A 288,358-nucleotide genomic window follows, 5' to 3' on the forward strand; every position below is an offset into this window, starting at 1 on the left:
GTCACAGGAATTAATCAGACAATGACCTTCTCACTGAGAGCCGATAATGTATCTATAGACTCAGCACTTTTATACAACATTGTTACAAGTGGGAAATTCTATAGGTACAGGTATACGCGGAGTAATGTTAAAGTGATGGTTGGAAGAGTACCACCCGGGTACTGTGCGAAGATCATACAACCTGATACTTGTATTAGCCAAATGGAGGAGATAGGGATGGGATCATTCATAGAAAAGATGTGTACCGGTATCATTAAACATTCCATCCCATTCATCCTCCCAGATGATGTATATTATATTTGTGGTAGAAAAGCGTATAAATGGCTCTCATTAAGTTCCAGTGGACTATGCTATTTGGGAAAGGTACTCCCTGAAGTCATGACTCTTGCACATAATGAAATGATTGATGTCCATAGGAACATACCTTCTCCATACCTTCATACGCATTATGAACACAGAAATAAGAGAAACATGATTCCTGGTGATGTGCATAAAGCCACTCAAATGATAAGTGAGACGACTGGCTTCCAGATTTTAGTTGCACTTGATCCCACCAGGATTGCTCGGGGATCTTTAAATTTTAGGTATATTCAAGATCTCGCAAAATTAATACATAATATCACCGCGCTATATGATGGCACCTTTAGGTACACTGGTAAGGAGTTGCAAGTGTACAAGAAAGAGCTGGTCCAACATCGTTTAGTGCTGAATTATTTAACTGCTGTCACTGGAGGGTATTGCGTAACCCTAGCCCACCCAGTTTGGTGTTAAATGTTGTACTTATATCACCAATAGCACTAGTGACCCCAAGGAGGTGATAGACCGGAAAATGGATGAAATTCTGCAGTTGAAATGGGAATTTCGGAAGAACCATAATGCTTCAATAGCTGAAATGGAGGAACAGGTCGAAGAGTGGTTCTCCTGGTTGAACCCTATGAAATGGTTCTCGGGTCTAGGAGAGTGGGTCCAAGGACTGGTTGCGAGTATAGGGAAACTCCTGATCCTAGTGTTGGTGGTCATCTTAATAATTGGCATATGTATCAGATGTGTTCCAGCGGCTATGAAGTGTGCAAAAGGTTGTTCCAATGGAAACCAGGAAAATGAAATAATGATGGTAGTTACCCATGATGCTGTGAATACTAATGTAACTAATACCCCACATTATAACCCTGAATTAGAGAGTACGATCTAATGTTTGCTTGCATATTGCCATGTATAATAAAGTATTGTCAATGTTTCTTTAGAACACCCTAGTTTAAATGTAGTCTTCATCTGCCCTTTCTTCCAAGGTTGTCCTCTCCATGGAGTGGTGCTTTCCCACACTAGCTCCCCATTGGTCCTCGACTTAGAGTCCACGTGGTATGCGTACGAGGGGCTACTTTATGTCCCCAGGGGCGCATTATTCAACGATTCAAATGACCACACGGAGTCATATCGTTAAGAACATTGAACAATACTTTATAATACAGTGTCCACATGAAATAAGATCCGAATGATAGTAGAAGTCCCATAAGAACAGGTACCTTGTAATGATGTGATTTGGATTTGTTTAGCAGTGCATAAAAGTGTTATTAATGCTATTTCAAAACATCTTAAAATGAAGTCTCTACACAATTCAAAATTATCCTTATGGGTTAGGTGCATTCCCACATCTAACATATGGTCACGACCTCTTCAGTCTGGCCTGTGGTGTGCACATAAGGCTAGTTTTATGTCCCTTCCCCCAAGAGCGCTTCATTGATGGGTAAATTAACAACTCATGCCATCCCATAACAATAACATTAACTAATGTCTTATAGTATGGCTAATCAGATAACCAATTTATCAATTGTTTCTTGCGTATGGTGATAGCGTATAATTGCTATCAAAGGGTGGACTGTCGAAACCGTATAAATTGGTTGCGATCGCTTAATTGCGCACGAATCGCAACACGACATCCATTGGACGATTTGATCGTCCACGGCCATTTTATGCGAACACAGGCTCCTGCTGCATTTGCGCACCACTTGCGCACGCGCAATTGCACATGCTCGCTATACATGCACACGCATCCCATGCCCCCGCAACTCGTCATATTGTGAATGGCGAGCCATGCTTCTGTGCTCACAACAGTTAAGCGCCATTTTTACATTACATAAACACATAAAGTTAGTACAGCAATACTGTTTAAATACTGTTTTGCGTTTCAATCGCATAGCCAGCTTTTAAGTATTATTGTCGGAAACCTTACCCCGACGGACAGCAGCCTTTCCTTACAATAAACTTATATCCCATTTAACCCTAAACTGACTGAGATACGCACAATGCTATGTGTTTTAAAGGTATGCAGTGAATGTTACATGTTAAATAGCAGTTATATGATATCTGGGATTAGGAATAAGATAAATGGGTCATGAGTAGTATCTACCGATTTCCCTCTGTCTCAACAGGAATATGAAACCAACAGAATGAATATGGAAGGGATCACTATCGAGTTATGAAGACCTGCCAAGAATTATACTCTATACTGTATAAATCACTGTACACCTCCCCTGTAGATTTGCATGCCAAATGTTAGTACAAAGGGATTTTCTAACAGTTCAACCTCCAGTGACGTCAACCATTTACTAACAAATGAATAGCAACAACCATTGTGACTCAGTAATAAAGGGCCAATAGGGAACCCCTCTGAGTATTCAGCTTATGTTCAAAGGTAATTGTACACCTATAAATTGCCATGCAGTCTGGATCCCAGCCCCTTTCCTTTGCTACCTTTCTCCCTGCCTGACCCTAAAGAAACACACAGCAATCCTGATGGACAGCTGTTAGTCTAGGATCCAGACCGCATGGCGAAGTGTTGGTAATTGTATCTTTGTCTTTATCCTGTATATAGCTGCATTGTATAGATTAAGGCTGATTATACCCTTTTTACAATATAGTACCTTTGTGTGTGTTGGAACCGCAAACTGTTTCTGTGTGACAAAGTTATTTTATATTGAAATGGGAGGTATGGGCAATCTGGTCTGTGCAATCAAATCTCTCTAATATCGATGCTGTTCAAACGGTATCAATAATATATATATATATATATATATATAAACACACACACTCTACTGTATGTATATATATATATATATATATATAATTAATCCAAAAACAAGATGCAGCACTCAGATAATTGCAAATTGTGTGCCATTAGCAAAATAATTGTAGTTCTTTTGAAATGGACTATAAACCCAATAAATGTCCCAAAAATCACCTTTTGTTGAGGGTACACGATTTGCAAGTGTATTGGTAACGCCTCTGTTTCTTGTAGAACATTATGTGCCATTTTAATGTTTGGTTTTTGAAAAATAGGTTTTATTTCATGCTATATGGTATTATTTTATAAATAATTTTTTTATTCATTATTCTTTTCTTCCACAGATATGGCTGGTGCAAATCGTTCATTCTGGACAGGATTCATTGAACTATACCACGCCAATGTGTGTCTCTGGAAAGTCAGAAGCAAAGACTATAAAAAAATAATCAGGCACTAAACCAACTGGTCACCTATAGTAGAGACTTCGACAGTGATGCTGACATCGATTGGGTCAAGGGGAAGATCCAGAACCTACGAACTGTGGGCCTGATTCAGCAGTGCACACTAGTGCACTGCTGAACACAGATTCCAGATGTTTGGGAATCTGCGCAGGTGCCAGACCCATTCTGCGCATGTGCAGAACGGGTCTGCGGGTACGCTTGCAAACTGGCAGCAGACTGTCAGTGATTGACAGTCTGCTGCTGCTTGGGGGCGGGGAGGGGGCGGCGACAGTGTCCGTTACCCGAAACGGAGGCATGTCTCCACCGTTGGGGGGGGGAGGGAAGAGGCCAGGATCTCCGTCGGGTGACGGAGATTTCCTGGCCTCTTCTTGTAAACGCCGGCTGTGGTACCCTATGTGTCACGGCAGCCGGCAGATGGTACGCAGACTAAGTAATGCAAGGAATGCCTCCTGCTGCATTACCATATCTGCAAGGATTGCAATTGCAAAGCTGCCTTCGTGCAGCTTTGCAATTACAATCCTTACAGAATCAGGCCCAGTGTTCCTGAAGGAGCACAAGAAGCACATGGACTCACAACATTCAGGAGCCGTGGCAGAGGAGATCCAGAAGCCCAAGTTATGGTACTACGACCTGCTCAAGTTTGTCCTGGAGAAGGAGCCAAAGAGACGGTCATGGTGTTCACTGGACCAGAGGCGGCAGATTTACGCGCTGAAGAATTGGGGAGTCTGGATCAGGTAATTGATTGATTAACTTTAAAAACCTATCCAAATTTTATGTCATCATTCTTCTATTTTTGTAATTCGGTGAATAATGGGAAGTGTTTTTTAAATTTTATTCTAAAAAACGAATATTTTTTCATTTTCCTAGTTTGTCGAGTTGGACGTCGATCCTGACCCTCCCTCCAGTGAGCCCACAGAGGTTATGGAGTCTACAATCGAGCTGCTGTTTTCCCAGGCTCCCGCCAAGAAGAGGAAGACGGCTACCAGGACGCCAGCCTCTGGACCATCGAGGAGTGAACGTTTTTTGCAACACGCGGAGGAGGTTCTTTAGAAGCATGTTTTGCGATGAACATCGCCAATGAAATGAAGGCCATGGCGCCAAGCCAGGCCGCTCATTTCAAGTGCATAGTGTATGATGCTATGCTTCGAGGTCTTGAAGGCGAATTGGAGAAAGACTCGAACATAGGGTTATACCCTAGGCAGTGGCCCACCCCCTCGGCCTCAGGCAGTTTCCCAGTCCCACAGCATCGACCAGCGTATCCCCTATACCAATTCCTCCTCTGTCACTTCCCCACACCAACCAAGCGTCCCTTTCCCAGCACCTCCACGAGTGGTGTGCATTCCGCATGGCAGAGTGCACAGACCACTCTACAGGGCGATGACGATTTTTTCAAATTTTGATTTTTTTAATGCGGTTTTTTCAAGTGTTGCAAAATTTTGTTCATTCCCTTTTCTTTGTTTTTTCCTCCAGAATGACCTTGAATAAGGTCAAAGTGCCATGACAAAGTCTTTTGGACTTCATGTACCACTGTATACTGAACGTTGTGACATCTGTGTATTTCCTGTGCTCTTTTTGGGAACACAGTTTTGAAATTCTGGATCTTTCCCTTTACTTTGTTGATGTTGGCATCACTGAAATAGTCTCTACTGTACATGACCACTTGTTGAAGTGCCTAATTCTATGTTTCTATTGGAATAGTCCTTGCTGTAAAGGCACTCTCTGGTATATTTTGATGTATCCTGTCCAGAAAACTAAGTTTAAAAAAAATAAAATATTTTATATAACATTTAAAAAACAAACAACATGTGTGGTGTCTTTATATACAGTCTAAATGTTTTTGTTAATAAAGGAACATTAAAAGGTGTGCTGATCGGTGTTGGTAGGGAGGGTTTTTTTGGTGGGGTGATGGGAGTGTTGGGGTGGGGTTTTGTGGGTTGTTGGGATGGTGATGGGGGTGTAGTTTGATCAATGCTTTTGAATCTTTTAAAATGTTTGCAAACATAACATAACATGTCAGATTTATACCCCTGAAGCTCACACCATCTGAAAATGGCATTGCCTGCTGCAGCCTATATTTTTTAAAAACAACCACCCAAAAAAAAAAAATGCAGTTCACACAAATGGTAAGAGCATTTACTTAAGGATAATATCATTATCAATTTAAATAACAAAGGAAATGGATAAATTATTTAAAAGCCATCAGTCACTTTAAACAAAATTAGTAATAGTTATGTTTTATACATTTTTTGGTATTTAAGAACAATTAAAAATGGGACAAATAGTATAAGGATGAATCAAAAATCTCTTTATTTAAAATACAAGGTTTTCCGCAAAAGGCAGGTTTTAAATGCAATTTACTTGCTAATGTACTGCACCTTTATCATTGAAAAAGTTCAGATATTCTTCCCTGACCTCTCTGGCACATCCTGAGGCCACCATGGGTATTCGGGGTCTGGAGACTGAGGGCCACAGTTCACGGTTTAGCAAGTTTTTCTGTGGATCCAAAACTGAGGTAGGTACAGGTCTTTGAGTTGTGGTTTTCCGACGAAGGAAATTATGAAGGGCACAACAGGCCATCACTACCCACTCAATTTTTTCAACCTTTAAATTTATAGGAGTATAGAAAATGCGGAACCGACTACACATTATACCACATGCATTTTCAACTGTGCGCCTAGCCCTTGAAAGACAATAATTAAAGATTTTTTTTTTCCTTGGTTAAACCCCTTTCTGCATAGGGTTTCATAACATGTTCATTTAAGGCAAAGGCCTCATCGGCGACAAAGGCAAAATTCAAATTATGTTTGCACAGGGAGGCAGGTGGTAATTGGAGGTTACCGGACATCATACGCTCGTAGAATACTGTGTCCTTGAAGGACCCACCATCTGAGGCTCTTCCAGTTTTACCCACATCAATGTAAATGAACTCATAGTTAGCACTAACAATGGCCATCAGCACTATGCTAAAATACCCTTTATAATTAAAATAAAGGGATCAATTATGAGCTGGTGGAATTTCCCATCAATTGCTCCACCACAATTTGGGAAATTCCACTTATCCTCAAATTTTTTGGCAACTATTCGCCAATCCTCAATGGAAGATGGTAACTAGAAAAGAGAAAAAAAAATTAACTAACAAATTAAAAAAATCATTGCAGCAAAACAAATACCATACCAGCAGTTTGGCAGCAGCATATTGTATGAGGACAACACATGACTCAGTTCACATTTAGGGGGGAGGGGTGATACAGTGGGGACCAGCAGCATATAGTAGATGGCCAGCACATGATCTATAATATATTCGGGCAGCCAGCGGGGACCAGCAAAGAATATAGTATGAGGACAGCACATGAGTCACATTTAGGGATGGGGGGGTACAGTGGGGACCAGCAGCATATAGTAGAAGGCCAGCACATGATCTATAACATATTAGGGCAGACAGCAGGGACCTGCAAAGAATATAGTATGAGGACAACACATGATTCAACTTTAGGGGGGGAAGGGGGTACGGAGCGGACCCGCAGCATATAGTAGAAGGCCAGCACATGATCTATAACATATGGGCAGACAGCGGGGACCTGCAAAGAATATAGTATGAGGACAGCACATGATACCAATTTAAGGGGGGGAGGGGGTACAGTGGGGACCAGCAGCATATAGTAGAAGGCCAGCACATGATCTATAACATATTAGGGCAGACAGCAGGGACCTGCAAAGAATATAGTATGAGGACAGCACATGATTCACATTTAGGGGGGGGGGACAGTAGGGACCGGCAGCAGATGAGACATACAGACAATATATATTGTGATTACCTTAAAATATTGAGCCTTCAGGACATTAAATATGGCTCTGCAGATCTCGGGGATGATGCTACCAAAAGTTTGAGATCAGGGTGCCAAACTTCAGGTCAGCAAGGGATCTGCCAGTTGTCAGGAACCGCAGGGTAGCGATCAGCCTCTCCTCAGGGGGTATGGCCCCCCACATCTTCGTATCCTGCCTCTGGATGTAGGGCGTCACCAGACTCAATAACTCCCGGAAGATGACGTCATACATACGCAGAAGTCATCAGGGTTGTTCTTACGAATTCTCATCAGTAGTGGCATGTGAGAGAGAGTATCCCTCTGTAGCAGCCACTCCTTGGTCCAGCATGAGTGCACCCTTCTCTGCTTCTCAGACCTCTCCCTCAGTGGCGTCACTAGGAGGGTGCCGGGGGTGCGAACCGCACCGGGTGTAATCCTTTGAAGGGTGACACCAAAATCACCCGTGGGCCGCACCCCTTCCCCCGCAGCCTACAGTATAGCGAACGCACCCCAAATCACCCCCCGCGGCACCTGGTATACAGCAAGTTCCCAGGATGTAGTGCGCGCCGCGTGATGTAATCCCGCCCGTCGGACACCGCCCAGCATTATGGAAGGAGCACAGCTGCGCGCCTCCAGAGTCTGAGTCTGTCTGACCACTATGTAAGCCAGCTCGCAGTGAAGTGCGGAGGAGTCTGTGGCTGTGCATTCCCTGTGAACGGTTCTTGTAGAAGTAAGTATTATGCTACAGTCTGTCTTTTATTTTTATCTGACTCTTATTTTTTTTATCAGCATATGCACAATAGTTGCTTTAAACAGGGCAGTCCCCTTTTTTCTATAACCCCTGTGGTGTGCACCTTTTTATATATATATATATATATATATATATATATAATAACAGAAGGAGTTGGGTCCCACAGTCCCAGTATAATTACCATAGTGTCTCTTCCTTTTGGAACGCCGGGAACCTGAGTCTTTATAGACACAGGTCCCGGCATCATACACAGAGCATTCGCAGCGCACCCCCCCCTTAGCGGAGGTGTGGCTAGCCTGTGTCACTGCCTCTCTCCCCCTATCCTGCCCTCTCGGTGACTCCCATCTACATCACTTGGGTGGCAGAGCTTAAGCCTGGCTGGAGCCGGGTCCTACAGCTGGCGGTCAATGGCAGTTAAAGGTCCCCCTATGGGGTGGTGCCCACGAGCGGCCGCACTGCTCGAACAGCCCTGAAGCTGGCCTTGACACACATTTATATTTGAATAAATTACAATTATTATTTTATTGCCTAATAAAGATAACATTTGATCCACAAGTATGTTGTACACTAAAACAAGTGACAGTATCTGCACCAGGTCTTGCTACAAAAACCTTTTTTTTCTATTTGTCATAGAGCAGGGAAGCTCTTTAAGGCCCCTATTTACTACAATCCACATTTCAAATGAGAGTGCCCCCATGCATGCACTGACGCAGGATAGCGCTAACCCCCCATCCCTGCGGGGGAGTGTTCCGAATAACTAAGGCGTGACAATCCATTTGAACGCCATTGCATGGGTATGCATAAATTAGCCACTGCAACGGCATATGCAGCTTGTGTACTCGCTGCATGCGATGAGGTTAGCAATTTCTGAGTAGGTAATTGTGCATGAGGGACCTATGTTACTGGATGTACTCTATGTATATGCAGGACTGCAAGGTATTATAGATGTGCGCAAATGATAGTGGGCGTCTATGCTGGCTTTGCGATCACAGTCATTATCATATATTTGCAGCAGACCTGCATGCGTAATCACAGCTGCGATCGGTAGTGAATCAGGTCCTCTGTATGGTGTGATATGATATGGGAGGAGGACCATGGGGTAGAAGGGAGGGGGTGACACCATGAGTTACCACACCGGGTGACACCAACCCTAGTGACGCCTCTGCTCTCCCTATCAGTGAAATGCACTACTCCAGCATATGCTGTCATCCAGGGCCGCCATCAGGGGGGGACTGCTGGGCCCGGGTGGGAGTGGCGGACACAGGAGACAGGTACTGGAATCTATCTCATTCCACTGGCACAGTCAGGGAGAAGGAGTATTGGGTGCAGCGCAGCAGTGTCATTAGAAATATGGAGCCTGCCGCAAGCCAATCACAGCTTGCGGAACGGCAGCCAATCAGGAGTCGCTGTCGTTCCACGAGCCAATCACAGCTTGCAGAGCGGAAGCCAATCAGAAGCGGCTGTCATTCCTTGAGCCAATCACAGCCGGCTCCATATATAAAATTCCATGCCATGCTGCTTCCGATGCTCCTTTTCCCTGCCAGCCCAGTATTTGTCACCTGTGTATGCCCCACTACTGCCACCTGGTCCCCCTCTCAGAAAATGCTGGAGCCTGTGTTCATTTGTAATACAGGTATGCTGACCCCTGTAGCCCAGCCAGCCTTTCCTACTGTGCCCCCCAGCCCAGCCAGCCAGCCTCCTCCTGCCTGCTTGCACCCTCTCCCCCTATCCAGCCAGTCTTCCATGCTCCCTGCTCCAGTCCAGCCAGTCTATTGTGCATCCTAGTCCAGCCAGCCTGTGTTTGCCCTGCCTCAGTCCAGCCAGCCTTCCCTGTGCCCTACCCCCAGTCCAGCCAGCCAGCCTTCCCTGCACCCTACACCTAGTCCAGCCAGCCTGTCTTCCCTGCCCTACCCCAGTCCAACCTGTCGTCCTTGCCCTAAACCCTTCGCCTAGTCCAGCCTGTCTTCACTGCACCACCACCAGTCCAGCCAGCCTGTCTTTACTGCCCTTCCCCAGTCCAGCCTGCCTGTCTTCCCTGCCGTGTCCCAGTCCAGCCTGTCTTCCCTGCCCTGGTCCAGCCAGCCTTCTCTCTGACATCCCTAGTCCAGCCAACTTGCCTACCCTGCCCCTCACCCAGTGTAGCAGGCCTTCACTGCCCTTTGCCGCCCTCTAGTCCAACCAGCTGCTCTAACAACTGCCCCCACAGCCCAAACTTTGAGAATTTTTAAACTGGTTTATGCACCAACCCCCAAAATAGCTCCACCCACATTACCCACAGCTCTGACCACCTCTGCCTCATACATCCGGGCGGAAGGTAGGGCCCTACCTAATTTATCAGTACCGGGTCCCACAATTTCTGATGGCAGCCCTGCGATAAGAAGTATCCATGATAAGCAAAAATAAGCACAGTTTGTTTAAAGACAAGCCAAGAACAAACCACAGCAAAATAGCAATGCAACAGCATTCAGCAGGTATAAACCAAACCAAACTAGCCACAGAGCATAAATGCAAAGAATAAAATGGCCGCCACCTATTTATCCCCTCATGAAAGCCCCACCCACCCCTCAAAAAACATAAATGCCCAGAATACACCACTCATCTGGAACCTGCCGCTCAATTTGAATGATACGATATAGTTTATCGTTTACAAATTGTTTGCAAATCGTACAGACTAAATGATCATATGTAGAGGGAAATTTCTAGGGAAAATTGCTTAACGATATTGTACAGGGAGCAATCGGCTAGTGGATGTGCACCTTAACAAAGTTATTCAGTCACCCATAAATCAACAAATAAAAGGCATATAATTATTTTAAATAAGTTTTCCAAAGGCAACTTTTATATGAAACCTTGAATAGAAAAAAACAAACACAAATAAAATAGGAAAAAAATATATAGAACCAATAAAATAACAAACACCGATGATGTGCTGAAAAAGGTACCTGTATCACCAGTTTAACAAACTTTATGTTGTTTCTCTCTAAAAAAAAAAAAAAAAGTACTTATTTTAAGAGTTACTTTAAACTACTCCCACTTTATTTTGAAAACTGTGGGTTTTTTTTTACATGTATGTGACATTATTTACAATCATTTTTGAAAAATATATAGAATTTTTAGAAACTTTTTCTAGAATACCTTAAATGTGTCAAATTTCGGCAGATACTGACATGTTCAATGTCGACATCATTACTGTCAACGTTTTCCGAAGCATGAAAGAGGACATCTTTAAAAAAGTAAGGGGTATAAGTACAAGAGTCGTATCAAGGAATATGAAACCAAATTGGACACACAAATTGGAATCTCCTAGAAGGCATGGGTGAAATTTCCTCACTCATTCCTTACACATGTCCAGTATTGTTTCTGAGGCAAAACAAGGAACCCCAGGGCAATGACCTCCATTGAAATGCTATAGGGAAGCCCCTAGGTTAAACAGGGGAACTGAAGCAAAGAAAACAATCACTTTAAAAAACAACAAAAGCAAATGCAAAAAAATATAGTTTATCCTCCACTAACAGAATTTAACCTGATTATTTTTAAAGAATGTACAGGTCACTATCAGAGGTTACATGTGTACATAAATCTAAAAATATTTTTTGTGCAATATTGACGTGTCAGTAAGATATATTAAGATTTATGCTGCTTTCCATGTTGTTTTATACCAATATATCATGCATAAAATCAAGATGATGTGTGGCTCTCTTATTACACCGTATGTCTTATTTGATTGCTGATAAATTAGGAGTACAGGCAGAGTCCAGTGGATTCTTTACTGGAAGACAGGCACAAATACAACCTCTGTAGCTTAATGTGGTTGAAACCACAGCCTCCCGTCTCCCAGATACTGCACACAGAACCGTCCACAATTATTTTGTATATAGTTTGTGAATCTTGCCAGGATCTACCGTGCACACCATGATTAAAGCTTCTGTTTGTGCAGGCTTATCAGCGTTCCTATTCAATGATCACATTTAGATTAAGTCAAATATAGTCTCTGAAACAATACTGTTTCCAAGACAGAGCTGTGGGGTGATATATAAATGATCTTTCTAACTGACAATATATATATATAGAGACATCCTACCAATTAATACTAACTACAGTTATAATAGCTGTAGTTCAAACTTCACCACAGGCCTGTCAAATGTGCTAGGCCAGGGTAGGACTAGGCTAAAATCCCACTGATCGGTCCACCACCCCATCCCCACATACTAGAGAAAGTTGAGTGTTGCATTTTGAGTAGGGCTAATGTTTCGGCTAGTGTTATTTTTACAGAGAATCACTTTAGGAAAAACTCAGTCAAGAATGAAACATCAGAAGTAGTGCCCTGTCCCAAAAGTTTACTTACCTGGAATTCAGCATTCACAAGGTTTGGTGGACCAGGGGATCTTGGGCATGCCTGGCCACAGTCCACAAGTGTCACGCCTGAGGGTTGGTTTTAGGTTGGAACAGGCATGGGAGACTGAAGAGATTTGAGAGGCGTGGATGAACTTAGGTGGTTTGAGCCAGGGGAGGAGGTAGAGATTCGGCAGTGGATGATGGGCCTGAAGGCGAGAACAGGAATAGAAAGTCTTTATTGAACAGTAGTTTGGAATGGAACTGAATATATAATACTGAATGAATGAGCAGAATCAGATTGGGATCGATGATGCTGGATTGAGAGCTGGATCGGTTTGAGACCGATGTTGAGAACTTTATGGAATTGAATGAGATGTTGAAGAATTGATGAACTTGATTAGTTTGAGACCGATGTTGAAGAATTGAAGAACTTAACTGATACAAGTCCGATGTTAATTGATTAATTTGATCGGTTGGGACCGATGTTGATGAATTGATGAACTTGATTGGTTGGGACCAATGTTGATGAATTTGGTCGGTTGGGACACGCCTGGGCACTCAGCTGGAGTGAATTTTCTGGTGAAAAATCCACAGGGGTGGAGAAGACCATCAGGAGTGCGTTAAGAGAGCACAGCTCCGACTCCTATGGTAGAAACGTCAACTTCCAAGACGAATGGCTGTGAGACATCAGGTAGACAAAGAACAGGAGCTGAAATTAACTTCTGTTTGATTTTTTTGGAAGGCTTCCTTTGCTTCCTCTGACCATCGGGATGGATTGGCACTTTTCCGGGTGAACGCAGTGATAGGCGCAATATGGTGGAAAAGTTCTTTATAAACTTGAGATAGTAGTTCGCAAACCCAAGGAAGTGCTGTACAATCCTGAGAGTATTAAGAAGCGGCCATTCCTGAATTACTTGGAATGTTTCTGGGTCCATTTTGAGACCAGAACCTGAAATAATATATCCCAGGAAGGGAATAGACTTGACCTCGAAGACACACTTCTCCAATTTGCAGTACAGATGATTGGAACGGAGACGTGTGAGAACCTCCTTTACTTGCCGGAGATGTTCTTCAAGATCATTGGCGAATATGAGAATATCGTCAAGATAGACAACAACATGTTTGTACAACAGATTGTGGAAGATCTCATTGACATAGTGCTGGGCTACTGCAGGAGCATTGCTGAGACCAAAGGGCATAACAAGGTACTCGTAGTGCCCGTCGCAGGTGTTAAATGTGGTCTTCCACTCGTCTCCCTCCCGAAATCGTATGATATTATATGGTCCTCGCAAGTCCAATTTGGTGAAGATTGTGGCTCCATTGACTCGGTCAAAAAGCTCTGCAAACAGAGGGAGATATAGCGTTTTTTAAAGGTGATGTCATTCAGTGCCCCGATGCAGGGGCGCAGACCTCAATCCTTTTTTTTTTCTTTTTAGGAAACAGAAGCCTGCACCAGCGGGAGAGGTGGAAGGGCAGATGAACCCTTTCTTTTGGATATAGTCAGTCATGGCCTTTGTTTCTGAGAGCGATAGCGGATAAATTTTCCCTCTGGTAAGAGATTTCCCAGGGTTTAATTCAATTGGACAATCCCATTCAGGGTGAGGAGGAAGAATATCAGCACCAGATTTACTGAAAACATCAGTGAATTCTTGATAAGGAGGAGTATTATCCTCCGGATTAGATGACACTGCAGAGCAGACTGGAAAAACTTTTTGGAGGCAAGAACCGAAGCAGGAATGTCCCCAAGCGGTGATTTGCGAGGTTCTCTAATCAATTTGAGGATTATGCAGACGAAGCCAGAGCAAGACCAGAAGTATGGAATGCAATGCCCTGGATATGACAAGAATATTTAAAAGTTCAGAGTGCAGAGCACCAATCTTGACTCACAGAGGTAGAGTCTAAAGGGTAATGGTACTCCCTAGGATGCAACTTCCATCAACCGCTGTGAGGTAGATAGGATGAAACAGACTCTCGGTTGGTAATGCCCATCACTGGACTAATTCAGATGTGACAAAGTTACCAACTGCGCCTGAATCCAACAGCGCAGAGACTTGCTTGAAGAGCTTGGCTACTTGAAGAGAAACTTAGAGAATGTAATCGGTTGAGGAATGAACTACTCCTAACTTACCCTCTCTTTGCTGAGTTAGGAGCGGGAGTTTCCCGGATGCTTGGGACAATTGTTGAGTTGATGAGAAGCAGCACAGTATAAACAGAGATTCTCAGACATTTTCTACCTGTGAAAGGTGAAATTTGCATTGGTTTCTCTTTGGGAAGAGAAACTGACTGAGGCAAAGCTGTCACCCAAGGCTTGGGATGAATGAATCCCCCTCTCTCAATAGCACATTCTTTAAAATGTAAGTCCACCTTGGTGCACAGGGAGATCAAGTCCTCTAATTTGTCAGGGAGATCCTGAGTATCAAGAACATCTTTAATTTTGTCACCGTTCCAGAAGGCTGCATAGAATGCTCCATTATTCCAAGAGAGTTCTGATGCCAGTATTTGAAACTGCACCAGACACTGGCCTACATAATTTGAACCCTGGCAGAGACATAGAAGGTCTGAAGATGCAGATGACATTCTCCCAGGCTCGTCAGAGATTTGGCGGAATGCCTTGACAGTTTCCTTGTAAGATGTTAGAATGGGATCCGATCTTTCCCATAAGGGTGAAGCCCAGTCTAAGGCGGATCTAGATAAACTGGATCGGTTGGGACCGATGTTGATGACTTCAGGAACTTAATTGATAAGACTACGATGTTGATGAATTGATGAACTTGATCGGTTGGGACCGATGTTGATGAATTGATGAACTTGATCGGTTGGGACCGATGTTGTTGAATAGATGAACTTGATCATTTGGGACCGATGTTGATGAATTGAGGAACTTAATCGATAAGAATCCGATGTTGGAAGCATCGATTGAGATCGATGGTTGGAGGTATCAGCTGGAACCAATGATTGCTGTAAGAACAAGTCTCAGTGGTATAACCAGACTGGTGTGCAAGATGGTATAGGAGACTTGATTTACCAGATCTAGGAACTAGATTTAACGGACTGGGGGCTTCACTCAGCAAGGATTGCAATTGTAAAGCTGCACGCAGGCTATAGATATATGATGTATGCACGCAGGCAGCTTTGCAATTGCGATCCTTGCAGATATGGTAATGCAGCAGGAGACATCACGCCTCCTGTGCATTAATTATCCGAAATGTGTTGTCCAAAGTAGCATCGGATAATCTGCGGAACGTCGGCCGGCTAAGGTGACCCATGGGGTCACACAGCCGGCCGCCGCGGTTGAGAGGAAGAGGCCAGGAAATCTTCGTCAGCTGAGGGAGACCCTGGCCTCTTCCCTCCCCAAAGTGGCAGTGACACACCTGCGTTTCAGGAAACGGAGGCCATCGCCGCCCCCTCCTCGCCCATAAACGTCAGCAGACTGTCAATCTGCCAGTCTGCTGCCAGTCTGCAAGTGGGATCGCATACTCGTTCTGCACATGCGCAGAACAGATCATGCACCTGCACAGATTCCCGAAAAGCAATCTCAATATACAAAATGTAAATCTTGCGTGTCACCTACAAAGTATCAGCTGTAATTGTATATTTGAAGGAGCATCACAGTAGGAGAAAGTACAACTACGTAACTATGAGCAGCCGATGGACTGGTAGCTGTGAGCAGATGATGGGCTGGGTAACTGGGAGCAGTCAAATGACTGGTAACCATTAGCAACCGATGAACTAGAATAGATTTCCTATGGGCTGCAATGCACAGCCAAGTTCCTGCCTTGTTACATTTGTATCAATAATGTAATTTTATTTATCAATAATGCTTCAAAACATTGAGGGTCACTGTGGGAGAACCAAATTTAAAGCTTTTTCTGAAATATTTAACCAATACAATTAACTGTTACACAGCATGCGTTTAATAATATATTTTAATTATTAACAGTTATTTATATAGCGCCAGCATAGTCTGCTGCACTTTACAATTGTGATTCCTTAGCATTTACATTTTGCTCTATTTTTAATAATGTGTTTTCTATACAGTTTTTATGCAGGAGGAGCACATTAATAAAATATAGGTGTAAAATACCTACAGGAATCAGTACCAATCATATAGCATGATTATGGAGACACATACAACCAGAATCGTACATGCATTGTCAATATACTGATAAAAGAGGAATAAGAGCTGTTATATGGCAACACATACTGGGCCTAATTCAGGCCCGGTCGCAAAGCAGCGGCCGCACGCAATGAGCGATTTTTCGCAAACTGTGCATGTGTATAAGCCGCAGTGCGCATGCGCGTGTGCGAACTGGTCAATGCGATGGGAAAGTGCTCGCCCATAGCTCGCAGACGGGCCGCTATTTTGAGTGACAGATAGTGCCGTTTGTGGGTGGTAATAGGGGAAGGTGCTTGTAAACGGGGGTGTGGATGTGCGAACGCAGGCGTGCCCGACCATCATAACGGAGTTTAATGGGTGTGCATAATTAGCAAAGTAGCGTCACTACACACGTGACTGGGTTGTATTTTAGCCTGAACTGCTCGCAATGTTGTGGTGGGAAAAGGCTACCACAAGCGCTGCGAGCAGCTCCGATGGCTCTCGATGTTCCCGATTAATCCTTCAACAGCCGGAGATGACGTGTGTTGTGAGTGGCAAAGGGGCGTCTTTACAGGTGCGAGTGCATAGTGCAACCGCTCACTAATACTTAGTGGGCGGCTTTACGCGACGCAGTGCGAGTGCATGATTTAAATAGCCGGCCCCTTTTAGCCAGCGAGCGGCCACAAATAGTGTCCAGGTCTGAATCAGGCCCACAGTACAAACTAAACCTGAATGTAACAAAAGAATAAAGATCTAGTTAGACAAATACATATTTTACTTATCTAGCTCCAACATACGCCATTGTGCTGTGCAATGCAGTTTTACAACCGGTAGTAAAAAGTCAGCCTTGCTGTAAAACACATGGCCATCAGCCCAATTTTGTGTTTCTCACTGCAGATAATTTAGTAAACAAAGTCCTTCATATACACAAGCCATAAATTTATGTTACGAGCCAATATATATAACATCTTTTTAATTGGGGGTGTCCGCAGAGATCAAACTTTGTGTTTTACGAAATTGAGGAATTTACAAGCCTCTTTCCTCAGGGCCACCTCCAGACTTATCTTCATCACCACTTAAGGAAAGAACCAAAGTAGCCAAGATAAAACATTTCCCATAAAAGTGTCAGCCTAATGAAACACAGAGGCGACTTCAAGCTTATTTTAAAAGGGACTGGACAAACTTTATGAAGTTTACATTAAGGTGACCTGTTTAGTTTTAGGTGTGGGATTTTTATTCTTGAAAAAGAGATTTGTTTAAACTTAAACCAGAGAGAACATTCATCCTAGCACTACTAGAGAGGCTGGGATGGTAGCGGCAGGTGAAAGGCTCTCAAACGTATAAAATAAGAAGAGGAGCTAATTGGGTCAGGTTGTGAAGAATGACCAAGTCCCAGGAGAATCTCGCATACACAAAGCCACAGAAACCCATTCTCTACCAGATAAGACTCTACAAAACACTGTGATAGAGCTTTTTGCTCTTACAAAGACTTGGTAAAGAAAAATAAAAAAGAATGGTACTCATGACTAAGCATATGTAGCTTAAGTACATCCAAATTATGAAAAGTATGATTCCATTAGCCATATGCCCTGGATGTTTTGTATAAACACAAAGAACTCCTTGGAGTGGTAAGTAAAGGTGTCCATCAAACATAGGGCCTGATTCAGCGGCGCTTGTTCTGAATCAGGGCGTTTTTGTTTTTTTTTGTTTCAGCCTCCAGGCCGCTCGCAAAGCTGTGGGTAACCACCCACAGCTAGTGCGAGCGGCCTGGTGATGGTCGCGATTATCGCGACCATTGGGCTTGTGTCAATACACTGTGGGTGGGTCTCGGCTCCCGCAAGCCTGAGTGGACTTCCTGCTCCTGAGGGAACGCCTGCGCCCTCCCACAAAACGGGGTGAGCTGTCAATCAACTTCGACAGCCGCCCTGTCTTGTAGAGAGCGACGAAGCTGCCGTCGCTCGCTTGGGCTCGCGCATGCGTACGCCGGAGGTGGCGCATGCGCAGTGGGGGAACATCGAACTGCTTGCGAGTAGGGGTGAGTGGGTTCGGATTTCTGAAATCCGAACCCCCCCGATCCGAGGCCGATCCGAGTCAGGCTCGACTTTTCCTGCCTGACTAGGATCTGAAATCGAGGCAAAACGTCATCATCCCGCCTTCCGGGTCTCGCGGGTTTTGGATCCTATATAAGGTACCCGCGTCGGCGCCATTTTCTCACTCGGCTGTGGACAGTGAAGAGGGAGGGTGGGAGTTAGGGCTGGCTGGGCTGTGTAGTGTAGTGTAGTGTTGTGTTGTGCTGTGCTGCGCTGCTGTTGTCCATAGGGGCTGTGTTCACTCCTCCAAAGTCCATAGGGGCTGGCTGTGTTTTGCTGTGCTGCTGTTGTCCATAGGGGCTGTGTCCACTCCTCCAAAGTCCATAGGGGCTGGCTGGACTGTGTTGTGCAGTCAGTTTTCCATAAGGGCTGTGTCCACTCCAAAGTCCTGTGCAGTGTCCCAGTCCTAAAGGGGTGCTCTAGTGTTGTCTAGGGGTGCTCTGTACATCAGGGGTGCTCCCCCCAAGTGCCAAAAAAATAAATATTTTTTCTGTTTGTGAATTGTGTGCGCAGTACCCGCACGTGCATCAACAAAGCAGCGCCAAGCGTGCGCCTGTGTCATAAGTAAAGGGCCGCTTGGATTGTCCGTTAAAGGGTGCTGTAACCCCCAAAGTACACTCCAAATAATATATTTTTTTCTGTTTGTGAATTGTGTGCGCAGTAGCCGCATGTGAATCAACAAAGGAGCAGCGCCAAGCATGCGCCTGTGTCATAAGTAAAGGGCCAGCTGGCTTGACCGTTAAAAGGTGCTGTAACCCTCAAAGTGCACTCCAAACAAAATAAAAAATTATTTTCTGTGTTTATGAATTGTGTGCGCAGTAGCCACACGTGCATCAACAAAGTAGCGCCAAGCGTGCGCCTGTGTCATAAGTAAAGGGCCGGCTGGCTTGACCGTTAAAGTGTGCTGTAACTCCCAAAGTGCACTCCAAACAAAATAAAAAATAATTTGTGTTTGTGAATTGTGTGCACTGTGGCCGCACGGTTATCAACAAACTAGCGCCAAGCGTGCGCCTGTGTCATACGTAAAGGGCCAGCTGGCTTGTCCGTTAAAGGGTGTTGTAACCCCCAAAGTGCACTCCAAACAAAATAAAAAAATATTTTCTGTGTTTGTGAATTGTGTGCACTGTGGCCGCATGTGCATCAACAAAGTAGCGCCAAGCGTGCGCCTGTGTCATAAGTGAAGGGCCGGCTAGCTTGACCGTTAAAGGGTGCTGTAACCCCCAAAGTGCACTCCAAACAAAATAAAAAAATATTTTTTGTGTTTGTGAATTGTGGGCCTGATTCAGAGCCGAACGCTCTGACCAGAGCGCTCGCTCTGAATCAGGGCCCTCCTCCCTGAAAATGGAGCGGCCTTATGGACGCTCAGGGCCGGATTAAGGTCTGTGGGGGCCCCTGGGCAACAAACTTGTGGGGGCCCCAATCAATAAAATTATACACAGTATATATGTATATATACTGTAGATATATGTACACACACACATATATATATATTATATGTGTGTGTGTGTGTGTGTCTGTGTGTGTGTGTGTGTGTGTGTGTGTGTGTGTGTGTGTGTGTGTGTGTGTGTGTGTGTGATTAACCTTGGTGTTGGTGAGTGCCCTTATGTGTGTGTACATTTTATTTATATATATATATATATATATATATATATATTTATATATATGTACACACACATATACTTATACTGTGTGCATATATATATATATATATATATATATATACACATACAGCATAAGTATGTGTGTATGTATACAGTGTGTGTGTGTGTGTATATGTTAACCCTGTTGGATTGTCAGTGTCGGGATTATGACCGCCGGGATCCCGACTGTAGACATCCCATACCCATTCCACATCTTTAATTATATATATATATATATATATATATGCACACACATCTACAGTATGTGTGTACAGTATATACATATATATATATATATATATACACATACATATATATATACACATACATATATGCCTGTCTACATATATATACATAATAAATATACAGTATATATATATATATATATATATATATATACACATATACAGTATGTGTGTACAGTATATACGTGACCGGGGGGCAGGGCCTCTGACATCCACTGACAGGCTGCCGTGGTTAGTGTAAATACTAAAAGGCAGGCTGACGAATCTGCTTGCTGGGTGTGCCGGTGGCCCTACAGTAGTAGAAATGTACCGGCCCGGGGGCAGATGGCACCCTGCCCCCCAGCCCAGCCCGCCACTGGCAATCGGCATGATTAGCAAACCTTTGTGCAGTTTTACATTAACAATAAGAGAATATCACATACAGCTCAATTAATATGGAACTTTTCTAACCAGTGCATCTGTTACGGTTCTCCACTATGCACTGACCAGCAAAAGCTATATCACCAATATAAATTACAGTTTTTTACAAATCCATTTACTATGTGAGGTTTTTCCTAACGCATGGAGTGATTGTCTACATTCAAAATATCACCCTGGTACTGTACACAGCACACCACATTGACCGTTCACTGAACCCACATATCTTTGTAACCACATGAAACATTTCTTGAAGTAAAGTCGTTTGGTGAAGGGCGTTGTAGCAATATACTGGATAAATGACTACATGACTGGTTTTCTCAAACCCCCATTCCCCTTTAACAAGGATATCTGAAGCATATCTATGGCCTATTTCGCTGGAATTCTTCAAAGCTCTGAAGCTTTCACTTCTTCCTCTTTCCAAGAAACCACCACTGACTTATTTCTAGAGATGTGAAGGTTCGGTTTTACTCGTTTTTTTCGGCAAAATTATCCAAGTTCGGATTAGTTCGGCTTTATTTTATTGGCAATCCAAAACACATGATAGCCGATAGCCAACAAGATGCCGTTTTTGAGATCCAAACATATCCGAGTAAAACCGAACCTGCAGATCTCTACTTATTTCCATCAGTAAATATGGTTAATGGAACCTGTGGGCGCTGTGCTAAGTATGTAAGTTGACCTCCTTCATTCTCTAGGGGGAAATTAACAACAAACTACAACATTTTTTTAGGAACTGCAGTATTAGGAGTTACATATTTATCATAAAAAAACCTCAACGTTAAAAAGAAGATAGCATGATAATTATTATTATTATTATTATTATTATTTATTTATTTATATGGTGCCACAAGTGTTCTGCAGCTCCTTACAAAGTACAGTACATAAACAAGTGAACAAGAAACTAATTACTTACAGTACACTACAATGCAGGATAAGGACATGGTTTATATACATTGCTACATTAGCGATTATAACACTCAAATAAGCAACAGCGCGTAAGCAAGCAAGTGTTAGGTGCCCTAGCGGGGAGTAAGGAGTAGATGAAAGTATAAGCAAAGAGACGAACATTCTATAGTGCAGGGGCAGACAAACAGGCATGACAGATGGGGTAGACAGGGAGGGAGGAGCATGTAGTAGGGGGTTTGGATGAGAGCTGGAAGGCTTTGATGAAGTAGTGGGTCTTGAGAGCCTGTTTGAAGGATGGTAGAGAGTCTGATAGGGAGAGGGAGAGAGTTCCAGAGATGGGGAGCAGCACGGGCAAAATCTTGAAGGCAGGAGTGGGGGGAAGTTATCAGTTGGCAGGAGAGGCGCCGTGTATTTGTTGTACAAAGAGGGCAGACTGGAGTGTGAAGGGAGATGAGGTCAGAGATGTAAATGGGAGAGGAGTGGTTGAGGGCTTTGTAAGCGAGTGTAAGATTCTTCAATTGGGTTCTGAAGGGGAAGAGGGGAGGCAGATGTAAAACGTTTGGAGAGGAAGATGAGCCGAGCAGTAGCATTAAGGACAGATAGGAGTGGAGAGAGGTGAGAGTCAGGCAGGCCAGATAGGAGGAGGTTACAGTAGTCCAATCTGGAGATGACCAGTGAGTGTATGAGGGTTTTAGTAACATCCTGCGTGAGAAAGTGTCTAATCTTGGAAATATTTTTGAGACAGAAAATGGCAGTACTGCGAGAGGTGCTGAATATGTGGTTTGAAGAAGAGGGAGGAGTCAAGGATAACTCCAAGACAGCGTACTTTGGGGCTAGGGAAGATAGTTGTGCCATCAATTGATGAAGAATAAGTGGGAAGTGGGTAATGTGGGAAGGTGGGTGTCACGGTTGGTGCTTGAGAGTTACCTGACTCAGGTGTTGAACTGGATTCCGTGGAGACCGGCTTGACTGGAACCATGGGTGATGTAAATAGCTCTATTTGCATATGAATTGTATGGCAGTGAGAACTGCCTTTGATGATAAATGACAGGAACAGGAAACTTGTAACATTGCGAGTGGAATCAATAGAAAACGTGGAGGAACCGGACTGGGACCGGCAGGAAGGCTTGCTGAGCTGGACAGGGTACCAGTAGGTAGTCTTGCAGAAATGGACTGAGAACCAGTTGATGGACTTGCTGAATTGGACTGTGAACCAGTAGGATTTCCAGATGCTCCAAGTATAGCTATTAGCAGGATTGCTGATTGAACTGGTCTGGGAACCAGCAGGATTTCCAGATACACCAGGCATAGCTATTAGCAGGATTGCTGAATGAACTGGTCTGGGAACCAGCAGGAATTCTGTATATGCCAGGCATTGCTATTCGGATTGCTAAATGAACTGGTCTGGGAACCAGCAGGATTTCTGGATATGCCAGGTATTGCTATTAGCAGGATTGCTGAATGAACTGGTCTGAGAACCAGCAGGATTTCTGGATACATCAGGTATAGCTGTTAGCAGGATTACTAGATGAATTGGTCTGGGAACCAGCAAGATTTCTGGATATGCCAGGTATAGTTGTTAGCAGGATTACTAGATGAACTGGTCTGGGAACCAGCAGGATTTCTGGATATGCCAGGCATAGCTGCCAGCAGGATTACTGGATGTACTTGTACTCAGAGAGACAGATATAGCACAATCTGTACACCATAGGAAGTAACGAGATGTTCAGGCCCAGAATGCTATCAGAGGAGGATGTTTATACCCTGGGACTCACAGGAATTAGTGGATACCGTCAGGTGGTCTGGCAGTAGCATTCTGAGTGGTGGAGGACACAACATGCAGAGGGAGCAAACATATCTGCAGTACTGAGAGTCAGAACTACATCTGCGATTCCAATCAAGACTAGCAGTGTTCACAGACAGGAAAAGACCCAGGTGAATAATCAATGTAGAGCACAGTCCAAATGCATACACAGAAGTGTTGCAGCCAGCATGATCAGGACAGATCACCCAGGCGAATTACACATACAGATCCACAGGACAGTTGACAGGGGTAAGTCTCAAGGCAAAGGTGAAAAACTAGCCAGGGTCGTGACAGTGGGAAGATGATAAGCTCAGTTTTAGACATATTAAGTTTAAGAAATCGCTGGGACATCCAGAAAGAGATAGCAGAGAGACAGTTTGAGATATGAGTGAGGAGAGGGGGGGGAAAGAAAGTAGATCTGGGTATCATCAGCATACAGATGATATTGGAGGTCAAAAGAGCTAATGAATTCACCTAGAGAGGACGTGTAGGGGGAGAAAAGGAGAGGTCCAAGAACAGAATCTTGGGGAACACCTTCTGGAAGAGCATGTGGGGGGGAGAGGAGTCATGAGAGGAGACAGAGGATCGGTCAGATAGGTAGGACAGCCAGAAGAGGGCAGTGTCACGTAGACCAAGGGAGTGAAGGATTTGCAGGAGGAGAGGGTGGTTCACAGTGTCGAAAGCAGCAGAGAGGTCACGGAGAATGAGCAGAGAGTAGTGGACCTTGCATATGGCAGCAAGGAGTTCATTGCTGAATTCTGTGAGGGCAGTTTCAGTGGAGTGGAGACAACGGAAGCCAGATGAAAAATGGTTCAAGGAGGGAGTAGGAGGAAAGAAAGGCAGTTGTAAACAATATGATCAAGGAGTTTGGAGACAAAAGGTAGGAGAGAGATGGGGAGAAGTATATCAGAGTTGGTAAAATGGATGGGATGGGGTGGTCCAGGAAAGGAGGGGGTGGAGTGCTGAGGGTCTGGTGGGATATGATGTCCTGACGTATGGAGTCAGTTTTAGATGTAAAGTAGGTAGCATTATTGTAAACCAGACACACGAATAAGTGCTAAACGTATAGAAAGAATTGCAGCCACAAATAAAACTATGCTTAAACATCCTATGCCCTGAACTTAGCCACAATGGCAGGGGTACTGTGCTTATGTACACTGCAGTTCCTGAAATACCCTCCAGTGTTTCAGTAATACTCATCTTCACCTTTCAAACACTAATAGGATGACTGCAGAACCATCCAATCAGATTTGGTCACAGACATTTAGTCAGAGACACAAGATATATTGGGCATGTCAGCACATCACTGTTCTGCTAGTTGGGGGTGAAACTTCTTTTACCATAAATTTCAACTATAGATGCCCACCTTTAATAAGTTTATTAAAACAATGAGCACTTATAAGAATTTTGGGAAAGATGTCAACATTAAATTAGTGTTTTGGTAGTTGAGGAGGGAAATACAGGGCAGATTTGTAGACATTGCCAGAACAAATAAATATAAATGTATGAAACATCTACTCCATGCAGAAATGTTATAGTATGCATATTATTAGAATATTAATATTTTAGTGCAGGGCAAAACATTTAATCACACTGTAAAAATCATACATGTACCAGTAGCTGCATTTTAATCACTAATGTCAAGCCTTTTGCAATTTGCCATCATTAATGCTATTTAGCTTTCTTGACTTATAAAAGATTTGAACAAAATTTTAACACTTATATTTTAGCACTATCGCAATTTAACAAAATTGGTGAAAATATACACTTTGTATAAAACGTTATTACATTTCCTGAAACATTGGGGGTTCCCTAATGTAAGTGGAATTAAATAGCGCTTTACTCCACCATTTAATCGTACACTCCATTTTGCTGTACAGACAGATAAGTGAGGCAGTAGGAAACACTTTCCAGACACCATTTGCAAAATGCAGTAAAGCTAGAATTGGAGTATGTAGATTATACATATTACACACTTGGAATCCAGGCCTTGCTCACACCCTCTGTTAATCTGAATGATAGATCGAGTGCTATGTGAAATAAATGCAAAATTATGCTACAATATAAACTTCTCTATTAAAGTGTGTGAGGCAAAAATGCAACGCGTGTCAGATCAAGGAGTTGTCTAGCTGTTAAAGTGTTAATTGCTACAGTCAGACTAGGTCTGTGAAGGATCTGAAAATTCCTGTCCATACCATATCTCCAGGGATAGTGCATTATCAGAGAAGACAGAAGTAACAGCAGATTTAGAGAGCTTGTCTCCCAGTGTGGGAGTAAAATGAAGATTTCACTGCAACATAAGTGGTTTGACAGCAGAAAAACGCTGCACTCCCACTAAGAAATAATGAAAGAAACAAGATGGAAGGAAATGGACTAAGCTACATGGTGCTATAAACCTGTAGTTCCATAATTTAATATTTTTATTCGTACCATGTTTCAGATACTTTTTGTACCCGATGTGGTTTAAAGCATGCAGAGTGGAGGCAGTAATATTGAGGGCAAAACCAACAATTAGCAGAATGCAGGTTATTCCTACTTTTTGAAATGTGATACAATAATATCATTAATTCCTAGTGAGTTGACAGCCATGCAATATTAGAATGGACCATATTATGGCTTCCTTCACTATGTATGGACATTTGGTCCATGGGTGAATGGAGTTATAAAAATATATATTCTTTCAGAACAGCCATCTTAAATGCATAATCTACCCTGTACCATCACCATTTGAGGGTTACTGAGATATATTCATGATAATAGAGACTCACTCATGATTTTGCAGTTATAGGGCCGGATTCAATTAGCCTTGTTAATTTACCGTGTAGGGAAAACGGTTATAGCCTCTGACTTTTATGCCCAAGGCTATTCAATTAAAAGCCCTTTTCCTTGTATGGTAAATCTGCCGCTAACAAGCGTTAACCCATAGATTCCTAGATAAGTACCCAGAGTTTTGGATTAACATGTTCGTGGCAGCCGCAATGAGAACAGAAAGCCCTATTTAACGCGGATTTCTGTTCAAGCCTCAGGAAGAGGTGAACAGAAATCTGCGTTAAGTAGCTGCTACAGGCTGTAATAGAATAGGTCCGCGCACTGCATCGCGGGTAATTAGCCATTCTGGTTATTTGAATTTGGACCATAGATTATTTTACATAATCAGTCTTTCAATGAATAGACCATAAGTGCTTTAATGTCATCTGTAGTTCATAATGATATGAAAGGTGGCATTTTCATGAATATTTTTTAACCTACTAAATAGGCTTTGTTGTCATAAATATAAATATATATATATATATATATATATATTGCCTGACAAAATGATTACTTGCATTGCTAATAAAGATGTGACCCTTAAGGGTTTATGTATGAAATGTCAAAAAGCCCTATGTCTGGTGAAAATTTATTTTTGGCAGCAATAGGGCTTTGGCTTATACATCAAAAGGTCACTGCCAACGAATGCTTATTTGACAAGCACTGAGGTGGTACATGTACCTACGCAATACATTTTGTGTTATCGTCATCTCAGGATGGTAACAGAAGAGGATAACAAGCAGCTGTTCAAAACTTTTTACTATTCTTCTATTTATCATTTTTTCTGTGTGTTCTTTTTTTTAAACACGCTGGGTCACGCATGCCTATATTCCCTGAGGCTGGACTGGGGAAGCAATATCTTAATCCACAGTATTCTGGACTAGAGGTACAGTACTCAGCTGCTGTGGTTAGAATTTAATGCATATCTCAATCAGCGTTACCACCACATTTTAATACATGTAATCAGTGGTTCCTAATGAAATGTTGCATTTTTATGAATATTTGTTTAACCTAAAAAATGACTGTTTCTACTTGTGCCTCGGTGATGCCACTGGTCCCTAGTTAACAAACAGGCTTTGTTGTAATGAATATCATTTTGCCCATCAAAATGACTTCCTCCATTGCTAATGGAGGTGTGACCCTCATTACAAATGCCTGTCAGTTAATTACAAATGAAAAACTTTTCATCATCATCACTAAATATTTGCTCCATATTTTTCACAGATTGCTTGATTGTACAAAATGATGTTGTGCACATTTTGTCATATTAACAACATGTATTATCAACAACCAGAATGCACTGTAAGCAGGGGCTCCTATACTTCTGGACCAGACACACACGGTACAATGACTGAACCAATCTTTGTAAAACTCCATCGGAGAAGACCAGAAGTGGTAGTGCCCCTTTCCCTACTGCTCCAGTCTGTTTTAAAAACCAGGCAAGGAGCATACATTTATACCTGAATCCTGACCAACTGAGTATGTGCTCACTAAGCACAGTGGGTAGAAGAGCAATGAAAAATAAGTTATACAATTGGAGTTGGGGTAAAAATATTAATTTAACAATTAGTGGGATTTTAATTCTCAGCAATCATCCTGTTCAGTAATCTTTGCCCAAGACTAATGCTTCATAGCAACCATGAACACAAGCACCAGAACCACAATTTGAAAAGAAAAATACTGTTCTAAGGAAGCATAACAATGATACGCCTGATTTCAGCTGACACAACAGAGGTGCTCTATTTCTCTATATATGTAAAGGAATTCCCACCATCCGCGTAGAATATGTAAGTGCACCTTTTAAAAGCTAATGGTCTCAGATGTAATTCCTCTACTGTCTCCAGACATCCTCCTTCAAATCCTTCAGAATAACATGAGTGCAAAGACAGGATTCCCACTTCCCTGGGGTTAATTAGACAAGTCAGGAGATAGAAGGATTTGTGTACCAGCTACCGCCCAGACACGATTTGTAAATGCGGTCTGCCCGTCTTTCATCTCCATTCATGTTTTACTTTTATGAACCTATGACAGAATAACGAGGCAGACATAAGCGAACCTTCTCGTGTTAATATGTGTGACATAGAACAGTTACCAAGATTGCTTAGAATGTAAGCTCTGTCTGGCTTTTATTGTACTGATATGCTATAAACTAAAGTACTGCATGTGTATATATACAACTCAGGAACAGCTGTTTGTACTTCCAAATTGGTGTATATTCATTTTATAGGGCCAGATATCAGAACGGAGACCCAGATTAGACTCCATGGCCGGAATGTAATAGAGTCCGAGTTTTATGCATATCCCTACATGGACCGAAGAGGACCAGAACTAAGGGGTAGGTGAATATGGTTTTTTTTATCAGGTGTCGTGAATGCTACTGGACAAGTGGACATGAATGGCTACAGGAATTATAGGTGAGTATGCGTGAGTGTGAATGTGAGTGTGCATGCATGTTTTAATAAAATTATACTGTCACGGTGTGTGTGTCTTGTGGTTATTTGGCTATTTCTTTAACAGGCAGACTTCAAGTCACAGCGGGCACTTAATGCAAGGCCTTGCTGGTGTGAGGTTCTGGTTTTGTTGTGGACCTGGGGTGGTGATAGGAGCAGACACAGAAGCAGATTTAAATGAAAATGTGGAACTTTTAATGAGTGACTTAGTAGACATGGATATGGCAAAATAAATAGTCCAGGTATAGCACTGAAGTGCACTTGAGAACTGTAGTGAAGCAAATGGGAGAATGTCCAGATAGTGAAAGGCAGGAACAGTCCAGTATGCAGGTATGGTGAGGCTGAAATGAATTGCAGACTGAAGGGAGTGTGCAGGCTGAAGTGAATTTGCAGGCTGAAGTGAATTTGCAGGCTCAAGTGAATTTGCAAGCTGAAGTGAGTCCAGCAGAGTGTAAGTAGAGGCAAGGTGCAGGGTAACAGCAGACTCAGGTACTCAGGCAAGGGGAAGGTAAATGGAGGGTGCAGTGAAAGTCCAGCGGTTGGAGCAGGCAGGGTAATAGGCTAGGTAATGTTTCCAAGGAGGCAGGTAATGAGCTCAGGAACTCTCTCTCAGCTGCTGCTGATAAACACATTGCACTGGCAAAGAAGGAAGGCTCTGGACCTTCCTAAATACCAAGTGCCGCACCATGACTGGCTGGAGAGAGCACATGACCCACCAGGATTGGACAACTGAATCACATGGCTGGAGGCAAGATGGTGGCGCCCATGCCGAGCGGAATGGAAGCACCATAGGCCTCACCAGCCAGAGTGACAATGTGCCCACACAGAACCACGTGCAGCCAATGCCCCTCGCCAAGCACCAGCGCCACCGCCAGACACCCCCCACCACAGTGACCTCACAGGTATTGCCCGTCGACCACCATGCCGAGAAACCCACTTCCAAAAGAAAAGGCCTATCCAGATCTGGTTGTCGTAGGACTGGAGCCGAAATAAAGGCTTGTTTTAGGAGCTGGAAGGCTGTTTCTGCCTCAGGTGACCATAGGGCAGGATTAGCGCCTTTGCGGGTCAGGGCTGTAATGGGAGCCAGTAATGATGAAAATCCCTTGATAAAGCGTCTATAGTAGCTGGTAACCCAAGCAGTCTCTGGATGGCTTTCAATGTTTGAGGTTGGGACCAATCCAAAATCGCCTTCTTGGGGTCCATTTCTAGACTGGAGCCAGAGCTGACATAACCAAGGAATGGCACACTCGGCACACCAAAGACACATTTCTCCAATTTGCAGTAAAGGTGATTCCTCCTCAGACGGCATAATACTTCCTTCACATGTTCATGATATTCCACTACAGAAAACGAAAAAATTAGTATATCGTCCAGATAGACAACAACCGAGACATATAACAAGACCCAGAAAATTTCATTAACAAAGCCCTGAAACACAGCAAGGGCACTGCATAACCCAAAGGGCATCACAAGGTATTCAAAATGTCCATCTCTGGTATTAAAGGCGGTCTTCCATTCATCAACAGCACAAATACGGATGAGATTATAGGCCCCTCTCAGATCTAACTTTGAGAATATGATGGACCCCTTAACCCTGTCGAACAACTCTGTGATCAGTGGAAGTGGATACCGATTCTTGACTGTTATATCATTAAGGCCCCAGTAATCTATACAAGGCCTTAAGCCACCGTCATTCTTGCCGACGAAAAAGAACCCAGCTCCAGCAGGAGAGGTGGAGGGACGAATAAATCCTTTCACTAGGTTGGGTGCAGGGAAAGTCCAGCGGTTGGAGCAGGTAACAGGCTAGGTAGTTTCCATGGAGGCAGGTAACGAGCTCAGGAACTCTCTCTCAGCTGCTGCTGAGAAACACGTTGCACTAGCACATAAGGAAGGCTCTCTACTATTATTATCGTTTATTTATATGGCGCCACAAGTGTTCCGCAGCGCCTTACAAAGTACATAAATAGATTGATTTACAGTGACTTACAGTACAATACAATACAATACATTACAGGGCATGGATAATATACATTGCTACATTCGCGACCATAACACCCAGATAAGCAATAATGCAAAGCAACCAAGTGTTACGTGCCCTGGTAGAGAGTAAGAAGTAGATGAAGGTAGAGTAAGGAGAAGCACAAGAGGGTAGAGGGCCCTGCTCATAGGAGCTTACATTCTAAGGGGGAGGGACAGACAGACAGGGGTGAAACAGATGGGGTAGGCAGGGAGAGAGGAGTATGTAGCAGCAAGTTAAGATGAGAGCTGAAAGGCTTTGATGAAATAGTGGGTCTTGAGAGCCCGTTTGAAGGATTGAAGAGAGGTGGAGAGTCTGATGGGAAGCGGGAGAGAATTCCAAAGGTGGGGAGCAGTGTGGGCAAAATCTTGGAGGCTGGAGTGGGAGGAAGTAATCAATTGGCATGAGAGGCAGCGTGCATTTGTTGAACGAAGAGGGCGGACAGGAGAGTGAAGGGAGATGAGATCAGAGATGTAAATGGGAGAGGAATGGCTGAGGGCTTTGTAAGTGAGTGTGAGAACCTTAAATTGGGTTCTAAAAGGGAAGGGGAGCCAGTGGAGAGCTTGTAGGAGAGGGGAGGCAGATGCAGAGCGTTTTGAGAGGAAGATGAGCTGAGCAGCAACATTGAGGACAGACTGGAGAGGGGAGAGAAGGGATTAGGGGAGGCCAGATAGGAGGAGGTTACAGTAGTCCAATCTGGAGATGACCAATGAGTGAATGAGGGTTCTAGTGGCATCCTGGGTGAGAAAGGGTCTACCTTCCTAAATACCAAGTGCCGTGCCATGACTGGCTGGAGAGAGCACATGACCCACCAGGATTGGACAACTGAATCACATGACCGGAGGCAAGATGGCGGCGCCCATGCCGAGCGGAACGGAAGCACCGCCAGGCCTCACCAGCCAGAGTGACAATGTGCCTGCACAGAACCACGCGCAGCCAATGCCCCTCACCAAGCACCAGCGCCACCGCCAGACACCACAGTGACCTCACAGGTATTACCCGTCGACCATCATGCCGAGAAACCCTGGTTGTGACACCCGGTTAAAGGGTGCCACGGCTGCGGCATTACACCCACACTAGAAAGAGTCCGGTCCTGGGTGGGGAGAATAAGGGAGACCACCACGTCAATTTGTCCCCGTATTTTCTCAACCAGGACTGGCTCAACAGAGCCTGGTGCTGGTTCTTAACAACCAGGACAGGCTCAACAGAGCCCGGGGCTGGTTATGCTTGTGTGTGTGTGGGGTGGGAGCTTCTGTCTAACATGCACCTGCTCAGACTAGGCTCGCTAGCCTGAGGCAGATCTATTTTTTTCCATGTTTTGCCGCACACATTTTGTGTGTCTTTACAACTCGGATCCTATTACATAGGGCGAGTTGTATGTTCACAATGGCAAAGCATCTGGATGCATGTTTTGACCATTGCAAGTTGTGAAAATACGATTTTGCATATTCTCGCATTCTATTACATTGTCTGAGTTCTAAAAACATGAGAGTTTACTGCTAAACTTGGACCCTGTTACATTTGGCTCAATATTCACAACTGTTTAAAAAAAAGGCTCACAGCCACTATAGAATATTCACAAAACGATAAACCAGCAGCCCTATCTTGTCATATTTTAGTTTATCGCGATTCGTGCATGTCAAAGAGTAGAAATAGGAAATGTATTATTTTTGTGAAAAAAATAATGACATTATAGAAACTCTTCAAAAACTGTGAATGTCCCCAGAAATAGGAGCAGTTGGCCACTATGCATACAGTAAAAAAATTTAATTCTGTAAACTGTGCACATTTGGTCCCCTATTGAACATATTTTATTAAACCATGTTTAGTATATGCAGTCCCTGTAGAGAGCAAAGTCATCTAGATGCCCAGTACATACTGCTCTATAGTCTGCATAGCAACACCATGCCATTACATTACAGTACCATGTGCAGACAGGAGTCATTCTGGGACTCCAGGTCTTTCTATCCATGCACTCTAGATACTAGATTCCAGTTCCTGCTGATGTGAAGAAACCTTGCCACTAATAGTGACTACCACTTGATAGAAAGCTACAGTATGTCAGTCTAAACTTGTATTAGCAGGCAATGAAATACATCTTACAAAGTATAAGGACAGCAGCAAAAATACATAGGGCCTTTCACACTTGTCCATTCAATAAATGGAAAACCCACACAGAAAAAAAAAGCTCAGTTAATTATTGTATTGAGGTTCACTTTTATAAGTTGCATTTATTTTTCTGTACAGAAAAAAAATTGCATATTGATATTTAAACATACATTCTATACTGCTTAGATAAGGCAAATTGTTTCCAATTTATAATAAAAATTAAGGATTTTTAACTATTCATTAGAGTCCCCAAGGTATAACAGTTCCTTTATTTTATTTATTGGAAATCTCTCTTAATGTTGGTTACGGTTTTAAAAAGCATATATTTGTAGGGTGCATTTAATTACATTCAGAGCACTTACAAGATATCATTATTCGCCTCCTGTAGCCAATCAGAACATTACAGGAGGTGATTTGCGGATGTGGTAGGAGGCAGTGATCTGCTATGGGGCAGATTCCATTATGCAAGGAAGCTTCCTGAAAGCAGATTATGGAAGATGGTGATGTTAAATGTACCACTATATGAAGCAATGTTAATAGATCCAATTTGTTTCAGTATGTTCTTATTGTAAACAATATCCATTTTTGCCAGTTAGTATTACCTCAGGCAAAAGTGCAAGTTTTCGTAGTAGAACCAAGTGTTTCATTTCCGTAACACAGTAGAAAAATGTCCAGTTAATTATTTGAAAGACCTTCAAAAAAATGTTCTGAAACCCAAAGTCAGCCTCAATAGAGAAGGTGGAAACACTACTGTGAGAAACAAGTAGGCATACACTAGTCCTGGTAGATGAAAGAAGTGTACACATTGCCTCCAACAGAATTTGCTGTTACAGTCTCAAATCTCAGATCCTAAAGCTGGAAGATACATTCTGAAAGATACATTGGCGGATCAATTGATTGGCCAATGTATCTGATGCCCGTCGGCCAGTGTGTACCCACGATATGTCAGTGAACGTCGCCGTTCACCGACATATCGCATTGGCTGTGCTGCACAGCGTCAGCTGCAAGGAGGGGGGCGGGAAACACCCCCGACACACCCACCAACCCCCGGGTCCCGCCCCTCGGCCGCCAGGACCCGAGATCACAAGCAAATGATGGCCGTTCAATGTGTATGAACGACCATCATCTGCAGATATATCTGTCAGGTGTGTACCTATCTTAACAGTAGGCCTGGCTGTGGGCATGGTTAGCTGGATCTGGACAGATGACGCAGGTTTATCAGAGACAGAGCTTACATTGTCCCAAATTTTTATTTTGTGGCATGAAAATGTCAGTTATAAGAGTTACTTACCTGTATATATGAGGTTGGGGTGGCAGCCTGCCACTAAGATCTCTAAATTCACACTCTCATAATGGATTTTTACAATAAATCACATTCTAAAATATATGGGATGATGCATTCCCTACAGGACATTTTAAGACTATTAGAAGTCACCATGTTCTATGACCATATAAAAGCTACAGGTTGAGTGGTCCTATACAGCTACTAGAAAATCTGTAAAATAAAGTTATTACTGAGTAATACGCGCTGCTATGGTCAGTGGAACATAGACACCAGGACAAGGCCAGGACAAAAGTTTTGAAGTTTTACCCCACCCCATCCCAAAAGTCTGCTTACCTGGGGTAAAGCATTTTATAAGATTTGGCAGGATTCCCAGCACTGCTTTTTGGCTCCTGCCAGGAACATTTGGCCAATAAATAGCCCTCCACCAGACTGAAAAAAATGGGTCAATCAGAGAAAGACAAATATATTCTAAAAGTTTTCAAAGGAGAAAGATATTTAGAAAAAAATACCTCAAAGAGCAACTTGGACAAATGTTCAAACACACAGAGTTTATATACAGATGTCTCCTCATACATTCTTGCTGCCAAACAGCCACTCTTGGTACACCAGGTCCATTACGACTCTGTTTGCGCCAGGCGCCTTGTTCGCCCGAAAAGGTGTATTAGTCGCAATGCGACTATGACACACCAGTAGAATGTGCTGATTATTTTGATATGCAACACTTGTATATCTGTGTGTGTCTGAGTCTGAATCTGTATAGGATATATTACGATGCAGCTGACGCGGCTTTTTTCCACTCCAAGTTCCGTTTTGCTTCGTATACAGATGCAATTGCACACAGATATACAAGTGTCACATATTAAATTAATCAGCACAGTCTACGGGTGTGTCATAGTCACATTACGACAATTTACAAATTTTTGGCCAAAATGGACGAAAAACAATATGCCCGGAGCTAGCAGGGTCGCACAGGACCTGGCAGCTCACTCCCACTAGGTGTCTCATGCCACATGGTGTATTGAGGCTACGGGGTATATTTACTAAAGTGCTGGTTTTTAGAAGTGATGTTGCCCATAACAACCAGAATCCATTTATCATTTATCTAGAACCTTCTAGAAGATAATAGCTAGATTCTGATTGCTTGCTATGGGCAACAACTCAATTTCTATAAACCTGCACTTTAGTAAATAGACTGCACCTCTACATCGGGCTTGTCAAATATGCGGCCCAAATAAACATTTTATGTGGCCCGACTGTGTGGGCCCAAATACAAATATCATGCGGCCCAAACCCCTGCCGCTCCGATCGGGCAGTGTTTTACTGTATTTAACCACTTGCCTGGCATGGTCGTATCAGATACGACCATACCAGACTGGGTTTTCCCTGACATGGTCGTATCTGATACGACCAGTCAGAAAAGCACTGTGGGCGGCTGCTGGAAAATTATTTTCTAGCAGCCGCCAATCACAGAGGGACCTCCTGGTCCCTCTGCACACTTTGTCCCTCACCGTGGGCCGATCACTGCAGTGATCAGCCAGCCCAGCGCCGACGCACCCACCCCCTCCCCCGGCGGCTACCGAGAGGACAGGGCAGAGAAGGCAGCACTGACAGCGCTGTCCTTCTCTCCCTATTCTGCCTAGCAGCAGCGGCTGCTGACAGGGCAGAGAAGGCAGCGCTGATAGCGCTGTCCTTCTCTCCCTCCTTGCCAGCTAGCCGCAGCCTAGCGGCTGCTGACAGGGCAGAGAAGGCAGCGCTGACAGCGCTGTCCTTCTCTCCCTACTCCGGAGAGCAGCAGCCCAGCGGCTGCTGACAGGGCAGAGAAGGCAGCGCTAACAGCGCTGTCCTTCTCTCCCTCCAACTCCGGCTAGCAGCAGACGCCGGGCAGGGAAGGTAGCGCTTTCAGCGCTGTCCTTCCCTCACTCCACCCCCGCTATCAGCAGCCTCTCCCCCATTGTGGAAAGCCCCACTCCCATGAGTAAATCAGAGCCCTGGCCATAATATATATATATATATATATATTATATATATATACATACATACATTTATATATACATATATATATACACACACACATATATATATATATATATATATGCCAGAGAATACAGTATTGGAAATGAACAGTGCGCTAATTGGCAGCCTTCTATAGTAGTATCCTAAAGGTACACCACTCCTTCAACAAAATACTTTCTTCCAACAAAAGGGTACTATGTAATAGATGGCGCCAAACACAAAAATAAATAGGGAAAGTAATTCTTAATAATAAGACTAGGAATGATACATATACTCATAAATCACTTCCAGACAGTCATGTAGAGTGAGATCTTCCTCCTTTAAAATTTCTGGAATGTATGCCTCAGATGCAGTCACCGGAAAAACAAAAGAATCATATCGAAGTTCATAGTGTAGTATTTTTATAACCACAGGTTTTCATGAACCCCAACAATTGGGTTCCTTTATTTATTACTGAGTTAGAGCGTACCCCAACTCACAGTATTAGATAGTATACAGGACCTATAAAGGTATCTTTATCCCGTTTTCCACCCTCTATACCAAAGTAAACACACAACTGGTGGGGGAGGTGGGGGAGGACCAGTTGTGTGTTTACTTTGGTATCCCAACGGTGGCGAGTCTTATACCGACCTGAAGTCCGTACTGTATTTGACATCTTATATCCAGGTCAGGGGTACTTCTTCCACTATAAAGGATTCTTGATATTTATTATAAAAAAAGATTTTTTATATATGTGATTTGCAATAAAACTGTTTGGACAAACTAAGAGGTACCAAGACCTTCTCTTATCTCTTTTGTGGCCGAGGTTCCCCAAATCCGGTATGAAGGGTAGAGAATGGTGGGACAGAATTTGTAAAGAAACCATTATAGGATTCAACAGAAATTGAGCCCTGTAAGTGGGGTACGTTTATATTGACCTTATAGAGGGTGGAAAACGGGATAAAGATACCTTTATAGTTCCTGTATACTATCTAATACTGTGAGTTGGGGTACGCTCTTACTCAGTAATAAATAAAGGAACCCAATTGTTGGGGTTTAAGAAAACCAGTGGTTATAAAAATACTACACTATGAACTTCTATATGATTCTTTTGTTTTTCCGGTGTCTCCATCTGAGGCATACATTCCAGAAATTTTAAAGGAGGAAGATCTCACTCTACATGACTGTCTGGAAGTGATTTATGAGTATATGTATCATTCCTAGTCTTATTATTAAGAATTACTTTCCCTATTTATTTTTGTGTTTGGCGCCATCTATTACAAAGTACCCGTTTTAATAAGCTGTTCCTGACCTAATTCAATCATAAAATAAACCGACAATTTCGGAGCGGTTTTTGGAGAAAGAATTCATCAGTTAAGTGGTTAAAACTGGGAACACTGGTCTCTGAAGCTATCAGACACTGATCTGAAGTGATCAGAGGCCAGTGTTCCCAGTGAGGCAGTTCGCGGGCGACGTCATGACATCACCCGCGATGAAAGGAGCCTGCACCTGCTGGCTCTAGTTAGATACAGTCAGCGGCAGCGTCTACGCGGGAGCGGTGCCCAGCGGCCAGCGTGAAGAGAGGTAATTAAGAGAAAGGTAAGTACTGCAGTGGAGCCTGTTCTACACTGGGAGGAGGCACAGCATAAGGGGCACTACTAGGGGCATAACATAAGGGGCACTGCATAATGGGCACTACTGAGGGCACTACATAAAGGGCACTGCATAATGGGCACTACTGAGGGCACTGCATAATGGGCACTACTAGGGACATCACGGGGGACACTGCATAAGGGGCACTACTAGGGGCACAACATAAGGGGCACTACTAGGGGTATTACTGGGGACACTGCACAATAGGCACTACTGGAGGTACTGCATAATGGGCACTACAGGGGGCACTGCATAATGGGCACTACTGGGGCACTGCATAAGGGGCTCTAATACAGAGAGCATTGCATAAGGGGCTCTTATACAGGGGGCATTGCATAAGGGGCTCTGATACAGAGGGCATTGCATAATGGGACAGCTACAGTGGCATTGCATATGGGGCTCTAATACAGGGGGCATTGCATAATGGGCACAAGTTCAGGGAGCATTGATAAGAAAATATCTGACAGTTTATAGTGCAAAACTACATGGTCACAGCACTTGAAAACCATCAATTCCTCGATCAGCTAATAACAAAGACCAAGATATTTCATGTTAAATAGAAATTAACAGTTTCCACGTAAACCTGATCACTTAGTGGTTACATCTCTGTACAGGTCTTTCTTATCTTTCTCTATCTTTCTTGGACTGCAAACTATTTTCCACCCTCACTTGCAAGTGTTTCAAGAGTATAACACAATTACCAGTACTACAGACATAGCCGATCATGTACAGCCCCCTCTGTGGCCCACACTCACAGAGAACAACAGCAGAGTGTTGGCATTTAAACACTTGAACCATCAAGTGTCCTGATAGGCTTTGAAAGGCAGGGGTGTGATGGAAGTGTTAGGAGAGCTAACCCAGGCGGTCTACATAGATGGAAAGACACAGATTTAATACTGGAAATTTCACACCAGCCTGTGATGAAAGACCTATTTATCTTCCTCTCATAGGGATCAATACAGATTTCATTCCCACTGCTGGGAAGAAGCAGCAACACATTGCTGGGCTGTCAACTAGTTTGAGATTAGAATCCTCTCTCTGGAGTGTAATTGAGCTCATCTATTGGAAGGGAATTAATCCCATGCATTTATCTCAGGTCCTGAGTAGATAGCACCAATTCTACCAGTCAGAAAGAGATAAATAACACAGTATACAACAAACATACACAAAGACAACCAGTCCAGTTTCTAATGATATAAGTGAATAAGTGACAATTTTTGTAAGCTTCTGAATACTGATGTGCACGGACCCTTGTGTTTTGATTCTAGTTCATCGTGTTTTTGTTTTTGCTTTGCCAAAACCACCTTCAAGTGTTTTGTTTTTTTATGTATTTTTAAAAAAATGTATAAAAACAGCTAATTTCATGAAATTTGGACTCATTTTTGTTCATACAGTGTTATCAACCTCAATAACATTAATTTCCAGTTAATACCAGTCAATTTTGACAACCTCACAGCTCACAATATTGTTTTCACCAATACTGGCCAAAGGCTGTAGCGAGCTGACTGGCTAAACTAAGCAACAAAGCAGAGGCCAAACACATGGCAGTTTAAAATAATACAGTCAGGTCCATAAATATTGGGACATTGACAGAAGTTTCAGATTTTGGCCTCTATTCACCACCACAATGGTTTTGAACTGAAACAAACAAGATGTGCTTTAACTGCAGACTTTCAGATTTAATTTGAGGGTAATTACATCCAAATCGGGTGAACGGTGTAGGAATTACAACGGTTTCAATATGTGCCTCCCACTTTTTAAGGGGCCAAAAGTAATGGGACAAACTAAACAATCCTAAATCTAAACTTTCACTTTTTAATACTTTGTTGCAAATCCTTTGCAGGCAATTTCAGCCTGAAGTCTGGAACGCATAGACATCACAAGACGCTGGGTTTCATCCCTGGTGATGCTCTGCCAGGCCTCTACTGCAAATTTCTTCAGTTCCTGCTTGTTCTTGGGGCATTTTCCCTTCAGTTTTGTCTTCATCAAGTGAAATGCATGCTCAATCGGATTCAGGTCAGGGGATTGACTTGGCCATTGCATAACATTCCACTTTTTAGCCTTAAAAAACTCTTTGGTTGCTTTTGCAGTATGCTTCGGGTCATTGTCCATCTGCACTGTGAAGCGCCGTCCAATGAGTTCTGAAGCATTTGACTGAACACACATAGGGCCAAATGTAATAAGGTGAGAGTTAGAAAACGTGAGAGTTTAGCAATAAACTCTCACATTGGTCAAGTTTTATCTTCAAAATGGGAAAACATCTAAATGAGTTTAAATCATTAAGGTTTTTTGAGTCGAAAAACATACGAGTTTGCACACAACACTGTTTTTAACACAGAGCTTTGTTTTTAACACAGAGCTTGATTCAGAGATGTAAGGAATTGCAGAGTCGCACACAAGCGAGTTTGCAATTCCGCCCATCTAAAATGCTAAAGCAGCAGGAGGTATCTGTAGGAAACAGACACCTCCTAGCTGCATCTGCAATCCCAGCACTGTAACCGAGGTCGTTGCCTGGGTTTACCATCGCAACCATCTGTCGCGATAGTTGCTCTTTTGACCAGGCTACGGAAGCTTACTGCAGCCTGACTGGGTCCTGGTCACTTGTGAGGCCACTAAATCTGCCTCAACCGATGCAGACCCTGGGCTCATTCCTCCCGGAAAACTTTGGGGGGGGGTCCGCGAACGAGATCGCGGGACTCATTCTGCACTTGCGCAAAACGGGTCTTGTGCATGCACAGACCTTTAAACATCAGAGATGTGCGCTAACCATCGGGTTAGCGTGCATCTCTGAATCAAGTTCACAGTGCCTAGCCCTGAACACACAACACAGTAGCACAGTACTGCAGCCCACAGTGCCTCTATGGGATTTCTCTTCTTAATGACACAGTGCACCTTTAACAGTGCTCCTAATGGTTTTCTATAGTGCCTTGTCCTGAACACACAAAACAGTGCCTCACAGTGCTGCAGCCCACAGTGCCTCTACAGTGTCCCTTTAACACAGTGCTACTAATTGTTTTTATTTAAAATGACAAAGCGCTCCTGCAGGCTTTAAACACAGTGCTCCAGACCACTTGTAAAGGCATATTTTAGTGCCTCAGTCCCACACCCTCTCCCTCCGGTCCCATGTGAAATAGCGCCCGGGCATGAGGGAGGGACTTTAATATGCAATCCACAACATTTGGGTGTGATCGCTCTCTATGGAAACTGAACTGCACATCTCTAGTTCTGACAAGTAAAAAGCACATTTTTGGCTGTACAGTGCTACAAAACACAGGCCCTGATTCAGAGCCGGACGCTTTGACAGAGCGCTCGCTCTGAATCAGGGCCGTCCCTCTGAATTTTTAGCGGCCTCCTGGCCGCTCGCATAGTTGTGGGTGACCAGCCACAGCTATAGCGAGCGGCCAAAAAGATGGCCACGATGGTCAAGACCATCGCGACCATCGGGCTTGCGACAAGAACCTTGTGGTAGAGTCTCGTTGCCGCAAGCCCTGGAGTGCTTTCGGCTCTATCAGAGCCGAGAGCACTCCCACTGACATCACTTGTGATGTCAGTGGAGCTAGCCCCAGACGGTAGGCGTTCCCATGAGAACGCCTCCGTCTGGACAGCAACGCCCCCGGCACGACCACCAAAGGGGGCGAGCTGTCACTCACCATCGACAGCACGCCCCCTTTGTAGCGAGACCCATAGCAACGGCTTGGCCGTCGCTATCCGAGTCTTGCGCATGCGCACGATGGAGCCAGGTACGTCGTGCGCATGCGCACTGGGCCAACATTGACCCGCTTGCGAGCGCTCAGCGCTCGCGAGCGGGTCTGAATCAGGCCCACAGTGCTGTAAAAAATAAAGTATTTTAAATGATAGTAAAGGCAAAATATTTTTGACAGTTGGCCGACGTCTGAAACTGATATAAATTAGAACTAATGGTGCATACAGATTTGTTACATTTGTCAGATGAACGATTGAACGATTTTATCAAAGATTTGAACGTTTTGAAAGATTTTTGACTGCATTAAAATAAATGGAATCGTCCAAATCTGACTGCAAACACATCAGATGTCAGATATCGTTATCTGACCATCGGGAAAGCGCATATGGCCTGATTCAGAGCTGAACGCTCTGACCAGAGCGCTCGCTCTGAATCAGGGCCCTCCTACCTTTTTTTGGAGAGTCCTCATGGACGCTCGCATAGCTGTGGGTTACCACCCACAGCTATAGCGAGCGTCCATGATGATGGTCGCGATGGTCCATCGGGCTTGCGACGGAGACCCTGCGGTAGGGTCTCGCTGCCGCAACCCCTGGAGTGATTTTGGCTCTATCAGAGCCAAAATCACTCCCACTGACATCACTAGTGATGTCAGTGGGGCCGGCTTCAGATGGTAGGCGTTCCCATGGGAACGCCTCCGTCTGGCAAGCACGCCCCCGGCACGCCCACCAAAGGGGGCGTGCTGTCAATCAACATCGACAGCACGCCCCCTTTGGTGCGAGACCCGGAGCGATGGTGAGCCCGACGCTCGCCGGGTCTCGCGCATTCGCACGACGGAGCTCCCTCCGTCGTGTGCATGCGCAGTGGGGAACATCGACCCGCTTGCGAGAGTCCTGCCGCTCGCGAGCTGGTCTGAATGACCCCCATTGTTCAAATCGTTCATCTGACAGATCCAGTGCTTAAAGTGGTCCTAGAGAAGTGAGGGAACTCACCCTCTTCCTCTCCTAAAAAATTACAATGCGCGCCGTAGGCGCGAGAAGGAAAAAGGGGTGTGGCTACCAAAAGAAAGGGGCGTGACCACAAAATAAATGGGCATGGTCACACAATTGTATTCCCAATTCAAATTACACCACTAAGTAGTACAATCTTGATTCACCCAATTCACATTATACCACATAGTAGTGGCCCTTATTCCTGTATGACACACAGCAGTGCCCTTTTTACACAATGCCCACATTTGTGCCCCTTATACACAATGCCCACAGTAGTAGTGCCCTTTATACAATGCCCACAGCAGTAGTGCCCCTTATGCAAATGCAATGCCCATTGTAGTGGTGCCCCTGATGCAGTCCCCTCAGTAGTGGTGCCCACTATGCAGTGCCCACAATAGTGGAGCCCCTTATGCAGTGCTCCCAGTAGTGGTAGTGCCCCTTTTGCAGTGGTACCAGTAGTGGTAGTGCCCCTTATGCAGTGCACCCAGTAGTGGTAGTGCCCTTTATGCAGTGCCCATAGTGATAGTGCCCCTTATGCAGTGCCGTCAGTAGTGATGCCCCTTATGCAATGCCCCTAGTAGTGTTGCTCCTTATGCAGTGACCTTATTCAGTGCCTCCAGTAGTGGTGCCCTTTATGCAGAGCCCACAGTAGTGGTAGTGCCCCTTGTTCAGTGCCCCTGGGAGTGGTGCCCCTTATGCAGTGCCCCCAGGAGTGGTGTCCGTTGTAGTAATGCCCCCATAGTAATGCTCCCAATAGTAGTGCCCCCAATAGTAGTGCCGCCTGTAATTGTGCCCCCTGAGTAATGTGCCCCCAGTAGCAGTGCCCCCTAAGTAATGCCCCCTGTAGTTGTGTCCCCTAATGCCCCCTGTAGTTGTGCCCCCTTAGTAATGACCCCAGTAGTAGTGCCCTCTAAGTAATGGCCCCTGTAGTTGTGCCCCCTGAGAGTAATGTCCCCTGTAGTTGTGGCCCCTGAGTAATGCCCCCCAGCCCCGTATTGTGAAGCCGATAAAAAAAAAAAGAAATAAAACCTAATACTTACCTTACGTCCCGCTCCCGCATCCACTGTCGTCGCCTGGTCCACTGAGCTGCTCCTCTGAACTATGGGAGAGACGTTATGATGTCTCTCCCATAGTGCACTGCACTCAGCGTGAGCTGAAAGCTGGAGCTCATGAGTGAGGCTCCAGCCTCCAGATGCTGCTGGCACTGCGGGGAGGGAGCCGGGTGCCCGTTGGTAAGAAAATGTCAGCGGGCGCCCAGCAAATTCAGTCTCCCTGCGGCGCCGGGTTTAGTTGGGTCGGAGGAGGCGGTACTGATTCTGTCTCCTTAAATAAGTGATGGAACGCAGTTCCGCCCCGTTCCGGCCCACTTTAACCCCTGAACAGATCTGACAGATATGTCAGATTTTCCTTCAGATATGAACGATTGAACGATTTTTTAAATCGTTATCGTTCAGATCTGAAGAAAAATCTGACCGTGTGTATGCACCATAACACTCGTGAACTGAACTGCTAGTGCTCCTGCAAGTAAAGGGTGTCCAGCAAGCAGATTGTTAAAGTGTGTACATCTCCAATCCTATTATGTTACATTTAAACCATTACATTATTGAGCAATACTCTTATAACTAACTGACTATCAAAACCTATACTTCCAAGGGAATCGGTATGAAATACCGCCGGCCGCATGGCCGGTGGTTTGATTCCCGGCAGCGCCTGGCCAACAAAAGCAGAGTTCCCGGCAGTGGAAGCCCGACAGCGCTGGAAATCCCGATCGTCACTAAGGTAAGTATAAACTAACCTAACCCCCTAACCCTAACCCTCCTTAGGGGTGCCTAACCCTATCCTCTCCCCCAAGTGCCTAACCCTAATCCCCCCTCTAAGTGCCTAACAATAACCCTCCCCTTCCCCGCTGCCTAAACCTAAGTCCTCCCCGGGGATGCCTAACCCTAACCCTCCCTCCCCCTAGCCTATCCATAACCCTCCCGGGGGGGTGCCTAACCCTAAGTCCCCCCAAGGTGCCCTAAACCTAACCCTCCCCCCCGCTGCTGTCCGCTGGCGGCGCCCGGCATCCCTTCGATCGGGATACCGGGCGCCGGTCTCCCGGCGTCGGGGAAATGTCAGGCGTCTACATCTAGACGCCCGGCATTTCACCCTCACCGGGATATGACAGTCGGGAAGCCGGCTGTCGGTATTAAGGCAGCCAGTTTCCCGATTGTATAACCTTCTAAGGGATCTTACCCAATGTTACAATCTGAACAACACACACAGAAGACATAGTGGATGTTTTGACCACAATATTATAGATCTGTATAGGGAATAAAGTGTTTAAATGAAGTGAAACAGTAGAGGACAAATAAAGATCCCTTCTACTTACTAAAGTAGTTGAGTTCAAATATTTCACAGTTTACACACAGAATATTTTAATCAATTAATTACAAGTTATATTTCAGTGATATCTCAGACCAGTGCGCTGAAAACATTGTTATCTTTTTGTTAATACTGCTGTTCGACCACTGAGCTGCACCCCTCTATAACATGCTGAATTTGATGATAAGTCAATTGTGGTATATTTAAGAGAGTCAGGATCTGCAACTGGTGCGTCTGTTTCCCGTGTTGTACTAAAGCAGAGGCAGCAAGGAGAAGGTTAGGAGCCAGGTTGAGCAACAGCTACAACAGGGATCAGTGGTGTAAGTTCATCCCAGTCGCCCGGAGGCAAGTTCTAATTTGGCGTGCCCCCCCCCCCCCCCAAGAAAAAAAGGGCAAATAAATGTGCTGTATATCAATCTGTACACACGCATGCACACGCACAAGCACACAAACACACTCAAATAGAATGTTTCTATTGGGCCTATTTGCTAAAGTAAATTTGCAAGATATGCACAGGGAGAATACCTTTGTTGCTGCTGCCTGTTGGTATATTCCCACCCAGAAACGGCCTCTACGCCATTTTTTATTTGAAAACAAAACAGTCGAGTGATCTGCCTACAACAAGCAATTCTGTGTTACCTAAACATTTCCTTTTACCTGTACCCCCTTCTGTCTGTCCGTGCCTCTATATGTCTAGGCTCGCCAGATCATCCCTTTTAATTTAGGACACACATGAATTACACAGGCTCTGTGGCTGGCTGACTTCAAGTCTGCATATCACCTGGTTTTCATCAGCCACAGTCAAGGGCATTGTAGAGAGGAGGGGGCCCGTGTGTACTCTCCGACACTGGCCCCCTCCTCTCTGTCCGGCGGGGGGCAGCGCACTGAGCTGTGCACGGGCAGTGCCGCAATTATAGACTCTGGGCACTAGAGTGTGCCCAGAGTCTATAGAGTTTTCACAGGTTACCGGGAAAATGGCCGCAGCCATTTTCCCTGTACTGCATATGCGCAAGTGACGGGAAAATGGCCGCGGTGGCCATTTTCCAGTCTTTACAGTGCCGGACCCCCACGCCGGCGTGGGACTCCGGCGGGGTAAGCAATACTATGGGTGCAGGGTGTGCGGTGCGGGGCCCCCCTGGACCCAGGGGTCCGTGTTCCCTGCACACCCTGCACCCATTACAGATGTAATCCACATGTATTCTGAGATAAAGGGATGATATGGCAAGCCTACAAACTTGTGCCCCATTCTGACTCTCAGTTCCCCCCTCCTACTTTTCTGTGCCTCAATCTGCACCCCGTCTGTCTGGGCCCTTTGAACCTTTTGCATCTCTATGCCCCCTTGTGCCTCTATCTGTGCCCCCTTCTACTAGTTTTCCTTTTCTAAACTTTCCTTTCTCTCCCCCCCTCTGTTTTCTCTCCTGGCCACCATGATACACTCCCCCCCCCTCCACCCCACACATGTTGAATGCAATCTCCCCTCACTTTGTTATTCTTCTTACCTGTTACCTTGGCTGGGACATCTATAGCCAGGGTCTCCTATCACCTCCATGCCGCTCAGGGTGAGTCACAGCAATGGTACCTGTCCACGGACAACACTGCCCCTGCTTATGTGCTGGCTGCTCTCCCAGTCCCGACTGCTGGCTGCTCTCCCGACTGCTGCACGCTCCCCACAGTGTGTGACAGCCGTCCTCAGCATGTGCCTGTCAGCGTGTCCCGGCTCCCACTCAGCAGTCAGGCTTACTAGTCACATATTTCTATTTCTACTAACCACCAATGGGGGCGATTCAATTAAGAGCGAGTTGAATAGTGCCAAGAAGTTGGTCCGGAGCTATTCAATTCACCTTGCAGTTCAGTCGGCTAAGCAGAGTATTTAGTTGTGAGAACTGGCATTCTCCGACTAAAGTGCCAGCCAGAAAACATATTTCAACCCAGGAAGGACCCGGGAATTTGCTCCTAACTCCCTTTCACACAGCACATTAGACTCGGGTAATTCCCGGGTCGACCCCTTTCACACTGAACCCAGGTCAGCCCTGCAATATACTGTGTGTCATAATAAACGTACTACTTTTATGGCACTCAGAGATGAGGTCAAGAAAAGTGGGTGGTGACTGCTCACTGCATTGCATTAACCATATCTGACGAGTTACTACTGAGTACCCCGGAGTTCCTGAGTTATTGCTGTTTTACACAGCAAATGAGAGCCTGGTGCAGGTGCTTACACTGTGCTATCTGGAAAAGGACCTCAGACTGCACACCTTGAACATATATATACATAATTGGAGGTGCTACCTGTGGACACAATTGATATATGCACAAAAAGAAGAAATACAGGTGCTCAACTGCAAATTAACTGATTGTATATAAATAAATACATTTTTGCAGTGAATAGAAGACCTGATTCAGAGCCGCTCGTAAGCGGCCACTTGTTCGCTCCGAGCGATGTTCGCACAACTGCGCATGCGTATGGGTTGTAATACGCATGCGCGAACCAGTCATTGCGGTCGGAAATTGTGTGCTCGCAAAATAGCGAATGCCTGCTAATTTGAGTGACAGAATGAGGCGTTTGTGGGTGGTAACAGGGGAAGGTGCTTGAAAACGGGGAGTGGAGAGCCGAACACAGGCGAGCCAAAAGGTCAAAACGGGCGTTTTAAGGGTGTGCATAATTAACAAAGCAGCGTCATCGACCACGTCACTTGGTTGTTTCTTAGCCTGAACTGTTCGCATGATTGCGGTAGGAAAATCCTACCACAAGCACTGCGAGCAGTTCAGATGCCTTTCGATGTACTCGATTAATCAAATAAATAGCGGAGATGACGTAGGATGCAAGCGGCCAGGGGGCGTCTTTACAAAATAGCGAGCGCATATTTCGTTCGCTCGCTCAGACATAGAGGCGTCAACAGACCACAAAGAGCGAGCGCTCAATTTAAATAGCCGGCCCCTTTTTCTGAACGAGCGAGCGCATATAGCGTCCGGGTCTGAATCAGGCCCAGAGTTTTTTGGCATAATCTTGGACAAGGCAAATATTTAGACTGTGTAGTGCAGCTTGGGTTCATTTTTGGGGCGTTTCTGGATTTGAACCCTAGTATGTTAGGGACCTACCCGACAGAGGTTACCTTGGATGTGGTGGGTAGGCCCATAAGATTATGCCAAAAACCTCTATTCACTACAAAAATGTATTTATTTATATAAAATCAGTTAGTTTGGAGTTGAGCACCTGTATTTCTTCTTACTGTGCTACCTGGCACAGTCTTATGCCAGGAGGAGAAGGGAGCAATTTCTGGCGGAGAGGGCTTCTACTCGATGCAGGTATTTGCGCTGCAGGAGAACCCTGATTTTGGGCAGCATTACGTCCATACTGAGGTTTACCAGCGCAACAAATCGATCATTGTGGGCCAGAGACCGCAGGCATGGAGAAGCTTTCTGGTTGACCGTGGAAGCTTTTGCGCCAGAGCAGTGGATGGCACACTTTCAAATGTTGCATGGTACCTTCAACTACCTGCTGGAACTTCTCACGCCAGCACTCACCAGGGGACGCACCAACTACTGCAAGACCATCGAGCCATGTAGGAGACTGGGGATTGTGTTGTGGTGGTACGCAACCCCAGGGGAATACTGTACCATCTCCTGTTTGTTCGGTGTTGGTATTTCAACGGTGTGTATGTTAGTGCGGAAAGAGACAGGCATTGTTGGAGACCCATTACCACTGCTTCTTTTTCTTACCGCAAGGTGACTGGCTGGATGACACAATTAAAGGTTTCCTACGATGTGGATATACCCAGTGCGGTGGGAACATAGATGGGACCCACATACCCATTATTGCCCCCAGAGAACCCAGCGGATTACAACTGTAAAGGCTGGCACTCCATAATCCTGCAGGCTGTGGTGGACCATAAGTATTGGTAAGTAGTATGTTGTGTTTTAATGTGAGAGATATGCTGGGCCCATAATGTGTATTGTTCAACACAGCTAATACATCTACTGTTTAGTTTCACAGATGTATTTATCGGCTGGCCTGGTCGTGCTGACGGCTCACGGGTACTTGCCAATTCTGACTTGTTCCAGATCGCGGAGAAGCAAGATGGCTGGTTGTTCCCTAAAGGTAAATTGATCTCTTTTGTTTTCTTGTGTTTTTTTATAGCAAAATCATAATGCAATATATTGCAATTTAGGTACAGGGCTGCCCTATATCCCAGCATACCCTGCCACAGATTTTAGATTAGGGAGTGCTGCAACTGTGGCAGGTCACATTGGTATATGTAGTTACACAACAGCTGGAGGGCCGCCAGTTTTCAGCTAAAACACGTCTATGCATAGGCCCACCATGCTATATGGGAAATAGATTGTAAGCTCCACTGTTGTGACTGCTGTGAGTGACCTAAATTGATGAAGACTATGGACGGAATTCAATTGATTACGCGGTCCGGATCTCCCGTCTAAAGTGACAGGAGATCGCGGGCCGCTATTCAATTGCTGCCATGCTTTGCGCTGATCGCGCCCATATTGGTCAGGTTTAGCCGCGTAAAGCAGCTATACCCGACCAAAGTGCTGGGCACGATCGCGAAAAGTGATGTTTGGGCGCCCAAACATGTCACTTTTCGCACATTTCAGCTCTCATCCCCCTGGGGCTGCGAGCTGAAATGTAGTGCTTGGCAGCTGATCGCGCCCGACAGGAGCAAGAATAGAATAGCTCCGTCGGTGCGTTAGGGGCTGGAATGAATTGAATTCCGCCCTATGTATGCACTATAGAAAGCACCCTTGAACACACATATTCACCAGCACCATATAGAGCAGGCCTGGCCAACCTGTGGCTCACCAGCTGTTGTGAAACTACACATCCCAGCTTGCCCTTCCACAGTTTTCATATTAGAGAAAGCTAAAACTGTGTCAAAGCATGCTGAGGTGTGCAGTTTTTTTATAACAGCTGGAGAGCCACAGGTTGGCCAGGTGTGATATAGAGATTGCCACCTTTATTATATTTAAATTTTTGTTTACCTTTACAGAAATCAAAGTTTGTAGCTGGGGTGGAGATCCCGGTACACCTTATTGGAGATGCAGCGACGATGAGACGATGGCTCATCTAGGGCTTCACACAACGTCTCCCACTGTCTCCGGACCAAGTTCTGTTCACCCACACTCTCAGCTCGGCCAGGATGGTGGTAGAAAACGCCTTTGGTAGACTGAAGGGGCATTGGCGGTGTCTACTGAAGCAGAATGACATTGCCCTCACCCTGGTGCCGGATGTGGTTACTGCTTGCTGCATTCTGCACAACATATACGAGCTACAGAAATAACACTTTTTACCGGAGTGGAATGTTGTGGACTCTGAACCGTCTGATACTCTGGTAGAAGCAGCAGCCTACGAGGGTGAGACAACTAGTGCCAGTGCTGAGGTCATCCGTAAATCCCCTCACTGCTAACTTACCTATTACGACACAGTAGAGGACACAAGGGTTCTGTTGAAAACAAGTTGTTTTATTTTTTATGAAATTGTCATGTACCGTACATATTACCTCACAAGTAACACCTTCAATATAACATGTTTCCGTTTAAAGCGCTTCTTTTAATATTGAACATATATAGGCACAAGCCTTTCACAACATAACCTTTACACATATATGCATTCAATAATTGAAACTTGTATAAAGAAATATGAAAAATAGTATAGGTACAGTATCAGTGGCGAGTCAAGAGGTTGTGCTGTCAGGCAGTCTGTAAACTATAATAGGGGAGGCACACCAACTCTTAGAACTGTGCTTGCAGCCCCTCCTTTTGAACTGGCAGTGATAGCAACAACACATATATACTGTACAGTAGATGTGGTTATATAGAGGCCACATATGGCCCTAAGTTCTTGACAGGCCTGTTACGTGCAGGACACACATGAATTAGTAAAGAAGTAGGAAACAAGACATAACTTCTTCTTTGGCTCTGTAGACCAATATTGAAAATAGAAGGTGTAATGTGTGTACATTTTACATTACGTAGACCCCCCATATATGCACGTAGCTCAGGTAAAGGCCACACATGGCCCTAAGCTCTTGACAGGCCTGTTACGTGCAGGATACACATGAATAAGTAAAAAAGTAGGACTTAATATAATTTATAAACTGTCCTGCAAACATGAAATAGAGAAAACAAGTCTACAACTGTCTATAGGCAGTGCTGACAATAGTGCTAAGTGGACTGTTATGATTAGTGCCATCTGAATAAGTATGCACTGTGCCATGTAGAGTATTATTCCCTGTGCCATCTGCATAAGTATGTACAGTGCCATATTGATTAGTATTTCCTGAGCCATCTGGACTATTATGCACAGTGGCATGTGGAGTGCTATGCACTGTGCCCACTGTAGTGGTATTGGCATGTGGACTGCTACGCACAGTGACATGTGGAGTATTATTCCCTATGCCATGTGGATAACTATGCACTGTGCCATGTGGAATGTGGAGTAGTATGAGGTGGATTTGAGGGGTTTGTTTGCATACACGGTACGCCTCTGCTATGCTGTTGGTAATTTCTGAAATGACCCTCAGAGTACGGAGGAGTATTCATTGGATAAGGGTGCAGATTGTGTAATCTAGACACCAGGCCGTTAAGGAAGGACATCTGTGCCTCTCTGTTTTCCCTCGAAATTCGTTCATGCATACCCACAAGCTGCGTGACAAAGGAATTTTGTAACTCTCTCTCATTGTCAAAGAAGCGCTAGAGTCGGGCATCCTCTTGTACCTGGATTTCAGCATCAGAATCTTGCAGCTGATTGACCAGGATTCTTGTCATTGTGCGCGTTGCTAGCTCCATCTTTGAAGTTTTTTTCTTCCATTCAGGTACATAAAAAACTAGAAACAGAGGAAAAAAAAATGACAAATAAAAAGGCAGTGATGTCAGCATATATGTGCTTGAGGCCTTCTCCCTCTTGCACAATAGCTTCACACTGCAACAGATATATTATGAGTTTGGATTTCAACATAGTGAGTCCGGGTACACACTATAATGACAGACAAACAGCACTATGGTCACGTCAAAATCCCTTCATCACGGACCATTGGTGCTATTACCATGCAGGTGTATATAGCCGCCCAATGTTGTTATTAGCAATTGTTATTAGTCATAAATGGTGGCCTACCATTTTTCTAATGTGGCCTACTGACATTGTTCAAAGACATGACAGGCAGGAACTGTATGTTTACAGCAGCATTTAAAATGAATAACGAGTGCAAACAACAATACCATTGTGCAATATGGACCATAATGTATAATTGGATTTTATGTATAAGAAAGTGGGTGTATAGTTAATAAAACAACTATTCCTATGCAAAGTCAGGGTCTCAGTCTGTGCAGGAGTTGGTATCCCAATCAGTGTCCTTGCGCTGCTTACACTCGCCTAAACCACACCCTCAACTGTATTGGTGTCTGGGACCCCTATGGCAGCCTTCGAATCGGTGTCACTGATCTCTGTGATGTCATCAAGAGCATTGGTGGCATCAGTGGGCAGGATTGGCTGTTCTCCGGGGTAACACTTTGTGAAGATGCACAACTGGACGATGATATGGCAATGGGATTAACCAGTGCAGAATTGCAAAATACTTCATTACACCGATCATAGTAAACCCAATCCATTCTGGCAGCACCACTTTTCCGCCGGTTATGGTCGTGAACTTTGTTGTAGTACTTTCTGAGAGCTTTCAGTTTATTCACTACCTGCTGCTGGGTCCGCACAATGCCCCTTGAGGTGAGTATCTTGGCAATGTTTGTGTAGACTGTTGCGTCCTCCACTGTGCCAGTGATCTGTGTGTGGATCTCTTCCTCCCCTCTGACTAGCGTATCTACTCTTCTTTCCAGTGCGCCATGCCTCTCTCTCTCTATTTTTCTAAAGCACAATTGTGACAGCAGACGCCAGCGCCACTGTCCCGCCCACTCAGCCAATCAGAGAGACCCTGCCGCTTAGCCAATGCCCCGCAATCTCAGCCAATAAGCCCTGTTTACTGTGACCGGAGGTGAAAAACCCGGGTTGGAGCATTTCAGACAGCCGGCAACCCGTGTAGGACCCGGGAAAAACCCAGGTAAACACCTGGGTCGAAGTCCTGGGAATTTGGACCCGGGTTGACCATTTCACAGAAGAAAAACCCAGGTCGACATGGCTAGAGCCGGGAAATTACCGGGTTGTTTTCTCAGTCTGAAAGGGGTAGTAAGGCGTACATAAACTAACATGTGACTGCAAAAGCAAAGAAGGAAGCTGAAAGAAAATGTGCTTTTAGTAAAAGTTACAAGATGGCACATGCATGACCAACAAACTAAAGTCACCTGAATATAGAAAACCCTATACAGAATAAGAGTGGGCTTTAAGAAGAAAAATTGACAGAAGGTAGACATCACTTTACTGTAACTACTAAAATGACCAACACAATTGTACTTCCATAGAAGTCATTTACACAGTTCTATAGGTGACTTCATTTAAAATCTATTGTGACAGCAAGTGGAGAACTGCTCAGAACTACCTAATTTAAGCTGCCCTTCCGTGCACTAAGTTGGATGGCCTAGTTGATGAAAAATCAATGTGTTTCAGTGGCCACAAAAGGCCCAACAATCCTTATCATGAACTGAACATGATATGGAACTATACTATAAAACATGCTGCCAGGCAATAATCACAAATGGACAAGGTGTGTGGACATATGACATGCTCTCCAACAGGGTTCCATTGTATCTGCACAATGTGTCCTTTACAGCTAGGGTGTGAATAACGGACTGCTTTTCAACACATTTTCCATGCAAACAATGTTTGCAGTCCCTAGTTTTGTCTTTGCATAGGTAGATCTGTTGCTGAGTAAGGTCGGTTACTCACAACGAGTACAGCCATGACGTTGGAGGGGTCGCAGCTACACTCAGTCATTGCTGGTGCATGGAGATTGGGCCATGGTGGCAGCACCGTTGGGTCATGGTTATGCCTCCTCTGCTCTCGAATGTGTCCCTAGATAGGCTTTCGAATATAAGCCCTCTACCCTCTTGTGCTTCTCCTTACTTATTACTTTCATCTACTCCTCACTCAGGCACCTAACACTAGGTTGCTTACGCCCTGTTGCTTATTTCAGTGTTATGTTCGCTAATGCAAGAATGTGTGTAAACCATGTCCTTATATTGTATTACTGTATATCGTACTGTAAGTCACTGGTTTCTTGTTCACTGTTTCTTGTTTGCTTATTTGTCTATATCCTTTGTAAGGCACTGCGGAACACTTGTAGCGCCATATAAGTAAAGGATAATAGTAATAGGCTTGTGTCATTTTTAACCACCCCACTCACTGCACACCAGTTCACAGCCTAGCTACCAACTGGCAGTAGCAGTATGTTCCAGAGGTTTCAACATTCTACTGTCATGCAGTGGCTCTATGTCAAGTATCAAAAGCTAGTTCAGTAAGTCGCAGTACCCAGAACAATGTTAGACATACTTTTTAAATGGAGTTACCTTTCAAGATGTATCTTATGACATTTTCTGTGTATGCTGCTATAGGAACCAATAGCATTTATTACTTGGCTGACAATGCCAATACATGAGCAGGAAAACAGCAATAAATGGTCACAAATAGGCCAATCTTGCAACAGTAATACTGGGCATACACTGTCAGATAAAATGGCAATCAGGCCGACAGACATTTTATCTGACAGCCGTATATCGAGGCCATAAACTGTGAGATATGTCACAGTGCATGGCCACACAATATCTAGGTTCCTCCCCTGGGAAATGGCGGTTGCTTGGCCGCGGCAGTGCATACACTACTGACCAATTATCAGATCTAACAGACATGCTGGACGATTCGGCATGACCAACCGATAATTAGTGATCGGTCATGCAAACACACTGTACAAATATGTGGCCAGATGATTGTATAATGTATGCCCAGCATAGCACATTTAAATACAAACAATGTTCTACAAATAGACTACAAAAAACTGAGCATTCTGCTTTGAAAATAGGTGAAATTCCTGAGATACTTTGAAGTTAATAGCAGAAGACACTTTGAAGTAAACCACTGTACATAATCTGTTGATCGTGCATTGTGCATTGCCAGGGTTTGGATCAAGTCTCCTGTCTTGTTTTGACGGATTGCAGGGGAGATCAGCTCTGTGATCTGGAGGGCATTGCGTGACAGGTATATTTGTAAACTGCAGAGGTGGGTATGAATAAAGGCTTACAACACCTGTTTGATTATTAGCCACTGTTTGCAAAGCTTAAAATTAAATTACTTTTTTCTTTAAAATCTTCTAAGCTTCACCTTGATTTCAGGGTCAGCTTGTGGGGTAAAGAGGTAAGCAATGGAGGTGTAACAAAGCATCCCCTGTTAAAGTCACGTACTGTATATTCACCTATTTCAAGAAATGTAATTCACAACTGAGCATCACATTTGATACACAGATTCTAAAGTTTGTTTTGAACAACCCCAAGACACTGCAAGCGGCTCCTGCTCAGTACTTGCAATGTGAAGAGGAGTTTGCTCAACCGTTCCCCATAAAGCTCAACAGAAGTGCTTCATTTACCATATGGGGTGTGCAGATCTAAAAGAGTGAATTCTCCCTTAGGGCTCTATTTATCAACATTATTTTTACTAAAATAATGTGAAAAGGGGTGTTTTCACACCCTTTTCACATTATTTTAGTATCACCTATAGTTATTACAGGGCAATTAGAGTAGAATTCGTAAAATTCTACTCCAACCCCTAAGTATCACTTATTTTTAGTAAAGCAGATCCCGTTTCCCATAATTGTAATGGGAAATGTGATCCGACCAGAGTTACTAAAAATAAAATGTGAAAAAATACCGGGGAAAGCCCTGTGATAATAACGCCACCTGGAGGTGGCATTATCCAGGGTCTCCCCCGGTTACCGGCCTCCTGCCCTGCGCTAACGGGGAGAGCAGAGCCGGGAGTCGGTCCCAGTAATCAGCTGTGTGGTCTAAACAGACCGCAAGCTGATTACTGTAAAAAAAAAGAAAAAAAAATAGTAAAAAAAAATGTACTCATCTGACTCCAGGGACCGGTGATCGGGCCTCCGGTGATGACTCCCCTCTGGTCAGCTGGTCTCCCATAGTGCACTGCTGCCCGGTCATCAGGCGATCGGGCCCCAGTGCAGTATGGGAGATCACCTGGAGGAATGGAGAACATCACCGGAGGCCCGGAACATACAGGTAAGTGTAGTTAAGGGAGAGGGGGGTCGTGGGGGGGGTCCGTGATCATGGGGGCGGGGCTTAGCGCCGGGGGGGGTAGCAGCGGCGACCGGATTTGCAGGGACAGAGCTTTATCGCAAGCTCTGTCCCTGTAAGGAATTTCTAGTAAATTCCTGTGATATTGCCTGAATTCGCAATGCGAATTCACTCGGTAATATCACACTACAATCTGCATTCAATATGCGGATTTTAGTAAATAGAGCCCTTAAGGTGCCCATACACGGTGCGATTTGCATAAAATGCGATCTCGTATGCAATTTCCCTTGAACTCTCTCCAGCAGCTGAGGTGAACGATGTGCAGCAAAAGCTGCACGATGTTCACCCAATCTATCGTGCATGATCTAATGATTTGCATAATCATTAGATTGAGTGCGATATGACACAGATGCATGCACGGACCAGCAGATCCATGCTACATGCATCTGTGTCATTGACACAGAGCACGGACGGGATCAGAGAGACCCGTCTGTGCTGCTGCGGTAAAAATATAAAAAAAAACCTGTGTAAAAATTAAAAAATGAGTGCCCCTCTCCCCCAACAAAAAACAGCAACCTGCCCCGGTCTTTTAGTAACTCAATGCTGGTTGTGCTTAAATACAGGGGACAAACGATGGGGGGGTCTCCTGTACTTAAGCACAACCAGCACGGGGCTAATCAGAACCAGTAATGGTTGCCAAAATATGGGGGGAAAACGACGTAGGGGTCCCCTGTACTTTGAGCAACCAGCACTGGGCTCTGATCCTGTCCTGGTTCTATAAATACAAGGTGGAAAAATGAGTAGGGTCCCCCTGTATTATCCAGAACCAGCACATGACTTTTTCTAAGGGGGGCTAATGCCACAGCCAGGGGAGCCCTTTCACTGGGCCCTCCAGCCGAAGCATTAACCCTGACCGCTAGTCAGCCCAGGCCGGGGATCCGTGGGGAGCTGGGGACCCTCCAGGGCACCCCATACCTAGGCTATCCCCGGCACCCCTGGGGCGGTGGGTGCCGGGTTGATAGTGTAGTGCACTGTGTCATTGAAATATACAACAGCACAGACGGGTCTCACTGACCCGTCCGTGCTCTGTGTTAATGAGACAGATGCAAGTAGCATGAATCTCCTGGTCTGTGCATGCATCGGTGTCACTGAAATACACAGCATCACAGATGGGGTCTCACTGACCCGTCCGTGCTTCTGTGCCATTGACACAGATGCATGTAGCACGGATCTCCCTGGTCCATGCTACATGCATCTCTATCGTCTATGATGTGCACAAACACCGTACGATAGGTCAAAATCTTACTGCAAATTCAGTTGATCTGTGATGCCGATACACGACGCCGGGGACGTGCATCGGCATCATAATCGTACTAGAATTCGACACGTTTTACATGATTGGTCGTTACGAATGATTGAAAATGGCCAAATCGTGTAAAAAAATCGCACCGTGTATGGGCACCTTTAGTAACTTAATGTTATAAATTAAAAGGCTTGTATTTAAGTAACTTAGGGCCTAATTCAGAGGTGCCAAAGTTTGCACAGTTGTCTGATGTTATTTGATATTCATATTATGATATGCATATTTGATATGCATTCTGATGGTTACCATTGGCGGTCACAGGACAAATTTGGATGCAGAGAGACAATTTCAGTGGGCGTTCCTGGGTGGTATAAGGGTAATGGATAGCTAGACACGGGCACGTTGCAGCCATTGACTGCGATCTTTTTCGCAGTTGAACTGGTACCAGCAGCTATATTCAGACGGACATTTTGAGCAACCATAGGGCTGCTCTATTGTCTCATGGTGTGACTTTCACGCAAAGCAGAGGATTAGCAATGCAGTCTGTAGGTGGCTCGAATCCCATTGGTTGCGGCATTAGCATAAAGATACAGTCGCACTGCGTAAAAAGAAGCAGTCTTGGCTGCATTAGCGTCCAAATCTTTATCAAGACCTAAATCCCGTCTTTCCAGTGCATACAGCTATCTGCATATGACTAAGCAGGAACGGGATACATGAGAACATTCTCTACTTTCCAATCTATTCTCCATCATGTGCTATGGTAAACCAGGCCTCTCTCTCAACAGATAACAATTATATCTGTCAAATTCTGTCTCTCCCATTCACCTGTTAAAAATGGAACAGGGAACATATGGAAATGACTTGTGTCCCTTTGCACTTATCCTTAGTATATATTATTTTCATTAGAACTTTTAGGAAACTTCATAATTTTGCTAAAATAATATTAAAATATGATTAATATTTAGTGTATAATTAGTTATATGTAATATTATTGGAAAAGGTGAACCAGGCACCTACTTTTCCCGTAAAGGTCAGCACCGCTCCTCAGCTTGCCAAGCGCTGGATCCTCACTTGCCTCTGGGCGGTAGCTTGACTTTACTGTCTACTTGACTCCCGGAAGACTTTGCTTGCACAGCAAAGAACCCGTTATAAAATATATGCCATCACAAAAATATATTGTCTTGTCCCTTCCTATATCTGTATGTATGTGTGTATGTGTCTCCCCGTATATGTTCTGCCTCCCCTTCTCTGTATCCCACTGTGCTCCACATCCCGCACTGTGTTCCCCTGTCCCTCATGTCACCCACACTGTGCTCCCTCATGTCACCCACACTGTGCTCCCCCTTCCCTCATGTCACCCACACTGTGCCCCCTCATGTCACACACACTGTGCTCCGCCTTCCCTCATGTCACCCACACTGTGCTCCCCTTCCCTCATCTCACCCACACTGTGCCCCCTCATGTCACACACACTGTGCTCCGTCTTCCCTCATGTCACCCACACTGTGCTCCCCTTCCCTCATCTCACCCACACTGTGCTCCCCCTTCCCTTATCTCACCCACACTGTGCCCCCTCATGTCACCCACACTGTGCTCCCTCATGTCACCCACACTGTGCTCCCTCATGTCACCCACACTGTGCTCCCCCTTCCCTCATGTCACCCACACTGTGCCCCCTCATGTTACACACACTGTGCTCCCCTTCCCTCATGTCACCCACACTGTGCTCCCTCATGTCACCCACACTGTGCTCCCTCATGTCACCCACACTGTGCACCCCCTTCCCTCATCTCACCAACACTGTGCTCCCCTTCCCTCATGTCACCCACACTGTGCTCCCCCTTCCCTCATCTCACCCACACTGTGCCCCCTCATGTCACTTACACCATGTCCCCCCTTCCCTCATCTCACCCACACTGTGCCCCCTCATCTCACCCACACTGTGCCCCCTCATATCACCCACACTATGCCCCCTTATGTCACCTATACCGTGTTCCCCTTCCAACATCTGACCCACACTGTGCCCCCTGATGTCACCCACACTGTTCCCCCTTTACCTCATCTCATCTACACTGTGCCCCCTCCTCTAACCCACACTGTGCCCTCTTACCTCATCTCACCTACACTGTGCCACCTCCTCTCACCCACACTGTGCCCCACCTCCAACACTTACCTATAACAACGCTGGCCAGTCCTGCTCCCTTGCAGTTGGCTCCTCTGCTGTGCTGCTATCATCATGATTCATGCCTGACGCTGCTCGGGGTCCCTGAACACACTGCACTGACTGGGGTGGGGGCGGATCTTCCTGATGACTCATCGGCTCTCTCCGTCTCAGTGCTTAGTCTCCTCTCTGACTCGGCATCTCCCGGCAGATGCTAATGCTGGCTCAAGGCAGGGCCTCCACGTGTGTGCAGCATCCGTCTGCAGACTGCTGGTGGCACCTTGCCCCCCGGCCCAGCAGCCAGGCAGCCCCTGGGGGTAGTGGTGGGTGGCCGCAGCATGGTGGAATGAGCGGGTCCCGGCAGGGCCTGTAACTTTTTTCCAAAGGGATGTGTGTGCCGGCCGCAGTGTAGGTAGGCAGAGCAGGAGGGTGGCCGGCACTCACTTTTACAGTGTGGTAGGAGCGGGTCCCCCAAGTGTCCGGGCCCGGGACTCCAGTCATGGCAGTCCCCCCCTGATGGCGGCCCTGGTTAGGGGTAGGGAAGGGGTGGCACAGGACAGCATTTCTGAAAATTGGGCATGACTTCCGACGTAAATTTATTGTTCACGGCTACAGATGTAAGAGCCATTCTGAGGAACCTGGGGGTTACTCTGATGGCAGATGTTCACGCAAGTTATTTGATGCTGCATCTGAGGACATAGCAGCGGATCTAACAAGATATGCAGGCGGCATCTATTAACACAAGACACCACCTGCAGCATTAGCATATTTACACACAGCGGCTGCGTCCAAACACGCAACTGTGGTGTGTAGTGCATCCATTTCTGAATGAGGCCCTAAGTCACAGAAGGTTATTATTAGCATGGCACAAATATGCACTATTTAATTCTGGAAAACTCTCCAGTTAAATGTCTGACTAGGTAGTCTGTAATTTGAATTCCATGCAGGATGAGAAATGAAGTGTATATTGCAATACAGGGTAATGATGTACACATGAATGTTGCTTTAATTTTAATTATATTTGTATTGTAAGAGTACAGACAAGTACAGACTAGGAAGTGGGAGGAGTCTGGAATAAAAAAAAAAAAAGAGTGGAGCGCATATAAAATACTGGTCCTCCTAAAAGAAAAATCTAGATCCACCCGTCAGTATACAAATTAGCATTTCCGCTAGGCTGTTTCAGCGGGGTGACCTGTCTTTATGGCGGTGGTCCGCTGATCTCAGGCTGACGTTGGTAGGCCCACGGCCACCCACCTCCTAGTGTGCTGCTGCGCCTATCCTTTTCCTGTCGCCAACCCCCAGTGGGACGCAGTGTCCCCTGGGGGAATGATGTGGCTAAACACTGACCTCTGAATGAATAGATGCAATAACCACAGAGTGTTGTCAAAGTCAAATAATTGGAAATGCAATTATTATCTGACGATATAGTCGTCTATGGTCGGATGACTTGTTACGAGGATGCTACTTTGCATCGTGCAATCCAATGCGCACAAATGCGAATCCATCAGACACATACGCTGACGCACATAACACACACATATATACATATATATATATATACATACACATAGACGATCATATGTATATTCACATATGTACACGTAGACAGACGCTCATATGCGTATTCACATACATACAGAGTGACACATATTTGCTATTTCAATACACAGACGCACATATGCGAACGCATACATATAAAATGGTTCCCACACATTATAGATAATAATCAGTGTTATTAAAGGTATTTGTTAGCTAATAATTATGATGTAATATGTACTTAAACGAGATCTAAGGTTCAGAATACAGCACTACATAAGTACGCCCACTTTACCTTACACACACATCCGTAATGGTTATCAAGACTGCGAAAACATCGGTACAATCGAGTACCATTGGACCCATATGCACAGTTAAGGCAGGTCAGACCTCACTCAGGAATTGTTTACTTCAGCCCACGGTATGAGGCCTCAGGCTGCATATGGTATTGCAGTGGATAATTTATGCACGCCGCCCATGCAACAGCGTTCAAACGCACTGGCGCGCCGGCGTTAGGTCGGCCACCCACCCGTTACCACCCACAAACGGCACTTCCAGTCAATCACTCTGCGATTGGGTCATGCGTAGTCACTGCGATCGCAGTCCCGATCGCAATGACTGGTTTGCGTATGTGCACTGCGATGCATGCACAGAACGAAACAATCGGCCGATTGCGTGCGTATAAGCAACTGCGTTCCCTGCTGAATCAGGCCCACAGAGAATGCACAGTCTTCCTGGATTCAGACCCTGGATGAACCTGGATTATTTATGGATTAACCTGGATAAGCATATAACAGAGTTTGGTTATGTGAATGGCATGGTTTTCTGCTTCAAAAATGAGGATGTCTCAAAGTAAATTTACTTTGCACTAGCAATAAATGGTACATGTATTGTTTAGCTGTATTTCATTTGTACAGCGTTTGCATATAACATATACTTCAATTGCACTGAGTACACTGCTTTTGAATCATCCACCTAATTTTGGAAGAAAACAAACACTACATTGTTGTTATGTTTCTGGCAATTAAAAGGCGGCTGGGCTGTAATCTCTGTGCCGATTAGCAGAATTGATCTTTTATCTTTACATACTCAAGAGGAGATGGCTGGTAAACTCTGCATTACTAAGAACCAATCCTCAGTCAAGGTTATGTAGATATGAAGTGCCTTTGGGAAAGTTTTATAGATCAGTTCCTTGAAGATAAGACTGTCTGGAGTAATCAAGGAGCCCAGCACACACTACAGTAATTGCTACCCTTCCTTTGACAAGCTGAAGCAAACAACCTGTTATAAACACATTTTTATTTACAAGATAGTCTGTGCAATGAAGGAAACTATGCAATGAAATGTTCTACTTGCAGCACACACTCACTTTGAGTATAATGGGGCACAAGGGTTATCCTGTATGGATGAAAAGACATTTTATAAAATTCGCAAATATATGCTAGCCACACATGGGACAATCCTGTCACTTGGTACCAGTATCCAAAGACAAGATCCATTTCCAAGAGGACTGCATTATGTTTTCTTCAATAGATACATATCCGAAATTCATTCAGGTTTCTTTAATTCTCATAATCTCCTAAATATATTACAAAAATTGGCCCCACACACGCCAATGACCTGTATCAATGTGTGGGTGACCCTAAAACAATTGGCATACATATAACCACTGTCAGTATGCCATCATCCATCCACACAAACAAACAATCTCCTGTGTGATCCACCTTATTGTCCAAAGCAGGGCTGCCATCAGAAATTGTGGGCCAGATACTGATAAAATAGGCAGGGACCCCCCCCCCCTCCTTCGGGGGATAGAGCAGAGGTAGGCGGAGCTGTGCATAATGTGGGTGGGGCTACACCAGGGGTGAGGCACCAATTGGTGAGTAGACCAGTTTAAAAATTCTCAAAGTTTGGGCTATGGGGTTGGTTGTTATTATAACATGACAATTTATCATAATATATGAAACTATACAAATACAGAAATAAAGGAGAAAAACTGCTGTAAATTCACACACACAGAAAGCCAGAAACCATACTAAATATATAGGGAAAGCAACGTCGATTCTATATACACATACATACATACACAGTATAAGCAAAGCCAGAACCACATAAAATACACTGAAGTAGCTAGATCCACATAAAATACATTGAAATAGCCAAATCCACATAAAATACATTGAAGAAAGCCAGCTCCACATAAAATACATTGAAAAAGCCAGACCCACATAAAAAGCCAGAAGGAAGGGGAAGGACCTACAAGACAGGGAAGTCTGGATATGGGACACAGTGCAGGGAGGGCTGGCTAGACAAGGTGGGGGGCGCTGGGCGGGGAAGGCTGGCTGGACTAGGGAGAGGGACAGGGCAGGCTGGCTGGTTGTACTGTGGGGGCACATGGAAGGCTGGCTGGACTAAAGGGGTTTCAGGGAAGGGTCAGGAACTCCTTACCTGCCATTGGCAGCCAGTCAGGCATGGAGAAAAAGCGCTGGAGGCATTTTGTATCAGGCGCCGACTGCGAGCCAATCACAGCTCACGTACTGGCAGCCAATCAGAAGCGGCCGCTCCTGATTGCCTGCCGTTCCGCAGCTCTGGTTGGCTTGCAGCCAGTGCCTTATTTGGAATGCCATCGGCAATGATTCTTCTCCCTGGCTGCCGGTGCAATCCACACCGCTGCCATCTGGGCCCCCCTCTCTGCCAGCAAAGCACCCCTCCCTCGACGGCAACCCTGGTCCATAGCAATTATTATTCACAATTTTGGAAGAAGCAATCTATCAGTGCCTCCTGGGTGAAGGACAGCATGGCCTGTCTGTGAACGTGGTATCAGATTTTCATGCATTAGTTAGGGGAAATTGGATCCACTTGGGATACTTCTAACACCTACCTGCAGTATTTGAAACAATTGAAAGACATGAAAAGGAGATTATCTGGACATCTGCGGCGCAGGGGTTGAGACTGGGATTGTTATACGGCTGGAAGGAATTACACCCATGCAAGGTTAGCTGCCGTACACTATAGCCCTCCTAAGGAGGTTGTGTCTCTCTCTCCCCTCTCCCCCCCCCCCCGGCCACTCCGTCTCAGCTAAATAGCCCCACCGTGGAATCTTTGCGGGGCACTCTGCAAGGAATCGGTAACATTCAAGTGCTGGTATGGAGTTCTATGGAGCTTATTACAATCTTTATTAAGTAAAAGTGTGACTGTGAGCTGTAACTTGGATATTGCTTATTATCACAACTACTGCAGATGTGGATGTTTTGAAACTATCCCCCCCCTTTATTTGCTTCTTACATTTTTTGGACTTTGGAAAATCTTTTTGGATGGTTTATGATCCACCTCCTTGAACCAATCCTATTTAAACATAGTGCTGCTATTTAAGCTAAATGTTTTTATTAATATAAAATTTGCAATGTTGCTTTCTCTATATATATTTGTGTATGTATTATAGGTTGTTATTGTGATTTTATTTGACCGGTCAATTAATTATAATTTATTTTATTAATTATTAAAACAGTTTATAGCCAATTTGTGAAGTGTATGAATCATTTCATGCCACTCCTCTCTCTCTATATATATATATATATTATCAAGCACAGAGGTCTATTTCTAAATTTGTGTTATACCTGTTTATAAGGTTATTTTATGTGCAACCAAAAGCACATTTTTTCCTCTTTGCTGCTGGGTTTGACAGTTTAATTGATATCATTAAATTGACATATCAGTGCTGGGCTTTCTTTTTTCTTTTAACTTGAAATTGCTGCCTGACCACAAACGGTAGCAATGGTGCCTAGGTTTCCTACCAAATCTGAAGTGTTCAGTAACCTATCTTTGAGAATGACAGAAACTCTCGCTAATATGAAGAATACAGTGTCACATCCTTCTAACAGGAGTCCTAGAGTTTGATAACGCCATTGTGTTATCCACTTGCCTGGCATGATTGCATTGTTTGTGACCACACCAGGCAGTGCATTAACTGACACAGTCGCAAATGGTGCAACCTGTCAGGAATGCAAAGTGGGTAGCTGCCAAAAGATAATCTTCTAGCAACCACCAATAGCAGTGTGACTTCCTGGCCCCCCTGCACCCTCCCCCAGTGTCTGCCATGCTGCCGATTAGTCACTACTGATGGGTCAGCATGGCAGGACCACCTCACCCGGTGGCTACAGATAGGACGGAGCATCAGCTGAAGAAATGTAAATTAACATCCCTTAAACCCCCCCAGTGTATACCTGGCAGCTGCTGGGTATATCAAAGAAGAGATGGCCGTGATGTCCCTAACATTGATTGTCCGATATATCAATGACTGATAAAGCAAAGATTCATGTTAATGTTAAGTGTTTAAAAACTATATATTTTTTTTATTTTATAAAAATTGTGTTGGATAAGTATTAAATAATGTTCTAATTCAATCATAAAAACAAAACGGCTTTTGGGGAAATACATTTGCAAGTTAAGTGGTTAAGGACATTTGAGATGGTAACTTCTTGCCTGACATAATATTAAATGACTAATACTCCTTCTTTCTCCTTGCATATATCTGAAATGACATGTCTACTTTCCCCAGTGTATTAACAAAAAATGGTTAAAATCATGTACACTCTCCCAAATGGCAATACATTAACAAAAGGGTCATCTCTGGTGGTTCCAAAATGAAGATGGTACTAGAACAGGTCAGAACCTCGGTCCAGACTCCCACAGAAGCCCACTGTTACCTGATGTCAGCAGAGGAGAGACCCAGTAAGAACCTTTGCTTACCGCGCTTCTGACTTCTCAGGGTCCTTCATCAGAAGCAAGAGCCCAATTGTGATGGCTAGACGACTGGGTCATATCATCTCCATAATGTCAAGTCTTGTGGGGTGTTTCCCAGTATGCGGTGGTTAGTACCTACTAAATGTGGTCAAAGGAAGGACAACAGTTGGCCTTGCAACAGGGTCATGGGCACCTAAGGCTCATTGATGCAAGTGGGGAACGAAGGCTAGCTCATCTGGTCCAATACCACATAAGAGCTAATGCAGCGCAATTTGCTGAAAGGGAAAAAGAAAACAATAACCGCCCTTCTTAATTATTGAAAAATAGCAACATGCATTATCTGTTTTGATAATATTTAATTATAATATAGGTAATAAATAAATTATCTCCAGATGCTAATTTGTAAACATATACAATACATCTGAAAAATTAAAAAGTACAATAGTGCAACATTGACATATTAAAGCTTTATAGTTGCTGATCACTAAAATCCTTTTCAAAAAGGACAGACTGTAAACCTCTCAATAATTACTGATTTGTTAATGGAGCTGTGAAAAGTAGTAAAATAAAGGGCCTGATTCAGACCCACTCGCGAGCGGCTGTCCGCTCGCAAGTGGGTCGATGTTATGCACTGAGCATGCGCACGACGGAGGGAGCTCCGTCGTGCGCATGCGCCAGACGCGACGAGCGAAGGAAAGTTCTTCGCTCGTTGTGTCCGATCAAAGGGGGCGTGCTGTCAATGTTGATTGACAGCACGCCCCCTTTGGTGGGCGTGCCGGGGGCGTGCCTCCCTGACGGGGGCGTTCCCACGGGAACGCCTCCCGTCAGAAGCCGGCCCACTGACATCACTAGTGATGTCAGTGGGAGTGATTTTGGCTCTGATATAGCAAAAATCACTCCGGAGCTTGCGGTTGAAAACCTCAACCGCAGGCTCCGGCTCGCAATTTCGATGGCCGCGATGGTCTCGACCATCGCGGCCATCACAAAGCACGCTCGTATAGCCTGTGGGTGGTGACCCACAGCTATACGAGCGTCCAGGAGCGTACGGCTCTGAATGAGGGCCAAAATCCTCTGTTCTTTAAGATCTTGTTTACTAGATAGCCGCGTCCAGCTAAAATAGTTACTTATTATTTCTAATGGATTTGTATCATTAAATTATTTGATCACCAAACAATGTTTGTTGTAAACTCCATGAATGAAGAAAGGTGCCGTTAATTAATGGGATCCACAATAATCTACCTACTCATATATAGTAAATCGCTGAAGTAGTATAGAGAGTAGATAGAGATATTCCAAGTGGCGTCTCTTGTAAAAAATGTCTAATTATGTGCAGCAAATGATCTGAACCACTGTACTGTGATGCGGGGGCAAATAATCACTCACCCGATGTAAATATGTCCAAACTTGGACGCGTTTCTGACTTTTCAGGGTCCATCATCAGAAGCAAGAGCCCAATTGTGATGGCTAGACGACTGGGTCATAGCATCTCCATAATGTCAGGTCTTGTGGGGTATTCCCCAGTATGCGGTGGTTAGTACCTACTAAACATTGTCCAAGGAAGGACAACAGTTGGCCTTGCAACAGGGTCATGGGCACCCAAGGCTCATTGATGTAAGTGGGGAATGAAGGCTAGCTCATCTGGTCCAATACCACATAAGAGCTAATGCAGCACAAATTGCTGAAAAAGTTAATACTGGCTATGATAGAAAGGTGTCAAAACACACAGTGCATTGCAGCTTGCTGCATATGAGTCTACTAGCTGCAGACTGGTCTGCCAATACCGAACCCTGTCCACCGGCGAAAGCGCCTACAATTGGCATGTGAGCATCAGAACTGGAACATGGAGCAATGGAAGGTGACTTGGTCAGTGAGAGGGGCGGCAGTGCTGCACTGGGCGCACTGCCGTCTAGCTACAGCGCTGGCCCAGTGATAAGTGCCCCGTTCTCCAGGTGGCCCAATCTGCCTGTTTTCTTCTCTCCATTCCCCATCCCTCTACTTTCAATAAAGCTGACAGCTAGAGTATTATTTTTAATAGTTACATATTTATTTATTCATGTTATGTTCTTCAGCATGCACTAGGCATCAGCAGACCCCTCTGCTCTGCTGGTATAGTGGCCTTATGTGAATGATTGTATAAAAATAAATATATTACTACAGTAGTAGTCTAATTATTTTTATACAATCATTCACAAAAGATCACTACACAACACAAAACTTACTGAACTGACTTACGGTACCATCACCGGCTGTCAGCGTTTTTTCTTCATTTTCTGCATCTTAAGCATGTCATCTGAAGCATGGATTTATAACCGGAGTTGAAACTGGATTTGGATTTTGGACTACTTTCTAACCCAAATTGAAACAATTTCTCAAACACTGCAGCTCAGTAATGCTACCACTTCATCTTCAATTCAACTGCCCTAAAACTGGATTTGGGGGTAGTCTCATGCTGCTCGATGCGACAAGACCACACTCTTGAGCGAGGAAGACGCTAGGCGCAGGCTGAGTCATGTGGCTTTTTGCAGTTTACTCAATTATTTTAAATTTTTTATTAACTTTAACATGGTTTTTAACTTATAATGCTGTCACCATTCTTTTAATACGGCCTTTTATACCTTTGTATTCAGCTTCTAATTTTTTCATCTCTCCGCCTGGACGTTCTGCTACTTGCACACCCTGCCAGACGTAAACTACGCAGTGGGCCCCATATGGCTGCCTCGGATGGTTCTTTCTTGGACAGGATGAAAAAACACGTGGATCTATTCATTCAGTGCATATTATATTACAAACGTTTCAGTCACCCATATAAGTCATGCCTCATCTACATCACTATTTGCTGTTTTTGCTATTCCGTTTTATAAAATGTACATCCGCCCCACTGTATGCTATGCCAGTGTGCTATACCTCCACTGAAGTGCTTCCTCCGTGGGCAGGATGTACTTAACATAGATCTATTCACACAAGGTATATCATACTGCCACAAATGTGTCAGTTTTCCCATATATGCCTTGGGTCCTAGTACGGCTTATCTCCCACAGTGTTACCTTCATAGTGCACCCAACATGGCTGCCTCACCTGGTACACTTGTGGATGGGATGAAAAATACATGGACCTGACGATTATGGAGGGACTCTACTCCTAGCGTTAGGATGCTGTAACCACCCATTTTGTGTCATTTCTTCTAGGCGTAACCTATTCCAACAAGGGCAATCCTACGTAGTGCACCCAAGATGGCTGCCTCATGTGGTACTTTCATGGATAAAATATATAACCTCTGGAAGTTATTTCCAAAAATGTCTGCACCAACCCTGCAATATGCTTATTGTGCTCCCTAGGTTTTGGTTGTTTTTAATTATCTCTGAGTGGTTTTCTATTTTTTGAAATACCAAATCCCTGTACGATGTACCACGTTATCTGATGTATGTAAAGAAACTGAGTCCTACGAGGGAAAAGTGCTATATAAATAAAATTATTATTATCTGTGGGATGTGATGGAAAAACAAGTCCGAGCCATGGAGACCCCACCTCGCAACTTAAAGGACTTAAAGGATCTGCTACTAACGTCTTGGTGCCAGATACCACATGACTCCTTCAGAAGTCTTGTGGAGTCCATGCTTTGATAGGTCGGAGCTGTTCTGGTGGCACAAGGGGGACCTACTCAATATTTGACAGGTGGTTTCAATGTTATGGCTGATCGATTTATGGTCTGCAAGACCCTGAATTTCCCAGCTACAAACCAGTGTATTAATTATGCTATTACTGGATACAGGAGTGACTACTCGCCAAATCCTAAAAATATCACAAAGCGATATAGATTAGAACAATATAATACAAAACTGTCATTAAGGGATTGGTTTGAATTATGGACAACACAGTGGGGTGTTCAAATCTAATGCATTAATTAAGGACTCAAATTGAGGAATAGTGAAACTGAAACTAATGAAAATACTAGAGAGTGACTTCTAATAATAGAATGACCATGTCATATGGGAAGAGAAGCTGACAATACATTTAAGACATACAGGTCTGGATAGAGAGGTCTATATATGAATAGGAACTATGAGGTGCCTATACATGTTCATTATATGTGAATTATATTAAGAACATAAATGATAACTTAGAAAGGGTATCTGACCCATGCTCTTATGCAAGGTTCTAATTTACCAATGATACAGTTTTATACGTGCACACAGGGATTAACTCTCTCCACTTTAACCTCTTCTAAATCATGTACCAGTGATCAATTTATTTTGAAAAAAAAAAGCACACAGCTGGTCTTCTATAAAGTAGCAAAGAAAATAACTATTAGTAATTACAGTACGTTAATCGTCTACTTGGCTTCCTTACAAAGACACAATCATGCATCCTTCAAAGACATGATGCTATTGTTTAATTGACGATGGGAAATAAGTGAGTGGTTGAGCATCTGGGGATTGTCGAACTCTTTTTCCCAGGGGTAAGGAACCAGGAGGACAACCAATGGATGGTTTATAAAGTTTGACAGGTTTATAATAAACCACAATGGGTCACAAATTTATTTTACAATTTCTCATATTTTGTTCAACATGTAACTGCTGGGATGCTCACTCTCCATAAATGGCCTATAAGCGCACTAAATAATGCATAACTTGTGGGCTCCATTGTAAACAGAGATAATATAAGGACACTATTATCTTATAAAGGGAGACTGTTTACATATAATAGTTTTTCCCCAATATTTTGGGCAAGGAAACACTTGTTTTAGCCATTAGAAGCTTAGTTCTAAAGGAGGGTACACACTGGACGATGTGTGCTGGAATGATGTGTTGCCTGTCGGGCCAACATATCGTGCCATGTGTACACATCAGGACTATGTAATGAACGACAGAACGATCACTTGTTCCGTTCTTCATTAACATGAATAGTGCCGCATTCGATATCATCAGGTTTGATGTGCAGCACATCAAACCTGACAACGTTGCATGTGACCACGGGAGCCAAATCAGAACGACATCATTTCAGTGTGTACCCGGCATAAGTGGGACACAGTCACACAATTGATAGGATCCTAAATTCAAAATGAAGTTCTAATTCAATAGTACCAACATGATTATCTCAGTCCAAAGCACTCATAAAAACAAAAGTACTGTAGAAGTATGGTCAGATGTTCCACAGAAATGCTAGTATTTTAAACAAGTTATTGTAATCTAGGCACCAAGTTTGGTGTCCTTAATTAGCAAGTGCAAATGTGTTACGTATCAGTGTACAGATGTGTCCACATTTGTATCTTATTCACACAGTGATGCAAATAGCTCTGTGAGCAAGTGCGGGTGTATCTGCATGCGAAACGTCACGCTACAGTGACAACGGCTGTAACATTGTAACGTAGCGTTTCGCATGCAGATACACCCGCAGTTACACACAGAATATACAGTAGGCATGCTGCATATCATTTTAATCAGCAGAAGCTGCTTGCGCTGTGTGAATAAGACGCATTTGAAGGTAAAAAGTCATACAAAAAAGACGTTCAGCGCTACCGAGTCACGCCACGGCATGGCGCAATTAGAAGGACTGTTAAACGTGCAAGGAGGCTAGATGTATGAGGACACATCTGTAAGTAAGAGAATTTAGAATGATGATTTTCATGCATTTATTACCTAATCAATGTCTCATCAATGATGATAAACACACACACAACTTGATGAACGGTGTGGCCACAAGTATTCAGGAGACATCACTCGTGCATGAGATTTTCTGCTATAGTAAAAACTGAACAGGAAATGAATACCTGCTGGAGATACAGACCCTAATTACTAGGATTTATGCAAATGAGAGCATAATATTTAGATTAGAAGCTGTTGTCCCAATAGGTTTACATACTTTCAATAATTCAACAATATAGATGTAAATTAGACTAATTATAAAGCATATTTTGCCGATTCTTAGCCATGTCTGTGTCGAAAATATAAGTTTCTACTACTTGTGGCCAGTGATATCATTGATCCTTAACAGATAATAACTTTAAATAGTACACAAAGCCATTTTGTGGAATGAAGCAATATTAAGGCGAACGTAGCTTATAAATTGCATATGTACTAGTGATAACACTGAAGCACCAAATGGAGGAAGACATTTTGAAGGTTTCATCAAAAATCATTAAAATTAATCCTTTCAATTCTCTAGGAACCAGGATGTTCACACAGAAAATTCCCAGAATAAACTTCTAGAACGGTGCTGGGTAAATTTTGTGGTGTCAAATAAATAAAGGTTAATAATAATTATAATAATAGAATCAGGTGATTTGTAATTTTCACTTAAAGCAAAGGTGCTCACCAATACTTGGCTCTATCTTAGGTCTTAGCACACAATAGCAGAGGCTTATTCCAGAAAGAACCCTTGCACTAGAAATATAGGAGACACATGGGCATACCTATAATGGGTGCAGGGTGTGCGGTGCACACAGGCCCCTAGATCCAGGAGAGCGCAGACATTGCACATCCTGCACTCATACTTTATACTTACCTCTCTAGAGCCCGGCGCCGGCAGTGCAGAAATCACTGGGTATATGGCGTGGCTGCCATTTTTCCGGGGATTTGCGCTTTTGCAGTAGAAAAATCACAGAGAACATGATACGGATGCCATGTTCCCAGAAACCTAAACATGCTACGTAGACTCTGGTACAGTGCCATAGTCTACTCTACTGTGCAAACCAGAGAGGGGGGCCCTCCTGTATTAAACCACTCCTGAGGAGAAACTAATCAAACTACTTGGAAGTAAACAAGAAATGCTTGCACACATTGTTGTAGCCTGGACAGACTGAATCCAAACATTGTACAATAAATCAAAGTCTGTAGCCTCTAAAAATAATCAAATAATTTTACTCAAATAATATCATATTGGGAAATCTGATTCCTTCACAGTGACCTACACTTGTTTGATACAGATTTTATGGACAAATGGTGTGGTTCATACAGTATGTGGGAGAGTCACTGCACCAGATGCAGATGTGTAACCTATTCACGATCAGCTGTATTCACAGCAAAGGTGTCATTTTGTGCAAACATTTAACTGAATTGTGCGATGACTCAAATCAACATGAGACGGTATCTGAAGTATACGGTCATGTGTACCATATTGTTTATGTGAACTGCAAACAGACAGGACCATAGATTTTATGCATGTTGCAACTGTATTTATAATAACACAATCATTGTCTCAAATTGTTGCCATCTCAGTCAGAATAATACTGATTATTCTAATATTACAGGAATATGAAACACCTATATAAAATTACAATGTCGCATTTTCAGTTTAGGCCCTGCTAAATTGTTGGAAGTCATTATTATTATTATACTCTAACATTAGAGCTGTCCCTTTAAACACTGTATGACAGCATCAGTCAGTTGAGATCTCTGCATTGGAGAGTTTATGATACCCTGCTGTCCTTTGATGTCGGGGCTCCATAACATGAGCCAAATACTAATGGCATATAATTATGCAGATCACAACATGAGTGCCTTCAGAGCATTGTTCTTTGATGGAATTGTTTCAGAACATGCCATAGAGGTCTGCTAGATTTCCACTCCGGGGCTTAGTAGAGCCAGATAGGGATCAGTGGTGCTTCTACAGCCTTGATGTACACGGCTGATGTAAAACACGCTCTTTGGGGACTCGTGCTGAGGGGGTCATTAGGCGCAGACGGCATCTGCAGCGCAGTTAGGAAACCTTGACATTTACTGTTATCTGATCGGCTGCAGGGAACAATGTCTATGACACGTTGAAAAGCATCAGATCAAGTTGGCATCTCATGCAATCAACATTGTCTTGTTAAAGGAGATTTGAAGCTAGTATATAACAGGCTCATACATGAAACAGCACTTTATATTAGTCATACATTTATAGGCAAACATTTACAAACTATCTAAAAGAGCTCACTTCTTAATTACAAAGTTTTGGAGCACTTCAAAATTACTTGCACACTATCTGTAAGCTCTGAACAACTTCCTTATTACTTAAACACTTATAAAGCGCTAGACTATGATGCCCTCTTGTACTTACCATAAACCCTAAGCTATTTTACATTTAAAGGCACTCGCTATAAATTGCTCTATGCCCATGTTAAAGTTACAAAACAGCTATTTAAAGCTCTGATTTATTGATGAAAATTTCGGTTATTAACACACACACACACACAAACATATTGAGACAGTTATGAAAAGGTTGATTAACTATGGTCTGACATTTAAGCTATCCAATGTGTACTCCAACATATTTTGAATGCCGCTGTTTGCTCCTATTGGCTGTACTGCTGATGAATAAGCCCGCCTGAAATATACCTGCTTCCAGCCTGCGTATTACTGATGACTCAAGTCTTTATGTAGTCAGACAAAATTAGCCTGAAAACCAGCTAAGGTGTTCAGTCTTGCTTGGATATAGCCTTTAATTTAATCTCTTTACTGCTAATCCTATTTTGGCTATTTTTTCAACTGGTTGCATTCCAACATTAGTATCATTAATTCTTAATTCTTTGTGCAGTAGCCAAACAAAAATACCTTGTTTCTTTTTTTCAGAAGACTTTGTATTCCCTAAAAATATCACTAGTTTGCTTCACATGGTAAAATCAATCTACCCAAATGGCCAACATTTTCTTTTAATTGAAATTGCAAGTAAGTGAACTAAAAGAAATGTATATCTTTACTTTTTCTAAGAAACACCAAGAAATGGTGGTTATGGTTCTTGCTTCGGCTTTAATCTATCTTTTCAAAACAGCTAAAAACCTGAATTGTACACATATGCCTTCCTACTAAAGTACTGTATGTATTTGACAATTATAATGCATTTTTCTTTTTCTTTTTTTGAGGTGTTTGAATGAACAGCATAAAATCTACCACATCAAAAGAGGGGACCCTTGTGTTTATTGATGTCAGGCTTGTGGAGATCTGGGAATTAGAACTCCTCCATCTCTGGATTTTTTTATGCTTTCTGTAGTATTGTCTGGTGACAATGGGGTAGATGTATTATAGTGGCACTTAACGTGCCACTATAACACTTCCTGCTTCGCCTCTTTACAGAGGCAAAGCAGGAAGCACTACCGATGAGATGTATGAACATCTCATCGGCCGGAGAGGGGGAGCGTTAACTCCCCCCTCCAGCCCCACCCGCTAGAAACCGCATCGCATCAGCCTAGTGCGATGTGTGTCAGTCCCGGCCGGCACCACTGAGCATGTGCGGGATTTCGCAAGTATCGCGAGATCCCCGCGTGCAGCCTGGAGCCGGCAGCCGCCACAACAGGGACAGCGCTGACCCTGCTGTGGGGATAGGGCAGCGCCAGGCTGTAGCTGTCAATAGGTGATCTGACCGTTCATACATGGCCCAGGCTATTAGCGCTGCTATCTTGTAGATAGCAGCGCCGATAATGACAGAGGTGCATAGCGCTTCTGTCATTTACCGCCCAACCTCCCAATAATACATCGGGGAGAAGCGGTATCAGCGCACATAATGTGTGCTGATACTGCTTCAGGGCTTCTTACATCTCCCTCAATAACTACTAAGGGGCCACACTGTGTGAAAGAGGGGACTCCTCTCTTTGAAACAAAGGTGTCCTGAGTATGTAAGTGCCAGGACGGGTGAGTTTGTGTTTCCTCCTCTATTCTTTGGCTCTACTAGTATTTCTGCAGTGCAGTTTGATCTTGTCTGGTGATGACAGGTGATCACCAGACAATAACCACTAATGGGCCACATATTTTAAAAATATGAGATATGGTAAGAACTTACCCTTGTTATCTCTATTTCTACGAAGTCCATAGGGTTCCACAGGATATCATGGGGTATAGGTGATGGCGGCAGACATCGGGCACCACAGAGTTAAGTTTTCAGCCTCCCAGGATGCACTGGGGTCCCTCTTCTATACCCCGCCCCTGAGCAAAGGCAAATCAGTTGTGTAACAAGCCATAGGCTGGAGGAGGAGAAAAAAAGAGAGAAGAAAGTCTGGAACACACAAGAATCACATTCTCACTAGAAGGAGATGGAAAAACCGGTGACCAGCTCAAAGCCCATCTGCAGTACAGGTGCGACAGGGCGGGAGTCCTGTGGAAGCCTATGGACTCATAGAAATATAGATAACAAGGGTAAGTTCTTACCATATCTCATATTTTCTACTTCAGGGTCCATAGGGTATCCACAGGATACCTTGGGGATGTCCCAAAGCAGTATCCTTTAAGGGTGGGGACGCTCCTGTGCTGAAAGGAGAAGCCGCCGCCCGAAGGAAGCATCCTGAGAGGCAAAGGTGTCAAATGCATAATACCTCACAAAGGTATGAACAGAAGACCACGTGGCTGCCTTGCAAAGCTGAACAGCAGAGGCACCGCGGCGAGCTGCCCATGAAGAACACACAGACCTAGTGGAGTGAGCTTTAACAGAGGATGGTACAGGAAGGCCTTCATGAATGTAAGCCTCAGAAATCGCCATGCGAATTCATCCTGCCAAAGTTTGCTTAGTGGCAGGCCAACCCTTCTTACGGAAGCCATAGAGGTCAAACAAGGAGTTCGACTTCCTAAATGAATTGGTATGGTCAACATAAATCCTTAGAGAACGTACCACATCCAAGGAGGCCTCACCAACTGAGAGGTCTAGGGAGTTGAAGGCCGGTACTAAAATTTCCTTCTTAATGTGGAAACTAGATACCACCTTAGGTAGGAAACCAGGGCAAGTGCGAAGCACTGCCCTATCCCTATGAAAAAATAGAAAGGGAGGTCGACATGAGAGAGCCCCCAAATCTGACACCCTTCTGGCCGAAAGCAATGGCCAGAAGAAACACAGTCTTAGCTGTAAGCCATTTTAAATCCACTGAGCCCACTGGTTCAAAAGGCGGTCCTTGGTGAGCCCTCACGACCACAGCCAAATCCCAAGGAGCCACTGGTGGAACAAAAGGAGGCTGAATACGAAGTACACCTTGCATAAAGGTGCGGACATCAGGAAGGGTAGCAATCCTACACTGAAACCACACTGACAGGGCAGAAAACCTGCACCTTCAGGGAAGCAAGGCAAAGACCGTGATCTAAGCCCACCTGTAGGAAAGCCAAAACCCTGGATATCCTAAACACCTGAGGATCATAGCCTCTAGGTCAACACCATTCAAAGAAAGTATGCCACACTCTGTGGTAAATTCTTGCAGAAGCCGGCTTCCGAGCTCTGAGCATGGTGTTAACTAGAGAGCTAGAAAAAACCCTGGACCTTAAGAGGGCTGTTTTCAACAGCCACGCAGTCAAAGACAGATGACCCAGGTAATGGCAAGGACCTTTGGACAACAGGTCCGGACTAACGATACTGCCTTTGAACCTCTATATACCCCTGCCTATACCTTCTAATATCCTGCCTATAAACCTCTAAGGATGACGCTAATTTGCGTTATACAGTAAATAAAGACTCCAGTCTAGAACCTGTGGTTCCAAAGCACAAAGTATTATTGAAGTAAAAGTACAGTAGTTACACGCTATGATCCTCATATAATCTTAGCACTAAGAGATTATACAGACCCAAGTACAATTATACATACGCAGCGCTCTCTGGTCCAGATGTAGGCATCAGCAAGAAACCCCTCGTCAATCAGCATTCAGCACAAAGACTAGGAACCCAGGGTCAGAGCACACATATTTATACCCCCCAGGAATAAACAACACAATAGAGAAGTTTGCTGCTAATACCATTGGTCCTAAAGGAGAGGGCATATGTTACAAGAAATTTAACAGGTTGGTTCAAATAGACACAGTCCAGCCTCTAACAACTGGAGGTCTCTGGTTTCCCGCCTCATGCAAATCCTAACAGTTGTTCATATAATGTACATTTTGTTGCTTGAAGTCTCTGCGGTCCATAAGTTGAGAATGCATATTGCGATCTCTCCATCGATATTACCGGAATACTGTTGAGAGAGTACGCATCAGTACAATACCAAACATGGCTTACTTATCACGTATAAAACCTTAGTTACGAAATAATCTTTATTTCATAGCAATTATAGTAAATGTGCATACTTGAATCTTATACCTTAAAGCTTATGGAACCTTGTATGTGAATATGTAATGTGTGAGTATGTGGGGTTTGATGTAAAGACGCTAGTTAACTTGGGGCAGATGCGTGTGCATGGAGCTAATATTCAGCGTTTTCATACAGCGCCTTATGCATTCGCTAATATGCGACTAGTTAACAGCGCAATTGTGCGTATTAATGTGTGTATGAGAAATGGTGCACTTAAATCTCACTTAAACTGACAGTGATTACGCAATTATAGCATGAGCCTCTACAGGCACGTGAATTCATTAGAGCACAGAGATAACGCTGATATGAAGTCTTAGAGAATCTGTGTGGAGGAAGACCACCATAGACCGACATGGGGAGCACTTCTTCGCTCTCAGCTATCCCTAGCAGTGTGGAATGCTGAGCATTATAGTTCCATGACTTGTTCATGCCCCAGCAGCCCCCACCCTTTTGAGGCTCCAAAATACTGGTCTTTCTTCTCCCAGGGCCTGTGTACATGCAAATTAGCACAGCTACAAGACCCAAACCTCAGATAACACTCTTGGCTTTGAAGGTATTTTATTGTAGGAAGCCTGCTAATGTAAGGTGTTACAAACGACCCTCTTGCTGTATTCGAGCAGGACCACCTGGAGTGAGAGCAGACGTTATGTCCATGAAGCTTGTCTTCACAGGCTAGTTGTCACATGGCCATTTGCTCTGTTTAGCTAATGCAATCCAATTTTGACATACTGTACAGCCATTTCTGAAATATATCCTTAAGGGGAATTATATTAATATACACACTTTATCCAGAGCACCCAAACTACGTAAAGTCATGAAATGGGCTTTTGATGAATCGCCGTAACTTATGGCGATGGTCACAGATGCAATCGCATGATGCTAATAGTAATATCGCCACATGTACTAAAGTGTGAGTTTATCTAAAATGGCGCTTAGGCGGCCATTCACAAATTGGCGTCTTGCGATCTAATTTCCAAGATGGCGTCTTGCAGCCAGTCGCAAGATGGCGTCGCTGCGATCCAATTTTAAACTGATCTTGTCTCAGCCAATTATCCAGCTTCAACAGGACATTGAGGCAACAGCATCGGAGCGTCTATGGAGAGACTCCGAAGATCAGAGTACCAGTGCTGTCTGGGCCACGCTGGAGCTATCAACAGAAGCGTGCCCCCTTCTTGCTTGAATTTTCTAACCACTCGAGGAATAAGGGAGAATGGAGGGAAGAGGTACGCAAACTGGAAGGTCCACCGGACCAACAAAGTGTCTACCAGAAGAGCTTCCATGTCTCTTGTTCTTGACCCATACACAGGCAGCTTGTTGTTGTGTCAGGAGGCCATGAGGTCTATCTCTGGAAGACCCCACTTGTTCACCAGGAGTTGAAACACCACCTAGTGAAGAGACCATTCTCCTGGATGCATGTCTTGACCGCTGAGAAAGTCTGCTTCCCAGTTGAGGACTCCTGGTATGAACACTGTCAAGATGGCAGGGAGATTGACCTCCGTCCAGGCAAGAATGCGGGACACTTCTGTCAGTGCCTCCTGTCTTCTTGTCCCTCCTTGGCAGTTGATGTAAGCCACAGTGGTGGCGTTGTCCAACTGCACCTGCACGGGCTTTACGTGGAGAACGTGTCTTGCTTGCTGAAGAGCTTTGAATACTGCCCGAAGTTCCAAGATGTTTATTGGAAGCGCAGATTCTGCTGGTGTCCACCTGCCCTGGAACAAGTGTAGACCCGTCACTGCTCCCCAGCCGCAGAGACTGGCGTCCGTTGTCAAAAGGACCCAGTTCACCACCCAAAAGGGGCGTCCCCTGTTTAGGTGAGCCATCTGTAGCCACCAGGCCAGAGACAGACGTACCTCCGGAGAAAGCACCAGGGTCTGTGTTGTTATCTGTCTTTATCTCCATCTGGAGAGGATCAATTTCTGCAGAGGTCTGGAGTGAAACTGGGCATATTCCACCATGTTGAACATTTACACCATGGAGCCCAGTAACTTCATCGCTGAGTGAATAGACACTCACCGGCTCTGAAGGCAACATTGTACCTTTGCCTGTAATGCAGAGATCTTTTCTTCCATCACAAAGATCCCCTGTTGTTGGGAGTCCAACAGGGCTTCGAGATGGAGCATCCTCTGTGAGGGAACCAAGGAGGACTTCTTCCAGTTTATCAAACAGCCGTGATTCTGCAACACAGATATTGTCAGTTGCAGATGGAGCTGAAGTATCTCTGGAGACCCGGCTAACAGAAGGTCGTCCAGATAGGGCAACAAGCGCACCCCCTGCATCCGCAGGTGGGCTGCCATGACTGCCATGACTTTGGTAAACACTCGAGGCACTGTGGCAAGACCAAAGGGCAGGGCCTGGAACTGGAATTGGTGGTTGAGTACTGCAAACCTGAGGAATTGCTGGTGCGCTAAGATAATAGGGACATGCAGGTAGGCATCCTGAATGTCCAATGACACCATGAAATCCCCAGGCTCCTTTGCCAATATAATGGCATGCAGGGTCTACATCCTGAACCGAGGAACCCTCAAGGACTTGTTTAGGGACTTGAGGTTGAGGATGGGCCGGTAAGACCCATTGGGCTTCTGTACCAGAAAGAGATTGGAATAGTATCCCTTGCCCCTCTGGGGTAACAGAACAGGCACTGTAACTCCAGCCTGGAGCACTGAGTACAACACTTTCTGGAGTTCCCGGGCCTTGTCTTGAGTTGACTGAAGGCCTGTGGTGAAAAACTGGCTGGGAGGCCTTCGCTGGAAGGAGAGGGCATACCCCCGAGAGACCACTTCTCTTACCCATGTGTCAATGGTAGTCAGACACTAGCACTGGGCAAACTGAAGAAGTCAGCCTCCCACTCTGGGGTCCCCCAAGGGGAGGCCTGTCCTGTCAGGTTGAAGGCTTACCGTCCGACTTGGGAGTGGGGCGTCTAGTACTCCAAGCCTGCTTCTTTGGCTTGGCAGATTTCCTGGTTCCTGATTGCCTTGGAAAGGACTGTACCTTGGACTTGCCCTGAGCCCTATAGGGCCGAAAAGACGAAGTACCAGACCCTGATGGGACTGTAGCTGATGGCAAACACGCTGATTTAGCTGCCGCCAGCGTGGCCACAATTTTGTCTAGATCAGGACCAAACAAGACCTGCCCATTAAAAGGCAAGCATTCCAATCCCTTTTTGGAATCTGCATCCACTTTCCAAGAGAGCAACCACAGGGAGCGGCGTGCTGCTACTGCTGCCGAGGAGATTCTGGATGTGAGGAGACCTATATCTAAGGCTGCCTCATCAATGTACGTGGCTGAGTCTCTGAGATTGCCCACAAACTCCGCCTGCTCAGCGGAAGAGTCATTGTCCAGAGACGACTCCCAAGTTATCTGCCCAGTGCTCCACGGCCTGGAAGCCCTCCAGCAAAGTAATAAATGGATTTTAGGTATATTTCCACCTTGCTGATTTTTCCATGCCTCCTCTAAATGATCCACTAACTGACCAGATAGGGGAAATACAGTGGCATCTCCCTTAATATCCTTAAAGAAGGCATATTTGGATTTGGCCACGGGGGATCCTCATCTTCAATAACCAAGGCCGCATGGACTCCCCGTATAAAGCCTGGTATATAGACTTTAGACTTAGACTCCGCTTCCTTAGCATGAAGGGGCTCTTGGTCTGAAAGTCAATAATCTCACCATCATCAGACGTCATGTCATCATCATCATATTGAGCTGTCTGAGACACTAAATGCCGCTTAGAAGGCTGCAGTGGTGACTCCCCTTGCAAAACGTCCATCAGGTGCTGTACCGTATTGGACAATGAATTCACCCACACAGGCTCCTGCGAGACTTGGGGTGGCAAAGCCGGGAGACCCTGAGGTACCATCAACTGCCTGGGAAACCCCTGCATGGGTGATGAGACTACCACCTGTTGCTTGAACCCCATCTGGGGAAACGCAGGGAGTGTCGCCAACTGGCCCACAAAGGTTGTAAGTGCCTTAGCAAAACAAGCCTAGGGCGGTTCCTGTACAAGCGCAGTGACAGAAATCGGGCATGATATGAGATAACATGCCCTACATAGTCCCCCAGCGTTCCCATCACCCTCCGCTAACTGTACATTGCACAGGGCCAAAACTAGGATTTTTGTCACCAGGGGCAAGACAGTAATTTGGCACCCCCCCTCCCTGGTAATACCCCCTGCAGCAGTGCCCCTATAGTAATGTCCCCTGAGGTAATGCCCCTGTAGTAGTGCCCATATAGTAATGCCCCCATAGTAATGCCCCATAGCAATGCCCCTGTAGCAGTGCCCATATTGTAATGCCCCCATAGTAATGCCCATATGTTAATACCCCCATAGTAATGCCCCTGTAGAGCCCATGCTCCCATATTAATGCCCTTGTGGTAATGCCCATGCCCCCATAATAATGCCCCTGTGGTAATGCCTCTGTAGTGCCCATGCCCCAATAGTAATGCATCTGTAGTGCTCATGCCCCTGTAGTGCTCATGCCCCAATAGTAATGCTCCTGTGGTAATGCCCATGCCCCCATAGTAATGCCCCTGTGGTAATTCCCAGGCCCCCATAATAATGCCCCTGTAGTGCTCATGCCCCATTAGTAATGCCCCTTATTGCCCATGCCCCCATAATAATGCTCCTGTGGTAATGCCCATGCCCCCATAGTAATGCCCCTTTGATAATGCCCATGCCCCCATAATAATGCCCCTGTAGTGCAGTTTATTAAAAAAAAATACTTACCTTGAACCCTGCTCCTGCATCCAGCGGCGCATCCGGTCCGCCGGCTTCTCCTCGGAACTATGGGGGAGACGTCATGACGTCTCCCCCATAGTGCCCGTGGGGAGAGCCGGAAGCTGGAGTTTGGGAGAGAACTCCAGCCTCCAGCTACACCGCGTCGCTGAAGAGAAGGAGCCAGGCACCCGCTGGTAATAAATATTACCAGCGGACGTCCAGCTTGGAGCCTCTCTGCATCGCCGGGCTGGAGGTCACTGGCACCAGGTACAGCAGCGCACCCGGTGCACGTGCACCTCCAGCCCCCCCTAGTTGCGGCCCTGCATTGCATGTGGTACATTTTAGCTGAAGAGGATAATCATGTTCACTCCCAGACATGATTAGTGTACACGGAGCGTATGTGACTCCCCACACAGAAAAATACTTTTACTGTGAGGCAAAGAACACCCTGCAATACCTCACCGCAAGGGCTTTAGCGGAGAAGAACAGGGATAGTAAAAATGGCTGACAGTCAGAAGTGAAAGTACAGGCAGACAGCGCTAGCATTAGTCACATACAATGCAGAAATCCCTGAACTACAAGCACTATGATCAACTACGCAGTCCAGAGCCTGGTAGGAAACAATCAGAGCCGGCCCTAACCAATTTGGTGCCCTAGGCAAGATTTTGGATGATGCCCCCAGCAGATAATCCCACCACCAAATTTAGCGCTTATACGTGGACACCAAAAATAACACATTGGTGATTGACTTTTGCACACACACATATTATATATATATATATATATTATACACACACATACAAACAAATATCTGCATGTGTAAACATACAGATCAGTTATGTAAATATATGTATGTATGGGTCCTGCAGGTGCACAAGGGGGGGGGGGTTGCATTGGGATGGTGTAAGAGACAGGACAGAGGTAGATGAGAATTACCTGTATCCCATCGTAACCAAGTATTTGCAAACTCCCCTTTCAAAATCCTGTGTTTGCCACTGGTTCAGTGTCTATTCAATGCAATAAAATCTTACTATGGTATATATCTAATCAGTGTAATTTATACCAAATGCCCCATGAATTGTTCAATAAAAGTCCTAATTAATAAATAGAAAATCTTGATTGACTCCTTCTTGATTTGAGTATTCTCCAATGACACCGAGGGTGGCCTATGTCCCAATGAACAGATACCTAGGTCTATGTGATGGTAGACCATATGAAGAAAGCAAAATCAACAGAAACCTCTGGTTAGGTATTAGACAATAATATTTAATAGGCCACAAATGACAGATGTATCAGGCCTGTAACTAGAGGTGTGCGGATGCACAGAGCGCAGAGCCATCTCACGGTGTATGCTTCTGGTTGCAGCAGTGCTGCCTGTAGCGTCCTGCGGACACTGCCATAATTACACTGCCTGCTCCAGCTACAAATGCTGGTGGCTCCGCCCCTTAATACCTGACGTCATGACGTCACGCGCAAAAGGGTGCAGGGCTGGCACAGGATGCTCAGAGCCCTAGTTAAGGCTCTGAGAAGTATACACAACAAAAACAAATCCATACCAACAAACAATTTACAGATATATACTCTTAATTGATTGAAGCACACGGGGTGCTTAATACGATAATTAGATATCATATACTGGTCACTGCAAAGTTAATAAAGCTGATGGACATATGTCTCTAAACTCCAATTGAGTTAGTGTGAGTTGCAAACTGAAACTGGAGAATATTCATATTTAAGATGGAGTGAAAAAAAGATTTAAAATTTCTTATATTGGACTTTTGTTGAACAATTCATGGGGCATTTGGAATAGATTACAGCGTATACCACCAATCTGCCACTGATTGGAGGCACCACAACAAAGGAAAAGTTTTATGAATTCTCCTACATATAGTTATCAAGTGAGAGCAACCACCAAAGGGGGAACATATATTATCAGTTATATATCAGCACTCCAATAAATATTCTCTTATTGATGGCATCACATGACCTTCACTTTCACTATATTTATATATATATATATATATATATATATATATACAGTGATATATACATATATATATATATAAATATATACAGTGAGATATATATAAATATATATGTATATACAGTGTATATATATATATATATATATATATATATATATATAATCAGCTGCTGAGATGAATGTACTGATGTGGTTTGCAGAGTCCAGGGTTAGGGTGACCCTGGACTCTGCAGAACCCCATCAGTCACACTGGAATTTATACAAATTATACACTTTGTAGCTGACCCATAGAGCAAGTAAAAAAAACTATTCAGGCAACCGACAGCTTAAAAAAAACATACTGTACCTCCTTCCTTTCCTTCTCTGTCTTCCTGCTCAAGCATTTCTCAGTTTCTCTCTCACTCTTTCTTCTGCCCCCTCTGTGCTCTTTGAAGCTGCAGCGCGCAGGCTGACTGGGAGATCAGACGTTCAGACGTGATGACACATGACCCTGACGTTGCTCTAGCCTCTAACTCACTCCCTGACATACAGCAAGCAGAGCGACGGATGTACTGAGCTCAGGTTCACAGTCTCTCCGGCTCCCACTTCCAGCTTGTCAGAATGATCTGATCAGAAGCTGCAGGGGTAGAGAGATTAAGAACCTGAGCTCCCCACATCGTGGATCGGATCCATTGCCGCTGCCCACATTAAATAAAAGTCCGTCCACCCGAAATTAATAATTATATTCAGCCTCAGTGGTGCCCCTGTTGCTCAGATGCTGCCCTAGGCATTTGCTTATTCTGCCTATGCCTAGGGCCGGCTCTGGAAACAATGCTGCACACTCTGACCTTATCGGAGGAGAGGTATGCGGGGGGACTCAGACCACGATGCCACCTATATCACCAGCCAGCAGCGTTCACACACTTCCTTATAGAAAATGGCCGCCGAGGAGCTGAGTGGAGGCGGGCCCGGTGTAGGAGCGCTGACACAGTCAGCCAGACCACTGTGGAAAGGCACTGTGCAGCGGGGGAGGCGTCGGCTGTTAGACAGGGAAGGCGCGCTCCCCTGGCATGCTATTAACCCCTGGGAAGTTGGAACAGATCCATACTGCAGTAGCCTGCTGTCCCTGGTGGTCTAGTGGAAAGTGCAGGATCAGTACCTGGCTCCACGCACAGCCTGCCTCAAGGAGCCCCCTGCCTGAGACAACAATGACTGTGAATCGCCGGGTACCCACCGCGGGACCCCGCCGCTTACCTAATCCCCCGTGAATCCAGCCACAGTCAAGGACAGTCCGGGGTCACCGCTAGCTGGGACCCCAGAGACCCAACAGCATCCACGGATCAGTACCGGCGTTCTGGTCTGGCGGGGTGAAGGAGCGGCAGCACAGACGTCTTGATGACTGTCTATGCTGGCCAGCTCATCTTGTGCAGCAAAGCTGCCTTAAAATAACTTCAGGGGCTGTCCACAGTCCCCCTCTGAAAAATGGTGATCCGACCGAGCCGAGGACATACAAAACTGATTTGCCTTGGCTCGGGGGCGGGGTATAGAAGAGGGACCCCAGTGCTTCCTGGGAGGCTGAAAACTTAACTCTGTGGTGCCCGATGTCTGCCGCCATAACCTATAGCCCAAGGTATCCTGTGGATACCCTATGGACCCTGAAATAGAAAAGGATAGTTCACTTCTTCAAATTAAGGGTGTCCCTAACTTATTGAAGCCAGAACTTCACTGATGCCATAATTATTTCTGCATGGGTGTTTCATATAAGTCTCTGAGTGCAGTCTCATTGTTTGTGGAATATGGTTGCAGGGCTCTTTTTCCCTGCATGACTAGGACACTGTGGCACTGTATATTATCAGTGTGAGAGTGCCAGGCCACCATTGGAGATCTAGTGGCCAAAATTGTGGAAACCTTTTGGAAAATGTGTGTTTTTAGGGTTTAATTGCATATAACTTAATTATTTTATTTTTTCAAGCTCTTTTATTTGTTAAAGAAAAACAATATAAATTTGCAGAAAAAAAAATACAAATTATATATCACAAAAGTTTCCACAGTTTTTCTTCACTTTTGTGAAACAAAATATACCAATATACAAACCAAAACATAGGATGAGAGTGGAGGGGGGAGGAGATTTAAAAAAAGGGAAAAAGACAGGAACATACCAAACAACAATACACAAAACAAAAATTCAGATAATAAATGATGAAGTAAATCTTACTAGGCCACATGGCCCATAAACCGATGAGGAGGTCCCGAGCACGGCAATGCAGATAGTCAGATTAAGAACATGTAGGTAGTAGGTAATCTTTTCCATGCTAGCGATATACCAAATGTAATTCCTAAGAGCAGAAACTGCAGGTGGGTAAGGAGATTTCCAATTTCTGGCTATTAATGATTTAGCTGCAGCCAAAATATGAGAGAATAATTTGTTCAGTGAAAAATCTATATCTGGAAATGGCCATGAGAGCAAGAACACCAATGGATCCAACGAGAGCGAGAGGCCAGAGAGGGAATTGACAAGTGAGAGAACCTCCTTCCAAAATGGGGCAATACGAGGGCCTGTCCACCAAATGTGGAGGAGTGTACCACTATGTCCACAGTTCCGCCAGCAGCTCGGAGAGGAAGTAGGAAACATTTTGGAAAGTTTGTCCGGCGTGTAATACCACCTATAGTAAAGTTTATATGCAGTTTCCTTAATTTGTGTAGAGATAAAACTCATGGCTATCCCTTCCCTCACCTCCTCCCAGCAGCAGTCATCAGGGGGTGCTCCCAGATCCCTTTCCCACTCCCGCTCATGGCGACCATGGGGAACAGAAGCACCATCAATCAGCAATATATAAATAGAAGAGCTAATTCCTCTTCGAAGTGGGCAATTAAGGCATAGCATTTCAAAGGGGTGGGTGCCCGTAGAAAGTCTGACTATGGAAGGAACATTAAAAAGTGACGGACCTGGAAAAATTCAAAAAAGGGAGGACAGAAGGAGGGGAATTCCTGGTTAATATCGTCCATAGAGACCCAGGAATTGCAAGCGGTAAGGTCAAAAACTAATAGAAGTCCTGCCCTCTGCCAGAGTTTAAAGTTAGGAGAAGAAACACCAGGTGTAAAATCAGGATTGTTCCATAGTGGAACTATTATAACAGATAAAAGAAGAAAGAAATGTCCTCTTTGTTGGAGCACTGATAGTAAATGTAAAATATAATCTTTATTTGTTGCGTTTAAAATGTTGTACTCTCCTGAAATGAAATATAAAAATAACATAGTAATTTTCATTATTACTTTTTACATATTGTTATGTTTATATTTCACTTCAGGAGAGTACAACATTTTAAACGCAACAAATAAAGGTTATATTATACATTTAATATCAGTGTGCCAACAAAGAGGACATTTCTTTCTCTTTTTTCTGTTATAATAGTGATTCTATATTGTCCTCGGCAGCACCCCCAGCTACTCTACAAATAATATAATTTGAGAATTCTTATTTTGGGGTTCATTAAGATATATAGATACGGTACATATTTACATACTAGTGCAGAAGCTTTTCCAGATTCCCTTCCCTTCATATACTTGTTCCATAGTGGGACAAGAGGAGAGTGGGAAGTGGACAGCTTATATCGGGAGCAACAAAAATCCCACAAAGACATACCGAATTTAAGGGAGGGAATAAAGGTTAGAGAGGAAGGTCTATGATTACGAGATAAACCCCAGAAAGAAGCCAAAAATCGTACTCCCAGGTATCCGGCCTCCAGGTCTACCCAAGAGATAGAATTGGGCGGGGCGAAAGTGGCTACTACTTGACTTAAATGGTTAGCTAAATGATAAAAATGAATGTCTGAAAACCCCCTACCTGCCCCAGACCTAAGTTGCTTAAGAATATTTATGGCTACCCGAGGAGGTTTAGCATTAAAAAAAAAACATATAAAAGAAGATTGAAGGTCTTTAAAAATCTTAATAGCAATGATCCTCCCCAGCCAGGATATTATGAGTCCTCTCCAGACTACCAGATCTCGATTAATCTTGGCCAGGAGACGTGGAAATTTTCAAGATAAAGTAGTCATAATATGATGTGATGTATACTCATAGATATTTAATTCTACGATCCTGCCATTTGAAGGTATAGGTTGAAAGGAGGAGAGTCTTCACCCGGGAAGGAACATGGAACAACATAGCCTCCGACTTACAGAAGTTAATTCTATACCTGAGAGGTCACCATATTCTTCCATGAGATGATAGACAGGCAGAGAGGTTTGGGGATGTGTGAAGGAGAGTAGAACATCATCTGCAAATAAGGAGATCTTAAATTCCCGTGATCTCACCTCCACTCATCGTACTGAATCAGAATTCTGAATCATAGCAGATAGGGGTTCAATTACCAGGGCGAAAACCAGGGGTGACAGCGGGCATTCCTGTCTAGTACCATTAGATAATGGTATGAGATCGGAGAGGAACCCGTTTGTAATAACTCTAGCTGTAGGAGGCATTCTAGCAGGAACGCCCATGAGAAATTCTGCTAAGAAGCCATAAGCCTTCAAAGCATTAAATAAAAAAGGCCATGAAATGCGGTCAAACGCCTTTTCGGCATCTAGAGACAACATAATCGAGGGAGCCTGTCGTTGATTAATAATTTGAATGAGGTCAATCGCTCTTCTGGTGTTGTCCCTGGCCTGACGGCCCCGAATGAATCCCACCTGGTCATAATGTATCAAGCCTGGGAGGACACCATTCAATCGTGTGGCCAAAATCTTAGCATAGAGTTTAAAATTTGAATTGAGTAGTGAGATCAGTCTATAATTGGCACACTCATTATGGATGCTTTCCCTCTTTATGTGTCACCACAATTCTCACTTCTAACAATGTTTTAGGGAAAGAAGCCCCATGCAGAATAGCATTAAACAGTGAGCGGAGACGGGGGACCAAGACATCAGAAAATGTCTTATAATAGGCCGCAGAGAATCCGTCAGGACCTGGAGCTTTAGAGGATTTCTGGGTCTTAAGGACCTCGACTATCTCCTCATCTGCTATATCTAAATTTAGTTGAGTAGTCATCTGTTGAGAATGCCTAGGAAGCCGGGCTCGATGGAGAAACTCAGTAATTGCATCACCTGAGGGGTTAGGACCTGTTTCAGAGCTATGTCAATTGTATAGCTTGGAGTACAAAGAGCGGAATTCCTTGCTAATAGTCTCAGGAGTATGGGTAAGTGTGCCAGAGAGAGTTTTAATCACTAATATATTATTCTGAGACTGCTTCTCTCTTAGCCTACAAGAAGAAGAAGTCTATCTGCCTTGTCGCCCTTCTCATAGAATGTCTGCTTCAAACGTTGCAGAGCCCTAGCCGTACACTCAGAAAGGAGTAGAGACAAGTCAGATTTGACCTTGTTAAATTGATCTAAAGTCGCCTGGTTATGTGTAAGTTTATGTTGCCGCTCCAGGTCATGAAGTTAAATATTTAATGAAAGAAACTGGGATTCGCTAATCTTTTTATGTCAGGAGGCCATACTGATAAAGTGAGCCTGTATGACAGCCTTATGGGTTTCCCACAACGTCATTGGAGAAAAGTCAAAATTACTATTTAGTTGAAAATATTCAGTTAACAGGGTCCTAATTTGCTGGAGATATTCTGGATTATGCAAAAGAGAACCATTAATCCTCCATCTAGAAGGGGGTGGGTGAGAATCGAGGCTCAAAAGGTCAGCAGTGATCGGACAATGGTTGGACCATATCATCAAGTGTATACAGGCCTTTTGAGGTTTGAGAGTTAAATCACGGCTGAGGAGGATCATATCAATCCTAGAATAAGTTTTATGGACAGCAGAAAAAAAAGTGTAGTCCCTTGCGGTAGGGTCAATAATCCTAAAGGAGTCAAAAAGAAGGTGGTGTTAAACAGAGTCAATAGGGCTGTAGATATGTGGCGCTCTGAACAGGGCCGAGACCGTGCTTGGGGGGGAAGGCCTATCTGAAGAACTGTTAACTACGCCATTAAAATCCCCTTCCATAATTACTTATACTTTATGAATTTGGGAAAGGAGAGAGTCCAGTTTAGAAAAAAAATACTGTTGATTTTGGTTAGGGGCATAAACATTCACCAAGGTGCATAAAATATTATTAAGTTTACCGACCAGGATTAGCCACCTGCCCTCTTTGTCAGCATGGGTGTCCAGTAGTTCGACAGTTAAATGAGAGGCCATAAGAGTCGCTACCCCCCATTTTTTTCTGTTTGAAATTACAAGCATGAAATGTGAGGGGATATAACCTAGATTTCAGTTCCGAATGAAGCCGCTTCTTAAAGTGGGTTTCCTGGAGGAACACTAAGTCAACCCTGTGTTGTTTAAGTGTAAGAAATAGTTTGGTGTGTTTTTTGGGGGTGTTCAAACCTTTGACATTCTGCGAAAAAATCCTAAGAGCCATAGAAATCGTCCACAAAAGTCCCGGGTCTCCCTACAAGGGTTGCAGAAACTGAAAAAAAAACAAAAGAAAAACAAAACATTACATTTCATATAATAAATGCTCCATCCAACACTAGGTACCTGAAATGGAAACAAAAGTTAAAAAAAGGGAAAAAAGGGGGGTGGGGGCAGGGTAAAGACCAGAATAAATTAGTTCTGGTCTAAGTCACCAGCCAAAGGAAAAAAAAGGGGCGCCAGGTAGTGGCGGGGTGACATGGCCTACAGAACCGAATGACATGGGCTAGGTTGTGGGGAAAAAATAAGTTTCCCCTACTTGGGGTCCAAGTCAATAAATGGTAAATATAAATATAATACAAGAAGGGAGTTAAAAGGGAGGGAACTACTTCCCACTACCTTGCAATGCTCGCAAAAAACGAGGAAATAACAGATCTATAAAGTAAGTGAAATACCTAACTAGGTTAAACATATAGAACATATAATACGGTACAACATCATCAAATATGGAGATACCAATTAGCAGAATGAAAGAACATAGGGGTTCCCCTTATAAATTAATCACAATACCGCTTCACCTAGTAGGGGCTGTTAGTCAATAATACAAAGACTTTAACAAAGGGAGGTTGGAGTCAGGGGTGTATCTATAATGGGTGCAAGGTTCCAGGGGGGCCCCGCACCGCACACCCTGCACCCATAGTTTTACTTACCTCTCCGGAGACCCACGTTGGAGCGGGGTTCCGGTGCTGTAAAATGACTGGAAAATGTCCGCTGCGGCCATTTTCCCGTCGTTTGCGCATGCGCAGTGCAGGGAAAATGGCTGCCGTGGCCATTTTTCTAGTGACCTGTGCATATTCTGTAGTCTATGGGCGCACTCTACACTAGTGGAATTAATTCTGGACACTTTTAGGAAATTTTTAAAATTTTACGTTTAGTCAATATTTTTACATTATAACCACTTCTAATTTATATTCCAATCGAAGTATATGTGAGTATAATTATTACTATTTATTTTTAAGTTGTCAATTGTCAAATTTCCAATGAAAATTTCAGTAAAACCACAGTTTTACATGTATGCTTTTATTATGGAAAAAAAATATGCAATTTCAGCAATACACAAAATTAATATTTTGTTGGATATCCTCTGTTTTTAAGAACAGCTTTGATTTGTTGAGGCATCGAGTGGATCAGGCGTCCTAGATCTTCAGGTAAAATTACGTGGTACCGGGCCTGGATTATGGCTCGATCAGCTCTCTTTTGTTACTTGGATTTTTTCGTGATACCATCACTTTCCTTGACCAAAGATTTTCTATTATCGGATTTAAATCTGGACTATTTCCTGGCCAAGGCAAGACAGTGATTTGGTGATCACCGAACCACTTCATGGAACTGTTGGCGGTGTGGCATGGTGCTCCATCCTGCTGAAAGATACACTTCCGTGAGTCACTTTCAAACAAATCCTTGATTGTAGGCAACAGTTTCGCCTGATTGATTTTTTAAACAAAAACAATCCAATTATCCCAATATTTTATTTTCTATCGAAAATCCACAAACAGCTAATAAATCTGCCAGGGAGACCAATTATATCGGGGATAGATTCGCTTGCAGCAAACACGTCGGAATATGTGGATTATTTTTTAAAGAAATATGTTTCTAGTTTGGATTCATATATTAAGGACACTACGGCAGTTTTACAGATTTTAAAGGGGTTAATATGGAAAGAAAATTATTATTGGGCCACGGTGGATGTCCAATCCTTGTATACCATAGTTCATGAAAAGTTCATAGTTCATAGTTCACCTATATACCATAGTTCATGAAAAGGGGATCTCATCATGTAGAGAGTTTCTGGATGCTGATCCTACACTTAATGAACAACATAAAGATTTTATCTGTGCTTTGATTGAATACATTTTAAAACATAATTATTTTAAGTTTTTGGAGAATTGTTACTTACAAGTCTGTGGTACGGCCATGGGCACTGTGTTTGCTCCCAGTTTCGCCAATCTCCATATGGGAAGCTGGGAGTGGAGATACATTTATGGGGATCATCCTTTTAAGAAGAATATCATCCTTTTTAAACATTAAATATATGATATCTGGTTGGTATGGGAGGGTGCTATGGAAGATTTGACTGATTTTATGTCATATTTTGGTCAAAATGATTATAATTTATCCTTTACTATTAATATCCAGAAGGAATCCATAGAGTTTTTAGATTTGATCATATCAACAGATAATAATGTAATACATACCTCGAATTATATAAAAATTGTGGATACAGTTACTGTATGAACATTATAAAAGCGGACATGCACAGTGTGGAAGGATAATATACCCTTTTCGCAATTATGTAGGATTAAGCAGAATTGTGACACAAAAGAGAAATTCAGGAACAACTCTGTGTTTTTAATGAGAGATTTGAAGGAAGGGGTTATCCTAAAAAACTCATTAAAGAAGCAAATGTGAGGGTCAATGATATAGAGAGGGATGAACTATTGGTCTATAAAAACAAAAATCTTGAACAAAGTAGGATCAAATCCTTTTTATTACTAATTTTAATGATCAAGAAAAAAATATAAAAAAAATCTTCCAAAAACATTGGGGTTTATTGAAGAATGACCCACTCCTTGCCAATATTCCACCTGATAAACCTAAGATAGTGTACAGGAGAGCACCTAATTTGAAAGACATTCTGGCTCCTAGTATGTTACCAGGTCCTAATAAAGAATGAAGGTATTTGGGGACATAAAGTTAAAGGTTTTTATAAATGTAGGCATTGTAATGTATGCAAATTTGCACGTTCTACATCATGCACTTTTATGAAGTCTGATGGCCTGGTAAAGTTCCAAATGAAGGATTTCTGTGACTGCAATACAACAAATTTAGTTTACCTCCTGGAATGTGGTTGTGGACAGCAATATGTAGGGAAGACCAAATGCCCACTTAAAATACGGATTCAGGAGCATATAAGTATTAAGAATAAACAGGATTTCCATGCGGTGCCAAGACATTTCATAACTCATATTCATATTCAATCCATTAGTTCAAACTAAGCGATGTGTGCACACACAAAAGACTTCTTAATTGGTGTCCTTAGTATGTAATATTGTTGTATTATTATTATTTTTAAATATATATATATATATTTTTTTCCATGTATACTGTGAGAGATTTATATATCTTTAAATATTTGACTTATGATTAAAAAAATTATAAATTTTTATATTTAATGGAGCCGTGACTGTTATATGCATTTGTGTGTGTTCTGCCATCTCAAGTTCCATATTAGCGCAGTCTGTAGTTCAATAGAATTTTGTGTGTTTTATGGGTATTCACAAATCCCATGTTTAAAGACTTGCTGCTATAATCCAATATATTTCTTTAAATTATATTTTGTATTGGTTCAGAGAGTATCATTCGATACATTTTTAATAAGCGCCAAGATCATTATATTGTTTAACATCATTATAAGGAAGTTTTGAAAAAGTTGAGAGAAAGAGTCAGAAATAAACGGCCGCAACTGTGGAATAATGGTTCATTCTTCACCAGGACAATGCACCTGCTCACAAAACACTTTCTGTTAAGCAGTTTTTTGACCGACAATCACATTACTACACTTGAACATCCTCCATATTCGCCGATTTAGCACCTTGTGACTTTTATCTTTTCCCAAAAGTTAAATCAGTGCTTAAAGGGACACATTTTGAATTAGTTGATGCTGTAAAGAAGAAAACGGCAGATGTGTTGAAACAACTAACAGAAATGGATTTGCTCCATGCTTTCGACCAGTGGAAAACAAAACTACAGCGATGTATTAGTGCAAATGGGGAGTATATTGAAGGGGCCAAACATTAAATTTGTAATACCAATAAATAAAGATGAGTTAATCAGTCTCGTTATTTAACATATATTATACATACATTATAGACATACCTCGCATATATATCTGACCTACATGTCTTAAAACCCCAGGAGGATATTTGTTTGTTCTGCTGAGAGCTTATGGGCTTTGGTAAAAGCTGGTTAAGGGTTCCTAGGGTATGGATGGAGAGTGAGGGTGGGCTCCATCCATTAGGCTCAGTTTGGGTCTTAGAGCCTTTAGCCTTAGAGAAGTGATTTCACCTGCATGAGGGTGTTAAAAAGCTGTCAGCCTGGTCATTATGACTTTCACTACCTGGGACTGTTGAGTCTCCGTGAGAGAAAACCTGCTACTGGATACAAGGGAGCTTGACTTATTTAAACTCCTTGGGATAAAAGTTATAGATTGCTAGCCGATGCCGCTGCGGGAATACATGCTTGCTGCTTTAAAAATCCGGACATACTCTCATGTATTCCCACAGCGGCGCCAGCTAGCAGCCTATTACATTTAGCCCCGTATATTTTTGTAGTGATAGTCAGGAACCACTTATGTTTAGTGTGTGCCGGATAGACAAGGTATTTTATTTTGATGTTTTATTTTATTTTTCTGCTTAATAAAACTGGCTGAGGTCAGTTGCACCATAAACCTTGAACTTGTGTAAGCTCTCTGGGTGAGCAATGAGTACCCTTAAACAGCTGACCAGTTAGTAGAGATGGTGGACAGGTATCTGGCAGCAGAGGAACTACTGACCGTACTGCAGTAACCACTAGATCCTTGACAGCACACTTTAGAAAAAGCCTAGTAAGACTGTTCCTTGGGTAAAGGGTGCTAGGCGGTTAAGAGAACTTAAAAATGGAGAGACTGCAGGGTCTGGAGACTAGGAAGGTCCTTGCCACACAAAAGACTTGACAATCATATGATCTTATGTTGTGGCATGCCCAGACAAGTTATTGCTAACTTCCCAGTTGTTCAAGTACCCATGCAATGTGATGCATACTTGCCGACATTTAATAGGTTCCCGGAGAAGGCTCCTTCACTAGATGCAGGTGGGTAGTGATGGGGGCCGAGCCGTCTGATCACTTCATTAGGCTCCGCCCATTAAGACGATATGCCACATATTGCAGACATTTACATACAAGAGGTGGAGCCAAATGACGCGATTATCATATATTTGCGCATTAAGCTACTCCCAGCTGACCACGGATTCACGGTAAGATTCTCCCCATTCTGCCCACTTTACTAGGAAGTGGGCAGGATGCGGGAGAAGTGCCTACTCTTCTGGGGCTGTGGGAGAGGGGTACCCAAAAATTCGGGAGCCTCACGCAGGTTTCGGGAGAGTAGGCAAGTACGATGTGATGCTGCCTTTGAATGCCAAAGATTGTTTTTCTTTGCCTGATAGCCTGCACTGCAGTACCTCCAGCTGAGCCCGAAAAACAAATGTGTGTAATTCCTTTGGAAGGCAACCGAATAGATGCATTGTTAAATTCAGGAAGTTTGGTTATTCTGGTGAAAGCTGGGTTAGCAAACTCCTCAAAGTTCCAGCGAACAACTGTTGGTGTAACTTGCATACATGGTGATACCCGGCATTATAACACTGCTGAAGTGAATACTGAGACCCCTGGTGGATCTGTCAGTGTTAAGGTGGGATTGGTCCCTTCCTTGGTACATGAAGCTATTGTAAGGAAAGATTTTCCCCATTTTGGAAATTATGTGGATCCTGGATGGTCACAGGTGGGAATAGTATAGAGCCAGTTGACACTACTGGTAGTTCGCTGGCAGTGGGATGTGTCTGCTGAACTCTCAGACCCATTAACTTTTGCTAGTATGGCTGGGGAAGTAGCAAATGATGAGGATCAAAATAAGGCACATCCTACAGGGGAAGGAGAAACTGTAGACAGAGCTGAAAGTATGCCTCACCTTGAGGTGAAGAAGGAACTGTTTGCATCAGAACAGTTAAAAGACACCACCCTAATAAAAGCCAGAGAAAACGTCCAAGTTATTATTGGGGAGCTGGTTGAACCTGGTGACAGGCTTGCGTACCCACACATGGCCATCCGTAATGAGCTGTTATACCAAGTGGTGAAAGGGGCGAGGATGTGGTATAACAGCTGGTTGTTACCCAGCCATATAGAAGAACCATAATAGACCTAGCTTATGGTCACATCACAGCAGGACACTTAGGAGCAGAAAAAAACACTGAGAGAATTTTACAGATGTTCTACTTGCCAGGGGTGCATAAAGAGGTGTCTTAATATTGTTCTTCCTGTCCTGAGTGCCAGTATCATGCTCCCAGACTCCATTTCAAGAGCCCACTAGTTCCCATGCCTATTACAGAGGCCCTATTTGACAGAATACCCATGGATCTTGTGGGGCTATTGTTAAAGTCTGCTCAAGGCCATCAGTATATCCTAGTGCTAATGGATTATGCTACCCGGTATCCAAAGCAATCCCTTTGCACAATATCTCAACCAAGACAATAGCTAGTACCCCCTTTATGTCTAGGATCATGAATGAATTGTGCAAGTTGTTTAAGATAACTCACTTCAGGACAACTGTTTACCACCCCCAGACTGATGGGTTGGTATAAAGGTTTAACAAAACATTAAAAAGCATGCTGAAAGTTGTAGATAAGGATGGGAAAAACTGGGATTATTTGTTGCCATATTTGTTGTTGGTTATTAGAGAAGTTCCTCAGTCCTCTACAGGGACTGAAAAGGCCCCGTTTCATTTATCCTTTTGGCAACTTAAACCCTATTTGCTCCTTATGTCTCTCTTAAGGATATTCTTATGCCTATCCCAAGCATGTTTAAACTGTTCCAAAGTCTTAGCGTCAACCACATCTGATGGGAGGCTATTCCACTTGTCCACTACTTGATTAGTTGTACGGGAGAAACCCCAGAGGGTTGCTGGACATTGCCAAAGATACATGGGATGGTCAGTCCACTCCCTATAAGTGTTATTGAACATGTATCGCAGATGCAAGACAGAAATGCCGCTGTGGTGCCCATTGTCAAAGAGCACATAGAACAGACCCAACAAGCTCAACAGAGGGTATATAATTGGAACACCCGGATATGTGCATTTGCCCCTGGGGTTAGAGTTCTTATTTTAGTCTGTAATTCACGGCATTTAATTGCGAGGTATGGAGCCTAATGACGCGATCGTCCGGTTCTGCCCCCGTCACTGGAAAGCAAGTTTTTGGCTAAATGGCAGGGTCCATTTGAGATCCGGGAGAAAGTGAATGAAGTTAACTATAAAGTATGACAAACAGGAAAGAGGAAACCCGAACAATTTACCATGTTAACCTAATAAAACTCTAGAAGGATAGCTTACCCCTGTTAACTGAACTTTGCCCAAAATTAAGTTCATTCCTTTCTGTTCCAGAAGTAAAGGTATTAGAGACACTGTCAGCTGTTCAAAAGAACTAAGTTAAAGAGTTCCTCATAAAGAACAGGGATGTGTTTTCAGAGCCACAGGAAAATAAAAGAGTATGATATTGTCACAGAACCATGTATCAAAATCAACTTAAAGCCATATAGAATTCCTGAAGGCCAGCAAAATGCTGTCTCTAAAAAACTTAAACAAGACAAAGCCCATCTCCCTACACTTATTCAAGATCAATGTGACATTCTAGACTCAGATATTACTGAGCAAGAACTTTGAGATACTATAAGAACCTTGCCTGCTCATAAAGCTCCTGGTCCAGATGGTTACACCAGTGAGTATTATAAAATCCTCCAAGATCTGTCTCCGCTCCTTCTGGATCTATTTTGGCACATCCACTGCCATTCCCCTTCTCTAGCCTCTTTTAATACCACCCATACGATCCTTCTGCCCAAACCAGAGAAAAATCCTCATTTCCTTGGATCATATCGCCCTATTATGCTGCTGAATGTGGACTTTAACTTCTTACCAAAATCATGGCTACGCATCTGCAACAAATTTTACCTTCATTATTAACTGACCATCAATTAGGATTTGTGTCCGGTAGGCACTCGGTTAAAGGTATTCGTACCGCCCTGGCCACTATAATTGCCTCTAGTAGAGACTCTCATGCTCAGAATATGCTCCTTAGTCTTGATACGTATAAGGCGTTTGATACGATTCTTTGGCCTCATTTATTTGAAATTTTGAACCGCAGGGGAGTAGTTGCTCCAAATTTTATTAAACTACTCTGTTTCTTTTACCACTCCCCTCCCACATCATTGTTGATTAATGGGTTGCGTGGCGCACCCATGGAATTGGGAAGAGGCACTCACCAGGGATGCCCTCTTTCCCCCCTCCTCTTCAATCTTGCTATAGATCCTCTCCTTCGTATTTTGCAGCAATGGACTGACTTCTGAGGAATCCTGGTTGGCGCGTGTAGTGTTAAACTTACAGTATATGTGGATGACATCCTTTTATATATCACAAACCCCCAGCACACCTTACCCTTGATTATGCAGAAGAATAGCAGTTTGGTAACGTCTCTGTCTTGAAAATTAACAAAGATAAATCACAAGCGATGTTTCTTCATCCAACTATTTCTACTCCTTCCTGGGGCTCCTCTTTTTCATTCTCTTGTGCCTCCTCACATTTAGAATACCTGGGCATTACTTTTCCCAAGAACCCTGCGCAACTGTATAATAAAAATTTATCTCGATTGATTATAATTATTACTGAGGAGCTGGAAACATTTGACCCTCTCGTATTTAGGTAGAGCTGCCCTTTTTAAAATGATGACCTTTCCCCGTCTTCTCTATATGTTATAGACATTGCCCATCCTCCTCACCACAAAAGATATTCAATTAATTAACAAGCTCTTCCGGTGTTTTCTATGGGTGGTAGGGCCCATATTAGTCTCCGAAAACTATGCCAACCTAAATCTAGCGGTGGAATAAATTTTCCTAACATTCTTGTCTACAATCGCTCCTTCTTGATGAGGTTTTGGCTGATTGGCTACATGATCAGGACGTTTATGCAAAGACATCCATTTAATCACAATTTCGACCTACAATGGCCTTAAAATACTTTTTACATATTCATGACCATCAGACCATCATGTTCCATCAGACGTTCGTGACAACCCTTTATAAATGACTATCAGATGCCTCTGGCACAAATTTGCACCAAAATTACGCCTCAATTCTCATAAATCTATCCACCTACCACTGCTGCACAATTTAGACTTTCAAGAGGGAGAGGGAGCTTATCCTTTCACGATATGGAGGGTGGGAGGCGTTCATAATATAAATCATCTGCTGAACTTAGAGTTGAAGCGGCCCCTGACATTCCACGAGGCAACAGAGAAATTTGAGACCCTACGGGCTTATCCTTTAGCTTACTTCCAGGACAGCATTATATAGCTTCTGTGGTGTGGGCATTTTCAACATCTGACTTGCACAACCCGCTGGACCAATGTTTCTCCAGATCAACACCTACTCGTAAGGCCATATCTATCTATTGCAAATTTCTTAGTGAAGTTTTGGATCACACTTTGGTTAGCCAGGGAATGCATCAATGGTTGACACAATTCCCAACCCTATTAATGATTTAATATGTGGGTTGATAAGATCACGATCATTACTGACCGCCTGAGCAAATAAAGAGCTTTTCCTAAACATATACCATAGGACCTATTTGTCCCCTCACAGGCGATATAGAATGAGTCTGACTCTCACACTTGCCCTAGGTGTGCAGGGGAGGAGGCGGATCTCTATCACTGCCTTTGGGAATGTCCAGTGGTCCACGGTTTCTGGAGGCGAGTGAGACAAGATACTGAGACTCATTTGGTCAACCTTGTGCCTTTCACCCCTGAATGGGCTGTCCTGGGTATACTTCTGAGGGGACAGAGACTTACTCCAGGTAGCAGGAAATTTTTACTTGCAATAAGTGCAGTGGCAAAGAAGGCAATTTTACAAGAATGGATACACCCAACTAAAATCAATTTTCAATTATATAATGAGAAGTTGAATTTAATTTTTCGAATGGACTGGGTGGAAACAATGTTCAATAAGGAGAAGGAAGCTTCTTCTCTTTTTGATACATGGGAAAGCCTTATAGCTTCTCTACCAGTTTTGACACAATCCCAGATCCACAACAGTATGCACCTGACTCAGTGGTATGAGACCCAAATTCTTTTGGGAGATCCTCCCATAGCGTTGCCTAGCGGGTGAGCGCCAGACATCATCCCCTCCTTTTTTCTTTATTTTCTTTTTATCTATCACGGCTATTCTCTGTATCTCTTATTATACATTACATTTTATCATGGTACATGTGTTTATAAATCTGTCGGGTTCTGAAACTCATGTTTCTGTAATGATAATGACATCTTTGGACATGTGCTGTGTTTGTCTAATGTACTTATCATTATTATGCATGGCAGCTGTGAGATGCTAAACTTTTACGTACATATGTCAATGAATTGTCTGATGACAGATCCTGCCCCTTTACAATGGATGTGTGTAAATAAAGGCCAGAATTCACGGGTTACAAGATGGTACTTAGCATTGTAGGATTTTAAGTTTAACATAGGCCCAGCAGACAACTAGCCAATTCAAATGCATTGTCTCACATCATCTGTTTAGGGACTAGAAGTGTTCCACCCCCTAGGTCGAAACAGGGGAGGAGTATGTGTAAGTACATTTGTCCAAGGTTTCTGATCTACATGTTTTAAAACCCCAGGAAGATAGATGTTTGTTCTGGCGAGTGCTATTGGGTTTTGGTAAAAGCTGGTTAAGGGATCTTGGGGTTATGAATGGAGTGAAGATGGGCTCCATACATTAGGCCCAGTTCGGGTCTTAGGGTCTTTAGCCTTAGAGATGGCGAATTAGTTATTTCACCTGCATGTGGGTGTTAAAAGGATGTCAGCCTGGTCATTATGGCTCTCACTGTCTGAGGAAAGGGACTGTAGAGTCTCTGTGAGAGAAAACAAGATTTTGGAACTCGCCGTTAAATCTGTTTCTTTGAGACCACAGGTGACACTGGAATTCGGCACTGTGGGGTATAGAGAGGAGCCAACTCTTTAGAAATTAATAAGTGTGACTGGCTCCTCCCCTCTATGCCCCCCTCATCCTCAGTTAAGAACTTAGCTAAGAGGAGATGGAGAGAAGAAAACAACTCTAGGAAAGGAGGAGGAACAGAACATGGAAACAGACACAGCAAAGGACAGCCTGGAATCTGACAGTCACACCAGAAACAACCAGAGCGAAGTGCAGGGTGGGCGTCCAGTGTCCCTTTTGGCCTCGAAGAAACAGATTCAATGGTGAGTACCAAAGTCTTGTTTTCTTCCACAGCCACAGGGGACATTGGAATTCAGCACTGTTGGGACGTCCCAAAGCTACCCGCCTGGGAGGGAGAGCACTGCAACACCTGGATAGCCGAGCAGCCAAATTGAGAAACCGAAGCTGCAAAGGTGTCAAACCTATAAAACCTAACAAAAGTGTGAACCCTCAACCAGGTGGCTGCACGGCAAAGCTGGGAAACAGAGACCCCCCTTGCCGCCGCCCATGAAAGGCCAATCGAGCACGACGAATGCGAAGAAATGGAAACAGGCAGAGGCCGAGAAGCAATCACATAAGCCTGACGAATAGTCAGTCGGATCCAACGCACTAAGGTCTGTTGAAAAGCAGGCCAACCACGCTTAGTCACATCATAAAGAATGAATAAAGAGTCAGACTTCTGCAAGAAAGCCGCCCGATCCACATAAATATGCAAAGCGCAAACCACATCCAGGAATTGAGAAGATGGCTGATCCCCAGACAGGAACCACGATAGGCTGGTTAATATGAAAGGAAGAAACCACATTCGAGAAAAACGTAGAATGACTGCGGAGCACCGCACGATCCTCATGGGAGACTAGGTAAGGAGAGCAACAAGAGAGAGTACCCAGCTCAAAAACCCTTCTGGCTGAAGCCAAGGCCAACAAAACCGCCGTCTTCCAGGTAAGGTACTTCAAGTCCACAGTCTGTAAAGGTTCAAAAACTGAAGATTGGAGAAAGAAGAGTACCAGGTTGCTGTTGGGGGGACAAAAGGAGGCTAAATTCGAAGAACCCCATGCAAAAAGGTCTAAGCCTCAGGAAGTAAGGCCAGCTTACGCTAGAAAAAAAATAGATAGAACTGAAATTTTCAAAGATCCCACCAGCAGTCCTGCATTCAAGTCGGACTCTAGAAAACCCAAGAGGTGACTCAAACAAAAGGATGAACATCCTGCCTTTACACCACGCCACATAAGCCTTCCAGATCTGATGATAGTGGGCTGAAGTCACTTTTTTTCATAGTTCGAAGCATGGTTGGAATAACAGTACTCAGGATGCCCTTAAGTCTTAACAGCGTGGTTTCAACAGCCACGCCATCAAATGTAGTCGGCGTAAGTCTGGATAAGAATCCAGGGATCGTCTGCTTGGAGTGACCATAGATTTGAGAACCAAGCCCTGTGAGGCCAGTTTGGAGCTATTAGAATGCAAGCGACATTCTTTCTCTTGATGTGTTTGAGCACTCGAGGCAGTAGTGTAAAAGGAGGGAATAGGAAAGCATACTGAAACTGCCACAAAGCTGTTAGTGCATCCACTGCTGCCGGGTCTGGGGTGTGGGAACAGTAGAGGGGAAGATGATGGTTGAGTCTGGACATCATGAGATCCATCTGGGGTTTGCCCCAGCGCTGGATCAACTATTGGAAAACCTGAGGATGAAGAGCCCATTCCCCTGGCGGCTGAGGCAATCCGCTTCCCAGTTGTTCACTCCTGGGATGAAAACCGCCGACAGAGCTGAAGCGTATCATTCCACCCAACGAAGAATTCAAGAGACCTATCGCATAGCTCCTTGGCTTCTTGTTCTGCCCTGTCGATTGTTGTAGGCCACCAGAGTTGCATGCTCTGACTGGACTCTGATGGCCAGTCCTCACAGAAAAGGGAATGACTGTCGCAAGGCATTGTAAACCGCCTGGAGCTCCAGAATGTTTATCTGAAGAAGAGTCTCCTGCAGTGTCCAACGGCCCTGGTAATGATGATCCAGAACCACTGCACTCCAGCCCCGAAGACTGGCATCCGTCGTTAGAGGGACCCAGTCCCAAATCCTGAAAAGCTGCCCGCCAAGAGATGGCTGGATAGGAGGGAAAGGATAGGAGTGAAAGGTGCACCTCAGGGGACAGACGGACTAGGCTGTGCATGTGTGGATGATGACCTGTCCACTGGGACAGGAGATCTAGCTTAAAGGTCCGAGAGTGAAAACGACCTAACTCCAAGGCCTCGAAGGCCGCCACCATCTTTCCTAGTAAACGGATACAAAGATGAACAGACACCCAGCGAGGCCAGAGGATGAACCGGACTAACTCCAGGATAGCTGAAGACTTGTTCTGTACCAAGTGTCTAAAATCATCCCCAGAAACTGGAGGCATTGAGAAGGAACTAACTGAGACTTTAGAAAATTGATAATTCAACTGTGTTGTCACAACAGGTTGTAGGCGGTTAAAACATGCTGAAGGAGCTTTTCCGGAGACGGAGCCTTTAGGAGAAGATCGTCTAAGTATGGTATTATCGATACACCTTGAAGTCAAAGTAGAGCAACCATGACCGCCATGACTTTCGTGAAGACTCTCGGAGCCGAAGAAAGTCCGAATGGTAGAGCTCGAAACTGGTAATGAGACTCCTACAAAGCAGACTGGAGAAAGGCCTGATGAGGACTCCATTTAGGAATGTGTAAATATGCATCCTTGATATCCAAAAGAAACCAGCAATTCTCCCGGTTCCCGACTTGGAATCACTGAAAGCAGGGACTCCATCTGGAATCTGTAATATACCAAGTGATGATTCAGAGATTTTAGGTTCAGAATTGGTCTGACAGAGCCGTCCGGCTTGGGTAAGACAAAAAGATCAAAATAAATTCCCATCTTTTGATGGTGCGAAGGAACTGGAACCAGAACTTTCGCCTCCAGGAGCCTCACGATAGCCTGCTGTAACACTTCCGCCTTGCCCAGTGTCGTGAAAAAACAAAGAGGTGGTTGAACCGCAAAGTCTATTCAGTAGCCCTGCAAAACCACATTCCGAACCCATATGTCGGTGCAAGTTTGTGACCACATGTCCTGTAAACGAGAAAGCCGAGCTCCCACCGTGAGGGCCCCCAGGTGGGCCGGTAGCCTGTCATGCCACAGGCTTGGTGTCTCGTCGATGAGATGGAGCAACTGCACCTCCTTTACCTCTTGTTCCTCTAGCCATCAATGAAAATCCTCTTACATGACCTCTGAATTTAGAGGGAACTCGAAAGGAACGAAAAGAAGTTCCTGAATAAAACCTCTGCGGAGCAGACGTAGAACCTGAGGTGACGGCAGAAATGTGGACTTACTGCCAGTGGCTGGATAAATCCATTTGTCCAGTTGCAGACCAAAGACCATATATCCAGAAAACGGCAACGCCTCCACCGCCTTTTTGGACTTGCAGCAATGGCCGAAGCTGAACCCTAGAGCTGAGCAACCCAATATCTCTTGATGCCTGCCCCAAATATATGGAAGACTCTCTAATATGCTCCACCAGAGTAACAAGATCAGACCTTGGTGTGCTCGCACGCAAGCCCCTGACTAACTATTCCGAACACCTTTCCTTGGCCTTGTTGACCCAAGACCCCACCCGGGCTGGATGGAGAAGAACCCCTGCAACAGTATAAATGGACTTCAGCATAGTCTCTAACTTACAGTCAGAGGCCTCCTTCAGGGAAATTGCTCCTGGCACCGGAAGTGTAGTTTTCTTAGATAGTCTGGATACCGATGAATCAACTGGAGGGGGAAATTCCCACCTAGCCCTCCTGTCTGTGGGAAAAGGGTAGGAGGAGAGAAACCACTTAGAGACCTGGAACTGCTTGTCCGAATTTTTTCAAGCAGCCGTCAGCTGTTCATCTAGCTACTGTGAAACGGAAAAGAGATGCTTTCTGTGTAATGGCAAAAAGGGATGACTGTTGGAGACTCCTCGTCGGTTATATTAAGTATTTGCCGCACTGCAAGAATGAGAGCACCCAATCCCTGAGGGCCTTCAAAGTCCTGGGAATCCTCTTAAGCAAGCAGATCCTCATCAGAGTCCTGTCGAAATTCTCCTTCCTCTACCTGTGAAACACGGTTCTCATCGGATTTATCAGATTGCAAAACAGCAGGAATAGCTCTCTTCTTAGATGGCGGCTGTGGTGGCACCCCTGACCCTGAAAGGAGGAACCCACCACCTGAGCCCAACTCTCCATAGACCGATATAAGGTCTTCACCCAGGCTGGTGCTAAAGGCCCTGAACTGGAACACTGCGCCCTAGATGCTTCCCTGTCTCTACGAGATTCTGCTAGCTCTGCAGAAAGATCCAACATAACAGTTGTCAGAGAGGTAATCCAAGGCAGAGAGGGGTCTTGGACTGGAGCAGACCTGGTTGTAGCAGGGTCCCCCACATCACAAGCTTCACATAGTAGAGCTCCCTCTGAGTGTTACTGAGTGAACTTGAGTTACACTTCCTGCAGGCATACAGCTTTTGTGAGGCTTTAGACGTTGCTCCCCTGTCTGTCATACTTAACACAGACAGGAGGCAATGACAGCGGAACAAATACCACACAGCTACAGTGACAGTGAGGAGAATGCAGCCAAAGACAACAGCAAGATAGTTATAGAGAGGGAGGAGTGTCACACAACGCCCCCCAAATAAAGGCTCCCCAATTTCACCAGATCCATCCCCAACAGTACACTCACTTCCCTCACAGGGATGACCAAATGTTGTGCAGATGCTGCTGAGGAAGTAGCTGGCTTCAGGAGATGCTGCTGTGGCCAGGAATCAGCGGTGACTGCAGGCAGGAACCCTGAGCTGGATTGGCTGTGTGGGAACAAGGGCGTAGGAGAATGGGAGATGCACGCTCTACCAGTATAGCTCATTCTGGAGGTGTAGAAGTTCCGCCCCCTATGACAGGCCCCCCACAGCAGATAATGGCTGCCATTCCTCCGCTATTCACAGCGCTAAGCTGTGTAAATATACCACACTTCCAGCCTTCCCTACTACAGGGAAGGCTGGCTATACTTATCAGCCATGCCGCCGGATGTGCGGTGTGTCATGGGGACCCGGACCTAGCCGCACAGAGCTGCGGCAACTCACCGCAACACTGATGTGCTGAAGACTTGGGACCCGAACGCACGCTTCAGGAAGCGGTGGCGGGTCCCTCCAGCTAGCTCCCCCGGTGCAGGCAATAAGGGGCTAACTGTCTATCTGTGTCCTCAAGTGAGAAAAAGTTAAATAAATGAAAAATAAATAAAACTTTAGGCAGATGGTGCCCATGGATCCGGCTCCCTTGAGGCACAATTCCTAAACTGGGGATGAGGGGAGCATAGAGGGGGAGGAACCAGTCACACTTATTCATTTCTTAAAGTTGTGCACCTGAGATTTGTCTGTTTCTGTGCCTGCAATTAGACTCATCAGGTAGCACCTCCCATTATATATATTTAGGGTGTGCAGTACAGGAACCTAACCTATAATTTCTTAAAGTGCCAGCTCCTTTCTAAACCCCCAGAAAACCTGCTACTGGATAGAAGTGAGCTTGATTTGTTTAATCTCCTTTTGTAGAGTTTACAAAGCAGCTGCTTCCCGGTGGATTGCAGGTGAATCATTTAAACGGCACTCGGAGTCAATGTAAAGCCTGGCGTGCTTTATACTGACTCCGGGTGCCATTTTAAATATGTACCTGCAATCCGCCGGGAAGCTGCTTTGTAAATTCTCCCCCTTATGGTTTTGTAGTGTTAGTTAGGAACCACTTATTTTTAGTTAGTGACGGATAGGCAAGTAATTTCATATTGATGTTTTATTATATTTTTCTGCTTAACAAAACTGGTTGAGGTCAGTTGCACCATAAACCTTGGACTTATGTAATCTCTCGGCTGCTGTGCACTACCATCTAACCCAGGATGGTACCTGTTCCCATAACACTGTTACAAAATATGCACGGTTATAGATACACTACCCGATGTTAGCACATTAGTGGTGTCTATACTGTATCGCATGGCTTTTAATGTTTAATATATGTATAATGTCTGTTTGCACGATGCTCTGCAATGCCATCTCCGGCTATTTTCCCTGGTATCCCCGGTGCTGGGTGGTCTGATCAGCTGTTCCTGCCAGCCAGATAGTTGACAGCCACGGTCCCACAACGTCACTTCCGGTACTTCTGGTTTGTTCCTAGCAGCACCAGGATGGATGCTTGGGTTCTGCTTGCCGGGTACTGGCCACAGATGGTAGATGGTGAACGCAGGTGGGTTCACTTATGTGTGTGCATCCATTATATAAAGCCTATATGTGTGCCCATATGTTATGGCTGACCCTTGAAAAAGGTGGACTGAGACCGAAATGACCGTCGGGGAGGCCGGGTACTATGGCTGAAATTTCTTAAACATGATGCTGAGAAGTATTGTCTTGCCCTGATGTTGGATTTATGGATGGCTTTTTTCTAATGTGGAAATAAACGTTTTTTGATATTTTATTCATACAAGCGGTGGTGTGCTGGTCTACTGCTGTATGCTTTTATTTATCTACTTCAAGGTGGACATTATATTAATACTTTGACCTGGCACCCTCTTAACATGGTGGGTGTGTGCGATTCCCGACTAGTTTTATATATATATATTTATATATATATATCTATAACACATATATACATACATACATACATATATACTTAGGTACACAGTACTGTGCAAAAAGTTTTAGGCAGGTGTGGAAAAAATGCTGCAAAGTAAGAATGCTTTCAAAAATAGAAGTATTAATAGTTCATTTTTCTCTATTGACAAAATGCAAAGTAAATGAACAGAAGAGAAATGTAAATCAAATCAATATTTGGTGTGACCACTCTTTGCGTCCAAAACAGCATCAATTCTTCTAGTCTGGGATTTTGTAGGATTAGTCAGGTGTATGATTAACCAAACATACCAAACAGGTGTTAATGATCATCATTTTCATGTGTAGATTGAAACACAGTCATTAACTAAAACAGCTGTGTAGGAGGCTTAAAATTGGATGAGGAACAGCCAAACTCTGCTACAAAGATGGAGTTGTGGAAGACAGTTTCATGTCACAGGTCATACACCATAGCAAGACTGAGCACAGCAACAAGACACAAGGTAGTTATACTGCATCAGCAAGATCTCTCCCAGGCAAATATTAAGAAGCAGACTGGGATTTAAAGATGTGCTGTTCTAGTTCTTTTGAAGAAGCACAAAGAAATGGGCAACATTGAGGACCGTAGACACAGTGGTCAGCCAAAGAAACTTCAGATGAATGACACATCATGCTTACTTCCCTTTGAAATCAGAAGATGTCCAGCAGTGTCATCAGCTCAGAACTGGCAGAAACCAGTGGCACCTAGGTACACCCATCTACTGTTCGAAGACGTCTGGCCAGAAGTGGTCTTCATGGAAGAATTGTGGCCAAAAAGCCATACCTTTGACGTGGAAACGAGACCTAGCGACAAAACTATGCACAAAAACATAGGAACTGGGATGCAGAAAAATGGCAGCAGGTGCTCTGGACTGATGAGTCAACATTTTAAATATTTGGCTGTAATAGAAGTCAGTTTGTTCGCCGAAGGGCTGGAGAGTGGTGCAATAATGAGTGTCTGCAGGCAACAGTGAAGCATGGTGGAAGTTCCTTGCAAGTTTGGGGCTGCATTTCAGAAAATGGAGTTGGGGATTTGGTCAGGATTAATGGTGTCCTCAATGCTGAGAAATACAGGCAGGTACTTATCCATCATGCAATACCATCAGGGAGGAGCCTGATTGGCTACAAATTTATTCTGCAGTAGGACAACCACCCCAAACATACTGCTAATGACATTAAGAACGATCTTCAGCGTAAAGAAGAACAAGGAGTTGTTAAGCATAGAGGTATCTCATTAACTCAGTCCAGCAACAGCCATTAGGGATGGATAACTTGGCTTGCTGCGGTCATGTAGCAGCCTTGAGGGCTGATTATTCTTGGCAGGTAGTGGCCTGTGGGCCGTGGAATAAGTTGCGGCCTTTGGGTCGTGTAGCAGCCTTGAGGGCTGGTGTGTCTTGGCTGGTAGCAGCCTGTGGGCCCTGAGCAAGATGCAGCCTTTGGGCTGTGTGGAAGCCTTGAGGGCTGGTAGATGCTGGCGTTGGTGCGCTAGATTGCGCACTTAGGACGCTGAGGTGAGGCCTATGTCGCTGGGTTGACACAGGCGTTGGTGCATAGGATTGCGCACAAAAGGACGCTGAGGTGCTGCCTATGCCGCCGGGTTGACACAGGCGTTGGTGCACTGGATTGTGCAGTTAGGACGCTGAGGTGCGACTAGTGCCGCCAAGTTGGCACAAGCTGCTGGACGCTGGATTGCGCACTCAGGACTGCAAGTGCACTATGTGCCGCCAAGATGACACAAGTGATTGGGAGAAGATATGCACACCGTGCCACCTAGATGACACAAGTGGCAAACAGCAGATGTTATGCGGACCATTCTGCCTGGATGGTACAAATGGCAGACTAGAAATAAAGCAAACAGGAGAACTGAAACTCAACTGAAACAAACAGGAGACTGGTCACAACCGGAAACACGTGAAAACTATATCTCCGGCAAGGAATGAAGGGCTGGCTGCAATTTAACAGATACAGGGTCCAATGGGAGCAAGCCCTGCAAGCCTCCCTAATGACAGACTAGTGTGCACCTGGCCTGCACACAGCAGACAGGGATGACAGGCTAGGCTAAACACAGACAAGACAGGATTTAATGCAGTGTCCCAGTAGCAACTAAGACTGGAAACTGCACAGTGGCAGAACTATGGGAGACAATGGAGGCACCTGCCGCCGGGCTCCAGCTCTGAAAGGGGCACCTCCTCCATTGTCCACAACATATTCACCCCACTTAGGGCTGTAACTATGTACCCGGAGTGTATAGTCATGGCCGCCCAATACATGGCACCCCTTCCCAGCACCTGAGAAACCACCATACACTAGTGGAGAGCTCCATGTCACACCATCAGCTGCTGCCTTCATCCATCTATAGCGTCTCTGCATGCGAATTGCTACATTACAGTGTCAGTGGCTGTGTCAGGGGGGGCACCAAATTCTAGCCTGCCTCCGGACATCTGGAATGAACTTACGCCACTGAAACTGCAACCAAGATTATCTGCTAACCACAGATCCTAAGAGGAGTCCTGGAAGTGATGATATGGCCCCCACAGAACCCTGATCTCAACATAGTCGAGTCTGTTTAGAATTACATGAAGAGACAGAAGGATTTGAGCAAGCCTACATCCACAGAAGATCTGTGGTTAGTTCTCCAGGATGTTTGTAACAACCTCTCTGCTGAGTTCCTTCAAAAACTGTGTACATGTGTACTTAGAAAAATGTATGCTGTTTTGAAGGCAAAGGGTGGTCACACCAAATATTGATTTGATTTAGATTTCTCTTTTGTTAATTGGTAAAAATAACTATTAACACTTCTATTTTTGAAAGCATTCTTACTTTGCAGCATTTTCTCCACACCTGCCTAAAACTTTTGTACAGTACTGTCTGTATGTACGTATGTGTATATGTATATAATAAATATATATATATATGCATGCAATAAAGGTGGCACTCAGAGGCTTTTTTCAGGGCAAATCCAGCTACAAGAGCGCCGGTCTACTGCTTTGTGTGAATGTTTATATATATATATATATAAAGACCTATATATAGAGACCTGTGACACCCCCACCCCCTAATACATTAATTAGGCAAATAGACGTTTTTATTTAGATTAGAGTATTAATGTCATTAGAGTAATAATGTTATTATTGTGGTAAAATTATGGGTTTGAAGTGAACATTGCCAGATTAATGTCCATATGGGCCTGGAGCTGAAATATATGAAGGGCCTATTGTGTGCCACTGGCAGGGGGTGTGACAAGCGCTGACTGATTTACCAAGATCCAGAAAGTGAAGCTTATAGTAGCTTGTGGGCTACTGTACCACAGATTTTTTTCAGAGAGTGATCCTACCTCTGCCTCTGACAACACATGCACAGGTCAACAGCCGCATAAGCGCAGTACGTGCACAAATGGAGCCAGTGTCCCGGGAAGAGATTCTTCCTAAATTCACATTAAATTTAAAATTTTCACGTTGCAAATTTACTCAAAATTAGATAACCTAATCGCATTTAAAATGTGGAATACAATAAATCGGCCTCTTAGAGACAATAGTAAAACAGTCACGGTATTTAACTGCCAATTACAGATAAATGTTACAGTTCTATATCAACCTACATACGCTAATACTAGATCTGCCACATTCCGGCATGTATTTTCACATATACATACATACATACATACATACATACACTTATGTTCTCTATAATATGTGGGATCTGTTGGGGATATTTGTATGTACAGTTTACATACACACAGGGGTGAAGCTGGCTTCCTGTAACCCCAGGCAAATACTCAGCTCTGCATCCCTTGGCCTTGTAGATAGTAGTCACCGTTGGCTAGTTTGCATACAGCTGTCAACATTGTAAAGACTAAAATATATGAGGGAAAAAGGAGAGTTATGGTAAAACTTACCTTTGTTAACGCTCTTTCTTCGAAGTCCATAGAGTCCACAGGGAGACAGTGGGGTGTAGGTGGGACCTTGGAGGACAGGACATCAACCTCAAAGCTTTTCAATCCCGGGATGCTCCAGTCCTTACCCCTATACCCCACCCACAGCCTGAGGGCAACTCAGTTTTGTTAACAAGCCCAAGGTAGGAGCAGGAGAGGAGAGAAGGAAAACTGGCACACTGAAGAATCACACTCTCACACAGAGAAGAAAACAAGTGACCAAGAGAAGAAACCCATAGAAGCTAGGAGCATCAGGGCGGGTGCCCTGTGGACCCTATGGACTTAGAAGAAAGAGAGTTAACAAAGGCAAGTTTTACCATAACTCTCCTTTTATTCTTCAGGGTCCATAGGGCTCCAGAGGGAGACAATGGGGATGTCCCAAAGCAGTTGTTAAAGGGTGGGAATGCGCCTGAGCTGATAGGAGAACCCTACGCCCAAAGTAAGCATCCTGAGAGGCATATGTATCAAAGGCATAAAACCTAAGAAAAGTGTGGACAGACGACCAGGTGGCCGCCCTGCATAGCTGTTCAGCTGAGGCGCCACACCGGGCAACCCAAGAGGGACCCACAGAGCGAGTAGAATGAGCAGATACAGTAGCCAGCACAGGAAGGCCAGACTGCGTGTAAGCCTGTGAGATAGTCATGCAAATCCATCTGGCCAGAGTCTGTTTGTTAGCTGGCAATCTTTACTGCCATTGCTGCCCGAGTCCGAGTGCCTCCTTGGAGATTAAGGACTGTACTTGTACTGGCCTGCCCTGAAGAATATCCTGAGCCAGAGTGAGAGCTCAAAGTTCCAAGACATTGATTGGTAACTTTGCCTCGATTGGGGTCCAGCGGCCCTGGAAGGAGTGCTGGCCAGTTACTGTGCCCCACCCTCGGAGGCTTGCGTCCATGGTGAGGAGAGCCCTATCCGGGTTCCAAAAGGGGCGATCCTTGTCTAATGTCTGTAGCCACTAGACTAGGGACAGGCGAATCTCCGGGGGGAGGCCAATCGAAGTAGATGGGGTATGCTGTTCCACCTGAAGAGGATCAGGTGTTGTAGGGGCCTGGAGTAAACTCAGCGAACTCCACCATGTCAAAGGTGGACACCATTGATCAAAATCTCTGCATTACAGCGTGAATTGACACTCGGCAACTGCGGAGCAGTCTGCACACTCAGAGTTGTATTAAGGAGATCTTGTCTGTTGTTAGAAAGATTCTCTGAACCCGAGAGTCTAAGAGGGCTCCTAAATGTACCATTCTTTGAGAAGGTGTCAGGGAAGACTTCTACCAGTTGATCTGCCACCCATGCGTTTGTAGGAAGGCAATTGTTACCTGCAGATGGCGGTGAAGAATCTCTGGGGAGTAGGCCAACAGCAAGAGGTCATCTAAGTATGGGAGTAGTCTGATCCTTTGACGACGAAGGGAGGCCACCATAACTGCCTTGATTTTGGTAAAGACCCGAGGGGCCGTTTAGAGGTCAAACGGTAGGGCCTGAAATTGGTAATGCTGCTGTAGGATAGCAAACTGGAGATATTGCTGATGAGAAGGCGCTATAGGTACATGTAGGTAAGCGTCCTAAATGTCCAGAGATACCATAAAATCCCCAGGTGCCATAGCCAGGATAATAGAGCGGAGAGTTTCCATACGAAATCTGGGCAGCCTGAATATGAGGTATGTAGTTCACTGGCACTTTCCCTCTAATCAAAATTCAGTAGTAGCCAGATAAATATGTAAAAATAACTTTAACACAATACATAAATTCCCTCAATTGGGTAAAAAGATATAGAAAAATATAAAAACATCAGTGGCAGACAATAATGCAATAAAAAACTTCACTAAAAACAATTTCATGAATATACAATGTAATTAGTAGTTCAATTGCCTGTTATAGATTCATTCAAATAAATAAAGTGTCCATGCATAAATAACTGCAGGCTGCAGTGACTGAGTGTTGGAAACCATTTGATACAAGCTTTGGGGCCCATTACATCCTTCCCCTTGATTCAGCCCTCCGGAGTTTCTAGGTCCGGAAGGCCAAGGGGCCCCATACTTCATTTTATGGTAGGAATCCAACCATTTATTTTTTCTTTCGTATGCACAGACACTTTATGAACAAAGTGACCCCAAACTATTATTTATACTGTAACTTGTGAAAAATTAGTTTTATTCTACAGAAGTAATTATTTATGCATGGACACTTTATTTATTTGAATGAATCTATAACAAGCAATTAAACCACTAATCACATTGTATATTCATGAAATTGTTTTTAGTGAAGTTTTTTATTGCATTATTGTCTGCCACTGATGTTTTTATAATTTTCTATATCTTTTTACCCAATTGGGAGAAAAATATGTATTGTATTAAAGTTATTTTTATGTATTTATCTGGCTACTACTGAATTTTGATTAGAGGGAAAGCGCCAGTGAACTACATACCTCATATTTTATATTACATTCTACTGGTCCTAGGTGGAAGGACCTTTGTAGTTACAGGCAGCAAGAGATATTTCGTATTTCTTATCCCCAGGAGCGCCGATATACTTTTCCACACAACATTTTAATACCCTGATAAACTTGTTCAGAGATTTGAGGTTGAGGATAGGCCGATGAGACCCATTGGGCTTCTGAACCAGGAAAAGGGTAGAATAATAGCCCTTGCCTCATTGTGAGGAGAGAACCGGAATTATTACTGCTGAATTCAGTAAGGACTGAATGGCTTTTTGGAGCTTGGGTCCGATGCAAAGAACTGCTTGGGGGTCACTTTAAGAAGTATAGATCATATCCATGGGAGACCACTTCTCTTACCCAGGCGTCTGATGTGGTCTGACACCAAAACTGGGCAAATTGAAGAAGTCGGCCTCCCACCCTGGGAGCCCCCAGGGAGAGGGCCGCTCCGTCAAGCTGTAGGTTTGACCTCAGACTTGGCAGGTGGACATCTAGTAGCCCAGGCTTGTTTGGCCCTAGGCTCGGAAGCTTTGGCTGTTGCCTGCTGCCATGGAAAGGACCAACCCAGAGCTTTTCCTTGAGGGCGAAAGGACCGAAAGGATGACATACGAGACTTTGTATTATATGTAGAGGGCAGGAACACTGTCTTGGAAGCTGCCAAAGTAGTCACAATTTTATCTAATTCTGGACCAAATGGCATATCTCCAGAACAAGGAAGGGACTCCAGAGCCCTTTTTGAACCTGAGTCTGCTTTCCAGGAACGGAGCCAAACAGTACGGCGAGCCACTACCGAAGTTGCAGATATCCTTGAGGCCAAGAGAGCCGTATCCATAGCTGCTTCTCCCAAGTAGGAGGCTGCATCTCTAATGTGAGATATGTAGGATAGTTGTTCCCTTGAAGCATCAGGGGGGAATGTCTCTTCTAGGGGCTCTGCCCAACTCTCAATGGCTTTTGCCACCCAGGCTGTAGCCCTAGCAGGATGAGTAATAGCTCCTGTAAGAGAGTTTATGGATTTGTGACAAGCTTCTATACGTCTATCTGTAGTCTCCATCAAGGAGGTTGCAGTATGGATGGGTAAAGTTGCATTCTTAACCAGACGTGTTACGTGAGAATCCACTGCTGGGGGTACTTCCCATTTAGTGCAAGCTTCTATACGTCTATCTGTAGTCTCCATCAAGGAGGTTGCAGTATGGATGGGTAAAGTTGCATTCTTAACCAGACATGTTAAGTGAGAATCTACTGCTGGGGGTACTTCCCATTTAGTGCAATCAGTAGCTGGAAGTGGGTAAGAGCAACTTAAATGTTTTGGAATTTGAAACCTTTTACCGGGCATATTCCATGCTTCACTCATGTGATCAGATAGCTGATCAGAGTGAGGGAACACTGGTAAAACTACCTTTTGTCATTTAAAAAGTGGTTGGTTTTTCTTAGGAGCAGGTTCTTCCCCTTCTATTTGTAAAACAGATTTTACAGCTCTCACAAGAGCAAGTATATTTAATCTAGAGGGTGGCTCCTCGTCTCCTGAGAAGGAGTCAGAGCGAGAGAGGTCTGCATCTTCTACCTCCCCAGATGATATATCAGAATCAGATAACTGGGTGGACTGGGAAGATAACACAGCACGTTTAATTTGTAAAGGCTTTTCCTTTTGCAGAATTTGCTAAAAAACTTTAGAGGTGTTAGCCACACTCTGTACTGAGGTAGAGATTACGTCTACCCATGGGGGAGGCAAAGGATTTGCAGGGAGTACCTGCTGTGGCCATCCCACAGGGGGACTGCTAAGTGGTCCGCAATCTTTGTCAGTACCTGAGAAAAGGCAGCCAAGGGTCGGTCCCGAGGAGGAGACACTGGGGCTGAGGGGCCTGAGTTTGTGCAACAATTTGTACAAAGACCATCCTGAATGAGGTCCTCTGGGGCTAAGCCCGCTGAGTAGGACTTACAAGCAGGGCCGCCATCAGGGGGGGACTGCCGGGTCTGGAGTCCCGGGCCCGGGCAGCAAGGGGGGCCCGCACAGGGACAGACCTATCAGACATGCAGCAGGTGCCCCTTGGGAGCAAAGGCCCGCAGGTATTCCCCGGCACATAGCAGATCCTTCTCACTGAGGATCCGCACCGCAGCGCCGGGCATCTGTCACTGACAGTGATTAATGAGCAAGCATAGCCTCCTTTACTTCCTGGTGGCTGGCCCCTCCTCCAGACCAGCCACTTGACAATGATCACAGACAGAGCAGCTCAGCAGACAGCATATGCCTGAGAGAGCAGCAGTGTGACTCACCAGTCTGCCCATACGGACTCTCTGCAAGTCAAGCCCCTTGCAACAGACCGAAGTGAGTCGGAGGACCTCTCAGGACACTGACAGAGGTAAGTTAATTGGGGAAGGGCACCACTGAGAGACAGGGGGGAGGGTGGCAATGATACAGGGGGAAATGTCTGGGGGGGGGACTTACAGACAGTGGGGAATGTCTGTGTCTGGGGGGGCACTGAAAGAAAGAAGGGAATGTGTGGGGGGGGCATTGACAGACAGGGGATTCTGTGGTGTGGCACTGAAAAACAGAGGGTGTGTGTGTCTGGGGGTACTGACAGATAGAGGGGAGTGTGTGTGGGGGGGACACTGACAGAGGGGAGTGTGTGTGTGGGGGGGGGGTTACTGACAGACAGAGGTGAATGTGTGGGGGATCACTGACAGACAGAGGGTAGAGTGTATGTGTGTGTGTGGGGGGTCACTGACAGAGGGGAGTGTGTGTGGGGGGGGTCACTGACAGATGGGAGTGTGTGTGGTGGGTCACTGAGAGAGGGGAATGTAGGGGGGATCGCTGGGAGAGAGGGGAATGTGGAGGGGATCATTGAGAGAGGGGAAAGTAGGAGGTGTCATTGAGATGGGGGAATGTGGGGGGATCGCTGAGAGAGAGTGAAATGTGGGGGGATTGCAACTGGTACAATAAAGTTTTTATTTTTTTAATTGAGGCAAGGCACGCATGACGCCATTACATCATGCACGCCGCACCACTGACAGAGGATCCGGCTGCAGTGCGAGGAGGAACAGCCAGAAGATACAGGAGAAGGTAAATGTCTGTGGACTGTAGGGGGCAGAATAGAGACAGAGGGGTGCTGGCTAGGGAGACACTGTGGGGCTGGAGTTGCAGAAACACGGGGAGGTGGGGGGGCCCTGCCTATTTTGTGAGTCCCGGGCCCCACGATTTCTGATGGCAACCCTGCTTACAAGACACCAAAGTAGGAGCAGAAGCATCAGTCTGCTTGTTATTCTTTCCTCTGCCAGACAAAGCCACAAGAATAATAAAACACACAGTATGATACAGTGCAGTGAACACCCTGCTGTATGTGTAATATGGCACAGTGTAGTGTGCAAATACACTATATAATATGTGATAGCCCTCACAATTATATAGGATATGTGAGGTACAATGAACCCCTTGTACCATAGTATGTCAGGGTAAATTAGAATGGTATAAGCTGACAGTATAGAAAGTAGAGATCAGCACTAGCACAAATCACATACAAATGCAGAAAAAAACATATATCTTCAATTGGCACTACAATCAACTACACAGACCACAGTGGCTGGTAGGATATAGCGCTGTATAACCTGGCCCATGGGAGAGGTTTACAGGGAGACTGGACACAGCGTTCCCGGAGACCTGTGAAGCAGAAAATGTCTGCCACGCGTCTCTGAAGGGGCGGAGGGTGAAGGAGGAGCAGCTCAGGAAACGGCTAGACCGCAGTGGAATGGTGCCCTGAGCTAGGGGTGGGACTGCAGGGAGAGCACCTTCTCCCCGTGCTGACGTTAACCACCGGGTCCCCTGGCCTCTAAATATGCCTCTGCACCAGTATATTAATGCCCCATTGGTCTAGTGGAGTCGCGGGCGCACCAGTGTCCACATCAGCTCCTCCGGTCCATCTCTTGAAACCGGAGGCTAGACTGCATAAAGACGCGGGCCCCCTTAAGCGGGGGTCTGCCTTACCTGTCCCCTGGATTCCAGGCTGCAGTTTGGGGAGCTTGCTAGCTAGTCCCCCCAAGAGCCCTACCTGGAGTATCTAGCTGGGGCTTGGTGTCACGGCGCCGCGGAGGAGTGATGGAGCAGCAGCACAGACGTCCAAGGGACAGTTTTTTGCTGCTGCTCAGTTTAAAACACTAGAAATAAAAAATAAATCATGAAAATAAGCTTGGGCTGCTTGAAGCAGCCCCACTGTTAAAAATGGTGACCCAGCTCTTGCCGGACACCAACAAAACTGAGATGCCCTCAGGCTGTGGGCGGGACATAGGGGGAAGGACCGAAGCATCCTGGGATTGAAAAACTTTGCTGTTGGTGTCCGGTCCTAAAAGATCCCATTGTCTCCCTGTGGAGCCCTATGGACCCTGAAGAAAATCCATTTTTAGTTCCGTGGTGCCAGCGCCTGCTGCATTTATTCTGGGGTATTTACACTTCAAATATAGCATGCAGGTTCATCTGTCACAAAACACAATGGCTAAGTATTGCTGCCTGTACTAAGCTTCCTCAACCATCGCAAAACACTGCAGTTACAACCATATAAAGCAGAGAGCATCGCAATGACTGTCATATATTGCAGAGAGCATCTGTGACTGCCATGTAATGCAGAGAGCAGGCAGTGACCACCATATAATACAGAGGGCATCAAAGTCACTGTCATATAATATAGAAAGCATCTCAGTGAACACCATATAACACAGAGAGCTTTGCAGTGACCGCCATATAATACAGAGAGCATAGCAGTGACCGCCATATAGTACCACCCACCTAGCATCCAAGTGACCGTCATACACAGCTAAATACCATGGCCCCTGCAATGGGATACATCAAAAAACAATCTGCCGGCAGATCTATCTATCTATATATACAGGGGCAAATGCACAATTTTCAGAAGGGGTTTCCACGTCACGCCACTAAAGCGTACATGTCCAATGTAATGAGGTGCGACTATCATTTTAGGTAATTCTTGGCCACATCAAACATGATGCCTTAAGCTGTGTACACACTTAAGCGACTCAGCGACCATCCCACCAACCGAACAGCTGATTTGGTAAGTGATGCATACTTTCCAATGGGCCGTTCTATGTCTGGCAAGACATTACAACTGGGAAGATATTTAAATTTGCCCGCCCAGTTGTGATGTCAGTGTGGCCAGTGTACAGGTGGTCAGTGGGTCACCTGTACGCACAGGCAGATGTAGATATATCGGCATCAGCTGTGCTGCAGGGCCGACCTGATAGGTCTGTGAACAACGACGTTCACAGACATATTGTGGTAAACACCCGCAAATACACAATGCGATATGTCATTCGTTGGCTGTACGGACAACATATCTCATTGGGTGTACCCAGCATAACATACACAAGGTACTTTAGGCAGGAATGATGCTTAAATTGGCAGTATTTTAGCTTTTAAAAAATGACATAGATAAAAGGCACTCACTGGATTCTTCCCCAGGGCATGTCCCACTTCGCCCTGCAACCCCAGCAGGAACTGTTTCTGCTTACCTTTCTCGTGGTTCCTATTCCATCCACACTCTCTCCTGAACAGGGGTTCTCTCATATGGGTCCCTTCAGCTGATCTTGCAGATGTGTCCTTATATCAATTCACTGCAGTCACATTAAAAAGCCCCCCCTCAGTCCACCAGGTCCGGTGAGATTCTGCTAGCGTTGGGCATCTTTTTTTGCTGAAAATGGGTCTATGTCGCACCAGCAGACTGCACTGATTAATTTGATATGCAACACTTGTATATCTGTGTGTGAATAATGCTGGGTACACACTAACCGACGTGTACCCAGCGATTCAACATACAACCCACCCCCGCCGACGGGCCGACATATCGGACGGCCCGTACACACTGTACGATTTGGTGCCTGACATTGCTGACCCTGCCGCATCCAGCTGCATGGGGTCGTCAGTCGCATTGTCTGATTGGACTGCATGTAAAAAAGATCAGATGATGCGACTGACGACCGCACGGGACCGCGCAATGCACAATATAGTGCATACACACTGCACGATTTTATTCCGATGTGTCGGAATCACCAAATCGTTAACAAAATCATGTAGTGTGTAGGGGCCTTGAGTCTCTTAAAGCTGACGCCTTAATGGAGGTGTTCCTTGCGCAATACAGATATGGTATGCCATCACACCCTGTGGTTAATTGCAGATCAAGCACTCTCACAGAATGAGATTGCTGTCACTCACAAAATGATGGAGCTGCTAATTCACAGAATTGTGTGCTCATTGTAATACACACATGCAGTCTATGCAACTGAGGTTTGAGCAGTTACTGTATGTGGCTCCCACATCCCACTCGGTGCCCACAATCTTCCCATTTGATCACCAAAACAATCTCACTGGCTTCCAACATCCTTCTCACTGCATACATTTATCTCATTTACAATACACGTTCAGCTCCCTTATTTTTAAAAATATCATACTCTGTCTATGCATGTACACTTTCTTCCCCTATATGCCTCCATGCTGCTATTTATTCCCCAATCCCTACTGATGTGTGGTCTCCCAACTGTGATAGTCTGTGTTCCCTCATCCGCACCAATGTTTTTCCCCAGCCGCACCGCCCTACTTCTGTGCCTTCTCCACAGCCACGTTGCTGTCTTTCTCTCATCTGTGGCACTCTTTCTTCCTCCATCTGCACTACTCGTCCCCCAACCGTGCAACTCTGTCTCCCCTCACCACCCGCACCACTCTGTCTTCCTCCCCATCCACACCAATCTGTCTTCCCCAATCCCTACGGCTGTGTGGTCTCCGAACTATGGTAGTCTGTATTCTCTCATCCACACCAATCTGTCTTTCTCCATCTGCACCGCCCTGCATCCGTGCCACTCTGTTTCCTTCTGCACCACTGCCTTCCCCTAAGCCACGCCACTGTCTTCCTCTCCTCTATGGCACTCTATCTTCCACCATCTGCACCACTCTGTCCCCCCCAACTGTGCAACTCTGGGCCTGATTCAGAGCCGCTCGTAAGCGGCTGCTCGTTCGCTCCGAGCGATGTTCACACATCTGCGCATGCGTATGGCTCGTAATGCGCATGCGCCAACCAGTCAGTGCGGTCGGAAATCGAGTGCTCGCAAAATAGCGAGTGCCTGCTAATTTGAGTGACAGGATAAGGCGTTTGTGGGTGGTAACAGGGGAAGGTGCTTGAAAACGGGGAGTGGAGATCCAAACGCAGGCGTGCCAAACGGTCAAAACGGGCATTTTAATGGTGTGCATAATTAACAAAGCAGCGTCATCGACCACGTCACTTGGTTGTTTCTTAGCCTGAACTGTTCGCATGATTGCGGTAGGAAAATCCTACCACAAGCGCCTTTCGATGTACTCGATTAATCAAATAAATAGCTGAGATGACGTAGGCCAGGGGTCGATTTACAAAATAGCGAGCGCATGTTTCGTTCGCTCGCTCAGACATAGAGGCGTCAACAGACCGCAAAGAGCGAGCGCTCAATTTAAATAGCCGGCCCCTTTTTCTGAATGAGCGAGCGCAAATAGCGTCCGGCTCTGAATCAGGCCCTCTGTTTTCCCAAATCCCTACTGTTGTGTGTTCTCCTATTTGTGCTAGTCTGTATTCCCTTATCCGCACCAATCTGTCTTTGCCCATCTGCACTGCTCTGTCTTCCCATGTCCATGCCACTCTTCCCCCATCAACGTCACTGTCCCCCCAAACCCTGCCACTCTGTTTCCCCCCATCCACACCACTGTTTTCCACCTTCTGCATTACTTTGGCTACCCCACCCTCTGTACTGCTTAACTTTCCCTCCTCTATACAACTTTGTGTCTCACCTATCCACGCTGCTGTGTCTCCTCCCCCCATCCACACCACTTTTATCCCATCTGCTCTATTTTCTGCTTTGACTGTCGAAGCCGGATAATTGGCTGAGACAGAATCTGTTTAAAATTAAATCTGCACGACGCCATTTTGCGAATGACAACAAGACGCCATTTTGCGACTGGCCAGCCAGCGTCATTTTAGCGAATCTCACACATTATAAGTACATACGGCGATGCTATTATTTAGCGTCGTGCGATTCCCACGCAATAGAAAGATGTTAAAAGTGCTCATTATATAAATACAGTTACTAAAACATATAATATGATCAACCCTGCAAAACACGTACCACGGTGTACTCCACAAAACACGTAGTCGCACAATGCTGACTAGCGTCTTTTCTCAATACCCCAATACTTACACACTGCACACTTACATAAAAAGGTTCCCTAGCATTAAGGTTAATATTTAAGGTTTTATTCATTATCAGTAATGTTGTAAAATACATGATATTTCATATCTAAGGTTTAGTGCATGATAAGCAGACCGTGTTTGGTGTCATTCTAAACCACTGTGTCTTTGCAGATTTCCGGTTCCATCGGTGAAGAAATCGCAACATGTGTCTGCAAATTATGGATCATAGAGAGTTAGGCATTAAAATGTATCGTGTGATGCAGCCAGTTTAGATTTGTTATGCAGCCGGAAAATGGACACAAAGAGCTGTTGGAGGCTGGACTGTGACCATACGAATTGACCTATAAACTGTACTGTAACAGAAGAACCAGGAAGAACCAATGGAATCATGCCAAACTGTTCTATTGTATTGCCTATCTCCATAAGAGTATATATGCAGGCTCTCTGAAACTAGATGCTAGTCATCTTGCTTTGCTGTTCACGGAGGTTTCATCTTTGATGCCGGGATCTGGATCCAGAGCGCGTGCGTATGTAAAGACTGTACCTTGTGACTGTATAATTTGTTTGCGCTAATTGTATTTAGATGACAGCATGTAACTATCTGTTTTTATGGTGAATAATAACTTTTTGTGCTTTGGAACCACAATTAAAGTCTGAAAGCAATTATTTCTTGTGCAACTCATAATGCTAAGTAGCGACAATTTTAGAGTGTATAGATAGGTAGGAGTCGATAGACCTCAGTTGCATAGGCTGCATGTGTGTATTCCAATGAGCACACAATTCTGTGAATTAGCAGCTCCACCATTTTGGGAGTGACAGCAATCTCATTCTGTGAGAATTCTGAATCTGCAGTTAACCACAGGGTGTGAAGGCATACCATATCTGTATTGTGCAAGGAACACGTCCATTAAGGCATCAGCCTTAATGATTGTAATTTCATGACTTTTTGAAGTTTGAGTGGCAGAAAATCACTAGGTTTTGCGAATTTTCAGATCATGTATAAGCAGCCTTATTGGGACATGTGAAACCATAAGGTTTCATAGCTTTTTAAAATTTCATAGCTTTTTAAAATGTATTAACTATCATGGTTTGGATGAGCAAACTGGGCCACCTGCAGGGGAGAAGGGAAAAAAAATGGTACACTAACGCAGGTGGAAGAGGGGACAGCACACAGGAGGTTGGTTTGGTAGGTGCAGAGTGCGAGACGGCTGGAGGCGTGTGGGGTAGCAGCAGGAGCAGTCGTGCAGAGCAGTGGCAGTGGTGCATTGCAAAGGGGGCATCAGTGGGTGACAGAGGGCTCACTGGTAGTGCGTATGCACCTGAGAAAATCAAATCAATAAGTCACAGATGGATGAATGCAGCAGTGAGATCTACGCATCTATGTTAAAAATTGAATGTGTAAAAAAAAAAGCGTAGCCCCACCCACAACCAGCACCGAGCTTTGGAGCCCCAGTACTGGGTGTGCTAAATACAGGGGACAAACAATGTAGGGGTCCCCCATATTAAGCACAACCAGCACCAGGCTTTTCAGAACCAGTCCTGGTTGCCAAAGTACAGGGGACAAAAGATGTAGGAGTCCCCCGTATTTAGCGCAACCATCACAGGGCTGAGCCAGTCCTGGTTCTGGTAATACAGGGGGGAAAAATGCGTAGGGTCCCTCTGTATTTCCCAGAACCAGCACTGGACTCCTTGCAGGGGGGTGATGCAACAGCCAGGGGAGCCCTTTCACCGGGCCCCCCAGCTGCAGCATCTCCCCTGACCGCTAGTCAGCACAGGCCAGGGATTCCAGGGCACCCCAGGTTCAGGCTGATAGCCCAGGAATATCCCCAGCACCCCTGGGCAGTGGGTGCTGGGTTGATTGTGGTGTGTGGTGCATATAAAAATATAAATATTGTCTTTTGCAGTAGTACTACAGGTCCCAGCAGGCATCCCCGCATACTGGTACTTGGAGAACCACAAGTACCAGCAGGCGGGGCATTAAGGTCCTGCTGGCACTGATAGTATCCCCGCACCTAGGGGGCGGCAGCCTTTAAGCTCTTTTACATAGCTGACGCTCCCCCAGGACTTCTATGGCGTCTTCAGCTGGAGTGCGGAGGTCTTTAAGCTCTTTTGCGCGGCTGCCGCCCATCCAGGACTTCCCGGCATCTTCATGTTTCAGCTGGTCTCTCCAACTCCCCGGCAATCGACAGAATGGAAGGGGCCTCACGCTGGCTATATTTAAGCCAGCCAAGGGGGCGGGGCGATGACGTCGCGAGCCGTGATTGGCTCTCTGCGGCCATCTTTGAATTTAACAAATGGCGCTGAGGCGCCATTTTTGAAAAGGGCACGCTGTTCTCACCATTGAAGTCAATGGTGAGAACAGCTCATTGGCTGAGAGGCGGAAGGCTCGCCTCTCTCAGCCAATGAGCGCTCCGCACCGGGATTTCTGTACTGAAATCCCGGGCGGAGCTGTCATTCACTACTAAAGTTCGTGGGTCCGCGTATTTCGGTTTTTTTTTTGGCCAAGACCTTGGATAGGAGGAGGTGAGTATGGAATTTTTATTGCAGGTACTCCCCATTGGATTACCTACTGGAGAAGAGGACAGAATGGCTTCAGGGATACTAGATGAGTACTTGGGCAACATCGACCCGCTTGCGAGCGCTCAGCGCTCGCGAGCGGGTCTGAATCAGGCCCTTTGACCTTAAATTCTTTCCATAGATTTTTAATTGGATTCAAGTCAGATGATTGGCTGGGCCATTCTAGCAGCTTTATTTTCTTTCTCTGAAACCAATTGAGAGTGTCCTTGGCTGTGTGTTTGGGATCATTGTCTTGCTGAAATGTCCACCCTCGTTTCATCTTCAGCATCCTGGTAGATGGCAGCAGATTTTAATTAAGAATGTCTCGGTACATTTTTCCATTCATCCTTCCTTCAATAAAATAACGTACGCCAGTACCGTATGCTGTAAAACAGTCCCACACCATGACGTTCCTACCTCCAAACTTCACTGTTAGTATGGTGTTTTTGGGGTGATGTGCAGTGCCATTTCTCCTCCAAACATGTTATATATTATGGCATCCAAAGAGTTAAATTTTGGTTTCATCTGACCAGACTATATTCTCCCAATATTTCACATGATTGTACAAATGTTGTGCAGCAACCTTTAAATGAGCTTCAACATGCTTTTTTTTCAGTAATGGAGTCTTGCATGGTGAGCGTGCATACAGACTATGCCGGTTAAGTGCATTACTTATTGTTTTCTTTGAAACAATTGTACCTGCTAATTCCAGGTCTTTTCTGAAGCTCTCCACAAGTGGTCCTTGACTGTTGGACAACTGTTCGGATAATTCTTTTCACTCCTGTCGTGGCCGGATTATGGTTCTTTCTACTTCCGGATTATGGCCCAAACAGTGCTCACTGGAACATTTAGAAGTTTATAAATCCTTCTGTAACCAATGCCATCAGTATGTTTTGCAACAATAAGGTTGTAAAGGTCTTGAGAGAGCGCTTTGCTTTTACCCATCATGAGATGTTTCTTGTGTGACACCTTTTTAGGCCATCAATTAGGACTGAACCAGTTTATATTAATTTGCACTAACAAGGGGCAGGATTGCTTTCTAATTACTGATAGATTTCAGGCTTTCCATGCCTTTTTGCACCTCCCTTTCTTCATGTGTTCAATACTTTTTCCCTGTGTTATTTCACATTATTATACATAACTTAATTTATGGACATCTATGGTTTGATTTCTTTGCATGTGTGGATTGCATGGGTTGTTGCTGACATTTGGGGAAAATTTCATTACAATAGCCCCATTACAAACTTATTTTACCCGCTGTATACAGAGTGGTGGCCAAAATTGCGGACACTTTTTGAAATTTTAATGTTTTTCAACTTCGAATGCTTATAAAAACTGTTACACTTCACGCAGTGTAATGATTCATATATCAAATGAAAGGAAATTTAATGATGAATTCAACACAATAAACAGAGGGCCTGATTCAGAGCCGCTCGTAGGCAGCCACTCGTTCGCTCCGAGCGATGTTCGCACAACTGCGCATGCGTATGGGTCGTAATGCGCATGCACCAACCAGTCATTGCGGTCGGAAATCAGGCGCTCGCAAAATAGCGAGTGCCTGCTAATTTGAGTGACAGGATGAGGCGTTTGTGGGTGGTAACAGGGGAAGGTGCTTGAAAACGGGGAGTGGAGATCCGAACGCAGGCGTGCCAAACGGTCAAAACGGGCATTTAAGGGTGTGCATAATTAACAAAGCAGCGTCATCGACCACATCACTTGGTTGTTTCTTAGCCTGAACTGTTCGCATGATTGCGGTAGGAAAATCCAACCACAAGCACTGCGAGCAGTTCAGACGCCTTTCGATGTATTCGATTAATCAAATAAATAGCAAAGATGACGTAGGATGCGAGCGGCCAGGGGCGTCTTTAAAAAATATCGAACGCATGTTTCATTCGCTCGCTCAGACATAGAGGCGTCAACAGACCGCAAAGAGCGAGCGCTCAATTTAAATAGCCGGCCCCTTTTTCTGAACGAGCGAGCGCAAATAGCGTCCGGCTCTGAATCAGGCCCAGAGGTCAAATATTTGAATTACAAGGGAAGTTATGCAGTGAAATCAACACTTGCACTTATGATGTTACTGTCCTATCAGTATTTCGTTGGGTATCCTTTATTTTTCAAGACAGCAGCAAAGCGATGTGTCATTGAGCCAACCAACGTTTGGAGCGCTTCCTTTTTTATGTGGTGCCATGAGACAATTATAGCCTCAATTAATTGTCTTTTATTGGATGGATGCCTCAGATGTACCAGTTTTTTCAAGCAGAACCGCAAATGTTCTATGGGGTTCAGGTCTGGGCTATTTCCTGGCCATCCCAGCACCTGTATGTCATTCTCCATGAACCCCTTTTTGTGTGTCCGTGCAGTGTGGTATGGAGCTGAATCCTGCTGGATAAAAAATGGGGCATTATCTGGAAAAAGATCCCTGATAGAAGGTAGAAGTTTTGGTTGTAGGATGGTGTCAATGTATTTTCTGCTGTTCAGTGTGCCATCTATGACATAAAAGCGGCCTACAGCATCTGCTGTCATACATGCCCAGATCATAACACTTGTAGGATTCTTTGTTGTTGCTTGAATAAAATCTGGATGTACCACTTCCCCGATGCGACGTCTCACACATTTTCTCCCATCACTACCAAATATCGATATCTTAGTTTCATCACTCCATATCACTTGTTTCCACTGACCTTCTGTCCATGCAATGTGTTCTTTTGCCGACTGTATTCATTTCTGCTGCTGCTCTTTATTCAGCAATGGCTTTTTTCGGGGAATCCTACCTTTTAGGCCAACCTCCGTTAGTCTTCTCCGTTCCGTTCTTGCACTGACAAAAACACCAGTTGCACTCAGTTTACTACTAATGGCTGCAGATGACATCCATCTTAAGTACAGAGATTTTCACCCTGTGTTGTTTTCACGGCATAACTTCCCTTGTAATGCAAATATTTGACCTCTGTTTATTGTGTTGAATTCAGCTTTAAATTTCCTTTCATTTGATATATGAATCATTGCACTGCGTGAAGTGAAACAGTTTTTATAAGCATTTGAAGTTGATAAACATTCAAATTTCAAAATGTGTCCGCAATTTTGGCCACCAGTGTATTTATATTTATTTTGTCATACGGTAGTTTGTTTTTTTTTTGCTCATATTGTTTTTGTGAGCTTTTTTATTATCATTTGCATTTTTGTTATAACAGTTTTGTTATACTGTATTTGACATATATTTGTCTCATTTTTTGATTCCTAGATTAGTCATAGGTCGGATTTCTCTGTATTCATTCTTTCTTTTATGTAGGATCTTCTGGTGGGTAGTGATTTTTCTGTGTCTAATCTATTTGTGCTTCTTTTATGTCCTATTGTATGTTTTATTTTAGACACATGCTTCTTGGTACCTTTTATTCTACTCTATGATTCTCTTTTCTTGTATTTTTTAGACCTGCCTATGTGATGAGCGAGCTGTGTGGCTTGAGTGGAGCACAAGTGGTTGGTTGAAATGAACGCGCCATCTTCTGTGGAGTGCTAGCCGGCGGATATCCATAGTGGCATTGACTGTGACTCCTGGATACATGTCATTGAGGCTTAGTCAAGTGGGCGGTGTCTTCTCCGGCTGGTATCCTGTGCATGCTGGTGGGGATCTACATAAGTTGGGTAAGTTTAGTAAATGCTTTGTAACCCTGATGAAAAGGCTGGAATGGCCTTGAAACGTGACTACGGTTTGTTCCAGGAATGTTGATACTTTTTTTTTTATTGGCAAATATACGTTGAGTGCCAGCATATTTGAATTGTGCATGGACATGGTGTGCTACATGCTGGTGAGGTATTTATGTGGGTTAGTGTATGTTATTTTGTTCTTCATCTCTTGTATGGTCCTGACAACAGGGCGGATTCTCTGAAACGTTGACGTCTTTTAATACGTTTTACCTGCATTAATATGTCTCTGAGTGCCGTTGCCATCGATATGATTGAGTCTGCTGCTCTTTCTGGGCAGGGAGGGGGCGGCAACGGCCTCTGTTTCTCAAACAGATCCTGTCAACGCTGTTGTGGAGGAGTGGAGAGGCCAGGATGGCCTTTTTTACTCATCTGCGGAGGCCAGCTTGTGTGACTCCATAGTCACTCAGCCGGCCGAAGGGTTCACAGATGATCCGATGCTGCATCCTTGAACGCAGCTCAGATCAGTAATGTGTGACATCTCCTGCTGCATTACCATATTACAGCTATAGTAGCTGTAAGCATGTTATAGCAGCTGTGATAGCCTATATATCTGTAGCTGAATCACCCCATCTGTTTTGCAGTGATTTCTGAAACTCAAGTGATTTTGGAAGCTATACTGATTTCTGTTCTGTAAGTCAATCTGCTCCTGATATACCCCATTACAAACGGTATCAGAATATGCCTGTCTACACTGGTGAGGACAATGTAAAAAGAAATGGAGGCTGCCGGTGTACTTCAGGATCCAGTCTTCAACCCAGACAAGTTTATTAATAATAATAGGTAATGGTACTTGGAAATGCTCAGACCTGCATCAGTTTGAATTTGACATTTCTTGAGTCAGTTTGAACACTGGCTAGGCTGCTCATGGCAAGGCCCTGTGAAATATCGGCATTCGAACGGGGTATGATAGTGGGTGCTTGACGAAGTTGTGCAGACATTCAACATTCCACCATCTACAGTGTCACGTGTACCAGGAATATCTCATGGTAGGCATTACCACCCACCGTGGACAGCACAGTGACAGACCACTGGTACTTAATGAACATGACCAGCGGCATCTGGCCAGAATTGTCCGTGGTAACAGATAAGTGACACTGGCTCAAATCACATCCACATTCAATGCAGGAGGTACCAGACACATATCCAGCAGATCAGTGCAGCCTTCTTTAGCTTCCATGGGATATGGAAGCAAAAAACCCACCTAAGTGCCCCTGTTAACATTATGACACCGGACACAGCACCTCACCTGTGCTCGTGACGTCACTAATTGGACCCAGGATGACTGGCAGCATGTGTTGTGGTCTGATGAGTGATGGTTCCAGTTGTTTCAGGCTGATGGTAGGGTTCGGGTGTGGCTAAGACCCCATGAGGTCATGGATCCCAGTTGTCAACCAGGCAGGCTTGTGGTGGTTCCATAATGGTGTGGGCTGTGTTGATGTGGCATGGGTTGGCTCCCCTGGTCCACCTGAAGAAGTCTATAACTGGTAACCGCTAAGTTGCATTGGTTGATGACCATTTGCAGCCCTTAATAGACTTCTTGTAACCCCACAACAATGAAATATTCCAGCAGGAATATCGGTCCCAAATTATCAAGAACTGGTTTGAGGAGCATTCTGGAGAGTTCCGACGAATGGTGTGGCCACCACGTTCGCATAACAAGAACCCAACTGAGCATTTATGGGATGTAGTGGAGAGGTCCATACGCACCCAAGATCCTGCACCTACAAATAATGGGGAATTGTGGGTAGCTATCCAGACGGCATAGTTCATATCTCCAGAGGTCTTCCAACCACTTGTGGAATCAATGTCACATCGAGTTGCTACACTTCGCCAGGCTAGAGGGGGTCTATCCCATGTCTTTTGGCACTTCAGTGTACATATTATATATATATATATATATATATATATATATACACACACACACACACACACACACACACACACACACACAGTGCATCCGGAAAGTGTTCCCAGCGCTCCACTTTTTCCACATTTTGTTATGTTACAGCCTTATTTCAAACTGGAGTTAATTAATTTTTGTCCTCACAATTCTACACACAATACCCCATAATGACAACATGTAAAGGTTTTTTTGAGATTTTTGCAAATTTTATTTAAAAAAAAACAACTAAGAAATCACATGTACATAAGCCTTTGCTCAATACTTTGTTGATGCACCTTTGGCAACAATTACAGCCTCAAGTCTTTTTTAATATGATTCCACAATCTTGGCACACCTATCTTTTGCAGTTTCGCCCATTCCTCTTTGCAGCACCTCTCAAGCTCCATCAAGTTGGATGGGAAGCGTCGGTGCACAGCCATTTTCAGATCTCTCCAGAGATGTTCAATTGGATTCAAGTCTGGGCTCTGGCTGGGCCACTCAAGGACATTCACAGAGTTGTCCTTAAGCCACTCCTTTGATATCTTGGCTGTGTGCTTAGGGTCGTTGTCCTGCTGCCAGATGAACCGTCGCCCCAGTCTGAGGTCAAGAGTGCTCTGGAGCAGGTTTTCATCCAGGATGTCTCTGTACATTGCTGCATTCATCTTTCCCTCTATCCTGACTAGTCTCCCAGTTCCAGCCACTGAAAAACATCCCCACAGCATGATGTTGCCACCACCATGCTTCACTGTAGGGTAGGTATTGGCCTGGTGATGAGCGGTGCCTGGTTTGCTCCAAACATAACGCATGGCATTCACGTTAAAGAGTTCAATCTTTGTCTCATCAGACCAGAGAGTCCTTCAGGTACATTTTGGCATTTGTGATATACAGTCTTATCAACCAGGACACTACCTGGTTCCTTGCAGCAGCTGAGACATTCAATAGATAGGAAATTTGGGAATACTCGAATAGCGCCACCTTTGTTCCTTTGTTACATTTTGGCAAACTCCAGGTGGGCTGCCATGTGCTTTTTACCAAGGAGTGGCTTCCGTCTGGCCACTCTAATATACAGGCCTGATTGGTGGATTGCTGCAGAGATGGTTGTCCTTCTGGAAGGTTCTCCTCTCTCCACAGAGGAATGCTGTAGCTCTGACAGAGTGACCATCGGGTTCTTGATCACCTCCCTGACTAGGGCCGTTCTCCCCCAATCACACAGTTTAGACGGCTGGCCAACTCTAGGAAGAGTCCTGGTGGTTCCAAACTTCTTCCATTTACAGATGATGGAGGCCACTGTGCTCATTGGGACCTTCAAAGCAGCAGATATTTTTCTGTACCCTTCACCAGATCTGTGCCTAAAGACAATCCTGTCTCGGAGGTCTACAGACAATTCCTTGGCCTTCATGCTTGGTTTGTGCTCTGACATGCACTGTCAAGTGTGGCACCTTATATAGACAGGTGTATGCCTTTCAAAATCATGTCCAATCAACTGAATTTACCACAGGTGAACTCCAATTAAGCTGTAGGAACATCTCAAGGATGATCAGTGGAAACAGGATGCACCTGAGCTAAATTTTGAGCTTCATGGCAAAGGCCGTGAATACTTATGTACATGTGATTTCATTTTGGAATAAGGCTGTAACATAACAAAATGTGGAAAAAGTGAAGCGTTGTGAATACTTTCCGGATGCAATATATATATATATATATATATATATATCAGGGCCCGACAAATCCTGGGGGCAGGTCACCATGGTGAGCAGATCCTCGTCAGCCTCAGCAGAGATTCGTGGGCTTGACTGTACTGCATTTTCATGCAGAGTGCATGAAGTGAACGTTGCCGATTGGTGCTAACTCACCTTTCTTATAGTCTGGCTGTATAGGACTCTCCGGTAAGGGGGCCTATGCATGGCCCGGGGCTTCAGAGGGGGTAGCTGAGTAGTAACATGGGCATGCAGAAGGTTGTTTGCCTGAGGGTAGCTGCGCAATGGTGAGGTAGCGGGGAGTGGTTTGCCTGGGGGTAGCCGAGGAGGGACGTGACTGAGGGGCATTGCAAGCCTTGGCGTAGCCATGCAGTGGTATGGACTTCGCGGGGGGTGGTTTCCTGGAGGTAGCAGAGCAGTGGTATTGCCGCAGGGGGTGGTTTGTACGGGAGTAGCTGAGCAGTGGTGTAGGCACGGGGGTGGTTAGTCCAGGGGTAGTACTTTCTGACACCCTTTTTTTTTTTTAAATATAAATGTGATCTGTTATTACCGGGGGCGGGGGGAGTAGCGGTGGAGCTGTGCACAGCCAGGTGAGGGGGCCCACCCTTTTAGACATACTACTGTAGCCATTTTGTGGACTACAGTGTACACAATCAGCTGCGCTCCTCACTGCACTGTAATTTAATTAATAAGTCTCCTGCACCTTTCTTCTGGGCCATATACTTTTGTCCAAATGCAATTTTTTTAATTATTATATTAATGTACATTTGGCACCTACTGTAGCATAACGTGAACTTGGGTTGTAATATGTGGCATTATATATATTAGTTCCTACTGTGTGGTATAATGTGCATTTGGGCCCTACTGTGCATTTGGGCCCTACTGTGAGGTATAATGCGCATTTGGGTCCTAGTGTGTTCCCAATATGAATGTGGGCCCTACTGCATGGCATATGTTGAATCTGGGGCAGGTATGGGCATGTGGCAGAATCTGATAACCATTGAAGAGGCACGTGTGGCAGTCTAATGGCATATGGGGAGGTTACGGGGCACCGAAGGGGTATGTGTGGTTGACTATACAAATTTTTATATATTTTGGTCACTAACAATGGTCTGGCTCATAAACTTTTAAGATGGCTCCTAGATTTTACAAATAATTGTCGAGCCATATATATATATATATATATATATTAGGGATGTGCAGGCTCGGTTCTACTCGGTTCCGTTCGGTTCTTTTTACCGGATCTTATTGGGTTTCAGCTGTCACGAGTTTTGGATAGCCAATAAGGTTCGGTAAAAAGAACCGAACGGAACCGAGTAGAACCGAGCCTGCACATCCCTAATATATATATATATACGATGGATGTATAGTCCAATGCCATTGCACAAGTGCACTCTCCTCAGACAATCTTCATATAAGAAACAGTATACTCTTTATTGACAAAAACTTGCCACAGCGTCAATTCCATACATTCATGTCAACGTTTCGGTTCATTATGAACCTTCTTCAGGACTGATTTTACAAATACAGTAACAGTTGCAATACAAATGTGAGAAAGACAACATCTGCAGCTCCTCTCACTGTTAGCGGCAAATGCTGAGCCAGCGCTTACAGACACCAGTGGCTTGCGTTTCACAACGGTCAAACAAAACAAACCATATATATATATATATATATATATATATATATATATACACACACATACACCCACCGATATACTTACAATAATATATATATATATATATATATATATATATATATATATATATACACACATACTCTGTCTATATAGTTAATGACCCTGACAGCATTACTTGATTGATATAAACACACTACCAAAATTATACATTGCAATAAGCATCATTCATTTCGCATCAAAGAAGCCACAATAATATCTTTGGCATTATTTTACTCTGGATTTGCCTTTTATTCTAATTATCTGAGAAACTGCTCATTAATTCTTAATAGCCTTGTAAATTTTTTTTCTTTAATTTCACTTGCTATTCCCTCACACAATTTTGGAAATGGGGGTTGGGAGGAAGGAATGGCTCTGTACTGTATAGAATGGGTAACTTGTGTGGCTAAGCCCAGACCCTACTTTCCAATGCAAAGCACAGCACAGATTCCATTCATGATGGGAGAAACTGGATTCTAGAGGGAGATTTTGTAGCCTTTTTTTCTTTTCTCATTAAAGTGAAAGCTTTTCAGGACATGAATTCCAGGGCAAAATTCCATCATGTTGGCACTGCTGCCCCCCCCCCCCTTTCTAAAATGGGTATCTAAAAAAGGGCAGGTTCAAAGGTTGCTGAGGTCCATACATCTGTGCCTTTGTACAGGCCTCACCTCAGAAAAGTCTCAAAGTGTGTAGCGAGGCAAATCTTAATGTGTATTAGCAAGACAAAGGCCCAGGGAGGGAAGGCGAAGGAATGAGCCTTAATATAGTTAAGATTTATTAGGTCCATGAAGCTGGCCAGTACCTCCCATTTTCCATACCATTTACCCACATCTAAAGAGTGAGGCTTTGTCAGGGGAAAGAGATGGTCATTTAGAATTAACCAGCAACAAATCTCTGGAAGATAAAAGAATCGCAGACAGGAGCAGGACGTGGGGGAGAAGTTTAGGATGCTTTTACACAAAAATTTGAAGAATACTAAGAAAGCCCAAAGCCCTTTGCTTGATTTCCTTCGCACTTTTCACTACTTGTTGTTTTGTGGGTCTTTGACACTTAACCTCTACTTAAGGAGTGCAAGGGAGCCCTGAGAAATAACCGTGCAATATGGTCCCTAACTTTTGAATAGTAGGTTATAATAAACAGATTAGAGTTTGAAGCATCAAAAGATTTTTTTTCCTATTAAAAAAAGTTTGAGATTTTATTAATTATTAAACTTTAGCAATGAAAATATAGATTTTTAACAGAAATGCATAACTACTATATTTTAAATTACTTGCCTGAGAAGTAAATATTATACAGATTTTTGCTGTATGGAGAGTACTTGATTTTACCATGTCAGACAATGTAACATGAAAATGTATATTAAGACATGTAAAATGAAACAAATTAAAATCACCATTTTATGTGTGCATTAGGAAAAATGCTTGTTTAACAAATGTGGGAAAAAATGTTTACCTCTACTGTGAGTATAGCCTGATGTATGCTCTGTCACAGTAAAAGCCCCATATCCACTACACGATATAATGAACGATAACGACATTGTTATCGTTCAATTGTCCGCAATATCGTGCAGTGGATATGCCGTCCACGACCAGCAATGCGCGCTCCCGCTGACCGTTGACTCTGTCGCTCATTGCCTAAACCTGCTGTCCGACCTGACATCGTCAGGTTGTGCAGGTTCGGGGATGAAGGAAGGTGCCGGCACTGAACGATATATCGTTCAGTGTGGGCTCAATGTCCACTGCACAATATAATGAACGATAACTATGTCGTTATTGTTCATTATATCGTGTAGTGGATACACGGCTTTACAGTCAGTGAGTAGAAGGCAGCTGACCTCTAGAGTAGGCTGCGATTGATGGTATATTATCCTATGAGAACCATCAAACGGTCAGTTTGCCATTACTTAAGTTAGCATATTACACACATTGTGGTATATTAATCAAGCCTGTTTCCACTTGAAGAGCCAAGTCCCACTCCCACAAAAATAATAATTTTTAGGTCAGTTACATCTAAACTAAAAATATGACTTATATTTTATCTCACATTTTCAGAGTCATTTATACATACCCCAATTCATGTAGATTCGATTATACTGCTCATATAGATTCACACTCCTTTTTGCTCAACAAAAGCAAAACCGCCTCTCCTTCCAACTGATCACTTCCTCAGACTCCTAGATTTTGTCCGTGCTGGTCCCTACCTCTGGAACTCTCTCCCTCTCTCTATCAGACTCTCCACCTCTTTACAAATCTTCAAACGGGCTCTCAAGACCCACTACTTCATCAAAGCCTTCCAGCTCTCATCCTGTCTTGATGATACATGCTCCTTCCTCCCTGTCTACTCTCTCAGTGTCATGCCTGTTTGTCTGCCCCACCCTCATTAGAATGTAAGCTCTCATGAGCAGGGCCCTCTACACTCTTTTGCTTCTCATTACTTATACTTTTATCTAATCCTTACTTCCCACTAGGACACCTAACTCTTGGTTGCTTACGCCCTATTGCTTATTTGAGTTATGATCACTAATGCAGCAATGTATATCAAACTGGTTCTTGTCCTGTATTGTACTGTAAGTCATTGGTTTCTTGTTCACTTATTTATGTACTTTGTAATATGCTGTGGAACACTTGTGGCGCCATATAAATTAAGGACACCAATAATAATAAATTTATAGCGGACAGCAATTCTTAGTGATGGAGCTGTTAAATTCCCCTGACATGAGGTGGTAATTTTTAGTGACGACAAGAAAAATATTTGGGGAGTAGCAAGTAACTAATAGCAGGGAGTTGCTGTCCAGCTCCATACAAGAGTCATTGTCCTACTGGAGAAGAGAGGTTGTTTGCATCTGAAATGATCAGCCTGTGATGGGGGGTGGGGGAGAGGGTGGTAGAGGGATAAAATAAAGAAACACCCAAAACAATACACTTGAAACAAGTGGAGGGACTTCAAGGCTGAGATCCTCTCACATCGCCTCTTCCCTCTTTTCACTGAGCCGCTGGGCAACAGAATAACGTAGCACTTGAGGCATGAGAGAGCTTTTCATCCGATGAAGTTAAAATCAAACAAACTGGCCATTGAGATGCACCGTTAACAAACATTTAGATACACACAGAGTTGTGCTCGTTGGGAGTTTAATCAGAGGATAGGGACAGCACAATCACACACTACCTGCCAAATACAACTGACTTATTTGCCAGAATGAAAATACAACCTGATGAACAAATCAAATAGGGCCACTAAAAAGAGATATGTCAGATACAAATAAATGTAATAAGGACATAGCAGTGATGTTCAATTTCTTTCCTCTTGGAATGCTGCCCTAGTGGCCAGTTTAAGTTCTCTGCTTTATATCAGTGTGTGCAATGAAAAAGCGTGAATGAAGAGTGGAATTAACCCACCAAAAATAAAAATGGCTTTGTTAAATGCATTTATTTAGATAACTAAATTACTTACTATAACTTTTGAATACAGCTATAAATATGATCTCTTAAAGTGGACAATGCCAAGCACAAATAAAAGAGGCAAATAAATATTTTATTCTGTTACATATTCATACAGTAAGAAACTGGGGACGGGATGTAATAGAGATCGAGTCTGCCGGGGGTGCGGAATGCAGGCAGATTTCGATAGTTTTTTTAAAGTTGCAGTCATTTACAAGGCAAAGCCAGTTTGACTTTGCCTTGTAAATAACTGCAATTTTAAAAAACGATCGAGATCAGTCTGCATCCCGCACCTCCGGCAGACTCGTGCCCTCATTCAGAGGCGCTCGCAAGAAGCGAGCGCTCGTTCTAAATGAGGGCGGCCACTTGTTTTTATAAGTGCAGCCTCCTTGTTGCTAGCTAAGCTGTCGGTTACCACCCACAGCTTTAGTGACCGACCAGGTTGATGGTCGCGATGGTCAAGACCATCGCGACCATCGGGGCTTGCGACGAGACCCTAAGGTTGGGTCTCGGCAACCGCAAGCCTTGATCAGAGTAGGAAGGTCCCCACTGACATCACTGCTGATGTCATTGCGGCCGCCCACAAAACGGCAGGCGCTCCTTAAGGAACGCCTGTTTGTGAGAAAAAAAAACCCGCCACACTTACAAAACGGGCCGAGCTGTCGATCAACATCGACAGCCAGCCCTTTTGCTGCACGTCCGCAGGGACTAAACATCAACCCGGTTGCGAGCACTCAGCGCTTGCGACCGGGTCTGAATGAGGGCCTCGATCTCTATTACATCCCACCCTGGGAGTCTTTATATATAGCAAAAAGTCTGCTTTAGAATATAAGATATATACTAACAGTGTTTTTATTGATGACTGAAAGAGGAGGGGCTAGTAGAGGACATGGGGGAGATGTATGATGTTATTGGTGTAGACCCGAATCACTGTCTGACGGCCGCATGTATGATTTGAGCTTTTTCGAAGCGGGAGAGCGCTAAATCACCTGTATGGTGATCTGCGCTCTCCTATCAGTGGTCCTCCTCTTCAGCGGTCTGCACATGTACCGCTGGTGGCTTTCCCAGCGGGCCCTGCATGTGATCGCGCATGCGCAGTTGCTGGGAGAAGTGCTGTGTGACTGGCGCCTGCATGGTCTGCACAAGCGCCAGTCTTTTTATTCCCAGCAGCACCTGCATTTTTTTTTTAAATAACTATTATCTTTGTACGCACAATCCCTGGCTGTCAGAGCCGACAGCCAGGGACTGTGCGGGGTGGTGTGGCAACAACACCTGCAGCTGTCGAAATCGATAGCTGTGCTGTCGTAACAGTCAGTGCCAATGACCGTTCACACATATGGCTGCACATCAGCGCCTCCGTCATTATGCACACATCTCCACATTACTAAACAGAGGAGAAGCGGTATCAGCGCACATAACGTGCGCTGATACCACTTTTTTTCATAACGACGCTTCATACATCTTCCCCATGGTCACATGCTTGAAACCAGTTACCAGAGTGGTTAAATGGTTTTCTGTTGGTTTCTTGTACTGGTCCTGTGTTGCTCCTTATTATTCAGGTGCATGTTTTGGGATCTGTAGGGGGTGATTCAATTGTCAGTGCCGTGAGGCCAACAGACCAATCCGTTCGGGTGCAAACAGCCTCCGGTATTTCACACATTTCTGCTCCTGAGGCGAGCAGAAATGTGTGAAAAGTCTGTGGTTTGGATGCCCTAACCAGGACTTTAGACTGGTCTAGCCAATATATGTGGCTAAACCCTGTGTAATTGGGTGTGACAAGCGCGATAACACTATGTAACAAATTTTTTGTCCTTAGGGATTAAGTGCTGTTTCATAATTGCTTATGTCTGAAAAGTACATCAGACAGTGATTCGGGTCTACACCAAGCCTATAAGGAACCAGTAACACACTTTACAAGCAATGGAGGCAGCCACTTTGTCAGATGACTCAATAGTAATGAGAATGCAGATTATGCATTTTTCAGATACTAGTAACATCACTGAGGTGCTTAATACCAATATTGAAAAGACAAGGGTTACAGGCATATATATGCTCCATTCTTAGGTATATGAGTCTAACCTACAAAATGCCTCAATGCACAATTACTAGACTCCCATTTCAAAAAACCCTTTTTGTTCAAAGATATGTCCCAGGAATTATTTTAGTTGGTGCTGCAAAGCAAGAAAAATTAAACACATTTAGTGAAGGTGACCAAGAATTAAGATGCTAAAGGACCGAGTTTGCGCACTGTTTTAGTGTCCATTATTTACAGGATGGATCTTTGAAAAGAGTGTCCTCCATCTCTTTCCTATTAAATTAATTCTTATGCTACTTCTCCAAAATAATTCTCAATTACAGGATCAGTGCTGTGAAGGGTTTACCACTAGCTGATGTTACATTATCTACCAGTCACATTTGTATGGGCGTCTATCCAAAAGTTCTTTTGCACACTCAAATACGACATAAAGTAAATTAAATCCTGCTGAAAGAGACAAGCAGCTCATATAATAATGTGTGAATGTGGTTAATTTCTTGATAAGAAGGTATGTTCCTGGAAATGACCCAGGTCTTTCTCTAAATCCATTCCTAATGGACAGTGGTAAAGACATTGAAAGTTAGTAATGTGTGAATGAACTGAGGCAACTCATTGTCAGTTCAATGCAAGGCTGTGAAGCTTCAAAAGCTGGGGAGGAGCCCTGGAGACCAACACTGACATACTGTACAGTAGTTGTCAAATCTCAGTAAACTGAAAGACTATAAGAAAAATGAAGTCTTATGTCACATTTATCAACCAACTGCATGGACAGACCTAGGTAGTAAGCACTTCTGAGTAGATATTAGTATATATGTAATAATGTATCTGCTTGTTGTAATTACATCATGTCCCGTCTCTATCACCATCGCTGATTAATAATTCACATAATAAAATATGCAAAACTAGTATCATCATCCCATAAATCCTTATAGGCACATGTATAAAAATGTGTTGGATGTATGCAGTATTGAGTTATTTACATTTAAGTATGCCCCCCCCCCCCCGAATTATTATTCTGATTATTCTATTATCTATTCATACACCTGTAATATTTTCTATATTACTCTGCCTTCTAACTGACAGGAAATTGGTTTTTCCATTGACAATATGTCCCAACCCTACTGCATGGGTTTCCCCTTTATAACACATCTACAAATATCTGTGTATATGAACATGTTATTGAATTGTTTCCTTTGCACACCAATCTACAGCTTATCTACTGTCCCCCTTTTGTTTTAACACTAAGGGGGCAATTCTAATGTTCTTCGTGACACCTTGCTGGACATATATACGAATACGCTCTCAACTGAGCAATTCAATTGTTTCTCTGTTCGGGGGCCCATTAGTATTTACCGCGACTAAAAGCACTGGGTTTAGCCGCGCAAAGCGTCAAAAACTCTCAAAAGAAGTGGTTAGGGTGCCCAAACCACCATTAGAGTGCCCAAAACAACGGACAATGCAGACATTACTTCTCGCCTCTCAGGAGGCTGAGAGAAGAAATGTGTCCCCTGCGGCTCTATGCGTCCAAACGGAGCAACAATTTAATTACTTCATCAGGCGCCAATGTATATAGACGCACATCGGAGGTGTCAAAAACAATTGAATCGCCCCCTAAAAGCTGCAACTACATCCCTAGAGTTTGGGGGTTTATTTGCACCATACCATTCAACATTTAAAAAAAAAAAAAATGTCCTGCCTTAAATCTACCCAAATTCTCCCAAATTAATCATGACAGTCCCACCAAAATCATTGGAGGCTTAATGGCATTTCAAAGATGTTTTAATATATATATTCCCCTCAAGAAGTCCCCAGATAACACAGAGGGATGAAACGCGTTGGGTCAAATCTCCTATGGTTACCGTTGAACTACTTGACAGATAAGCTGACTGTTTTTATTTAAATTGAACGAGTCTTTCTTAATTTTATAATTAAAGCGTGTGATTGTTTGCTATACCATACAATTGGAAACTCTTTTTCTTATATCTCCATTTATATATGAGCATCAACCAAATGATAAGACCAGCTCAGATGTTATCAGCCCGTACTTGGCCATGATTGAATAGAGTTGGTAAGAGACATAGATTTTACTGGTTTCTAAATAGATGCTGGGAACCTTTATCAAGCACGAGTGGAGTGCTCTTTTTTTTCACTATTGGTGTTGTAAATTTATTAAGCTGAATGCCATCACACAATTTTCTTGCATGAGGGCTCATGCACATGCCTATCAGTTTTACAACATATCTCCTTTTTTGTGTTGTTTTATTATGTACTAACACTGTGGGAGTACCGTATGAAGATACCCTAAGACTTCGAACAGGTACATCTTGGAACCTCCTGAACACACTGGAATGTTTTGGATCTACTAAAAGTTTTCTTAATTATCTATCAGACATTTTGCACTGAAGGTGTTGATTTCTTCACCATTTTTCTCACATATATATATATATATATATATATAGACACTAGCTGAAGTACCCAGCGTCCAAATCCATCCAGTGGAAGCTCCCCGGTACAAGCTCCCTAGGTCAAAGTTCTGAAGTTTTCTTCAAAATTCATCCAGTGGAAGACTTGGAACAGGCTCCCCGGGTCAAAGTACTGCCCAGCGTACACCAACAGGAGGTCCGACCAAACCTAAATCCCCAAGTATGTCTTCTGGGATCCAGTGCTACCACTCTGGGAAGTTTTCAACCAAATTATGTAATGTCATCCAAATCCATCCAGTGGAAAGCCTAGAACAGGCTCCCTGGGTCAAAGTTCTGCCCAGCGCACTCGGCCGTGAGGTCCGACCAGGACCCACAACCACTTCATTAGGTATCTCAGACCAATTGCCACCCCTCTGTAAAGTTTTCATCCAAATCCATTCAGTGGAAGGCTAACACTGCGGGAGTACCGTATGAAGATACCCTTAGACTATTAACAGGAGCACCTCTTGGAACCCCCAGAACACACTGGAATTTTTTGGATCTTCTAAAAATGTTCTTAATTATTTATCAGACATTTGCACTGAAGGTGCTGATTTCTTCACCATATCACCCAGAACAGACTCCCTGGGTCAAAGTTTCACCTAGTGCCCCCGAGTCAGTTCTGCCCAGCGTACACCAACAGGAGGTCCGACCGGGACCCTAACCCCCCCTAAAACCTGGCCAGGATCCAACTGGACCATCTTGCGTGGTTTCATCCTAATCGTTGCAGGGGTGTCCGAATGCATGACCTGACAGACAAACAAACAGACCAATGCATTTTATATGCAAAATTTGTCACTTTGTTACTTACTTTTTCATACTAAATAACTATGTAAGATTTGGCAGCTTTACCTTGAGAGCGGTGTAAGATATTTGCAAACAAACAAACTTTTATATATATATATATATATATATATATATATATATACAAAAATAGAAAAAAGGCACTCACCAGGTAGAAAATGAAGATAAAATAACATCTTTAATAGAATCATCTTTAAAAACATCACCATATTGTCGACTTTTCGAACCTCCCAGGGACCGTCATCAGGACAATCCAAGCCAGTGTGTACAAAACAACACCACAAAGCATACTAGTATCGAAACGTCGACAATATGGTGATGTTTTTAAAGATGATTCTATTAAAGATGAGATTTTATCTTCATTTTCTACCTGGTGAGTGCCTTTTTTCTATTTTTGGATTCTGCTGGATCTCTAAGGAGCACCGCCTACATATATATATATATATATATATATATATATATATATGTGACTTATATTTGAAGCTTTGAGTGCGGACTTACGATAATATATATATATTTTTATTTTATTTTTTTTTATTTATTTTTTTTAGTAGAGAGCTGAAGTACCTGGCGTTGCCCGGGTTTAAATCTTTAAGTTATTAAGTTTTATTATGTGATGTTGTCCAAATCTGTCCAGTAGAAGGCCCAGAACAGGCTCCCTTGGTCAAAATTCCGCCCAGCGTCCCCGGGTCAAAGTTTTTCCCAGCGTACACTAACGGGAGGTCCGACCGGGACCTCAATCCCCTAGTATGTGTTCTGGAATCCAATGTTACCAAAGTTTTTGTCCAAATCCACAAAGTGGAAGGCTCAGAACAGGCTGGCCGGGTCAAAGTTCTGCCCAGCGTACACCAACAGGAGGTCCGATCGGGACCCTAACCCACCTAAAACCTGTCCAGGATCCAACTGGACCACTGGTAAGTATCACACGTACAATAACACAAAGGTAAGGCGCTTATTTGTCTAATATAGGAGTCAAGGCATTTCGAAAATTCCAATGCATTTCATCTTTTGGTCAGACTTCGTCAAGTATTTATAAAATGAATTTATGGAAGAAGAGATTCACCGTGGCCTGAGTTTACCATGAGACCGGATAATCACAACCACAACCAACCCATGCCATATACTGTATAGCAAATAGAAGATTCACACTACCTCCCTAAATTGAGAGCCAGCTTTCACCACAGCTCCTGGAGCTGAATGATGTCCTAGATCTGCAACAGAACTGAATAGAAGCTAAATGCAGCTTGGCAGTATGCTTGTTTTGATAGAGATATACTTTAATATTGCATCAGCTTTTTTTTTTTTTTTTTTAATTACAGAATAAATGGCTACAAGACATCACTGCTTCAAATGGAAGGTATCTTGCATTCTTGTCACAGAATGGCAAAGATCCCATTTCTCTAATTTAATATAAACTAACTTTTGGTCAGAGATCTTCCAGACCAGAAGGCTTTAGCATTTCAGCTCTGTAAAGCTTCCACGCTGCAGGGAAAACAATGGCGTAACTGTGCATTTAGATGGAGACAGGAGAGCAGCGTTAGACCATTAGAGCCATATTAAAGACTCGTCAGTACTCCAAATGTGTACCTGGCCTAACAAGCTAAAATTAAGTTTTCACTTCTCTTTCATTTTCATTTCCACACCATATTGAAATTTATAAGCGGGCCTAAAAACAAAAATAACAAAAGTGATCAATCTGAGGCCTCATCAGTGAGCACGCGGAGTGACAAAATACGTGGTTCCCAGGGACCCTCCATTTTAAAAAAAATGAGTCCTATCTGACCATTTCTGAGTCCCATCATAATTTATGCTTTAGATGTCCCCATATGTCCCTCAGACCTCCCCACATGCCACCACAAATCCCTACATACCCTTAGAATGCCCATCTGATACCGCCAAAAGCATCAGACTCCCCACATGCCCCTTAAATGCATGTTTAATGCCTCCATGATCCTACACACATGACTTGTATGTACACAAAACCCATAGTGAATAACAGCCTTAACACATTATGCCATGCAGTAATGCCCAGCATTTCCATATTATGCCACACAGTAATACCCAGCCATTACACATTATGCCATGCAGTAATGCCCTTTACACATTATGGCACACAGTAATACCCAGCCATTACACATTATGCCATGCAGTAGCACCCAGCCTTTACACATTATGCCATGCAGGAATGCCCTTTACATATTATGCCACGCAGTGATACCCAGCCATTACACATTATGCCATGCAGTAACACCCAGCATTTACACATTATGCCATGCAGTAATGCCCTTTACACATCATGGCACGCAGTAAAAATAGATTCCAGCAGATAAAAAACTCTCCATATAAATGCAAGCGTGACTACAGGATCAAAGGGCACAATTGACTGCATGCAAAAGTCCTAAACAGAATAATCTTGCATGCATGAAATCCCCAGCAGCCAGTAATAGTATAAGCAATATCGGTTAGGTGTCAAGCAGCTAGCTGATCTGGATAGTCAGCAGTGGCGGAACTAGTGTGGTGGGCCCAGGTGCAAGAATATGCGTTGGGCCCCCCTATGCAGTGCCCCTAGTAGTAGTCTCCCTATGCATTGCCCCCAGTAGTTGAACCCCTATGCATTGCCCCCAGTAGTAATCTCCCCCTATGCAGTGCCCCCAGTAGTAATCCCCCTCTATGCATTGCCCCCAGTAGTAACCCCCCCTATGCATTGCCCCTAATAATCCCCCTATGCATTGCCCCCAGTAGTAATCTCCCCCTAAACAGTGCCCCCAGTAGTTGACCCCCTATGCATTGCCCCCAGTAGTGGCCCAACTATTTGCCGTTTAGTGACCTGGGCCTAATGCCCAGGTCTCTTACACCTATTTGGGGGGCAGATACCTTCAATTGGGCATAATGCCCCCTATGTAGCCCTTGTGCCCGCCTATATCCCCACAGCCCTATTGCCTGAATTTATCCCACGGGCCTAGTGCCCGACAACCCTGGTAGTCTAGGGAGGGGTTAAATACCTGTGGCCCAAGGCCGCCTACCGGTACGGTGGAAGAGGCTGCGGGGGGGAAATTCGTTTGCTCTTTTTCTTTCCACCCCTGTATTCCTCTCCGGTCTTCAGCTTCGTTCTTCTGCTGCTGGCCAGGATGTAGCCTCTTCCTTTCTTCCTCCTTGATCACGCCTCTTGCGCGGCCGCCGGAACTGTTGCCGCAATGCTCTTCTCTTTGGGAGGTCTTCACTCCTACCCCTCCGCCGCTGGACTGAACTTTCCCGCTCAGCGGCGTCTAATTCAAGACGCTGCGAGTGGGCGGGGCTATCACGTGGCGAGCTGCAATTGGCTTGTCGCATCTGCCTCCTATTAGCTGCTACAACGAGCCGTGTTTGGCTCACGGCCAGTGCCAAACAACCGCCGCTGCTTCTTGGCTTCCGGGCAGCGAGCTCCGCTTAACTTGCGCCCGGAGCCAAGCTTCTCCCACCGCCACTTTACTACCTACACTGGTGGAAGGTACCCGTCGCGGCTGCTTAGCCGGCGCTGGGAGCAAAAACACTGTCCCAGCGCCAGGCACGGATGTTTCACGCAGGGGACACGTCTCCTCTGCCTGCCCCTGCAGCTGTGCCGATGCTGGTATCAGACACTTGATCCCAGCAAGGCTTCCCACAGTAGCCGACTCTCATTGGCTGCTATAACGAACAGCTGTCAGGAATTGGCCACAGCACAGCGTGTCCCCGGGGACCCAGCTACTTTTGAAAAGCGAGTCCCCAGTGCTCAATCCCGGGTAAAATATGCGCTATAGCGTTATTTGCGAACACTGCTCATACACATAGACATTAATTAAAAAAGTTTAACGCGCATTCTCAAAGCCTATCAAATGCTGTCCGATGCTGAAAGTCCAAAAAATAAAGTAAGAAAATGACGCATGTTTGATTTGCATAAATTGCAGCATTGCCTGAGGCATTGACAAGTGTTAATGCTCTGTAAATTACAATAGAGTTCTATGGGAAAGATCATTAAGTATATAGAACACAGTGCTGCAGGAAAGCTTTGAGACTCGCTAATGAAAACACTTCTAATGTTCTGTTAAAGTGTTCTGTCAATACATTTGCTAGCGTTGTTTTTCAACACCTGTGTGTACAGGCCCGACGAAAGATCATAGGTCCCGCTTATGCTGGGCATACACTATACAATTATCTGTCCAATCTGGCTGATTGGAATGAAAACCTGGTAATGTATGGGAGCAAATGACAATCGACCATTTGCTCACAAACACTGGAAAACAGACAAAAATGGTCGTTCAGACAAATTGGTTAAAACACACGAATTTAACCAATTTGAACAATTGTTTTTTGTCCGTTTTCCAGTGTTTAAAACCATATGATCGACTGTCATTGGCTCCCATACATTACCAGGTTTTCATTCCAACCAGCCAGATTGGACAAATATGAGACAGATAATTGTATAGCCCAGCATAAGTCGCTAACTTAACCTCTCTGTAGTGCCTGCACAGTTATGAATATAAAATAAAGCGGAAAGATTAAATCTGTGCAGAGATGCAGAAATAATAGATAAACTTGTCATGCATACGTCCTAAGCGATTGGAGTCTTGTTTGAGAAAATCCTCCTAATGTGCTACAAGTTAAATTATCCAAAGAGAAGCCTTCAGAGAATGTATGATTAAAACCAGCTGCTCATTTTGCCCTAAATGTTTTATTTATCAGATAAGTATGTCATTCAGTTTCAGTTCTATATTAAGCTGAGAACTAGGCAGTTCTTCAAGACAACGATATTGTAACCCCTCAGCCACCAAGGGAATATATGAACTTCAATGCCAATCAGAGCTGATCAGAGGATTTGCTGGCAGCCGCAGGGTTAATAAAACCTGCTGTGTATTTTTGCAACAGAACCTAATGGAACAGAATAAACTGAAAGTGCATATCAATTGAGCTGTCTAATGATCTGTAATTGACAACAAAATGCAAATGGCAGAAAAATATGTGTTCGTGGCACGACTGGTATACTACCATTGTATTGTAGAGCAAAGATGATGATGATGATGATAATAAACACCAAGAAATCTCAGCAGTTTTTTTCTTTTTTATTAGTTTGATGGTCACATAGATTATTCCAAATTCTATAATTCTTATCCCTCTTTTGTTCACAAGTAGGAAGCTGATAAACATTACATATATATATATATATTAGTGCTCAAAGTGTGCCGGTATGAAACGGTATGTCATACTGGCACTTCACTTCGGCACCTGACCGGCGCTGGGACTGTCACTGTCCCAGCTCCAGTCAACAGGCTGCAAAAATATGGATCCGGATGCGAGCCAATCATGGCTCACTCACGGGACCAGCAGCCAATCGAGGCAGCTGGCAGCATATTCAATTTGGCTCCATCCGCAAGCCAATCACAGCTCGCAACGTGGCCGCCTCTAATTTGCTGGGCTAAAGGTCCGCGTGCTGTCATTGGCTTGCGGCCAGAGCCAATTTGAATATGCCGCCGAGGAGTGAAGGGAAGCAGGGAGCGCCACGGTCACCGCCGGAGCATAAAGCAGCACGGCGAGCTGAGTTGTGGAGTGGTTCTGTGGTATGCTGTGGTGTGAGGTGTAGTATGCTGTGTGGTGTGCTTTGAGGTGAGGTGTGGTGTGTGTACTGTCAGGGGAGGAAGTGGGGGATGTATATATCAGGGGGGTAAGGATTTAAGACTGTCTAAGTAAAGCCCCCCTGATATTTCCATACCCCCACTTTAAAATGTCCACTTCGACCACTGTATGTACTGTATATATATACATATATATAGTATAGCACATACTTCCATAGGACACACACATACAGTATATATATATATATATATATATATATATATATATACACACAGACATATATTGTATAGCACATGCATGTATTACATAGAAACATACCTACACAAACACTAATATATATATATATATATATATATATATATATATATTCACACACACTTTCACTTACTTTGGGATATGATTCCTCAGATGCTGCAGCAGGTTGTTGCCGTGGGCAGGGCCGGGCAGTTTGCATCATTAGGCTCTGCCCCCCCGCGGCATAATCCCGCGATTCGCGGGTCTGGGGGATCCGCAAGGGGGCGGGGCTACGATTGTAGGTACATAAAACATTTGGTCCTTCAAGGGGGGTTCTGAGTACTCAGAATCCACCCCCCCCTGCGCTATTGGCGGCACCCGGGGTACTGATACCAGGGGCAGGGCGGAGGGAGGAAGATGTTAGTGATAATAGAGGGGACACTCATGGATATATATGTATATGCCCACACAGGGGGAGGCCCCGGCAGGAGTGCAGGAACCTGGGAGTGAGGGACACAGTCAAGCTGCTTCTCTTCTGACATTAATCGCAATTCTTGTGAAGTTTTGCTTGTGACTGAGAGGAGGAGTGCAATGCGCCAGGACACAAGGAGGAGGAGGCGTAGCGGAGGGCGGGTCCATCAGCCAGCAGCACTGCCACTGCCAGTGTTTGTGTTGTGATCGTACATGCACCATGATGAAGCTGCGTACTGTGTTGCTGATTCCCGACTCCCAGAGCAAGGAGGCAAAGACGTTCGGGGGGGGGGAATCGATCACTCCAATCGCCAGCCCCCTGGATCCGCCACTGATATACAGTATATATATATAGTGATATGATCGGGGTAGGGGTCCCTCTCCTGGGGTAGACTGACGCCTCTTTACACACAGCAGCCAGGAAACAGCAGTGGTCATGGGTTTTCGTGCAAGCTGGTTGGCATCAGTTTTTATTGTGTGACACCAATAATCAAACAAACAAAATATAAAAGTAAACACTAGCCCGTCTGGGCTCTAATTAGACAGGTAACTCCCTCTCTACATGTGGCAGGGCCTACTGCCTTACCACAAACATAGTACATACCAATGTCACAGTGTCTCAGAACAAAACCTCAATGTCTGTTCTCCCCAGGGTGTGTAAGACACTGCATCAAAACTCTACACAGCTCTTATGAGGCACTTACAGGTGTAATCATTAATTAGCCTGCTCTCAGGCTGAAAAGCCCAACACTTGAAGCGGCCCTGTGGATGGAGCCCTCCCTTCTCTCTCACAACCACACCCCCAGGACCCATTATCCGGCTTTTTCCATAAAGCCGACACTCAGATCTGTTTGTAAAACAGACTCTTTCTGGGTATTAAGATACATATTACAGGAATCTGGGATACATATACACGCCATCCCTAACTTCTCCAGTGCTTCTATCACAATATATATACATACACACAAACATGCCTACCTTTTATATAAATACATACGTTATTTATGTATACTGCCAAACCAAGTCTGGGGCTTAAAATAGCACATTCAGTGAAAACAAGTTAGTTGTACGTTCCTGGCAGTTATCCAACCAGACCTAAAAGTTAATAGACTTTGTCACAATAAAATAATCAAATGAAGAAAAAGAGCGGGTGAAGAAATTATGCTAATGACAGGCTCGGCACTTCAGTGATAACCACTAGCAAACAAAAAAATAGCTTTTATTCACTGTATCAGCTTATTCCATAGTTCTAGATGAAGTACACACTTGTTGCTGGCTAAAGACCACAAATGTGATGCCTGTAAAGAAACCTCAATAACTTTAAAATAGACTTAAAGAGAAAGAGCCATACTGCAGCCATTATGATGTCCAAAACATAAGCATATTTCTAGGATTAGGCCCCAGCTGATAAAGATAGTTATGTTCTAAGGGGATGCAGTCACCGTACCGACAGCCAGAATCCTGTCTTCGGAAGCCCGACATGGGACAAAAGATAGGCGTCGAAATACCAAAGCCTATCTTTATCCCGACGCCAAAATCCCAACAGCTGCCATCACTAACGACAAAAAGCAGGCTCCTTTAGGTGTTAATCGCAGGGGTGGCTTAGGTTTAGGCACCTCGGGGGGGGAGATTATGGTTAGGCACCCCCCGGGGAGGGTTAGGCTACGGGAAGGGTGGGTTAGGAACCATTGGGGGAAGGTTAGAGACCCCACCAGGAGGGTTAGGTTTAGGGTGCTGGAAGGGGGGGTTAGGCACCACCGGGGGGAGGTTAGGGTTAGGCACGACTAAGGGAGGGATGGGGGGGGAGAGGGGAGGGTTAGGGTACTCACCGGCCTGTTGGGATTCTTCACGATCGGGATGCCAGCGTCAGTGTTTTGACCGCCGACATCCCATCCATTGGTATATCATACCGATTCCGTTCTAAGATGTGCTGGCCACTGCTTTGTTCAACCTTGCCTTAAAGTGAGTCCACCACTTCTAATTGATGGTGGCAGCCATTTTGTGTGATCAATATTGAATTTGAAATATTTACTGCAGGTGAGAAACTTATTGAGAGTCTTTCAACTCTTATTACATCCTCAAAAAGATCCACCTAGCTGCAAGTTCAGTACATTATCTTTGGCTTTTTAAAATGCTGATTCGCTCAGATTTTCGTAAAAAATAATGTGGTCTAAGACAAGTTATATTTTTGGGTGCAGATTTCACAGATGCCTGAACAAAAGCCCACTGACTGTACAGTGATTACATTTAAAAATGTCCTTTAAGAACGAGAATATTTTTTATTTTCTTGTGCTTTTTTTGCTGAGATAAATTCGGTTTTCTCTCCTCTCCCTCCATGCTTGGTGCAGTTAAGGAAGGGATTCTAACATGTCACAGTGGCTTTGTGTGTTCCATTCAGCTGCCTCCAAGAGCCAGCGGTCCCTGTGGACAGAGCATACTTTGAGGGGGTCAGTGCGGTCAGCTTGGAATAAAAACGCTGCATTGTTTTTATTAAAGGCATGCGCTCAGCAGGGAGTCCTGAGCCCTGTTTGCTCAGAGCTCAAGACCATCTCATGAGGCGAGAGGGAGACAGACAGGGAAAAAAAGAAAATGGTAACTGGGGCAAAGTGAGAAAAAAAATAGGGAGGATTCCCTTGGTCATACTCTGGGATTATAGGTCTGAGCCATAATAGCAGCAGACAAATAAATAAATAAGCAAGCGATAACAAACAGGACAGCAGCTAAAAGTAACTGAACAAAACATCTTTGTTCTGGTAAAAGACTCAGAAGGACATAGAGTTAATAAAGGGTAGTTTGGGAGTGTTACTAAACAAGTCTTGTTGCCCCTGCCAACTTATTAAATATTCTCTCCAAGGGCCATCCTCCCTGCCCCTATACAACACTGGAGGGATGATAAAAATGAGGAAAACACTAATGTGTGTGTGTGTGTGTATGGAAGGGGGTATGGATAGAACATTGACAATCTAAATAAACAGCTTTGCATAACATTAGAAGACGATTCTGCAGCCACACAGAATTACCATTCAAGGACAGAGAATGAAGAATTGTGTCTAAATTCAAGTGAACATCCCATCCTTAATATTCCTTGCTTATAGCAAGCCCAGACAAAGAGAGGGTTTCACAGAATAGGAGTGTATTATGGAAAGGGAGAGAGTATGCTCTGAAATTGGAGTTTAGCATGGAGAAATGGCTACACATACATCTTCAGTTTAAAAACATTCTGGGGGAAATTCAATTGTTACAGCTGGGCATCTAACTAATTGGTGTCTATAGGAGCAATTCAATTGTTGCTCCAATCAGACACCTAGTAGCTGCAGCAGTCACATTTTTTCTCGCAGCCTCCGGAGGTGTCAGTTAAAATGTGTGAAAAGTCCTTCGTTTAGGTGCCTAAACGGTAGTTTGGGCGCCCAAACCAGGACTTTAGACGGGGTTAGCTGCTTTACACGCAGCACAGACAGTGTAATGGTTAGCGTTACTGCCTCACAATACTGAGGTCATGGGTTCGATTCCCACTACGGCCCTAACTGTGCGGAGTTTGTATATTTTCCCTCCTCTGGTTACTTCAGTTTCCTCCCACACTCCAAAAATATACTGGTAGGTTAAGTGGCTCCCCACAAAAAATTTACAATAGTGTGTATGTGCATGTGCATGTCATAGGGAATATAGATTGTAAGCTCCACTGGGGCAGGGACAGAATTGAATGGTAAGATATTCTCTGTAAAGCGCAGCAGAATATGTGCGCGCTATATAAATAACTGTCCTCTTGGGTGTGTATAAACTACTAATGGGCATCTAATCGGACAACAATTTAATTGCTTTAATAGACACCCATTAGTTTGACGTCCAGCGCTAACAATTGAATTCCCCCCTCTGAGCATAGTATAGCTTTTTAACTTTAGAACCTCAGTGGATAAATGTGGCAGACTTTGCAGTACTAACAAATTAGAGTAAAGATTCAATTCAAACATTTCATGCAGATAAAAGTTCAGTTAAAGGGCTTGATCTAATTAGGTGCGATTATCTCACACCCCCGAGCAAGTGCGGCTGTATACACATTTTTGCAAACAAAAATATGCGAGTCCGAGGTGAGATCGGGCCACAAGGGGGGTAATTTGCCATTGCAGTTGCATAGAAAAGCCGGCGAAGGCACGGCAATTTGTGCCCCTCGCGGCCCTATCTGACCCTAATTGGATTAAGCCCAAATAGTTTGCCATTATTGACTAATGTACAAGGGAAATTGCAACTGGAAACCAGCACACAGCCATAGATGGCGAAATCAGTGGATATGAGCTCAGGCCCTGATTCAGAGCCGGACGCTCTGAAAGAGCGCTCGCTCTGAAACAGGGCGTTTTTTGGAGCGGCCTCCCGACCGCTCGCATAGCTGTGGGTTACCACCCACAGCTATAGCGAGCGGCCAGGTTGATGGTCGCGATGGTCAAGACCATCGCGACCATCGGACTTGCGACGAAACCCTTGTGGTAGGGTCTCGTGGCCGCAAGACCCAGGGAGCTTTCGGCTCTAACAGAGCCGGAAGCTCTCCCACTGACATCACTGGTGATGTCAGTGGGCCGCCCCCAAACGGCAAGCGTTCCGTTGAGAACGCCTCCGTTTGGCCGGCCACCCCCCCGGCCTGCCCACCAAAACGGGGCGAGCTGTCACTCACCATCGACAGCTCGCCCCCTTTGGTGCGAGCTCCAGAGCGATGGAGCACCCGTCGCTAGCCGGGTCTCGCGCATGCGCACGAAGGAGCCGGCTCCGTCATGCGCATGCCCAGTGGGCAAACATCGACCCGGTTGCGAGCACTCAGCGCTTGCGACCAGGTCTGAATCAGGCCCTCAGTATACTAAATGCCATCCAACACTTGTGACTCCCTAATTGCTGAGTTTTTGTTGTCAGCAAACATACCAAGTTGATACAGTCCCCATAAATTCATCAACAGAAGACCAAGTAGAAGAATTTTAAACATAAATAACGGTAAGTTATTGCAGCACATTTCTGCATCATGGCCCTGTCCACAAAACATATTTTCGGAAATTCAAATCCACATTTCTGGAAAAAGGCACATGAATTGTGAACCATTTATATATTACATATACTTAAAACTTGACAGCTATATTTTTAGAGCTGCTCAGTTAGGAAATAAAAAAAGTCACAGCAGCTTGATTTTGTTCCTGTTTTTAACGGCTTATACAGTATAACCATTTGCTGTATGTAATATTTAATGGAAAAGAAACACCAAGGCCTGCAGTATTCCCAGTGATCACACTGATTCTGCTGGAATCATCCCTGGTCAGGTTGCCTGCTGGAGTTCCACATTGCCATCAGGCTCGAGTGTACATGAGCAAATCAAAAATAACCTTTAGCTTCTACTAAGATTTAATACTTCCCTAAAAATATGTAGCGCTTTGTTTATGAAATCACATCCCCTTGTTGTGTCTTGATAGCTGGTAAACCAAGAGAGCATTAAATGATTTCCTCTCTCCATAACAGTAGGATTGCCTTCGGGTGCTGTAGCGATGATATCTTACTGCCAGGCTCTCTGACAACACCGGAGCGAGGATGGAATGTCTCAATGATGCTGGGGATGGGGGTGTAATCCAGCCAGACGCTTGACATGTAATAGTTTTGTTATGTATTTCACAATCACAATTTTGAAAGAGGGGCATGAGGACTCTAAAGAATGTTAAATTGTCGGAATGACCAGAACACATACATCATCAGGAATATCACACAAACAGTACTGTTATATCATGTGTTACAGTCACTTACATTTATTTTAATTATAGTTACTTTGATACTTCAACAATTCTTGTATAATGTCTTTTAATAAATGATTACACCCCATTTAATCTCACACCCAGGTTTTACAGAATGTTATAGCGGTTCTGGTTACTTTCTGTACCCCCAAAAGTTTAGCTATAGGCAGACATGCAGTATATGAAATTAGGCATTTGTTGGCAGCTGAACTATTACAAGCCAAAATGGAGCTTTTCTTCAAGAGATCATGAAACGGGATGCTGTCAGGAAGCTGATGGTCGAAATGCTGACCGCCGGCTTCCCGACTGTCAAATCCCGGCACGGTACTAATGACAGGCGTCGAAATCCCGACGCCTGTCATTATACCTACGCCGGGAGCCCGATGCCCGGCATACCAAACGGCGGTAAGTCCTGCGGTGGCCGCGGACAGCCGCTTTGGAGGTTAGGTTAGGGGCTCCCGGGGAAGGGGGGGGAGACTTAGGGTTAGGCACCCCCCGGGAGGGTTAGGCTAGGGGAAGGGGAGGTTAGGGTTAGGCACCCCACGGGAGACTTATGTTTAGGCTTCGGGGACAGGGGGGTTAGGTTTAGGCACCGGGGGGGGGGGAGGTTAGGTTTAGGCACCCCTAAAGGAGGGTTGGGGTGGATAGGGTTAGTTATACTTACCTTTTTAGCTGTCGGGATCTTCACTGCTGCTGGTATTCATGCCGATATCCATGACACATCCTAGAAGTCTTTCCATACAAAGGTTTCTTAATAATCACTTGATTGGTTGAGAGATCCTTTAAAGAGAGGTAAACATATGGAAAAGAGGGTGCATTTTTATTAAAGGAGTTCTCAATGGGACACCTTATTAGATTAGCCTACTATCTTAACTTGTGCAGGATCAAATCACCAGCTGCATGTAATAGGGGAATGCTAATGGTTGTAGGGCAATTGTTGAGGGTCAAAGGCTTGTGCAAAAGTGGCAAAACGTTCTATGTTTGCATAATGTAAAATATGATTTTTTTCAAAGAACATAATAGGCACACACACAAATAGTAGCAATCAGGACCGGCCTGACAGGAGCAGGAAGCGCATTATGAACCGTTTATTAAATGCAGTACGTACAGAAAAACTGCTCTTTGGGCAGTTGTATAAATGTCCCTCAGTGTATGGAGTGTTATCATGGTTTTCTCATATTTGTCAATATTTTTGCCATTATAATCAATGTTCGATGCAATCTATAGCTTTTTAGATAGCTGTACAGATGACTTATGGTACAGAGATGACAACATTTAGAGATAGAATACAGGGAAGGTTTAGCGTGGGATCAGGACACAGTGGTTGTACAGCAGCTGATGGACTTTCTAAGTCTAGCCAATTCATTAGCAATAGACAAGCAGATATACAAATTTGTCCACATACACCTATCCTCAAATCACGCCAAATAGCCTCATTTGGCATGCCATGGACATCAAATACTTTTTCAGAAACTATACGTTTTAATCGCCTCACTTATGCGGCCAAAGAGCTATGCAAGGGTACTCTGAATACTGATGGCATTACATGTAGCTTCTGTGTGCGACTTAATCATTAATCTGTGTAAATAGGCAAAAGATGGAAGTCGTTACCAGTGGCTCACGCCATGCGTCATTACGCTTAATTTTCAACTTCATACCAATCCCTTTGTGACAAAAATACTAACCCTAACCACCTAGTACACTATAAGAGATTTGTATGCGGCTATGATGATATTAAGGAACAAAATTCAGGAACAATTACTTAAAGTACGGGAATCACTACCCGTGACGAAGCGTCTAAGCCTCCCCAGGCGTCTCGCACCACATGGTGTAAAAAAAGATAGATGAGGGTAGAGGGTTCATTTGTATCCAAATGTTTCATCTCTGTATGTCTCAACAGATTCTTTAACCATAATTTTTCTTTATATTAATCTTTGTCACTACTATTTTTTATCTTGTTTTTTTCCTTTAGGAGATGAGTAAAAGGAACTTAGGAAAAATCCAATGGTTCAAGTATGGGACTAAACTACAGTCTATTCAATATCTAGGTCCTCTTCTTTATTTTTATAATGATATTCTCAAACTCCCCAATAAGCAGTTTACAAGAAATGGCATTGGTTAGGTGACAGCAGTCACTGACTGAATACAGAAGAAAAACTTGCGGTATGTGTTGTGAATTGTGATTGGTGATGAAATGGCTAAGCAAAATGACAGATGAAACAAGCAAAAGGAGGGGAAAAAAACAAGGAGGACAGAAATAAAGGCAATTGTCCATGTCATTGTAAATAGCAGCAAGTACCATCTAGCCCCAAATAACATATCCATCTGCCAGCACTTGGTGTGTAGACAACATGCTTTACCACTCATCACAAAACATGTTGACTCAGCAACCAAGGGATTTCCTTACTCCCATGTTGTTGTGGCACTCACCTGTCGCAGTTGGGAGACTCCCACTGGAGAAAGGCAGCCTTTGACCATGTTACATCTATCTGTGGAACAAACAAGAAGATCAAACACATGGAAATTACATAGTATGGAACAGCCTGTATACAATTCCACATAAAATATAGCTATTCTACCAACTCTGCTATTCGGCTGACCTGACAAACTGCAACAAGATGACATCTTTACTAGTGGTGACGTGCCAGCCAGCTACAATTTTTCTACCTAGTGTTGCTCATACAAGATTTGCAAAGGCAGTGAAAGTCTATGTAAACACAAGTTAACACACAACATGCAGCTTGGGAGAGAGAACATTATGACATCAAAGACTATCAAGGCAGCTGTTTACTCACAGCTACAAAAGACATGATGAACTCAAGCTGTATACTCGTATAATCGCTCTGTAGGCAGTTTACAAGCTTTGTAGGGGTCCGACAGGTGAACAGGCCCACACATCATCTCTGCTTCAGGGGCTGGCTGTGCCAGGGGTTTATTAATACGTCTGTGTATTCCTTTGTGTCATAAAACACTGTATCCCTATAAAAGTAGAATATGTTGCGGACTATACTACTGTACAAAAGCAAGGCGGGAGTTAAAGAAAAAAAATCACACATAAGTAAACATTTTTCATGCATTCAGTGTGAAGAAGATCCCAGTGAACAAATATGAAGGTCTTTTCAGATAACTGTTGTATAATATCATTATTACCAAATCCCTAAAAATGTAAACTTCCAGAATATATTCTAGATAGATTAAAAAAAAAAATAAAAAAAAAATAAAAAAAAAAATAACACAGAAAGCCGAAACTGAACACACAATGTTTAAATGGGCATAACTGGGTGGTAACAGTTTTCGCACATAGATTAAATTGAGTGAGGGTTTGTCATGGGCTTTTAGGTGGAATTGCAGGTATGCAGAGTTGTGTATGCAAAAATCAGTCTGATTTCAGACGGATCTCCTGCACCAGGTATAGAAGTGATGCAAATGCATGCTAATAATGACAGGGACTATGCCCACAAGTGTATAAAAGATCCACAGGTGGAGTAAGTTATTTCACTTGTGATTTTGTGAGCAGATCTGGAAAACATGCACTGTTTGGGGTCCTGAGGACAGAGGGCCTGATTCAGACTCGCTCGTGAGCGCTATGCGCTCGCAAGCGGGTCGATGGTGGCCCAGTGCGCATGTACACGACGCTCTGAAAAACAAGAAGGACGGCCCTGATTCAGAGCGAGCGCTCTGTCAGAGCGTCCGGCTCTGAATCAGGGCCAGAGTTTGAGAACCTGTGGCATAGATGCATGCAACTCAGAATGCGGCAAAAATTTTTAATCCAATTTAGACCGCAGTCGCGGCCCAATTTTGTGCAAATCTGAACCGGCCCTGATTCAGAGCCGCTTGTAAGCAGCCGCTCGTTCGCTCCGAGCGATGTTCGCACAACTGCACATGCGTATGGGTTGTAATACGCATGCGCGAACCAGTCATTGCGGTCGGAAATTGTGTGCTCGCAAAATAGCGAATGCCTGCTACTTTGAGTGACAGAATGAGGTGTTTGTGGGTGGTAACAGGGGAAGGTGCTTGATAACGGGGAGTGGAGATCCGAACGCAGGCGTGCCAAACGGTCAAAACGGGCGTTTTAAGGGTGTGCCTAATTAACAAAGCAGCGTCATCGGCCACGTCACTTGGTTGTCTTTTAGCCTGAACTGCTCGCATGATTGCAGTAGGAAAATCCTACCACAAGCACTGCGAGCAGTTCATATGCCTTTCGATGTACTCGATTAATCTAATAAATAGCGGAGATGACGCAGGATGCGAGCGGCCAGGGGGCGTTTTTTTAAAAAAAGCTCGCTCAGACATAGAGGCGTCAACAGACCGCAAAGAGTGAGCGCTCAATTTAAATAGCCAGCCCCCTTTTCTGAACGACCGTTCGCAAATAGCGTCCGGCTCTGAATCAGGCCCACAGTTTCCATACAATGGCATAACCTGAATTCCAGTTGCTGGGTGGTATATGTACTCTTCTAATACATACTTTCTGCTGGATTTTGGAGTCCCTTGTCTGGAAACGTTCCAACATGTCACCAAATAGTGTGCACCTCAGATAAATGCTTATTATCTTTCTTCCTCCAATTGCCATTACAGAGCTAGTCAGCAAATTCAATAGTCTTCAGGTGAAAATATCAACAGGTCTAAGATTGTTTTATTACATTTTATGGGCTTGGTAAACATGGTGGTGCCCATACTGAGCCAACATAGCCCCAATCCACGCTCTGAATCAGGGCGGGGAGGAATTATAATTTTTTTTTCCTGTCTGCTCGCAAAGCTGTGGGTGCCCACCCACAGCTAGTGCGAGCAGGCAGGAGATGGTCGCGATTACCGCGACCATCGGGCATGCGGGGAGACCCTGTGGTAGGGTCTCAGGCAGGGACGGTTCTAGGTGCGGGCTAACAGGGCCGTCGCCCGGAGCGCCGGCTCCTGGAGGGCGCCGTTGAGTCCCTCCCATTAAAGAACCTGTCTCTAAAAGATAATCTTTATCTCAGTATTGGCGGCGGTGCCAGCAGGTAATAGCCGCCGCCCGCTATTCCAGACCCCACTGTGCCTTATCCAAAGCCGGATTAAGGGGGCGAGTACCTACCTTCGGGGGCCCCCAACCAGAGCTGCTGCCTCCCCTCCTCCCCAACAGGAACAGTGCACTCACTGCACTGATTATGTCCGGGCTCCCCTGTGCTTGCACTGCAGTAACGGTCGGTGAGGCACAGAGCCGGAATCATGTGACCCGGCACGATGAAGGTTTTTTCTTTTTTCCGAGCCTGCACTACGCGTGTGAAGTCATGAGCGTGCTGAAGACTGGCAGTGAGGAGCCTGCAGCTGTGACTGAGGAGGAATAAAGATAAAGAGAAGATTCAGGTAAGTGAGGAAGTGACACAGGGAGTCAGTAGGGCCGCCCACAAATGGCAGGCGTTCCTTCGGGAACACACAGAAAAGTGGGCGGCGCTTGATTAACACACAGCAAGGGGTGTTCTTTAATTCTTTAATAGAATCTCATAAAAATATAGGTATATGTATCCAAACACATTTAAAACTCCCGGGAGTGGGGATATAAAGACAACATATAATTGTATTAAAGTATCCAGTAGTATCACAAACAATTTATCGGAAATATGCAATAAAAAGTTCTCATATAAATCTCAGCTGGTAAAAATGCAGCTAACTTGGGGCCTGATTCAGAGCCGGACGCTCTGACCAGAGCGCTCGCTCTGAATCAGGGCCCTCCTACCTAAACTTGGAGCGGCCTCTTGGATGCTCGCATAGCTGTGGGTTACCACCCACAGCTTATGCGAGCGTCCATGATGATGGTCGCGATAGGGTCTCGCTGCCGCAAGCCCTGGAGTGATTTTGGCTCAATCAGAGCCAAAATCACTCCAACTGACATCACTAGTGATGTCAGTGGGGCCGGACCCAGACGGTAGGCGTTCCCATGGGAACGCCTCCGTCTGGCAGCCACGCCCCCGGCATGCCCACCAAAGGGGGCGTGCTGTCAATCAACATCGACAGCACGCCCCCTTTGGTGCGCGACCTGGAGCGACGGCTTCCCCGTTGCTCCCCGGGTCTCGCGCATGCGCACGACGGAGCTCCTTCCGTCGTGCGCGTGCGCACTAGGGCACCGTCGACCCGCTCGCGAGCGCTCGCGAGCGGGTCTGAATCAGGCCCTGAATTCATCTGCATAACATATAAATAATATAAATAAACCAGTCAAAGGGACTCGATTTGATGGTATTTATCCAATCGGTAAGTAATAAAAAAAAAGTCAGATGTACCTGTAACAAATGTAGCGATGATTGAAAGAAAAAATGTGGCCCAATGAAACTAAATGGCTTCCAGTAATCCACAGTGAACTTAGGTATACGTTCTCAATGATGCGCAATGGTGTGGAGTATAGATCACTCAGTCCTCCACAATACTCACTATCCTCCTGTACGTTAGTGTCGCTCCAGCGGCTCTCATGATTTCCTGACTCCGGTAGTAATGTACTGTGTCCCGGCACAATGGCACGCCGTACCTCTCCGTGAGTACTCCAAACGCAGCCCTCCGAGTCTCTCACTTCGGGAACGCCTCCGTTTGCTCAGCCCCCCCTCCCCGGCTACAAAACGGGACGAGCTGTCGATCAACATCAACAGCCGCCCCATTTTGTTGTGAGCCCCGGAGCGAGTGATTTCACACTCTCTACGGGGGTTGCGCACGCCACGCGTGTACACTGGGCCACCATCGACCCGCTTGCGAGCGCAATGCACTTGCGAGCGGGTCTGAATCAGGCCCAAAGTCTTTGGGAGGATATTAATTAGTTTGCAAGGCACCTGAGTAGATTTGGCAGTGTTCTCCCCAGGCTGTTTTTTGCGGGTGCACCACCTGACAAAAATCAGCCACCACCCGGCACTTTGGGAACCTGCAAGTGGGGACATCGCAATAATAAAATGTTTTAAACCTTGACCTTATAATGATTTGAAATAACATTTTATATATTAATTCTTCTCTTCTTATTAGAAGCCCGGTCGTCTGATTATGAAAAAGCTGCAAAGTCTGTAGGATCTGGTCCTTTTTATACAGCTCCAAGACACTGTCACCACTTGGAGGCTTCCAAAGTGCCGGGTGGTAGGCTGTTTCTTGCCAGGTGGTACACCCGCCAAAAACAGCCTGCCAGTCCATTGGCTGGTTGTATTTGACCAAATCGAATATAAAAACACTTCTATTATCATACAGATGTGTTCAAATACATATATCCTGCTACAAGTCACTTTACAGATAATGCATGAGCGGAGAGCGACTCAGTAGCGTCTATTCATTTCATTTTTTCCCTTAAAATGAGTCTTATTCACAAAGCGACACACAAGCATCTTATGCTGATTAAAATTATATGCGGCATGCCTATATTCTGTGTGCAACTTCAGTTATATCTGCATGCAAAATGCTAGAATACAGTGTCAGCGGCTGTCACTGTAACTTAGCATTTCACATGCAGATACAGCTGCATTCGCACACAGAATTTAGGCATCTCCATATTATTTTAATCAGCATAAGCTGCTGGTGCGTCCTATTCGAGTGGCTTTGTGAATAAGATGCATTTTAAGGTAAAAAGATGCAAGAAAAGATGCTCTGCGCTGCCAAGGATTGCACGACTAGAAGGGGTGTTTAACGCGTAAGGAGGCTAGAGGTATGTGGGCACATTTGTACAAAGCCATTAGCAAAACCACACCAACATAGAACTCTTAGCTTATTTTGCTTTCTTCCAATTTGACCTCTCTGTTCTGTTCTTGAAAAGAGCCTCACCTCCTCACTCATCACCTGTACCCATTATCGGATAGAGGATATATTTTGGCTCACCCATTCTGTGGAATTCCCTCCATTCTATAACTGGTACCAATGGGTAAACAAACTAAACGGTGGATTGCGGTCGGTTTTGAAACAGTCTGCTAAGTACGGTGTGCTGCTGTCTAAAAAACCGCATAATTATCATCCGGTAGGTTTCAGCTTCAATTGAAACCCAACGTCAATGCCTGGTATTTTTTGCAGCTCTAAATGCTAACTGACGGCATATAGAAGTTACAAACCCGTCCAAATATAAGCACTGCATGGATCACTATGATCTGTGCAGCCTTCTTAGTGTTTAAGGCAATGAAATAGTTAAAAAAAATAAAACTGACTGCCCCCTTAAATCCATAAGAATCCCGGGACTTTTCAGCCTGGTTGTATCAGTGGGACTACAGATCTTGGCAAGACTGCCCCAGCATGCAGACACTTGTGGAACAACAAGCGCCAGCATGCTCAAACTTTAAGGGCCCACAGGCACCTGTAGTTCCACTGTAAAGAAAATATTAAAATAATGACTGGAAGCGGACACTGGGCCTGCATACTCTCACGGATCGCAGTTGCTAAAATATGCCAGTGACTTTCAAAGCATACCCGAATAGGGACGCCCAGCCCACTGTTGCCTCCTCATATCTGTACGACAATGTGCAAAAGTGTAAACATCGGTAACATCGACACACATCAGGCAGTCACGCAGCATGTAAGTCAAGTCTGACCAGCGCAAACATGCACTGAGCTCTCATACTGCGCAGGAGAACGCAATGTATGCCTGCCCAGGAAATGGCATCTAAATGGTCAGACACACCTACATTTTTTTAACCTCCCCTCCATTTTCACCCCCAAATGCTGACTACCTGTCACTCACTTTGTGACTGGGTCCTCTGTGCATGCATGGTCGCAATGCAATTGCTGCGCATTACCATACAAATGCTTGATCCGCATAAAAATCGCTATTGCGTCTGTCTCTGAATTAGGCCCCACTGTAGGTAGAAGTCCTTTATTAAATGTTATTTTATTTTTTTTAATCCATACTCAGCAACCCCTTGGATCAGATACTCTTTCTAACCTAATGCCTGCACAAAGCATACTGACCTGAGCAGTGCTTCTCCCCAACTCGCCTGCCACAGGCAGGTCTATTATTTGCTCGGTTTGCCAGTTGGTTTTTAGGTTGTTTTACAAACAAACAGATAGTAAATCTCCAGTTTCTATAGTCGTCTATGTAAAAGATATCAATTATTGGTTCTATGTTCTAAAGTCAAAATGTTGGTAATTTGACCATTGGATTTGACTATAGTAAACCTCCAATTTGCAAAACCACAAACACTAAAAAGGACTTTTAGTAAATTTACCCCCAAACCTTCACACATTCTTTGAAAGCTCTTAGGGCGGAATTGTTTTTTTGGCGTGTCTATAAGTAATTCACGCCCGACAGACTACAATTGTTGCTCCGACTGAGCGAGAGTTCCTTGTAAACCCATTACTTATCGTGCCTGTCTCCCCCAAATGTACATGTTCCGGTTACAGCGCCCAAACAGCCTTTTGGGTGCCTAAAATCCATACTGTTTTGCAGATTCCTGCTTGCCACAACCATCTGTCTTTTAATACCCAGTCTTGTTTTATAAATGCGTTTGCTCCCAAAATTAGTTATTTCAGTTACGGTGTATTAAATTTAATTTGGTTTATGAACTAAGGCCCTCATTCAGAGCCGCTCGTTAGCGGCAGTACGCTCGTTCCGAGCGATGTTTGCACATCTGCGCATGCGTACGCTTTTTAGTACGCATGCGCGAACCAGTCAGTGCGGCCGAAAATCCTTTGTACGCTATATAGCGAGTGCCTGCTATTTTGAGTGACAGAATGAGGCGTATGTGGGTGGTAACAGGGGAAGGTGCTTGAAAATGGGGAGTGGAGATCCGAACGCAGGCGTGCTTAAAGGTCAAAACGGGCGTTTTATGGGTGTGTATATTTAAAACAGCAGCGTCATTGACCACGTTACTGGGTTATTTTATAGCCAGAACTGCACGCAAATTTGTGGTAGCAAACACCAACCACAAGAATAGCGAGCAGTTCATACGCTGGTCGATGTACTCGATTAATCTAATAAATAGCGGACATGACGTAGGATGCGTGCGGCCAGGGGGCGTTTTTAACAAATAAACGAGCGTATGTTTTGCTCGTTCGTTCAGACTTAGAGGTGTGAACACACTGCAATGTGCGTACGGATCATTTAAATAGCCACCCCTTGATTTTAAACGAACGACCGCAAATAGCGTGCGGCTCTGAATGAGGGCCTAAATTAGTATTCTAAAAAGCAAATGTACTAATTACCATGAGGTGATAACAAATAATTGATGTCTTTTGTGGTTATAACATAAATAGTCAAATAAAACTAGAACTACTTTTATTTTTGGTCAAAGATATAAATCAGCTAGCACACTAACCTGGATTATATGTCTTAAAGAAACATTTATCTATTGAGAACTTATGGACAATGCTGCATGCACCACATATAACTATATTAGAATGCAATAAAAACCCCGTTCAATTTTTCACCACCAAATAACTGGAGGGTCTGGGGATAGGTGGAGCTACGTATTATAGTTAATTCACTACTCAGGATCCCAAAAGGCCTGAGGATTCCCACAATTAGCTAAGACTGAAGCTGGGCACTCACTTGTCGATATATCGTTCATTCAGAGAAGTGCATCGGCACGTGTGTACACCCGATATGTCTGGGAACTAAGTCGTTCAGAGACATATTAGGTCGGCTCTGCAGCACAGCTGATGCCGATATACTAGTACGTTTGGCTGTGTGTACAGGGTACCCACCAAATTTAGGTGCCCGCACAGTTGTAATAGCTGGCCAGACATATAGAGCAGCGTTTGGTAAGTCAGTCTGCCGCTGGGTCGCTCAAGTGTGTACCCAGCATAACTCAGACTTATAGTAGTATCCGAGCTGCTATTCAGAAACAGTAGAGAATATGGAGGGTCTTATCTTGCTCAGACTCTTCAACACCCCTTCCACCGGTACAAAATGCATGACTTCAGAATTTCCCCCTTAAAGTAAACTTCTTTATTATTAGTCATCAGAATATTATTTACTATTGAATTTAAGTGTGCAGAATGAATTAATTCTGGGAGCAGATCACTTTGTACTGGTTGCAAAGGGTCCTGCTGTAGGGTATTTTGCCTCGCCGGGCCCTGAAAAAGATTTGCAGAAATAGATTTTCTTAATGTGACAATGGGCCTGATTCTGAGGTGGGCGCTGCATCTACTGGTGCGTCTGTTGCAGTGTTACAGCAGCGATAATATGCAAATGCTAATTTCCACCTTCCCATGGTGAAGTAGCCAGCGTCTGAAAATTCAGTCTCTGCATGCTGCAACACCACCAGTTTCTCCGTGTGAACACGGCCTGTGTCTGCGACTCTGCGACTGAGAATGTAGCCGCTTTTTCTGACATGATCGCGACACTCCCATTACACGCCTATTAAACGTATTTTTTTGCATTAACTAGACCACCCAGGAATGCCCATCACTTAGTCACCGAATTTCTGATACCATCTCTCCTGATCGCAATAGAATTGTTGAGCAAAAACTGTGTAATGCTTTCATCATAGGAGCTTTCAGGACTTTTCGTGCATGTGCAGTGTCAAATAATCGCTCAACTACGGAAAACATCGGCATTCTGTTCGAACTGCGTGCACCTCTGAACCAGGCCGAATGTGAGAAAGAGAAGTAGTTCAAATGAAAAAGGATTGGTACAGGGAATTGGGAATAACTGATAAACGAGTACCTGGCAGCTGCAGAAGAGCTGGACAGACCAGTATAGAACAGATAACTATGTTGGCCATTAAAAGGCTGATTTCATTACATCACTGTGATGTTCTGCGGAGCATAGATTTCCTCATTACGGTACCTGCAAAACTGGTAGTTTTCTTGTGCACCTCTATGGGGGAATTCTGTCCAGGAACAGCAAATTACCACAGTATATAAACCCAACAGTCCAAAGTTACAATTTCAAATCATGCAAATCTGTTTCAGCATTATTAGGCAAAGGGTAGACATGAAAAAAAATGAAATAGGAAAAGAATGGCTACTGTGGCGTAAATATTGCTGGGAAGATGCATCAGAAAGGTTTCTGGAGTATAGATACCTCAAATCAGAGACAAGGGAACCCCAACCATGTACAGTATTATCAGTTGTATGGAGCAAGCTTGGAGCACCCTCTTGTGACTGACTGTGTAACTACAAGACTAGTTATGCAAGTTTTATCAATATAAAAGTTTATGAAGCTTCAAAAAGCCCCATCTCTGGTCTTTTCACCATAGATACGTACTTTTCCTATTTAGCAAGGATAACCCCAACAATGGCTATCACCAATTATTGCAGTGCTATAGGTACTACCTCCATCCTCTTATCGATATCACTGGAGATAGCAGGGGGCGGCAAAGGAAAAAATACTTTACTTAAAAAAATAAAGCATTTCTTTTTTCAGAAAGTAAAAGTATTAAGAGATATATATATTTTTCACTAATATTTCTCTTTACTTTTAATCATTTCTCTATGAAAGTGGAACTGGAAGCCCAAATATGGACTTCCAGCTCCTGTGCACATGTGCAAGCCGGCATGCACCGCTAAATGCCCTGACAGGCTAGAGAAGCATTAACAGTCCTCTTTCCACTACTAGCCACTATAGCTGGGGAGCTGGTAAACAAATGGCTTTCTAGCAGTAAAAAATACAATTATAGACATTTATCTGGTAACCTGTGATACAGACGGCTGAGGCGACCCTGCAGATGCCGTGTCAGTTTACTGACAACTAATAAAGTCACATTCACCATGTGATCCACCCAGGGGCGTGGGGAGGGCGGTTCCAGTGGAGCGCAAGCTCAAGGCGTCGAAGGTGCCGTCCCAGGGCCTGATTAAGGACTGTGGGGCCCCCTGGACAACAAACGTGTGGGGGCCCCATCGATAAAAGTTGTGTGTGTGTATATATATATACACACACACATAACTTTTACATACATACACACATGCATATATATACACACATGTGTATATATGTACGTTTATAAACTTTATATATTTTAACATATATATATATATACACACACACACATATATGTATATATATATATATATTATATATACTGTATATGACACACATATATATGACACACATATACAGACATAGCCAAAGACACAGAAACACAGATAAACATACAGTATATACATTAGTGCTGCTTACTTTAGTGGCAGCAGGACAGTAACATAATAGTTGGCGGTGCCAAATGCAGGGGGCGGGGCTTAATCACGGGCCGTGGCTCGGTTACGACTAAAAAAAAACAACCTGCTGATGGTGCTGGGGACAGAGTGGGGGGGCCTCCTATGTATGGGGGCCCCGAGACAACCGCCCTTGTCACCCTCCCTATAATCCGGCCCTGCGCCACCCGCTGCGTACCTTGCAGCTGTCTAAGCTGACAGCCTGCCGGGCACAGACGGGCTGGGCCGGGGGGCAGGGAGCCATGTGCCCTCCGGTCCACAGCACCATGTGGACTGGGGGCAGTCTGTGTCTCTGTGACACAGCTGCACCGCGTGTGTAGCACTGACCGGACAGAGTTCGGTCAGCACTACACAGTGACAGACACACAGTCGCTGGCAGCTGTGTGTTTGTTTTAATTAGCAGCCAATGAGAGTCAGTCAGCCGGAGCCAGGCTGGAGCTCACTCATGAGCTCCATCTTCCGGCTCCTGCAGTGGGTAATGGAAGAGACATCATGACAGAGGAGCGGATGGCGAGACGGGGATTCAGGTAAGTGTTTATTTATTTTTATTAGGTGTGTCTACTGGGGGCACTACAAGAGGGGGACCACTACTGGGGGCACTACAAGGGGGGACTACTACTAGGGGCACTACAAGGGGAGGACAACTACTAGGGGCACTGCATAGGGGGGACCTCCACTAGGGGCACTACAAGCAGGGGGACTACTACTAGGGACACTACAAGGGGGGGGACTACTACTTGGGGCACTACAAGGGGGGGGAGGACTACTACTAGGGGCACTGCATGGGGGGGGACTACCACTGGGGGCACTGCATTGGAGGACCACTACTGGGGGCTCTATATAAAGGGCAATACTGGGGGTGCTGCATAGGGGGGGGGACTACAACTGGGGCCACTATTTAAAGGGCACTGCATAAGGGTTACCACTATTGGGGGCACTGCATGGGAGGGACTACTACTGGGGGCACTATATAAGGGGCACTGCATAGGGAGTACCACTACTGGGGGCATTATATAAGGGGCTTACTACTGGGGGCACTGCAAAGAGGGGGACCACTGCTGGGGGCACTGCATAGGGGGGGAATCACTACTGGAGGCTTGCATAACGGGGACCTCTCCTGGGGCACAAGGTGCACTGCATATGGGCACCAATACAGGGGCATTGCATAAGGGCACAACTACATGGGGCACTGCATATGGGCACCACTACAGGGGGCATTGCATATGGGCACCACTACAGGGGGCTGCCCCTAATCTTAATTTTTACTTCTCTTTGCTTTAATCCCATATGGACCCGCCTCCTCCCTGGAACACTTGAGGGGGTGGAGCCATAGCACGACATGCTCCGGGCACCATGGCTACACGCTACTCCTCTGGATCCACCTCCAAACAGCCATATATGCGTCTGTTTGTTGGTCATCATGTGACACATTTTGTGTGAATACAGACTTACTGTACTTATTACACGTTTATCTTCCCCTCCAAATGCTGCCATATCTCCCAGAGAGCAATCGGTTGTACTCTCAAAGTGATGCTGGGTACACACTGGAAGATATACTGGCCGTTCAGTTGAATGGTTGTTATATCGTGTGCATCTGCCAGTGTACAGACGATATGTACGTCGTTCACAGACATATCACATCGGCTGTATCGCTGTGCAGCACAGCCTATGGCCCATATATCTGCAGATATATCAGCTCATCGTGTGGTGTGTACGGGTGGTCAGTAGACTGCCCGTACACTTGCTGCAGAGGCCGCGGGTGACTAACATCACAACTGGGCGAGCACATCTGGTAAGTGTTTATGCACTTACCAATTGTCAGATAGGACAGCAGATTGGCCAGACATTCGATCTGTCGTCCTTGCGTGTACCCTCCTTCACTCTCAGTCACCTCGGCTAAGGATGAGTTTCTTGAAGTTGAAAAAAGTACAAGTTACGGGGGTAAAAAAACACATGCATTTGCAGCAAATTGTACATGAGCCGCAGTGTGTATCATTTGCTTAATAATTCCGCTAACTGAATAGCTCAGAGCACTTTAATCATGTAATTGAAGCCGCGCAGTAAATGCCATGGTTAATTGAATTACCCTCTGTAGTAAGGATTACTTTTATCCAAATAGATGGATGCTTGATACACTCCTCTTTGGATGGATGGATGGATGGAGATATATATATATAGATAGATAGATAGATAGAGAGAGAGAGAGAGAGAGAGAGAGAGAGAGATACATATATATATATATATATATATATATAGATAACTTCCTGTACTATGGAAAGTTTATATTTGTACTGAGGTTACATATATATGTATGAAGCAGAGAGAGCATAGCGTCCACTCCTAGATATATATCATTTAGGAAGAAACAGACCTCTACTGATAAGGATCACTACACTATTAGGACAATATAACATTTGTACCTGTATTTATGTGTTTGATTGCTACAAACAGAAACAAGGACTGAAATGGATAGTTCATAGCGTTTTCAGTAAATGTAACATCACCCTTTCAGCATCACTATAGTTTCAGTGACCTGCTAGGTATATAAAAACAGGAAGCTCACAGTCTTGAGCTGGGTACATGATGGTCTGACCCAGCAACGGTGCAACTCTATATCAAGAGCGTCGTACACACTGCATGATCCGACGTACAATGGCGCAATGTATTGTTACATGCTGCATACATTGTTTAGTCTGTACCCAGTTTAACTCCGCATCAGAGATGTATCCTTGACCCGCCCCCTTCAATTAAGGGGGCCCAAGCGCTTCTAAAACCCCCTACTAATCTGGAGGGAGCTCCACCATTTACAACGACCGAAACTCTTGAAAAAAACTCCCTGCCATGGAGGGACAGCTCTGGGCCAGCCCCCACATCAATAGCGGGCAGATATCTTGTAAAATCCCCTGCTGAGTTGCTGAGTTGTAGCGAGTTCAGGACCTGCAACCCACTATCTATGGTGGCCAGAGCATTTTTTTTCACCCATCAGTCTCTTGTATAGGAATACACAAGAGTGTCCCAGCATTTATAGGTGTCTATGATGCCACAGACGTGTTAATGTGATCTCTGATCCCCAGAAAACCTCTGTAAGCTCCTTACCAGGTTTACATAGAGTATGAAGAGCTTTTGGTTCTAGAAAGACCCAATTGGCCCTTTTGTTCTATAGCCAGGGTAGGCATCCCTTGGCAGTAGTGCCTCAAAGATGTTTAGAGTGGCACTCGGAAGGTCAGTCCCTCTCCTACTCTACCTTCCTTCATAGAGGACACTTTTTCCGGAGTACTAGACCCTCTCCAAAAAAAGAACCTAAGCGTATCCTGCATACCCCTCAAGCCCTGGACCTCAGGTGAGTAAATACTGTCACAGTTTGTCCTGTCCACAGTCTTATAATAGGGCAAAATTCTGAAAACTTGTCTTCATCTCCAGACTACAAATTATGACCCTAACCTGAGCAGACTAACTTTAAATAAAGAAGGACAGGGAAACTACTAACATTTTTAGCACTCCTTTATTGCTTTTGTAAATGTTTGTATATGTTGTAATGGTGATGGCAGTCCAGAAACTTTTTTGACTTGTTATATTGAACGTCTGGCACACAAAAGAAAAAAAAAAACATTGCCTACTCCTGTTCTAGAGCCCATAATACTCTAATATTAGCCTAGATGTCACTGACATGTTATTAAATATAAACACTTACTGTTTGGAAACAATAAAATATATATAAAATACAACAATGCTAGTATTACAATTTAAAATGATAATATAAATAATTTAAATAGCAGAGGTTGTAAAAATAAGGGTATTTAACTATTGCAATGGGCCAGATACAGAGGAGGACAGTATTGCACAGCCTCATGGAAGTGGCTGTGCAATACCGTCCAACTAATATTCTAATGCAGCAGTAGGCGCCTGTAGGAAAATGACACCTATCAGCATCTGCGATTTGAGTGCAGTGTCCGAAGACGCAGCCTCGGATCACCATCACGACAGCCGCAATAATCACCACTGAAGCTTACTCAGAACGGGCAACTTACCTGCTCAGCCGGGGTCAGGAGGTCTGCATCAAAAGGCGTAGATCCTGAGCCCGGCACTCCCAGAAAACGGGGGTGTCACAGGCCAACCACGCCCCACTCTCAAACAGCCTGGGGGTATATCAAGCGAGATGCAAACACTTTCTGCACATCCACAACAATCGGAGATGTACAAAAAACCATCAGGACGGCTGCACTTCGTGATCACCAACACTAACCACTTCTCTTTGCACCCCAGGTTCGTTGGAAAATTTGCAATGTTAGAGTACCATACTCTACCACAATGTGCACAGCAGAACATTGCGGTCGCACATTGCGGAGAGTTTAATAAACCCTATGAGTTCAGTCATTTATATGCAGCTATCATAACTGATGGTCCACCTATTGAATATTATATATCCTTCAAGAGAGGAAGAGCATAATACACTTTAAATTAGAAGTCATATCCCATGGTATTTATGATTAGCAAGCCAATTAAAAAGCCACATTCCAAAAAATTGCTTATACTCCTCTACAATCACTTATACTCCTTTCACATAGAAAATCAAATTCCCATGTCAAGCATTTGGACCCGGTAATTTGCAGATCAATATTGGTCCTTTTTCTGTGTGAAAGGGCCAACCTGGGTCAAAATTCCTGGGACTTCAACCCTGGTTTTTACCAGGGCCAAAGTCCTGGGAATTGCGACCTGGGTTGACCTTTTCACACAGAAGAAATACCCGGCTTGATCCGCAAATTACCAGGTCCAAATGCTTTTACGAAAGGGGGTACAGAGTGGGACCGGTAAAAAAACCTGTGCTTCAAATGCCGGGTAAAAGCCGAGTTTTGGGCTATTTTTTGTGTGAAAGTGGTATTGCTTGACATTTTTGTACGACAGAACCATCATAGGCCAGGGAAACCCCCTGTAACAGTCCGAGGTGCTCTGGTTGGGAGGAAGCAAGGTCAGTGCTATCATTAGGTGAACCTAGGCAGTTGCCTTGCCATGTCAATGCTAACCTAAGAACTCAGGAGAGTTATGCTTGTCTGTGATGTCACAACCCTGTACAACACTGCACATCTGAGAAGCTTCCAGTGAAAAGAAGGAAAAGCTCAGTTTAATTCATTTTAAATGTGATACATATAAGTAAATCTATATATACTACTTGAATGATAGTATTAAGGCATCCATTTCTTGACAAGCGTCACCTAAAAATCAAACAACCAGCAAATCATTTTTTTTGGGACAGCAACAGTTGTTTTACGAAAAAAAAAAGCCCTGAGATTATTTCAGGGGAAAACCTTACTGGAACCCAAGATGTAGGCTCTGTCCTCTGACATTATGAATCTGCTGGAACGGGCATTAGATGAAACAGCTCCGTTAGGCTGCAGCATGAACCAAAATTCCAATTTTCTCCGGAGAAAGCAATTCTTTCTCTGTTTTTTGTCCTTGTTTGAAGGGATTTTGAGCAGAGCAGATAATCCTAACTTTGAACACACACTGCTGTGCTGGGAATAGGATAGATGCCTTCACTTTCTTGTGATGCAGTCTGATTGGGAAGCGACAGGGGGAAAATGCCACCGGCTTATCTCTACAGAGCAGCAACACAAAAGATGGTAGGAGACTGGAACTGTGGGGAATAAATGTTGTTACTTGGTAACCTGACAGAGGCAGAAACGTCACACACGTGTATGGGTAAGCAGTATGCAGGTCAGTTCCTTTGCATATAATACTTGAAACTAACTTGATGCATAAATTAAAATATATATATTTTGTGTAGCACTGTCATGCATTATCCATAGATTTCAGGAGAACATTATTGTTCAAAGTCAGCATTTCTCCATCTGCTGTTCAGTGTTTTACATGGAAAGTTATTACTACATAAGCAGCACTCTCGTATTACAAGGGATTAGTGATCCCCACCGAATGTGGTGCATAATATAATAGTATCCCAATGCTGAGTATCATTGCCATTCCACCAGCCTAACAGGGTTACTCAATCAGATATTTTAAAGACACATGCTAAAAACATGCAGTGAATTCATTCCAGTGATATGCCGTGTGTATACATATCATCACCAATAGGCGTGTGCATCACATTCTGTGTATCATGTTATTCATACATGTCTACAGTCTAGCTGTATAACCAGTTGGTCTTGATAACAGAAACCCTCGATCCCACCCTTACTCCAAGTCTATCTGTTCTCCCCATTATCCCCCTACTAGGACTCGCAGGGGTTCCGATTTTCCTTCTCAGCATGGTACAAATGGAGCGGCAGCGGCCTTGATAAATGGGCCCCACATGAGGGGTGCTGGGTGTATGTGAAAATGAGGGGGAGAAGGGCCTTACAAACCCCGGATAATTATGTCACTAGCTGCAGATTGGTCACAATGGGGCAGATGTATGAAGGTCTGTGAAGTGATAAAGTGGAGAGTGATAAACGACCAGCCAATCAGCTACCAACTGACATTTTTCAAACACAGCCTTTAACATGACTGTAGGGAGCTGAGTGGCTGGACGGTTATCACTCTGCTGCACTTTATCACTTTCTAGAGCTTCATACATCTGCACCAATGAACGTGCCCGTAACACTACAAATAACTGAATGTGACACCAGCAACAAGGAATTACCGTACGGCGGGTTTCCCCGCACCATGGCCATGACAGCACAGCATGGTGATGACACACTACTGGCTGGCATTCCTCCCTGAGATGTACTCTGCCCCTCCATGCAGTTCATCTCTTCAACACTAGGGGGAGCAATATCACCGTGCAGCTTGTGTGAGCGTGGACTAGGAGGGGGCCCGGTCTCTGCCACACACACGGCGCTGAGGAGGAGGTGTTGCTGCTGTGTGTGACAACGCGCTGATGCTCCTACGGGGCAGAGCCTGAGGTACACTACACTACACGCGTCTCTTCTTCTGATTGGCTGCTGTGACAGCTCCTTCATACAGCTACGTCTGATTATGGTTATATCATTAGGTGAGGTCACTGCTTGATAAAAGGAATGTGAAAGGAATGCTGCTGACATGTAATGCTCAAATAGTCCTAGCTAACCTGTGACTCTCCAGCTGTTGTGAAACTACAAGTCCCAGCATGCTTTGCCACCGTTTTTTTTTAGCATTCGCGTAATGGCAAATCTGTGGCATACCATGCTATGTGGGGCATATTCATTTGGGCGCGAGGTTAAAAAATCTTGTGCCGGCAGTATCCAATAAAAAAAAGTGGTTGCTGCGTAAAAAAAATGACACCTGCCCAGGGGTCTCCGGTAGTCTCTAGAACTCCAGGAGGCCTCCCCTCCTTCTGCTGGGAGGCTCCAGGGGCTGGTGTGAGGAGCAAGGGCTGCTGGGAGATATAGTTCTCCCAGAGCCAGTTACAGGGGGCACACACATAAACACACACTCACTCATACACACTACATTCTCACCACTGTTGCAGACCCGACGCTGGATGCAGTAGACACTGCTTCGGAAGGTGAGTAAGGACTAATTGGAAACTTCCAATTGCTTAATTAGTCCTCAGGGGGGGTGCCATCGTAGTCCTGCTGATTTTTCCTAAAATTATTGATTTTAGGAAAAATCAGACTTGCTCAGAAAAAACCTCCCGGGGCTCAAAACTCAAAAAACCCCTCACCTAAATGAATAGCAAAAATCCCACACCTGGAGGAAAAACCCCTCACCTAATTGAATAGCAAAAATCCTGCATTTCCAGAAAACCCCCGCAGGTGCAGGATTTTTGCTATTCTCGCCCCCAATTGAATATGCCCCTATGACTCATAGTTTCACATCAGCTGGAGAGCCACAGGTTGGCCAGGCCAGCGTGTAACCTATCATCTCCTAGTGTGCCGTCTTCTCTCACACCTGAATATTTATTTCTCTGTTACCCAGATTCTATCATTTTGAATTGGAGTGGTCTCTCTTCTCCCTTGAATACAGGTGTGTGTTTTATATATCCCTTATCTATGCCTATGTATGTCTGTGTATATATATATATATATATATATATATATATTTTGTGATAGATAAATAAGAGTAAAGGTTAAGTAGGTTCTCCTGTACCGCTCCCCACCTACTCTACGGAGCACCTTGCCTCACCCCACAATACTGTACCAGCTTACATTTTTTTTTGTGAATTTGTATAATTATTGTAAATGTGCGTACACACTTGATGATGTGTGTTCCCAGCGATATCGTCAGCGGTGGGACCCGGCGGGGGTACCGGCATCTGTAAGTGCATACACACTTGCCGATGCTGGCAATGACGAATGACGGCGGGGTGGGGGGAGCGGGGCCATGCTGCATTCAGTAGCATGGCATCGCTAAGGATATCCCCAGATTGTACTGCAAATACAGACAACTGGGGATATCGTTAACGACCCGCAAGAGCGTGCATCATTAACGATATAGTGCGTACACACTAGACGATTAAACAAAATTGTGGTAATGATGTGTCGTTATCGGCAATACCGTTTAAAAAATTGTCTACGGACGTTAAGTTTTGCTCATAACTTACCTCTTTTTGCTTGGATATCTCACCCCCCTCCCAGATACTGTAGTATATACACTCCCTCTCTACTTCCTCCATCCACTCCCATCCATGTGCAGCGACTTTCTCTTGTTATACCCTCCCAATAGATTGCACAATCTCATAGGCAGGGATTTCTTTATTTAATGTCAGTCTATCTCTTACTACCATGATGTCATGCAAAAAAAATATGGTAGCTGCTCAAATTAGCTTAATTGCATAACACAGGTGCTTGTAAAGGGCGGGATTTACACTGAACACAGAAAAAAAGAGATTTGTCCCCCAACACACTGCAGCAAAAACAATACTTAAATCCTACATGATAATAGCGATTCAGAGGTATTAGTTTCATACATTTGCAAATATATGAATAAGCGCCAGGCCAATCGTCAAGGCTCCTCTATACTGGCGTCCCTAACATTAAGGGGTTCACGTCCGAGAAGCAAGGCACCCCAAAAAAATTCCAGCCAAGGGCCATCCCCAGAGCATCACACGAAAAAGGGAAAAAGGTGATAGTGAAGTGTAAAGAAAAGATGTGTAAGTATAAATCAATAAGTGTTAATGAAATGAGAAATAATTAAAATGACATACATAATATACAAACAAATAGAAAAGTGATAAAAGTATTCTATGTGAATTAAGTGGTGATGCCATGAGAAAGGCCCAGTCAGAACCCCCCCAGGGGCCCCACGCCCAAATGCTCACCCCAAAATAATTATTACTACATAATGGTAGCACCCACTCTGGGTCATATAATTACAATTGGTGTACTGCATGATATCAGTACATATATAAGCTGAGAGCTAACTTACCTTGGAGGTACCCCAAAAAACCTCCACATGGCACTACAAGGATCAGCACATCCTCCTAAGGCTGACTCCTTTCATGCCTCTCCAAAGCTGAGAGCTAACTTACCTTGGAGGTACTTTCTTGACAGGCGCCCAAGATGGCTGCCTCACCTTTTACATGCTCCTGAACATCTCCATAAAACAGCTTAAATTCTACAAAAGTGACATTAGATGCACAATAAATATCCAAGGACTTACCTTTAACTGGTACTGCACTACATGGACATCTCTACAAAATCAACGGATTGCATCCCTGCACTGAGATTCACATTGGATTGGATTGAAACCTTTGCCCTCTCCACCAGAACCCAGACTGGCATTACCTCTGCAGTGGACACCCCAGAGCAAGATACTGTGGAATACAAGTTATCTTTGGCTCCAGTTCCCCCCTAAGACATCATTCACCTCTGTTCTCTGCTCAGCAAATAACTGATTTCTTGCACTAATAATCTAAAATACAGTATCCCCAGTGTCTGAAATCTGGAAGTCTGGTCATTTTAAAACACAGGATCCCATTATTTTTTTTTTCCCCTGGAGACATGTTATTTTTACCCTTGCACAGAATATCTACTTCAAAAGGAGTCTCACACTGGGATTTTCACACCTATACAATAGGAATGGCTTCTAACACCTTTCCACAAGCCTGCTTTGCCCTGGAATACTTTGTGTAACTAAATCATCAACTGAAAAGACATGTTAGCTTATTAGATACTCCTTATTCAAAATATACCTTTTGTACACGAGAGAAGCAACTGGACATAGCAATGGCCAAATTATATTAGTCTGCTCATGAATCCCATTATAACTTCTGGATCATACACAGAGTTGAGAAAACAGAAAAATAAAAACTACTTGATCTTCTCTCATCATCAAATGTAATTCATGCTCTCTCATCGATGACCCAATGTATTTTTACACCTCCAGCTTTATGCTTTCACTCCGCCCACCACGAGCAGCAGTTCCTATTGATCCAGCACAGGCTTCCATTCTTAAATCCCTTGGCATTTTCAAAAAAACTCAACGGGGCAGTCGTGGGAAGCGAGGACAAAAATCTCTTATCTGCTGTAACCACGTAAGTTCCTTTCCTTCAGGTTCACCAGTCTCATATAGGAGACAAATAGAAGTGGTACCTATGCTTGGAAGGCCCTGTGCTTGGAAGAACAGATCATTAAACTCCCGCTCTGTGACTGACATCCCCAGAGCTCCCACACTCAATATAAAGAAAACTACAGGCACTCCGGTATGCCCAATCAGGTCTGTCCTTTGTAATGCCAGATCTATAAGAAACAAGACTGCCACAATTGCTGACCTTATTGAATCTGCAGATCTTGCCTGTATTACAGAGACTTGGCTAGATGGAAATGCAGCACCTATCTTGGAAGCTGCAGTTCCAACAAATTATTCTGTCATTCACAACCCGAGACTTAACTGCAGGGGAGGGGGAGTGGCCATCTGCTTTAGAAAAGCACTTAAACTTAGGGTCCACCCAACGGAAATGACTCACTCATTTGAGTGCATCGCTGCTCAGAGTTCTACAGAATTAGGATTCAGAGTACTTCTCATTTACCGCCCCCCTGGAGATGGAAAGATATTTCTACAAGAATTTGCAGATATTGTTGCTGGACTAGTTTTGGAGCATCAAAGATGGCTGATCCTTGGGGATTTCAATGCATGGGTTGATAATGAGCTCTCACACCTTGGCCAAGATCTCCTGTGCACAATGAATGCTCTGGGCCTCACACAAGTCATCCCTTCGGCTACTCATATAAGTGGTCACACTCTTGATCTTGTCTTCCAGATTGGATTAGATGTCTCTGACCTAAATATAAACCCAGTCACGTGGTCAGACCACCACTCAATTCACTTCTCAGTTGCAACCCCTCAAAATAGAACTTTACCCATGGAGTTGACAAGGTATCGTCCAAGGAGGGGCATGACTCCCCAGGCTCTTGCAGCAAACCTGGATCTTTCTGCGGTAATGGGGGCCTGTGAAGATCCTTGTTCCCTTGTCCATTACTATAACAGGGATGTGACAGCTGCAATGGATATAATTGCCCTGTGCGTATACGACCCCTCATACCACACTGTCAAGCCCCTTGGTTTGACAATAGTGTTAGTGAACTCAAGAAAAGGGGGCGTAGACTTGAAAGACGATGGAGTAAGACGAACCTGGTAGAGGATAAGTTAACACTAATCAAACATATAAGAGAATATCAATCAACAGTCACCCGTAAGAAAACAGAGTTCCTTTCAAATGAGATCAAAGCAGCAAACAATAGGCCGGCTCAGCTTTTCCGTACAGTGGAGATGCTTTGCAAACCAGCATGCCTGCAGCATGATGAAACCCTCTCCCAGTCAAGATGCAATGAGTTTGCAAAATTCTTTGCAGATAAAGTATCCTCCATCCAGGCTGGAATCCCCACAGTGCCATCAAAGGAGTGCCAAACTACCAAGCCTGCCAAGGTAAGCCACCTGTCTCCCTGGAACAGCTTTGACATAATGGATGCAAAAGACATTGCTAAAATTATCAGAATGTTGCGACCCACCACCTGTGATCTGGACCCTGCCTCAACCAAGCTTCTCATAGGGTGTATAGACATTATTGGCCCTGTAATTGCAAAAATAGTTCAATGCTCTTTGCAAACAGCCATTTTTCCAGAACCACTAAAGGAAGCAATCGTTAGACCACTTCTTAAAAAACCTAATTTAGACCCCGACTGCATGACCAACTATAGACCAGTATCAAACCTTCCTTTTCTAGGAAAGGTCATTGAGAAAGTAGTGGCAATGCAACTGGAAACCCACCTGTCTACCCATGATATTTATTATCCATTCCAGTCAGGATTCAGGAGAAGACACAGCACTGAAACAGCTCTAGTATGTGTGCTTAATGATCTTCTGATTTCAAAAGACAGAGGCGATTGTTCAATCTTAATCCTTCTGGATCTCTCAGCAGCATTTGATAATGTGGACCATGGGATTCTAATTGAGCGCCTGAAAAATTTCTCTGGACTGGATGGCACAGTCCTTAGATGGTTCAAATCATTTCTCACTGGCAGGTCACAGAGAGTTTCTTCTGGAGTAAACTCTTCATCACCAGTGTCACTTCCATGTGGTGTCCCACAGGGTTCTATACTATCGCCCATGCTTTTTGCAGTAAACATGCTGCCACTGGGTGAAATAATCAGACGTCATGGCCTGGTTTACCACTGCTATGCAGATGATACACAACTGTACCTGTCCTTTGCTCCAGGTACAAATGACCCAATAACAACCCTAAATGGCTGCCTAGCTGAGCTTCAGGAGTGGATGAGTGCCAGTTGGCTGCGACTGAACCTGATAAAACAGAGGTTCTTATGATAGGTCACAGGACAGGGCTACAGCATAGCCAACCAACAGGACTTACGCTTGGGGGTTCAGAATTACAAAACACTAAACATGTGCGGAATCTTGGTGTTGTCCTGGATAGTGGCTTGACACTTAAACATCAGGTATCAGCCACAATCAAATCCTCATTCTTTCATCTGAGGAACATAGCCAGAATCAAGCACTTAATTCCCTCAGAAGATCTGCCTAAAGTCATACTGTACATGCATTTATATCATCACGCCTAGACTACTGCAACACCCTCTACCTCGGTCTCCCAGCAAAAGCATTACACCACTTGCAGATGGTACAAAACGCAGCTGCCAGCCCCGTTCCAGCCACATAACACCCATTCTCTACTTCCTTCACTGGCTGCCTGTCAGATGGCGAATTGCTTTCAAGATTGGATTAATAACTTACAAAGCCCTTCATGACCATGGCCCAGGGTACCTGAAGCAGCTTCTGATTCCCTACTCTCCCACTCGATTACTGCGATCCGTTGACGAAGGACTATTAACAGTACCTAGAATCTCACGGAATTCGTCTGCGGGTCGAGCTTTCAGTTTTGTGGCTCCAACCTTATGGAACTCACTTCCCCGCACAGTTTGAGAGGCCTCCACTCTAGAATCCTTCAAAAATAGACTCAAGACTCACCTATTCACCCAAGCATTTCACTAATGTCCCTTGTTTAAGCTTGTTTTGTATTTTGTACTGTAAATGTAAAGCACTTTGAGTCCTTTAGGAGAAAAGCGCTATATAAATAAAATTATTATTATTATTACCCCAAAAAACCTCCACATGGCACTACAAGGATCAGCACATCCTCCTAATGCTGACTCCCTTCATGCCTCTCCAAACTGCAAAACAAATATGGTAGCTGCTCAAATCAGCTTAATTGCATAACACAGGTGCTTGTAAAGGGCAGGGTTTACACTGAACACAGAAAAAAAGAGATTTGCCCCCCAGCACACTGCAGCAAAAACAATACTTAAATCCTACATGATAATAGCGATTTAGAGGTATTAGTTTCATACATTTGCAAATATATGAATAAGCAAATCTCTTTTTTTCTGTGTACCATGATGTCATATCTACTGCTGTTTGTTCACACCCTCATAGATTTTGTACTTGTAGCCATACTAGCTTTTATTACTAGTTCATAAACATCCACGTATGTGTCATTATGCTTCAATTCATTAATGTATCTATTATGTTTATAGTATTCATGTATTTCCCACCTGTAAAATAGTCCTGTGCTACCCAATTTCTGCTGCCCTATGCATAAATACATAAATAATGATAATGGTTTCCTATGCTGCACACTGCAAAGCCTATCGTTGCCTACTCTCCTAGAATATTTGGAGTCCCCCAAGTTAGGGTGAAACCTCCCAGACTGCTGGAAGGACAGTCTGGTCTCACCTGCCTGAAGGTTGTGACACAAAATGAGCTGTCAAGTCCAGACAACATTGAGTAGAAGCATGATGGAGTGCTGACAACCTCTTCATTTCACACTTTCCACATCTCTGTATCTCATGAAAGCAAGGTATGAATGGAGGTAAACATGTTCAGCCTTCTGCACAGGCATTGAGTCTGTGTTGCCTTTTCACAAATCCATGCCGGATCTTAATATACTGCATGTATAATCAGGCTTGCCTATGTTTCATGACATCCTAAGGGTACAGGCATCCAAGATAAGTAGGTAACTGTGTGTATAACTAGCTTTTATATTCACTTTAAGTTTCAAAATTGAGATACTTATTTACGCCTAGACAGGCCCGTGTAAAACACCACCCACCCTCCATACAGTGCCTTCCCTTCCCTACCTTTTGCGGCCAGCACTAGCTTCTGTGTGATATTTTTGGAAGATGGCTTCCAAGGGGCTTTATGGGTCACATTGGGAGGCGGAGCTATACTCCATGTCCCAGTGTCAGGGAGAGAAAAAGACAGAAACCATTGGACCTCCACCATCGATGTCAAATCTATCAGCAAACTGTGGTTAACCATCTGTGGTTGTTGGCCATCCCTAGTCTGATACATATGGCGCCAGTGGTTGATAGTTCTTGTCCCGCATTGGTGCAGCTACAAAACACACAGGTATTCTCTTGCATGCTAAACGCCAGAAACATCTGCAATACTTAAAAAATTTGTAAAAAAAATTAGTGTAGACTTTATAAGCACTTCTGTATATTTTTTTATTGTATAGCCTGTAAGTGTTAGTGTTTGCACTGTTGTTTATGATAACACATAATCAGACCTTTGTTTTACTTGGTCTACCTTGAACTAGACGTTAGTTGCTGATTGATTTATTTAATGTAAAGTTTGCATCTAACTTCAGTGTAAGTAAATAAGTGCTATAAATTGCAAAAATGATATGCGGACAAAATAAAGGGATCAGAATCCATTAAAATTAAATGGATGGCAAGTAAATTATAACAGTTATGTTTTGATGGGTTTTCTTGCAATTAAATTCTTTGCAGTGTTAAATTATACATCATCTCCAAAATTGCTTTTATACTACCGCATTTTAAAGAACATTTTAAAAGCACCTAATTTAAATAGAGCACTGGTTCCCAAACTGAGTGCCTTGGCACACTGGGGTGTCATACTGTAGGTTGGTGGTCCAGGACCAATTCAAATTATTTATAGTGAAAATGGTAGGCAAAACCAATGCTGGCGAATGCCAATCATAAAATATGCGGCGAACAGAAGCACAACACTGTTCACCACCACATAACAGAAGGGTGACAGGTTAGGACAATTTACTTAATATTAATATTTTTTTTCTGAATTTCTCAATAAGAAACATATGGCCTAGGGGTGACATGAATAAAATGTTGATACTCTAGGGCATGTGATTCAAGAAGGTTTGGGAACCCCTGAAATAAGGTAACTGTCATTTCTAGTTTAATCTCAACTCATGGGGTGAGTAATTGTGTCTATTTATCCAGTACAATTAGGGTTATTTACAGACAATTACATTTGTGGGTGCTCAGCACAAATGACTCAGAATGCTTATTACTTAATTTGGTCTGCTGATCATTTGGATTAAATTAATTAAATGACGTGCTCTAAAACTGTTATACTGGAGGTGAAACCCAAAAGGAAACAAGGGTTAACCATACTGTAATTACTCATGGGTATCCTTATTTTCTATTCGCCTGATCCCGCCCACTCATCCCACTGGAAAATCCTGGTAGTATCTATCTACTCCGTGTAGTTGTTTATTTATATGTGCTTGCAAATATACACAGGTAATTCAGAGGGCCCGATTCAGATTTGGGAATAGAGTAATGGCGCATATCCACTACATGAAAAAAATGAGCGATTGAACGATTACGACATCATTATCGTTCAAATTTATTTATCAATTTATTGTAAGGGGTGCAAATTTATAAAAAAAAAAAATCTTTTTTTGCATGTGGGGTAAATACTGGCTGCTGTTGCATGTAGCCCACAAATACTGGACAGCTTTATTTGAGAAACCGAAAGATTGCATAAGAAAAGAGGTGTTTTAAACCTCTAGGATGGGGGCAGGCATGTATGCAAATTACTTGTGGGAGTTAGCCTATGGCAAGCAGGGGCGGGTTTGTAACAGGAACATTATATAGTCGGCTAAAAGTGTGGGCCAAAGCCTCTTTGTTCCAGATTCTGGTCAGTGACAGAGATTAGCAGTGTATAAGTTAGATTACATTGGTGATTGTTTTCTTTTGTTTTGCTTTATTTCTTATTGTATATCTCTATCCCTGCTGTATTCTCTCTCCCTATTATGCTGTCATTTCTTTCTTCACAGTTTATTTTTCATCTCTCTCTTTTTTCACTGATTAAAGCCTGCCCCTGTTTCTGGCCCTGTCCCTCTTGATGCATGCCCCGTCCCCGCCGCTGCGTACCCCCTCCTGCCCGCTTTGTTTGGCCATAATGTGAGCAGAGCTCACACTGGCGCCGTGGAGCGGCCTCTGCAGGCAGATGCTGCTCCCGGCGCCGCAGTTGATAGGACGCGGGGCACACACCAGCGTAGGGGAACGGCCTCTGCCGCGAACGCGGCAGATTCCGTTCCCATCGCGGCTCTTGGCGGGGATCGGCGTCGCGGGGTGGCCCCTGCCGCGTTTGCGGCGGGTGGTGCCCCCGGCGCCATTGCTGATAGGCGGCGGAGTACGCGCCGGCGCCCGGCTCTGCTGAGCCCGGGCCCGGCCGTGGATCCTGCTGCAGGAGCAGATGGTCGCGGGCGGGAGCGCACCGCGTCAGCGGCACGCGGGTGCTCTCTCACATCCGACACCCGGGACATAACCTCCTGTAGAAGGAGGAGGTCCAGGCAGGGAGGTAGGGCAGAGCCCAGTGTTCATAGAGGGTCATCCTTACCTAGGGGCCTCCCCGTTCCCTGCTCACAGCGGGGCGACCGCCATGTTAGTGAGCAGGGGGCGGGGCTTAGTTGACAGGGCAGCCATTTTACAGCCAGTTTGTCCCCAGCTCCTGTTACCGAGTCTGGGGCTCAGGGCCCTAGTGCTAGTGGGATGACGCCAGCTCAGTCAGCCCCTGTAGTTTTGGATATTGTCGCCCCTCCCCCCATTGCTGCGCAGCCAGAACCCTCAGCCATCGTGTCAGCCTGACCAACTCTGGCTGCTGTGTTTGCCCCATTTTTAGCAGCTCCGCCAGCTGTTAACTTGTATAGCCAAAATGTCGCGCCTGCTAACGTTAACCCCGCAATGGCGCAAGGGGGGTCGGAGGTAGAGCAGTTGGCGCAAGCATTGAGAGCTATTGCCCCTAGCTTGGTCCAGCAAAGTGTAGTCACTACAGCACCCTCCCTTCCGATGAGTCAGGGTGCTGGTCAGGGCGGTGCAGATGTTAGGTGGCCTGCCGCAGAGGCGGCAGCGGGTGTCCTTTCCCCTTTTTTAGATGACGTCGTCAACGAAGGGGAGCTTGTGGACGAGGATGTCGGAGAAAGGCCGTCTGGATTTTCCTCTGATACCGTGACATCGGAGGGTTCAGGTGGGTCTTTCTCAGACTCTAGTTCTTTGACATCTTCTTTTGCTTCCTCTATCTCTAACGCGGACAGCGCTGGCAGAGTGCGCAAGAGAGCAGCAAAATATGCAAAATTGGAGGCAAGGCGGCGCTCGAGGCGTAGGCATCGCATCCCTAAGCGTAAGCTGATAGAGAAGGGTTTGGAAGGTTCTGCAGGGGTTCACTGTGACAACACCGCTGTATTGCGAGGTTTAAGGGCAACTTGCCGCAGTAAGATACGCAAGGGAGTCTATGTGAATATTTTTGCTCTTATGGAGAAAACTAAGAAGGCGTTTAAAGCAGCTAGGGCAAAGGGCGGAATAGGTTTGGAAGCGTTCAAGTCTTACAATAATGGGTTGGCCGGTTTTTGCATTTTCTTGGCTTGATATTTGGAGACGCGTCCAGAGGAGCACTTGAACGTCATTAGGTACCTGCATTTAATTCACAGCATGCAGTTATTCGCAAGGGTCATGGCTTGGCGCGCTTACGACGAAGAATTTAATCGCAAGCAAGATGGCAGACAGGTGGTGGATCTAGGCTGGAAGGAGGTGGAGGTGTGGCTGGAGGTCACACAGCCTTTGCGTCCTGCGTATGAGGGGTACAACGCGAACAAAACTGATAGTTTGGTTCGTCAGGGCCAATAACAGGCGTTTGGGTGCATATGCTTCGTTTTTAATAATTATACCTGTACGCAGGGACGAAAATGTAGTTTTCATCACCTCTGCTTGCGATGTGGTGGCAACCAGCCAGCTGCCAAGTGTTTCAAAGTGGGTGCCCAGCAGCAACCTGCTCAGCCAGCAAAAGGCGCTAGGGCTAAGTAAAGCTCCATCCCCTGTCCGTGTCACAGCGATTGCGAAATGGTTGATTTGGTACCCGGTCCTGCAGGACGCAGAATTTTATTAGAAGGGTTTTCATTTACATATTTGCAGGGATGTTGACACAGTCTCCCCTAGGAATTTGAAGTCTGCGTTTGAGTTGCCCCACATGCTTAGGGAGAGGGTCGATGGTGAAGTTAGCTTAGGGCGCATGGCAGGTCCTTTTGCAGAAACCCCCATTAGGTATCTTGTTGTTTCCCCGGTGGGTGTGGTTACCAAGAAGATTCCAGGAAAATACAGGCTCATTCGGCATCTCTCTTATCCACCAGGCTCGTCAGTAATGATGCCATACCATTGAGGTTTCCTCGGTGGTGTACCAGTCACTTGACGAAGCTTTGGACATGGTTAGGTGTTATGATCCGGGCACACTGTTGGCTAGGATAGATGTTGAGTCAGCTTTTCGCCTACTTCCATTACACCCAGAGTCATTCCGATTTATGGGTTTTTGCTTGGACGACGGATATTACATAGACAAGTGCTTGCCTATGGGATGTTCTGTGTCATGTGCGTTTTTTGAGCGATTTAGCACTTTTCTACACTGGTGCGTGGAGTTTTCTTGCGGTGGTCATGGGATAGCCCACTATCTCGATGTCTTTCTGTGCGTCGGCCCTTCCGGTTCAGATAGATGTAGTGATGTGTTGTTTTCTTTGCAAGCGCTGTTTTTTTCATTTTTGGAGTTCCCTTTGCTGCGGACAAAATTGAGGGCCCTTCTTGCTTGTCATCCCTCCTGGGCCTGTTAAACTTCGCCTGTAAGGTCATACCAATGGCAGAGTTTTTTCCGCGTAAGCTGGGAAGGGCCACGGCTGGGGTCGCTAAACCGAGACATTTGCTACATTTATCCTCAGAGATTAAGCGGGACCTCTCTGTCTGGGTTTCGTTTCTTCAGGATTTTAATGGCGTTCGGTTGGATGTCTCCAGCCGCTGACAATTTGCGGCTGCAGCTGTTCACCGACGCAGCAGGCGCCACGGGGTTCGGATGCTACCTCGATGGTTCCTGGTGTGTTGGTCGTTGGCTGGAGGAATGGGTGGGAAAGGGTTTGACTAAGGACTTGCTCCTTCTCGAACTTTTCCCATAATGGTTTCCTTTGAAATCTGGGGGAAACGGTTACGCAATCGCAGCATCATTATCAGGTGCGACAACCTGGGCGTGGTCCATGCGACCAGTCAGAAACGCGCGGCTTCCCTGCTGGTTTTGCGTTTGCTAGCGCAGCTGGTGCTCACATGTTTGCGCTGTAACATCATGTTTAAGGCACGACACGTTCCTGGGGTGGAGAATGAGATAGCTGATGCGTTGTCACGTTGTCAGTGGCCTAAATTCCAATGTTTGGCCCCTGGTTCTGACGCGGCGATTTGCCCCTCTTATTTTTGACAGGTGATCAAGCCGGCATGGGGGGCTTAGCAGAACAGTCTCTAGCCTTCTCCACATTGCGAGCATACCGTCAGGCATGGAATGAACGGGAAAATTATTCCCGTAGCAGCAGGCAGGTAGATAAGAGTCAGTATCGTTCGATGCTTCTTTTATTTGGAGTCTCCATTTGGCTGGCAGATCCAGGGCTTCGGTTACGCGCTCTTTGGCAGGCATTGCTTTTTATTGTAAGTTGAAGGGACAGCCTGACTTTTTACAAAAAGCGTTCTGATCATGAAGGCTTTAAAGGGTTGGGCACGGGTCTCCCGGCCAGTAGCTGACCGTAGGAAACCTGTGGACGCTCATTTGCTTCCAGCAGTATTGGGGGCAGTTCACGGAGTTGCTCTTACCGAGTACGAGGCGGTCCTGATCCAATTGGCGTCTTCACGGCGCCTTGCGGGTATCAGAGCCGGTGGCATCTTCCAAATGGGTTGATGACACCATGCTCCTCTCGGATATCTCGGTCAATGTAAGGTCCGTGCTGTGTTAGGATACGGCGGTCAAAGACCGACCAGGCTGGTAAGGTTGGTGGATCTCGTTGAGTGCGTCTAAGGATGAACGGATCTGCCTTGTGGCACTAGCGATGTGCTACACATTATTACGGCCGGATGTCCCTGGTTCATGGCTCGTGCATTTGGACAGGACTCCGCTTACCAAATACCAGTTTGGTTGGTTTGGAAGAGGTGTGTATCAGGTTTAGTCCTCCTGCCTCAGGATTTTGGTACACACCCGTTTCGGATCGGAGCCGCAATTTCGGCGGCAGCGGTGGGTTTCTCGGCATCAGCACTTAAGGCCCTGGGATGTTGGAAATCGGATAGTTTTATAAAGTTACATTAGACCTAGGCGTTAAGGTCCTCTGTTTAAAATCATGTCACAGTGTGTTATGGTGACGTTTATATTTTATGCTTGCCTGCTTTTTTGTCATGTCTCATGTACTGTCTTGTCTTGTCTGTTACCCCTGTCCATCCTACTCGGGATTAGCTACTCGCCATTGCTGGCAATGGGAGTCTTGAGGGATTTTACAATTTTTACCTGAACTGACGGATTCAATTCGGCTATTCTCAATCATTTAATTAGGCCATAGTCCATCCCTCAGCAGGTTTTTATTTTACCTCTTGCCGAGTTCACCTGTTTTTTCCCAATTCCCCCCCACCCATTCTTCCCCTTTGTGTGTTCTGTTTGTCTTAGCCACTTTAAATAGTAAAGTCGGCGACCAATAGAAAATTTTTCTTTTTGGCAGATACTCACTTATGTTCTATCAGATCCCACTAATACACCATAAAATTTTATTGTTTTATGACAATTACTAATTTTTTATTTACTGCTTTCCTCCACCTTTAGGATTGCTCTTTGACATGCAGGACATTTGGGTGATAGGCCACTCATATATTTTCTGGGCTGCTAGGTTTATGAGTTCAGATCAAGCTCAAATTTTTGAATATTCAGCTAGGGTCCATTGGATAGTTTCCAGAGGTATGAGATGGCATTCCTTTTGTCCTAAACTGTTAGAGTATGCAAGGCTTTTTGGTAGGCCACGTATTTTGGTGGCTTATTTAAGAGGCAACGACTTAGGGCAGAGGTCCACTGTAGAATGACGAGTTGATATTGTCAACGATTTGGCGAGGGTGCTATCGGCCTGGCCCTTGTGTAAATTAATTTGGTCTTGCATTGTACCTCGACAGGTCTGGTGTGGGGTTGGGAGTTTTCCTGCTAATGACGAAGCAAGGAAGAAACTTAATTTTGCAGTTGCCAAATTTGTGATGGCCAATTATGGCCGTGTCATTTACCATAAGAACATTCAATTTCGATTTAGTGATATGTATAGACCTGATGGAGTTCATTTAACAGAGGAGGGTTTGTCATTGTTTATTGGGGATCTTTTTGAGGAGTTGGCGTTATTGGGGTAGTACTTGGTATGGTGGCGGTGCGGCGGTTCTATAAGCAGAACCTTGCTGTGGCGGGAAAGAACGGCAGGTCGCCAGTCCGGGTGCAATTATGATTTAAGGGCGCTCCCTTCGTTGACTGGTAGTTGGCTGTACCAACCTAACGGGGGGCAGTATCACCACTTAAACGGGTGGGAAGTCAAGATGGGGGTGAGCGTTACCTTTTGTTGTTGACATGATTTACATGGTTATGTGTATGCACTCTGGGCGATCTACGCCTGCTATGCCTTTTGTTGTTTGTGTGTGGGCATAGCAGATCTGGCTGATTTCTGGCCGTCCTTTCTTTGCCACCATACATCCTTAAATAAATAATAAATAAATAATAATTATTATTGCTCCAATAAATCGCCATCAAGTTATCTGCCAAATCCACGTCTCAGTGTCTTTATTTTATCTTAGTATGATAAGTGGTTTGCACACATGACAACACCTCATCCGATAGAAGGTTTAGAGAAACCGAAAGATTGCATAAGAAAAGAGGTGTTTTAAACCTCTAGGATGGGGGCAGGCATGTATGCAAATTACTTGTGGGAGTTAGCCTATGGCAAGCAGGGGCGGGTTTGTAACAGGAACATTATATAGTCGGCTAAAAGTGTGGGCCAAAGCCTCTTTGTTCCAGATTCCCCACCCTCCCTCCCCTATAAATTTTGTATGTGGTGGGTTTGGTTTTGGGTGGTGGGAAAGAACGGCAGGTCGCCAGTCCGGGTGCAATTATGATTTAAGGGCGCTCCCTTCGTTGACTGGTAGTTGGCTGTACCAACCTAACGGGGGGCAGTATCACCACCTAAACGGGTGGGAAGTCAAGATGGGGGTGAGCGTTACCTTTTGTTGTTGACTTGATTTACATGGTTATGTGTATGCATTCTGGGCGATCTACGCCTGCTATGCCTTTTGTTGTTTGTGTGTGGGCATAGCAGATCTGGCTGATTTCTGGCCGTCCTTTCTTTGCCACCATACATCCTTAAATAAATAATAATTATTATTGCTCCAATAAATCGCCATCAAGTTATCTGCCAAATCCACGTCTCAGTGTCTTTATTTTATCTTAGTATGATAAGTGGTTTGCACACATGACAACACCTCATCCGATAGAAGGTTTATTACGATGCAATTTAGATTTCAGTTTGTACACACCCCACCCAAATCTTAATCATTCTGTACATTTTAAATGTGCCCTACCTGCAGTCCAACATGGTTTTACCAAGATGTACAATTACTTGCTCTTTCTTAAGCTGGGTAGTTTTGGGATGCATCGGAACGTCAAATCGTCCAGTATGTACACATTATTGCGCGCTCCCACAAGTCGTTCGTTGCATCTTCAGATCTGCCTGCAGTGCAGGCCAATTTGAAGATCCAGTGGCCGACACCATGGTTCGGGATGCGGCAGGGGAACGATATATCGGGCGGTCATACACCAGATTGTGCAGTGTATACGGATTACCCAATATATCGTCCAGTCTCATCTGCCGTTACAGGGAACACACATCGTCTAGTGTGTACCCAGCATAACTCCATTCCCAAATCTGAACAGAGAGGACCTCATTCAGAGTCTCTCGCTAGATGCGATCGCTCGCATCCAGCGTATGCAAATTTTTCAAAGTGACACCACGGGAAGCGATTGCTCGCCAAGGCATAAGCACGCCCACCATGTCTTAGCGAGCGGCCAGCGTACGCCCAATCACACAGGCAGAGCCGCCCACCACCACATGTCATCTCCAGGAAGTGTATTAAAGTACATCGAGGACAATCGGAAGCGATCGCACCGCTTGTGGTTGCCTTACCCTACCGCAAGCACTGCGAGGACTTCAGTGTAAAAAACAGGCATGTAACGTGTACTATGACGCTACGTGTTAATTATGCACACTTCTAAAACGGCATTGAAACATTCAGGCACGCCTGCGTTCGCACCTCCACCCCCCCGTTATTAGTGTCCTACCCGTTACCACCCACAATCGGCCTCTCCTGTCACTCATTACCCTGGGCTGCCTTTGCTGGGCGAGCGAGCGGCCTGCGATACGCAAACCATCGGGCTGCTTGCGAGCACACAGCGCTAGCGAGAGACTCTGAATGAGGTCCAGCGTGTTATTGGAAGAGCTGCTGAGAACCACAAAAATTGCCCGTTTAAATAGAAGTTGTCAGATTAGGTAATTCCTTGTTGAATTTGAGTTATTGCGCCAAATGCCAAATGTTGTGTTGCAAAATGGGATATCTTAATGAGCTTCAGAAGTTCACATTTAGAAGGTGTATGCATAACCTTTCTACTATGTGTCCTCGGAAATGACAGGAAGGTGCCACACTACTGGGGTGCCCTGTTGGCCTGTTTGTGCATAAATATTATCCAGAGCTGGCAGGTCAGAGGGGATTCAATTACAAATTCAGAGTCCCCCACTCTGTGGGGAAAAGTGGTCATACGTTTTTTGCACCATGCCAATACACTTTATATGGGTCATATATGGGATTTATAGATTCACAAAAACACTAAAATGTACAAATGTAAGACTTATGAGAAAGACAGTCCCCAATGTCCCCATAGTGGCATGATATATTTAATTTGTAAATCTGTATCCATTTAGAAAGAAAACAAAAAAAACATTTAGTTCGGGGGTTTGTCCTTTACTTTTGAATTCGTGCACATTGTTATGACAGACTGCAATTCTGCCAATGACTGTAACATTTCTGCATGAAGACATTTAGGGGGTGCTTGTATCTGTCTATTCGCACCGCTAACTGGTGCGTTTTGTGCAAACATACTGCTTTGCATGTCCATGGTTTTTCTTATTTATAAATTCAACATTGGGCCTGATTCCGAGTTAGACACAGGCCCTGATTCAGACCCGCTAGCAGCCGCTGGCCGCTCGCTGGGTCTGTGGGCATTTTTTTTGCCTCCAGGCCGCTCGCAAAGCTGTGGGTGACAACCCACAGCTTGTGCGAGCGGGCTGGAGACCATTGCGATTATCGTGACCATTGGGCTTGCGACGAGTCCCTGGGGTAGGGTCTAGCTGCCGCAAGCCCGAGTGGACTTCCTGCTCTAATAGAGCAGGAAGTCCACTACTGACATCACTAGTGATGCCATGGTGGAAAACTAAGATCTCCACAGGAAGCTTGGCATCCAAGCCCATCCCCAGTCTCTCACTACAGGAGGCGGCACCGCACAACCTCCGCCAATCCAAATGACTCTTGTCAGGAGCTCGTATACATAGCACTACAATAGGGTGCAGGGCGCATTATTCTGTCTGCAAAATGGTCAGGGAACGGTGCTTTGTTAAAACAACCTAGCGTGAAAATTGCACATCACACATCCTGTTTGTATTAAAGACTGTTTTATAATCACTCTACCCCACCATTAACGCCCAGCAACCCATTCACCCATCCTGTCAGCACAAATTAATTAGGGATGAGCGGTTTAGATTCTGTGGAATCCGAACCGCTCCGAACATCGGGGATCCGAGTCCACCCAAACGCTGTTCGGGTGTTCCCCGCCTGACTCGGATCCCCCTTCGAGGCCGAACGGCAGCCTCCTGACGTCGGATCCTCGCAAGAGGATCTGACGTCCCTACAGTAACAAACACACAGCCGCCACAGACTCTCATTGGCTGCTGCTTGTACTGAGGGAGCTGGCTGGAGCTCATGAGTGAGCTCCGCCTTTCCGGCTCCCCCCGCAGCAGGTGATGGGAGAGACATCCATGACGACTCTCCCATAGTGCAGAGAAGAGTGGACGGCAGCGGTCATGGCAGGAGCGGGGATTCAGGTAAGTTTTTTTATTTTTATTTGTGTGTGTGTGTGTAAGGGGGCGCTACTGGGGGCATACTACTCGGGGCACATCTAATGGGGGCATACTACTGGGGGCAAAACAGTCCAGCATTTTAGCCTGTGTGTCGTCCCTTTGAACTCCCTCCCGCCTGCCAGCGTTTGCCGGTTAACCGCCCGCAGTCTGCTGGTGCCGGGATCCATCCCCTGCTGAAAGGGCTCTGCTTGTGTGCCTGCAAAACTAATGACAGGTCACCTAACTCCTTCCTTGAATAATTGGCTGAAAGATCCAACTTCACCAGGCAGCCCCGCCCCCTTGCCACAGCAGCGTCATCAACTGCTGTCTCTTCTGGACAACCGGCTCCCTGTACTGCCTCTTCTTGATAATGATCGCTGGCAGTGGGCTGTCACTGACAGGGGAGACAGCAAGCAGCACTCAGAGAAAACGACAAGAGACGGCCCTGGAGCTCCTTTCCAGCATTATTAGTAAGTTACTTAAAGTAACTACTGCTGGGGGGCATCTGGTCCTGGGTAGCACAAACTGTGGGATCAATGTGGAGGGGGGGCACATAATATAGTGTGGGATGTGGAAGGGAAACAAGGGAGCATGCAGTGGAATAGGGGAAGGGGAGTAGAGTGTGCAGTGTGGATATGGGAAGAGGAGCAGAGTGTAGGATGGGGAAGGCGGGCAGAGTGTGGGATGTGGATATGGGAAGGGGAGCACAGTGTGGGCTGTGGATGGGGGTAGGGGAGCACAGTGTGGGCTGTGGATGGGGGTAGGGGAGCACAGTGTGGGGTGCGGATGGGGAAGGGGAGCACAGTGTGGGTGTGGATAGCAAAGGTGAGCAAAGTGTGGGATGTGGATGGGGGAAGGGGAGAATAGTGTGGGATGGGGAAGGGGAGCACAGTGTGGGGTGTGGATGGGGGAAGGGGAGCAGAGTGTGGGAAGTGGAAATGGGAAGGAGAGCACAGTGTGGAATGTGGATGGGGGTAGGGGAGCACAGTGTGGGGTGCGGATGGGGAAGGGGAGCACAGTATGGGGTGTGGATGGGGGAAGGGGAGAATAGTGTGGGATGGGGAAGGGGAGCAGAGTGTGGAATGTGGAAATGGGAAGGAGAGCACAGTGTGCAATGTGGATGGGGTAGGGGAGCACAGTGTGGGGGTGTGGATTTGGAAGGTGAGCAGAGTGTGGGATGGGTAAGGGGAGCACAGTGTGGGGTGTGGATGGGGGAAGGGGAGAACAGTGTAGGATGTGGATATGGGAAGGGGAGCAGAGTGTGGGGTGTGGATATGGGAAGGGGAGCAGAGTGTAGCATGTGGATGGGGGAAGGGGAGCACAGAGTGGGGTGTGGATGGGGGAAGGGGAGCACAGTGTGGGGTGTGGATGGGGGAAGGGGAGAACAGTGTAGGATGTGGATATGGGAAGGGGAGCAGAGTGTGGGGTGTGGATATGGGAAGGGGAGCAGAGTGTAGCATGTGGATGGGGGAAGGGGAGCACAGAGTGGGGTGTGGATGGGGGAAGGGGAGCACAGTGTGGGATATGGATGGGGGTAGGGGAGCACAGTGTGGGGTGTGGATGGGGAAGGCGAGCAGATTGTGGGGTGTGGATGGGAAAAGGGAAGAATAGTGTGGGATGGGAAAGGGGAGCACAGTGTGTGGGATGGGGGAAAGGGAACAGTGTGTGGGATGTGGATGGGGGAAGGGGAGCAGTGTGTGGGGTGTGGAGGGAGAAGGGAAGCACAGTGTGGGGTGTGGAGGGAGAAGGGAAGCACAGTGTGGGATGAGGAACCCTAAGTGTGTTTTACTAAAAAGTTGCACAACTCGAACCGCAGAGATCCCGGCAGACACTGTTACGGTCTCTGACACTGTCTACCAGGATCACAACTTTGAGTGACACACACTGACAGCGAGACAAACTGGGCAGCTAAGTGTGCTGTTTGTGATGACTATAGGGTGGCTTGCGTACACAGCTCATCACAGCAGGCAGGGGCCAACTACATCCCCTTTCAGATATATTGGTCATGTGCTGGTGTGTATGGGTGACCCGCCGATTGCCCGTACACATGCTGCACGGACCCGCCGATGAGTGACAGCTCAACTGGGTGCGCAAATTTAAATGGCTGTTGGCGATCAGGTCTCCTAGTTTTTAAGCATGTTTAAAAAAAAGGAGAACCAACAGGCGATCAGGATCAGGTGTGCGGGTCGGTCGGTCGTCCAATGTCGGACAAACCAGTCGGTCGGGAGTCGAACCTGCCGAGGATTAGACAAGTATGTACCCAGCTTTTCTTTTATTTAAAATCTTTTTAATAAGTGCGAAAAGGTATATACAAATAAAAATACAGCAAATGTAAACAGTAAATCACATCATACATTGGTATAACAGGATTTATACAAAATCATCAAATTGCATTGTACAAATTACATAAAATGAGAAAATAGATAGTAGTAGGAGTCAACAGCACTAATGCGAGGGGCCTACATGATGAGCACATAAAAGGAGAGTGAAAAGGATAAAGAAGTAGAGGGGGAAGGCGGGGAATATCAGGAACAAAATAGAAACAAATGACAACACCACCAGATTGCAATAAAAATCTACACCATGGATGTGATCACGTAATTCTATTGATATCAAATAGAAAGGTACAGTATACAGGTTAATCAATAGTCCCCCAAGAAGTACAGGATTCACAGGGAATGATGGAAGCTAATTTGCTAACCTAAGACAAGTAAACCAGGAGGTAGTTTTGAATACTTGTAAAATCTTAGCTTGGACAGAGGAGTCAAGTGATTCAACAAATGGACCCCACTTGTTATAAAAATAAGCCACTCCAGTCTCTAAAGCCAGAAAAAGAGCTTGTCGGTCATATTAGAGTGTTTTGAGCAGCAAGGATTTGACTGTTTCCAAAAAAGTGGGAACAGAAGAGGTCAAAGTGCAAAGAATGACCTTTTTGGCAATCGTAACATCTATGGTCAATAAAGAGATAATTAGGGGTATATTTACTAAAGTGAGAGTTATTAGAAGTGGAGATGTTACCCATAGCAACCAATCAGATTCTACTTAACATTTAACTAGCACCTTCTAAAAGATAAAAGATAGAATCTGATTGGTTGCTATGGACAACATCTCCACTTCTAAAAACTCTCACTTTAGAACGATATTGCACATGATCCGACGCATTGCAACGTTAAAACAGCAATATCGTTCCGTGTGTATGCACGATATCAAGCATTGCGTGCTCCCGTGGTGTCGTCTGTCGCTTCCCCTGATTTTTCTGTATGTAGAACAGATCAGGCAAAGCGACTGACGATCCCGTGCAATGTTATGGGGGCGGCATATCGGGCAGGCGGTCACTGGATCGCCCCATGTGTAGGGACCGCCCGATATGTCGGCCCTCGGATCGTCGGTTGCATCGGTGGGTGCACATCGTAGAACGCGTACCTTTTTAGAGTTCTATTTAACCCAAGGTCCCACTCTGAAAAATTTGCACAAAGCAGAGCAGCTGCATCCATCCAAAGCTGTAAATGAAAAATGGCATTAATGTAATTCACATCTTTACCACAAAGCTTTCATACCTTACGAAACATCCAAAAGTTGTGAATTTGCATTTGAGGCCGACTCCCCCTGTACCTTCGGCTTCTACGTGCCTGAGCAATGTAAACACGATTAATTGTTTTACTATGAAGTATGAACTTCCTGCAACAAGGAACAATGTAAATATCTCAGCATGTAGTCATAGTGAAACAACAGAGTGTCTGAGGAAATAATAGAGGGTATATCACGTTCCCAGGCTACCACTGTCAGTGTCTAGGATATGGCAGGGCTACGTTTTACCAATTCAGAGCTGAAATATTTAGTCTTGTAGGGATGCAATATAAGAAAGGACATTAAAGAGTGAATAGGATCAGGAGAGGCCGATTCCTTACAACTGCTTCATAACGCATCTAGCATAATAATGAGAAACCTGTGAGCACATAAAAAATTGTTTATGTGGAATCTGATACTCATCATGGAGGGCACTGAACAGGAGAATCACACCACGGGATCAAATATATCTTTAACTTTAGAAATGCCTGTATCTCTCCACTGTAGAAAGGCCGTTATCTTGCCCTAGAATAAAAACAGGATTTCCCCACAATGGGAGAAATTTTGATGCGGTGTAAGGCCAAGACAGTTTGGAGCAAATAAATTTCCATACTAAGTAGTGTAACATGGGTATTGAAATGAGGACCTTAATGTCTGTGGACCCTCCAGGTCCTGGCACCTAATGCTAACCACCACCCCCAGCCTATCGCCTAGCTAGTTTGTCCGGCATCAGGAGCCATGAGCAACAGGTGTGTGTGAGAGTTTTAAACCCTTCCTGTGCTGCTGACTTCCTGCTGGCTCTGGGTGACCTAGAAAACAAGGAGTTCCATATCTCCACTTTGAGCTGTGCAGCCCAGAAAACCTGGAATTCCAAACTTCTATTGTAACTGCATAATGTGCTGGTCTTGTTTTCCTCTCCCATGGAGGGAGCTTATCCCACCAGATTGTGGGCAATTCAGGTGAGAGACAACCCTCTCACCACAGTAAGTATCATGAAAGACTATTGGCGGTAACCAATTAGCCCTGAACATAGTGCCTGATTCAGCAAGGGTCGTAGATGCGATTGCGTACGCAGTCGGGCGATTGTAACGCACTGCGCATGCGTCAAAGCCGTAGTGCACGTGCGCTAACGCTCCACTGCGATCGGGGCTACACAGACCCATCGCAGAGTGATTGACAGGAAGTACCGTTTGTGGGTGCTGATGGGGGATGGTCGGAGAAACACAGGGGGGCCAGTGTGTTTGAACGCCGTTACAGGAGTGTGCATAATTAAGCCCCTGCGACCGCATACGCAGCCTGAGCTCTAGAAAACAACAGGAAGTTTAGCAGTTTGTGTGTGAGGTCAGCTCAACCACAACTGTGCGAATGGGCTCAATGTTACCAATGTTTTCACAGACTTGCAAAGGTATTGTGGATGTAAGTAATGGGAATTGGGCGGCTTTATACAGTGAAAAAGCGGCACTTATCGTGGATTATTTTTCGGGACACATCAGGTCCCTGAAAAATATCCACGATAAGTGCCACGATCAATTAGCAGCGCTACTTTAGCGCTGCTAATTGGATACTCCCAATGGGAGGGGATAAGCCTTTTAGGCGGATGGAGCAATGCAGCCACAGAAAAAGGGGTAAACAAAGCTGATTTAGTGATTTGTGTATAAATATCTCTATATGATAGCCAGTCATTGATATATCTAAAGAACACTGCTTTAGTAAACAAATTACTATCTGGGAGGCCCAACCCCCCTCTATCTATGGGTAGCCGCAGTTTAACCGTCCTGAGATTATTTTCATAAACATCTTATAATCGACATCTAGGAAAGATATAGGTTGATAAGAAGCAGGTAATTCCGGATCACTGCCAGGTCAGGAAGAAAAGAAATAAAGGAGAGAGTAGTATGCCATTACATTATTAAATGCAATTACCCATTTTATATGTATGGGCAGCAAGAACAATTGATGAGGCTTCATATTTTTTCTTTGGGTAAAAGACACATATTCTTGACACTGGGCCTGATTCAAAGTTGTGTGGTATTGCACAGCCGCAAGTAAGCAGCTGTGCAATACCTTCCAACTAATATGTAAATGCAACAGGAGGCGTATGAGGGACATAGATGCCTCCTGCCTGCATCGCAGATCTGAGTGCTGCATCCTAATACGCGGCATTAGATCATCTGAGTAACCCATACTCAGATGGGCCCTCACAGCTCCATAGCCATGACTTGGAAGTCTGCATCGGAAGACGCAGACCCTGGTCTTGGCACTCCCAGAAAACGGGGATGACACGCACCAGTTTTCCAAAACGGAGGCCAGCACCACCCCCACACCGCTACCCAGCCCACAAATGGCCGCAGACTGACGATCAGGCTGTGGCTCCTCGGGGGGCACTACGTGCGAGGATGCAGTACCCTTTCTGCACAGGCGCCCCACCATCGGAGTTGAACGTAACCATCGAGTTTGAGTACAACTCTGAATTAGGCCCACTGCTGGTTGAAGACTTCCTAAGTAAAAATAATTCTCCTGTTACCTATTTTTAGTTCATGAATTCTGGTCATGCGATTTATAAATATGATTATTTTGTTAGCCGTCTGCACAATATAAGTGACATCAGGGTTATACTACCCATGGCGAGCAGCCCATTTAATTTCTGTCTGTAACAGATTTCTGCTTTAGGGTCAAAGGATTTTTTTTTGTAATTAATTTTACTGAAGCATCTTTACTCGTTAGCAGAACGTTTGCAGGAAATGTTCAGAATTTTACTGAGGTTATTCACCCCTCTTAAACAAATCTTTTATATGCTACTTCTAGCAGTTTCGTTTCTGTAAGTCTAATTTTGTTGTGATTTGCGGTTCTGTTATTGCGCTGTATTTTAGAAATGATAGCCCAAGGCAAGTGGCTGAGGTTTTATTCAAGTTGCTGCTCCACTGCTTAAGAATTGACAATTGCTTCTTACCCTCCTAAATTATAAGCATGAAATGCACTGCTATAGTGTGGCTCACATCACTTTATAACAGGCACCTGACGTACAGTATACACTAGCTTGCCAAGGCTATAAAAGTCACTCCTTTCGTATTCAGTATACAATGAAACCTTTCCCACTAATTATGTTAAACTACTCACCAAATACTGATTTACAGATCTTTTTGGCAGATTTATAATACAGACAGCATACTAGTAACCAATTTAATAGAGCATCCTAACAACTGATATACTTTGCAGAAATCATTTATTGACTGATATACAATTGAGTAATGTAACAATTAAACTGCATATACACGTAAAGATTTTCTGTCCAACCATCCAACTAGTTGATTGGTTGGAATGAAAATCTGGTAACGTATGGGAGTAACTGATGATCAGCAATTTGCTCCTACATGCCAGAAAACAGATGAAAATGGTCATCAGACAAGTTTGTTAGATGTTTTTGTCCATTTTCCAGCGTTTGGGAGCAAATTGCTGATTGTCATTTGCTTTCATAGCTTACCAGATTTTCATTCCAACGAATCAACTAGTTGGATGGTTGGACAGAAAATCTTTACGTGTGTACCCAGCTTAACAGTGTACAACACAGAATATGCTAATAACTAATATGCAATACATAGAACTTTCTAGTGATCAATATACAATACATTCTAGTGAGCTCTTGTCGATATGGAAAGAATTCTAGTGACTGCTGTACAGTACAGAAACTTGATATTGACCCATATGCAAAACAAAGAACATTTTTTTATCCCTTATACAACTTAATGTATCCTAATGACCTCTGTACAATACACAATCCCTATAAGTGACAACTATGCAGACCATATGCTAGATTTCACTACACAATGCAGACTCCAAATGTTTGGTGGCCATATACTGTAATGCATATCCAAAATCACTGATGGATCTACAAATGCAGAATCATAATATTTGGTGGTGATAAAATATAATTATAGAAAAACAGTAATAGTATAATTTATTATATCAGACAATAGTACAATTATTAACAGATTCACAATAGAACATTGTTTCAGCTGAGCAGCAGATATAAAGGATCACACCATGGGCCTGAGTTGGGCACACTCGCCTTCTTCCCTGCATCTTTTGCCACAGAGGGCCGCCATCAGGGGGGGACTGCCGGGACTGGAGTCCCGGGCCCGGACCCTGGCTGAATGGGGGGGGCCCGGCCACTGCTACCGCTAGCTGACGCTTGCTAGCTAACACCCGCCGCTGCCGACCTAGTGGAGGAGGAGGCGCTCCTCCACCAACCTGAAGGATACCTGTTGGCCCCTGTTATGTGTAATAAAGTTTGTTTAGGAGTCGGCGCGCTTGACGTCATGACGTCACGCGCGCCGCTGGAGGAAGAGGTCAGAGGAGCCGCGGATCGAGAAGGGAAGAGTAGAAGACGCCGGAGCGGGGAACTCGGAGCCTTCTACAAGGAAATATGGTAAGTGGAAAAAGCTGTGCACAGCAGGCAGGTGCCAGATGGATTAAATAATAATATACAGGGAAGGGGCAGCGAACTGAAGTTGGAAAAAAAAGCTGGGAAGGGGGCACAGACTGGATTTAATAAACGTGGGAGGAGTGAAGTGGGGGAAAAAGAGCTGGGCAGGGCACAGACTGGATTTAATAAACGGGGGGGTGAAGTGGGGGAAAAAGAGTTGGGCGGATGGCACAGACTGGATTTAATAAATGGGATGGGTTTGTTAGTGAAGTGGGGAAAGCTGGACAGATCATGGCACAGACTGGATTTAATAAATAGGGGGGGAGTGGAGAAAGCTTAACAATTTTTGCCCCAAACATTTGACGATTTTTTTTTCTATTGTGAATGAATAAGGTAGGGGAGGGGGGGTGGACTAGGGGGGCCCGGCCCGCCCCTGGCCTATTTTGTCAGTCCCGGGCCCCACAATTTGTGATGGCAGCCCTGGCCACAGTTATGTCTGCAACTTTATGGTAATGCCGCTACAAAGCCCTTTCCTGGTGTACATCTGTGTTGCCAAATGTACAAGGACTGTTATGCCTGCTATCAGCCTACGTAGTCACTGAAATACTACTTGGTGCGTCTTTAGACGCACCATTGGTCGCACCATTGAAGTTTGCAACAGCCCTAAGGCAGGTTCAGTTTCTCTGTCTGAGTATGGCCTCCTACAGTATGTGAGTGGCTGTGCTTCTCTGTACGCAACCGAGATCAGTCACATGCCTACAACACTCCCATAAGACACAACATCTATCTTTAGCCACCTCTGTTACCTTCCACTCACCGTCCAGGAACATTACATTTCTGCTACTGTGTTCTGCGTCTCTGTATAAACAAAATCAGGATGCATGTGCGTTGTGACTCATACACTTGCGCAGATGAAAAACATCGCTCTACTGCGTCCGACATTGTTCTGGCAGCCTACTCAGATTCAGGCCCAATATATGCAATTATCATCATTTATATCTAATGATTGCCACTAAACAGCACAATATTAATCCAAAGGTCAAAGACTTGACATGTTCTCCCATAAGGTTTGTCCCAGAATTTTCCCACCAAAATGGGAGTAGGGAAACGGCATGTAGAATGCACAAGCAGATGGCAGACTAAAGGTGCCCATACACAGTGCGATTTGTATACGATGCGATCTCTTATACGATTTCCCTTGAAAATTCTTCCCTTGAAATTCTTTACGATTTGTGCCAACAAATGAAACGAATGTACAAACGAGCATACTATTAAATGTGTCGTAAAACGATTGCAAATCGTTTACAATATATCGTATGCGGCAAACAACCTCACAATGCATCTGCTGGAATCTCAATAGGAGAGGGCTTATCTATGTGTTAGAACAGGCAGTATCCATTTTAGATCTGGGCACACTCTGCTCTGTGACTAGTGAGGCTTGGTTTTATACCCTGCTGAATGCTGTACATTGCTATTGTGCTTTGCCTTGTTTTCAATTTGCCTTTAACAAAGTGTGTTCTATGCTACATTTTGTGGTGAAGGATTCCTATTGCTATAAGCTTCTGCTAGCCTATGGCTATTTGAAGATGAAAGGTGATGGAGCTGAGGAGAGGAGGAGGATGAGGTCTAGCTGTACCAAGGAGTGACTGAGAGTCGCTCCCATATGCCTCTGTTGATGGAGATTATGGAGAACAACCCGGATGATTACCATAACTACCAGTGTATGGATGATGCCACCTTCCAGGAGTTGCTGTGTCTGGTGACATCCTATATCCAGAGGCATGAGGAGAGCCATCCCGGCTGAGGAGAGGCTCATTGCTACCCTGAGGTACCTGGTTACAGAAAGATCCTTTGAAGACCTGAAGCTTTGGGGCGCATCATCCCGGACACCTGCAAAGCCATTGTGAATGTCCTGAAGTACCACTACTTTAAGGTGAGTAAAAACACTACACATTTTTATTTCAGGTGAAAGAAAAAAACATTTTTTTTTCTTCACACTGAGGGAAATAAATCAACCAACATGGCTGTAAATATCAATAAACATATTTTTACATAAAAGCAAAACCAACATGGCTGCTTTTTAATGTTTACCAAAACCAACATGGTTTTAAATGTATACAAATTTATACAAACTGCTATATCAACAAGTTTTATCTCTCCCAATAGCTAGGCAGCTGCATGGTATACAGTGTGTCAGACGACGGATTGAATAGGCCAAGAAGCACATGGCACAAGTCCAGATCGAGGCCCCGGCATTGCCCAATCTGTCCTTCTGCCATGTGTTTAGTGACCGTGTCCAATCCACATCATCCGTGCTGTATACCATGCATTAGCTATTGGGAGAGATAAAACTTGTTGATATTTGAAATTATAATTTTAAAAATGGGGGGGGGGCTCCGCATCCTCCGCCAACATGGCTCTGTAAAGAACCTCTGAGGAGGATGTGGAGGGGTCGGTGGGTTCGGGAGTAAGGTAAATGGAATGGGATGAGAAGGGGTTGGCCCCAGTTGTGTGGCCTGATAGCTTGGTGGCGGCTAGCAATGGGATGAGAATGACCCATAACGAGGCTGCACCATTGTCAGGGTCAGAGGCTCATTCGTCAGCCTTGTTGTGTTGACCAGCTGCTTCAATCTCCCCCGGATCATTGTCTCGTAGATGATCCTCTGGGCATGTATTTTTTGAGTCTCATCCATTTCCCGGAGACTACTGGCTATATGAGTGCCCAGGTGGTGAAACATGTGCGGGGGCTTTTGTAGGGCCTGCTCAACCTGTTTAAGCAGGGGAACTGGCTGTGCCTGGGTCTTGCGCTGGTACCTTTGCCGTCTGGAAGCAGACTGAGTAAATTCAGCCTCGCTCTCGCTTCGGGTGGCCATTGGCAGACTAGTGGTGAGGTCGCGGTCTGGTGTTGTAGACTGTTGGAGGAGAGAGAGAAAAGGTTAATGTTAATAACATGTTTTCTAATATTTAGTTTCGTCTTTCTTTATTCTAGTTCCCAACAACGGTGGATGAGTGGCAGTCCATTGCAGAGGAATTTGAATGTAGGTGGAATTTCCTCAACTGCGGTGAAGCCATTGATGGCAAACATATTCACATTAACCCACCTGCCTACAGCGGATCCTTTTATTACAATTATAAGGGTTTTTTTAGTATAGTGTTCATGGTGGTGAACACCAATTATGAACCCTCTTCTTTGAAGAACTTAACACCAACCGTCTGAATTTGCCAAATACAGAGGCAACAAAGCACGGCCTAAACTACATTTTTGTAGCTGATGTGGCATTTGCTGTTCATGAACTTGCTGAGCCATATGCGCAAAGGGGTCTGATGAAAGAAAAGTGCATCTTCAATTACCGTATATCCAGGGCACGGAAGATAGTGGAAAACACTTTTGGAATTCTATGCCACACATTCAGAATCTTCCATACAGCTATAAATCTACGTGTGGACAAAATAGATAACGTCGTCTTGACCTGCTGTGTCCTCCACAATTTCCTCCGCAAAACTTCCACTATACAACAGAGGACAGTAGACACAGCTATGGCAGACGACCCGGACAATCCACAGGATGCATTGCAAATGCCCTCTGTGGCCCCATCTGCAGTTGTGGAGTCAACAGGGACTGCGCGGCCTAAAGAGATCAGGGAGCAATACCTGGCCTACTTTAATGGAGTAGGGGCAGTACCATGGCAGGAGGACAGTATCTGCTAGTGTGATATGGACAATTGTGAACTATTGAATTTTGAAAAAACATTTGGCATGGTGTGTATGTACTATGGCCCTCATTCAGAGGCGGTCGCAAGAAGCGATCGCTCTCTCTGAATGAGGGCGGCCGCTTCTGTTTTTTAGTGCGGCCTCCTGGTCGCTAGCTAAGCTGTGGGTTACCAACCACAGCTTAGCGACCGACCAGGGTGATGGTCGCAATGGTCAAGACCATCGTGACCATCGGGGCTTGCGACGAGACCCTAAGGTTGGGTCTCGGCAAGCGCAAGCCCCAGGGAGCTTCCTGCTCTGATCGAGCAGGAAGCTCCCCACTGACATCACTGCTGATGTCAGTGGGGCCGCCCACAAAAGGCAAGTGTTCCGTCGGGAACGCCTCCATTTGGCCGGCCACCCCCCCTGCCCGCCTCCCAAACTGGGCGAGCTGCCAATCACCATCGACCCCTTTGGTGCGAGACCCGTAGCGACGGAGCGTCCGTCGCTAGCCGGGTCTCGCGCATGCACACGTCGGAGCCGGCTCCGACGTGCGCATGCCCAGTGGGCAAACATCGACCCGGGTGCGAACGCTCAGCGCTTGCGACCAGGTCTGAATAAGGCCCTATGTCTGTACTTACCACATCCAAAGAGGATGGAAGTTTGGGTTCAACGGTGTCCTCTTGTCAGTGGTGTAAGTTCATCCCAGACGCCCGGAGCCAAATTATAATTTGGTGCCACCCGTCACAGCCGTTGACACTGTAATGTAGCATTTCGCAAGCAGATACACCCGCAGTTGCACACAGAATATAGGCATGCCAGGGAGGAGTAAGACAGGGAGTTGTGGGTGAGGGGGGGCGTCGGATGTGTCACACTGACAAAAGAAGCTGCTGAGGAGCAGCAACATCAATGAGTAAGGACAGGCTACAGATAGATGGAGGCGGCAGCTGATGGTCTGACACTGAGCTCTCCACTAGTGTATAGTGGCTTCTCAGGTGCCAGGAAGAGGTGCCATTTATTTGGCATCCATGACGGTACACTCCGGGTACATAGTTACAGCCCTAATTGGGGTTAAAATATTGTGGGCAATGGAGGAGGTGCCCCTTCAGTGCTGGAACCCAGCGGCAGGCGCCTCCATTTTCTCCCATAGTTCTGCCCCTGCCTCTTGCTGCTCCCCAGGGACACTCTCGACCATGAGCGCTTGCGGCTCCTGTTCATGCAGGAACTTAAGTAGGTCAAAGTACCACAAGTTAGTGGTGTAGACCTCATCGGCCCCCGCAGCAGATGCCCGTACGAAAATTTTGAATTTTGGTTTTAACTTCAGGGAGGCCTCGCCATGGAATGGCTTGCTAAAACTACAAGCTCTTCAATTGCAGCAGCCCTCTTGTATTTATTGCTGTAGTCGGCCCCCTTTATGCGCCACAGACATTCGTGGGCACGATAGCGCTCCAGAAAGCCAGTGACAAACTGGCGCTCCCTTGCACCATTTCTGTGAGAAAACAGAAAAAACGTGTTTAAAATTTGAAAGTTTTAATGTTTTAACAGTTTAATATTTTAATTAGTTGACATGTTTTAAATGTGTTCTAAATACATTTTTAAACCTGTGTCAGTTTATTTTCATAGTAATTTTTGTTTAAAAAACAATTGGGGGACAACTTGCATTGTCTTACACTGTCATAACATTGATGGGCTAGTACGTTGGTGGCACGTTGGTGGCATAGGGTACATTGGGGGTGCAGTGGTTATTGTGCATAGGGGGTGCAGGGATTTACACATTGGGGGTGCAGTGGTTAAATTACACATTGGGGTGAAGAGGTTAAAATACACCTTGGGGGTGCAGTGGTTAAAACGCATTGGGGGTGAAAGGGGTTAATATGTATTGGTGGGGCAGGGCTTAATACGCATTGGGGTGCAGTGGTTATTATGAAAAGGTGGGGCAGGGGTTAATACGTATTGGGGGTGCAGTGGTTATTATGCATTGGTGGGGCAGGAGTTAATACGCATTGGGGGTGCAGTGGTTAGTATGCATTAGTGGTACATGGCATTGGAGGTGCATGGGTACATTGATGATTCGGGGTGTACATAGAATACAGGCGATTACTCACTTTTTACAACGCACAAGCCTCCGCAAGACACAATGCTGCTGCTTCCACTTCTCCGGTTGCCTGTTACAAAATGGAGGAGGGGAGTGGCCAGGGACATTGTAAATCGCACATCGCAATCGTGCATCAAGCAAAATAGCATACGATGTGTGTCAAATCCTACACGATAGATCGAAATCTTACTGCAGGTGCAGTTGATCTGCGATGCCGATACACGATGCCGGTCAGGCGCATCGCCATCTTACTGCAATACGCCACTCTTTACATGATTGGTCATTACGAATGATCGAAAACAGCCAAATTGTGTAAAAAAAATTGCACCATGTATGGGCATCTCTACTCTAATAAATTAAATTAGGCTTAAATTGCAAGGTGATTGGCCTGAGCCTAAACTTGCAGTTAACTTGTTCTATGCTAGATTGAACAATACATTTGTTCATAAAAAATGTACATTTACATTTAGAATAGCAGGACAGTTTTTGCAAAATGCTTTATTGCCCTCTATCCTAGTTTGAAACTCAAAACCACCTTTTATTTACATTCTGTGTATGTTTGTTCATAATAACTGTATAATAAACATTTTTTGTTTTCTGCATCTATCAGTATGACCATTATTTGACATGAGCAAACATAGGAATTATGAGATGTGATTCTTGGAGTAAGCTCTTGTTCAAGTAGAGTTCTTAAAATCATTGTGGTTTGATTTTGGTGACTGTAAGCACCGAGCTGGCTTGGCGTACATTACCATGTAAATAGAAGAGGTACGTGGGGATCAAGAACAGTGATTTTCTTGCCTAAAGCGCCTAAGGTAGAATACTCAGCATCACACCCCTCATTGCACCCGGCGTCTGACCACAAGGAAGTCAGGGGAAGCCGGCACAGAGGTAAGAGATAGCCGATCCTAGGCTGAACCCTGACAACGATATTTGATGTCCTTCCCTACAATTAACCCATTACATTTAAATCATATTATTGTTCAATGAACATTGTCAAAGTGCTCAAGAAAATATTAGGATCTGGTTCAGTCTTTGAAGGTGTGGCACTGCTTTCCCAGGGACACTTAGTCTAACTTGTTCATCAGGGACCCTGTATGGAGGTTTGGGCTCCGTTGCTTATACATGTATGAAGCGGGGGTAAGGCCTCCAAATTAGCACCAGGGGTTAACGGAAGAGAAAGAACTATTACTAAGTACCCCTGGAAGGTACAGATTGCTGCGGCACAAGCAGGACCGGCAAAAGAAATCATGGGGCCCTGTACACCCATTTTCTTTTTAGGGGCCTACTCCGCGGGTCGCTGGCAGGTACAGGTCCCGAGCCTCATCCTTCTTGTGTATCCAGTCCCCCTGTGTCTCTCCAGTCTTAGCCCAATTCTGTATCTCAATCCCGAGACCCCTTCAGCCCCCACACTTACTTACCTTATACTATGTCTTCTGGCTGTCTTCCGCGGTTCCTCTGTTCGGTCTTTCATTGTTGGTGCCGGCAGGGGCTGGATGGCAACTTTCAGGCTGGAGGGCAAACATAAGCAAGTGACCCCGGCTTTTCTAAGAAAGAGAGCTGACGGAAAAGAATATCAATAGATACGGTATAAATGTTATATACATTTACTTTTACATTTATCCCCTTCCCCATCCACATCCCATACTGCGTTTGCCATCCACATCTCACATCCCACACTGCGCTCCCCTTCCCCCATCCACATCTCACACTGAGCTCCCCTTCCCCCATCCACATCTCACACTGTGCTCTCCTTCTCCCATCCACATCCCACACTACTCTCCCCTTCCCCATCCACATCCCATACTGCTCTCCCGTCCCCCGACTACATCCCACACTGCGCTCCACATCCCATACTGTGCTCTCCTTCCTCATCCACATCCCACACACACTGACTGCTCCCCATCTAGATTGTGCTTACTGCTCCCCTTCTCTCATCCACCGTGCTTCACAATGCTCTCCAATCCTTCCCCCTTGGCCAGAGTGCTCCACTGCCCTGCCCCTCCTCCTAATCTGACTCCTCAGATTGCTCAGTCAGCCAGTGATCCGCAAAATAAAAACAGTTCAACTGATATCAGACTCCTCAGACCACTGGCTGAGAGATCCGAGGAGTCATCAGGTAGCTCCGCCCCCAACCTAGTGCTCAGCATCTCCAGGTCCCGGCGACAGATTGAAGTGAGAGCATGCCGGCCAGCTCCGGGGGTCGCCTACATGTCTATGCAGCATGTGGCTGCAGGAAAATGGCGACCCCCAAAGCTTAAATCGTACTGGCCTGGAGGGTCATATGGCACCATGCCCCCCATCCCAGCCCATCCCTGGGTGCCCGAGGCAGTACAGTGGCTTCCCTCAAAACGCTGCCTGCATTGCTGCTGCATTGATCAGCAGGGGCCCTGCATATGCCTGCACCCTGCTGATTACTGCAGCAGCAGCACATGCAGCAGTTAGACTCCGGGGCCCCTACTGCCTCGGGGCTCGGTATAGTTGTGTCCTTAGGCCCCCCTGTTGCCGGGCCTCGGCACAAGGCAAAAGGAGAGTGTATAGGCATTGTATTATAAGGCACGAGGAGGTCAGCTGCCAGGACGAGGCTGTATAGTAAAGTACTATGAGTAACTAGGCACGAGGAGTTCAGCAATAAGGATAGTGTAGTACCGTGAGGCATAAGGCACAAAGAGGTCTGCTGCAATGAACTTGTAAACTGAGTTGCTGAGAGGTATGAGGCATCAGGATTACAGGCTGTAATGCTGAGTAGCATGACAGGATACAGAAAGAATCTGTGTGAGTCTGATATCTACAGTAGGGAGACATGACGAAGATCTGATACTGAGTTGAAGTGTGAGCAGGTTTAACTATTTAACTGACAATGGCCCTAATTCAGAGCCGTTCGTTAGCATCAATACGCTCGTTGCATTCCGATGTTGTGAAACCACGCATGCGCCGGTGTTACACTGCGCATGTGCGTACGGCAGATTGCAAGCTTTTTTTGTCTCATTCGTCAAATTGCGAACAGGAAGTGACATTTCAAATGTGATTGACAGAACAGGCCGTTTTTGGGCGTTGACGGGGGTGGAGATGGAAAAACGCAGGCATGGCGAGGCGTTTTTGGGGCGTACATAAATTATCTGATGCGAACGTCAAATGTGTTCGTACCAAGTCATACGTCACTGGCTGATCCTCTTTCCGTTCAAATTGCTCGCACAGCTTGGGGTGTGGATTACTCGACCACAATGGCGATGGGCTTGTCCTCCGGTCCGGGCCTCCTCGATGTTTCATCGATTTATCACGGCTTGTCAGAAAAACAATCAACTTTGAATTGCAAACCAGCTTGTAATGTGTTTTGAAAAGAGTTTTTTTGGTTAGCACAAAACCGTACGCAGGTGAAAATCTCAGCTGCTAATTTCAGGATTACACAATCAATTAGCGTACATTTTTACAATTTTTGGGGGGTTTTATTATTACCAGTTATTTATATAGCACACACATATTCCGCGGCGCTTTACAGAGAGTATTTTTGCCCATTCACATCAGTCCCTGCCCCAGTGGAGCTTACAATCTATGTTCCCTGTCACATGCGCACACACTAGGGTTAATTTGTGATGGGAGCCAATTAACCTACCAGTATATTTTTGGAGTGTGGGAGGAAACCGGAGTACCCGGAGGAAACCCACGCAAGCACAGGGAGAATATACAAACTCCACACAGGTAGGGCCGTGGTGGGAATCGAACCCAGGACCTCAGCGCTGTGAGGCAGTAATGCTAACCATTACACCGTCTGTGCTGCCCAGTTTTGTGATATTGTAACAATAATGTCATCATGTTTGTGTGTATTTTACCATTTTGCTTTGGCCTGGAGAATTTGCATCCTTTTTTTAATTTCAAAGTGTTCCTTAAAGAACCCTTTTTTTTTAAACCCTTTTTTTGGGGGTGGATTTCGTTTTTGGCTTGTGGGCCAGGATTAACTCTAAACCATTTTTAAAATAATGTCACAATACAATGGAGAACATTTTTCAAATTTTTAATTTCATACACACATTTTTAAAGATTTCTGGTGCATTTGGCAAATACAGTTTTTGGGCAGTGTTAGGCAATAATAACTGAAATAATTATGACAAACATATTACCAGTGTTGGCAAACTTAAACAAACACATTAAAAACAATTCACAAGAAAGGAGAGGGAAGTTTTGGCCCTAAAGGAATATGGGGCAAGCACAGAAGGAGTGTGGGAAAAGTAGCCAGTGCTGTCATCGTTTTTTCCCCGTTTGGCTGGGGTAGGGTGGGTGCCAGACTGGGTCCAGGATGTCCTCTGGCTGGCCTGTCCAGAGGCAGATGTTGTGGCCTCTGGACTAGGCACAGGGCTAGGCACATTTGGAGGAATGGCTGTTGTTGGGCCAGAGGTGGAGGATCCTGATGTTCCGGCAGGAAGGGAGGTCGGCTCCACCATGTGCTGGCGAACGAGCTGCTCCAGGGCATTGGCTATTCTGATGTTGGCCCTGGTATTTTCAGCCAGGGCCTGACCAATGGTCACATTGGCCGCAGCATTTTGCTCCAGGGCCTCAGCCACCCGTAGCAGACTGGCGTCCATCCTCTGCAGAATCTCCGTATGGTAATCCGATTTAAAATTGAGTTCTGTGAGGAGGGACACTGCCTGCGATAGGGATTGCCCTGGACTGGCTTCTGCAGGGTCCTCAGCCGGATGTACTGGTTCCTCCCCTGCAGAGCCAGCAGAAATTCTGTGGCCAAGGCTCCCCTCTGGAGCAGACTCATCTGCCTGTGTCTCTGTGAGAAAAAAGAGAAAAGAGTCACATTAGAATCTACATATTGTCTCAAAAACATTTCAGAGTTGGTTACATCACAACATTTACCTGGGACAACATGAGGAGCCGCAAAGTCTGGCATGTCCGTATCCATGTTGGACACGCCAAACACCTCCACATCCTGCACACACCCCTGTGCCAGCTCTTCCAAATCAGTCAGCTCCAATGACACAGGGGTGGGACCCCCACCTGTCCCCCTTGCATGCCTAGCCCTGTCAGCCAGTTTTTGCTTCAGGCGATATTTGAAGTCTTCCCATCTGTGGGTGAAAAAGTTGGCATTATTCCTGCATTATTTGGCCCTGTATCCTCTTTTTTTATTTTATTTGGTTTAACTTACCTGCGTTTGACATCCCGGGCTAGACGGACAAAATCATCCACCCTATTGACAGCACTGGCTATCTCCTCCCACATTCTCCACTTCTGGCTTACACCCATATTCCTGTCTGCCTGTGGCAGGATGTCCACACACTCCTGAATCAAAACCTCCATCTCCTTTCTTGTGAATTGTGGCTGCCTTTTCTTTTTGCCAGCTTTGGCCGGAATACTGGGCCCAGCAGCCTCTTCCATGTCATCCTCAACACCTATTTACATTAAAATTTTGGCAATTTAGATGTCAATCTTTCACTCTATTCTGGTTCTAAATAATACTTGAAGAGAAATGAGAGAAATACTTACCGGCGACCTCTTGGCCATTGTTTGGCTGGTCTGTAGCCATTTTGCTTGTTAAAACTTGAACTGCACCAGACCGTTTATTTTTTTCCGTGACGTATTTATACATGCGTCCTTATTATTCGTCCACATCATTGATTGTGCGTTCCTATGATCCGTCCTTAATTTGAGCGGGAAACGAAACACTATTTATGGCTTTTGGCGACTCGAGTCGAGGTGGCAGGTGTTGTTTGTTGGAGGTTGCGTGGTTCGGAGTGTATTGTTGGAGGGAGTAGTGTTTGGAGGAGGTTTTTTGGAGTGTGTTCGAGGTGTTTTTTTTTTAACAACTTTCCGTTCGCATTTTTTGGTGTGGTTATTTTATTTGTGGTGTATTTTTTGTGTAAGTTTTTTCCCGTCATCCTTGTGTAAATTATGGATCTACAAAATAGTTTTTTTGGGTCAAAAAATATGTTTTTTTTTTGGTTGTAGGTTTTTTTTGGCTGTGCCCCAACGACGTTTTTGTTCTGTGACTTATTTATCGTGTATTGGTAAGTTTTGATTTTAACTTGATTTTAAAATGTTCATGTATTGTTCTTCGCATATTTTGGACTCATTAAGGTTTTTTTGGGGATGTTAAAAATGCGAACCATTTAGCGCACTTTTGTAGGCTTCATTCCCCTTGTAAAAATGCGAATCATTTAGCGCACTTTTGTAGGCTTCATTCCCCTTGTAAAAATGCGAACCATTTAGCGCACTTTTGTAGGCTTCATTCCCCTTGTAAAAATGCGAACCATTTAGCGCACTTTTGTAGGCTTCATTCCCCTTGTAAAAATGCGAACCATTTAGCGCACTTTTGTAGGCTTCATTCCCCTTGTAAAAATGCGAACCATTTAGCGCACTTTTGTAGGCTTCATTCCCCTTGTAAAAATGCAAACCATTTAGCGCACTTTTGTAGGCTTCATTCCCCTTGTAAAAATGCAAACCATTTAGCACACTTTTGTAGGCTTTATTCCCCTTGTAAAAATGTGAACCATTTAGCGTTCAAATTTTTGGGTGCTTTTTTTTGGGCAAATTGTGAAAGTCCTCTCAATGTAGGTTTTCTATTGTTCGAAATGTGTGCTCCCCCCCTTTATTTTGGCCCATTTTCTAAAATCACAAGATTACAAAATGGCCACCCCAAATTCTAAACTTTTTTTTGGATTTTGAAATGTAGGTTTTTGAAATCATGACAATACCCCGGTATGTAAGCATCTTTGGATTTTAACGAAAAGATAAGTATTTTTTTGGCAATTTTTTGGGCAACATACCTTAACTACATTACTTACCATTTCAGGTTGATGTTGGTCGTATTATTGTGGCCATGCTGCCGGAAGCCGACCAACCTCAATCTCGTCCCAGGCGTAGGCATCGTAGGCGTGCAAGGCCCCAGATATATAGAACACGTGTCACCCTTTTTGGAATGCCCGATGATGAGGTGTTAAGGCGCTACCGTCTTCCGCCCCAAATCATCATAGACACTCTCATTAATAGAGAGTGATCTTGAGCGGCAAATTGACAGTCCTACAGCAATACCACCACTTACGCAATTAATGGCGGTGTTACATTTCTGTGCCTCAGGATCCTTTCAAACCACGGTGGGAATAGTTGCGGGAATCTCCCAATCCTCCTTTTCAAGGATCCTGAGGGCAGTGATGGAGGCCTTTTTCAAGCACCTCCATCATTTTATTAAAATGCCTTTGGATATGGGTTCCCTTAGTGTGGCAAAGGCCAATTTTTACCAAATAGCTGGCTTCCCACACATCATAGGGGTTGTGGATGGTACTCACATACCACTTCAGCCTCCAGCACGGTTGGAGGCCATTTTTCAGAACCGAAAACACTATCACTCACTGAATGTAATGGTGGTATGTGATGCCTCCCTCCAGATCCTGTCCCTGAATGCAAAATTACCCGGGAGTGCACATGACTCATTCGTCATCCGGCAATCAGGGATTTGGCATAAATTAAACAACCTACAAGCTGGTGATGCGTGGCTTCTGGGTAAGTGGAGACCTTTTTTAGATACCAATGCAAAGCTTGATACACAGTGATCCTGATTTTGTTACTTCTTTTTCACAGGAGACAGTGGCTACCCTTGCACGCCCTTGCTGCTCACTCCTTATTTGGCTCCCACACCAGGGCCACAAAGTGAGTATAATTCCGCACTTACAGCCACCAGGTAAGTGGTGTAGCGCTGTATCGGCCTTTTAAAAGGCCGATTCAGATGCCTCCACCACTCTGGTGGCGACCTCATGTATTTGCCGGATATGGTTTAGAAAATTGTGGTCCTGTGTGGGATATTTCACAACATTGCCATAAGGAGTGGTGTCCCAATGCAGCCAGAGGATGCCTTACCTGAGGATGGCCCCCCCAAGGTTGGTCAGAGGTCAGTATGTGGGGGGGCCATACGCGATGATGTGGTGGCCCAATTTTTTAGGTCATTATTGTCCCAAATGAAGTTAGATGACACAATGTAGACATGTAATAATGTAATTAAAAATGTTAACTTTTTTTTAATCTTTTTGTGTTTTATTCCATAATATTTTTCGGGAAAACGATGACTACTACCTGATCCTAAAAATTGACTTCATGTGGACACATTGGATTTAACTTCTGGACCAAATTTGTCGTCAACTCATTTGTGGAATCATGTTGGCATGCTACTTCGTCAAACAGTTCTTGATTGTTTTTTATGTGTTTTTTTGGTTGTAGGCTGATTTTTTGAGTGTTTTCACTGTGTGTATTGATTGTCAAAAATCACTTTGTGTTTCTTATTTTCGATTAAAAATTTTTTTGTTACGTTTAAAAAAACATTTCCTTTCTAAATTACATGCAAGTGTAACCTGGTTCAAAAAATGAAAATTTGCTTAAGGGCTAATCCTGTAATGATTAAAATTTTGCAGTATTTTACCATGCTTAGTGGCTCAAAACAAACACCCAAAGGTATTATGGTGAATCAGTATGTTTTCTAATCTCTGCCTAAGCAGGTTTCATTTAATATTTACCTTACCCCCCCCCCAAAAAAAAAAAAACATGCTGATAATTCTACAAACCTATTGGTATTGTTAGGTGTTGAATGTGCCAGCTTACATAAAAAAATATTTCAGCTTTCTACAATCTAAGTTACATTACTTTAATAAACTTGCTGCAATAGTCGACTTATGTAAGGTTAAACAATATAATATTTACAGAGAAGGAATGAGACTTTAAACCAAACTTGTTTTTTTATTTTTATCAAACATGTCCAAATTTTGGGCAAAACAAAAAATTAGTGACACAGGATCCCCGCCATGTGATCGAGGATGACCAGCATGCCTATAACATGGCCCCTCAGCCTCTGCACACACGCTGCTGCCTCCGTCAGCCGCCTCTGGTCCTCTGTGGGTTAAAAAATTGAGGTGCTTAATAAAAAAAAAACCTTAATTTTGTTTGACAAACAACTTCAAAAGGAAATTCAACTTTACAAAAAGTGACAATTTGGACAAACACTACAATTCAAATCCAACATTCTTGGCCCAAGTAAATTCCCAAAAATGACTCAGAAAACTAAAAAATTTAAAAATGGAGAAGTACGCACAAAAACTACATTTGAGGGTACCGTAAACAAGAGATACAAGTATGAGTGTTTTGACATGTGTGATAAGTGTAAGGGGAAAACATCATAGACATTTTTAAACCAAGATATATATAACAAACATTATAAATAACTAAAATTTGAAAAATGCACAGGCAAAGGATAACATCCACCAAAAAACAATAAAAATAAAAAAAAAGGTAAAAGGGAAACATACCGTTGACAATGACGCCTGGACCTGTAGCCCCACCATCGTCCTCCTCGGAGGTAGGCCAATGCAGGTCTGTTGTAGGAGGGGTGATTTCTGAAGGTGGGGAGGGGGTGTAAAAGAGAGGAGTGGTTGGAGGGGAGGGTGATGAAAAGAGAGAGGGGTTTGAGGGGAGGGGGAATTTTGAGGGATGGGAAGTATCCTAGAGGGAGGGGCATCCGGGTCTGGCCAGGCTGGGTTGGAGGGTGAATTAGGGGTAGGTTGGGGAGAGGAGGATTGGCTGGGAGTTGGGGATAGGGGACGAGGCCGACGTCGTCGCTGCCGATGACGACGTAGTCTGCGCTCTGCCCCTAAATGATGGATAACAATTTAAGTTTTGTTTAATTTTTTACCTTCAAAACATCCAAAAAAATTACAAATAAAAAATAAAAAACGGAAAACATGCACACGCAGATATGGACTAAAAAAACAAACAGGGCAAGAATGAAAACATGCACACGCAGATATGGACTAAAAAAACAAACAGGGCAAGAATGAAAACATGCACACGCAGATATGTAGTAAATAAATAAACAGGGCAAGAATGAAAGCATGCACATGCAGATATGTAGTAAATAAACAAACAGGCCAAGAATGAAAACATGCACACGCAGTTAGGGCCGCAAAAAAAAAAAGGAAAGCAAAAAAAATAGACTTACTTTCAGCTATACGCTGTCTAAAACATGCCAGCAAGCGTGGCGTGCGTCGTTGCAGATCCGACCACCTGCGCTCCAGCTGGCCGATCTGTCGGCGTGAGCCGAAGGAGCGCAGGCCGCAGCGAACCTCCGCATAGGCGGAACGCTTCTCTCTGTTGCTGATGGGGGGAGGCTGGCTGGTTATCCGCCGGTCCATTACCTCCGTCAGTACAAGAAGCTCCCGCCTGGTGAACGCAGAGGCTCTCATGATGGCAATGGTGGATTTTGGAAAAAACAGTTTTAATAAAGACCAGAAAATAATTTTGATTGGCTAATGTATTTGGAAAATTAACAGGAACCATTCTATTGGTTAGTGTATGAGTCATGTGTTCGACAGGCTAAAAAATCTAATGTGAGTTATGATTGGCTTAATGCAGTGACACGCGTTAGCTAATTTAAATAAAAAAATGAAACAAGTAAAATATGCGTCAGACAAAACACGGAAAACAATAGGAAAAATGACAAAAACATGTATTTTGGATAAAAGAAACCATTGTTTAAACCGTACGTATTCTGCGTGAAAAAACAAACACGGACAAGAGTAAAGTTTATTGAAAATGGAAAAAAAACGAATTGCAAACATGTGAAGAGCAATTAAGCTAATTGATATCTTGATTGGCATGATACGATTGAAGTAGGTATGCAGAATGAACGAGCAGGTAATCGAAATCTGACAGGCCCACTTCCGGTTTGGACTTGTGCGAGCGTTCCCTGCATGCAAAATTGGAGATGTACGGTCGCAATTTGGCTCGCTTGTTAGCTAGAGGAGGGGTTGGGAGACTATGGGGCGGAAGATTAGCTGCATACAAAATTACGAGCGAGGGCTTGAATTTACATTTTTCGGCACGTACGCCGAACGTGCGAACGGCCACTTGCGTCCGGGTCTGAATCAGGGCCAATATTTTTCCCCAAAGATGTAACCAAATTGTGTGATATTTTTTTTTTATATATTTAAATAAGTTGAAAACAAATATTTTAAATATTTAGGGGACTATTTACTAAGCAGTGTTAGGAGAAGTGAAGAGTGAAAAGTGATAAGGTGCCAGCCAATCAGCTCCTAACTGCCATCTCACAGGCTGTGTTTTAAAAATGACAGTTGGGAGCTGATTGGCTGGCACCTTATTACTTTTCACTCTTCACTTTTCACTTCTCCTAACACTGCTTACTAAATAGACCCCTTAGGCCCATGTAACATTATCTCCTACTCACCCATTGGCAATAGATCCCCAGTGGCATAACACCCACCCCACCACCACCGATAAGTGTGTATAGGTCCCGATTGTTGCACTAGCTCCAGTGCCATATGTTACCATGTAATATAGTACAATGCTCCTGTCCTCCCAAGGCTCATACTCCTTTATGTGGCATTACCACGCCCCTCCTCCACATGTAGAGCACAGCGGATGGTGTCTCAGGGTGGATTGATCATCATTCCTCCCTGTTGCAGCTCAGCCTAATAGTGCTCAGGGTGGACCTGAAGTTCCCCTTGAACATTTCTACTAGTGCATGAGCCCCACAGTGCAATTCGAATGGGGCCAGAGGAGAAGGAGAGAATACTTTCTGCACATGTGTAGAACAGACGTCTTTAACAACTGGGGACACAGCGGGACGTCACGATAACACGGGATGCGATTGTGTCATAAAAGCCCATCTGGCTCACATCCCAACAGCTAACTAGTTAAATAGCCTGCCAGTAGGAGGAACAGCCGATCATTGATTGAGCCAATGAAATGATCAGAGTTCCTAAATGGAGGAGGCTGAAGCAGATGCTTGAGGCAAAAGAAAGATGGTGACTATCCATCCAATTTTGCATCAGGCCTAGGGTGTTTTATATAATGCTTCAGGAAATTTATCACGCATTTAGCTACCTCACCATGACATGTTTACTTTTCAAAGCATTATTAGATAGTGGTGCAATACAGCGGTTGGTGAGAGCAGGCAAAGTAGATCTCAGCATGCAATGCTGTGGTGAAAGAGTGGTTTGAAAATAATAATTATTATATGTGTGTAAGGTTTTTCCCATCTCTGACAAGCATGTTCTGTGGTAGCCGGGGTGCACAATGCCCCCACTACAGAGGCTCCCACTGCTAGGGAGAAGGGACAGACCTAGCCATGACCCACCAAGCCGCCTGAATAGGGTAAGTATGGGAGTGGAGAGGTGGGGTTTTGGAGCGGAGGTGGCAGGACTGGACAGCAGGGACAAGGGTGGACAGAACGGAAGGCCAGTCCCGGGGGATGAGAGAGGGGGAGATTGAAATGACCTGGCTTATGCCTGGTCACTTTATAAGGGAATATTATAATCTACTAAAGTTTATTTAGTCTCCAACATGCATGCACAGCATGGCTCCCACTGCTAGACAGGACAAACCTAGCCGCATAGGAAGAAAACTTGCTGGGCCGCCTAGAGCAGGGTATGCATGGGGGTGGGACAGGACAGCAGCAGAGGAAGGGAAGCAGTTTGGGGCAGAATGGGACAGAGTAGCTGTCAGAGCGGGAGATGGAGAAGGGCGGGATGGGGCGGGACGTGGGGGACAGAATGAGCTGACCCAGGTCCCTTTGCTAGACGCTGGAACACCAAAGGACGCCAGCCTGAACGAGGTAAATCCGGGGCACCCTTAGCATTAGCTGTCGGGGGGGGGTTAGGTTTAGGGAGCATAGTGGGGTTAGGGTTAGGTTTTTGAGGCGGAGCGTTAGGGTTAGGCACCACTGGGGGGGGGTTAGGGTTAGGCACTAAGGGGACAGGGTTAGGTTTAAGCACCAACGGGGAGGGTTAGGGTGCGGGTGGGGAGGGTTAGGACTAGGCTACACAAAGGGAGGGATAGGGTAAGGGGGGAGGGTAAGTATACTTACCCGACCCCTGTCGGGATACCAACCATCGGAGTGCCGCTGTTGGTATTCTAACAGGAGGCATCCCGATAGCTGGCATTACATACCCATTCCATTTTGGATAATGGTATCTGCATATCGCTACCTGATATCATAACTAAATTTAACTTCCCGGAGACAACCGAGTTTATATGGTTTCAGATAAGACATTTTGTAATATCCCTGAATAGTTCGACACCACTCTACTCTTTGTCTGTCCTAGAATCTCTGTGTTATCATAGGCCCCTAGCTCAGGGCATCATATCTGCCATTTTTTCTTCTGTCATGTAGGCAGTTTCCTTCTCTATCATTTGTACTTCAGCGGGAAAAGGACCTAGGTCCACCATCTGATGAACAGTCATGGTCTGATATTTATATGGCTATGTCAAAAACATCTATTTCAACCTTGGTTAAGGAGAATGCCAATAAGATTTTTTGCAGATGGTACTTGATCCTACTAGACTACATAAAGTATTTCCTTCTATTTCCTCCCAGTGCTGGAGAGGTTATGGTAATATACGGTAGGTTCTTTTATCCACATTTTGTGACATGCCCCAAAATAGCATTATACTAGGACATAATTTCGAATTTGATAAGTAAAGTGATTAATGTCCCTATAGCTAAAGACCCCTGGGGGTATATTTATTAAAGTGAGAGTTTTAAGAAGTGGAGATGTTGCCCCCATAGCAATCAATCAAATTCTAGCTATTATCTTCTAGAAGGTGCTAGGTAGCATCTGCTTCTTTGCTATGTGCAACATCTCCACTTCTAAAAACTCTCACTTTAGTAAATATACCACCTGGCCTTTTCTGTTAGGTCTACCAATCACAACACTAGATACACTCGCCAATAAGCTGGTAGTTCAAATATTGAATGCAGCTAGATGTCTAGTTGCACTACATTGGAAGCAATTGGAGACCCTTCCTCTTCGCCTAGTTATTGATAAAATTTGGTATCTGGCCAGATTACCGCATTTCTTAACAATAAATCCTTTAGATTTGTGCAGATCTGGGACCCGTTTTACCACTCTCAAAATTCCTCACACAGCTCTCACTCGCCGGGTGAACTTTCAGCCTCTCTGTTCTGACCGTCCTTTTTTTCTATTTTTTGCTTTATGCTTGTGCGCACTCTCTTAATTCTGTATTAATGCCATATATTATCTCTCTATACTATTTCAGAGCGCTGTGCCAGCAGGACCCCTCTCCTCTCCTTTTTTTTTTTTCTTCCTCTATTTCTTTTTTTGTTGTTAGTTTTCACAGATGTTATGTCTAAACCAATTATTTGCAATATATTGTATTGTATATGATCGCCTATTTCTGTTAGCGATACTGTTTCTGGTATTATTGTTACTATATATTCCAGATGTATATCTGATTTTATAATGGTTGCTCAGCCTCATCTGCATGTTTATGTTGTTATTGTCTCTTGCACCTTAAATGATAAATAAATCTTAAAAAAAATATATATGAATGATTGTTTTTAGGGCTGTTTTCTTTTATGTAAATAGTACTTAAGTAGTAATCATTCAACTTATTTTGTTGCAAAGCATTTTTAAAATAAAAAAACAAAAACTTTTTTTGATCATCCATATCATGGGACTCTTATATTTAATTCCATTTGTTCTCTGATTCTTCCTGAAGCAAACATTTTCCACATTCCTTTTTTATAGGCCCTTTGTATGGACACTCTGAAGTGTATTCTCATCTCTCCAGTGCCACCTCTCAATAAGAACCCCAATTTCCTCTTTGGCGACTAAAAAACAGGGGAGGAGGATCGCCTTGACAAATAGGTAGCCGATTAATAAACCTGCCAAGTATTTATGAGGCGTTAGGTGATAAAAGAAAAACCCTGAGTAGATGAGGTAATAGGAAATCAGTAGTGGGTTGTAGGGTGTCACTAGAGACAAGAAAGGCTTACGTGTCAGTGAAAATATAACCATATACAGTAGAGAACCTCATTTCTCATAATCACATACAACCATACCAATTTCACAATAATACTAGCAATGGCATCAGCACTTTGTGAGAGAAACTAGACAAGCACATTTATATTCATTTACATACACTCCACAATCCTAATTTCAATATTTAATGTGTATAGCAGTTACATCAGCCCTGGAGTCATTCAGAATGTCTTCATACAATTTTATAGAAATATGTCTCAAATCAATTTCGAGTGATCATTGCATCAGTGTTGTTAACACAGAGAACACATACACAACTATAGATATCTATATAGTATGAGAAATTGGTAGACAGCTCCAGAGGTATTTGTTGTCTGGCAATGAAAGAGTGTTCTCTCACCTACACCATTAGTTAATGGAGGGCAGAGGGCCCCTGGATTCTGGAGGATGAGTAAAAGCCCCATCTTCTCGACTAAGACTTACTTGTTGCTGTCTCTGTGTGTGAACTTTTTAAATTTATTTTAACCCCTTCGCTGTGGATGATGAGTCCCACTTGGACATGTCACCATCCCTGTCACGATCCTGACTAATTTTTGCCATATTCTATTAGTTTCTCATATGTTTTGCCTCTGCAGTGTTTGTTCCAGCTGAGGTCCGCTCGCGCTGTGAACCGCACATCACTCCCGGATGACGCAGAGGTCCTCCTGCACTGCACATTGCATCCAGCTGGCTATAAGGTCTGTCCACACTGATTCCTGCTCTGTGCTCTCAGTGTGTTTATTCAGCATGTTAGCACTCAAGCTACATGCCAGAGTTCCCTCCAAAACTCTGTATGGACGCAGCCATGTTGGATTCAGTCACCTGTCTCTTCTCCACCACTCAGAGTGCTGCTCACAGACCAGCTGATCACAGCATCCAATTCCTGGGGATCCACCCTATAAATTCTATTTCCTGTCTGGCCTCCATTGCCAGTACAACGTCGCTTCTAATGAAGTTACAGCTCTATGCAGGGAATCGGTATGAAATACCGCTGGCCGCATGGCCGGCAGTTCGATTCCCGGCAGCGCCTGGCCGACAAAAGCAGAGTTCCCGGCAGCGGAAGCCCGACAGCGCTGGAAATCCCGATCGTCGCTAAGGTAAGTATAAACTAACCTAACCCTAACCCTCCTTAGGGGTGCCTAACCCTAACCTCACCCCCAAGTGCCTAAACCTAATCCCCCCTCTAAGTGCCTAACCCAAGCCCCCCCCTTCCCCGCTGCCTAAACCTAAGTCCCCCAGGGGGGTGCCTAACCCTAAGTCCCCCCCGGGGGTGCCTAACCCTCCCTCCCCCTAGCCTAACCCTCCCGGGGGGTGACTAACCCTAAGTCCCCCCCGGGTGCCCTAAACCTAACCCTCCCCCCCCGTGGCTGTCTGCTCGCGGTGCCCGGCATCACGATCGAATGCCGGGTGCCGCGAGCGGACAGCCACGGGGGGGGAGGGTTAGGTTTAGGGCACCCGGGGGGGGACTTAGGGTTAGTCACCCCCCGGCGTCGGGGAAATGACAGGCGTCTAGACATAAAGCAGTCAGGAAGCTGGCTGTCGGGATACCGGCAGCCGGCTTCCCGTTTGTATACCCTATGCAGAGCTCCCAGGTACTCTGTATCTGATCTGTTGCACTCCGTATCATTCCAGTTCCAAGTCTGGTAATCAAGTCTCCAATTCATCTAGTACTCTAGTCTAGTTTTACAACAGAGACTTGCTCATCCCTACCTCCATTGGTCCTAGCCGACATCTCCAATCATCTGTCCCAGCCGATATCTCCAATCATGGGTCCAGCCGATATCTCCATTTATCGGTCCCATCCGATATATTAAAATATTGGTCTCAAACCGATCCAGTACTTCATTTCATCATCATCGGTCTCAAACTGATCCAGTACTTCAATTCATCAATATCAGTCTCAAACAGATCCAGTTCTTCAATTCATCAACAATGGTCTCAAACCGATCCAGTTCTCCAATTCATTAACTTCGGTCTCCATCCGATTGCCTCCAAACATTGGTTCCAATCTGATCCTGCTTCATCAATTCCCTATCATTGATTCTACTACATCAGTTTCTATCAGATTCTACCACTACAGTTCCAGTTCAATTTCCAGTCTAATAAAGTTGTTCCCTACTGTCCTCTCTTTCAGGTTCACCACCTCCAGCAGTTCCACTGTTTCCTATCTTCCCTCAACGCATGAGAAAGTCCTGGCTCAAGCCACCCTAGTCTCCACTTCAGCCTTCCACGCCTGTTCCAACTAACTCAAACCATTAGGCGTGACAATCCCTAAGTAACCCAAAAGGGAATACCAGGGTAGGATGTGTGATGATCACTCAATGCTGACAGTCAATCATGAGAATCCTTCTTCAACTATATATGGCCCGCTGCTGCCAGGCTACCCAACTAATTATAATCATTGCGATGCCACCTCCATTTTTTCATCCTCTTTAAATGATTTTGAAGGGTGGAGATTGTAGGTTTTAAAGGGTTGTTCCTTGTATAGTGTTAATTTTAGCCACACGCAGAGCCTGATTCAGAGGCGTGCACACTGTCAGTATCGGCGTGCACACTGTTGGTATCGGACATAGTGGAATGATTTTTTTGCGTTTAAGTTGCACTGCGCATACGCCTGATTGTGTCTTGACAGAGTCGAGATGCAGCTGTAATTTCAGATGCATGGAGAGATAACTGTATTGAAAATGTAGTGGGCATTCTTGGGCGGTGACAGGGATGTGTCTTAGCGCACGGAGGTGGTCCGTCGTAGGGGCATCTTATGGGAGTGTCGCAAGAGTGTGGGTGAAAGTAGTTGCGTACACAGACGCTCGACCGCTAACATAGGAAGCCATATTTGGCTGCACCTGCCATAAGGAGACATCTAAGGATGCACCAATCGGTATTACAGCGTGTACAGACACTGACAGTTGGCGTCTAAGTTCTTGCACATTTGGACCTATGGATGTACACAAGGGAAGAATTTTGTATTGGCATTCGCATAAAGTCGCAGACGTGCGACTGCTAACAAACGCAGTTGCGGGCGCTTTTACGTCCACCTCTGAATCGGGCCCACAACCTCTTTATTTTTACCCAACCTCAATTGTACCAGTGGAAGGCTGTAAATTCACTAGGGACATTTCGCACCATCCACATGCCCTTTAATTTGGAATGCACATTTATTGGTACATTAATACCAGTGTAAAAATTATATTCCATATATACAGTATAAATGTGACTATAATAAGTATAGCCCTGATGTCCACTTACTCCCAGTATGTATTTAAAGGAAACATTACTCAAAACCTAAAATTTAGTTTTGAGAGAAATTATGCAATGCAAATAAAAAAAGAAAAATTTATTGTTTGGTCTCATGTGTGACCCAGTGTCTGGAGTGGTCCAAGCAGAAGATAATTGGGATACATATTCGAAAAAACACCGGCCCAAGATCTACTGCTTTGACCATTACAACTATAAGGCCAAAGGGGAGCAACAATAAGTACATTTTTTTTTCAATTTACCTGCTATCTTACCCGATAGTACTTAAAACTGAAATAAATTATGCTCCAATGAGTAGTATTTTATAACTTAAGTTAGAAAATATGGGTTTTAAATTTAAAATAATAAAAACCCCAGGATTTACTAAATGGTGGGTTTTGAACTCACCACCAAAAACGCACACAAAAAATTAGTTTCCTCTGAAAGGCATTTTGGGATCCCTAGGATTCATGTAGGCTAGTGTTAAGCATCGGATTTAATGTAGTTTTGTAAACCACCAGCAATGCTCATTGGTTTCTAAACACCGGCCAAAACCATTGTAGACAATGTTAACGACTGTGTGAATTTTTTGAGTCTCATAATTTGCATGTAGGGATAAGTATTCTGTTCCATTTAATGCACCTGGTAAAGCATGCATTTCATGGCTGAAGGCCTTAAACATATTGGTACTGACCTCAGTAATGTTATTTTGCGGAACTATTTAGAACAGTGGTGGAAAAAAAAAGTGAGCTAGAGTATTAATCTCGTTCCAAAAGGGAATACGCTTGGGACACATATAGAGCTAGATGCCACGTTTGCATATATATTGTTCCAGTATTCATTATCTACAGTTTCTCCCAGGTCAACCGCCATCTAGTGTGGATCCCTCATCTTGAAACTAGGATGCATGAGTTCCGCATACAATGTTACAGTGTGGAGATGAGGCCCCATAAAATTAAAGACTCAGTAGAAGTGAGCTGTCTGTTAGTTGCTTAATTTACTTAATTGTTGAAAGAAAATGTTGGATTTGTAAATATTGAAAAAACTTTGCGTGGGGGATAGAAAATTTGATTTGTACATCTGTAAATGTGGAGAATATTAAGTATCGGGTGATAGCAATCATTACTCCTAACACCTCCATTCTGCCAGCGTATAAAGGTAGTCCTGGACGAAAGTCAAATAGGGGGATTATTGTGCACAGGGGCGGAGCAATGTGATAGTGACGGTTAGCAAAATCCCATACAGCTAAGGTATGGGAAATAACGGGATGATGTAAAGATGCTTTGGGCCCGGTCAATCGAGGGAGTCACATCAAAGAGGTAATCAAGTGTTTAAGCGTTTCTGGTTCGATTGACACCCAGACTCTCTCAGACTTCGGCTGGTTCCATAGTAAACATTGAGGGAGACAGGCCACCATATAATAAGACTTGAAGTTTGGGACACCTAAACTGCCACTGGATGTGGGCCTTTGCAAGATGTTCCGTCTCACCATAGGACATTTTTTCTACCAAATAAATTGTGAGATGATTTGTTACAAATATTTGAAGACATAAGGGGGAACCCTTATAGGTAGGGTTTGAAATAAATATAAGAGTTGTGGCAATAAATTCAATTTAATAATATTGATCTGGCCACTCCAGTTATCAATATCTATTTTGAATTGCACTAATACCTTAGGGTAGTTAGCTGGAAAAAGTTGATGGTAGTTTTAGTGAGGTAAATCCCCAAATATTTAATCTGAAGATGGTTCTATTTAAAGGAATAAGGACCTCATTCAGAGCCGCTCGCAAAGAGCGAGCGCTCGCACTGAATGAAGGCGGCCGCTTTTTTTTTTTTTTGCCGGCCTCCTGGCCGCTCGCTAAGTTGTGGGTGATCACCCACATCTTTTGCAAGCGGCCAGGTGATGGTGGCGACCATCGGGCTTGTGACGAGACGCTTGTGGTAGGAACGCCTCCGTTTGTCCAGCCACCCCCCTCCCCGCCTACAAAACGGGGTGAGCTGTTGATCAACATCGACAGCCGCCCTGTTTGTAGTGAGCCCCGGAGTGAGTAAATTTCTCACTCGCTCGAGGGCTTGCGCACACACAGCGTGTGCGCAGTGCCCCACCATCGTCCCGCTTGCCAGCGCATAACGCTTGCGAGCAGGTCTGAATGAGGTCCTAAGTATGTTATAACTTATTTTTGAGTTCTTGTGAAACATAGCCTTCCGTTGATCTTGTAACCAGAGGGGCTACCATAGCTCTCAATTTCTTAAAAGAAGTGAGGGAGATAACAAGCTGGGTCAGATAGAGTGACTAGTATGTCATCAGCATATAACGCTATTTTGTGCTCCTTATTACAAACTTTAATTCCCTTTTTGTGTGGATTGGCCCGGTTCCGCGTCGCCAGCAGCTCTATTATTAGTGCAAAAATCAGCAGGGACAAGGGGTAACCATGTCTTGTGCCTTTGGAAATAATAAAAGAGGGAGAAGCAACCACGTTGGCTAACGCCGATGCCGTGAGACTGTCATACAGTCCTACAACACCGTTATCTGCCAACTCCCTTTCACACATCAACTGCCATTCAGCTTCCCACCCTGATATACACTTTTGCAATGAATAACCCGTTTCCCTGCCAGCCTGAGCTATATTGAGTATCTCACCAGCTATTCGTCAACACAAAGTAGGAGGATCAGGACCTGGCACGTCTCAGTGATGCCCTTCCTCACAACCTGAAGAGTGACAGACCAGTGGTTACCAAACTTTGAGCAATTAGAAAAAAATATTAAATTAAGTAAATTGTGCTTAAATGTCATCCTGTGGTTTAGTTATGTGGTGGGGGTGGAAAGGATTATGCTTCCGTTTGTCACATATTTTATAATTGGCACCACCTGGTCTGGTTTTTCCTATTACATTAACTATAAATAATTTGGGCGTGGCCTGGTCGATCTGCAGAGAGGTCGCATCTGTCTGGGCTCTCCCTTCCTGAGCCGAAGTGGGGCATGGAGACCACCCATCCCTGGCCCTTTTGCTCCCATACCAACCCCTGATTTCAACCCCTGCCTCCGGAGACTGATTGGAGAGGTCCGCGGTGCCGACGACTGCCGCCAGACGGTGAGGCCTAGCTCCCACCCTGCAGCCGCGGGCTACATTTCCGGCCGGCGTGCCACGTGTGCACGTCCAACACCTCCGGTGGACTGTAGCTGGACCACACAGCTCCGCTTCACACCCTCCACCACTGGCCTACCTCCGAAGGAGCGGGACCCGGCTCGACCCGCCGCCAGGTACGGGGCCTCTGTGCACCTCTCCCCGATGGCCACCATCCGCCTATTCCCTGTGTGGTGACGCGGAGGGGCTTACACCCCTGCTGCATTGAAGGTCCCCTTCACGAAGTGGGAGACCTCTGCGTGCCTCTGACTTGGTGCGGAGGCACTGCTTTAAGGCTTCTGTGTCGCAAAGGACTAGATTTTCTTTAGTGATCTGGGGTGGGACACAATCCATTTTAATCCACACACTAAAACATGGATGTGTCTTGGTTTCCTGGGTATCTCCTGCTGAACGGATTAAACAAATTTAGAGGATTAAGAAACACCCTACAGAACCTGCTCTACAACTAAAGTGGTTGTGCAGTTTAACCCCAGGAGGCTTATGGGTACAGCACAAACCTTTGGTTTGGTTTTAACAGCCCCCCCCTCTCATGTCGGTTGCTGGTGCCCAACATTATACCGAATGATTTGTCCCAGAAGACGAGATATGTATTGAAGTGAATTAATTCATTTACCCTCATCCACAGAGCCAGTGTTTAGTCTACAATAACCTATATTTTATTTATTTATTATTTATTACCAGTTATTTATATAGCGCACACATATTCCGCAGCGCTTTACAGAGAATATCTTACCATTCACATCTGTCCCTGCCCCAGTGGAGCTTACAATCTATATTCCCTATGACATGCACACGCACATACACACTATGGTCATTTTTTGTGGGGAGCCAATTAACCTACCAGTATATTTTTGGTGTGTGGGAGGAAACCGGAGTACCGGGAGGAAACCGGAGTACCCGGAGGAAACCCACGCAAGCACAGGGAGAATATATAAACTCCACACAGTTAGGGCCATGGTGGGAATTGAACCCATGACCTTATTGCTGTGAGGCAGTAACGCTAACCATTACACCGTCTGTGCTGCCCAATATTCATACTTGCATTCATCTTAATACCTATCAGCAATGGAGAAATTTGTTACGCCTAAAAATCCTCGATCGCGAGGAGGAGATCGTCGTAAAACAGATGGTTCACAAATGGACATTGTGGGGCAAGACAATTCTTCAGCAGAGGGTTCTGACCCACAGGCTTCACATACCATTTCGTATAAAGACGTTGGTTAAAGCCATCAAAGGAACAATGGATCCTTTATTACAACAGCAAACGGACAAGTTTACAGCAAGTATTAAAGATTTAAAGAAGCAGCTAAATCAGACAAACACATAGGTGAAAGTGAATGAACAGCGGTTAGGCGAAGCATTCCATGATATTGTCCAATTGCAACAACAAGTTGATCAAGACTCTAAACTTAAACTTCAACTCCAAAATAGAATTGATGACCTCGAAAACCGTTCCAGACGGAATAATCTACGTCTGGTGGGGCTCCCGGAATCCATTAAATCTGAGGCGTTTGTGGACTTTGTGTCAACTATTTTGCCTTCGCTGCTACAATTTACATCAACTTCAGGACCCCTAATTGTGGAACGTGCACATAGTCTGGGTCCTACAAGGGGAAACCTAAACACACGACCCAGAGCAGTCATATTCCGCTGCCTTAATTATGCCCAAAATGAAGAATTATGGAAGGCTTTCAGTAAAAGAGATTCGGTAGATTGGGAGTCACATCATCTTCTCCTGTTTCAGGACTTTTCGGCAGAAGTCTCTAAGGCACGAAGAGAGTTTACACCGATATGTTCTGCTCTCTTTAAGAAAAACAGACATTTGCTCTACTTTTTCCGGCTAAGCTACGAATATTCTGCGAAGACGGCTTTAAAGATTTTCTTACAGTGGAAGATGCAAGAGGTTATCTGCAAAAAGAAGAGGCTGAGATGACCGGCCATGTTTCAGAGTCAACGATGTTGGACAATGACTGACGTAAGATCCAGCCTTTATGGGCTTACTTCCTACAAAGCTTAAAGGTCCCTTATAACCTTCTTGCCTTTGTTCTTTTTACATATGAGTAGAAAATATAGGGTCAATGTTATGACTAAATTAATGTTTTATGTGCCTACTGCTTTTTGCAGTCAAAATGTGAGTTTGATGTTTACCTTCACTATTGTTGCATTACACTAGGTGGGATAGAGTTTCTCTTTACATATTAACCAAAATTGAGATTATATGTTGTTATATGAGTCCTTCATTATGGGCTATTGAACCATGTTAATATTTAATACAGTGTTATAGGGCTCCCGGGGACCGGAGAGGGGTATGTTATGCCTTTCGCGACCTGGAGTACCTTCAGATGATATGGGGATGTCCCTTTAGTTCGCAATGGAAGATTTGCTGGACAGGGGTGGCTCATGAGCTACCTCTGCCAAAGTTACATGTTGATATGTTCACTGTGTGTTTTACCTTTTTATTCTGTTTGTATTTTACTTTTCTGTTTGTATGTTTTCCTATGTCCCTAACCACCTTGGTCCTGTCTGATAGCTCTTACTCTTCAAGTTGAAATCTGGTATACCTCACACAGCAAATGGTCTTGGGTTTTGTATTTTCTCCCACATATACATTTTATACTTTTCTCATACTGTGTAACAGGCTTAACTCCGCAAATATTTTTCATGAACATTTATCTTACTCAACATACAGTCAGGTGCATAAATATTGGGACATTGACAGAATTTTCATATTTTGGCCTCTATTCACCACCACAATGGCTTTGAAATGAAACAAACAAGATGTGCTTTAACTGCAAACTTTCAGATTTAATTTGAGGGTAATTACATCCAAATTAGGTGAACGGTGTAGGAATTACAACGGTTTCTATATGTGCCTCCCACTTTTTAAGTGGCCAAAAGTAATGGGAGAAACTAAACAATCCTAAATCTAACTTTCACTTTTTAATACTTTGTTGCAAATCCTTTGCAGGCAATTACAGCCTGAAGTCTAGAATGCATAGACATCACTAGATGTCTATGCATTACTTTTCTCAGACATGTATACATCTGCCGGGCTTCTACTGCAAATGTCTTCAGTTCCTGCTTGTTCTAGGAGCATTTTCCCTAAAGTTTTGTCTTCATCAAGTGAAATGCATACTCAATCGGATTCAGGTCAGGGGATTGACTTGGCCATTGCATAACATTCCACTTTTTAGCCTTAAAAAACTCTTTGGTTGCTTTTGCAGTATGCTTAGGGTCATTGTCCATCTGCACTGTGAAGCGCAGACCAATGAGTTCTGAAGTATTTGACTGAATATAAGCATATAATATTGCCCAAAACACTTCAGAATTCATTCTGCTGCTTTTGTCAGCAGTCACATCATCAATAAATACAAGGGAACCAGTTCCATTGGCAGCCATACATGCCCACGCCATGACACTACCACCACCATGCTTCACTGATGAGGTGGGGTGTTTTGGATCATGAGCAGTTCCTTTCCTTCTACATACTCTTCTCTTCCCATCACTCTGGTACAAGTTGATCTTTGTCTCATCTGTCCATAGGATGTTGTTCCAGAACTGTAATGGCTTTTTTAGATGTTGTTTGGCAAACTAATCTGGTCTTCCTGTTTTTGTGGCCCACCAATGGTTTACATCTTGTGGTGAACCCTCTATATTCACTCTTGTGAAGTCTTCTCTTGATTGTTGACTTTGACACATATACACCTACCTCCTGGAGAGTGTTCTTGATTTGGCCAACTGTTGTGAAGGGGTTTTTCTTCACCGGGGAAATAAATCTTCTGTCATCCACCACAGTTGTTTTCCGTGGTCTTCCGGGTCTTTTGGTGTTGCTGAGCTCTCTGGTGCGTTCTTTCTTTTTAAGAATGTTCCAAACAGTTGATTTGGCCACACCTAATGTTTTTGCTATCTCTCTGATGGGTTTGTTTTGCTTTTTCAGCCTAATGATGGCTTGCTTCACTGATAGTGACAGCTCTTTGGATCTCATATTGAGAGTCGACAGCAACTGATTCCAAATGCAAATGTCACACCTAGAATCAACTCCAGTCCTTTTACCTGCTTAATTCATAATGAAATAACAAGGGAATACCCCACACCTGTCCATGAAATAGCTTTTGAGTTGATAGTCCCATTACTTTTGGCCCATTAAAAAGTGGGAGGCACTTATAGAAACCGTTGTAATTCCTACACCGTTCACCTGATTTGGATGTAATTACCCTCAAATTAAATCTGAAAGTCTGCAGTTAAAGCACATCTTGTTTGTTTAATTTCAAAGCCATTGTGGTGGTGAATAGAGGCCAAAACATGAAAATTCTGTCAATGTCCCAATATTTATGCACCTGACTGTATATTCATAGTTGTTCTTTCATGGCCTCATTGAAATTTTGTACATTAAACATTGGTGGAATTAACTCACCAGCTAAGAGAACGAAGATACTTACACTTTTAAACAAGTTCAATGTAGATATAGCTATGTTACAGGAGACACACCTTACCGACTAAGAGCATAAAAAACTGTCAAAGTTTAGATATACAGCCGCGGCTTATGCATCTTACAATTCGAAATCCAGAGGAACAGCCATATTGATTAAAAATTCTGGACCTTACACTATTCATACTAATATATGTGATCCAAATGGGAGGTTTGTGATAATATATGTATCTTTCGGTACAAGACGTGTTATACTGTGTTCATTGTATGCTCCGACTGTTTAATGTAGGTCCTTTTTCATTAAGATAGTCAGAAAACTTTATGTATATCTAGACTCTAATATTTTAATTGGAGGAGATTTTAATATAGTGGCCACACCGGAATTGGATCGAAGTGGCCCCATGGCAAACCGAAATATGTTTTCACAGCTGGGTATTAAATTTATATGTGATCAATTAAATCTTAGTGATATCTGGAGAGAGGGAAACCCCACAGCACTGTTATATCCTGATTAAATCTTGGTACAATCCTGCCTATACCTTCTAAAATCCTGCCTATACCTTCTAAATCCTGCCTATACCTTCTAGAATTGTCGCAATTTAGCATAATGAGTCGCACAGTAAATAAATGCCTTCAGACTTTGAATATGTTTCCAAAGCACAAAAAGTTATTATTCAACATAAAAAAAATGGTTACACGCTGTGATCTATAGAAATTAGCGCAAATAAATCATACATACCCAAGGTACAGTTGTTATATACGCACGCGCTCTGGCCCAGATACCGGCATCAGCAAGAAACCTCCATCAACAGCACAGCAAGAAGACTCCCCACTGGGGTCAGAGAGCGCACATATATACCCTTGCAGGGATTTGGAAATACAATAGATAAGTTTGGCATGATTCCATTGGTTCTTCTTAAAGGTGTCTTGGTTACAGGATCGTTTATTGGACAATTTCAAATAGACACAACGGCCTCCAACCGCCCTTTGTATCCTTTTTCCCCCTGCATGCAAATCTAAGCTGCTAACATTACAGAGTACATTTTTAATGTTTTAACTCTCTATAGTCCATAGTTTGCAGATGCAGGTTCCGATCTTCTCACAGATGGTACCAGAAATCAGTGGAGACACAGTGAATCAGTACAACACCAGACACGGTCTGCTTACCATGTACTAAACCTTAGATATCAAATAACCTTTATTACACAACATTAATAATCACTGAATAAACCTTGAATATTACACTTGAACACTAGGGAACCTTTCATGTAATTTGTGTAAGTGTAAGAGAATATTGTATAAAGTTGCTAATATGCGTGGTGCGTTTATTTGTAGAGTGAAACAACGCAACTGTGCGTAATGTGCGGTGTTTATGCATGTGAGTCTATGTGTGTGTGTGTGTGTTTTATGCATGTAAGTTTATTTATGATGGATTTAACATATATATATATATATATATATATATATATAATATATATTCTATCCCTTACTAACATATTTTTTAATCTATAATGCAAGGTGTTACAAACAGCTATGTTCACTTTCAAGCAGGGTGGGGACCCCCAGCTGATTGTCATTGCCACTGTGTTTGGTAAGCAAAACCTCTGACCATTGTTAACTCAGACAAATTCAATTGTGCATATCAATGTCTGGGTTATATTTCAATTGCCACAGCCATACTTGTTTATATACAGGGCTTCCCAATTTATATGTAAAACACTCACAGTATCCTGGTGTATTGTTTTTTTCAATTACTTTTCTCAGACATGTATACAGAAGCTGTTTCTTGTTACTAACTAAACCCTGCATGAATATTGTTTGTCAGTGTGAGAGTGTTGTATATTATTCACTATTTAGTGTTGTGCGAATGTGTGGATACGTGCACACACTGGGTTACATCAATGTTACATCGTGGATTGTACCAACATAAATCGGGCAGCGAATGACCAAATCGTCTGATAACAGTTGAATTGCGGTCGCATGCAATCATTCGACTTCGACAGTCCACCCTTTGATAGCCAATCAACATGCTATCACACTCTGACTTTTAAAAATTAATTTTAGGCTTACATTATGACATATCAATTTAATGTTATATTATGGGATGGCACAAGGTGGTTCTTAATCCATCCAAAATGTGTCTCTAGGGGGGGACATAAAACTACCATTATATGCACACCGCGGATCTTGGGAGATCATGGGAAAGATGTGGGGATGCACCAATCCTATAAAGGAAGTCTTGAGGGGGTATAGGGACTTACATTATTTGGGATGTTTTAAAATAACATTTTAACAATACATTTTATGCATGTCTAAATATAATACATTATACGATGGTTTTTCCTAGTTCAGGGTTGTAATGCAGTTCTACATTTACCTCAGTATTCATATTGTCACTACCGACCACCATCATAATTTCGTTCTTCCGGTTTACCTTATCTTTACATTTTCCACACTTCAACACAGTAGGAACACACCTGACACATATGCCAATTACTATGATGACAACCAGTATGAGGATGAGGAGTTTACCTATGCTTGCGATCATTTCCTGGACCCACTCTCCTAGACCTGAGAACCATTTCACTGGGTTCAACCATGAAACCCATTCCCTCTACCTTTTCCTCTACTTCAGCCACTGAAGCATTATGGTTCTTTCGAAACTCCCATTTCAGCTGCAGAATTTCATCCATCTTGTGGTCTGTTACCTCCTTAGGGTCACTGGTATCGTTTGTGCAACACTTTACTCCAAATTGGGTGGCCAAAGTTATGCAATACCCTCCAGTGACAGCTGTTAAATAATTTAACACTAGTCTGTGTTGCACACCTAGTTCTTTCTTGTACGCTTGCAACTACCTACCTGTATACCTGAATGTGTCATCATACATCTCGGTGATATTATCTATTAATTTAGTAAGATCTTGGATATATCTAAAACTTAGTGTACCCCGTGCGATCCCGGTGGGATCCAATGCTACTAAAAATTAAAAGCCAGTTGTCTCACTAATTAACTGAGTGGCTTTATGCACATCACCAGGTATCATATTTCTTTTGTCTCTGTTCATACTGTGTGTGAAGATATGGTGATGGTGTGCTTTTATGAATACCAAGCATTTCAACATGTGTGAGGGTCATAATCTCTGGGAGTATTCCTCCCAAATAACATAAATAATTACTGTACTGAGTTTGGTCAGATAAGCCCCTGATTGGCATAGCACTCCTCCTTTTGACTCTACTCCATCAATTCTGCCATCAGCTCCCATCTCTATCGGTCCCTCGTCACAGAAACAAGAAATCCCCGAACAAACCAGGATGATGGAAACTCTGGAAGAGAATATAAAAATGAACACAGCAGACTAGTCCATCGCTGCAGCAAGGACCTGCAAATTTCTGTAGCTCAGGTATCTCACTACAACCTTTTAACACTCCCGGAACAAGCTCGCGATCGACAGGTCCATGTTATCAGCCTCGTCTCCGCCTTGTTTCTCCACTGGTTGGTTGACCTTTTTGCAGTGAGTGGAATGGTCCCAGGTATCTCTCTTGGCCACCTTCAAAGATGTGGTACTCGTAAGCAACACCTGATACGGACCCTCCCAATGATCAGTCAAACAACCTGAACGCAAGAAATTTCTGATCAGGTTCAACATCATGACAGTTTGTTTCAGGCATATCATGGGACAACAATTTCACTTTCTGCTGTTGCTGTTTTAACTGTTTACTCATTGCTATAAGATACTTTACAGTTACCTCGTTGTTACCTTTCAAATCTTCCTGCGGACTTATAATCAAATGAGGTTGTCTACCAAACAGTATTTCAAAGGGGGACAGATTAAAGGGGGTCTAGGAGTGGTCCTTATGCTATGTAGGACCAACGGTAATGCTTCTGGCCATCCTAGTCCAGTCTCTGCCATTATTTTACTTAGTTTGTTTTTAATAGTTCCGCTCATCCTCTCCACCTTGGCACTGGCTTGCGGTCGGTAGGGGGTGTGAAGTCGACTATTAATACCGATCAGCTTACACATATTTTGAAAAACATCACTGAGTATCCTTATCACTCTTGATAATTTTAGGGATACCGTATCTACACACAAACTCCTGAACAATTCTTTTGGCAGTGAACGCAGCAGTATTAGTGGCAGCTGGGTATGCCTCAACCCAATTGGAAAACACGACAGTGCACACTAATACAAACTTGAGATTCCTGCATGGTGGTAATTGGATGAAATCAATTTGTATTACCTGGAAAGGTCCATCAGTCGGAGGAATGTGAGATGGTTCTGTAGGGATTGTTTTCCCAATGTTTTTCCTCAAGCAGGTCAGACAGGACATTGCTCTCTTTTCTGCTTGACAAGAGAAACCCGGTGTACACCAGTATGATCTCACCAATTTGCACATACCTTGCTTTCCCAGATGAGTCAGATGTCCGCTGCCTCAGCCAGGCTGGGGTAGTATGTCTTGGGAGCCACTGGCTTACCTTGTCCGTCCCTCCAGAGTCCAGAGGAGTCTTGCTCACATCCCTTGGACCTCCAGACTGACTTTTCCTGGGTAGAACACAAATTTTGCATCTCAATTGATTTCAGCATATCAATTGTTTGGAAAGTCATGATTTGTTCAGTTGGGACATTCATTTTTAACCCTGCTGCCCATTTTGCAGCTTCGTCTGCCCTTTGTTGCCCAGTGACACCGGATCATCTTCACATGTATGGGCTTTACACTTAATTACTGCCACAACCTTTGGCAATTGGATTGCTGTTAATAGTCCTTTTATATGTTTGGAATGTGCTATTGGTGTGCCTGCTGCTGTCATAAATTTTCTCAGAAGCCATAAGGCACCTAAATCATGTACTACTCTGAAGGCGTACCTAGAGTCAGTATAGATATTAGCAGATTTACCTTTCGCTAATTCACACGCTCTCTTTAGTGCCACCAGTTCCGCCACTTGTGCCGAGTGTGGTGGTCCTAAAGGTTTGGCTTCTATGATGTCTTCGTCATTTACAACAGCATAACCTGTACATAATTCTCCAGTGTCAGTCTGTCTATGACAACTCCCATCCGTGTAAAATGTCACATCTACATTTTCTAAAGGTGTATCCCGTATGGATTTAACATACTGCACCTTTTGATGGTGATGTTTGCAGGTGCTATTAAGGCTAATTCCCATATTGTGAACCTAGCTGAGGAGACATGTCTGGTTTGGGCAGAGTTTAGCAAAGCAGATACAGCATGGGGAGTATAGACAATCATATCATGGCCTAGTACTACATCCTCACTCTTACTGACCAATAGAGCAGTAGCTGCTGCACTTCTTAAACACGTTGGGAGTGATCTTGCCACAGTGTCCAACTGTGCACTGTAGTATGCTACGGGCCTACTGGCATCACCATGTTTTTGTGTGAGGACGCCTGCTGCACACCCATCAGCTTACATACAATACAAATGAAAAGGTTTTTCATAATCAGGTATTCCCAATGCAGGTGCTTTTGTCAGACTCTCCTTAAGATTAAGGAAAGCCTGCTCCGATTCCTCTTTGTGTATGACATGATCGGGCTTTGAGGAAGAGACTAAGGACCTCATTCAGAGTCGGTCGAAGCGGCCGCTCGGTCGTATGGGAAAAGAGGCCGGATATGCAAATGATTCCCTCGCAAGTTGCGTCCCTAAGTTTGGATCGGTAGCTGGCCGACCAAGGGGAGGAAGCGGCCGGAAGACAAAAAAATACGCCCCCTTCTCGTACGCATTGCACGTCATCTCCGGGCATATAAGAATTAATCGAGACCATCGAAACTGGTTGTAGAGCTTAAGGTTGACCATACCCTCTCTTAAGCTCTATGATCATGTCAGTGTAAAAACCTCCCATGTCACATGTGCCATGACGCTACTTTGTTAATTATGCACGCCCATAAACCGTATGCACTCCCATAAAACGCCGTTCGCATAATTAGGCACGCCTGTGTTCGGATCTCCACTCTCCCGTTTTCAAGCACCTTCCCCTGTTACCACCCACAAACGCCTCAATATGTCACTCAAACTACCGACCTGGCTGTGTTCAAGGAGAGAGAAATTTCTGATCGTAGCGGCTAGTTTGCGCACGCGCATTGCGAACTTTACACATGCGCAGTATAGCGAACATCGGTGGTGTATGACCGTGCGGCCGCTTCGACCAACTCTGAATGAGGTCCTAAGTCCTGTAATGGCAAGGCCAAAATAGAAAAACCTGGGATCCACATTCTGCAGTATCCACACATTCCCAAGAAGGTACGAATTTGCTGTTGGTACTACGGCAGTGTCATGTTCTGTATGGCTTGGATTCTGTCATTTGTGAGATGTTGTAACCCCTGAGTTAGGCAGTGTCCCTAATATTTAACCCTGGACGGGCATGGCTGTAGTTTGTCCTTGGCAACCTTGTGTACAGTTTGCGAGAGATGAAGCAACAAAAGTTTAGTATCATTTAAACATGACATAAACGAATCAGAACATAGCAATAAATCGCCAACATATTGTATTAGAACAGATCCATTGGCAGGTTGAAAAGATTGTAAACAGTCATGTAATGCCTGGGAAATGATACTGGGGCTGTCTATGAAACCTTGGGACAATCGTGTCCATGTGTATTGTACACCCCTGTATGTGAAAGCGAATAGGTACTGACAGTCAGGATGAAGAGGCACAGAGAAGAAAGCAGAACAGAGGTCAATTACAGTGAAATGGGTTGCATTTAGTGGGATCTGTGTGAGAATGACAGCTGGATTTGGCACTATGTGAAATTGGCTCTCTACCACCTTATTAACCCCTCTAAGGTCTTGTACCAGCCTATAACCCCTCCCACCACTCTTCTTTACAGGAAAGATGGGACTGTTGGCTACACTAGCTGTACAAACTAAAATTTCCTGCTGTAACAATCACTCAATTATAGGATTAACCCCTAATTCTACCTCCTATTTTAATGGGTACTGGGGAATTTTTGGAGCTTGCCTACCGCTTTTTAAATTTACCATTACGGGACTTAAGTTTGCCATTAATCCAGTGTCCTGTCCATCCTTGGTCCAAAGTGAATCTGGAATTTGGGACAACATTTGATCTACCTGAGATGGATTCTCACTTAAACTGGTAGAGTGATACATTATCCTTTGGGGAGTGTCCAGCATATCCCTCACCTCGTGCACAACTCTCTCTGGGACATCTAAAAATACACCATCAGGGGTACAATATATGACACATCCCATCTTACATAACAAATCCCTTCCCAGTAGGTTAGTAGGAGCCGCTGCTGCCAGGAGAAAAGAATGTCTGGTATGCAATGGCCCGATAGTGACCTCTGTGGATTTTGTTAAAGGATAATGTTGCACTTTACCAGTTACGCCCATTGCTGGTACTGTCTCATTGGTAACCTGTAAATTAATGGGAGATTTTATCACTGAACTGGTCGCCCCTGTGTCTACAAGAAAAGGATATTTAGTACCAGCTACATCAACCATCATTACCGGTTCTTCCCTAGTACTTCCCGTTAAAGTGACTACAGGTTTGACCTGACCCCTAGCGTTGACTCCCACTCTCCAATAAAGCATTAACGACCATAATTGGAGCTTGTGCCTGTTGGACATTTGCTGGTCTCTGTGTATATCCTTTATGGGGATATCCAGGTACTCCCTAGTTCGGGGGTCCTACCCTCTTCGCTGTACAGTTCCTACTTACATGTCCTGGCTAGTTGCAATTAAAGCACTTCTGTGAGTGGGGTGGATGAAAGGATTGTTGTGTGGGTTGAGCAGGAGGGAAAGGTGGTGGTATGGGTAAGGATATTGATGGAGATATGGGGGTTGTGGATAGTATGGGAGTTGTGGTTGTGTGTGATAAGTGGGGTAGGGCTGTGTTTGCGGTGGTGTAGGATTAGTGAGGATGTGTAGCTGTTCAGGTGCAGGTGTGTCTGCTGGCTGTGATGTTACCATCATTCCTTCTAGAGCTTGAATACTAACAGCCATTAGTTTCTCGCTCTGGATCTCTCTCTTTTTAGAGATGTTCTTGTCTTGTTCAATTGCGGATTCTATGAGGGTGTCTACAGTGACTCCCCTCCAGCCAGGCTGTGAGGTCTGAACCCGGGTCTTTAGGTTCTCTTTAAGACCATCCATGAGTACAGTGACAATCATTGCCCTGTGGTGAGTGCTATCTTTAATATCTTCTAACCCAGTGTACTGGGTGATAGCCTGCAGAGCCTGGTTACAATAATCTTCTGCAGATTCACTCTCTTTCTGTTTTAATGTGAAAATTTTGCTCCAGTTAACTACTACTGGAAAATATACCCCAATTGAGTTACAATGCGGGAAATGTTACCTTGGTTAATTTCGTCTGTTAAGGGAACATCTCCATCCAATACACAATCCGTGATAAATTTTGTCACGTTGGTATTGCGTGGAAGACAAGCCCTTAATACCACTCGTCTATCTTTGTTGGTTGGCTCATAAGAAGTACCCAAATTTTTCAAAAATCTTTGACATTGGCTAATTCCTTTTTGGGATCGGGGAAATCATTCATTATGGAATTTAGTTCCGCTCTTATGCGGTTACACGCTGTGATCTAAAGACAATTAGCGCAAATAAATCATACAGACCCAAGGTACAGTTGTTATATACGCATGCACTCTGGCCCAGATACCGGCATCAGCAAGAAACCTCCGTCAACAGCATCAGCAAGAAGACTCCCCACTGGGGTCAGAGAGCACACATATATACCCTTGCAGGGACTTGGAAATACAATAGATAAGTTTGGCATGATTCCATTGGTTCTTCTTAAAGGTGTCTTGGTTACAGGATCGTTTATTGGACAATTTCAAATAGACACAAAGGCCTCCAACCGCCCTTTGTATCCTTTTTCCCCCTGCATGCATATCTAAGCTGCTAACATTGCAGAGTACATTTTTAATGTTTTAACTCTCTATAGTCCATAGTTTGCAGACGCAGATTCCGATCTTCTTACCGATGGTACCGGAAATCTGTGGAGAGACAGTGGATCAGTACAACACCAGACACGGTCTGCTTACCATGTACTAATACTTAGATATCAAATAACCTTTATTACACAACATTAATAATCACTGAATAAACCTTGAATATTACACTTTAATACTAGGGAACCTTTCATGTAATTTGTGTAAGTGTAAGAGAATATTGCATAAAGTTGCTAATATGCGTGGTGCGTTTATTTGTAGAGTGAAACAGCGCAACTGTGCATAATGTGCTGTGTTTATGCTTGAGAGTCTATGGGCCTGATTCAGAGCCAGATGCTCTGACCAGAGCGCTCGCTCTGAATCAGGGCCCTCCTACCTAAACTTGGAGCGGCCTCCCGGCCGCTCGCATAGCTGTGGGTATGATCAAAAAGATGATCGCGATGGTCAAGACCATCGCGACCATCGGGCTTGCGACGAGACCCTGCGGTAGGATCTCTGTGACCGCAAGCCCTGGAGTGATTTTGGCTCTATCAGAGCCAAAATCACTCCCACTGACATCACTAGTGATGTCAGTGGGGCCGGACCCAGACGGTAGGCGTTCCCATGGGAACGCCTCCGTCTGGCAGGCACGCCCACCAAAGAAGCTGTTTCTTGTTACTAACTAAACTCTGCATGAATATTGTGTTTGTCAGTGTGAGAGTGTTGTATATTATTCACTATTTAGTGTTGTGTGAATGTGTGGATACGTGCACACACTGGGTGCGTGCACACACGTAATGTTACATCGTGGATTATACCAACATAAATCGGGCAGCGGACGACCAAATCGTCCAATAACAGTTGAATTGCGGTCGCATGCAATCATTTGACTTCGACAGCGCGTACATATACGTGTGTTTCCGCTGCACATGGATCTCTTTCTCGCTTGGATTACCACCTTGTTTCAAAAAATTTGTCACCCAATATTTCTAGGATAGATATTGATCCGGTTGTATTGTCTGACCATGCGGTGGTGTGGCTTGAAATAGATTGTGGGGATTCTGGAGGGGGACATAGACAGTGGCGATTTCCCACTTACTTGGCCTCATCCCGTAGTTTCCAGCAGTCCTTACTTTTAGTTTGGAAAGATTACATGGCTAATAATGAAAATCATAAGTCAGATACTATATTATTTTGGCAAACAGCAAAACCGTTTTAAGAGGTCATATAATCTCCTACACTAAGGCACAAAATGCGGTGCACTCTAGATCTTTTCTGGAGGTGAAAAAAGATTTGTCCCACTCATTTCATACATATTCCAAACATCCTACAAGGATGAACAAATGTAATTATATCACTAACAAAACGCAGTTTAATACTCTTATTTCCCAGGAAGCAGACAAGAAAAATTCGGCTTCTAGGTATTTTACAGATATGGGAATAAGTCGGGTAGGTTACTCTCCCATCTCTTTCAAGGCCAATGTCCTCCGGCTGTAATTACAGCTTTACAAGATGAGGGAGGGGTCATGAGGACAAAGAAGGAAGAGGTGCTCGCTATACTAATGGAGTTTTACTCTAAATTTTATAGTCAAGGTCCTATATCCACAGAGAATAAAACTCAGTTTTGGGAGTCTGTGACTTTACCGCGAATCACGTCAGAGCGCATAGAGACTCTACTGGCACCTATTTCAGAGGAAGAAGTAGGCAAGGTTATTCAATCCCTAAAAGCGGCAAAAACTCCAGGCCCAGATGGACTCAGTGGTGAGTTCTTCAAGATACTTAAGGATAAAATCATGCCCACACTGACTGAATTTTACAACTCTTTAATAAATAATGACACAATGCCATTATACTTTAATGCAGCATTAATTAGACTAATACCAAAAACAGGTAGAGATCCATTATCCCCGGCTTCTTATAGGCCAATCTCCCTACTTAACGCAGATTACAAAATATTCACAAAATTATTAGAAGAAAGACTTAAAACCATAGTTCCCTTACTAGTACATAAAGACCAGACGGGTTTTGTCTGGGGGAGGCATTCAGTGACTAACATTAGAAAGGTAATTACCCTGATGTACCAGATTCAGACCTCCGGGGACCCGAACTCTAGTGTGTTACTCTCACTCGATGCGGAGAAAGCCTTTGATATGGTTACATGGGACCACCTTTTCGAGACACTGGGGAGGTTTGGGTTCCCGGGGGCCTATCTACACATCATTAAGCTGATATACCACAATCCATATACACAAATATTTATCAATGGACAATTGTCTCAACCGTTCACAATACAGCGTGGAACGAGACATGGCTGTCCTTTGTCCCCATTGCTATTCGCTCTGGCCCTTGAACCACTGGCGGTGGCGCTAAGAGACTGCCCAGATTTTCATGGCATACGGTTAGATTCAAAACAGTACAAATTGTCTCTCTTCGCAGACGATATGCTTTTAATGCTATCACAACCTGACACTTCTATCCCTGCCATTTTAAAAATAATTGGGGCATTTAGCTCATTTGCTGGATACAAAATAAATTTTGACAAATCGGAGGCACTCCCATTGCAAAAACCCTCTCAGGGTGGTACATACCCAACTGCATTTGGTCCTTTTCGGGTAGTCTCTGATAAAATTAAATACTTAGGGGTATATATTACTGAATCTATAGACAATTTATATGCAACCAATTACCGCAAAGCCCTACTTTCTATTGAGAACTTAATACTAAAATGGCAACATCTCCCGCTATCACTCCTTGGTAGAAATGTGGTTATCAAATCGATTCTGTTTCCTAAGTTAACTTACCTTATGCAGATGCTACCCCTCAGAATGACAAATACTGACATATGTAAATGTACACAGCAATTATTGAAGTTTTTATGGAAGGGGGGAAGACCTCAAATTGCTTTTAAGAAACTGACACAGAATAAATTAAAAGGAGATATAGGATTCCCTGATCTGATGGCCTTTCAGAATGCATCACATTTTAGATATGTCAAAGACTGGCTTCTGAACACATCAGTGTTCACAAATTTAGAACTGGAGAATGCAATATTTCATCCCTATTCACCGGCAGCTCTTGTGCAGACGCCGAGACATAAGATCCCAGTGCAGTTTTTACATAAGGTTTTATTTAAAGATACATCTCTCATGGCTAACTATCAACAAAAAACGAGGTCGTTCGAGTGTCTCGACCAGATACACTCCAATTTGGGGAAATGTAAATATTGAACCAGGACTTCAAAACTCAAATTTCCTTGGGCGGAGAGAAGCAAGAATAGCTCAGATAAAGGACGTGTTTGATCCAGGAGGTGTATTATATTCGTTCCAACAAATACAAGATAAATACGCTATACCACGCACACACTTCTTTATGTATCTACAAGGTTGACACTAGGCTCTAACTTTCACTTCGTCACTTAATCATTTGCCGCCCGCAGACGGTATAGAAATGATACTTCATTATCTTAAGACTAACCCGTACAGAATCAAATTGTTATATGTTGATGTCGCAGGGACTGACAAAGCCAAATTGTGGGCTACTACCTAAGCATGGACACCCTACTCAGAGGGACATTTTCCATCTGATTACTAGGGGTGTGCACCGGCCACTTTTCGTGTTTTGTGTTTTGGTTTTGGATCTGGATCTTTCTTCGTGTTTTGGATCTGGATTGGTTTTGCCAAAACCACCCTTCCATGTTTTGGGTTCTGGGTTTTGTGTTTTGGATCTGTATTTTTTTTTAAAACAGCTAAAATCACAGAATTTGTAGGTTTTTCTGCTCCTATGCTATTATTAACCTCAATAACCTTAATTTCCACTCATTTCCAGTCTATTCTGAACACCTCACACCTCACAATAGTGTTTTTATGTCCAAAAGGTTGCACCGAGGTAGCTGGATGACTATGCTAAGCGACACGAGTGGGCGGCACAAACACGTGACCCATCTAGGCGTGAAACTGCAGTGGCAGACAGGATGGCAGTTTGAAAAACTAGGCCCCAAACTGTACATAATGCAAAGAAAAAAAAGAGGTGCAAGATGCAATTGTCCTTGGGCCCTCCCACCCACCCTTATGTTGTATAAACAGGACATGCACACTTTAACAAACCAATCATTTCACCGCCAGGGTCTGCCACACAACTGTGGCTGAAATGATTGGTTCGTTTGGGCCCCCACAAAACAAGCTGGCAATTAATCTGTCCCTGCACAAACTGGCTCTACGGAGGCAAGATGTCATCCTCATCCTCCTCATCCACCGATTCCTCACCCTCTTCAGTGTGTACATCCTCATCCTCACAGAGTATTAATTCGTCCCCGCTGGAATCCACAACCACAGGTCCATCTGTACGTTTTGGAGGCTGGTCTCCCTGGAAGAGTTGATAATTCATTTTATGAACATCATCTTCTCCACATTTTGTGGAAGCAACCTCCTACGCCTTTCGCTGACAAGGTTCCCGGCTGCACTAAACACTCTTTCGGAGTACACACTGGAGGGGGGGCAACTCAGGTAAAATAGAGCCAGTTTGTACAGGGACCTCCAAATTGCTTCTTTTTCCTGCCAGTACAGGTACGGACTGTCTGACATGCCTACTTGGATGCTGTCACCGATGTAATCCTTTAACAGACAGACGCACGCTTGTCGCTGCTGCTTTGAGGATGCAAGTGCGGCTACAGCCCACACAATTCACAAAGACAGAAAAAAAAGAAGAATATTTTTATTGTTTGTGGAGCGCACTTTGAGGGTTACACCACCCTTTAACAGACAGACGCACGCTTGTCGCTGCTGCTTTGAGGATGCAAGTGCGGCTACAGCCCACACAATTCACAAAGACAGAAAAAAGAAGAATATTTTTATTGTTTGTGTAGCACACTTTGAGGGTGTCACCACCCTTTAACAGACAGACGCACGCTTGTCGCTGCTGCTTTGAGGATGCAAGTGCAGCTACAGCCCACACAATTCACAAAGACAGAAAAAAAAAGAAGAATATTTTTATTGTTTGTGTAGCACACTTTGAGGGTGTCACCACCCTTTAACAGACAGACGCACGCTTGTCGCTGCTGCTTTGAGGATGCAAGTGCAGCTACAGCCCACACAATTCACAAAGACAGAAAAAAAAGAACAATATTTTTATTGTTTGTGTAGCACACTTTGAGGGTGTCACCACCCTTTAACAGACAGACGCACGCTTGTCGCTGCTGCTTTAAGGATGCAGGTGCGGCTACAGCCCACACATTTCACAAAGACAGAAAAAAAAAGAACAATATTTTTATTGTTTGTGTAGCACACTTTGAGGGTGTCACCACCCTTTAACAGAGACGCACGCTTGTCGCTGCTGCTTTAAGGATGCAGGTGCAGCTACAGCCCACACATTTCACAAAGACAGAAAAAAAAAGGACAATATTTTTATTGTTTGTGTAGCACACTTTGAGGGTGTCACCACCCTTTAACAGACAGACGCACACTTGTCGCTGCTGCTTTAAGGATGCAGGTGCGGCTACAGCCCACACATTTCACAAAGACCGAAAAAAAAAGAACAATATTTTTATTGTTTGTGTAGCACACTTTGAGGGTGTCACCACCCTTTAACAGACAGACGCACGCTTGTCGCTGCTGCTTTGAGGATGCAGGTGGAATCTAGACGGGATTTGGAACCGGGGACACACTACCTCCATCAATTGTCTAAATCCCACTGCACTAATGGCGGATACCGGACGCACGTCTAACACCAACATAGCAGTCAAGGCCTCAGTTATACGTTTTGCTTCAGGATGACTGCTGTCGTACTTCATCCTCATCGCTAGGGACTGTTGGAGGGTCAATTGTTTAGTAAAAGTAGTGATGTTCCTACTTCCTCTCTGGGATGATGAACAACTCCCAGCAGCAGCAACAGCACTAGGAGGAAGTGGTTCTTGATCTTTCCCTATTTTATTTTTATCGGAGAAAGTTTGGTCCTCCATTTATGTTATATTGATATATACGTGCGGCTAAAGCGCACACAAACACTAAATATTTTTTTATTTTTGCTGGAGAGTAGTGCACTTTGTGGGTTACACCACCCTTTAAAAAATGAGCCAGCCGGCTCTTTACTTATGACACAGGCGCACGCTTGGCACTACTTTGTTGATGCACGTGCGGCTACTGCGCACACAATTCACAAACACAGAAAATATATATATTTTTTTTTGGACTGGAGTGTACTTTGGGGGTTACAGCACCCTTTAACGGTCAAGCCAGCCGGCCCTTTACTTATGACACAGGCGCACGCTTGGCACTACTTTGTTGATGCACGTGCGGCTACTGCGCACACAATTCACAAACACAGAAAATATATATTTTTTTGGTTTGGACTGGAGTGTACTTTGGGGGTTACAGCACCCTTTAACGGTCAAGCCAGCCGGCCCTTTACTTATGACACAGGCGCACGCTTGGCACTACTTTGTTGATGCACGTGCGGCTACTGCGCACACAATTCACAAACACAGAAAATTATTTTTTTTTTGGTTTGGACTGGAGTGTACTTTGGGGGTTACAGCACCCTTTAACGGTCAAGCCAGCCGGCCCTTTACTTATGACACAGGCGCACGCTTGGCACTACTTTGTTGATGCACGTGCGGCTACTGCGCACACAATTCACAAACACAGAAAATTATTTTTTTTTTGGTTTGGACTGGAGTGTACTTTGGGGGTTACAGCACCCTTTAACGGTCAAGCCAGCCGGCCCTTTACTTATGACACAGGCGCACGCTTGGCACTACTTTGTTGATGCACGTGCGGCTACTGCGCACACAATTCACAAACACAGAAAATATATATTTTTTGGGTTTGGACTGGAGTGTACTTTGGGGGTTACAGCACCCTTTAACGGTCAAGCCAGCCGGCCCTTTACTTATGACACAGGCGCACGCTTGGCACTACTTTGTTGATGCACGTGCGGCTACTGCGCACACAATTCACAAACACAGAAAATAATATTTTTTTTGGTTTGGACTGGAGTGTACTTTGGGGGTTACAGCACCCTTTAACGGTCAAGCCAGCCGGCCCTTTACTTATGACACAGGCGCACGATTGGCACTACTTTGTTGATGCACGTGCGGCTACTGCGCACACAATTCACAAACACAGAACATATATTTTTTTGGTTTGGACTGGAGTGTACTTTGGGGGTTACAGCACCCTTTAACGGTCAAGCCAGCCGGTCCTTTACTTATGACACAGGCGCACGCTTGGCACTACTTTGTTGATGCACGTGCAGCTACTGCGCACACAATTCACAAACACAGAAAATATATATTTTTTTGGTTTGGACTGGAGTGTACTTTGGGGGTTACAGCACCCTTTAACGGTCAAGCCAGCCGGCCCTTTACTTATGACACAGGCGCACGCTTGGCACTACTTTGTTGATGCACGTGCGGCTACTGCGCACACAATTCACAAACACAGAAAATATATTATTTTTTTAGCACTAGGGGGGAGCACCCCTGATGGACAGAGCACCCCCTGGACAACACTACAGCACCCCTTTAGGACTGGGACACTGCACAGGACTTTGGTGTGGACACAGCCCCTATGGAGAACTGACTGCACAACACAGTCCAGCCAGCCCCTATGGACTTTGAAGTAGTGGACACAGCCCCTATTAACAACAGCAGCACAGCACAACACAGCCAGCCCCTATGGACTTTGAAGTAGTGGACAACAGCAGCACTACACTACACTACACTACACAGCCCAGCCAGCCCTAACTCCCACCCTCCCTCTTCACTGTCCACAGCCGAGTGAGAAAATGGCGCCAACGCGGGTACCTTATATAGGATCCAAAACCCACGAGACTCGGAAGGCGGGATGATGACGTTTTGCCTCAATTTCAGATCCGAGTCAGGCGGGAAAAGTCGAGCCTGACTCGGATCGGACTCGGATCGGGGGGCTCGGGGGGGTTCGGATTTCAGAAATCCGAACCCGCTCACCCCTACTGATTACATCTTAAAATACTATCCCAAAACGATAAAATATCTACGTAGCTCTTTATTGCAGGTAACTCACATCAAATTTATTAACAAGGCGTATATATCTCCTGCACAAAGAAGCCAATTTGTCCCAGATGCAGTGGGGGATTGCCTGAAATGTAAGACACAAAGAGCTAACTTTTACCACTGCTTTTGGGAATGTAGAAAAATTAGACGCTTTTGGAATAAAATTCTGAATTACATAAATGAAATAATGCAGCTATGGTTGCCTATCATACCTATGCTTTTTTGTAACTTTGATATATGGGTGCCTTTCTTACAAAATCATAACAAATCAGAGGTATTTCCTTTCCTTACTGTTACACTGACAGTGGCAAAGAAATTGATTCTGCGAGTGTGGTTGAAACCAGTGGCCCCCTTACTATCAGTAGTTCAAACTAATCTGTTGGAGATTCTATATTTTGATAGACAATCTACCTTCCCAGATAAAGAAAAGGGAGTAGAGAGATTTTATAGTAGATGGGGAATTTTTACCCAACACTTAAATAGCTCATTACAGTCTGATATAATGAAAATATTTGAAACTACTGTGTGGTCTTTAAATAGAAGACTATCTACCTCCTCTCCATGGGCGGATGAGTATGCCTTCTGCCCCCACCCCTTCTTAAATCAAGTGGATGAGTTTACCGGTTTTTGCCAGAGTGCGTGGTAATTTATATAATTTACATAATAGGCAACTGTACCATTATAGAGATGTTGACTGCAGAGAGGTACAGAATAATGTGAGCTAATGGTCAAATAGGAACCACCCCCCACCCCACTCCCTCCCTTCTTTCCCCTCTTATCAGGTTTACATCCTTTGGATACCGCTAAATATTGCATATCGGTTATGTCTACAGCTTAATGCTCTGATAGTTTAACTACAGATATCTTCTTGAAGTTATGGTGTATTGCTGTACAGATTGATTTTGTTTATATGTATATAGCAACCGATGTATGTAATCATTTTGCAAAAAATGTAATAAAAAGATTGACAAAAATACTATAAATAATTTCATTAGGTCCTGGACCACCAACCCTTGGGAACCACTGGGTTACACTGATATAAACAACAGGTGACGTCAACATATTCTGCACAGGCCATCTAATCTAAAATATGAAGATATTAAAATCACAAAGTCAACCTAGTACTGTTTATACAATATGCTTAGAATAATCTGGTGACTTGAAATGTCCTATTTTTCTTCCTATGTTATATTATATTATTTATAGTGGTGGTTATTTTATCCTTTCAATGCATGAACTCTAATGATGTCACAACTCAGCAATTCAAATCCTTCTTCTCCTTCTAATAATATAAGCTACAGTAGATCCTCTCAATGCAGATAGTAAAAGTATATCACTTGAGTGACTCAGAGCTCTAGCAATGCATGCTTATCTAATGTGAAAATTCTTTCATTTCACAGATTCTTTACGGTTCCCTTGTTATACATAAAATAGGCGATGTGTTCAGCAGGAAACACATCTCCGGAGTATTGCAAGTTGCAAGGAGACATTCAAGACTTGTAAAAATTCTATCTTCAATAAGATTTCTATACCTTTTAATGGACAGCAAGTGAAGTGAGACACAAAAGACAGAAGACCCCCTTCCCACTTTGTCTTTACTGCACTTCAGTTCCTTTCTGCCTACAGCCATTGTCTTAAAGCACTGTGGATCAGATAGCATTGTACCAGATGCTTTGATGGACAGAAGAGGGTAAAATTTACACCCCTGGTTACCAATGATGTTTGCACTGCTCTGCCTTTCTCTCTTTCCTTGAGAAAGTACAGATGTGTCCTCATACATCTAGCCTCAATACACTACGCAGCGTGAGTGAGCTGCCAGGTCTCTTGCTACTCTGCTAGCATCGGGCATCTTTTTTGTTGCCGAAAATGCATCTGTGGCAATGCGATGTGAATAGGTCTCACCAGCAGACTGTGCTAATTATTTTTATTTGTGACACTTGCATCTGTGTGCACCCGAGTCTGTATATGAACCACAACTGAACTTGGAATGAAAAAAGCTGAAGCCGCTACATAATAGGACTTCCTATATAGATTCAGAGACTCAGTCGCACACAGATATACAAGTGTCCTAGTCGCATCGCATTGCGACTTAGACGCATTTTTAGCGGAAAAAAAAAGATGTTAAAAAGACGCCTTGCGCTAGCAGAGTCTCACAGGATCTGGTGCGCCAAGAGGGGTTAGGGTAGGATTAGGGGTTAGGGTCAGCTGCAGCAAAAATGTATAAGGACACATCTGTATTTGTTTGACATATACACAATCTGCTTTTTGGGCCTATTTATCAGGTGGAGAAAAACCTTATCAAATGAGAACCAGTGGCTATACCAGCACTATCACCAGCTTCTGTCCCCATCAGGGAATTGATTTGTCAGGTCTCTTTGGAGTAAGCTTTCTCATCCAAATCATAAGCTAACCTATTTAACACATATCTCGGGATGGCTAAAACAGGAAGAAATTCAATAAAAAATTGCTGGTCAGCAGCTCTGTGTAACACAGTCAATGAGCTTAGACTATTAAGGTAATGGTCTAATGGTAATGGTCTTCAGAGAGGAGGGGGCCCGTGTGCACTCCCCGTGCCGGGCTCCCTCCTCTCTCCCCTGTGCCGGCAGCCGACTTGAGCGGCTGGCCAGCCACCGGAGCATTAGTAGACTCCGGGCACTAGTTCGTGCCCGGGGTCTACTGCGCATGCGCAGAATGCCGGAAAAATGGCCACGGCGGCCAGATGCAGGACCACGGACAGGTAAGTTTAAACTAATATGGGTGCAGGGTGTGGGGACCCGGACCCGGGGGCCCGTGTGCCCTGCACACACTGCACCCATTATAGATACGCCACTGTAATGGTGACATTTAATGTAACTAGCTCCTTTTAAGGGCTGTTGTTTATATCCTTAGCAGTTGTTCCTAACCCTATCAAAAGACTCGCTTTAGGTTTCCATATAATTTGGGTTTGTTATCTCAACCTCTGGATTCTGGAGAGGCTCTCAGGGGCGACCAGAGGCAGGTACAAAGCCCAGGAGTGCATGGGAGGTGTATGCCACAACCAAGGGCCTGATGCATGCACCTCTGCTTCATGGGCTCCTTCATGCACATCACAATGGGGTGTAGCTGTGCCCCCTCCAGAGCCCAGTACCTGGGCCTGTCCGTTGTCTCTTAAAGCAGCGGTCCTCTGGGGCATGTGCCCAGTGCCAGATTAAGGTCCACATAGGCCTGGAGCTGAAATTATTGAACGGCCTATTGTGTGCCACTGCAGGGGGTGTGATTAGTGATGTGGAGGCGTGACCAGTGTGGTCTACATATGGGGTGTGTTCTGTGCCATGTGGCTAGCTGTATGGAGGGCATAGCTAGCACCTACCTTCAACTCCTTTATAGTGTAGCTATGGGCCTGATTCAGAGTTGTAAGCAATGCCGATAATTTTTGCAGGTGTGATGTTATTGTTAAACTGCGCATTCATCTAAGTCGCATTGTGTATGCATCACTGTATATTACTGTAGTCGCTCAAAGTGACTTTTTACTCACAGTGTGATTGACAGTCAGGAAGCATTTGGGGGATATAACAGAGAGTGGCGGCAAAGAACGCAGGAATGCTGTGACCATTTTGGGGGCGTGTCAAATCCTGCGCCTGCGATTCTGTACATCAGAAACATGCCTCTGGCTTCTCAGTTCCCACATCCATTCTGTGCGACCAAAACTTCAGCACATAGTACATGGAATAGAAATAGGGGAATATTGGCCCTGATTCAGAGCCGGACGCTCTGACAGAGCGCTTGCTCTGAATCAGGGCCGGGCTATTTTTTTTTTAGAGCGGCCTTCTGGCCCCTCGCATAGCTGTGGGTGACCACCCACAACTATAGCGAGCGGCCAGGAAGATGGTCGCGATGGTCAAGACCACCGTGACCATCGGGCTTGCGACGAGACCCTTGTGGTAGGGTCTTGTTGCCGTAAGCCCCAGAGAGATTTCGGCTCTAACAGAGCCGAAATCTCTCCCACTGACATCACTCGTGATGTCAGTGGGGCCGGCCCCAAACGGAGGCGTTCACATGGGAACGCCTCCGTTTGGGCAGCCACTCCCCCGGCCCGCCCACCAAAGGGGGCGTGCTGTCACTCAACATCAACAGCACGCCCCCTTTGGTACAAGACCCGGAGCGACGGCTTACCCGTCGCTATCCGGGTCTCGCGCATGCGTACGATGGAGCCAGCTCCGTCGTGCGCATGCGCTCTGGGCCACCAATGACCCAGTTGCGAGTGCTCAGCGCTTGCGACCGGGTCTGAATCAGGTCCATTGTGCGGACACAGCAACGTTTCGAGTGGCCAAGCCCATTTTTTGTGCGCGGACCTTTGAGGCACACACAGAGTACAACTAATAAATTGAAACTACTTGCACCATTATCTATCTATGTCTCTCTATCTTTTCTGCACCCTCATTTCAGTTCAGGGGCAAATGCTGGGGTGCACATGCTTACCATACGATCCGTCTAAACCGGGACACTCATGAATAACACAGGCTCTGTGGCTGGCTACATTTCACCTGGATTTATTGAGCCACAGAACCTGTGCAATCCATGAGTGTCCTTGTTTAAAGGGATAGTATGTTAAGCCTATATATATATATATATATATATATATATATATTATATATATATACACATACAGTCAGGTGCATAAATATTGGGACATTGACAGAATTTTCATATTTTGGCCTCTATTCACCACCACAATGGCTTTGAAATGAAACTAACAAGATGTGCTTTAACTGCAGACTTTCAGATTTAATTTGAGGGTAATTACATCCAAATCAGGTGAACGGTGTAGGAATTACAACGGTTTCTATATGTGTCTCCCACTTTTTAAGGGGCCAAAAGTAATGGGACAAACTAAACAATCCTAAATCTAACTTTCACTTTTTAATACTTTGTTGCAAATCCTTTGCAGGTAATTACAGCCTGAAGTTTGGAACACATAGACATCACCAAATGCTGGGTTTCATCCCTGGTGATGCTCTGCCAGGCCTCTACTGCAAATGTCTTCAGTTCCTGCTTGTTCTTGGGGCATTTTCCCTTCAGTTTTGTCTTCATCAAGTGAAATGCATGCTCAATCGGATTCAGGTCAGGGGATTGACTTGGCCATTGCATAACATTCCACTTTTTAGCCTTAAAAAACTCTTTGGTTGCTTTTGCAGTATGCTTCGGGTCATTGTCCATCTGCACTGTGAAGCGCTGTCCAATGAGTTCTGAAGCATTTGACTGAATATGAGCATATAATATTGCCCAAAACACTTCAGAATTCATTCTGCTGCTTTTGTCAGCAGTCACATCATCAATAAATACAAGGGAACCAGTTCCATTGGCAGCCATACATGCCCACACCATGACACTACCACCACCATGCTTCACTGATGAGGTGGTGTGTTTTGGATCATGAGCAGTTCCTTTCCTTCTCTTCTCTTCTCTTCTCTTCGCATCACTCTTGTACAAGTTGATCTTTGTCTCATCTGTCAATAGGATGTTGTTCCAGAACTGTAATGGCTTTTTTAGATGTTGTTTGGCAAACTCTAATCTGGTCTTCCTGTTTTTGTGGTTCACCAATGGTTTGCATCTTGTGGTGAACCCTCTAAATTCACTCTTGTGAAGTCTTCTCTTGATTGTTGACTTTGACACATATACATCTACCTCCTGGAGAGTGTTCTTGATTTGGTCAACTGTTGTGAAGGGGTTTTTCTTCACCGGGGAAATAATTATTTTGTCATCCACCACAGTTGTTTTCCGTGGTCTTCCGGGTCTTTTGGTGTTGCTGAGCTCTGCGGTGAGTTCTTTCTTTTTAAGATTGTTCCAAACAGTTGATTTGGCCACACCTAATGCTAATGTTTTTGCAATCTCTCTGATGGGTTTGTTTTCATTTTTCAGCCTAATGATGGCTTGCTTCACTGATAGGGACAGCTCTTTGGATCTCATATTGAGAGTTGACAGCAACTGATTCCAAATGCAAATGTCACACCTAGAATCAACTCCAGACCTTTTACCTGCTTAATTGATAATGAAATAACGAGGGAATAGCCCACACCTGTCCATGAAATAGCTTTTGAGTTGATAGTCCCATTACTTTTGGCCCCTTAAAAAGTGGGAGGCACATATTGAAACCGTTGTAATTCCTACACCGTTCACCCGATTTGGATGTAATTAACCTCAAATTAAATCTGAAAGTCTGCAGTTAAAGCACATCTTGTTTGTTTCATTTCAAAACCATTGTGGTGGTGAATAGAGGCAAAATCTGAAAATTCTGTCAATGTCCCAATATTTATGGACCTGACTGTATATATATATATATATATATATATATATGTATATGTATATATATATATATATATATTAGGGGTGTGCACCGGCCACTTTTCATGTTTTGGTTTTGGAGCTGGATCTCTCTTCGTGTTTTGGATCTGGATTGGTTTTGCCAAAACCACCCTTCCGTGTTTTGGGTTCTGGGTTTTGTGTTTTGTATCTGTATTTTTTTTTTAAAAAGCATAAAAACAGCTAAAATCACAGAATTTGTGGGTGTTTCTGCTCCTATGCTATTATTAACCTCAATAACCTTAATTTCCACTCATTTCCAGTCTATTCTGAACACCTCACAATAGTGTTTTTATGTCCAAAAGGTTGCACCGAGGTAGCTGGATGACTATGCTAAGCGACACGAGTGGGCAGCACAAACACGTGGCCCATCTAGGAGTGCCACTGCAGTGGCAGACAGGATGGCAGTTTGAAAAACTAGGCCCCAAACAGTACATAATGCAAAGAAAAAAAAGAGGTGCAAGATGGAATTGTCCTTGGGCCCTCCCACCCACCCTTATGTTGTATAAACAGGACATGCACGCTTTAACAAACCAATCATTTCAGCGCCAGGGTCTGCCACACGACTGTGGCTGAAATGATTGGTTTGTTTGGGCCCCACAAAACAAGCTGGCAATTAATCTGTCCCTGCACAAACTGGCTCTACAGAGGCAAGATGCCTCATCCACCGATTTCTCACCCTCTTCAGTGTTGTGTACATCCTCATCCTCACAGAGTATTAATTCGTTCCCGCTGGAATCCACCACCACAGGTCCCTCTGTACGTTCTGGAGGCTGGTCTCCCTGGAAGAGTTGATAATTCATTTTTATGAACATCATCTTCTCCACATTTTGTGGAAGCAACCTCCTACGCCTTTCGCTGACAAGGTTCCCGGCTGCACTAAACACTCTTTCGGAGTACACACTGGAGGGGGGGCAACTCATGTAAAATAGAGCCAGTTTGTACAGGGGCCTCCAAAATGCCTCTTTTTCCTGCCAGTACAGGTACGGACTGTCTGACATGCCTACTTGGATGCTGTCACCAATGTAATCCTCCACCATTCTGTCAATGGTGACAGTATCATATGCAGTGACAGTAGACATGTCAGAAATTGTTGGCACGTCCTTCAGTCCGGACCAGATGTCCAAACTGGCCCTTGACTTATGACACACGTGCACGCTTGACGCTGCTGCTGTGTTGATGCACGTGCGGCTACTGCGCATACATTTCGCACACAAACACAGAAAAAAAAGAATTGTTTATTTTTTGTAAAAGACAGATGCACGCTTGTCGCTGCTGCTTTGAGGATGCAGGTGCGGCTACAGCCCACACAATTGACAAAGACAGAAAAAAACAGAATTTTTTATTTTTTGTGGAGCGCACTTTGAGGGTTACACCACCCTTTAACAGACAGACGCACGCTTGTCGCTGCTGCTGTGAGGATGCAGGTGCGGCTACTGCGCATACATTTCACACACAAACACAGAAAAAAAGAAGAATTTTTTATTTTGGTTGGAGCGCACTTTGGGGGTTACACCACCCTTTAACAGACAGACGCACGTTTGTCGCTGCTGCTTTGAGGATGCAGGTGCGGCTACAGCCCACACAATTCACAAAGACAGAAAAAAAAGAAGAATTTTTTATTTTTTTTGGAGTGCACTTTGGGGGTTACAGCACCCTTTAACTGACAAGCCATCTGGCCCTTCTGGCCCTTCACAGTGCACACAATTCACAAACATAGAAAATAATTCCTCCACCATTCTGTCAGTGGTGACAGTATCCTATGCAGTGACAGTAGACATGTCACAAATTGACATTGTTGGCACGTCCTTCAGTCCGGACCAGATGTCCAAACCGGCCCATGACTTATGACACAGGCGCACGCTTGGCGCTGCTGCTGTGTTGATGCACGTGCGGCTACTGCGCATACATTTCACACACAAACACAGCAAAAAAAGAATTGTTTATTTTTTGTGGAGTGCACTTTGGGGGTTACACCACCCTTTAACAGACTTATGGGACACAGGCGCACGCTTGGCGCTGCTCCTTTGTTGATGCACGTGCAGCCACAGTGCACGCAATTCACAAACACAGAAAATATTTTTTTATTTTGTTTGGAGTGCACTTTGGGGGTTACACCACCCTTTAACAGACGAGCCAGCCGGTCCTTTACTTATAACACAGGCGCACGCTTGGCGCTACTTTGTTGATGCATGTGCGGCCACAGTGCATACAATTCACAAACACAGAAAATAATTATTTATTTTGTGTGGAGTGCACTTTGGGGGTTACAGCACCCTTTAACGGTCAAGCCAGCAGGCCCTTTACTTATGACACAGGCGCACGCTTGGCGTTACTTTGTGGATGCACGTGCGGTTACTGCGCACACAATTCACAAACACTGAAAAAAAATATTTTTTTGGGAGCGCACTTTGGGGGAGCACCCCTGATGCACAGATCACCCCCTGGACAACACCACAGCACCCCTCTAGGACTACAGCCTTTATGGGACACTGCACAACACAGTCCAGCCAGCCCCTATAGACTTTGGAGTGGACACAGCCCCTATGGACTGCACAACACAGCCCCTATGGACTGCACAACACAGCCCAGCCAGCCCCTATGACAGCAGCACAACACAGCCCAGCCAGCTCCTATGGACAACAGCAGCACAACACAGCCCAGTCAGCCCCTATGGACTGAGTGGTCACAGCCCCTATGGACAACAGCAGCACAACACAGCCCAGCCAGCCCTAGCTCCCACCCTCCCTCTTCACTGTCCACAGCCGGATGAGAAATGGCACCGACGTGGGGACCTTTCATAGAATCCAAAACCGCGAGATCCGGAAGGCGGGATGATGACGTTCTGCCTCGATTTCAGTTCCGAGTCAGGCGGGAAAAGTCGAGCCTGACTCGGATACGACTCGGATTGGGGGGGCTTGGGGGGGTTCGGATTTCAGAAATCCGAACCCGCTCATCCCTAATTTATATATATATATATATATATATATATATATGGCAAGACATTACACTGACCTGTGGGAAGGTACTCTGGCTATGCATTTTGGTTTCTCTTCTCTGCCAGTGGCAGCTGTCTTCCATTTTGTGCTAGGCAGCTCAGCCTCTACAGTTGCAGGCTGACTCTACTTTTGATTTCAGCGCCCGAGCCGCCTGCCATCTCAGTTGCTAAGAGTGAGGTGATTGGTGAGGTGAATGCGTGGGCCGTGCCGAGATGATGACCCAGGAGTCGGAGCGTCGGATCACCGGGGAGCCCAGTTGTGGGTGACCCAGGGGGCAGAGCAAAGTGCTACATGGAAGCAGAGCTTCGGCCGATATGTGGCCGGAGCTTCAGATGGCAGGGGGCGAAGCCTCTGGTGGTCCCGCGAGTCAGTGCCGGTGGGGAGTGTGAATGGGCAATGCTTCAGGGCACCAGCCGGGACTTGGGATGAAAGAGCTGGGTGGTGATATGAACATTTTTTTTTATTGTCAACACTACACTGCACTGGATCCTATGGGCCTATTTCAGTGGTCCCCTAACTGTGCGCCGCTGCACCCTGGGGTGCCTCGGGACACTTGTAGGGGTGCCTCAGGTTGGTGGTCCAGCAACAAATCAAATTCTTTATGGTCAATGTAATGTAAATATGTGCACAAACCTGTCCACCACTATATAACCAAACCTAAGGATGACAGGTAAGCACAATTTACTAAACTGTACTACTTCACTACATTTTTTTCTGAATTTCTCAATAACAAACTTTTGACTTAGGTGTGCCGAGAAAACAATGCTGATACTCTAGGGTGTCGTGATTCAAAAAAGTTTGGGAACCACTGGTCTATTTTCATGGGAGGGCCCGTCTCTGCAACCCCACCCGCCCCATTGTTAATCCGGCCCTGCATGTGCACAGGTCAGACAATCTTCCAACCAACCATTTGAAAAGCATTAAACTCTAAGGAGAGCAATAACTACAAGCTGAAACAAATGGTACACACTTATGTAGCTGTTACACAGTATATAGTATTTTTCACAACTTTTATTTAGTATATATGGAAAATTATCCAGTGAGGTGTGTTTTTGTCTCAGAAGTGCCTGTGTGCAAGCAACTTTAATACAGATGTGACTGGAAGCAACATACAGCAAATACAGTAAGAACATTAAACAGTCATGACTGGGCTAACCTGCAATCAGTTTGAACCGTATAAAGGGCCTGATTCAGAGCTGGAACGCTCTTTCAGAGCATTCTTTTTTTTTTTAACCGGCCTCCTGGCCGCTCGCTAAGCTGTGGGTGACCACCCACAGCTTTTGCGAGCGGCCAGGTGATGGTCGCGACCATCAGGCTTGCGACGAGACCCTTGTGGTAGGGTCTTGGTCATCACAAGCCCCAGTGAGCTTCCGGCTCTAATAGAGATGGAAGCTCACTACTGAGGCCGCCCCCAAACGGCAGGCATTCCTTCGGGAACGCCTCCGTTTGGCCAGCCACCCCCCTGCCCGCCTCCAAAACGGGGTGAGCTGTCAATCACAATCGACAGCCGCCCCGTTTTGGTGCGAGACCCGTAGTGACGGCTCCGGCGTACGCATGCACAGTGGGGGACCATCGACCCGCTTGCGAGCGCTGTGCGCTCGCGAGCGGGTCTGAATCAGGCCCAAAGTTCGTAGAGCAAGTGCACATAGTAGGCACTCTTCATTGATGCTCCCCATGTAATCACTTTACCCAACAGGAGGTCATTAATTAACCATTGAGGGTTGCAATATGGAGCAACAACATGCAATGTTTACTGCAAAAAATGGGCATAGCTGGAACCTTTTTATAAAAACCCCTATGCTTTACAATATGAATCTTTTTATGAGGATACCATTTTAACTTTATTTTCCTGGAATATGGTCCTAAAAACAGAGGAGCTGGATAGATTGTTGCATTGCTTGGTGAAGTCTAGCTAACCACAGTGATTGTCTGTCTTGTATTTCATTCAAATAGAAAACCGAGACGTTAGGAGTAAATCAATCTAAAATTGCTCCTTCACAAACCCTTGTGCTGGAAATCAGATTTAGAGTTGGGAGGGGCTGTATCCTAACTCAACTTTAAAACAATTGAAAAATAAAGCTGCCTAATATTGAAACAACAATTTAAATTGTAACATGGTTTGTCCAGGTACAAATTTGCACCTTTTTCCTGAATGTTCTCCTTTCTTGAGTGTGTTTAGTGTGAGCTATTTATACAGATGTGTCTACATCAGGGGCAGAAGTATGGGAGACAATGGAGGCACCTGCCGCCGGGCGCCAGCACTGAAGTGGCACCTCCTCCATCACCCACAATATATTCATATATTCACCCAATGTAGGGCTGTAAATATTGGGGAAAGGGGGGCACTAAATGATAACTTGCCTCCGAGCGTCTGGGATGAACTTACGCCGCTGGTCTACATACATCTTACCTCCATGCGCTACAAGTCATGTTAAACATAACGCGTGATCGCCGTGGTTAAAATTATATATGGCATGCTTATATGCTGTGAGCGACTGTGGGTGTATCTGCAAGGAAATGCTGCATTACAGAATCAGCGGCTGACTGTAAAGTAGCATTTTGCATGCAGATACACCTGCAGTCTCACACAGAATATAGACATGCCACATATCATTTTAATCAGCAGAAGCGTTCTGTGTGCATCACTTTGTGAATAAGACACATTTGAAGGTAAAAAGTTGCACGAAAACATGCTCTGCACTACCCAGTCATGCCACAGCATGGCGTAAATAGAAGGGTTGTTTAACGCGCAAGGAAGTAAGATGTATGCGGACGCATCTGTATGAACAACATGGGGTTGTTCATTTTCTGTTAAGCAGGTGAATACAAGGTCTCTTTAGTCCCTCAGGGATGGCATTGTCAGATACTTTTAAGGAAGAGCTCATTATTGAGTGCGCAGATAATAAAGTATTAAAATTGTAAAACTGTCACACATAAAATAAGGACAGTCCTAGTGTCCATTTACAACTCATTTAGAACATATTTCTCCAATAAACCGTATTTTACAGTTAAAAAAAACTGAAAATTTGAATAAAGGGTGTGATCGAGAGATGGTAGGCAGGACTTTGATGTGGTATTTTGAATTCTTTTGGCAGCCACATTCCCGTCTCAGACCTCAATCACAAACAGTGGTATCTTTACAGCATTTGCATGCGGATGTTCTTGTCCATTTGTTGGGCCTGGAAAGAAAGAGGTGATAAATTTCATTTCTGACATCTGACATGGGGATGAAATGGGTGCAGCCTCTGGTAAAATGATGTACAGCATGTCCCCATTTCTGAGCTTCACAAATAACCTATAAATTACATTTCTGATGAGATACCACCATCAGAAATGAATTTTATAAACGTCTGCATATTAGGTAAGTGCAAACTCCCTGAGTACTGCACACCATGACAGCTGCAGGGCACATCATTCACATTCAGTACAGCCTGCGATTTGTATTGCAGAAAGATATAAGGGATAGGACATCATCACTGTGTTTATCACGCGTCTCCAGGTATGCTTTGCATTTATTTCATGGCGTCAGAAAGTGCTGAGAACGAACTTCCTCAGACTTCTTACAACTCTCTGAACTGAAACGAGCTACCGGTCATACATGCGACACGCCTCCCAGCCAAAAAAGGCTAATGCTAGGAAAAGATATTATGAGATTACTCTAGCTGAACTTCAAACAGTTAGTTTAAGAGAAAAACCATGTATAAGATTCCCACATGGCTGGGCAGGCTGAGTGAATAATCCTCAGTCATTTATTTGAAAAGCACAGCCAAGCCATTAAAATGCAAATTCTGAGGCTCTAATGTATTAGCTTTGGTAGGGTAGAGTAAATGGTTTACTCTTGGCCTTCCGTCTTATAGAATTTATTGAAGTTGTAGCAAAAGATTGCTGACGAAAATATATATCTTTTTTTCTCCCTTAAGCAAGGATGATAAGAGAGAAGCTGTTTCCCAACAGTAGCCAAAGGACAGTGCAATATGGGAATTACAGTTGCCCATTGTCCCCATCTAAACAAATGTTACCAATAAAGCAAACACTGCTGACCTCCCATTTCTAGCCCCAAGGACTCCTATTTGTTGTGCAGTGTCATTTGTAGGCCTTTCCGCAGCTGGACCCATATATAAATGATTTCCTGTACAGTATGCAATGTTTTCAGAGTATGCTTACTAGTACGATTATTATTACACTTATACAGTTTATCACTTAACTGATGCAACCAGGACCCCAAACACAAATGCTATCAAAACTTAATATAGTCTTTTGGTAATAATTTAGGTGTTGACTTCTGTGACATTACTAATCCAACACATATCACTCAGAAGGAAAACAATTACTTGTGTAGGTGACCAAATACAATACAATCTAATGTTATGGCCATATAAGTCAGCTTTAACGTTAATAACGCAGTTACAGTCTAATGACCTTACAGCTGTTGCAGGTACTATAAATGTCTGTCTGCTCTATCAGATCAATATTGTTATCTGTATGAAGCAATCACTTTATTTTTTATTTACAATCTGACAAAATTCAATCAGCAACACTAGAAGATTGTAACGCTTGTGCCTCAATTGTGAATTGATTCTATTGGACAGGAATCACAATTGTAAAACACAACAAAATATGTTGCCTCTATATAAATGAATGGTAATAAATAATAAACAAATAACAGACAAATGCATACAATACTATACATCCCCAGTTCGAAGCTCCAAGTATTTAGATAAACATTATAAAGGGAATGTACATATTCAGTGTGAGGCATTGATCAATAAAGCACTATACCCTAGGTTCGCTGTCGCTACTGTTACATGAATGTTGTACCTCGAGTAAGACAATGTAAGGATAATGGTGGAAACTATTATCATGGCTACATTACCTGTCTAATCATTCAAGCCTGTGATGATACTGTTTTCTTTGTGTAAGGCAACGATAGTACTTATTTTATGTAAGGCAACGATAGTACTTATTTTATGTAATTCAACGATAGCATTTATTTTATGTAAGGCAACGACAGCACTTATTTTATGTAAGGCAACGACAGCACTTATTTTATGTAAGGCAACGACAGCACTTATTTTATGTAAGGCTGCGATAGTACTTATTTTATGTAAGGCAACGACAGCACTTATTTTATGTAAGGCAACGATAGTACTTATTTTATGTAAGGCAACGACAGCACTTATTTTATGTAAGGCAACGATAGTACTTATTTTATGTAAGGCAACGATAGTACTTATTTTATGTAAGGCAACGATAGTACTTATTTTATGTAAGGCAACGATAGTACTTATTTTATGTAAGGCAACGACAGCACTTATTTTATGTAAGGCAACGACAGCACTTATTTTATGTAAGGCAACAATAGCACTTATTTTATGTAAGGCAACGATAGCACTTATTTTATGTAAGGCTGCGATAGTACTTATTTTATGTAAGGCAACGATAGCACTTATTTTATGTAAGGCTGCGATAGTACTTATTTTATGTAAGGCAACGATAGCACTTATTTTATGTAAGGCTGCGATAGTACTTATTTTATGTAAGGCAACGATAGCACTTATTTTATGTAAGGCAACGATAGCACTTATTTTATGTAAGGCTGCGATAGTACTTATTTTATGTAAGGCAACGACAGCACTTATTTTATGTAAGGCAACGATAGTACTTATTTTATGTAAGGCAACGACAGCACTTATTTTATGTAAGGCAACGATAGTACTTATTTTATGTAAGGCAACGATAGTACTTATTTTATGTAAGGCAACGATAGTACTTATTTTATGTAAGGCAACGACAGCACTTATTTTATGTAAGGCAACGACAGCACTTATTTTATGTAAGGCAACAATAGCACTTATTTTATGTAAGGCAACGATAGCACTTATTTTATGTAAGGCTGCGATAGTACTTATTTTATGTAAGGCAACGATAGCACTTATTTTATGTAAGGCTGCGATAGTACTTATTTTATGTAAGGCAACGATAGCACTTATTTTATGTAAGGCTGCGATAGTACTTATTTTATGTAAGGCAACGATAGCACTTATTTTATGTAAGGCAACGATAGCACTTATTTTATGTAAGGCTGCGATAGTACTTATTTTATGTAAGGCAACGACAGCACTTATTTTATGTAAGGCAACGATAGTACTTATTTTATGTAAGGCTGCGATAGTACTTCTTTTATGTAAGGCAACGATAGTACTTATTTTATATAAGGCTGTGATAGTACTTATTTTATGTAAGGCTGCAATAGTACTTATTTTCTGAAAGGCTGTGATAGTACTTATTTTATATAAGGCTGTTATAGTACTTATTTTATGTAAGGCTGCGATAGCATTTATTTTATGTAAGGCAACGATAGCACTTATTTTATGTAAGGCAACGATAGCACTTATTTTATGTAAGGCTGCGATAGTACTTATTTTCTGTAAGGCTGCGATAGTACTTATTTTATGTAAGGCAACGATAGCACTTATTTTATGTAAGGCTGCGATAGTACTTATTTTCTGTAAGGCTGCGATAGTACTTATTTTATGTAAGGCAACGATAGTACTTATTTTATGTAATTCAACGATAGCATTTATTTTATGTAAGGCAACGACAGCACTTATTTTATGTAAGGCAACGACAGCACTTATTTTATGTAAGGCAACGACAGCACTTATTTTATGTAAGGCTGCGATAGTACTTATTTTATGTAAGGCAACGACAGCACTTATTTTATGTAAGGCAACGATAGTACTTATTTTATGTAAGGCAACGACAGCACTTATTTTATGTAAGGCAACGATAGTACTTATTTTATGTAAGGCAACGATAGTACTTATTTTATGTAAGGCAACGATAGTACTTATTTTATGTAAGGCAACGATAGTACTTATTTTATGTAAGGCAACGACAGCACTTATTTTATGTAAGGCAACGACAGCACTTATTTTATGTAAGGCAACAATAGCACTTATTTTATGTAAGGCAACGATAGCACTTATTTTATGTAAGGCTGCGATAGTACTTATTTTATGTAAGGCAACGATAGCACTTATTTTATGTAAGGCTGCGATAGTACTTATTTTATGTAAGGCAACGATAGCACTTATTTTATGTAAGGCTGCGATAGTACTTATTTTATGTAAGGCAACGATAGCACTTATTTTATGTAAGGCAACGATAGCACTTATTTTATGTAAGGCTGCGATAGTACTTATTTTATGTAAGGCAACGACAGCACTTATTTTATGTAAGGCAACGATAGTACTTATTTTATGTAAGGCAACGACAGCACTTATTTTATGTAAGGCAACGATAGTACTTATTTTATGTAAGGCAACGATAGTACTTATTTTATGTAAGGCAACGATAGTACTTATTTTATGTAAGGCAACGATAGTACTTATTTTATGTAAGGCAACGACAGCACTTATTTTATGTAAGGCAACGACAGCACTTATTTTATGTAAGGCAACAATAGCACTTATTTTATGTAAGGCAACGATAGCACTTATTTTATGTAAGGCTGCGATAGTACTTATTTTATGTAAGGCAACGATAGCACTTATTTTATGTAAGGCTGCGATAGTACTTATTTTATGTAAGGCAACGATAGCACTTATTTTATGTAAGGCTGCGATAGTACTTATTTTATGTAAGGCAACGATAGCACTTATTTTATGTAAGGCAACGATAGCACTTATTTTATGTAAGGCTGCGATAGTACTTATTTTATGTAAGGCAACGACAGCACTTATTTTATGTAAGGCAACGATAGTACTTATTTTATGTAAGGCTGCGATAGTACTTCTTTTATGTAAGGCAACGATAGTACTTATTTTATATAAGGCTGTGATAGTACTTATTTTATGTAAGGCTGCAATAGTACTTATTTTCTGTAAGGCTGTGATAGTACTTATTTTATATAAGGCTGTTATAGTACTTATTTTATGTAAGGCTGCGATAGCATTTATTTTATGTAAGGCAACGATAGCACTTATTTTATGTAAGGCAACGATAGCACTTATTTTATGTAAGGCTGCGATAGTACTTATTTTCTGTAAGGCTGCGATAGTACTTATTTTATGTAAGGCAACGATAGCACTTATTTTATGTAAGGCTGCGATAGTACTTATTTTCTGTAAGGCTGCGATAGTACTTATTTTATGTAAGGCAACGATAGCACTTATTTTATGTAAGGCAACGATAGCACTTATTTTATGTAAGGCTGCGATAGTACTTATTTTATGTAAGGCAACGATAGCACTTATTTTATGTAAGGCTGCGATAGTACTTATTTTATGTAAGGCAACGATAGCACTTATTTTATGTAAGGCAACGATAGCACTTATTTTATGTAAGGCTGCGATAGTACTTATTTTATGTAAGGCAACGACAGCACTTATTTTATGTAAGGCTGCGATAGTACTTCTTTTATGTAAGGCAACGATAGTACTTATTTTATATAAGGCTGTGATAGTACTTATTTTATGTAAGGCTGCAATAGTACTTATTTTCTGTAAGGCTGTGATAGTACTTATTTTATATAAGGCTGTTATAGTACTTATTTTATGTAAGGCTGCGATAGCATTTATTTTATGTAAGGCAACGATAGCACTTTTTTTATGTAAGGCAACGATAGCACTTATTTTCTGTAAGGCTGTGATAGTAATTTTATGTAAGGCTGCGATAGTACTTATTTTATGTAAGGCAACGATATGACTTATTTTATGTAAGGCTGCGATAGTACTAATATTATGTAAGGCTGCAATAGTACTTATTTTCTGAAAGGCTGTGATAGTACTTATTTTATATAAGGCTGTGATAGTACTTATTTTATGTAAGGCTACGATAGTACTTATTTTCTGTAAGGCTGTGATAGTACTTATTTTATGTAAGGCTGCAATAGTCGTACTTCTTTTGTGCAAGGCTGCGATAATACTTCTTTTGTGCAAGGCTGTGATAATACTACTTTTGTGCAAGGTTGCAGTAGTACTTTTTTATGTGAGACTAAAATGGTACTTCTTCCTGTAAGGTTGCCATATTACTTTTATTATGTAAGGCTGCGATAGTACCTATTTTATGTAAGGCTGTGATAGTACTTCTTTCATATTAGGCTGCGATAGTACTTTTATGTAATGCTGTGATAGTACTTCTTTCATATTAGGCTGTGATAGTACTCCTTTTATGTAAGGCTGTGATAGTACTTCTTTCACGTAAGGTTGCGATAGAACTGGTTTTATGTAAGGCTGCGATAGTACTTCTTTCATGTAAGGCTGCGATAGTACTGGTTTTATGTAAGGCTGCGATAGTACTTCTTTCATGTAAGGTTGCGATAGTACTGGTTTTATGTAATGCTGTGATAGTACTTCTTTCATATTAGGCTGTGATAGTACTTCTTTCATATTAGGCTGTGATAGTACTGCTTTTATGTAAGGCTGTGATAGTACTTCTTTCATATTAGGCTGTGATAGTACTTCTTTCATATTAGGCTGCGATAGTACTGCTTTTATGTAAGGCTGTGATAGTACTTCTTTCATATTAGGCTGTGATAGTACTTCTTTCATATTAGGTTGTGATAGTACTTCTTTCATATTAGGCTGTGATAGTACTTCTTTCATATTAGGTTGTGATAGTACTTCTTTCATGTCAGGCTGTGATAGTACTTCTTTCATATTAGGCTGTGATAGTACTTCTTTCATATTAGGTTGTGATAGTACTTCTTTCATGTCAGGCTGTGATAGTACTTCTTTCATATTAGGCTGTGATAGTACTTCTTTCATATTAGGCTGTGATAGTACTTCTTTCATGTCAGGCTGTGATAGTATTTCTTTCATATTAGGCTGTGATAGTACTTCTTTCATATTAGGCTGTGATAGTACTTCTTTCATATTAGGTTGTGATAGTACTTCTTTCATATTAGGTTGTGATAGTACTTCTTTCATGTAAGGCTGTGATAGTACTGCTTTCATATTAGGTTGTGATAGTACTTCTTTCATTTTAGGTTGTGATAGTACTTCTTTCATATTAGGCTGTGATAGTACTCCTTTTATGTAAGGCTGCGATAGTACTTCTTTCATATTAGGTTGTGATAGTACTTCTTTCATATTAGACTGCGATAGTACTTCTTTCATATTAGGGTGCGATAGTACTTCTTTCATGTAAGGCTGCGATAGTACTTATTTTCTGTAAGGCTGTGATAGTACTTAATTTATGTAAGGCTGCGATAGTACTTATTTTATGTAAGGCAAAGATAGTACTTATTTTATGTAATTCAACGATAGCATTTATTTTATGTAAGGCAACGATAGCACTTATTTTATGTAATGCTGTGATAGTACTTCTTTCACGTAAGGTTGCGATAGTACTTTTATGTAATGCTGTGATAGTACTGTTTTTATGTAAGGCTGCGATAGTACTTCTTTCATGTAAGGCTGCGATAGTATTGCTTTTATGTAAGGCTGTGATAGTACTTCTTTCATATTAGGCTGCGATAGTACTTCTTTCATGTAAGGCTGTGATAGTACTTCTTTCATATTAGGCTGCGATAGTACTTCTTTCATGTAAGGCTGTGATAGTACTTCTTTTATATTAGGCTGCGATAGTACTTCTTTCATGTAAGGCTGTGATAGTACTTCTTTTTATGTAAGGCTGTGATAGTATTTCTTTCATATTAGGCTGCGATAGTACTTCTTTTATGTAAGGCTGTGATAGTACTTCTTTTATGTAAGGCTGTGATAGTACTTCTTTTATGTAAGGCTGCGATAGTACTTCTTTCATGTAAGGCTGTGATAGTACTTCTTTTATGTAAGACTGCGATAGTACTTCTTTCATGTAAGGCTGCGATAGTACTGCTTTTATGTAATGCTGTGATAGTACTTCTTTCACGTAATGTTGCGATAGTACTGGTTTTATGTAAGGCTGCGATAGTACTTCTTTCATGTAAGGCTGCGATAGTACTGGTTTTATGTAAGGCTGCGATAGTTCTTCTTTCATGTAATTTTGCGATAGTACTGGTTTTATGTAAGGCTGCGATAGTACTTCTTTCATGTAAGGCTGCGATAGTACTGCTTTTATGTAAGGCTGTGATAGTACTTCTTTCATATTAGGTTGTGATAGTACTTCTTTCATATTAGGTTGTGATAGTACTTCTTTCATGTCAGGCTGTGATAGTACTTCTTTCATATTAGGCTGTGATAGTACTTCTTTCATATTAGGCTGTGATAGTACTTCTTTCATGTCAGGCTGTGATAGTATTTCTTTCATATTAGGCTGTGATAGTACTTCTTTCATATTAGGCTGTGATAGTACTTCTTTCATATTAGGTTGTGATAGTACTTCTTTCATGTAAGGCTGTGATAGTACTGCTTTCATATTAGGTTGTGATAGTACTTCTTTCATATTAGGTTGTGATAGTACTTCTTTCATGTAAGGCTGTGATAGTACTGCTTTCATATTAGGTTGTGATAGTACTTCTTTCATATTAGGTTGTGATAGTACTTCTTTCATATTAGGCTGTGATAGTACTCCTTTTATGTAAGGCTGCGATAGTACTTCTTTCATATTAGGTTGTGATAGTACTTCTTTCATATTAGGCTGCGATAGTACTTCTTTCATATTAGGGTGCGATAGTACTTCTTTCATGTAAGGCTGCGATAGTACTTATTTTCTGTAAGGCTGTGATAGTACTTATTTTATGTAAGGCTGCGATAGTACTTATTTTATGTAAGGCAACGATAGTACTTATTTTATGTAATTCAACGATAGCATTTATTTTATGTAAGGCAACGATAGCACTTATTTTATGTAATGCTGTGATAGTACCTCTTTCACGTAAGGTTGCGATAGTACTTTTATGTAATGCTGTGATAGTACTGGTTTTATGTAAGGCTGCGATAGTACTTCTTTCATGTAAGGCTGCGATAGTATTGCTTTTATGTAAGGCTGTGATAGTACTTCTTTCATATTAGGCTGCGATAGTACTTCTTTCATGTAAGGCTGTGATAGTACTTCTTTCATATTAGGCTGCGATAGTACTTCTTTCATGTAAGGCTGTGATAGTACTTCTTTTATATTAGGCTGCGATAGTACTTTAATGTAAGGCTGTGATAGTACTTCTTTTTATGTAAGGCTGTGATAGTATTTCTTTCATATTAGGCTGCGATAGTACTTCTTTTATGTAAGGCTGCGATAGTACTTCTTTTATGTAAGGCTGTGATAGTACTTCTTTTGTGTAAGGCTGCGATAGTACTTCTTTCATGTAAGGCTGTGATAGTACTTCTTTCATGTAAGGCTGTGATAGTACTTCTTTTATGTAAGGCTGCGATAGTACTTCTTTCATGTAAAGCTGTGATAGTACTTCTTTTATGTAAGGCTGCGATAGTACTTCTTTCATGTAAGGCTGCGATAGTACTGCTTTTATGTAATGCTGTGATAGTACTTCTTTCACGTAATGTTGCGATAGTACTGGTTTTATGTAAGGCTGCGATAGTACTTCTTTCATGTAAGGCTGCGATAGTACTGGTTTTATGTAAGGCTGCGATAGTTCTTCTTTCATGTAATTTTGCGATAGTACTGGTTTTATGTAAGGCTGCGATAGTACTTCTTTCATGTAAGGCTGCGATAGTACTTCTTTCATGTAAGGCTGCGATAGTACTGCTTTTATGTAAGGCTGCAATAGTCGTACTTCTTTTGTGCAAGGCTGCGATAATACTTCTTTTGTGCAAGGCTGTGATAATACTACTTTTGTGCAAGGTTGCAGTAGTACTTTTTTATGTGAGACTAAAATGGTACTTCTTCCTGTAAGGTTGCCATATTACTTTTATTATGTAAGGCTGCGATAGTACCTATTTTAAGTAAGGCTGTGATAGTACTGCTTTTATGTAAGGCTGTGATAGTACTTCTTTCATATTAGGCTGCGATAGTACTTTTATGTAATGCTGTGATAGTACTTCTTTCATGTAAGGCTGCGATAGTACTTCTTTCATATTAGGCTGTGATAGTACTCCTTTTATGTAAGGCTGTGATAGTACTTCTTTCATGTAAGGCTGTGATAGTACTGCTTTCATGTAAGGCTGCGATAGTACTGCTTTTATGTAATGCTGTGATAGTACTTCTTTCACGTAAGGTTGCGATAGTACTGGTTTTATGTAAGGCTGCGATAGTACTTCTTTCATGTAAGGCTGCGATAGTACTGGTTTTATGTAAGGCTGCGATAGTACTTCTTTCATGTAAGGTTGCGATAGTACTGGTTTTATGTAATGCTGTGATAGTACTTCTTTCATATTAGGCTGTGATAGTACTTCTTTCATATTAGGCTGTGATAGTACTGCTTTTATGTAAGGCTGTGATAGTACTTCTTTCATATTAGGCTGTGATAGTACTTCTTTCATATTAGGCTGCGATAGTACTGCTTTTATGTAAGGCTGTGATAGTACTTCTTTCATATTAGGCTGTGATAGTACTTCTTTCATATTAGGTTGTGATAGTACTTCTTTCATATTAGGCTGTGATAGTACTTCTTTCATATTAGGTTGTGATAGTACTTCTTTCATGTCAGGCTGTGATAGTACTTCTTTCATATTAGGCTGTGATAGTACTTCTTTCATATTAGGTTGTGATAGTACTTCTTTCATATTAGGCTGCGATAGTACTTCTTTCATGTCAGGCTGTGATAGTACTTCTTTCATATTAGGCTGTGATAGTACTTCTTTCATATTAGGCTGTGATAGTACTTCTTTCATGTCAGGCTGTGATAGTACTTCTTTCATATTAGGCTGTGATAGTACTTCTTTCATATTAGGCTGTGATAGTACTTCTTTCATATTAGGTTGTGATAGTACTTCTTTCATGTAAGGCTGTGATAGTACTGCTTTCATATTAGGTTGTGATAGTACTTCTTTCATATTAGGTTGTGATAGTACTTCTTTCATGTAAGGCTGTGATAGTACTGCTTTCATATTAGGTTGTGATAGTACTTCTTTCATATTAGGTTGTGATAGTACTTCTTTCATATTAGGCTGTGATAGTACTCCTTTTATGTAAGGCTGCGATAGTACTTCTTTCATATTAGGTTGTGATAGTACTTCTTTCATATTAGGCTGCGATAGTACTTCTTTCATATTAGGGTGCGATAGTACTTCTTTCATGTAAGGCTGCGATAGTACTTATTTTCTGTAAGGCTGTGATAGTACTTATTTTATGTAAGGCTGCGATAGTACTTATTTTATGTAAGGCAACGATAGTACTTATTTTATGTAATTCAACGATAGCATTTTTTTTTATGTAAGGCAACGATAGCACTTATTTATGTAATGCTGTGATAGTACTTCTTTCACGTAAGGTTGCGATAGTACTTTTATGTAATGCTGTGATAGTACTGGTTTTATGTAAGGCTGCGATAGTACTTCTTTCATGTAAGGCTGCGATAGTATTGCTTTTATGTAAGGCTGTGATAGTACTTCTTTCATATTAGGCTGCGATAGTACTTCTTTCATGTAAGGCTGTGATAGTACTTATTTCATATTAGGCTGCGATAGTACTTCTTTCATGTAAGGCTGTGATAGTACTTCTTTTATATTAGGCTGCGATAGTACTTTAATGTAAGGCTGTGATAGTACTTCTTTTTATGTAAGGCTGTGATAGTATTTCTTTCATATTAGGCTGCGATAGTACTTCTTTTATGTAAGGCTGCGATAGTACTTCTTTTATGTAAGGCTGTGATAGTACTTCTTTTATGTAAGGCTGTGATAGTACTTCTTTCATGTAAGGCTGTGATAGTACTTCTTTCATGTAAGGCTGTGATAGTACTTCTTTCATGTAAGGCTGTGATAGTACTTCTTTTATGTAAGGCTGCGATAGTACTTCTTTTATGTAAGGCTGCGATAGTACTTCTTTCATGTAAGGCTGTGATAGTACTTCTTTTATGTAAGGCTGCGATAGTACTTCTTTCATGTAAGGCTGTGATAGTACTCCTTTTATGTAAGGCTGCGATAGTACTTCTTTTATGTAAGGCTGCGATAGTACTTCTTTTATGTAAGGCTGTGATAGTACTTCTTTTATGTAAGGCTGCGATAGTACTTCTTTTATGTAAGGCTGCGATAGTACTTCTTTTATGTAAGGCTGCGATAGTACTTCTTTCATGTAAGGCTGTGATAGTACTTCTTTCATGTAAGGCTGTGATAGTACTTCTTTTATGTAAGGCTGCGATAGTACTTCTTTTATGTAAGGCTGCGATAGTACTTCTTTCATGTAAGGCTGTGATAGTACTTCTTTCATGTACGGCTGTGATAGTACTTCTTTTATGTAAGGCTGCGATAGACTTCTTTTATGTAAGGCTGTGATAGTACTTCTTTCATATTAGGCTGCGATAGTACTTCTTTCATGTAAGGCTGTGATAGTACTTCTTTTATATTAGGCTGCGATAGTACTTTAATGTAAGGCTGTGATAGTACTTCTTTTTATGTAAGGCTGTGATAGTATTTCTTTCATATTAGGCTGCGATAGTACTTCTTTTATGTAAGGCTGCGATAGTACTTCTTTTATGTAAGGCTGTGATAGTACTTCTTTTATGTAAGGCTGCGATAGTACTTCTTTCATGTAAGGCTGTGATAGTACTTCTTTCATGTAAGGCTGTGATAGTACTTCTTTTATGTAAGGCTGCGATAGTACTTCTTTCATGTAAGGCTGTGATAGTACTTCTTTTATGTAAGGCTGCGATAGTACTTCTTTCATGTAAGGCTGTGATAGTACTTCTTTTATGTAAGGCTGTGATAGTACTTCTTTCACGTAATGTTGCGATAGTACTGGTTTTATGTAAGGCTGCGATAGTACTTCTTTCATGTAAGGCTGCGATAGTACTGGTTTTATGTAAGGCTGCGATAGTTCTTCTTTCATGTAATTTTGCGATAGTACTGGTTTTATGTAAGGCTGCGATAGTACTTCTTTCATGTAAGGCTGCGATAGTACTGCTTTTATGTAAGGCTGCAATAGTCGTACTTCTTTTGTGCAAGGCTGCGATAATACTTCTTTTGTGCAAGGCTGTGATAATACTACTTTTGTGCAAGGTTGCAGTAGTACTTTTTTATGTGAGACTAAAATGGTACTTCTTCCTGTAAGGTTGCCATATTACTTTTATTATGTAAGGCTGCGATAGTACCTATTTTATGTAAGGCTGTGATAGTACTTCTTTCATATTAGGCTGCGATAGTACTTTTATGTAATGCTGTGATAGTACTTCTTTCATGTAAGGCTGCGATAGTACTTCTTTCATATTAGGCTGTGATAGTACTGCTTTCATGTAAGGCTGCGATAGTACTGCTTTTATGTAATGCTGTGATAGTACTTCTTTCACGTAAGGTTGCGATAGTACTGGTTTTATGTAAGGCTGCGATAGTACTTCTTTCATGTAAGGCTGCGATAGTACTGGTTTTATGTAAGGCTGCGATAGTACTTCTTTCATGTAAGGTTGCGATAGTACTGGTTTTATGTAATGCTGTGATAGTACTTCTTTCATATTAGGCTGTGATAGTACTTCTTTCATATTAGGCTGTGATAGTACTGCTTTTATGTAAGGCTGTGATAGTACTTCTTTCATATTAGGCTGTGATAGTACTTCTTTCATATTAGGTTGTGATAGTACTTCTTTCATATTAGGCTGTGATAGTACTTCTTTCATATTAGGTTGTGATAGTACTTCTTTCATGTCAGGCTGTGATAGTACTTCTTTCATATTAGGCTGTGATAGTACTTCTTTCATATTAGGTTGTGATAGTACTTCTTTCATGTCAGGCTGTGATAGTATTTCTTTCATATTAGGCTGTGATAGTACTTCTTTCATATTAGGCTGTGATAGTACTTCTTTCATATTAGGTTGTGATAGTACTTCTTTCATGTAAGGCTGTGATAGTACTGCTTTCATATTAGGTTGTGATAGTACTTCTTTCATATTAGGTTGTGATAGTACTTCTTTCATATTAGGCTGTGATAGTACTCCTTTTATGTAAGGCTGCGATAGTACTTCTTTCATATTAGGTTGTGATAGTACTTCTTTCATATTAGGCTGCGATAGTACTTCTTTCATATTAGGGTGCGATAGTACTTCTTTCATGTAAGGCTGCGATAGTACTTATTTTCTGTAAGGCTGTGATAGTACTTATTTTATGTAAGGCTGCGATAGTACTTATTTTATGTAAGGCAACGATAGTACTTATTTTATGTAATTCAACGATAGCATTTATTTTATGTAAGGCAACGATAGCACTTATTTTATGTAATGCTGTGATAGTACTTCTTTCACGTAAGGTTGCGATAGTACTTTTATGTAATGCTGTGATAGTACTGGTTTTATGTAAGGCTGCGATAGTACTTCTTTCATGTAAGGCTGCGATAGTATTGCTTTTATGTAAGGCTGTGATAGTACTTCTTTCATATTAGGCTGCGATAGTACTTCTTTCATGTAAGGCTGTGATAGTACTTCTTTCATATTAGGCTGCGATAGTACTTCTTTCATGTAAGGCTGTGATAGTACTTCTTTTATATTAGGCTGCGATAGTACTTTAATGTAAGGCTGTGATAGTACTTCTTTTTATGTAAGGCTGTGATAGTATTTCTTTCATATTAGGCTGCGATAGTACTTCTTTTATGTAAGGCTGCGATAGTACTTCTTTTATGTAAGGCTGTGATAGTACTTCTTTTATGTAAGGCTGCGATAGTACTTCTTTCATGTAAGGCTGTGATAGTACTTCTTTCATGTAAGGCTGTGATAGTACTTCTTTTATGTAAGGCTGCGATAGTACTTCTTTCATGTAAGGCTGTGATAGTACTTCTTTTATGTAAGGCTGCGATAGTACTTCTTTCATGTAAGGCTGCGATAGTACTGCTTTTATGTAATGCTGTGATAGTACTTCTTTCACGTAATGTTGCGATAGTACTGGTTTTATGTAAGGCTGCGATAGTACTTCTTTCATGTAAGGCTGCGATAGTACTGGTTTTATGTAAGGCTGCGATAGTTCTTCTTTCATGTAATTTTGCGATAGTACTGGTTTTATGTAAGGCTGCGATAGTACTTCTTTCATGTAAGGCTGCGATAGTACTGCTTTTATGTAAGGCTGCAATAGTCGTACTTCTTTTGTGCAAGGCTGCGATAATACTTCTTTTGTGCAAGGCTGTGATAATACTACTTTTGTGCAAGGTTGCAGTAGTACTTTTTTATGTGAGACTAAAATGGTTCTTCTTCCTGTAAGGTTGCCATGTTACTTTTATTATGTAAGGCTGCGATAGTACCTATTTTATGTAAGGCTGTGATAGTACTGCTTTTATGTAAGGCTGTGATAGTACTTCTTTCATATTAGGCTGCGATAGTACTTTTATGTAATGCTGTGATAGTACTTCTTTCATGTAAGGCTGCGATAGTACTTCTTTCATATTAGGCTGTGATAGTACTCCTTTTATGTAAGGCTGTGATAGTACTTCTTTCATGTAAGGCTGTGATAGTACTGCTTTCATGTAAGGCTGCGATAGTACTGCTTTTATGTAATGCTGTGATAGTACTTCTTTCACGTAAGGTTGCGATAGTACTGGTTTTATGTAAGGCTGCGATAGTACTTCTTTCATGTAAGGCTGCGATAGTACTGGTTTTATGTAAGGCTGCGATAGTACTTCTTTCATGTAAGGTTGCGATAGTACTGGTTTTATGTAATGCTGTGATAGTACTTCTTTCATATTAGGCTGTGATAGTACTTCTTTCATATTAGGCTGTGATAGTACTGCTTTTATGTAAGGCTGTGATAGTACTTCTTTCATATTAGGCTGTGATAGTACTTCTTTCATATTAGGCTGCGATAGTACTGCTTTTATGTAAGGCTGTGATAGTACTTCTTTCATATTAGGCTGTGATAGTACTTCTTTCATATTAGGTTGTGATAGTACTTCTTTCATATTAGGCTGTGATAGTACTTCTTTCATATTAGGTTGTGATAGTACTTCTTTCATGTCAGGCTGTGATAGTACTTCTTTCATATTAGGCTGTGATAGTACTTCCTTCATATTAGGTTGTGATAGTACTTCTTTCATATTAGGCTGCGATAGTACTTCTTTCATGTCAGGCTGTGATAGTACTTCTTTCATATTAGGCTGTGATAGTACTTCTTTCATATTAGGCTGTGATAGTACTTCTTTCATGTCAGGCTGTGATAGTACTTCTTTCATATTAGGCTGTGATAGTACTTCTTTCATATTAGGCTGTGATAGTACTTCTTTCATATTAGGTTGTGATAGTACTTCTTTCATGTAAGGCTGTGATAGTACTGCTTTCATATTAGGTTGTGATAGTACTTCTTTCATATTAGGTTGTGATAGTACTTCTTTCATGTAAGGCTGTGATAGTACTGCTTTCATATTGGGTTGTGATAGTACTTCTTTCATATTAGGTTGTGATAGTACTTCTTTCATATTAGGCTGTGATAGTACTCCTTTTATGTAAGGCTGCGATAGTACTTCTTTCATATTAGGTTGTGATAGTACTTCTTTCATATTAGGCTGCGATAGTACTTCTTTCATATTAGGGTGCGATAGTACTTCTTTCATGTAAGGCTGCGATAGTCCTTATTTTCTGTAAGGCTGTGATAGTACTTATTTTATGTAAGGCTGCGATAGTACTTATTTTATGTAAGGCAACGATAGTACTTATTTTATGTAATTCAACGATAGCATTTATTTTATGTAAGGCAACGATAGCACTTATTTTATGTAATGCTGTGATAGTACTTCTTTCACGTAAGGTTGCGATAGTACTTTTATGTAATGCTGTGATAGTACTGGTTTTATGTAAGGCTGCGATAGTACTTCTTTCATGTAAGGCTGCGATAGTATTGCTTTTATGTAAGGCTGTGATAGTACTTCTTTCATATTAGGCTGCGATAGTACTTCTTTCATGTAAGGCTGTGATAGTACTTATTTCATATTAGGCTGCGATAGTACTTCTTTCATGTAAGGCTGTGATAGTACTTCTTTTATATTAGGCTGCGATAGTACTTTAATGTAAGGCTGTGATAGTACTTCTTTTTATGTAAGGCTGTGATAGTATTTCTTTCATATTAGGCTGCGATAGTACTTCTTTTATGTAACGCTGCGATAGTACTTCTTTTATGTAAGGCTGTGATAGTACTTCTTTCATGTAAGGCTGTGATAGTACTTCTTTCATGTAAGGCTGTGATAGTACTTCTTTCATGTAAGGCTGTGATAGTACTTCTTTTATGTAAGGCTGCGATAGTACTTCTTTTATGTAAGGCTGCGATAGTACTTCTTTCATGTAAGGCTGTGATAGTACTTCTTTTATGTAAGGCTGCGATAGTACTTCTTTCATGTAAGGCTGTGATAGTACTCCTTTTATGTAAGGCTGCGATAGTACTTCTTTTATGTAAGGCTGCGATAGTACTTCTTTTATGTAAGGCTGTGATAGTACTTCTTTTATGTAAGGCTGCGATAGTACTTCTTTTATGTAAGGCTGCGATAGTACTTCTTTTATGTAAGGCTGCGATAGTACTTCTTTCATGTAAGGCTGTGATAGTACTTCTTTCATGTAAGGCTGTGATAGTACTTCTTTTATGTAAGGCTGCGATAGTACTTCTTTTATGTAAGGCTGCGATAGTACTTCTTTCATGTAAGGCTGTGATAGTACTTCTTTCATGTACGGCTGTGATAGTACTTCTTTTATGTAAGGCTGCGATAGACTTCTTTTATGTAAGGCTGTGATAGTACTTCTTTCATATTAGGCTGCGATAGTACTTCTTTCATGTAAGGCTGTGATAGTACTTCTTTTATATTAGGCTGCGATAGTACTTTAATGTAAGGCTGTGATAGTACTTCTTTTTATGTAAGGCTGTGATAGTATTTCTTTCATATTAGGCTGCGATAGTACTTCTTTTATGTAAGGCTGCGATAGTACTTCTTTTATGTAAGGCTGTGATAGTACTTCTTTTATGTAAGGCTGCGATAGTACTTCTTTCATGTAAGGCTGTGATAGTACTTCTTTCATGTAAGGCTGTGATAGTACTTCTTTTATGTAAGGCTGCGATAGTACTTCTTTCATGTAAGGCTGTGATAGTACTTCTTTTATGTAAGGCTGCGATAGTACTTCTTTCATGTAAGGCTGTGATAGTACTTCTTTTATGTAAGGCTGTGATAGTACTTCTTTCACGTAATGTTGCGATAGTACTGGTTTTATGTAAGGCTGCGATAGTACTTCTTTCATGTAAGGCTGCGATAGTACTGGTTTTATGTAAGGCTGCGATAGTTCTTCTTTCATGTAATTTTGCGATAGTACTGGTTATATGTAAGGCTGCGATAGTACTTCTTTCATGTAAGGCTGCGATAGTACTTCTTTCATGTAAGGCTGCGATAGTACTGCTTTTATGTAAGGCTGCAATAGTCGTACTTCTTTTGTGCAAGGCTGCGATAATACTTCTTTTGTGCAAGGCTGTGATAATACTACTTTTGTGCAAGGTTGCAGTAGTACTTTTTTATGTGAGACTAAAATGGTACTTCTTCCTGTAAGGTTGCCATATTACTTTTATTATGTAAGGCTGCGATAGTACCTATTTTATGTAAGGCTGTGATAGTACTTCTTTCATATTAGGCTGCGATAGTACTTTTATGTAATGCTGTGATAGTACTTCTTTCATGTAAGGCTGCGATAGTACTTCTTTCATATTAGGCTGTGATAGTACTGCTTTCATGTAAGGCTGCGATAGTACTGCTTTTATGTAATGCTGTGATAGTACTTCTTTCACGTAAGGTTGCGATAGTACTGGTTTTATTTAAGGCTGCGATAGTACTTCTTTCATGTAAGGCTGCGATAGTACTGGTTTTATGTAAGGCTGCGATAGTACTTCTTTCATGTAAGGTTGCGATAGTACTGGTTTTATGTAATGCTGTGATAGTACTTCTTTCATATTAGGCTGTGATAGTACTTCTTTCATATTAGGCTGTGATAGTACTGCTTTTATGTAAGGCTGTGATAGTACTTCTTTCATATTAGGCTGTGATAGTACTTCTTTCATATTAGGCTGCGATAGTACTGCTTTTATGTAAGGCTGTGATAGTACTTCTTTCATATTAGGCTGTGATAGTACTTCTTTCATATTAGGTTGTGATAGTACTTCTTTCATATTAGGCTGTGATAGTACTTCTTTCATATTAGGTTGTGATAGTACTTCTTTCATGTCAGGCTGTGATAGTACTTCTTTCATATTAGGCTGTGATAGTACTTCTTTCATATTAGGTTGTGATAGTACTTCTTTCATATTAGGCTGCGATAGTACTTCTTTCATGTCAGGCTGTGATAGTACTTCTTTCATATTAGGCTGTGATAGTACTTCTTTCATATTAGGCTGTGATAGTACTTCTTTCATGTCAGGCTGTGATAGTACTTCTTTCATATTAGGCTGTGATAGTACTTCTTTCATATTAGGCTGTGATAGTACTTCTTTCATATTAGGTTGTGATAGTACTTCTTTCATGTAAGGCTGTGATAGTACTGCTTTCATATTAGGTTGTGATAGTACTTCTTTCATATTAGGTTGTGATAGTACTTCTTTCATGTAAGGCTGTGATAGTACTGCTTTCATATTAGGTTGTGATAGTACTTCTTTCATATTAGGTTATGATAGTACTTCTTTCATATTAGGCTGTGATAGTACTCCTTTTATGTAAGGCTGCGATAGTACTTCTTTCATATTAGGTTGTGATAGTACTTCTTTCATATTAGGCTGCGATAGTACTTCTTTCATATTAGGGTGCGATAGTACTTCTTTCATGTAAGGCTGCGATAGTACTTATTTTCTGTAAGGCTGTGATAGTACTTATTTTATGTAAGGCTGCGATAGTACTTATTTTATGTAAGGCAACGATAGTACTTATTTTATGTAATTCAACGATAGCATTTATTTTATGTAAGGCAACGATAGCACTTATTTTATGTAATGCTGTGATAGTACTTCTTTCACGTAAGGTTGCGATAGTACTTTTATGTAATGCTGTGATAGTACTGGTTTTATGTAAGGCTGCGATAGTACTTCTTTCATGTAAGGCTGCGATAGTATTGCTTTTATGTAAGGCTGTGATAGTACTTCTTTCATATTAGGCTGCGATAGTACTTCTTTCATGTAAGGCTGTGATAGTACTTCTTTCATATTAGGCTGCGATAGTACTTCTTTCATGTAAGGCTGTGATAGTACTTCTTTTATATTAGGCTGCGATAGTACTTTAATGTAAGGCTGTGATAGTACTTCTTTTTATGTAAGGCTGTGATAGTATTTCTTTCATATTAGGCTGCGATAGTACTTCTTTTATGTAACGCTGCGATAGTACTTCTTTTATGTAAGGCTGTGATAGTACTTCTTTCATGTAAGGCTGTGATAGTACTTCTTTCATGTAAGGCTGTGATAGTACTTCTTTCATGTAAGGCTGTGATAGTACTTCTTTTATGTAATGCTGCGATAGTACTTCTTTTCGTAAGGCTGCGATAGTACTTCTTTCATGTAAGGCTGTGATAGTACTTCTTTTATGTAAGGCTGCGATAGTACTTCTTTCATGTAAGGCTGTGATAGTACTTCTTTTATGTAAGGCTGCGATAGTACTTCTTTTATGTAAGGCTGCGATAGTACTCCTTTTATGTAAGGCTGCGATAGTACTTCTTTTATGTAAGGCTGTGATAGTACTTCTTTTATGTAAGGCTGCGATAGTACTTCTTTTATGTAACGCTGCGATAGTACTTCTTTTATGTAAGGCTGCGATAGTACTTCTTTCATGTAAGGCTGTGATAGTACTTCTTTCATGTAAGGCTGTGATAGTACTTCTTTTATGTAAGGCTGCGATAGTACTTCTTTTATGTAAGGCTGCGATAGTACTTCTTTCATGTAAGGCTGTGATAGTACTTCTTTCATGTAAGGCTGTGATAGTACTTCTTTCATGTAAGGCTGTGATAGTACTTCTTTTATGTAAGGCTGTGATAGTACTTCTTTTATGTAAGGCTGCGATAGTACTTCTTTTATGTAAGGCTGCGATAGTATTTCTTTTATGTAATGCTGTGATAGTACTTCTTTTATGTAAGGCTGTGATAGTACTTCTTTCATGTAAGGCTGTGATAGTACTTCTTTCATGTAAGGCTGTGATAGTACTTCTTTTATGTAAGGCTGCGATAGTACTTCTTTTATGTAAGGCTGCGATAGTACTTCTTTCATGTACGGCTGTGATAGTACTTCTTTTATGTAAGGCTGCGATAGTACTTCTTTCATGTAAGGCTGTGATAGTACTTCTTTCATGTAAGGCTGTGATAGTACTTCTTTTATGTAAGGCTGTGATAGTACTTCTTTCATGTAAGGCTGTGATAGTACTTCTTTTATGTAATGCTGTGATAGTACTTATTTTATGTAAGGCTGCGATAGTACTTCTTTCATGTACGGCTGTGATAGTACTTCTTTTATGTAAGGCTGCGATAGACTTCTTTTATGTAAGGCTGCGATAGTACTTCTTTTATGTAAGGCTGCGATAGTACTTCTTTCATGTAAGGCTGTGATAGTACTTCTTTTATGTAAGGCTGCGATAGTACTTCTTTCATGTTAGGCTGCGATATACTTTCATGTAAGGCTGCGATAGTACTCCTTTTATACAAGTCTATGATAGTACTTCTTTCATGTTAGGCTGCGATATACTTTCATGTAAGGCTGCGATAGTACTTCTTTTATACAAGTCTATGATAGTACTGCTTTTATGCAAGCTTGTGTTAAAACTGCTTTTATGTAAGGTAGCTATAGTAGTGCTTTTATGTAAGGTTGCAATAGTACTTCTTCTTTTAACTTTTCCAAAGATTGATGCAAGAAATACAATACAATACATTGTAATGAATTATATACTGATAATGCACAGGGTTCCAGAAAACCTGGCTATTTGTTGGGCCTGAAAAGAGGTTGTACATTTCACTTTTAAAACTGCAAATAGCTGAAAGCGGGTATATGTGAACCCTGGTTGCAGTTACTAGGGCGCAGCTTAAAGCACAATGACGTGCGGTAAAGTAAATGGCTGGGGAGGCACTGGCTAGTATATATAGTCAGATTTACTGATACTGGGCCTGATTCAGACCCGGACGCTATCCGCATTGCGCTCGCTATTGCCGATGGTTTCTAATCTGCGCATACGTATGCATCGCAACGTGCGTGCGTAAACTACACAGTGCGTTCGCAGATCCGTCCATCACACAGCAAAGCCAGCCCAGCAGAGTGAGTGACTGGAGTGGCCGTTTGTGGGTGGTAACAGGGGCAGTCCAGTAAAAACGGAGGAGTGGAGGTGCGAACGCAGGCGTACCTGAGTGTTTCGACGCCATTTTCTAGGCGTGCATAATTAACAGGCAGCGTCATAGTACACGTCACCAGCCTTTTTTTTACTCTGTTTTCCTTGCAATGCTTGCCGTAGAAAAAAGCTACCACAAGCACTGCGTTCACATCCGATAATAGTCGATGTACCAGTGTTTTCACAAACTTCAAGGAGATGACGTAAATATATGAACCCGAGGGTTCATGTGGGCATTATACAAAGGTGCAGCAGTATATAGTGCTGGAAATTTGGTGTGTTTTGATCAGGGATGTGTGGAAAGGGTAGACAGGGGAGGCAGTGCCTCATCTGTCATACATTTTTTACTCCAGAGTTTTGACTATAAAAATTATTAGAATAATACAAATAAGATATATAATATTTTCATTTTTTCTTATAAGTTTTATAGTCAAAACTTGAAGTATACCTAAGTATGACAGGAAAGGCTCTGCCTCACCTGACAGCACATTACTGGTAAAACATATATAGATTTATGAAAATGTGTGTGTGTTTGTGAAAGATAACAAAGGTGCCTCACTGTGCAAAAAACTTGAAATATATGGTGTAATGTATTTATACTAGTGAATATCCCCATTCTCAAAAAAACCCACCCTTGACCCTGACACTCTCTTTAATCACTGCCCCAACTTTCTTCTCCCCTTTGCCTTCAAACTTTTTGTCTACAACTGCCTCTCTTTCCTCCCACTCCCTGCTCGACCCATTTCAGTCTGGCTTTCGTCCTCTCCACTCCACAGAAACTGCCCTCACTAAAGTCAGCAATGACCTCCTTGCTGTCATATCCAAGGGCCACTTCTCCCTCTTCATTCTCCTTGACCTCTCTGCTGCTTTTCACACTGTGAACCACCCCCTCCTACGGCAAATCCTTCATTCCCTTGGTATGCATTGTACTGCCCACTCCTGGCTGTCCTTTTACCTCTTTGATCATTCTTTCTCTATCTCCTTACATTCAGGGCGCCGAGGCCCGGGCTTGTTGGAGGGCCTGAAGGGGAGCTGGGTCTGACTCCGTCTCCCTCTTATCTGTTGGCTGCAATGGGAGACTGCTCCATGCTGCTGAGCAGCACCAGTCTCCTCTGCCTGTGGAGGGGAGTGATCACACTGATCACGCCCCCTTCCTGGATTTGCGCCGGGCTGAGGGGCTCACAGTGCCCCCCTCCCCAGCAAGCAGCAACGCTGCAAAAAGGTTTTTGTTTCCCCTAAGGGGGCGTGGCCATGCCTACCTCAATTGGGCTTATGCCTCTTTAGGTGAGCACTTCAGCTCTTTTGCCCTGCAATATCATCTCTATGCTGATGACAATCATATCTACCTTTGCTCCCCTGACCTTTCCTTTTTTATCTTCACTAGTATCTCCAACTGTCCCAGCACTTTCTTAAACTTAACACATCTAAGCTGAGCTAATAATCTTCCCACCCTCCTGAATTACATCACCTTCCACAATTTCAATAACTATTGATAGAACCACCAACTCCTCTAGCCCGCAGGTCTTGGAGTTAATCATTCACAGTCTTGCCGTTTCCATCTCAGAAATTTCCAGGGTCAGACCCTTTCTCACCCAGGAGACAACTAAGACGCTCATCCACTCACTAGTAATCTCCCAACTGGACTACTGTCACCTCCTCTTATCTAGCCTCCCTGACTCCCATCTTTCTCCACTCTAATTTGTCCTCAATGCTGCTGCCCAGCTCATCTACCTCTCCAAACGTAAAACATCTGCCTCACCTCTCCTGCAATCCCTATACTGGCTCCCCATCCCCTTTAGAACCCAATTTTCTAAATCCTCACTCTTACTTACAAAGTCCTGACCCAATCCTTTCCCATTTACATCTCAGACTCCTGTCTGCCCACTTTGCTCAACAAATAAATGCTGCCTTTCCTCACAACTGACTACTTCCTCCCACTCTCACCTACAATACTTTGCCAGCGCTGCTCCTTTCCTCTAGAACTCTCGCCCTCTCCCTATCAGACTTTGCACCTCTCTACAAAACTTCAACGGGGCTCTCAAGACCCACTTCTTATCAAAGCCTTCAAGCTATCATCCTAATCCAGTGCTCCACGCTCCTTGCTCACTGCCTCTCTCCTCTGTGTCACTTGTGTCTCCCCCCCACACACACATACCTGTAGACTGTAAGCTCTAACGTGCAGGGCCCTCTTCCCTCATGTGCTTTGCCTTCCCTCACTTATACCTTCATTTTGTCCCCACTGCCTACAACAGTACCTTTTCCCTTGGGTATTATGTCTGCTGATGCAACAATGTCTATATACAATGGGTAGTTGCTATTATCATGTAGCGTTAGTGACACCGGTAAAGAGATGCCTTGGCATGGATGGCTTAAACATATCTTTACTAGGGATGTGCGCCGGACCATTTTTGCCGGATTTGGTTCTAATTCGTCGTCCGGCTTTGGATTTGGATTTGCCAAACTGCGGTGACTGGCTTTGGATTTGGATTTGGATTTGGATTTTTTGCCAAAATTGGCAAAAAAAGCTAAAATTACATAAATTGGGCTTTTTTTTCTTCCTAGAGTGTTATTTACCTCAATAACATTAATTTCCAGTCATTTACAGTCAATTTAGACCACCTCACAGCTTAAATTATTGTTTTCACCATTATTGGCCAAAGGTTGCAGTGAGCTGACTGGTGACCAAGCGTCAGAGCAGCGGCGCAGTGGCACAGACACCACAGTTTAAAGCACATCTATGAAACTATGCCACACAGCAGTGGCAGAAATGAAAGGTAGTGCTAGATGGAATTGTCCTTGGGCCCTCCCACCCACCCTTTATGTTGGATCTTAAAAAGGACATGCACACTTTAACAAACGAAGCATTTCAGCGACAGGTACTGCCACTTTGTGGTTGAAGTGCTTGGTTTGTTTGGGCCCCCACAAAAAAATCTTCCAATCTACTAAAGGCAACAGGTCTACAGTGGCATGATGTCACCATCATTGCCATCCTCACCCTCATCAGTGTATACATCATCCGATTCCTCACACAATATCAGTTCATCCCCGCTGGAATCTACCATTACAGATGTATCTGTACTGTGACGTGATTGGTGGGAAAGGTTTTCCTCGTGAAATTTCCAGTTCATTTTAATGAACATCATTTTTTCTACATTTTGTGGAAGTAGCCTCCTTCGTCGTT

Source organism: Taudactylus pleione, unplaced genomic scaffold, assembly GCF_031769625.1.
Source record: "Taudactylus pleione unplaced genomic scaffold, aTauple2 ptg000012l, whole genome shotgun sequence".
NCBI classification, from domain to species: Eukaryota; Metazoa; Chordata; class Amphibia; order Anura; family Myobatrachidae; genus Taudactylus; species Taudactylus pleione.